Source organism: Taudactylus pleione, unplaced genomic scaffold, assembly GCF_031769625.1.
Source record: "Taudactylus pleione unplaced genomic scaffold, aTauple2 ptg000518l, whole genome shotgun sequence".
Classification (NCBI taxonomy): Eukaryota; Metazoa; Chordata; class Amphibia; order Anura; family Myobatrachidae; genus Taudactylus; species Taudactylus pleione.
In genome coordinates, this window is record NW_028284920.1 from 7,891,337 (window position 1) to 8,179,694 (window position 288,358).

At 45.7% G+C, this 288,358-nt stretch overlaps 5 protein-coding genes across 9 annotated transcripts; 3 read left to right on the top strand and 2 right to left on the bottom strand.

Moving 5' to 3' along the window:
• The first annotated feature begins 31,123 nt into the window (after nt 1-31,123).
• Nucleotides 31,124-84,616, top strand: STYK1 (STY kinase 1). 2 transcript variants are annotated; one of them, XM_088450493.1, is made up of 10 exons: nt 31,124-31,552; nt 63,145-63,243; nt 66,056-66,184; nt 67,752-67,997; nt 71,388-71,569; nt 74,407-74,490; nt 75,812-76,020; nt 77,822-77,862; nt 81,348-81,444; nt 83,404-84,616. In XM_088450493.1, exons 2-10 carry the CDS (start codon nt 63,174-63,176, stop codon nt 83,606-83,608), a joined length of 1,263 nt encoding a protein of 420 aa, XP_088306619.1. In that variant the 5' UTR covers nt 31,124-31,552; nt 63,145-63,173; the 3' UTR covers nt 83,609-84,616. The 2 variants fall into 2 exon arrangements, with proteins under 2 accessions (XP_088306619.1, XP_088306618.1); XM_088450492.1 differs by lacking the exon at nt 31,124-31,552 and adding an exon at nt 44,809-45,122.
• Nucleotides 84,617-88,814: 4,198 nt separating this feature from the next.
• Nucleotides 88,815-121,766, top strand: LOC148501465 (claudin-10-like). Its single transcript, XM_088450494.1, has 5 exons — nt 88,815-89,206; nt 93,419-93,580; nt 117,006-117,087; nt 117,750-117,857; nt 121,290-121,766. The coding sequence occupies exons 1-5, from the start codon at nt 88,987-88,989 to the stop codon at nt 121,414-121,416; spliced, it is 699 nt and encodes a 232-aa protein (XP_088306620.1). The 5' UTR covers nt 88,815-88,986; the 3' UTR covers nt 121,417-121,766.
• A 3,639-nt stretch (nt 121,767-125,405) lies between these two features.
• On the bottom strand, nt 125,406-144,886 carry GABARAPL1 (GABA type A receptor associated protein like 1). Of its 4 annotated transcripts, none has more exons than XM_088450496.1 (4): nt 144,666-144,877; nt 142,589-142,667; nt 141,092-141,210; nt 125,406-128,269 (listed from the first exon to the last, which is right to left on the bottom strand). In XM_088450496.1, exons 1-4 carry the CDS (start codon nt 144,768-144,770, stop codon nt 128,204-128,206), a joined length of 369 nt encoding a protein of 122 aa, XP_088306622.1. In that variant the 5' UTR covers nt 144,771-144,877; the 3' UTR covers nt 125,406-128,203. The 4 variants fall into 4 exon arrangements, with proteins under 4 accessions (XP_088306622.1, XP_088306624.1, XP_088306621.1 ...); XM_088450498.1 differs by having other exon boundaries at nt 144,681-144,873; XM_088450495.1 differs by lacking the exon at nt 125,406-128,269 and adding an exon at nt 128,276-131,052 and having other exon boundaries at nt 144,666-144,886.
• A 77,522-nt stretch (nt 144,887-222,408) lies between these two features.
• Nucleotides 222,409-244,992, bottom strand: TMEM52B (transmembrane protein 52B). The gene is made up of 6 exons (XM_088450408.1): nt 244,932-244,992; nt 241,879-241,943; nt 234,907-234,950; nt 234,513-234,551; nt 228,754-228,923; nt 222,409-222,928 (listed from the first exon to the last, which is right to left on the bottom strand). Exons 2-6 carry the CDS (start codon nt 241,921-241,923, stop codon nt 222,714-222,716), a joined length of 513 nt encoding a protein of 170 aa, XP_088306534.1. The 5' UTR covers nt 241,924-241,943; nt 244,932-244,992; the 3' UTR covers nt 222,409-222,713.
• Nucleotides 244,993-254,343: 9,351 nt separating this feature from the next.
• Nucleotides 254,344-269,481, top strand: LOC148501468 (taste receptor type 2 member 1-like). Its single transcript, XM_088450416.1, has 3 exons — nt 254,344-254,383; nt 266,164-266,224; nt 268,569-269,481. The coding sequence occupies exons 1-3, from the start codon at nt 254,344-254,346 to the stop codon at nt 269,479-269,481; spliced, it is 1,014 nt and encodes a 337-aa protein (XP_088306542.1).
• The last annotated feature ends 18,877 nt before the right edge of the window (nt 269,482-288,358 follow it).

Below are 288,358 nucleotides of genomic sequence, written 5' to 3' on the forward strand. Positions count from 1 at the left end.
CCATCACTGCCCTCAGGATCCTGGAAAAGGAGGATTGTGAGAGGCCCGCCACTATTCCCACCGTTGTTTGAAACGATCCTGAGGCACAGAAGTGTAACACCGCCATAAATTGCGTCAGTGGTGGTATTGCTGTTGGACTGTCAATTTGCCGCTCAAGATCACTCTCTATTAATGAGAGAGTGTCTATGATGATTTTGGGAGGAAGACGGTAGCGTCTTAAAACCTCATCATCGGGCATTCCAAAAAGGGTGACACGTGTTCGAAATATCTGGGGCCTTGCATGCCTACGATGCCTACGCCTGGGACGAGATTGAGGTTGGTCGGCTTCCGGGAGCATGGCCAGAACAATCCGCCCAAGATCAACCTGAAATGGCAAGATTGGAATGTAAGGCTTTGGACCCACCCCAAAAGAAAATTAAGAACAACTTAGCTTGATGATACCATCCATTGCTGCTTACATGCCGGGGTATTGTCATGATACGTCCAAACTGAAATTAATCCCAAAAATAATTTGTTAAATTTTAGTCTGTGCATTTATGTTTCAAAATTTTGTGGTAGACAAAACTTAAAATATGCGAAACACACATTTGGCCAAAGAGCAAAACGACATTGCACACAGTACATCAAAATGGGTTGAAATGTAAGCCAAAAAAGCGAAAGGGCAACCACAAAAATTTTTACAGGATTAATAAGCATTTAAAAATGCGCTAATTAGTTCGCAAATACAAGTCACTATACAAACAGAGAAAAATGTGCTAATTAGTTCGCAAATACAAGTTAATAAACAAACTGAGAAAAATGCGCTAATTAGTTCGCAAACACAAGATAAAAAATGGACTTACCAAGAGCAAATATATAAGATTCCAAATCAAAAGGTCTTTGGGTCCGAAATTAAAAAAAAGCTAAAAGATATGAAATCATGGATCAAAAACTTAAAAACAAGAAGAAACACAATGAGACACCAATTGAACCAAAGTTAGACTTCACAAAACTTACCAAATCAAGAAACGAGGCCAAAAAAAAATATACAAAAAAAGCGAACGGAAAATAAAAACGCAAATCTAGCAAACAAAATAAACTCCAAACGCCAACTCCTTATCCGCAAACAAGAAACTCCAACCAAGGTAACCTCCAACAATCCAAAAACGCCACCTCGACTCGAGACACACCAAGCCATAAATAGTGTTTCGTTTCCCGCACAAATTAAGGAGGGATCATAGGAACGCACAATCAATGATGCGGCCGCAAAATAAGGACGCATGTATAAATTCGTCACGAAAACACATTTAAATTCTGGTGTATTTCTTGTTTGGACCTCAGACATGGCTACAGACCAGGGAAACAATGGCCAAGAGTCAGGCGGTAAGTCTTTCATGCATTTTGTATCAATGATTAATTTGAAACATAAGATTGGGCAAGTTGTGAATTAGAGAAATCTGAATATGTACACAAATAGGTGAGGAGGATGACATGGAAGAGGCTGCTGGGCCCAGTATTCCGGCCAAAGCTGCAAAAAAAAAAAGGCAGCCACATTTCACAAGAAAGGAGATGGAGGTTTTGATTCAGAAGTGTGTGGACATCCTGCCACAGGCAGACAGGAATATGAGTATAAGCCAGAAGTGGAGAATGTGGGAAGAGGTAGCCGTTGCTGTCAATAGGGTGGGTGATTATGTCCGTCTAGCCCGGGATGTCAAACGGCGGTAAGTAAACACTTGCCCCCCCTAAAAACAAACACCATTTTAAACAAAAGGATAATGGCTTCCATTTTATCCCACAGATGGGGCGACTTCAAATATCGCCTAAAGCAAAAACTCGCGGACAGGGCTAGGCATGCAAGGGGGACAGGTGGGGGTCCCACCCCTGTGTCATTGGAGTTGACGGATTTAGAAGAGCTGGCACAGGGGTGTGTGCAGCCTGTGGAGGTGTTTGGCGTGTCCAACATGGATACGGACATTCCAGACTTTGCGGCTCCTCATGTTGTCCCAGGTAAATCTTGTGATGTCACCAACTCTGAAATGTTAGTGGGCCAATATGTAGATTCTAATGTGAGTCTTTTCTCATTTTTCCTAACAGAGACACAGGCGGATGAGTCTGCTCCAGAGGGGAGCCTTGGCCGCCGAATTTCTGCTGGCTCTGCAGGGGAGGAACCAGTACATCCGGCTGAGGACCCTGCAGAAGCCAGTCCAGGGCAATCCCCCTCGCAGGCAGTGGCCCTCCTCACAGAACTCAATTTCAAATCGGATTTCCATACGGAGATTCTGCAGAGGATGGACGCCAGTCTGCTACGGGTGGCTGAGGCCCTGGAGCAAAATGCTGCGGCCAACGTGACCATTGGTCAGGCCCTGGTGGAAAATACCAGGGCCAACATCCGCATCGCCAATGCCCTGGAGCAGCTCGTTCGCCAGCACATGGTGGAGCCGACCTCCCTTCCTGCCGGAACATCAGGATCCTCCACCTCTGGCACAACATCAGCCAATCCTCCAAATGTGCCACAACATCTGCCTCTGGACAGGCAAGCCCGATGACATCCCGGACCCGGTCTGGCGCCCTCCCTCCCCCAGCCAAACGGGTGAAAAAACGGTGAAAGCAATGGCGACTTTTCCCACACTCCTTCTGTGCTTGGCTCATATTCCTTTCTGGTCAAAACTTCCCTCTCCTTTCTTGTGAATTGTTTTTCATTTTGTGTTCTACATTTCATAAATTTTTTATTTTGGCCCAATTATTGTAACTTTGGAAATGAACCCTGCAAAAAAACTTTGGCCAAAAATTTTAGAATTGTGATTTTTTCTTTGAGCAATAAAAAAAACAAAAAAAAACTGACATTGTATTCTCACATTATTGTCACAATGGATTACATTTAATCCTGGGCCAAAAGGCACAAACTGGCAAGAACCACATTTTACATGCCCCCCCAAAAAAGGGCTCTTTAAGAAACGTTTCAAATTTAACATAACGAGGCAAATTCAACAGGCCAAAAGAAAAAGGGAAAAACCAAAAAAACATGATGACATTATTGTTACAATAGGCCCTAACCAACAAATTGAGCCACAAAGAAACTACCACAAATGTACGTAAATTGATTGTGTAATCATCACATTAGCAGCTATGATTTCCACCTGCGTACGCTTTTGTGCTAACACAAAAAACTACTTTCAATACACATACCAAGCCGGTTTTCAATCCACCACTAATTGCTGTTCAGACCACCTGCGATTAATCGCAGCAACATCGAGGAGTGCCGGGATGGAGGTGAAGGCCATCGCCAATGTGGTCGAGTAATCCAGACCCTAAACTGTGCGAGCATTTTGAAGGGAAAGAGGATCATCCAGTGACGTATGAGTCGGTCCGTACACATTTTACGCTCGCATCTGCTAATGTATGTACGCCCCAAAAACGCCTCGCCACGCCTGCGTTTTTCCATCTCCACCCCCGTCAACACCCAAAAACGCCCTGTTCTGTCAATCACATTTGACAGGTCACTTCCTGTACGCTATTTGACGAACGAGACCAAAAAACTCGCAATCTGCCGTACGCACATGCGCAGTGTTACACCGACGCATGCGCGGTTAGTCAACATCGGAACGCAACGAGCGTACTGCTGTTTGTGAGTGGCTCTGAATGAGGCCCAATGTTTCCATATGTGATCCCATGACACTTGTGCAAAGGAATACATTTTTAGCTACAGAGAATGTCCATCAGGGTAGTGTAATTGTTTCTGGAATATCTGTGATCATTTACAAAGTGCAAATCATCTGCTGTGCAGTGCAAAAGTATCTATGGATCCTCTGTACACTTCGATTTATGCAACTGTACCTATATGTTCACCAAGGCGCAATGGTTAAGTAATAAGATGACTGCATTTGCAGAGGAGACAGTGGCGTATCTATAATGGGTGCAATGTGTGCAGGGCACACGGGCCCCCGGGTCCAGGGAGCCCCGCACCGCACACACTCCACCCATATTTTTTTTAAACTTACCTGTCCGAGGTCCCGCGTCGGACGTCACTAATGCTCAGAACACCGGAAAAATGGCCGCCTGCGGCCATTTTTCCGGTGTTCTACGCATGCGCTGTAGACTCCGGGCACTAGAGTGTGCCCGGAGTCTACTGCCCATGCGCAGAACGCCGTTAAATGGCCGCTGCGGCCATTTTCCGGTGTTATGCGCATGCGCAGTAGAGCCTGGAGTCTACTAATGCTTCAGTGGCTGGCCAGCCGCGTCAGTCTGCTGCCAGCCACCAGGGAGAGAGGAGGGGGCCCCGCACGAGGAGTGCACACGGGCCCCGTCCTCCCTTAAAACGCCCCTGAGAGGAGCATAAGTTTGCACTGGTCAAGGGTGGAGTTAAATGAAGTGAAGGCATTCCTAGATACATTTGAAGGATGGAACAGTGCTGAAACTAGATATCAACCTGCACAGTGAGATTATTCAAACAAGATAGGTGAAGAGAGAGCGTTTCTAGCAGCATGTGATAGCTGGTCGCCATTTCTTCATCAAAATGACTTGAATTATCTGTCAACTCAGAGCTGACAATCTTTGGGTCTCATCCATTGCTAAATCTATAGCAGAGGTCTCTAGGTCAAGGGGGGCTCCACACCACAAACCCTGCACCTAGAATTGTATAGGTACACTGCAGGGCCGGCTCGAGGATGAGCCGCGCCCTGTGCAGAGATGGTCCATGGTGCCCCTTACCCTGCGTGTGGCTTCGATGCACGCTTCCAAAAAGGGTGTGTGGCCTATTTACCATAGTCCACACCCCCTAAATTACGCTAATTGGAGGCATGCCCTTATGGCACGCCTTCCATTTAATGTCAGGCTGGGGGCAAGCCCAGCACTACGTCGGTAGCTGGGCTGCTCCCAGCCCTCTCCCTGCACTGAATGGATGCCGCGTGCATGCGAGCAGCAGCCATTCCTCTACTCTGGGGCCGGCACTGCCGCACAGTTGCGGCAGAGGGGGTGCCCAACCTCCCGACCACCGACGGGACACTTCATTCCGCAGGTGGAACAGCGGGGCAGTGCCCGAAAAACGTGACTGTCCCGCTGAAAATCGGGATGGTTGGAAGGGGTGGCACGCCTGTCGACCACACTGGTCGAACATGCCTCGAGCCGGCCCTGCTACACTGGGTCCCCCCCACCTTTTGCTGGCAGGACCATCTTTCACGTGATATATTTGGACAGATGGTGTCAGGCAAGTTATGGTAGAGACTTGCACTGTGCCATAGCCTTGCCTATCTTCTGCGCATGTACCATCTTCCGAATATATCACATGGAAGTGGGTGCCATCAGCAGAAGGTGCGGTGGTACTGCATGGAAGGGGTAGGCATTACATATGGGCCTTCCCAGGCAATAATATGCCTCTGGTCTCACCCTAAACTTTTAGACCTGTTTCATGCCTCATTGTTGCACTTTAGCGAAGTTACTCATTTTCAGGTGCCCTCCAAGAAATGTAATAAAAATTTCCCACAGAAACCCAACTGCTACACATATAAACGGCAGACTTCGGTTGGAGTTAGACTTGGGACTTTGCAGTAATGTTACAGGTCTGCAGTGTGCTTCTCTGGATCATTTTGCACCTCTCCGTATATCTACGCTTCTTAAATGACCCCCTGTATCACTAAAGTTTCATTAAGTGACATACAGTTGGTGTTAATTAGGTGCAAATTTGCACTGCATTCCATTTTTCCAGCAAATTCACGTTATTTTTGCGCACCCCGCTGAGCAGGTGAGTAAATAGGGAAATCTTTATATTAAGGTAAAAATGTCAGAACCTCTGGTACACACTTCCCAATGAATTATCATGCATTGGAAGGGATTTAAACAGCATAATGCAGCAAAAAAAATATGTCAGTTTTCAAGTGAATTTCTCTAAAAAGCTCAATAATGGGTTAAATAATATGGGACAGGGGAGTGAAGGTGCAAATTATGTGGGACAGGTATATGGAGGTGTAAATTATCTGGGGCAGGTGCGTGGAGGTGTACATTATGTTTGACAGGTATATGGAGGTGTAAATGATGTGGGGCAGGTATGTGGAGGCGGCAATGATGTGGTACAGGTATGTGGAGGTGTAAATAATGTGGGACAGGTATGTGGAGGTGCAAATGATGTGGGACAGGTATGTGGAGGTGTAAATGTTGTGTGACAGGTATGTGGAGGTGTAAGTGATGTGATAAAGGTATGTGGAGGTGTAAATTATATGGGACAGGTATGTGGAGGTGTAAATGATGTGGAATAGGTATGTGGAGGTGTAAATTATGTGGGACAGGCATGTGGAGGTCTATTGATGGGTGAGGGTTTTTTTGAAATTGCAGATGAGAGGTAAAAGTGTTTCTTCCAACTTTTTACAAACTTGTATAAAAAAAACCCACTGGAAAATGTAAACACATTTTTCTGTACCCCAAAATACTGAAAATACATTAATTTGCTGAAACACACTTGCTTGCTATCATTTTTCACCCATTAGTAAAAAGTGCAAAAATCAGCCATTTGACGTCTTTTAAAAATCTTCAGTAATTTCCTTATGGCCACTAACAACCTTCTTTATGGTCCTGCTATCTCAGTTGCCAGTTTTTTGGGGTTCAGGATGGTGTACCCACTTTTTCATGCACATCTCCCAAGTCGCATGTTGTAAAAAAAGTTGCACACTCAAGCCGCGAGTCCTGCAAATGGCAACTCTAATTGAATCTCGCATTTCTCGGGTGCATGCATTTGTGCGAAATATGAGAATTTCATGAAACAGAGGCCCTGATTCAGAGCCTGACACTCTGACAGAGTGCTCTCTCTGAATCAGGACCCTCCCTCCTACCTTTTGGAGTGGCCTCCTGGCCGCTCGCATAGCTGTGGGTGACCGCCCACAGCTTTAGCGAGCTGCCAAAATGATGGTCACGATGTTCAAGACCATCGCGACCATCGGGCTTGCGACGAGACCCTGCAGTAGGGTCTCGCTGACGCAAGCCCTAGAGTGCTTTTGGCTCTATCAGAGCCAAAAGCACTCCCACTGACATAACTAGTGATGTCAGTGGGGCCGGCCCCAGATGGTAGGCGTTCCCATGGGAACGCCTCCGTCTGGGCAGGCGCGCCCACCAAAGAGGGCGTGCTGTCAATCACCATCGACAGCACGCCCCCTTTGGTGCGAGACCAACGACGGCTTGGCCATCATTATTCGGGTCTCGCGCATTCGCACGACGGAGCTGCCTCCGTCGTGCGCATGCGCACTTGGGCAACATCGACCCGCTTGCGAGCGCTCAGCGCTCGCGAGTGGGTCTGAATCAGGCCCAGACTCCCATTTGCAAACTCGCACCTAATTGAATTGACCCCAAAAAGTTCAAGCTGAGCAAGAAACTCAACCAGTAGCACATGATAAAGGAACAAAGTGCTACTGTGATTTTAATACCTATATGACCTACAGTATTCAAGAAAAAGTAGGAACATATTCTATATCTTCAGTCACAACGAAACTAACATGGAATAACTTAACTTAACCACTCCAAAATGTATGTTTTTTTTCTGATTGAATTTTTAATATTTCGTCACCGATATATCGGACCATTGATGTTTGGAACATTGCAACCATTGCAACTTTGCTTTCCCTAGCAGCTGCTTCTCTGAGCAGCTGCCAGATATACACTGGAGGTAGGGGTGTTCATTTACATATTCCCGTTGGCTGCTGCTCTCTGAAGCCACTGGGTGGGAGGTCCTGCCTTGGTGACCAATCAGCAGTAATCAGCAGCACAGCAGTCACTGGGGAAGGGTGCAGGGATGCAGAGGGGCCTGGAGGTCACTCTGCTAGGAGTGGCTGCTGGAAGATTATGTTTATCAGGGAACCGTCAAAACACATCATGTTTAAAACTCTGACTTACCAATTATGATACACACCAAACACAGCCTGTCAATCCACTCCCCTAATCAGCCGGCCACTCAAAGTCAATGCTTACTTACTTGCTTACAATGCTTTTCGGTAGAGAGCTCCTATTTCAATACCCTACTACACTCCATCCAGTCTAGTCACAGCTTCTACATGGAAAAGTAAAGTACAAGTATTGCTAGTTATTTCATGTCAAGAGGATGCACTGCAGCCCTTCTTCTTTAGAGGCTTGCTACAGTATTGTCCTAATTAACTGTCAACTACGCAGTGTGGCTGTCTGACACACATCGATAAAGTGAAGCAATTGACACTACAGACAAAAGGATAATTAACTTGTACTGTATTGAACTTATGGCCCGCAACAGTTAGATTCAGGAAAGAGCTACAATCAAGGTGTGGCTACATAGATTGTTGCATAGACTCATTTATTGCACCACAGGCTCAATTGCTCTAATTTATTCATTCTGCATTCTCCTCAGCTTTAAATCCTATATTGTGCAGCATATGATAAACATTTGAGAAAAGAGACATATTTGCTGCTGTTTTCGGAAATAACCATAACTATTTTCATCAATTGGAGCAAAACATTTCCATCTTGTCAGTGCAGGGAGGAAAGAAAGAGTAAGCAGGGCTTAATCAATTACCATAACATGGAGAAAAAGAGATTACAAAACCACAGAAGTGCACCACCTTTAAAGAAATACCAGGCCAGCAGGGCCGATGCAAGGTGTCACGGCACCCTAGGCAAACTTTTTAACCTACCGCCCCTCACCCCGAGTTTTGAAAAAAAATTCTTACCTGCTTCTGGCTGGCATGGCTGCGGTCCAGATACAGATTTTTTTGATCCCCACTTCTTGATCACGTGAGTTGGGGTACACTTATTTGGGTATATTGGATTAAAGAGACCACCAGATTAAGAAATCTAAACATACCTCTATATGTGGATCCCCACTTCTTGATCACGTGAGTTGGGGTACATTTATTTGGAAAGATACCTTTATATATATTTCCACACATAAAGTCATGTGAGTTTATGGTACGCCCAGCCTCTTCAATAGTGGTGGTGAGGTTCTATCCTTTGGATCAACTTCAGTTGTTACACTTCTCCATTTCTACATGGGAATGATTATCTAGCAATTTGCATAAAGATTTGTTGCTGTACTTCACATTTGCCTTTTTCTGTTTTTGTATATTTTCATATCCTGCCTATTTGGAGTTGACCTTTATGAGGGAGGAGTCGCCCAACAACATTGGGGTTTGACCACATTATTATTACGTTGAATTTTATGTCTGTATCGTCTTTGATCTGATCCCCGATTTCCTATATTACCAGATACACGGATGTCTGATGCCAAATGCTGTCCATATTCCACTGCTGCAGTAAGATTTCCAGGTGGAGGTGGGGGGAGACTTCATGTTAGGACAAAGTGGAAGGCAGCAGTTAGAAGACACTTACCACATCACTTGGTCACTCAGCCGAATTGCACTGGAAGCCCCATGTGGAACTTCCAGGTGCAGATTCAATGCAAATTAAAATAACTTTTTTAAAAAAGGAAAACATGCTTCATTTTACTAATAATGCATTGTTTTCCTACCTCACTGATCCGCTTAATGTTACCTAATAGGTATCCATCTATCTATATGTTGTGTATATATATATATATATATATATAGATCTCTATATATATAAATATATATATATATATCTATATATATATGTATATATATATATAACTTTCTGTGCATATATATATATATATATATATATATATATATATAGATATATATATATATACAGTATAATTACATATTTACATATATGCAAGTGCAGTGCTCAGGGATTGACAAATTAAATGTAGAATAAAGTAGATATATATCAGGGAACACCTATAGGTTATGGGCACTGAAACATTGTATATATATATATATATATATATATATATATATATATATATTGCTATATTCCCTTCATTATCTTTTACAAAACATACCCCAATTCAAAATTAGTACTCAACCCCATAATGGTAATACACCCCCCACCCCTCACAATATTATTATACAACCCATCCCCTTAAGTTAACATTAATAGACCCCCAAATAATATTAATATATAACCATCCCCCATATACTAAAACACTACATCGTAGTGCCATTCGTAGCGCACTGACATCTGGCCACAGTGATCAGCCAGTGGCACGTCACTGCCTTACTGCTAAACACAGCATTGCTAGCATACGGTCTATTATTATAGACCATGTTCCTTCTTCTATGCGGGGTGGCAATCGTAATAAGACACTTTTACGTAAAGAATGTAAATGGATTCATCTATTGAATACACTGGCCCCTAAAGGGCTCAACGAATCGTTGGGATTGCAATGTTTTCTTTAATGTTTGTCCTGCCAGTTATGTATATCCAACTAGAATTATTCATTTTTTGTTATATAGATATAAGGTAAATTCTGTTATACTAGTTCATAGTGTTGTACCTCTATCTATGAACAGTCTAAGGCTTTTGGCCAGTCATGTTTAGGAAAAAGTTTTTTGAACTTACCTGACTAAGTATTATTCATTTGTGTGTACCATAGGTATTCCTTAATGTTTATTAGTTTTGCTCATGCCCGTTTGTTTGTTTATTTGTCTTTTCCAGCATTGGTGTTGCCATGACAACGCATCCACAGTTTTTACCTTACTTCCTGGGTTGGCGCCGCCCGGTGACGTCACCGCGACAGTACAGAGCTTGTTTGGCGTGTGCGGCGTTGGCGGGATCGGACGGTGCCTTCCAGGTGAGTACAATGATTGTTTATCATGGTTAAGTGTTTCATGGTATATATATGGTCTTGTCTGTGTATGTAGTTTATACTGTCTGTCCCTGAAGACGGGGGCATAGCCCCGTAACGCCGTAGGAATAAAGGACTTTTATTTCATCACATAACTTAGTCTGCTGAGTGCCGCTCATTCCTGTACTTTTATGCATTGGATGTGATCATCCTGAGAGGGCACCGCAGCACTACTGGAGCTACCACAGAGTGCCGGGCATCATCAGCTTTTCATATATATATATATATATATTAATATATATATATATATATATATATATTGCTATATTCCCTTCATTATCTTTTACAAAACATACCCCAATTCAAAATTAGTACTCAACCCCATAATGGTAATACACCCCCCACCCCTCACAATATTATTAAACAACTCATCCCCTTAAGTTAACATTAATAGACCCCCAAATAATATTAATATATAACCATCCCCCATATACTAAAACACTAAAAAGCTCCCATCCCCCAGATATTTACCTGTCATTGCAGGACGTTCTGGTCTCTTCATTAATAGACGTTGATGGCTGCGCAGTAATCCAACAAAGATTAATGAATGGGCGGAGCCTCACGAGGACTGGGAGAAGTGACTGCCTGAAAGCAGCACATTGGTGGCTGGTTCCGGGGAGGGAACAGCCACCATGCATTGCAGACAGGGAAGGGGGCGGGGCTGAGCAGGCACTACTGCTGCTGCTAGCTCAGGCTGCACTGCAGTCACAGCCAGACAGCTGCCGGTAAGTGTGGGGATGGCAGCCGTGGCTTACAGGATCTGTGGCCACCGCCAGTGTTAAGTAAAAGGATGTCTCCTTATTACTTTGTTGCCTAAAGCTGTGGTAGCGCCGGATCTGCTGGCGAACAACTGTTGTAATGTAATGACTTGAACAGTGATATTTAGTCATTTAAGTATACAGGTTATATAGTGTATTGTATCGTAAAGTTTGCACGAAATACTGTTTTCTTGTCTAGTATTGTAACCCTCATCAGTTTCGCAGACATACAGACAGAGAGACAAGAAGGTTCCTGTATAATAAAGTTTACTCAGGACGTGTGTGTTTTCTGTGTGAATTGTAATGTATTTTTTAATGTATCTGTATGAAACAAAGTGTTGATTCAACTGGTTGCTCTATTTTATATTGTTCCTGTTATTACTGATAAAATATCACATTGATATATTTGAGTACCAATTGGTCAGATATTGCTAGAATCACGGGATAATTGACATATCCCAGTCGCGGGTAATTTTCCGAAGAACTCCCTTAAACAGAACACATTGTTACGGTGTCACATATGGGGCCTATTCATCATCGAAGGCCAGATGGCCTCCGATGATTTAGTATTGATCTCGCTGCAAGGGATACTTAAGTATCCAACTCGCAGCGGGCGATAGATTACACCAGAGCAATTCATCATTGCTCCGGTGTGGGGAGAGCTGCTCCAAAAAGCAGCTGTCCCCTCAGTTAGTATCACAGATACAGAAGTAGCAGCATTACGTACCTCCTCCCCGTCGTCCCGGCTACACATGCATGACCCAAGGTCACGCATGCGCACAGCCACCGGGGAGTCTGTGAGAAGGTGGCGAAGGGATCCGCTCGGATCCCTCTTTGCATCCCCGGAACTCCTTCCCGTAGGAAGGAGCAGGGCTACGAGAGCAAGCGCCGTCTGAAGATTGTTCTCGGCAGCAAACTCCAAAAACTTTCATGTTTCAAAGTTTGCTGAATATCAGGGGGTCCTACAGACCCCTGATGATGAATGGCCCGGTAAGTAAAATACTAGTGTTTCCGCGTGGTTGCCGGGCCATTTATCATATGATGAATAGGCCCCTGAGAGAGAGATTTATCAAACCTTCCAATAAGGGCATGTGGAGAAGTTGCACATACAGTAGCAACCAATCAAGGTCTACCTATCATTTATCTAGTACATTTTATAAAATGGAAACTAACATCTGCTTAGTTGCTATGGACAATATATACCAGAGCCCCATGCAGTTATATAGAGATTCTGACTGACCCCCATGGGGCTTTGCTGTGTACCAAACCAACAATTGGTGATAAACGGGCAGGCAAGGTGGGATTACTGCTGCCTGGAAGAGGATGAGTTCCTGTAAGCTTTAATACCCCTGTGGATGTATATAATGATGCCACGGGAGGTAGTTGGCATCCCAGGCGGTCGGGATGCTGGCGGTCATAATCCCAGCGCCGGAATCCCGGCAGCAGTTGGAGTCCCAGCTCCAAAATCCTGACTCCAACTCGATGCCACTCATGCCCCCTCCTTCCCTTCCTGACACTCTCTGGGATTATCACCCGGGAGTTATACAATATTAACAGTGGAACCTGGGACATTGCTCCCCACTATGCTTATGTCCTACTAGTAGACGTCACATGTATTTAATTTATTATTTAGTTCTTAGTTTAGTTGTTATGTATGGTCAGCTGCACATTATCATTTCTGTTTTGTCTGTTTAAGTATCTATTAGTTTCTCTTTTCTTTACTTGTAACTTTATTCTGTGGTACAGAGGAACTTCACCTAAGAAACATCATAGGGGACTGTGCAGTACAGATTCCCAGAATAGGAGTATTGATTCTGTGACTCACACACTGTTGACGTACAACAGTACTGTACAATAGGCAATGGAGAAAATTATGTTTTTTAGATGTTTGCTGATTAGGCACATGTGCAAATAAGTAGTTGGAGATCTATTAATGAGATTTTGTCATGAATTTAAAATTACTTAAAATTACCATAAATAAATGACAAATTAACGAACAAATCTACTTACTTTAAAATCAGACAACTTTAGATGATTTTCGCTTTTTCCATTCATTGAATAGGCAATGACTGAATGGAAAAGCTCAGGCAATCAAAAGCAGTGTTTAAAGATTGGACGATTGTGATTAGATAATGGCTAGTAGTTCTATAAATTTTCTATATATATAAATTGCAGTTTGCCTTTACTACAAATAGGAAATATGATCAAAATCGCCTATTGCGAGATCTCTCCCACATTTACAAGCATATATATCAATATTATTAGTATTATTACTACTTTACTATTATTTTTACAATTTTCACACCCTTTTCACATTATTGTAGTATTACTTAAATGTATTAAAGGGCTTTTGAGCAGTTTTCATAAAAACCTACTTCAAGCCCTTACATTTGCATTATTTTAGTTCGCAAATCGTGTTTCCCATACATGTAATAGGAAATGTGATCTGTTTCAGAGTTACTAAAAGAAATTGTGAATGTGAAAAAATAAGGGAGGGAGGGCCTGATTCAGAGCCGGACGCTCTGACCAGAGCGCTCGCTCTGAATCAGGGCCCTCCTACCTCAACTTGGAGCGGCCTCTTATGTGAGCTTATGTGAGCGTCCATGATGATAGTCGCGATGGTCAAGACCATCGCGACCATCGGGCTTGCGATGAGACCCTGCAGTAGGGTCTCGCTGCCGCAAGCCCTGGAGTGATTTTGGCTCTATCAGAGCCAAAATTACTCCCACTGACATCACTACTGATGTCAGTGGGGCCGGACCCAGACGGTAGGCGTTCCCATGGGAACGCCTCCGTCTGGAAGCCATGCCCCCGGCACGCCCACCAAAGGTCACCATCGTCAGCACGCCGCCTTTGGTGCGAGACCCCGAGCGACGGCTACCCCGTCGCTCGCCGGGTCTCGCGCATGCGCACGACGGAGCTCCCTCCGTCGTGCGCATGCGCATTGCGGCACCATCGACCCGCTTGCGAGTGTCCTGTGCTCGCGAGCGGGTCTGAATTAGGCCCGGAGTCCTGAGATAATAGCTCTATCAAGAGATGGGGTTATGCAGGGTTCTCCCCCGTTTCACCAACTCCAGTACAGCCTTCGCTGCCCGCTGACAGGAAAAGCAGAGCCCAGAGTAGGCTTCTGTGATCAGACATGTGTGTCTGATAGACCACAGGCTGATTACAAAGAATAAAGAAAAAAAAGATAATAAAAAATAATAATAATAATAATAATAATAATAATAATAATAACACTTAACTTGAACCAGGGTGTAGTTGCCCTGATTCAGCTTCAGACAGAATAGCTAAGCTGCTCGCAAGCAGCTTAGCTATTCTGCCTATGCAGATATGGTAATGCAGCAGGAGGCATCACGCCGCCTGCTGCATTACTGCGTTGTCCAACGTAGCATCAGATACTCTGCGGACCATCGGCTGGCTAAGGTGACCCATGGGGTCATGCAGCCAGCCGTCGCAGCTGTGAGGAAGAGGCCAGGAAATCCTGGCCTCTCCCCCCCCCCCCCCCGGCGACACCTTCATTTCAGGAAATGGAGGTCATCGCTGCCCCTCCCCGCCCCCAAACGGCAGCAGACTGTCAATTACTGACAGTGACAGTCTGCTGCCAGTTTACGTACGGGCTCACAGACTTGTTCTGCAAATGCGCAGAACGGGTCTGGTGCCTGCGCAAATTCCCGATCATCAGGAATCTGCATTCTGCAGTGCATTAACTGAATTAGGCCCAGTGATCGGTGAGCCCCTTTGTGACTCCAGTCAGCTGATCGCTGGGCTCCTGTTCCGTGACCCTGGTCACCGTGCAGGTGTTAGCAACGAAGGTGAATTCTTGGTTGTCAGTGCATCTGAGGATGAAAAGTGGAGTTTTTCTGTTACCTCTAATGCTCAGTCCCTATGTGTACTATGTCATAATTAACATGTTAAGAAGAGCATATTTAACTTTACTCTAAGCATAGCTGTGTAGCTTGGAGATGTAAAATCTGCTATCTGGCCAAGCCCCTGGTTACACAATGCTTCACAGTGTGCACACGTTTATGATTTTATAGTAGGCCATATGGTGCATAGGGAAATATTAGCCAGGGCCCACAGAGGAAGCTGAGCAAAGCAATCTGTAAAGCAAACATGAAGAAACGGCTACTGGGCTTTCAGTAGTGTCAATGTCACAGAAAAATGAACTATTGGACCACAAACTCCTGATTGCCTCTACAGCACACAATGGGTATGGTTGGTGGAGAGAAAGGCAATGTATGGAATCAGAACGGTGGGCAAAGGGGCTGTTCCCTACTTGGCAGACTAGGTCCTTTTTACCAAGCCCTGTTTTCCCCAGGTATCTACACAGAGCAGAGTCCCAGGTGATAGACTCAAAACATGCATTGATAGGTACTGACAGTGGTTAAGTACATAAGTTAATGGGAAGTTGGAATATTTTTCTGCCCCTCTCTGACAACCACCAGAAGTGACTTTTCAAACAGTGCTGTGTTTTTTTAATACAGAGAGAATATTTATTGCAGCAGTGGAAGGAATGAGGTCTCCAAAATAGTTATTTTAGGGTCTGATTCAGAGACGTACACGAATACAATTGGAGCTGCAATCCCGCACTGTGCTGCTCTGCGAAAATATGCAAATGTTGCAGTCGCCAGGATATGTATTGAGACACCCCACAGGGCCATCGTAAATTCAAGCAGCTGCGTACACATACGCAGCCGCCATCGCAGATCATTCGATAATCGTGATCTAAGTAGTTTTATGGTTGCACAGAATGGCCATCTGACTGAGACGTTGGAACCACTTTATCTGCTTTGGGATCACAGACGCACTCCTATGTTTTTGCCGCTGCTCTCTGTAACCACCCATCACTGGTGGAACCTGAGGAGTATTAGACCCTGTGTGATTGACATGCTGCAGCCGTTTGGGAGCGGGAAGGGGCGGCGAGGGGCAGCGTTAGAGAAAGCGGTTGCACGTCAGCCCTGTTTTCTGGGTGTGCTGAGGCCAGTGGCTGAGTCCTCGGATGCAGCTTCACTGGCCCTGGAAGCGTAAATTACACAACCATCCTGGGTAACCTAAGGGTTATTGAGATGATCGATGTTCATGCACATGACCCAATACTACATCTTTGGACACTAACTATACAATAGCATTTAGAAGCAATTGTGATGTTCTTTTGTTCTATATGAGATACGACTTTTACATCCCACGGGTGTCCTGCTGAGTCGAATCCGATTTGGGAAATCATGTGTGAGCAAGTTTGCGTGTGCAGACCACAATGAGCTAGAGGTGGGTAAGGGAAGTCCCAGGGTTGTCCCAGGTGATCTCACTACACAGTGGGGGTTCATGGAGATGGATATAACTTGTTCAGTGCAGACACAGAGTAACGGCTCTAGTTGGACTGGATGCAAAGTAGCAAAGATAGGTCTCAATAAACACATAGAGTGGCAAGGAAAGGCACACAGGTAGCTTTGCAATTCCATCCTTGCTAATATGCAAAGCAGCAAGAGATGACTGACAAAGCAGCACTGCGACTGAATCCACAGGCTGGGATCCTCAGCTTACTAAGGCTGGCCGGCATGCGAGGTAAGGAAACTGCATCCCTGGAAAACAAGGGCGACACGCTCTGTTTCTGGGGAATGCCAGCCGTCCCCATACCCAAACTGCCCCTTAAATGCCTCTGCCTGTTAATCAGGCAGAGGCATAGCAGGGGCTGCGTGCGATCACGCAGGACCCCATTTTGCACATTCGCAGAACTAGTCTTGCGCACACGCAGATTCCTGATAATCGGGAATCTGTGTTCAGCATTGCACATACCTGCAATGCTGAATTAGCCCCTTTAGCCCTTACCATGTAGGGTCAGCAGCAGGGCTTGCGCAACAGAGTGACTGTGACAAAAAGACCAGCGAGGTATAAGATTTTGGTGAACCTCCTGTATACTTACATTTACTGTATGCTATTGTTGTACTGTGGGCTTGATTCAGAGCCGGACGCTATTTCAGAGCGCTCGCTCTGAATCAGGGCGGCATTTTTTTTTTCCAGAAACGGCCTCCTGGCCGATCGTTAAGCTGTGGGTGACCACGGCACAGGCTCATACATAAGGGAGCTCGGCCAAGCACCTATGGCCCGAACATTTTTGTAAATGTTTGATGGACTTTTCCTGTAGATATTGCAACTTTGATCCTTTGTGGGGACCTGTAATTTGTCTTTGTTTTTAACTGCATTCACCTTAGCCCAGCCACATGCCCAACTACCCTTGTATAACTCCATAAACCTGAAAGGACAAATTTATCATAAACTTTCCTGCTCAAGTTATTAATTTGACAAGCAAAGCTGTAGGAGTTCATTATCTACTTTATAGGGTTGTATGATCAGCTATTTACAGCTGACTACACATGCTGCCTGTCTGCACACACATTAGATTACATGCACACTTCATGCCCTTGGCTATTACACTGCTTTGCAGCCATGCAACATGTGGGTTCCATAGCTGCCATTTCTAAATGCTTAAACTGCTACACTACTTACTTAATATTAGAATTTACTATATTTTTAACTATATTTTAACTACACTCCCTCGAAATTAGTGCTCCAAACCTCTGAGGCAGAAGTAGATATTTTTGGAGACCTACATCTGGCATCTGAGTAGAGCCATATACAGTGGTGGGCTGGGCAAGGGGGCAGGTTGCCATGTGCCCCCCAGGCCGCAGCGTCATGCGGGCCGCGGTGCAGACTGTGGGCCTGATTCAGAGCCAGACGCTATTTGCGAACGGTCGTTCAGAAAAAGGGGCCGGCTATTTAAATTGAGTGCTCGCTCTTTGCGGTCTGTTGACGCCTCTATGTCTGAGCGAGTGAACAAAATATGCCCTCGCTATTTTGTAAAGACGCCCCCTGGCCGCTCGCATCCTACGTCATCTCCGCTATTTATATGATTAATCGAGTACATCGAAAGGCATCTGAACTGCTCGCAGTGCTTGTGGTTGGATTTTCCTACCGCAATCATGCGAACAGTTCAGGCTAAGAAACAACCAAGTGACGTGGTCGATGACGCTGCTTTGTTAATTATGCACACCCTTAAAACGCCCGTTTTGACCTTTTGGCACGCCTGCGTTCGGATCTCCACTCCCCGTTTTCAAGCACCTTCCCCTGTTACCACCCACAAACGCCTCATTCTGTCACTCAAATTAGCAGGCATTCGCTATTTTGCGAGCACACAATTTCCGACTGCAATGACTGGTTCGCGCATGCGTATTACAACCCGTATGCATGCGCAGTTGTGCGAACATCGCTCGGAGCGAACGAGCGGCCGCTTACGAGCGGCTCTGAATCAGGCCCTGTGTCTCTGTGACACAGACTGCACCGCGTGTGTAGCGCTGACCAGACAGAGTTCGGTCAGCGCTACACAAGTGACAAACACACAGCCGCCGGCTCCGGCAGCTGTGTGTTTGTTGTAAGCAGCAGCCAATGAGAGTCTGTCAGACTCTCATTAGCTGCTGCTGCGCCCACTGCAGGAGCCGCTCCATCTTCTGGCTCCGGCAGTGGGCAATGGGAGAGGCGTCATGACATCATATGACGTCTCTCCCATAATGCCCGGGAAGGACAGTCGGAGGAGCGGATGGCGACGGCGGGAGCGGGGATTCAGGTAAGTGTTTTTTTTTTTACTATGTGTGTCTACTGGGGGAGGCTGGTACTACAAGGGGTAGACCACTACTGGGGGCACCACAAGGGGGGAACCACTACTGGAGGCACTGCAAGGGGGGGACTACTACTAATGGGGGCAATACAAGGGGGGGACTACTACTACTGGGGGCACTACAAGGGGGGGGGACTACTGGTGGCACTACAAAGGGGGAACCACTACTGGACTGGGGGCACTACAAGAGGGAGGGACTACTACTGGGGGCACTACAAGGGGGAGATCACTGCTGGGGGTACTACAAGGGGGATTATTACTGGGGGCACTTCAAGGGGGGGACTACAACTGGGGGGACTATTACTACAGGGGGGGCTACTATTACAAGGGATGACTACTACTACTACTACTAGGGGCACTACAAGGGAAGAGGACTACTACTAGGGGCACTGCATAGGGGGGAGGGGACTACCACTGGGGGCACTACATCGAGGGACCACTGCTGGGGGCTCTATAAAAAGGGCAATACTGGGGGTACTGCATAGGGGGGAGACTACAACTGGGGCCACTATTTAAGGGGCTTTGCATAAGGGTTACCACTATTGGGGGCACTGCATGGGGTGTGGACTGCTACTGGGGACACTATATAAGGAGCACTGCATAGGGTGTACCATTAATGGGGGCACTATATAAGGGGCTTACTACTGGGGGCACAAGGGGCACTGCACAGGGGGGACCACTACTGGGGGCACTGTATAAGGGGCACTGCATAGGGGGATCACTACTGGAGGCCTGCATAAGGGGGTCCTCTCCTGGGGCACAGTGGGGCACTGCATATGGGCACCACGACGGGGCTGTTCCTAATCTTTATTTTTACTTTACATTAATCCCATATGGACCCGCCTCCTCCCTGGTACACTTGGGGGGGGGGGGCCGTAGCACGCACATTCTTTGGGCATCCTGGCTACACGCTACCCCTCTGCCAGGGCCGCCTGCATGCATTTGCCCCCCAGGCTAAAAGTTCCCAGCCAGCCCCTGGTGACCACCCACAGCTTTTGCAATCGGCCAGGTGATGGTCGCGATGGTCACGACTATCACGACCATCAGGCTTGCGACGAGACCCTTGTGGTAGAGTCTCGTCCATCGCAAGCTCCAGTGAGCTTCCGGCTCTAATAGAGCCGGAAGCTCACTACTGAGGCCGCCCCAAACAGCAGGCGTTCCTTCGCCAGCAACCCCATCTTGCCCGCCTCCAAAATGAGATGAGCTGTCAATCACAATCGACAGCCACCCTTTTTGGTACGAGACCCATAGTGATGGAGCGCCCGTCGCTGTCTGGGTCTCGCGCATGCACACGCCGGAGCCGGGTCCGTCGTGAGCATGCTCAGTGGGGGACCATCGACCCGCTTGCGAGCGCTGTGCGCTCGCGAGCAGGTCTGAATCAGGCCCTGTGTGCTTTTATAACAGGCTGTATCTTTATCCCACTATTTTCCTTGTTGATTATTTTTAACTCACATTAAAGCAGCAGAGACGCATAAGGCTGAACCATGGGCATACCTGTCAGCTGGCAAAGCATTAAGGGGGAGATTTAATTAAGCTTGGAGGGAGATAAAATTGGAGATAAATAGCACCAACCAATCAGCGCCTAACTGTCATTTTTCAAAGACAGTCTGTAAAGTGACAGTTAGGAGCTGGTTGGTTGGTGCTATTTATCTCCAATTGTATCTCCCTCCAAGCTTTATTAAATCTCCTCCTAAAAATATAAATAAGATCCTTGTGTGTTAAATGCTAAAGTGACCTGTATATTCCCTGCAATAGGGTTTGTTTAGGTGCAATTTGTTCCCATTAGCTGGATTTGCTCCTAATGTAACTCTGAATGATGCCACAAAGGAGAAAAAAAACACTGTGCTGCTAATCCAAATAATTATTTTAAAATATTTAATAATTATTATAAAAATTCAATTCTAATTAGTAAATGACCCCCAAATCTTTGTATCATAGTACAATAATTTAAAATTAGTTTACAAACAGCTAAAAGAAGAATAATTTTGTTGTGGAGATGAAAGTTAGAAAATGGGCAGGGAAATGGCTGCAGTATGTTCCAAAAACACTGGTAGCTGTGAGAATAATTCTATAAATAGAGCCGTCAGCTGGGTGACACATAGTAGTACAGCTGAAGTCAGTCATCAGTTACACATACTCTGTACATTGGCTGTGTGGGTGCGGCTTTCTTTCTCATTCCAATGGACAGGTTTAACTGGAATGACTTTTGTGGTTAATTAACAATAGATAAGCACACATTAATAATAATCTATAGAATTTAGCTGCACGTACGTAAAGCCTGGCAGATCACGTGCTGATCTCCTGTGAGCTGGATAGATACAGGGGCATAGTGTGAAATGTGCCCTTACATGCTGAAACTTGCACTTTAAAAACAAACTTTTTATTCCAATATAAAATCAGCATAGGCTCGTATTCAATTAGATTCGCGTACGCGATAAAGTTTCGCATGCCGGACTTTTCGCCTACATGGCGTCTTTTACTGGCGGAAACTTATCACGCGCGTACCGGCGATTCGCCCTATTCAATTCAAAAAGACATGAAAACGGAGACACGCGAAGTCAGAACAGGCAAAAAGTGGTGTCAGATTTGGGGAAATCAGCCGGAACCCCCAAAAAAGATGCAGAAATATTGGGGATCAATGTAGTAGTGCACGATTAGTCCTAATGAAACAGTTTGGTGTACTTAATTTGGTACAATTGCCTCTAATTAGCGTCTTTAAACAAATGGTGAAGAATGGCATAAAGCAGAAGTTTTTGAAGAAAATAATACCTCTTTTTCACCAAAACCCAGGTCCGACCTGGGTTTTTGGACATGGTTCCAACCCTGGTCAGACCCAGGTCAGACCCATTTACACTGCACCTTTGATCTGGGTTACTCCCAGGTCAGCCCTGTTCACACTGAACTTTGGTCTGCCCTGCTATACCTGTGAGGTCATAAAAAGTGGGAGGTGAATGCTCCACAACCACCGCTCATTTTAGGCATGATCCAGGTCAGATAACCCGGGTTGCACCGTTTACACTGCACCATTTCCTGGGTCCATCCTGGGTCCAACCCTGGTAGCTACCTGGGTTGGATTGCAGGGTCACTTGACCCAGGTTATTTTTCAGGGACCCTTTTACACTGAGCTGCGACCCAGGTAGACCCAGCAAAAACCCAGGTTTTTGCTCTGGTGTAAAAGGGGTATAAGTAGTCCTGGCAAATTTAGGGTACATGACAATGGGTGCTAGCATATTTAATGTCTCCAAAGTACAGTTTTAAAAAAAGCGAATTTCCACCATCAGAAAAGCACCTGCAATCCCAAAAACACTTGGCCCCTTCTTACAGCACCCCCAGAACCTTATTTCGCTAGTTTGCGAAGTTGTCCCCCCACTTTGTGCTTTTTCGCCCCCAAATTCAAAGTACTTTTTTGAGGTGTTCCCTACTTTTATTAGTTTTTTTTTTACGCAGTTATCCTTTGGGGGGCTGTCCCAAGGGTGCTGAGTGGTTTCCCCACCTTTGCACCCCTAAATAAAAATATGCACTTCTTTTCTCCTGCTATTCAAAGGTGAAACTTTTTCGCCTATTACATTGGATTGACTTCCGCGTACGTGAAAAGCAGATGGAATTGAATACGGAGATAAGTTTCCGCCTGGCGAAAAGTCGCAATCGGCCATACTTTTTCGCGGATCTCGGCTTTTCGCTTCTAATTGAATACACCCCTTAGTGTCTTCAGTAAATGTATTTATCTAGAAAGATGTGACAAAGACAGAAAGAAAACTATATAATTGTTTTAAATTATTTCCCTTCACTGGAAGTTATCAAGTCACACTTTTATTAATAATGGTAAAACCCACTCATACCCATTTAGATACACTAAGGGGGGAATTCAATTAGCCACAGTAAACTAGACCTTACCATAGCTTTATTTAAAGTGCTTATTGCGTGATAAAATCTGTGTGCTCGCTCCCGATTAACGCGCAATTCCAATTAACTTTGAAATCACCATTAGTTCCCAAGACAAATGAAGCTTAAGCGCTAGGGGCCTGATTCAGACCCGGGCACTAAGCCACGAACGCACGCTATGGCGATAGTCACCTGTCTGCGCAGGGTGCATGCGCGAGCCAGTCACTGCGATCGGGAATTGTGAGCTCGTAGTGCACAGACTGAGCGCTAATTTGAGTGACAGATAGTGCCGTTTGAGGGTGGTGTCAGGGGATGGTCTCTGAAAACGGGGGTGTGGTTGTGTGAACGCAGGCGTGCCTGTGTGTTCCAACGGCGTTTCATGGGCGTGCATAATTAACATGGAGGTGTCATTGTACACGTCACCTGGTTGTATTTCAGCCTGCAATGATCGCAGTGCTTGCGGCAGGGCACTGTCTACCTCAAAGGCTACGAGCAGCTCCGATGGCTCTCGATGTTAGTGATATTACATTCCTGGAGATGACGTGTGCTGCAAAGGGAAAGGGGGCGTCTTAAGACCGGCATGCGTTCCCTCTGCTGTCGCTCTCTAAGACATAGAGGGCGTCCTTAAGCCTTGCCGCGCAATCGCGAAACTTGCATACCCTGCCCCTGATGGCTGCGAAAGTGCGCTGCTTTGCGTCCGGGTCTGAATCGTCCCCTAGGTGTGGTGGGTGTTAAAGAAAGTTTCCCCACTGATACCACTGGCTATTCCCGCCTTGGACAGTAGCCATTTGCAGAGAACTTGTCAGCACAATCTGCTGCAGTGGACCTGTATCAGAGCTGGACAGAAAGGACACACCCACAGACATAACAAACACCCCACACACTACCATCTTATACCAACTTACGCCTTTCATTTCTCCCAATGTGTTCTTCGAGTTCATACTCCCTTCTATCCTCTTTTATCCTCTTTCATTCTATCCCCAACTACAGTATCTTGCATGTCTCTTTCATTTCTCCAAAAAACATTATTCTTCTGTTCATTTATCTGTTATTGATTATTTTTCTAAGTATATACAGAATGGCAATAAAATATATAAAAGCACGCGAATGCTAGAATAAGCATGAGAGGACATAAGCACCCTGTTTTTTATTGTGCTAATACTGGTTAAAACTGGTTTGGGGGGTTGCAGTCTCGTTATAGGTTAGGTTAGTGGGTCAATCAGTAGTGACAGCCTATCAGAGACCTGTTTGGGCGGGCTCTGTTTATGAAAATTAGGGCGCTGGGAGGAGTCAGCTTTCTCTTTTCCAGTTGTGATCTAATCTGGATAAGTACCCAGTGTCATAAAGCTTATTAATTCCTCTTGCCATGGTCTGTTATCACATTGTTCTACATCATATTTTCCTCATAACTATACTGTCTCTCCTCTATTGATTCCTGCCTACCTGTGTACCTTCCCTCCGTCAAGCTCCTCACTCCCCTCCGTTTGTTCCTCCGTTTATTTGTATAAACCTCCCCCTGCTGTGCCCCATCTGACATGCCGCGCCCGCGCCGCAATGTCCCCCCCCAGCGGCTGGCCGATGCAGCCAGGCCGCTTGCAGTGGCCGCCGCTTCCCCTTACACGCGCGGTGCGCGCACTGCACCCGCGCTTGTGTCTTCGCGGGCGCCGGCGGTGCCCACTTCCAGCGCGGGCACCGGCGTCCTTGCGCCCTCACCGTCGGGCCTGCAGGCCTGGCTGGCCCGCAGTGGGGGGCCTTCCCCGGGCCCATCCCAGTCACCAGGGGTTGGTGGCGGGAGCGTTGCTGCGGCAGCCACGGCTCCCGTCGCTGGCCCCGCTCAGTTGGCCGTGGCGGCCATTTTGGGTGCGCAGGGCTTGCAGAGCCCTGCGTTAATGGCCGCCGGCCGCCAGGACCCGGCTGCCAGCGCCGCGATAAGAGGCTTTGAGCCCTCACCGCCGGGCCCACAGGCCTGGCTGGGCTGCCGGGGGGGCCCTTCCCCCCATACTTTTAACACAGAAGGGGCTGGCGGCGGGAGCATCGTCGCGGTAGCCACGGCTCCCGTCGTTGGCCCCGCCCATATTACAGCGGTGGCCATTTTAGATGTGCAGGGCCAGCAGAGCCCTGAGTTAATGGCCGCCGGCTGTCGGGACTTGGGGAGGGCGGGATCGCTGACCCCAGTACCCGGCCCCGCATGCTTTGATTCCCAGGCGCCTGCAGAGCCACAGTATTTGCGCAGCCCCTTTTTCTGCTACCTCCACTGCTTTAGGGGCAGGGAGGACGGGGCGCAACACCCCTAGCAGAGCGCAAACCCCCTCGGGTATTGTGCTTTTCTCCAGCCCGGCTGGGCTGCAGGCTTCTCCTATTAGGCGTAGTGCTGCTACGGATGGACGCGGTAGTATCTCCGCTCGCAGCACCCCCATTAATCAGCAGTATGTGCTACCTCTCGCGGTGCCATTGCCGCAGGCTCCCAGCGTCGCTTTTTATGGCCCTGCGCGGCATAATTGGCCTTTGCACACCCCAACATTGGGGGCGCAGTGGTCCCCTTATTTTGCTCAGGGCTTAGCGCAGCAGGTGCTCCCAACCGTCCCGCCAGCGTTTCCGCAGCAGGGCTTCGACCCGCGGCTGTCTCAGGCCGCGGGTCAGTTCATGCATCAGGTGATGCCGCCCTATGCGGGACAGCAATTTTATTCTGCCCCTTCATGGTTCCGCTTGCAACATCCGGTTTCACACCAGGCGCCAGACTATTTTGTAAGGCAGGAGCCAATCCAGCAGCCCCTCTGCTGGCGGCCCCTCCTCTGGTTATGCCACCTACCCCCCCATGCTCAATGCTCAAACCACGCGCAGGCGAGGGCTTCCCCGTCAGCAGTGGTCCCAACCCAAGCCCCTGCAGCGACCTCTGTTCAAGATCGTGTCTAACACTGTCGTTCCAAGTCCACAGGGTTCATCTACTTCGCCCGTCATTGCTGGTGATGCTGTGTCTACAGAGGATGCCCAGCCGTCGTCAGCCCCGAACGTGATGGGCATGCCACGCGACGCAAGTCAGGAGGCGGTTTCCACCGTGGTGTCAGCTACCCAGTCGACTTCTGGAGCAGGTGAGATACCATTGCACCACAGCCACATTGATTTGTCACACTGGGAGGATTCCTCTGACTCTTCCAGTCAGGAGGCGGTTTCCGCCGTGGTGTCAGCTACCCAGTCGACTTCTGGAGCAGGTGAGATACCATTGCACCACAGCCACATTGATTTGTCACACTGGGAGGATTCCTCTGACTCTTCCAGTTCAGCAGATAAACCGCATAAGCTAATGCGCTATTTCGTTCAGCAATTGAAAGGGAAGCGTAAAAGCCCGAATAGAGCGCGTAGTTCTGCAGGCAACTCGGTTCCGGATGCGACGGGTGATGCCGTACACTGCTCTAACACTGCCATTTTAAGAGGCGTTAGGTCGAAAGTGAGGGAGCGTATTAGAAAGGGCAAATACGTAGACATGTTTGCCATTACGCATGACGCCAAAAAAGCTTAGAATACAGCTAAATCTGGGGGTGCAGCAGCGGAGGAGGCGCGGCGCAGCTACGCCAATTGGCTTTGCGGGATGTATATTTTTGCGGCTTGCTATACTGAGACTAGGCCTGCCGAGTTTCTGAACATCCTGAAGTACTTACACCTCGTTCACAGCATTCAGTTGTCCGCTAGGCACAATGTGTGGCGGCAGTATGACGAGGCTTTTCGTAAGAAGCAGGATGGCCAGAAAATTCTTAGCTTCGGCTTTAAGGACGTGGAGGTCTGGCTTGAGGTCACTCAGCAGAACAAACCCACCACAGAGGCACCAGTGGGCCGTAAGCAGCCCTTTGTTGCCCGTCCAGGTTTTAACACGGCAGGAAAGGGAAAGTGCTTTGCCTTTAATAACGGGCAATGTAACAGAGGAGCCAGCTGCCGTTTTAAACACATCTGTCTGTCGTGTGGAGGCAATCACGCAGTTAAAAAGTGCAAGCGCACAGCGGGCAGGCAGCGGGACAGGGCGAGCAGCGAAATGCTAAATAGAGCCGTTTCACCAATACAGTTAGATGTGTTGGAACGGTGGTTGGGCCGCTATCCGTTCAGGGCGGAGGCAGCCTTTTTGTTGCAAGGTTTTCGGGAGGGTTTTCGTTTGCCAATAGTTAGGTCAGTTGCGGCGTTAGCAAAAAGGAACCTTAAATCGGCTAGGGATTATCCTGATATTGTGAGGGCCAAAGTAATGGTGGAGGTGGAATTGGGCCGCATGGTTGGCCCTTTCTCATCTCCTCCTTTAGTGGATTTGTGCATTGCTCCCTTGGGAGTTGTTCCCAAGAAGGAGGTAGGTAAATTTCGGTTGATCCAGCACCTGTCCTACCCGGAGGGAGGATCATTTAACGACGCTTTGGACCCGAAGGACTGCAGCGTCACTTACCAATCTTTTGAGGACGCCCTACGGATAGTGCAGGGGTTTGGTAGGGGAGCACTATTGGCAAAAATAGACATAGAGTCGGCTTTCGGGTTACTTCCATTGCACCCCGACTCTTTTAGGTTCATGGGTTTTAAGTTCGAGGGTTCATATTTCGTGGACAAATGTTTGCCAATGGGTTGTTCCATTTCCTGTGCCTTTTTCGAGTGCTTTAGCTCATTCTTACAATGGTGCATTCGAGCGGGTTTGGGAAAAACTGGGATAGCCCATTACTTAGATGATTTTTTATTAGTTGGTCCAGCTGATAGCGTTGTCTGCAGCGAGCTGCTTTTATCAGTGCAGGCTCTTTTTCGCGTTATGGGCGTGCCCATTGCGGCGAAAAAGACAGAGGGACCTACCACAGTTTTGTCCTATTTAGGTATCGAGATTGATACCGGGATGGGTTTATGTCGGTTGCCCCAGGATAAAGTCACTAAGATGCGCGAGTACTTGGGGCTCTGCCTCTCTGCGAAGAAAATTTCATTGAGGCAGTTGCAGTCGTTACTCGGCCTACTTAATTTCTCTTGCTGAGTGATCCCTATGGGTAGGATCTTCTGCCGTCGGTTGGAGAGGGCCACGGCGGGTGTTAAAAAGGCGCACCACTTAATTCGTTTGACTAGGGAGCTTAAGGAGGACGTACGTTTGTGGTGTGCTTTTTTACGGGATTTCAATGGTGTGAGGATTTGGTTACCCAAATTGGTGGCCAACTCTGAACTCCAGCTTTATACTGATGCGTCCGGAGCTTGCGCTTTGGGGCCTTTTTCGAGGGGCAGTGGTGCGCGGAGCCATGGCCAAAACGCTGGCAGGACGCCGGTTGGACATCTAATATGCTCCTTTTGGAGCTTTTCCCAATTGTGGTGGCAGTAGAGATTTGGGCTGCGCAGCTTAGCAATCATAGCATAAGTTTCTGGTGCGATAACTTGGGGGTAGTCCAGGCCATTAACAATCAGAGGTCAGTCTGCCCTCAGGCTCTCAGTTTACTGAGGCATCTGATACTTTTGTGCAGGGGAACATTGATTTCAGGGCTCGGCACGTCCCTGGCGTTGATAACGAGATAGCGGATGCTTTATCTCGTTTTCAATGGACTAGGTTTAGGTCATTGGCGCCTGCAGCCAGCGTTAATGGCTTATCTTGTCCCGCTCATGTCTGGCAGATCATCGGGCCGGCATCGATGGACTCGCATTGAGAGCTTTGGCACCGAGCACCTTAAAGTCATATACGGCAGCGTGGGATTCGTGGCTGGCTTTCTTAGCTGAAGTAGATTGGGGTAAGAATATTGAGGATGGCATGTTGCAATTTGTTTGGATGTGGCATGAGCGGGGCCGGTCTAAGGCCACAATGTCCGGCGCCTTAGCCGGCATCTCGTATTTTTCGCGCTTGCGTGGCTTTGTGGATCCAACCAAGTCGTTCCTTCTGGCCAAGGCTTTAAAAGGTTGGGCTAGAGAACAGGCAGGGCCAGGTGACTCTCGGAGGCCGGTTGACACCGGCTTGTCGAGAAATCTCCTGGTGGCAGTAGCAGGAGTAGCCTTGGGACAGTACGAGGCCTTTTTGTTTCAATTAGCGTTTGTTTTGGCTTTTTTCGGAGCACTGCGGGTAGGCGAGTTAGCGGCCGCTAGCAAGACAGCAACAAGCTCGGGGATTCTTTTGAGTAACGTGATGGTTAATTCGGATTTGATCTTGCTCAAAATTCAAAGATCAATGACCGACCAATTAGGTAGGGGGCATTGGCTGTCGATCCCTGCGCATCCGGACCCGAGCATATGTCCAGTAAGCATAGCTAGGCGTTACAATTTTCAGTGTCCGCAAGGCGGTTTGCAATGGCTTGTTCACGAGGACCTTTCGCCACTGACACGTTTTCAGTTTTCTGCAATTTTTAAGCGGTGTTTGGTAGCGCTTGATTTGCCGGTTGAACTTTACGGCACACACTTGTTTAGGATTGGCGCGGCTACTTGTACGGCAGCAACGGGCTCTTCCAGCGACGCAATCAAACGGTTGGGTCGTTGGAGGTCTTCCGCTTATAAAGGTTATGTTAGAGGCGACATGCTGCCAAATTAGACAGCGCTTCTGGCGAGTTTGTTTTTTGGGAAACCCAGTGCCTTAAGCTACCCGCCGCTAGGGGGGGTTGGAGTTCTTTTCACCTTTTGCCCTCCATTGAGGTTTTGGTGAGGTTTTGGCCCTCCATCTGGGTCACTCAAATAACTCAGTTTCCCCGACCTTGTTGTTGGTTATTTGAAATTCGAATTAAACACTAATGTTCTTTTAAATAATTTCCCCTTACAGGTTGTGGTAGGGTGCTTGATAGGGTGTGGATTGTAGGCCATTCATATGTGTTTTGGGCTTGCAGGCACCCCCTTGCTCGTGATAGCCCCGGTAATGTACGCTGGATTGGGGTGCGAGGATTTCCTTGGAGTGGTCTGTTGTCTTTTCTTTGGGAATCAGAGAAGAAATGGGGTGCCCCGGATTGCTTGATCATACATCTAGGCAGCAATGATTTGGGCACTTGTAAGGGCATTGAGGTTATCCTGGCAATCAAAAGGGATTTCCAAATAATAGCCGGACGTTGGCCGCAGGTGCGTTTGGTGTGGTCGGAGGTTATTCCTCGTAGGTTTTGGTGAGGGGAGCAAGGTGGCGTGGCTTTGGATAGGGTGAGGAGGAAATTGAATGCCGCAGTGTCTCGTCATGTAAAGGGTCTGGGAGGGCGTGTCATTAAACACCCCCGTATACGTTTCGAGGAGGTTGATTTCTACAGAGAGGATGGAGTGCATTTGGCAGGGGAAGGTTTGGCATTGTTTGTTTCGGCTCTTTTGTTGGGCATTGCTAGAAGTTAGTGGTCCTGTTAGCTGGTGGCGGTTCGTTGTCTAGGGACCTCGTTTGGCGGAAAGCAGTGCCCCTTGGCCGGCTCAATTTAGTGTAGCTGAACTTGGCTAGCATCCCCCCTTTGAGAGAGGTTAGTCGGTTGCTGCCTTAGGGGAGGACCAGGTCTCCATCTTATGGAGGGATCAGCACTGTGCTAGATTAAGGGGGGATGGTACTACTCAAGGCAGCTCCCATTGGGTGGTGGGTTCTCCGCCTCCTTCTTAGTGATACTCTTAAATGGGCTGTAGCCGAGTTAGCACTGCTTTTTCGCCACCATGCTCGATCATTGCAATTTTAATTCATAATCTGATTTCAATAAATTTGGCTGCGACCTCTTTTTTGCAAATCTATATCGTTGTCAGTGTCTTTATTTTAGTTGGATAAGTTTAAGTTATGTATGGTAAAATAATAAAACTATGGGTGACTTAATGAACCACATAATATTCTGCAATCTTACATGAATTATCAAAGTGTTGCACTACAAGTGCAAACATTCAAAAATTTGTCAGACAAGAAGGATTGTCTATTTTGGCAAAGCTTATAAGAATCCTTGCCACGGACTGTGCAAACACAGGACAAGACCAGAGATTTCCTGCTTGTGATGTCAGCATGGCTGCTGTTGCGCAGTTGTGACCCAAGATAGTATATTTACAAGCCAAGTGGAATCTTTGCAAATATTTTAGTAATTCGGCTGTACAATGGACATGTAGGAGGAACCATCACTTTGTGCCTAAAATGGTCACTGGAAGCATAGTTTGAGATATTTCCTTCTCTTGTGAGGGTTTCAGACTGTGGCGGCATTGGGGTCAGCGACACCCAGTGCTGCAAGGAAATCCCCTGGCCGAAAAGGGGGCATGGTCTCATTACTCATGCTTCTACATATTGAAGCTCACAAAGAAAGACACTCAGCTGGCTTTAAGACACATTTGGAAGCTGTGATTTCTGTCAAAGGAAGTTTTGTGCTGATTGAGAGGGCACCCAAACTTACGGACATGCAATGCTAAGTTAATTCTGTTAATAACAGCGACAAATAGTTCTACTTGCTGACTTTTAATTTCTCCCTTTCAAGACAGTTCCCAGAGGTGGATGCATCTGACAATTGAGTTGGACGAAGCCGGGCACTTCTCTTTATTACGGTCAGAAGAGGGGGCAATCGGGAGGGTCTTTTACACTTCCGGGAGTACAGTATGTGGGACTCTTGGAAAATCCGTGAGTCTCCCGGACGTCCGGGAAAGTAGGTAAGCATGCAAATTTTAGTCAGATATTAGACTGCAGTAATAAGCACTGTACTGTATGTGTATCTTACAGAAGTTGTGTTAACTTATCTCTAAGGCAATTAGTAATTTGACCAAAGCTGCTCAAATGTTTGCATACAACTATAATGGGCATCATAGAACTATAGACATGTATTGCTTATAGTTTACTCATTAGCGTGTGCAGTACATTTCATTAGTATGTTCACCAAGTGAAATGTAGAGATGGATATTCTGCACCGAGGGCCTGATTCAGACCCGGTCGCTCTGACAGAGCGCTCGCTCTGAATCAGGGCCTGGCTTTTTTTTTGCTGGAGCGGCCTCTTGGCCGCTCGCATAGCTGTGGGTAACCACCCACAGCTAATGCGAGCGGCCAGGATGATGGTCGCAATGGTCTTGACCATCGGGCTTGTGACGAGACCCTTGTGGTAGGGTCTCGTGGCCGCAAGCCCCAGAGAGCTTTCGGCTCTAACAGAGCCGGAAGCTCTCCCACTGACATCACTTGTGATGTCAGTGGGGCCGCCCCCAAACGGCAGGCATTCTCATGGGAACGTCTCCGTTTGGGCAGCCACCCCCCCGGCCCGCCCACCAAAGGGGGCGAGCTGTCACTCAACATCGACAGCTCACCCCCTTTGGTGCGAGACCCGGAGCGGCGGATTGCCCGTTGCTAGCCAGGTCTCGCGCATGCGCACGACGAAACCAGCTCCATAGTGCGCATGCGCTGCGGACCACCATCGACCCGGTTGCGAGTGCTCAGCGCTTGCGACCGGGTCTGAATCAGGCCCACAGGGTGATCAATCCCCCTTCTCATCTCCATGATCCCCAATTTTCTCCCATATCATTTCCCACCCATTCTCCCACATATTATAATATTCTCCATCAAACCTCCCTCAATGCTGTCACCTCACATACCTATGACCATATTATGCTACGCAATAGTGCCCCCAATTCATATTATGCCAAATAGCTCTTGACAGTGTGTTTATATAGCCATTGGCGTTTCTAGAGAGGAGGGGACCCATGTGCAGTCTCTGTCTGGGGCCCCCTACTCTCTCTCCAGTGACCGGCAGCGCTCAGAGTGTGCCCAGAGTCTACAGCGCATGCGCAGGTCACCGGGAAAATTGCGCAGCGGCCATTTTCCCAGTGTTTTCCCTACTGCGCATGCGCAAAATGCTGGCAGTCATTTTCCAGGCGATCTTGACAGTGCTGATACCAGCGCCAACATGGGACTCCGGAGGCGGAGTGGGTAGTATTAAAAATATGGATGCAGAGTGTGCGGTGTGGCCCATGTGCCCCACACACCCTGCACCCATTATAGATATGCCCCTGTATATAGCACTTGTACAACTTACTGCACTGTTCCGTCCTCAGCTCCTCCAGGGATGGAGATAATTAGGGTGTGAAGTGAAGGGAAGGGCATCCCTGTGCTGCTATGTCTTGCATGACTCACTCACTGGCACTGTCATCATGTTGATGGCAACAATAATTTGCAGACAAGCACGGAGATGATGTCTGACATTAGGCTGTGTCTGGGCACACATGGACCCTGTATGTGCATGCCTATGAGTTTACTATGCACCCAGAACACATATGTCCCAAGAAGTATAACAGGGGGCGTCCCCATTTTACTGAGCAGCCGTAAATGGAGCATACCTCTCAGCTGCATGGGTGATCGACACTGCAGGACCGAGCTTTCAAAATGAATCTGTTTGTATCAGTGAAGTGCAATGAGGTCAATGGCTGGGGAGGTACACATGGAGATGAGTCTGAATGCTGGGAGCCTGTCTCACCACTAGTCACTGTAACTTTCCCCTCAATACACTTTCACTCATTCTCCTTTTTGCATCACTGTGTTTTCTCTTGCTGCTGCTGACTCAGCTCCAATCTCTAAACACTGCAGGGCACCTCCTTGTCACATGACACATCCAAGGTGTCCATCAGTGTTCAAGGCATGCCCCCCATAGTCAGAGATATGCCTCTATTAGCTCTCTTTCTGTGCAGCTTACTGCCTGTGGTGTGGCCCCATCCCCAGCTCTGCAAGCAGTGTCTGACTATACAGAAGTGAGAGTGAGCTGTTGCTGCCTCATCTCTCATCTTCCTGCAGTCCCAGGGAGCTCCACAAAGCTGGTGAGTGTTAACTATAAAAAATATTACAATAAACAAATAAAATGTTTATAAGTTATAAATATCTACTTTGTATTATTGTAATAATTTTTATATCAAATCTCAGAAGTATGACAGGGGAGGCACTGCCTCAGGGGAGGCACTGCCTACCCTGACTGCATGTCCCTAGTTTGCCCCTGGAAAAGCATTGTGGGACTGATTCAGAGTTGGGAGCAAACCAAGAAAAGGGAGTAACTGTGCAAGCCATTTTGCATGCAGGGTAAATACTGGCTGGTTTTGCATGTACTGTAGCTTACAAATGCTGGGCAGCTTTATTTTTACACTGCAATTTAGATTTCAGCTAGGACTCGCCCCTTCCAACTCTCTCTAAATCTCTCCGCACATTTTACATCTGCCCCACTTGCAGCGCTGCATTGGTTTGCAATTTTCAAATTTGCTCCTCTTTTTTGCATTGCTCCCAACTCTGAATCAGCCCATCTGCCTACTTTTGGGGGACTGCATATCTGGGGTCTGCCCAGATCTGGCCATGGTAGAACAAGCAAAACGGGAATATTAATTAATGTCTAGCCTACTATCACTGTAAGACCACTCCCTTTATGATGGATGCAGTCTGCCTTTCCATTATATCACGCCTGAGGGTTGGAGTTGGTGGGAACAGGCATGGGAGGCTGAAGTGGAGACTTGGGAGGCGTGGATGAAGCTGGGATGCTTGAGCCAAGACTTCCTCATGTATGAGGTGAGGAGTTAGTGGAGCTGTAGAGGATGATGCTTTGAAGTTCTAAATCGGTTTGCGACTGATGTTTGGAGTTGACAGCTGGAAATGCTGATTGTAGATATTCGATGAGACCAATGATTGGAGGTACTGAATGACACAGATGATTGAAGGTATCGGATGGGACCGATGATTGTAGGTATTGAATAAGACCGATGGTTGAAGGTATTGAATGAGACCGATGATTGGAGGTATCGGCTGGGACCTAAAGAGGCTGTAAGAACAAGTCTCAGTGTTAAAACCAGACTGGAGTGCAAGATGGTATTGGAGACTTGTTTAAAAGATCTAGGAACTGGATATAATGGACTGGGGGTCTGATTCAGAGCCGCTCGTAAGCGGCCACTCGTTCGCTCCGAGCGATGTTCGCACAACTGCGCATGCGTATGGGTTGTAATTAGGGGTGAGCGGGTTCGGATTTCTGAAATCCGAACCCCCCCAAGCCCCCCCGATCCGAGGCAGATCCGAGTCAGGCTCGACTTTTCCCGCCTGACTCGGATCTGAAATCGAGGCAAAACGTCATCATCCCGCCTTCCGAGTCTCGCGGGTTTTGGAACCTATATAAGGTACCTGCGTCGGCGCCATTTTCTCACTCGGCTGTGGACAGTGAAGAGGGAGGGTGGGAGTTAGGGCTGGCTGGGCTGTGTAGTGTAGTGTAGTGTAGTGCAGAGTAGTGTTGTGCTGTGCTGTGCTGCGCTGTGCTGCTGTTGTCCACTACTTCAAAGTCCATAGGGGCTGGCTGTGTTGTGCTGTGCTGCTGTTGTTAATAGGGGCTGTGTCCACTACTTCAAAGTCCATAGGGGCTGGCTGGACTGTGTTGTGCAGTCAGTTCTCCATAGGGGCTGTGTCCACTCCAAAGTCCTGTGCAGTGTCCCAGTCCTAAAGGGGTGCTGTAGTGTTGTCCAGGGGGTGCTCTGTCCATCAGGGGTGCTCCCCCCAAGTGCTAAAAAAATAATATTTTTTGTGTGTTTGTGAATTGTGTGCGCAGTAGCCGCACGTGCATCAACAAAGTAGTGCCAAGCGTGCGCCTGTGTCATAAGTAAAGGGCCGGCTGGCTTGACCGTTAAAGGGTGCTGTAACCCCCAAAGTACACTCCAGTCCAAACCAAAAAAAAAATTATTTTCTGTGTTTGTGAATTGTGTGCGCAGTAGCCGCACGTGCATCAACAAAGTAGTGCCAAGCGTGCGCCTGTGTCATAAGTAAAGGGCCGGCTGGCTTGACCGTTAATGGGTGCTGTAACCCCCAAAGTACACTCCAGTCCAAACCAAAAAAATATATATTTTCTGTGTTTGTGAATTGTGTGCGCCGTAGCCGCACGTGCATCAACAAAGTAGTGCCAAGCGTGCGCCTGTGTCATAAGTAAAGGGCTGGCTGGCTTGACCATTAAAGGGTGCTGTAACCCCCAAAGTACACTCCAGTCCAAACCAAAAAAAAAATTATTTTCTGTGTTTGTGAATTGTGTGCGCAGTAGCCGCACGTGCATCAACAAAGTAGTGCCAAGCGTGCGCCTGTGTCATAAGTAAAGGGCCGGCTGGCTTGACCGTTAAAGGGTGCTGTAACCCCCAAAGTACACTCCAGTCCAAACCAAAAAAAAAAATATTTTCTGTGTTTGTGAATTGTGTGCGCAGTAGCCGCACGTGCATCAACAAAGTAGTGCCAAGCGTGCGCCTGTGTCATAAGTAAAGGGCCGGCTGGCTTGACCATTAAAGGGTGCTGTAACCCCCAAAGTACACTCCAGTCCAAACCAAAAAAATATATATTTTCAGTGTTTGTGAACTGTGTGCGCAGTAGCCACACGTGCATCAACAAAGTAGTGCCAAGCGTGCGCCCGTGTCATAAGTAAAGGGCCGGCTGGCTTGACCATTAAAGGGTGCTGTAACCCCCAAAGTACACACCAGTCCAAACCAAAAAAAAAATTATTTTCTGTGTTTGTGAATTGTGTGCGCAGTAGCCGCACGTGCATCAACAAAGTAGTGCCAAGCGTGCGCCTGTGTCATAAGTAAAGGGCCGGCTGGCTTGACCGTTAAAGGGTGCTGTAACCCCCAAAGTACACTCCAGTCCAAACCAAAAAAATATATATTTTCTGTGTTTGTGAATTGTGTGCGCAGTAGCCGCACGTGCATCAACAAAGTAGTGCCAAGCGTGCGCCTGTGTCATAAGTAAAGGGCCGGCTGGCTTGACCATTAAAGGGTGCTGTAACCCCCAAAGTACACTCCAGTCCAAACCAAAAAAAAAATTATTTTCTGTGTTTGTGAATTGTGTGCGCAGTAGCCGCACGTGCATCAACAAAGTAGTGCCAAGCGTGCGCCTGTGTCATAAGTAAAGGGCCGGCTGGCTTGACCGTTAAAGGGTGCTGTAACCCCCAAAGTACACTCCAGTCCAAACCAAAAAAAAATTATTTTCTGTGTTTGTGAATTGTGTGCGCAGTAGCCGCACGTGCATCAACAAAGTAGTGCCAAGCGTGCGCCTGTGTCATAAGTAAAGGGCCGGCTGGCTTGACCGTTAAAGGGTGCTGTAACCCCCAAAGTACACTCCAGTCCAAACCAAAAAAATATATATTTTCTGTGTTTGTGAATTGTGTGCGCAGTAGCCGCACGTGCATCAACAAAGTAGTGCCAAGCGTGCGCCTGTGTCATAAGTAAAGGACCGGCTGGCTTGACCGTTAAAGGGTGCTGTAACCCCCAAAGTACACTCCAGTCCAAACCAAAAAAAAAATTATTTTCTGTGTTTGTGAATTGTGTGCGCAGTAGCCGCACGTGCATCAACAAAGTAGTGCCAAGCGTGCGCCTGTGTCATAACTAAAGGGCCGGCTGGCTTGACCGTTAAAGGGTGCTGTAACCCCCAAAGTACACTCCAGTCCAAACCAAAAAAAAATTATTTTCTGTGTTTGTGAATTGTGTGCGCAGTAGCCGCACGTGCATCAACAAAGTAGTGCCAAGCGTGCGCCTGTGTCATAAGTAAAGGGCCGGCTGGCTTGACCATTAAAGGGTGCTGTAACCCCCGAAGTACACTCCAGTCCAAACCAAAAAAAAAATTATTTTCTGTGTTTGTGAATTGTGTGCGCAGTAGCCGCACGTGCATCAACAAAGTAGTGCCAAGCGTGCGCCTGTGTCATAAGTAAAGGGCCGGCTGGCTTGACCGTTAAAGGGTGCTGTAACCCCCAAAGTACACACCAGTCCAAACCAAAAAAAATTTTTTTTCTGTGTTTGTGAATTGTGTGCGCAGTAGCCGCACGTGCATCAACAAAGTAGTGCCAAGCGTGCGCCTATGTCATAAGTAAAGGGCCGGCTGGCTTGACCGTTAAAGGGTGCTGTAACCCCCAAAGTACACTCCAAACCAAAAAAAATATATATTTTCTGTGTTTGTGACTTGTGTGCACTGTGGCTGCACGTGCATCAACAAAGGAGCAGCGCCAAGCGTGCGCCTGTGTCCCATAAGTAAAGAGCCGACTGGCTCATTTCTTAAAGGGTGGTGTAACCCACAAAGTGCACTACTCTCCAGCAAAAATAAAAAAATATTTTCTGTGTTTGTGTGCGCTTTAGCCGCACGTATATATCAATATAACATAAATGGAGGACCAAACTTTCTCCGATAAAAATAAAATAGGGAAAGATCAAGAACCACTTCCTCCTAGTGCTATATATTGCTGCTGCTGGGAGTTGTTCATCATCCCAGAGAGGAAGTAGGAACATCACTACTTTTACTAAACAATTGACCCTCCAACAGTCCCTAGCGATGAGGATGAAGTACGACAGCAGTCATCCTGAAGCAAAACGTATAACTGAGGCCTTGACTGCTATGTTGGTGTTAGACGTGCGTCCGGTATCCGCCATTAGTGCAGTGGGATTTAGACAATTGATGGAGGTAGTGTGTCCCCGGTTCCAAATCCCGTCTAGATTCCACCTGCATCCTCAAAGCAGCAGCGACAAGCGTGTGTCTGTCTGTTAAAGGGTGGTGTAACCCTCAAAGTGCTCCAAAAAAAACAAACTATTTTTTTAATGTGTTTGTGACTTGTGTGCGATGTAGCCGCACGTGCATCAACATAGTAGCAGCGCCAAGCGTGCGCCTGTGTCATAAGTCAAGGGCTGGTTTGGACATCTGGTCCGGACTGAAGGACGTGCCAACAATTTCTGACAAGTCTACTGTCACTGCATATGATACAGTCCTCAAAGCAGCAGCGACAAGCGTGCGTCTGTCTGTTAAAGGGTGGTGACACCCTCAAAGTGTGCTACACAAACAATAAAAATATTGTTCTTTTTTTTTCTGTCTTTGTGAATTGTGTGGGCTGTAGCCGAAACTTGCATCCTCAAAGCAGCAGCGACAAGCGTGCGTCTGTCTGTTAAAGGGTGGTGACACCCTCAAAGTGTGCTACACAAACAATAAAAATATTCTTCTTCTTTTTTCTGTCTTTGTGAATTGTGTGGGCTGTAGCCGCACTTGCATCCTCAAAGCAGCAGCGACAAGCGTGCGTCTGTCTGTTAAAGGGTGGTGTAACCCTCAAAGTGCACTCCACAAACAATAAAAATATTCTTTTTTTTTTTTCTGTCTTTGTGAATTGTGTGGGCTGTAGCCGCACTTGCATCCTCAAAGCAGCAGCGACAAGCGTGCATCTGTCTGTTGAAGGATTACATCGGTGACAGCATCCAAGTAGGCATGTCAGACAGTCCGTACCTGTACTGGCAGGAAAAAGAAGCAATTTGGAGGTCCCTGTACAAACTGGCTCTATTTTACCTGAGTTGCCCCCCCTCCAGTGTGTACTCCGAAAGAGTGTTTAGTGCAGCCGGGAACCTTGTAAGCGAAAGGCGTAGGAGGTTGCTTCCACAAAATGTGGAGAAGATGATGATCATAAAATGAATTATCAACTCTTCCAGGGAGACCAGCCTCCAGAACGTACAGAGGGACCTGTGGTTCCAGCGGGGACGAATTAATACTCTGTGAGGATGAGGATGTACACACTGAAGAGTGTGAGGAATCGGTGGATGAGGAGGATGAGGATGACATCTTGCCTCCGTAGAGCCAGTTTGTGCAGGGACAGATTAATTGCCAGCTTGTTTTGTGGGGGCCCAAACAAACCAATCATTTCAGCCACAGTTGTGTGGCAGACCCTGGCGCTGAAATGATTGGTTTGTTAAAGTGTGCATGTCCTGTTTATACAACATAACGGTGGGTGGGAGGGCCCAAGGACAATTCCATCTTGCACCTCTTTTTTTTCTTTGCATTATGTACAGTTTGGGGCCTAGTTTTTCAAACTGCCATCCTGTCTGCCACTGCAGTTTCACGCCTAGATGGGTCACGTGTTTGTGCCGCCCACTCGTGTCGCTTAGCATAGTCATCCAGCTACCTCGGTGCAACCTTTTGGACATAAAAACACTATTGTGAGGTGTGAGGTGTTCAGAATAGACTGGAAATGAGTGGAAATTAAGGTTATTGAGGTTAATAATAGCATAGGAGCAGAAAAACCTACAAATTCTGTGATTTTAGCTGTTTTTATGCTTTTTTTCAAAAAAATACAGATCCAAAACACAAAACCCAGAACCCAAAACACGGAAGGGTGGTTTTGGCAAAACCAATCCAGATCCAAAACACGAAGAAAGATCCAGATCCAAAACCAAAACACAAAACACGAAAAGTGGCCGGTGCACACCCCTAGTTGTAATACGCATTCGCGAACCAGTCACTGCGGTCAGAAATTGTGTGCTCGCAAAATAGCAAATGCCTGCTAATTTGAGTGACAGAATGAGACGTTTGTGGGTGGTAACAGGGGAAGGTGCTTGAAAACGGGGAGTGGAGATCCGAACGCAGGCGTGCCAAACGCTCAAAATGGGCGTTTTAAGGGTGTGCATAATTAACAAAGCAGCGTCATTGACCACGTCACTTGGTTGTCTTTTAGCCTGAACTGCTCGCATGATTGCGGTAGGAAAATGCTACCACAAGCACTGCGAGCAGTTCAGATGCCTTTCGATGTACTCGATTAATCTAATAAATAGCGGAGATGACGTATGATGCGAGCGGCCAGGGGGTGGTTTTTAAAAAATAGCGAGCGCATGTTTCGTTCGCTCGTTCAGACATAGAGGCGTCAACAGACCGCAAAGAGCGAGCGCTCTATTTAAATATCCGGCCCCTTTTTCTGAACGAGCGAGCGCAAATAGCGTCCGGCTCTGAATCAGGCCCTGGGACCGTTCAGATACAGAGTACCTGGAAGCTCAGCACAGAGCTGTAACTTCAGCAATAAGCGACATTGTACTGGCAATGTGGGCCAATCAGGGAATGGAATATATAGGGGTGGATCCCCAGGGATTGGATGCTGTGATCAGCTGGTCTGGGAGCAGTGCTCTGAGTGGAGGAACAGCGTCCAATACGGCTGTGCCCATACTGTGGTCTTGGAGGGAACTCTGGCTTGCAGCTTGTGCACCACAATGCTGGAGAGACACGAGGTGAGAAAGGGACTGCGTAGGGCCATCTTCATGCTTAGTGACAGGACACTGTGCAGGAGACGGAGCAGGAGCAGCGCAGGCAGACCTCAGTACCGGCCGGGGGCGGACCTCAGCACTAGCCTGGACAGGCACCGGAGAGGTAAAAAAGTAGTTTTAAGTGTCCGGAGAATGATACTTAACAGCACATCGCGGCCATTAACATCACAAGTTGTGCCACGCACCCCATAGGTGTGCAGAGGTGTGCAGAAAAACTTACGATGTACAGTACAGCATACTGTAAATGGCTGGTATGTGCACAGCTAGGCATTGTAGCAGTGCTCTGTTTCACATCGCATCGAATGGTGGCTGTGACAGGCGAGATAGCTGTAAAAGCAAAAGCATGCTGCTTCAGCTATCTGGCCATTCAGAAGGAGAGGAATCACAATACACTTATAGGGCTCTGACTCTGAGTCAGACACAGCGGCAATGCCAGAGGCAGAGGATCGATTTTCTTCTTCGGTACATGCATCTAAGTTGCACTGCACACGTGTCCAGATAGCGTGCTCACTGAGCGGCAGCTGCGATTGAGGCGCACGGGAGACACATGGTTTCAGAAATGTTTTGAAAATGTATTGGGTGTTCCGGGGCAGTGACAGGGGGGTGGCTAAGAGGACGCATGGAGATCGTCCATCTTATGGGCATGCTATGGGAGTGTTGTGAGCATGTCACTGATAGCGACTAAGTACAGAGACGCAGAATCGCTCCCAATGCCGGCCATAATCTGACGGATAATCTGCACCTACCATGGGGCTGGTGCAAGTTTCGATGGTGTGAACAATGGCGCATCTAAAGACGCACCAGGTGGTATTACAGCGCATACAGTGCTGAAAGTGGGCATCTTGCTTGTATACCAGGGGAAGGGCTGATACTAGCATTAGCATATAGTCGCAGGCATGGCTACAGTAAAATACACTAAAGTGGTCGTCAGAGTCGTAACAAGACTTTTTGGTGCCCTGTGCCAGAGAGAGCATTGTCCCCCCCCCATTTTTTAAATAGAGACATAAGATAGTGCACCTGAAAAAGGGCTATGGCCTCATGGGGAGGGCCAGGGAAGAGATAGGGGCAGCCAGGAGATGCTGGGGATAAAAGAAGAGGAGACTACAAGTGAGAATGATAATTAACAGGAAAATTGACATGCCCAAACAGCGCCCCCTGCGGTGCCCTGTGCCATGGCACAGGTTGCACCACCCTAGTTACGGCCCTGGCAGTCGCAACGGCGTGCGACTCAGAATCAGCCTCGTGATGAGGGCAGTCACTGTGTAATGAGGGAAATATTATTTTATTAATATATCATTGTTTTCATTTTATTAAGAGATCAATATTATTTATTAATTGTATTCAAGGGGCAATATTAATTGTTTATTGGTGTTTACATATGTTTTTTGATGACAGGGGAAGTATTTATTATTTTATGATGTGGGCACAACTTATGTAGTCATAAAATAATAAAGGTTGCCCTATCATAAAAACATATTTAAACATAGATCATCATAATAATAATAGTAATACTTATAATGCTCTTTTAATAAAATAAAACAAAAATTTTCTCCCCAATAAATTAGTAAAATACCATTTTACTGATAAAAGAATTATCCGTGTCACAGTATGTCCCTATTTATGCAAGCCATAATGATTGGCCTCATAAGTGTATTGTGATTCTTCTCCTGTTTGGTTGGGGGGGCAGTTTTACTCACAAACATATGGACGTCGACGGTGGTTTGCATAACTCCATAACACCGCTGAATAGTGAGGTCAGTGGTTTGGTGCTTCAATCTGCCGGCATTGGGCAGTGGTTTCCAAACCCCAGCAAAACAGCCACTTAGTGAATTTACCTCTGGATCTTTTAGAGAGGATTTATTTGCAAAGCAACCGACAGTCAGACATCATTTGGGGGAGGTAATGAGTAGTGACGGCAAAAAATGCAGGCCAGTCCCGCCAGTTCCGAGCATGTTGTAGCCTGTGGCTCCGATCCCATATGCAGATAAAGCTGTTCTGATGTATCAGCTAAGGCCATTCTGCATGACCATAGTACTACTCACTGTGTAGTACTCAGATGGCTGATTGCGCATTTGTACGTACTTGCTTGGATCTGCGAAGCTGTTGGTGGGTGTCTCAATGGGATGTAGTTATCCCGACAGGGGAAGCCCAATAAGGGAGTTAAGATAGGCGTAGAAATATCGACACCTATCTTAATCTCGACGCCGGAACACAGAGTGGACAGCAGGCCGAACGAGGTAAGTCCAAGGCGTACTTAGTGTTAGCCGTGGGGGGGGCTAGGTTTATGTAGCGTAGCGGGTTTAGGATTAGTTTTTTGGGGGGAGGAGTTTAGGGTCAGGCACCCTTAGGGGGAGGGTTAGGGTAGGCACCACTGGGGGGGTTCAGATTAGGCACAAAAGGGGGAGGGTTAGGTTTAGGCACAAAGGGGGGAGACTTAGGTTTAGGCACTAACGGGGAGGGTTAGTGGGGTGGGGTGAGGTGGGGTGGGGGAGGGTTAGGGTTAGGCTACAAGAAGGGAGGGTTAGGGTTAGAAGGGGTGAGGGTAAGTATACTTAACCGACCCCTGTTGGGATACCAACCATCGGGATTCCCCTGTCGGTATTCTGACAGGAGGCATCCCGACAGCCAGCATTACATACCCATACCGTCTCAATACATTTCCTGCCAGCTACAACATTGGCATATTTTCGAATAGCGGTTGCGTGCGGGATCACAGCTGCGAATGCATTAGCGTACATCTCTGAACCAGGCCCAGAGTCGGACGGTGCTCCTTCATGTCCATATAACCAACAGGCTACTGAGATGTCAGGTAGCCTAGGCCAGGGTTGCCGACATTTGGCTCCCTCCTTCCGGGAGGGAGCTGTCGGGCAACCACAGGGGGGACGTGCCGCAGCGAAAAAGGGGCATGACCTGGAGCATAACGCTGAGATTAATGGCATTGTGAGGCAGGGGGCGGGGCTACGATGACGCGATTCAGCGCAAATCGCGTCACCGGTCCCACCGCTGACGGAGTTTATACAGCTGGCTTGCCTGCCTCTCCTGGGGGCCGGGAGCGGCACCCGATTTTCAGGAGGCTCCCGGTCGAATCGGGAGGGTAGGCAAGTATGGACTAGGCAGCAGAGGCGTGTGGCTACCTCTGCACTGTGATGCCCTTGCAAAGGTCTGGGCCCAGGTAATTATTACACTACACCACACACACACACCCCTACACATGCACACACACAGACACACCCCTACACATACACACACACAGACACACATCTACACATACACACACACAGACACACCCCTACACATACACACACACAGACACACACCTACGCACACTCTCTGCTTCTCTGGTCACCATGGCTGCATGTGCAGCTCCTACTGTTATAGAGCTGCATGTGCAGCCTGGGGTGGGTCAGTGTGGCCATGCCCTTGGCCTCTACGCACTGCACCATCTTCTGAAGACTCTGTGGGCACAGCCTGGGGCGAAACCCAGAAAAAAGCAGCTGTATTGGGGTCTGGAATATTCTAGTGGTCCTGGCTATACCTGGAGCACAGATACTCTTAGTTTGAATTTAAAAGGGAATGCAAAATACGCAGATGTTGCAGGCCCAAAGTGTTGTGGATTAAGAAGCTACTATTACTGACTAATCTGCACATATGTGTCTGTGGGGTTATTATGTCCTTGGTATCACTAGCCCATGGCAATAAAACCCCATCTCTAAGCAACTATATCAAAAGTCCACTTGGTTTCCCAGCCGGCGTTGGTAGTAATTTTTTTTTTTACAGAAGTACATATGTGATAGTTCCTTGTTCCAGTGCTCTGTGTGTTGCTGTCAGCGTGTTACAAAGACTCTGATGTGTGATGTATGTCACTGGAGTTGTATAAAGCACATTGGTGCCCTGCAGCTGCACCTTGCACACTGAGAAGGAGGTTTCTCACCCTGTACACAGAGAGGGTGGGGAGGCGGTCAGTACATCAGAGCCAGAAAGACCCGTCAGACAGGTGTGAAGTCAGTGGAAATGTGATCACAGACGTGTATCCTGGGACCTTCCTGTCTGTCTGAAGAGCTCTACAGTGGAGAGTGTCACAGAGAAAGAAGCACATACAGTGCCGAGCATACAGTGCCGAGGGACAGTCCATAGCATAATAAAGGAATATTGAAGACCATGATCACCAGTAAAGGGCACAGATTACATACAGGTAAGCGTTTGGGACAAGAAAGTAAAAGGAAACACAGCTCGAAGACAGTGGTTTATGCTGTACACATGTATCATGTGGATGAGGATATATATTATAGTTCAGTCTCGAGATTTGTACATAAACACAACAGGAAACAAGAAATACGTATGATACATATATACGCATATATTCAAGGCAAAGATACATAGAGTTCATTAACTTTATTGTCATGTTTTGTTTTGTTTTTGGTTTGTTTAAAAGTTTTATTACCAATAGATAAACATTGGTCTCCATGAGGATACATACACAGACACCGATACAAACTATGAGTTGGATGTATTAATACTGATGTATGTACGTAAGTATGTATGTATGTATACAGTACACATGGAAATTATGTCTGTGTAGCATATAGTTTATTTTGGACCAGTACCCTGTAAATCTTTCATTACAAAGTATCTCCTATCTCATTTACGTTTGATGTATATAGAGTAGTTGTATTGTATATGACTCCCTAAAGTGTGTGAGTGCCTCCTTAAATATTTAATAATATTCCCATACTATCTCTATGGTTTGTGTATGTTTTCTCCAGGTTTTGTGGCAATCATCAGGCTGCACTTGTTTCCCAGAGTGTAAAAGCATGCGGGTAGGTTAAGTGGCTTCTGAGATAATTGTGTGCTGGAGTATTCACTGTACACTACACGGTGGCAGAAACTGACTGCAATTATTAAACAGTCCCTGTAAAATGTTGTGCAACACATATATATATATATATATATATATATATATATATATATATATATATATTGCACTATATTATATTAGTTTTAAATATGTGCAAAGTCACAGGTGAAGCACAACCGAACTTGGTATGAGAAAAGGCCGCATCGGAGCCCTTCTAACACAGATTCAGACTCAGTCACACACAGATATACAAATGTCATACAGTAAATGCAAGCTAGCAATGTAGTTTTGCCACTTCCAGTTGATTTATTGGGATATACTGTAGTCAGGATACCGGCGGCCGCTATCCCAGCCGCCAAAATCCCTACACTAAAAACCCGTCATGGGACTAAAGATAGGCGTCGAAATCCCAACACCCGGCATACCGAACGAAGGTAAGCCGGATGTCTTAGGTTCTAGACAACGGGGGGAGGGGGGGGGGGGCGTTGCTTTAGGAACCCACAGGGGGGGGACTAAGGGATAGCCTAACCCTAACCCAGGAGGGTTAGGGTTAGGCTAGGGGAAGGGGGGGTTAGGGTTAGGCACCCCCCAGGGGAGGTTAGGATAAGGCACCCCCCCCGGGAGGGTTAGGTTTAGGGTGCAGGAAGGGGAGGTTAGGCTTAGGCACCAACAGGGGGAGGTTAGGGTTAGTCACTAAGGGGGAGGTTAGGATTAGGCACCACTAAGGGAGGATTAGGGTTAGGATAGTGAGAGGGGAGGTTTAGGGTACTTACCACCCCGTGTCGGGATTTCGAACCATCGGTCTTCCACTCTCGGTATTTCATCCGGCGGCTATTTAGCTGCCGGCATTACATACCGATTCCGTTTTATTTATGTGAATAAAATGCACATTTTCAGCGAGAAAGACACTCGGCCGAGTCTCCTAGGACCTGGCGCACTGAGAGGGGCTATTTGTTGCGACTTGAACAACCATGTATGAGGACACATCTGATATATATATTATAGATGCGTGTGTGGTTGTGTGTGAGTGATATAGTGTAGGAATGTGAGAGGAGGCATCATCTAGGTGTCATAGGCAAATGCAGGGGGGGTTTCCGTCTGCCTGGAAACCCCCCTCCCCAGCCCACACCATGATCACAATAGAAATAGTAATGTAATAGAATTTTACTAGTGCTGCATTTTCTTCACAGTATCACAAATGAAATAATTAGCACCACCTGTGGATCTTTCAACATGTATCAGTCAGTAATAACCTGTGCACCAACTAGGAGATCTGGAAAACATTCACTGTTAGGGATGTGCTGCTATAGAGCCCAATATGTACATATATGTCCAGGGCAGTGCTAGGTTCTTCTGCTGCTCCCCCGGACTTGCTCTAATATTCTGGAATGGTGCCCACATCTAAAATAAAAAAGTTCAGCTCAGGCAGGATGACCCTACTGCCACATTAAATGGCTAATTACTGTGATTGCTGGTCCTCTATACGCTAGATAGAATTATGACACACAATTCCCTTTGTATGACGCATATTAAAGCTGGATAAGTGCTAATTCTACCCTCTGCATGGACTGGCCACACTCGCTCTAAAATCAAGCATATGGAAACTCCCCTCTAGAAATCCTGTGTTTGCCACTGGATGTAGTAATTTAAAGTTTCAAAGTTAAAACATTTGTAAAATGTAGAGTTGGATGAATAAAGTATAGGCCTATCTGTGTAAATCTCTACATGCCTACATATCCCTCTGAAGAAGTATATAGAAGAATTAAATATGTTGGTAATTTATCCTAAAAACTGGGTCCCCCCATGTTTTTGTCAGATACTGTAAGCTGTTTTTGTGATGTATGTATATTGGCATATATGTTTTTGTTGTGTAATACTGTAACTCTATTTTTTTCAAACGTATTACACAATGATCAGAGTTTCTCATGTTTTTCTGTATTGCTAATATGAAATAATTGATGAAATAAAAAGGACATCACTGTATCCAAACATATAGCACAAATAAGACTATACATAATTCACATCTGGTACAAATCTACCTTTATGTTTGTTTGAGTGTGTTCATTGTGAATCTTTATATTACTACACTTAGAGGGCACCTCTTCTCACATTCATTTACTAGGTACAGCTGGTCCCATCCTAAAGACTCGCTGAAACCCATACAAAATGGGGACAGTGTTTGTTTTCCCAAAAAAAGATGAAAATCTGACTTACTGTAGGACATCATTTGGGCATTCTTGCAACATTATTTTAACTTTTCTCACTATCGTCATATTTACATATTTATATTTATTTTATTTAGATTTATTGTTGTGTTTGCATAGAAAGTTAAGCACGTTTCAACCTTTGTAATTATGTATATAACATTATTTAAGCCCTACGCTCGCCTCACAAGCTTCCTTTTCTCTAGCAATCTATGGGAACCTCTTTAATAAGCCTTTCATTCCCAACACTCCACAGAGACTGCACTGGTAAAGGGGGACAATGACACTGATAAATCTAACGGTCATTATTCATTTTGTTTTAATACTCCTGCATCTCTCTTCTCCATTTGAAGCTGCTGTTCACTCTCTCTTCATGCAAACACCACATTCCCTAACTTCATGGGACAGTGGGCCTGAGTCAGACCCGCTCGCGAGCGCTCGCAAGCGGGTCGATGGTGGGGTACTGTGCATGCACGGCGTGCGCACGCATGTGCAAGCCCAGGAGCGAGAGAGAAATTCTCTCGCTTCGGGACTCACTACAAAAGGGGCGGCTGTGGATGTTGATCTACAGCTCGCCTTGTTTTGTAGGCGGGGAGGGGGGGGGTGGCTACACAAACAGAGGCGTTCCCGAAGGAACGCCTGCTGTTTGTGGGAGGCACTACTGGCATCACCAGTGATGTCAGTGGAGAGCTTCCTGCTTTGTTAGAGCAGGAAGCTCTCTGGGGCTTGCGACAGACGAGACCCTACCACAAGGGTCTCGTCGCAAGCCCCGATGGTCGTGACCATCGCGACCATCACCTGGCCGCTCGCAAAAGCTTAGCGAGCGGCCAGGAGGCTGCTACAAAAGAAAAAAAAAAACGCCCTGATTCAGAGCGAGCGCTCTTAAAGAGCGTCCGGCTCTGAATCAGGCCCAGTGTCTTAAACTTTTCTTCATCCTACATACCCAACTGCTCCTTCAGTGTTTGTTTCTTTGTATCCACTAACATCTCGCCTTTCCTGGGCACAAGTATACAGAGATGCTCAAAATACCATTAAAAGTGAGGTATTACAGGTCGTTATTTATTTTAAAAAAAAACGTTCCAGGTAATATCTGAAATTTACCCCTGTTGTGTCTGCAAATTGTAAATGGGATAGGTATAGACAGAACAGAACAAAATAGCAGAAAAGACTTGCCAAATGATAGAGTTGGCAGGGAGATTAGTGTAAAGAAAGCCTATGGCAATTGGTATTACAGCTTGTGTTCTCACAATTGATCCAATAATAACCCTATGGTGAGAAATAATGGGAAGTGCTAGGACACAAGCTTAGTTTTCCCTAGGAAGATCGGAGTGACTCAGGTAAACGTATCCTGGGGAGGGCCTGACAGAGCTGACAGGTAGGAGAAAAGGTCAGGATGAGACAGCTAGATTCTCACACAGCTCTTCTCCCACTCACCACTTGTGTGCAGGACAAGTAGGACAAGATCACGCTGATAGGGGCTTTATGGAAGTCACTTGGTTAGTATGTATGTTTGTTTTGTGTACTCTTTGCTGTTATGCTCAGGAATGTGATCTGTCAGTGTGTATATGTAATCAGTATGCACTGGCATGTGAATGTAACAATTATTTGTGTTTATAGCTCAATGACAAACAAAGTTTGTATACAGTATGTTCCCACTCCATGGGCCTGTTAAGCTAGGTACACCCTGGGCGATATATTGGCCATTCAATCGAACGTCTGATATATTGGGAGGTGTGTACCCCCACTGTATCTGTGAATGACGTCGTTCACAGACATATCGCATCGGCTGTACAGCCCATCGACCTAGTGTGTACCCAGCATTAGCCTATTGTCTCTCACATACTATACTATAGCTTTGGTCACTGAGGGGGAGAAGTATCAAACCTTGGAGAGAGGTTACGTGGAGAGAGATAAAGTACCAGCCAATCAGCTCCTAACTGTCATATTACAGGCTGTGTTGGAAAAATGACAGTTAGGAGCTGATTGCTACTACAGCATGTTACCAGTCATTGGTGTTTGGCACAGTAGCTGTGTATATGTATATCACCATCTGATAACAAAGTAAGCATGTTATTTCAATTATAAGGGTATAAGTTCCTTGCTCAGTTTAAGAGGTCTAGAGCTCCAGCATTTTCACTCGGTGACCTCAAATATTATCATGTTAATATGGTTGTTTATACACATTACATACGGAAACTTGTAGCTACATTCCCTACATTGGTTAACACAAAGTTGTTTTAGGTGATAACTTCAGCTAGATACTGTATCTTTCTTTGATTAGTGTGATCAGTAATAATAATAATTGATTGATTGCAAGTCAAGCAACTGCTAATTCTTGTAAATCTGCTGTGGAGAGTAAAGGACAACAATTTGCTTCACCCAGTTGTATCCCCATCATAGCTGTTTATGTCAATTCTGTTGGCCGTAGTCTTATATTATATTTTTTGTTTGATTTTCTTTTAAGTATTCAGAAATGTTTTGAAAAACTTAAAATTATATTTTGAATTCAGCAATCCCACATATTTGTTTGTTCTTTAATTTGCGAAGCATACATCTGATTGCCGTATGTTATACAGTAGCTGGCTTTCCTGTCAGACACACATACGCATGCACGCACGCTCACAGTGAAAACAGTGAAAAACAAAGCTCAGAAGGTAGTTCCATAGGCTCTCTGCTCATTACATCATGTGCCATGTGGCTGTGGTTGCCATGGTAGTCACATGACACTGGAAAATCTGCAGAGTTATCAATCCTTAATAGCAGTCTCAAGAAACAAACCATGTAAAAAAGTAATTATCAAGCTGTTTCTTACAACCAGCCACAGTGATTTATGTAACAACAATTTTTTATGGGATTGCTCCATTAACAAGATCTTAACAGAATCCCCAAATTTGACAAATGATTAACATTTTTAATGCATCCCTCTTATTGAAGAGTTAAAATTAAATGGTCAATAACAAGAACACACCAAATATATATGAATTTAATTGAATTAAATTGCAATTATTATCAATCAAAACAATGTACAGTAATAAGGATTGAATGATTGAGTCAGGGACTAGGAATGTAGGACAGACTTTAAAACAAATATGGCAGTGGGTGTTGAGTAACTTCTGAGAACTATTTCTATGAAAGCAAAGCTGTAGTAATATTTATAGATATGTATGTTAATCCTCCTTACAAAATATGTAAATTTTTCTAGCGGTATATTTCATCCTTAATGGATTTCTGTATATACTGTAGGTAGAACTAATAATGATGTAAGTAGGGCTAGGAATACTCGTTGACACGTGCATTAGGTGCTTACAGAAGAATCTGGCCAGGCTTGTCTTGAAAATAAGTGTTCAGGCATGTGCTACTTTTAGCAGGTTACGTGTTGTTTTTTATATACATGTTTTGCATTTGCATATATTATATGTAAACAGAATTTGAAACATATTTGACTTTTATTACTTCAGAAGGTATGTTTTATATGCCTGGTGGTAAATCACCTACTTATTTCAGTTTATTTGAGGCACACTCCATTGTTATTTGAAGTAGCCATAGTGCAACATTAAGTGCAACATTTATGAAGCCCATAAAGTTCATAGGGCCTGATTCTGGGTTGAGCGCTATTCCGTTGCTCGCGCAGTTGAGCGTCACAGCCACATTGCGCACACTGGGCCTGATTCAGAACTGAACGCTCTGAGCAGAGCGCTCGCTCTGAATCAGGGCCCTCCTCCATGAAAATGGAGCGGCCTCCTGGCCGCTCGTATAGCTGTGGGTGACCACCCACAGCATATGCGAGCGGCCAAAAAGATGGTCGCGATGGTCTTGACCATCGCGACCATTGGACTTGCGACGGAGACCCTGCGGTAGGGTCTCCCTGCCACAAGCCCTGGAGTGATTTTGGCTCTATCAGAGCCAAAATCACTCCCACTGACATCACTACTGATGTCAGTGGGGCCTGACCCAGACGGTAGGCATTCCCATGGGAACGCCTCCGTCTGGCAGGCAAACCCCCGGCACGCCCGCCAAAGGGGGCGTGCTGTCAATCAACATCGACAGCACGCCCCCTTTGGTGCGAGACCCGGAGCGATGGAAAGCCCGTCGCTCCCCGGGTCTCGCGCATGCGCACGACGGAGCTCCCTCCGTCGTGCGCATGCGAAGTGGGGAACATCGACCCACTTGCGAGCGTACTGACACTCACGAGCGGGTCTGAAATACCCCCTCTGTGCGAATGAATTGCGATGCTGTGAGGATTCTCTCGCAATTGATTGACAGAAAGAGACTGTTTTGTGGGTGGTGACGGGGAGTTCCAGCAAAACACGGGCGTGTTGAGCTGTTTCCTGGGCGTGTACTAGCCAACATCTGTGATCGTGCACGCAAAGAACAAAGTTCCAGTGTCTCAATTACCACATCCATTCTGAGTGACCATAGATTCACTCAAGGGGGTAAATTTACTAAAGTGAGAATTTTTTGAAGTGAGTTTTAGAAGAGATGTTGCCCATAGTAAGTAGAGATGAGCGGGTTCGAATTTCAGAGATCCGAACCCACCCGAACTTAGGAGATACGAGGCAGATCCGAGTCGGCTCAGGTTTCCCGCCTCACTCGGATCTCAAAACGAGGCAAAACGTCATCATCCCACTGTCGGATTCTCGCGGGTTTTGGATTGTATAAAAGGTCCCGTGATCGCCGCCATTTTTTTTCATTCCGGCTGTGGAGAGTGAAGAGAGAGAGGGCTGTGAATGTGCTGTTGCTAATGCTGTGCATAGGGGCTGGCTACTGTTGTCATTGTCACTCAGGGGCTGGCTGCTTATGTCCATAGGGGGCGGGGCTGGCTGTTGTCCATATATAGGGGCTGACTGTTGACCTGTCCAATCCATAGGGGCTGGCTGTTGTCCATAGGGGCTGGCTGTTGTCCATATAGGGATTGGCTGGCGGTTGTCCTGTCCATAGGGGCTGGCTGTTGTCCATAGGGGCTGGTTGGCTGTGCTGTCCAGGGGGTGCTCTGTCCATCACGGGTGCTCTTCACCCCCAGTGTGAAATTTTTGTAATTTTTTTTTCTGTGTGCGTGTGTGCGTGTTAGCCACACTTATCAGCAACGTAGGTGCGCAGGGGTGCTGTACTGCCTGTGTCTCATTTATCAAGGGGCTGCGGCCTCGCTCATTGGTGCTTCCATAATCACCCCCCCAGTGTAAAAAAATGGAAAAAAAAATTTGTGTGTGCGTGTTAGTTTATCGGCAGTGTAGGTGCGCAGGGATGCTGTGCTGCCTGTGTCATTTATTAAGAGGCTGGTGCCTCGTTCGGGGGCTCTCCCCCTCAAGTGCCCCAAAAAAAATATTTAATCAATCAATGTGTTTTTTTGTGTGTGTGTCAGGGGTGCTGCCTGTGTCGTTTATCAAGGTGCCTCGTTCGGGAGCTCTCCCTCCCAAGTGCCTCCGCAAAAATAATAAATTAATCAATCAATCAATGTGTTTTTTTGTGTGTCAGGGGTGCTGCCTGTGTCGTTATCAAGAGGCTGGTGCCTCGTTCAGGGGCTCTCCCCTCCCCTTCTCCCTCATAAATTTGCTTTGGAATAAAATTTTTTATTAAATTTACTACCAAACCCTTCCTGTCCCTGCCTTCAACTACATACATACTCCAACTCCCTCAGGCCTCTCTTGAATAATAAAATCATTTGTTTCCTGATGTGCCATGTTGGAAGTTGAACTGCCACATTTTTGTGCCGCCCACTGCTGCCGCATAGCTAAGTCAGCCAGCTAACTTGCTGACTAAGAAGTAAGCATCAAGAAGTAAGATCTACTTCTTCATGAAAACACACTGATACTTTTCAGAAATTGTATATAGACAAAGAGATTAATGGCCTTAAAACCAATGCAGGGAAACATTACTAATGATCCCATTTGAATGTATATATCTCTGTTTTTTTTTTTTTTTATTATTATTATTATTATTATTATAACAGCATCATATCTACAAGACAGAGGAGCATGTGATGGGCTCCACCAATCGGAGCTCAGCACATGCTCCTCTGACCCCTCTGCAGAATCTCATGGGTTTTACCCAGTAGTGCTTGCAGTGTGCCCCAACCCTCTGCATGTAGCTGCCAGGCCTCATTAACACTTGAGGCTCTTCCAGCCTGCTTATTGCATGCTGTGGTGGTTGGCAGGCAATGCTTTTTATTATTTTACTAAACCCAAAACTTTGGGATTGTTGCCTCTATTCCCGGGATTATATTGCTGTCTTTAGTACTATATATGTTGGTTACTAATGCTGGCTGTAGTGCTGTATAGGGGGTCACTAATGCTGTCTGTAATTTATTTGGGTCACTAATGGTGTCTGTAGATTATGACGGTCACTAATGCTGTCTGCATTATATGGGGGTCACTAATGCTGTCTGTAGTGTATGGTGGTCACTAATGCTGTCTGTAGTATATGGGGGTCACTAATGCTGTCTGTAGTTTGTGACGTCACTAATGCTGTCTGTAGTTTGTGACGTCACTAATGCTGTCTGTAGTTTGTGACGTCACTAATGCTGTCTATATTATATGGGGTCACTAATGCTGTGTGTAGTATATGATGTCACTAATGCTGTCTGTATTATATGGGGGTCACTAATGCTGTCGTATATGGCGGTCACTACTGCTGTGTGTAGTTTATGGTGGTCACTAATGTTGACTGTATTATTTGGGGGTCACTAATGCTGTCTGTAGTACATGGTGGTCTGTCTGTAGTATATGATGGTCACAAATGCTGTCTGTAGTATATGGCAGTCACTAATGCTGTGTGTAGTATATGTTGGTCACTGATGCTGTCTGTAATATATGGCAGTCACTAATGCTGTCTGTAGTATAAGGCAATCACTAATGCTATGTGTAGAATATATGACAATTGCTAATGCTGTATGTATGGTGGTCACTAATGCTGTCTGTAGCATACGGTGGTCACTAATGCTGTCTATAGTATATGAGAGTCACTAATGCTGTCTGTAGTGTAAGGTGGTCACTAAAGCTGTCTGTAGTTTATGGCAGTCATTAATGCTCTCTGTAGTATATGGCAATCACTAGTACTGTCTGTAGTATATGACAGGATGCTGTATGTAGTATGCGGTGGTCACTGATGCTGTCTGTCATATATAGTGTTCACTAATGCTGTCTATAGTATATAGCAGTCACTAATGCTGTCTGTAGTATATGGTGGCAACTAATGCTGTCTGTTGTATACAGTATGGTGGTCACTAATGCTGTGTGTAGTATATGGTAGTCACTAATGCTATCTGTAGCATACAGTGGTCACTAATACTGTTTGTGATATATGGCGGTTACTTATCCTGTCTGTAGTATATGGCAGTCACTAATGCTGTGTGTAGTATATGGTGATCACTAAAGCTATCTGTAGTATTTGGCCATTCACTAATGCTGCCTGTAGTATATGGCAGTCACTAATGCAGTCTGTAGTATATGGTGGTCACTACTGCTGTCTGTAGTATATGGCAGTCACTAATGCTGTCTGTAGTGTAAGGTGGTCACTAATGCTGTCTGTAGTTTATGGCATTCACTAATGCTGTCTGTAGTATATGGCAGTCACTAATGCTGTGTGTAGTATGTGGTGGTCACTGTTCCTGTCTGGCATATATGGTGTTCACTAATGCTGTCTATAGTATATGGCAGTCACTAATGCTGTCTGTAGTATATGGCGGTAACTAATGCTGTCTGTTGTATACAGTATGGGGGTCACTAATGCTGTGTATAGTATATGGTGGTCACTAATGCTGTCTGTAGTATAAGGTGGTCACTTATGTGGTCTGTAGTATATGGCTCACTAATGCTGTCTGTAGTATATGGCAGTCACTACACTGATACTGTATGTATTATATGGTGGTCCTATAGATACAGAATTAACATTGCTACGTATAGGAGCATTTCTGTACACACAGCAAATCGAACCTTGAAGTGTATGGGCTACAGTAGCAGAAGACCACACCAGGGGGTAAATTTACTAAACAAGCAGGCGCTTCTCGCCGTGTCTAAGCATGACATTTAAAACAGCAATACTATTCAAGGTATAACATGCCATGTTTTGCTTTGAATGGTATTGCTGCTTTAGATTTCCTTTAAATACGCCAAGAAGAACCAGCTTTTGCAAGCTGCCACTTAGTAATTTTACCCCTAGGTTTCACTCCTGACAGAGAAGTACAGGAAACCGGGGATACAGCGAGCATAAGCTCATTAAACCTGGACAGATACAGATCAGAAATATGTTGCCTGGTCTTGTGAATGATATGAACCCAATAGAGCACATTCAGGATTTGGTGAAACAGAAGATTTGTAGCATAAATACAGCCGACAGATCTCCAGCATCTGCGTAATCAATGTTCCCCACGTGTTGGGATCTGGCTCCCAACAGCGGCATCCGAACTGTCAAATTCCTGATGGATTTTGGTAAGTATTTTTGTAACCAAAATCTTAACCGTTACAGTAACCCTAACCCACCCATCCGCGGCCTAACCTAACCACCCCGTCATGCAGCCTAACCATAACCTTCCCCTCTAGCAGCCTAACCCTCCCCATAGTGCCTACCCCTAAACCTAACCCTAATTTGTACCATCAGAATTCTGACCGTCTGAATCCTGACTGTTGGGATCCTGACTACATCCCGTATCCAGCACCTTGTTGAATCCATGCAAAGAGTAATTCTGCCATTCTGGGGGTAGAGGATGGGGGTGGTATCTAGTAGTAGAACGGTGTACCTAATAGAGTGGCCACTGAGTGCATGTAATTGTGATTGCATGAGATTTTATTATGGCATTATTCTCTGTATTTATTACATGCATGCTCTTGATTCTGTGTCAGATGTCCGTAAGATTGTTCTAATATACAGCTCTTGCTGCCCAACCATTTCCTAACATGCAGACAATAAGCAGCTGAGTGTTATTCCCCTATCCTTAATCCCTACACTCAACCCTAACCTCCCACTAGTGCCTAACACTAATCCCCCCCATGGCCTAACCCTAACCTCCCCCTAGTGCCTAACTCTAAGCTCTCATCCTACAGCCTAACCCATACTTGCCCACTCTCCCGGGATGGTCGGGAACCTCCTGAAAATCAGAAGGCATCCGCTTCCCCCTTGCAAGAGGGCGGTCCGGGGGAGTCCAGGACGCGATTTGAGCTGAATCTCGTTGTCTTGGTCTGGCTGCACAATGCTGGTAATCTCGCAGTCACGCCCCCGATCCGCTCCCTCCAGCTATGCCGATCTAGGCTGCCTCCTCCCCGAGGCAGCAGTAACATTGTGGGCAAGTATGGCCTAACCCTAATCCCTACACCTAACCTTAGCCTCCCCCTAGTGCCAAACCCTATCCCCCCATTCCTCAGCATAACCCTAATGTCGATTGTCGACATTCCGAGAATGTTAACATGTTGCCTGGCAACATTATAAGAATGTCCATTTTAAGAATGTTGGCATAACATTCCAAATGTCATGTCAACATTATGAATGTCTACATTGTGATTGTCGACTTTATGACTGCATGCCGCTGGAACCATTGTTCATTTACTGGATACTCTTATAAGAGAACTGTGATACAGACAAAACTGTTTTAGGAATTCTTGTATAATGTGAAATTATAGATGCAGATAAAAGATCTGATATTTGGTTCAGTGACGTCTTCTGTTCCTTTAGCTTCTTACTTTGTATTTACTCTCTGTTACAACTGTCAGCTATGTAATAAACACTGTTCTATATATATGCATTTGGATATATTAAATATACATAATGTCCTTCTCAAGGGCATGTAATACTTGTACAACTCCTTTGTGTCAGTTTCACTGATTATATAGGGAAAGCTTCTCTCTAACCTGATAGCTGGTAGGCAGGTCTCCTGGACACTATTGCTACGTAGTGAATAAAACATAAAGAGCCACCTGAAGGAGAATTGTTGGAAGTGTCAGTGACTCCGAGACATCCTGAGACACATGAGCTGTTTACACTGTAACAGGAAACTTCTGCGTATTGCCAGTGACGTCTGCTGCCGTCTCACACCCTATATTATGTTATGTGTTTATGGCTTTATGTTCCAAATCTTGGTATACTAGCTGTGGGTGAGGTGTGCTAGTGGCAGGTATAATGATATCCTTTCTGCATATGGACAGGGTAATACTTAAATATAGTACTGTATATCACATAAAGGTGCACATCTCTGGAAATAAAGGTCCCATTAATCAAGGAATGTGTTGTAAATTTAAAAATAAACACTCCTTATTGCTGCATATTTGTAATGGGTTTTCAGGGCTATTACTTTACTTCCAGGCTTAACGCATCTGCACAACTGCACATGCGTATCCATAGGCAACAGCGTAATGACGCCATTGGCATTAGCTAACGCAGGCAAGCTTTAATACTGTCCTAAAGTGATAGCAAGATCTACTTTATACTGTTGTTTTTACCATACCACCCAAAAATTGGACTTTCTAAATCGGGATCATGTTAGCCTCGGGGTAGGGGGCACAGCCTAATGGCACACCCCATTTTCATCGCTCTATGAGCATGCCCAGCGCTTCCCCTATGCCCAAATCCCTTTCTTCAGTTGCCTTATACCGGCAATTGTCATGGGGAGGCATATGGGGTGTAGTTTGTCCATGCACACATGATAATGGTGGCATGTTGGTGGCAGACAGAAATGTCTGCACTTCAGATTAGCTCTGTATCTTACCATTTACATAATCATCTTTTCATAACCAATATAAAATTGTTCAATGTTTGAGAAGTCATTGGGAAAAGACTTTGTAGTGCTGAAGAGTCATCATCATCATCACACCAAGGACCGGGTTCTTCTGAAGAGTCAGTGGCATACTAGTACAGTCCAGCTCCTGGACCCATTGACTTCAACTGTCATTGCTGTTACCATCTCTGTTCTTCCTTTGTTGATCTCTGCCGCGTTGATCTCTTTGGTGGCAGCAGCTGTCACCACAACTGCAAACATGGTGAAAGGTGTCCTGACTGCCATGGCCAACAGTAAGCATTAAGTCAAAGAAATATACCAGTCACAGTTGCTCCGAGCTGTTGTATACCTACAAGAAAGAAAGGGTAGATGTACTAAGCCTAGGAGAGAGATAAAGTACCAACCAATCAGCTCCTTGTTGTCACTTTTGAAACACAGCCTGTAACATGACAGTTAGAAGCTGATTGGTTGGTACTCTATCTCTCTCCAAGGCTTAGTACATTTACCCCCAAAAAGAGTAAAGGTGCCTACACATTAAACGACTCGCAAACGATGCAATGTCATTAATAACTTCCCTTGATCTCCCTGGCAGCTCCCTGGCAGTCCTGAACAAACGATATCGTGTTCATTTTGACAAACGATCTACTAACGCCCTATCATGTGTCCTTAACGATTTCCAGTGCATCGTTAAAGAGATTGCCAGATCTTACCTGCAGTAGGTAAGATCTGAAGATACAATTAACCACCCGCGAGACCGCACATCGGATCGTTATCGCACAGTGGAAACTGCACGATTTGCACAAATTTTAACGATTTATCGTTACGATGCATCGAAATTGTGCAGATAATCGTCTAGTGTGTGGGAGATTTCTTAAGCTATATGACGTCATGGTTGACATTAGCTGGCTTAAGATTTCTAGAATGACTGGTTCATCTTTCATGTCTCCTCCTACCACTGCCTCTAACCATACCTAGCCGCTGGTAGCTGCGGGGAAATATAGGCCTCTAGTATACAGTATGCTTTAATGATGGTGGCTTATAATGGTGCTCCCTCACAATGGCCACTTGCACTTTCCCCACCAGCAGCTAGAATTACTCAGCTTCCTTATGTATCATTTGTTCCTCACACCTCTTAGATTGTGAGCCCACTTGAGTAGGGCCATCTGTATCTTCTCTTTAATTTCATAGTACATGATTTGTTTGCATTATGAGCTCAATATACAGTGCTGCGTAATACAGTATGTCGGTGAATCAAACAGGATAATAATAATATAATGATATTATTCATTGTCCATATTCCCCTCCTTCATGTGCCAAAATCCTCAGGGGTGAAGGAGGTCAGCTCCTCTGAGCACTACAACTTTAACTGGCTCATGTGTTTGGTTCATATTAAAGATAATGGGGCACATGCTCAATTTATTAACAAGATTGGATGTCAGAAAACTGAATTTCCGGTACAAAGGTTGAATTTGATAAGATAGATGAAGGTTATAGTGTATTGCACATGTGCCATATTGGGAAATGTTACAGACAAAATCAAACAAGTTCATGTCACAGCATGCCAGGGTTGCCTACCCTCCCGATTTGGGCGGGAGCCTCCCGATAATCGGGTGCAGCTCCCGCCCCCCCGGAAAGGCAGGCAAGCCTCCCGGCAGCCGGCGATCCCCCCGACTTCCCCCGCAACTTACTCTTAACCCCCGCTTTGAGGGCAGCCAGTGACGCGATTCACGTCATTTTGACCCCGCCCCCTGCCTCACAATGCCTGTATTATCGGCATTGTGTGGCGGGGCCAAAATGACGCGATCGCGTTACCCCGCCCCCGTGACGCCTACAAACGGCAGGCACCCATCCGGACACGCCCCCTTTTCGGCCACGCCCCCCGCTGCCCTGCCGATCTGGCTGCTCCCTCCCGGAAGGAGCAGCCAGAAAGTCGGCAACTATGCAGCATGCTGTACGTGCAAACAATACAAGTAGTAATAATAATATAATAATAATAATAATAAAAAAAGGTTTGCTCAAAAAGGACTTGATTCTGAATCCTAAGGGGTGAGTTTACTAAAGTGAGAGTTTTTAGAAGTGGAGATGTTGCCCATAGCAACCAATCACATTCTAGCTATTATCTTCTAGAAGGTGCTAGTTAAATGTTAAGTAGAATCTGATTGGTTGCAAAGGGCAACATCTCCACTTCTAAAAACTCTAACTTTAGTAAATGTACCCCTAAGTGTCCATCTTTTACTGGTGTACAGTGTGCGACTTTATGCTAATACCGGTACAAGTCCTTCCCTGGTGTACATCTGAGTGTCTGCATGTGCAAAGACTAAAACGCCCACTTTGAGCATCTTTAGACGCTGAAATACAGCTTGGCACGTTTTTAGGCACAACCATCGATCGCACCATGGAAACTTGCACCAGCCATACTGTATGCTAGGTGCAGAATCTCCATCAGAGCAGGGCCTCCAATGTGAGTGATTAAGTGTCTGAAGGCCTGTTTCAGAGATGTACGCAATGCGGATATTTCCATAGTTAAGTGATAATCGGACAACAGCGAATGCTCCGTGGTCGCACTGTGGACGTGCCAAGGTACCTTAGCGATGCCGCTCGCAGTGAGGATTTCTTTGCAAAGTGATTGACAGTCAGGGTCAGTTTGGAGGCAGTTACAGGGAGTGGCAGCTAAAACGCAGTCATGTTGGGACCACTTTTTGGCATGTCTCAGCACCCCACACTTAAATCCCGTACACAGAAAACATGGAGCCAGTGTCTTACTTTTCACGGCCATTCTGCGCAACCTTAGGATTACACAGATGGTCGCTTATCAAAGGATCTGAGACTACCACTGCGTGGTTGTACGCACTTGTTTGGATCTATGAAGCCACCAATGGGCGACTCAATACATTTCCAGGTGCCTGCATGCATTAGCATATTTTTGCACACTGGCTCCATACGGAATAGCAGCTGCGATTGCATTAGCGTACATCTCTGAATCAGACCATGGAGTCCGCAGCCCTTTCAGCGAGATGCCAGCGACACTCCAATAACATGCTCATAAGGCGTTATATCTGCGTCCGCATAGCCACCTCCCAGTCCCTGCCCAGGAACCCCCAATACATTTCCAATATACTTCTGAGACCGTGCACCTCGATCAGTCTTGCGATCTTGTATGCATACAGCACGGGACGCATGCACTCAGTGACTTGTATGTACACAGGACGGGACGCATGCACTAAGTGACTTGTATGCACACAGCACGGGACGCATGCACTCAGTGACTTGTATGCACACAGCACAGGACGCATGCACACAGTGACTTGTATGCACACAGCACGGGACGCATGCACTCAGTGACTTGTATGTACACAGCACAGGACGCATGCACTCAGTGACTTGTATGCACACAGCACGGGACGCATGCACTCAGTGACTTGTATGCACACAGCACGGGACGCATGCACTCAGTGACTTGTATGCACACAGCACGGGACGCATGAACTCAGTGACTTGTATGCACACAGCACGGGACGCATGCACTCAGTGACTTGTATGCACACAGCACGGGACGCATGCACTCAGTGACTTGTATGCACACAGCACGGGACGCATGCACTCAGTGACTTGTATGTACACAGCACAGGACGCATGCACTCAGTGACTTGCATGTACACAGCACGGGACGCATGCACTCAGTGACTTGCATGTACACAGCACGGGACGCATGCACTCAGTGACTTGGATGCACACAGCACGGGACGCATACACTCAGTGACTTGTATGCACACAGCACGGGACGCATGCACTAAGTGACTTGTATGTACACAGCACGGGACGCATGCACTCAGTGACTTGGATGCACACAGCACGGGACGCATACACTCAGTGACTTGTATGCACACAGCACGGGACGCATGCACTCAGTGACTTGTATGCACACAGCACGGGACGCATGCACTCAGTGACTTGTATGCACACAGCACGGGACGCATGCACTCAGTGACTTGTATGCACACAGCACAGGACGCATGCACTCAGTGACTTGTATGCACACAGCACGGGACGCATGCACTCAGTGACTTGTATGTACACAGCACGGGACGCATGCTCTCAGTGACTTGTATGCACACAGCACGGGACGCATGCACTCAGTGACTTGTATGTACACAGCACGGGACGCATGCACTCAGTGACTTGTATGCACACAGCACGGGACGCATGCACTCAGTGACTTGTATGTACACAGCACGGGACGCATGCACTCAGTGACTTGGATGCACACAGCACGGGACGCATACACTCAGTGACTTGTATGCACACAGCACGGGACGCATGCACTCAGTGACTTGTATGTACACAGCACTGGACGCATGCACTCAGTGACTTTCCAGCCGAAGTAAAATTCTATAAAAGTGTAAGTTATTTCTGCTTCTATTTGTGTTAAACATGTCTTTTATTTGATCCTATATAGATTGTAGCAAGTAACCCAAGTATTTAAAAATGGATGACGAGCATTACCGACCTCCTGGACGTACCCTGCTGAACTGTTCCGACACAGATCAACTCTGCCGTAAGTTACAGTATATCCAATCCTTTACCAGCAATAATCATATTCTATATAGCATTCATGGCATTACTCAGTAAGTGGCCACAGTGGCCACAAGCAAGGGTGTAACTACAAGAGTTGCAGTGGGTGCAGCTGCTATGGGGCCCAAGCTGAGAGGGACCTATCTTCCTTGTTTGTCCCATGATTCTATGGGAGATTTTTTGCCATTGGGCTGGACATGGGGCCCATAAAAATGTTGTTAGTACCCGCAAATGACTAGTTATGTCCCTGGCCACAGGCATTTTATGCTGCTATAGGGACTGCGACACACATTTTCAGAGTAAAATGTATAGCTATTGTAGCATGAAAGATAAGACATACATTACATTGCTGTTGATAACCTTCATCCTGTTACTTGTTATAGGCTTGTGTGCCAGTAATGAGACTTGCTTATATAAAAAACTAGGATAGCTTTTCCCAAGGGAATCATGATAATCTTAAAATCAGAGACCTGCAATAATACAATTATATAGCTATAATAATGCAAAAAGGGGTTGTGTTGTCATTCAATTTATTGTATATTATGTTTAGGCCTCCACCGAAGTACACTAGGCCTGATTCCGAGATTTACGCTAATGCAATCGCAACTGCGACCTCTTACGGATCGCATTAGCGAAAATTTGCTAATGTCTTCAAAAGCCTCTCCGAGCATACGAGCGCCCACTGCTGCCTTCTCATATCTGTCCGACGAATCACATCAGTGTACACATCGGGAATATTGACGCAGATCGGGAAGCCACGCAGCTTCTGAGTGAAGTTTGACCTGTCTCAAACACTGCGGCTCTCCTGACGGATTCGATATGTAATGCCGGCTGTCGGGATGCCTCCTGTCAAAATACCGACAGTGGTATCCCAATGGTTGGTATCCCGACAGGGGTTGGGTAAGTATACTTACCCTCCCCCCTTTTCCCCCTAACTCTCCCTTTTTGTAGCCTAACCCTAACCCTCCCCACCCCACCCTGCATCCTAACCCTCCCCGTTAGTGCCTATACCTAAGTTTCCCCACCTTCGTGCCTAAACCTAACCCCCCACCAGTGGTGACTAACCCTCCCCCCCAAAAAACCTAACACTAACCCCGCTATGCTAGCAAAACCTAACACTTCCCCCCGCAACTAACTCTAAGGGCGCCCCGGACTTACCTTGTCCGGGCAGGCCTCCTTCTGGATTCCGGTGTCGGGATTAAGACAGGCATCTGTATTTCGATGCCTATTTTAAATCCCTTGTCGGGCTTCCCCTGTCGGGATTTAACTACATCCCCTCCTGACAAGTAGAGAGCTCTCATGCTGCGAAGGAGATCGTAATGGCTAATTTATGCACGCCCATCAAATAGCATTTAAATGGTCCCAACACGCCTGAATTTTCTTTGCCAACTCCCATTACCTCCCCTAAATGATGACTACCTGCCACTCACTTTGAGAGTGAATCCTTGTATGAGTGTAATCACAAAGCAATCACTGCATGTGCACAGTATGGCTTTCATGGCCAGTGCCAGATTAAGGCTTGTGGGGGCCCTAGGGCAACTAAGCAACTAAGTAACACACTAACACACACTGTATATACAATAACACATACATACATACATACACATATGCACACACATACACAATGGGCCTGATTCAGAGCCGCTCGTAAGCGGACGCTCGTTCGTTCCGAGCGATGTTTGCCCAGCTGCGCATGCGTACGGATCGTAATACGCATGCGCGAACCATTCAGTGCGGCCGAAAATCGTTTGTTCGCTAAATAGCGAATGCCTGCAATTTTGAGTGACAGGAGGAGGCGTATGTGGGTGGTAACAGAGGAAGGTGCTTGAAAACGGGGAGTGGAGATCCGAACGCAGGCGTGCTTAAAGGTCAAAATGGGCGTTTTATGGGTGTGCATAATTAATACAGCAGCGTCATTGACCACGTCACTGGGTTATTTTATAGTCAGAACTGCTCGCAAGATTGTGGTAGGAAAAACCAACCACAAGAATAGCGAGCAGTTCATACGCTGGTCGATGTACTCGATTAATCTAATAAATAGCGGACATGACGTAGGATGCGAACGGCCAGGGGGCGTAGTTATCCAAAACCGACCGCAAGATTTGTTCGCTCGTTCAGACATGGAGGCGTGAACAGACCGCAAAGAGCGAACGGTTCATTTGAATAGCCACCCCATTTTCCTGAACGACCGTCCGGAAATAGCGTCCGGCTCTGAATCAGGCCCAGTATACATATACTAACACGTATACATGAACATATATAAATAATAAAACAGTACATATACTGTACACACTTACATTCCATGAAGCTGCTGATCAGACATTAGGCCACGTCCCTTCTGTCCCGTAATGCCGTGATTCGCGGGTCATATGGGGGCGGGGCTTGTGATGGCTCTGCCCCCATTTCGGCAACGGAAGGGGGAATTGGTCCATCGGGGAAGGGAGAGGGGGGGTTGTTGGATGTGGTCTAAGTACTCACAAACCCCCCCTGCATGCTCTAGTTGTGGGGGCCCCTCTGTTTGTGGGGGCAACAACCGCCCCTGTCGCCCTCCCCTTAATCCGGCCCTGGCAATGGCTAAAATCGCTTAATCTGCGTAAATATTGGCATTGCATAAATCTCAGAATCATGACCATTATACAGTGATATAATCACAGACCGTGTTGAGTGGAGGAATGGTCAGAGCAGCACAATTAAATGAAAATAATCTACTACCTCTGACTGGCAGGAGGCACACACCATAGGTAATACCACTTGCAGAATATTAAGCTCATATGACTTGTTTTTTTCCTCTCTAGGTGTCCAGAACTATCAGTATGAGGTGATTGTGGTCCCTGTCTTCCTAGTTGGGATTACTGTCATTCTGCTCTTCATTATTCTATATTTCCGGTATTGTGGGAGGAAAGCTAAAATGAAGCATCCACAAGGTAATTTCATTTCTTAATGAGGTTTTTCCAGCTCATTGAAATATAAAAATATCTATTTAAAGAAACAAGATGCTGTATGAAGACATGACTATGAAATATGTACACGAGAGTCATACAAGATTAATTACTTATAAACCCTTTTTATCCTGTACAACAAAGTACAGATGAACATTCGTCACAGAGTTGTTGCAGGGATTAGTCTCATCCTTCTGTATTTGTGCATGGAATGTCGGATTGTTCACCAGGGTTATTGTGCCACTATCCACATGGCCTGTTCCATTATTAATAGTGCTACAGTAACTCCAATAATAGAAATAATTGTATAAGAGTGAGCCAAAATCCGGGGCAACTAAGTTGTGGAGGCCCTCTCCAAACCACACGGAGACCTTCCCCCCCAAGCCACATGAAGGCTAAACCCTACACCCCACCCCTGGTTACTCATCTGACCTCCTGTTATTCCGGAAGAACGGCTCCCGTGTCACGTGACGCTAATGAACCTGAGGGGACTTTGCACTGTATGCAGTAGAACACAAATCCGTGGCAGCTGAGCCCTCATCCAGGAACAGGTGCTGCTGGACACCTTTTCTCTGCAGGGTCACACCGACCCTGTGTGGGGGCCCTGGGGCGACTGCCCCTGTCACCCCCCTTAATCCGGACCTGCCAAAGTCTACATAAATTCAAATAATGTTAACTATTTTTTTTAAACTAAAGTCAGTACATTTATAGTATAGTACCACCAATTTACCTGTATAATAAACCTGGAAATAATTTACAGTGGATTACACTAATTAACAGCCATATTATATAAAAATCATATAAAAAGCATTATGTCTATAAATTTAGCAAAGCAGTGTATAATACTGCAATGTTGCCAACATGAGAATCCTCACTCATTAGGAACACAAATGCCCCATATAACCTATGAGATATATTGAACAAATAAAACTATTGTTAAAAACAGATCTCCCCACTCAGCTGTATATATGTCCAATCAAGAGTAACTGTATCAACTTCATAGATGTTAAATCACAGTCCACTTTATCAGAAAGTAATTTCTACAAACGCCAGATAAATTATAATTTTCTGACGCGTTTATCAGCTAAAAGCAGTTTCTTCAGAGACATTCCTACTTCATAATCTCCAGAAACACCCCATTAGTGATATGTGCTTAGTTTTACAAATTGGGGAATACTGCACAAAGGCCTCAACCTGAGTCGAAAGCAAATCCAAATGCGGTTCATCTAGTAATTGATAGCTAAGTGCACATGCGCTGCACCATACATATGCGAGCACACACATCTTGATGTAGGCTCTGTGCATGGCCGGTTCTCACTATCAGTGAAACAGGCCCTTTCTGGGCATCACCTAAAAATTTAAAGTTGGGTTATTGCTTATAGCAACAACTACATTCTAGCTATCATTTTATAGAACGTACTAGATAAATGATAGCTGGAATCTGATTGGTTATTATGGGTAACACCTCCACTTTTGCTTGATAAATCTCCCCAGTGGTCTCAGCACATTATATTATACCTACCTTCTTACTTGTGATTCTGTTGCTTCCTAGATGCAGATCAACTGTTCCAGGACAACTGCAGAGGTACCAACTTAGGGATCTCTCTGGAAGAGCTGTCAATGGAGAGTGTGCTGAGGTCACGAGATGCCAGTCTGTTGGCACTAGAGACCCCATGGGAGAATATCAGGCATCCCCTCCAGCTGATAGGTGAAGGAAGGTTTGGTCCTCTTTACAGGACAGTACTGAGAGGGAGAGATGGAAGACAAGACAGAGATATTGTTATCAAACAACTGAAAGGTAAGACCACAAAACACCTTACATGATTAATACTTATATGTGTCATTCTCGCATCTGCATACATCAATATAAATATATATGCTTGACATATCATCCATTTAGTCTGGGATACATGTGAATTACACAGTTCTGTGGCTGATTAAAACCAGGTGAAATAGAGACTAGGGGTTAAATTTATGAAGAATAGCGTTGGTACGAGATGGCAATCACGGGTGTGTTTGGCCATTTTTTAAAACTCGCAAATTTACTAAAGGCAAAATCGGGTGAGAAATCATGAAACTCTCTGCAAAACATGGGTGAAAACACAAATAGACATAAATACACTATTGGCCAAACTCGCAGGCACTTGCCATAGACAGGAATACAACATGGGAATTTACCAAGAATCATGATTATAATCACGGTGTACAGTAATTTAAGCAAACTCGGTCCAAAATAGAAGTTTTAAATAGACTACCTCCTGAGCAGTGCGTTTAGCAGAAATATACACAGATCAGTGTGATCTGTGTATGTTTCTGCCTCTAATTAAGCAAAAAAGAGTTAAATTAAGAAAAAAATGGTGTGGGGGACCCCCTCCCCAAATGCATAACTAGCTCCGGGTTCTGTGAGACAGTCTTGGTTCAAATAATACAGGGGGCAAAATGTGTAAGGGTCCCCCATATTTAATGAACCAGCACTGGGCTCCAATTTTAAAAATACTGGTCCTGGTTTTAAAAATAAGGGGAAAAATGGCGTGGAATTCCTCGTATTTTTAAAACCAGCACTGGGCTCCACTAGCTGAGGTGTAATGCCGTAGCCAGGGACCCTTTCACCGGGTCCCCCAGCCAAAGCATTAAAACCCCAAAGTAGTCAGCCCTGGCTGTGGATCCCAGGAGAGGTGTGTATTCCCCCAATAAAGGGATCCCCCTCTCCTGAGCACCCCAGGCTTGGACTGGAGCCCGGGACTCTTCCCTGCATCCCTGGCCAGTGGGTGCAGGGGTAATAGTGATAATATCATATTGTAATATTGATTTTTACAGTAGGACTACATGTCCCAGCATGCCTGCCCTTTGGCACTTGCAGGAAACTTTGTGGGTCCCATCCCTTGCCGGAGAAAAGCTGTATGTGGAAACTCAAACAGAAATCTGTGTAAAATGCCCTAATTGTGGGTGCCGCAAATGTGTTAACCCATAGCCTCGGGAACTTATTCTGGATCCTACGGGTTAAAAAAGGTAATATACTGTGCAAAGAAAAGGGGCTGTAATTTAATAGCCCTGGGCATTAATACCCGAGGCTACCACCCTTTTCCCAGCAATGTAAATAACCGCATTTGATTGAATCCGGACCATAGTATGTTTGTCACACAAAATAACGTGTGCTGATAACAGTTTTGCAGGAGTGCGACATGTGGTGTGACTGAGCTCATGCTCTGCATTTTTTTAAAATAATGTATATAATGTTGCTCTGCCCCAAAAATGGATCACTAAGGGCCTATGGCCCTGATTCAGAGCCGCTAGCAAAAAGCGAGCGCTCGCTCTGAATCACGGTGGCCGCTTTTTTTTTTTAAACTGGCCTAAGCTAAGCTGTTTGTGACCACCCACAGCTTTTGCGAGCGACCAGGTGATGGTCGCGACCATAGCAACCCTTGAGGTAGGGTCTCGTCTGCCGCAAGCCCCAGTGAGCTTCCAGCTCTAATAGAGCCGGAAGCTCACTACTGACATCACTCAGGAACGTCTCCGTTTGACCAGCCACCCCCCCTCCCCGCCTACAAAACGGGGCGAGCTGTCGATCAACATTGACAGCCGTCCCGTTTGTAGCGAGCCCCGGAGCGAGTGAATTTCTCACTAGCTCTGGGACATGCCGTGTGTGTGCAATGCCCCAACATCGACCCGCTTGAGAGAGCATAGTGCTTGCGAGCGGGTCTGAGTCAGGCCCTATGTACGTAAGTCATAGCCTGTATCATATTTAGTATTTTGTTCTTATGATCCCCTATTATTTACTTTTTGGATAGTCTGTGTTTAGGCTGTGCAACATGAGCAATCCAGAATCACTTGTATGTTACAACAATGGGTCAAACTGCTGTGCAACCTCTTTCTATAAATAGAAGCCTGATAAAAACATAACACGGGTTGCTCCCTATGTGACCAGTTACACTTAGCACACTTCCAGCAAGTTTTGTGAGAAAGTATTTTATGAAGGGTGTAGGAGAAAGACAAACACATGTTGCCTATCCAATTATTCAGCACTTACACTTTTATGAGACTGATCTATATTTGTTTTTGTGACTGATAATGATGGACCAACATTTGCAGAATTGGCCATGTACTGTATAAGATCCATTTGTCAGAATAAAGCAGGTTATTACTGCTGTAAGTAAAGACATATTGGCCGGATTACAGAAGCAGCATAGGCAAACGCAGGGGGAGTTCCAGTTAAGACCCCCTTACACACACACACACATACACACACACACACACTCATGACCACAATAGTAGTACAGAATACATTGTTACTAGAGCAGTATAAGAAATGTAATGTAGCTGCGACCTGTGCCCAGTGGCAGCAGCTTCTCCCACCAAGTCCACTCTGTGTCTGGATCTGAGCCAGGGGCGTATCCATAATGGGTGCAGGGTGTGCGGTGCACACAGCCCCCCGGGTTCAGGGGGAGCGCGCACAACACAACCTGCACACATATTATCTAAAATTTACCTCTCCGTGGTCCCGCATCGGGTCTATCAGCGCCGCTCAAAATGCCGAAAAATTGCATTTTTCTGGCGTTTTGCGCATGCGCCGTGAGAAAATCGTCAGGAATATGGTGGCCACGCCATTTCCCCCGCAATCTGCGCATGCGTAGTATACTCTGGGCACACTCTAGTGCCCAGAGTCTGCTGATTCTGCGGTGGCCGGCCAGACGCGTCAGTTGGCTGCCAGCCGCCGGGGTGAGAGGAGAGGGCCCATGACAGGGGATGCACATGGGCCCCCTCCTCTCTAAAGACGCCTCTGATCTGAGAGCTCAATCAGCAAACCAAAACAAAGAAACCAGAGAGCAGCTTCCAGCAAGAAGAGAAAAACATGTTACCATGAGGTGGGAGAATGTATACTTAGAAAGCTTAGTGTCTCCTACTGGTTATAAAGTATTATGATGACACTTATTCTTCATGTAGAGCCAGCACTTAGAAATCAACAAATTAAAAATGCCATGGGCAGTTTGTTCGAAAGATTTGCCAACAACAGAAGTAAAATCAAAAGCAGCAAATTCTTTGTAGCTGATAGTGTGTGCACCTCTGTACGTATATCTGTATCAATCACTTTGTCATTGCTTTTGTTTGGCATTTGTTTACAATGCTTTTGCTATTCCTTTATACCTTATTTGTAAATTCCATTTTGTAAGTCATAATTTGATTCCCCTAGGCACCGCTCAGCCAAATGATGTTCGTGATTTCCTGCAAAGGGCAGCATTTCAATTATGGTTGGGCCCTCATCCTCACCTGGTGGAGATTATAGGGTGCCACTCTGAAGCTAAGCCTTTTTGCATGGTGTTAGAGAGCGTGGAACCAGGGTCTCTCTTGCAGTTTCTCTGGAACTGCCGTAAGGTGAGTAGAAGGCATCGAACATATTCCTTGAGGGAAACTATGCTTTAGAACATATCCGCTCTCATATTAGTTTTCCTTACAAAATAGAACTGTCTCCCTACCTGCTTCATTAATAACTAGTTGTTGCTAGCATTCATGAGCTTCTTCATTTTGTAAAATACAGTGCCAACGCCAATTGTGCCTTTAGAATTGTGAATAACAAATATTTTCGGGAAACACCCGCCCCGAGCCTGTGTCGATGGCTATTTGAACTATTTGTAAGCATAATAAAATATGTTTTATGTTGTTTATACAGGTGCTGTTTTGTGTTGGCTTTCTGGGTTTGCGCTATACACAGTAAAGATGTTCCACTTTTATAAGCCCTTAACTTTCCATCTACAGTATTTAGAGAAAAATCTTTTAACCTTTTTTATGTGTTTAATACTGTGCAAGAGTATGTTCCATCTATGTCACACGCTTCTGCGTCCGGTTTTCCCTACGACTGCGCCAATGCACCCACTTTCCTATGATCATGTGGCAATCGGATTAACTAAATCTCAATTATCTGTGTCTGAAAGTGCAAGCCTATCCCGCCCACTGTTCTAGCGTCCGTAGATTTAGCTGTCGTCATTAGTATAAGCACTATCACTAGCCCCATGCTAGGTGCTAGAGATCCAGCAGAAATAGGTGACCTTTCCCTGTACACATGACTCAAAATCACAAGGAGATGTACATACATCCCACGCCATTCTCATGACACTCCCATCAGAAATGGCCGCTCCTTGCAACTTGATATTTGCTGTCCAGGACTGCCTACTTTTCACTTGTCTCTGGGCACGATTCAGATGCGCTCGCTAGGATGCGTTCGCACGCAGCCAGTGGATGTTTACATTCTGCGCATGCGTACGCAGGGCATGGCCACTAGAAATGGGGGAGTGGAGGTGCGAACGCAGGCGAGAGGGAAGGGGGTGGCATCGGTCTCTGCTACTGCTGCTGGCTACATTGTACTAGACATGTCTGTAGCAGTCTCAGCCAGGCAGCAGCTGATAAGTGCGGGGGCGGCGACCACGGGTTATAAGATCTGTGGCTGCCGCCATTGGTAAGTAACATAAGGATGCCTTCTTCAGGTGCCGTCGCCCGAGGCAGCTATCTAAAGCTGCCTAATGGTAGCGCCAGCCTTGCCTGCACGTCCTGCGTATACCTGCACCAATACCTTCATCATCACCGGCCGGTGCTCTGTATGTTCCGCTCATGCTCAGCTCCATCCAGATTAACAAATATGCACAAATGTGGTCACATTTTGCTCCCCTGAGGTGCAAGCCTAATTGATATGTTAACTAGGGTGCAAATGTACAGAAATAAGAACATGAGGTGATAAAATGGAAGAACTTTAGCAATGCATTGCAATTTTCTTCCTTAGTAAATTACCTAGTTTGTTATGCATTCCACACAGCTCTTTTTGCATAATGACATTTCTTATTGCAAATTGTAACTTGTAACTTGTTTTATTATACACTGGCCACTGGGGGCACTGCTACTGTGCTACATCTGATTATAATATAATTTACAAACTGTATAATTATTATTGGCCACATCCTTTTTGAATAAATGCCTTTAATTGCCCTCGTCATGCATAACAGGGAGCACACTCACATTTGGCTGTGCAACCTAAGGCCATGATTCTAGTCACACACATTGCAGATAGTCACACAAATGGTAGATGTTTTTCGGCTGCGCGTGGTCTAAGGGCCTGATCACCAATTGCGATCGCAGCTGTGAAAATATGCTAATGCCTGCCAAAGCTCAGCCAGCATAAAGACGCCAACTACTGCTTTCTCACATCCGTCCACTGTCGCTCTTCTGAGTAAACATCGGTACCATCGATGCACATCGACCACTCACGCAGCATTTACACCAGGTCTGACCTGCCGCAGACACTGCAAGTCTCCTCGCATGCAGTGGACTCTCAAGCTGCGTAAGCAATCGCAGTGGCTAATTTATGCACGCCCAAGCAGCAGTATTCAAACAGACAGGCACGCCTGCGTTTTTCTGGCCACTCCCCCATCACCCCCCCCAAATTCTCACAGCCTATCACTCACTCTGCAATGGATTCCTCTGTGCATGCATAATCACACGCGCAGTGTGGCTTATACACATGCGCAGTGGCAAATAATCGCTCGATCTGTGTACGTCGTTGCATTTGCCATCGCTGCTGAATCAGGTCCTAAATTACTAAAAAGTCGCACATTGCATGAGTTCCAATGTATTTTCGCACAGAGGTACAGTGGCGACTGAGACGGTCTGTATTGGAAATGTATTGGAAACATGCTGGGCGTTCCTGGGTGGTGTCTGGGTCTATCGCTGAAGTGATTGCAAACTTAGGGCCTCATTCAGAGATGGATACGGTTCACACTGAAAATGTGATAATATGCTATGCTAATGCAGCAGGAGGTGCCAGTCATTTAACATCGGAGATGTACGCAAACCATCGGGATTGCGTAAATTTCTGAATGAGGCCCTCAGATGCTTAATCTTTCACACTGGAGGCCATAGGTCCTGTAGGACTTTGTCTATAAGCCTCAATGCAAGCACATTGCTGGTTCTGGAGGGAGCTCCTTAAAACAAATTGTTCAGACTTCATTCCTCAAACCTGTTCTCCAGTCTAAGTGGAACATGACAAAAATGTTCACATATATTATAAAAATACAGATGTAGTGAATGATAATTTGCTGTACAAGGAAATTGCCAGCGGTGGGAAAGTCCCTGGTCTGCACAGATCACAATGTAACCAATGTAGAATGTGGCCCTATACAGGTGATTGATGAAGTATAAAGTGAATAATATTTTTTTTATTTCAGGATGTCATATCCATGGATGGGCTACTATATGACATCACCGAGTGCCAAGTTTACATCATAGCACTACAGATCCTTTCAGCACTGGTATGTGTAACACATGTCTCTGCAAGTCTTGTATTGTTCACTTTTACATTTGTCTACAGTGTGTCTTCCAACCTTCTATCAGGTTTATACAAAGAGAGTATTGTGGTATGGGAGTAGGGCAGGCTGTAGGTTTTGAGAGAGCTCTTGAAAAATTAAAGTTAAGGGAGCATCTGGTGAGGTGGGAGTAGTGCAAACCTATTAGGGAACATGTATAAAGGAAAAGGACAGGTCAACCAGCGGCAGCTCATGGAAATATGAGTATACTACACAATGGGCCTGATTCAGACCCAGTCGCAAGCGCTGAGCAATCGCAACCGGGTCGATGGTGGCTCAGAGCGCATGCGCACGACGGAGCCGGCTCCGTCGTTTGTGCGCATGCGCGAGACCCGGATAGCGACAGGCAATCCGTCGCTCTGGGTCTCGCACCAAAGGGGGCATGCTGTCGATGTTGAGTGACAGCACGCCCCCTTTGGTGGGCGGGCCGGGGGGGTGGCTGCCCAGACGGAGGCGGTCCCATGAGAACGCTTACCGTTTGGGGGCGGCCCCACTGATATCACAAATGATGTCAGTGGGAGAGTATTCGGCTCTGTTTGAGCCGAAAGCTCTCTGGGGCTTGCGGTCACGAGACCCTACCACAAGGGTCTCGTCGCAAGCCCGATGGTCGCGATGGTCTTGACCATCGCGACCATCATCCTGGCCGCTCGCATTAGCTGTGGGTGGTAAAAGAGGGGAGCTTGAATTGAATTCTGGAGGTAATGGTGAGGGAGTATTGGGATTTGCATGGTGCAGTGGATAAGGAACAGCTAGAGAAGAAGATCAGTCTTGCAACTGCATTTAGGATGGTTCGTAGAAGGGAAAGAAAGGTGAGGGGAAGTCCAGATAACAGAAGGTTGTAATAGTAAAGGCGGGAGGTGATGAGAGAATGTATAAGGGTTTGGTAACATCTTCAGTAAGAAATGGCCATATTCTGGCAATGTTTTGAAGGAGGAAGGGACAAGACAGCATAATAGACTGGATTTGTAGAGTGCTGTGAAGGCGGATATGTAGAGTATATAAATAGTATAGTATAGTACATAAATAAAAATACAGGATGTTGACTGCAGATCAAGGTCCCCTGAACCTTCCCAATATGTTCTTGAATGCACCCTTTTCTGCTCTAGAATTCAATGTGTACCTGTTACCAACAAACTGTGCAGGTCATTTAGTGAATTGCTGTGCAGATCATTCGCTTCTGTCTTCCATGCTGTACATGTTTCACTTAGTGGGTATGGGCTCCAAACATCCGCTAACGACTCTTTCACCCATTGTGTTTCTCTCACAGGAGTTCCTGCATGAGCATGGACTGGTGCATGGGGATGTAGCAGCTCGGAATGTCATCATCCAGCGTAATTTTACCACAAAACTCACTGGCCTGGGTGGGGCCTGTGAAATGCGTTTAAGAGGATCCTTTCCCACCAGACGCCCTGCCCCACTGAAATGGATGTCTCCTGAACGCCTCCTTCACTTACCTGTTACAGACAAATCTGATGTGTGAGTTCTCATCAATTTCACACTAATGTATTAAAACCTGGGCAGCAGGATACATAAGATGACCTAAATGATCTTTGGTTTATTTGGTATATAAAAATTACCTGCAGTTATCTGCATTATGTAATTAAAGTTACACATATTTGCTGCCCCATAAGTTTAATCCCTTTAGTAGAAAACATATTAAATATACATACGCCCATACCCATTTCAAGAATTAGCGTAACTAGGGGCCTTTTGTATTATCTTCTTGGTGTGATTTACAAATCCTAACAAATAGGGACTACAGCACATAATCTGCCTACATTTGTCTACTTGTCCACAATGCCCCCATTCTGCATATTAAAGTAAATCTGTGCAGACATTTAAAAATTGTTTTGACTATTGCTGTTGGACCAGCCCCTTATTTAATCATAGCTTTAACTTTTTTCCCTGAAACAGTACTTTGGGAATCTTGTGTATGCCATAAATAAGTCATGACAACAAGGATATATCGTTATTAGTTTAGGGTAAATTTATTTTTTCTGCAATTTTTGCTGTTTTTCGGCAATTTACCGTTGATTTTGCACTCTGCAGATTTACTGAAAGCAAATCCAATGGAAAATCGAAAAAAAAATCTCATTCTAGACTGCAATAACTGCACAAACATCGATTTTTTTAACATCAATAGAAACTGCAAATTTACTAACCATCGAGTTTCTTAACACGATAGAACCCGCACAAACATTGCAGAAGAATAGTAAAAAACAAAAATAGACCTCTCTATGGCAGGCATGCTTGTCTAAAGCAGTGACCTGTGTAGGCTTTGTCAGAGGGGGGGACTGCATTTTTTGGGGGGAGGGGATCCTGACTTATGGGGCTGGTTCAGTTTTTGGAAAATAGGGGGAACCCCATTTTCCAATATCAGCCCAGAAGTCCGGACCTGGCTCTGGATTTAAAAATTTTTTTTTTTTTTTTTAGGGGGTCTGAGTTTTCACGTATTTTTTTTTTTAAATGAACCTTTTGTTTACTTTTAAACATAACAAAGCCTACATGTGCAGTGCTTTAAATCCACCGCAGATTGACGGCATATTCTGCCTTCTATTTGACAGCGAATTCTATCATAAAGGGGAATCTGACATGGTTTTAGACAGAAAAAATATGCTGGACATTGCAGTCAGAGCTCTATTGTTCAAATCCAGTGGTTAGTAAATACTGTCTTTATAGACAGCAATACAACGGCAGATTGCAAGTCAAACACAAATCTTAATGAATTTACCCCCTAATGTCAGATTTGTATAGTTTCATATCTTAATTGCATCGGACTTATGTGTAAATACGCTTTCCGTATAGTGTGCTCCATAATCAGTAGTGCTCAAGGCAGACATTTTTAAACATTTGGTGCCGATCGAGCTTTACTATAGGTAACCAAGACTGCCCTGGTCTACCCACATCCTCCAATCAGAAGGAGCTTAATTTGACTCTTTGACATTTAAGGAAACATATTTGTCAATTATACCACATCGTGGATACATGCTCTCTCCTATGATAACATTGAATGCATTGCAATGAGGGAAGCATGTATAACATTTACCACGTCCCCGTTTTCTTAATACTTTTACTAACCCAAATCGTGGGAATGTTTTACTATTAGTATGCTGAACAGTCTGTGGTGGTGAAACACAAGTAAAAATGAAATAACTTTTTACAAGTAAACATGGAGAAGACTATAACAGTTTGTGATGCAATACTGTAGTTTTTTTTAGTGATTGTGAATTTTTATCCTGTTTTCAGCATATCTTGTATTTATCTTACTTTTCTTCAGGTGGTCCTTTGGAATTCTCCTTTATGAGATTATAACATTGGGTAAGCAGTGCTCATCTGTTCATTGTAACATAGATGAGGAAAGAGTTATTATTGTATTAGAATAGCTCATTCATCAGTGTGGTATTACTATTTTGAACTTAACACCAACAACTATTCTATTAATTTAAAATTCAGTTTCTGATTTGATGTAACGGGGGAGATGCACTCAGCCTTGGAGAGTGATAAAGTGATACATGATAAAGTACCAGTCAGCTCCTAACTGTCAACTTTCAAACACAGCCTGTAAACTGACAGGAGCTGATTGGTTGGTACTTTATCACTTTCCAAGGCTTAGTGCATCTCCCCCAAACTAAGTTCTAGCCACCTGCTGGCAAGCTCTGGAATTACAATTTTATTTCAAGGTATTTTTCAACTGGAACTTATGTACCAGCATAGGTTGTGTTCTGAACATTTTCATCTATGGGGACACATAGGAGGATTCTGTGTCAAATAGACTAATTGTGCATGGTTAAGGAAATCCTCAAAATATCACTTACTGGGGAGTAGTTGAAAGCCAAAACTGTGAAACAATGACCTAGGCCAGGAGTAGGCAACGTTTTCTCTTTGAGCACAAGACCTTCAAAGTTCCAAGCCCAAACATTTTTCCAAAAGCCAACACCATTACAACATATAAAACATTGGTGGCATGCAATTCCCCGGTCACAAGCACAATGGTATGAATCAGGATATATCTCCTAACTGCCCTTAGGCAGTCTGACCAACATCCTGACTAAGCAGGGCAGTCACCCAAATTTGGGACTGCCATGCCAGAATCAGGACAGTTGTCAGAATGTTCATTAGCACATACCTTTAATAATTATTATCTCTATCTGTAATGAACAATGGGGTTCACATTTGAAAATAAGATATATCTCCCATAACCCTCTCTTACCCCAAACAGCCCTCGTATTAAATAATTTTGCCCCTAGACAGCTATTTGTTCTATTCAGGTAAATGTCAGTATGTTCTTATCACAGCGTCTGCTGCTGTTGCTAGTGTGTGTGAGCTGTGGCTGATGGCGAGAACATTTTTTATTAGTAATCTTTAGTTAAACACGCAAACAGGACAATACAATAAAAAGTTTTAAAATCTGTTTCTTACCAACAGATGATCATTAAAGTAAGTCTGTAATTTCTTCTCATAGGTGGTAAACCAACGGTATTTAAGCGAAATATAGGTACAAAAGCAGTTGCATAGGCAGCACATTTATTATGTACAGTGCATCCGGAAAGTATTCACAATGCTTCACTTTTTCCACATTTTGTTATGTTACAGCATCATTCCAAAATGGAATAAATTCATTTTTGTCCTTAAAATTATACAAACAATACCCCATAATAACAACATGTAAAAAGTTTTTTTTAGATTTTTGTAAATTTAATTTAAAAAAAACCACTAAGAAATCACATGTGCATAAGTAGTCACAGCGTTTGCCATGAAGCTCAAAATTGAGCTCAGGTGCATCCTGTTTCCACTGATCATCCTTGAGATGTTCCTACAGCTTAATTGGAGTCCACCTGTGGTAAATTCAGTTGATTGGACATGATTTTGAAAGGCACATACCTGTCTATATAAGGTCCCACACTTGACAGAGCACAAACCAAGCATGAAGTCCAAGGAATTGTCTGTAAACCTCCGAGACAGGATTGTCTCGAGGCACAAATCTGGGAAAGGGTACAGAAAAATATCTGCTGCTTTGAAGGTCACAATGAATGAGCACAGTGGCCTACATCATCCGTAAATGGAAGAAGTTCAGAACCACCAGGACTCTTCCTAGAGTTGGCCAGATGTCTAAACTGAGTGATCGGGGAAGAAGGGCCCTAGTCAGGGAGGTGACCAAGAACCGAATAGTCACTCTCAGAGCTACAGCATTCCTCTGTGGAGAGAGGGGAACCTTCCAGAAGGACAACCATCTCTGCAGCAATCCACCAATCAGGCCTGTGTGGTAGCGTGGCCAGACGGAAGCCACTCCTTAGTAAAAAGCACATGGCAGCCCGCCTGGAGTTTGCCAAAATGCACCTGAAGGACTCTCAGACCATGATGAGACAAAGATTGAACTCTTTGGCATGAATGCCAGGCGTTATGTTTGAAGGAAACCAGGCACTGCTCATCACCAGGCCAATACCATCCCTACAGTGAAGCATGGTGGTGGCAGCGTGAAGATGTTTTTCAGTGGTAGGAACTGGGAGCCTATTCAGGATAGAGGGAAAGATGAATGCAACAATGTACAGAGACATCCTGGATGAAAACTTGCTCCAGAGCGCTCTTGACCTCAGACTGGGGCGACGGTTCATCTTTCAGCAGGACAACGACCCTAAGCACACAGCCAAGATATCAAAGGAGTGGTCTCAGGACAACTCTGTGAATGTCCTTGAGTGGCCCAACCAGAGCCCAGACTTGAATCCGATTGAACATCTCTGGAGAGATCTGAAAATGGCTGTGCACCGACGCTTCCCATCTAACCTGATGGAGCTTGAGAGGTGCTGCAAAGAGGAAGGGCGAAACTGCCCAAAGATAGGTGTGCTAAGCTTGTGGCATCATATTCAAAAAGACTTGAGGCTGTAATTGCTGCCAAAGGTGCATCAACAAAGTATTGAGTAAAGTTTGTGAATACTTATGTACATGTGATTTCTTAGTTTTTTTTCCATTAAATTTGTAAAAATCGCAAAAAAACTTTCTACACGTTGTCATTATGGGGTATTGTGTGTAGAATTTTGAGGACAAAAATTAATTTATCCCATTTTGGAATAAGGCTGTAACATAACAAAATGTGGAAAAAGAGAAGCGTTGTGATTACTTTCCGGATGAACTGTATATTGTGCAGAGTGCAGCATAGTTGCAGCATAGTTGCATAGTGCAGCATAGTTGCTAATTTCAATACTTGCAAAATTTCCCAAAATGTATTGCTTGCTACTAATGCTATATAGAAATGTCTCACAACAAGCATTTAAGCACATATACTCCCATATATGGAACTAGACACGCCCTTTGGGTGTAGCATGACACGCCCCCTAAATGGCGCATGGCACATTTTACTACCAACTAGACTCTCCCTGAAACTTGTTTTTATAAGTAGGCAAGAATGGGGTGTGTATGATGTTATTGCATTAGCCACATGCTTAATATTTATAGACAGTCCCTTACATAGTGAAAACCTGACTCTTCAGTGACGGTCCCTGGGACCATGGGGAATGCTGGGAATTGAGTATAGTCCAGTGTACAGAAGGTGTATAGTTTGTAATGGCTAAATAAATAAACACTACAGTAATTAGTCATGCTTCAGTGTTCTTATACATAGAAAGTAAAGCAAAACAGTGTGCAGTCCAAACCCCCCCACTCCCAGTCCAAGCTCCCCCCTCTTCTTTCCTCTCTAGATAATAGATTAATCCAAGTATTTACTAAGATCACTGTAATTTATTTTAACTTGATGTATATATCCTACAGTCCCATAGAACCCTGAATCTGTTTACTCTGTTGTATTGTAGGTGCTCCCCCATACCCTGAGGTTCCTCCTTCCCACATCTTGCAGCACTTACAGCGTGGAAACATTATGAAGAGACCGTCCAGCTGCAAACAAACTTTGTGAGGAACAGGCTCTTATCATTGGTTTTATGTCTCCTGCATCCATTACGCATCACTTTAACATGTTCTAGGGCGTTTCCCTTCTAATATTTTATCATCTACGTTTATCTTCACTATTTATAGTAGAGCAACATTTTTTCGTTTTTATGACGCCTATGTAATCATATTATCCCATTAGGTGCGTGTTTGCAAAAGCGGGTTTGTTTTATGAAACTCGCAAACATTGCAGGAATGCGCACTTCAGAGAAATGCGAGATCTAATTATAAATGGCTACTCACGCTACTTGCGGCAAATTTTCTGTAGCATGCATGTTAGGTGACGGGCATGAAAAAGTAGGGAAACCATTCTGGGCTACCAAAAGGTGAATTGAAGACAATGCTGTTTGTGGGTGTAAGGAAAGTACTGGAGGTTTTTAAACAGTGTCAAATGGCTGATTTGTGGGGTTTTTAAAATTGAAAAAAAAAATTATAAAAAGCAAACTTTTTTCATTTAGGGGCAGATTTGCTAAGCTCTGGAAAGTGATAAATTGGAGACTGATAAACTACAACCCAATCAGCTCCTAACTGTAATTTTTCAAACATAGGGGGTCATTCAGACCCACTCGCAAGCGGCAGTACGCTCGCAAGTGGGTCGATGTTCCCCACTGCGCATGCGCACGACGGAGGGAGCTCCGTCGTGCGCATGCGCGAGACCCGGACTGCGACAGCCAAGCTGTCGCTCTGGGTCTCGCACCAAAGGGGGCGTGCTGTTGATGGTGACTGACAGCACGCCCCCTTTGGTGGGCGTGCCGGGGGCGTGCCTGCCAGACGGAAGCGTTCCCATGGGAACGCCTACCATCTGAAGCCGGCCCCACTGACATCACTAGTGATGTCAGTGGGAGTGATTTTGGCTCTGATAGAGCCAAAATCACTCCAGGGCTTGTGGCAGGGAGACCCTACCGCAGGGTCTCCGTCGCAAGTCCGATGGTCGCGATGGTCAAGACCATCGCGACCATCTTTTTGGACGCTCGTATATGCTGTGGGTGGTCACCCACAGCTATACGAGCGTCCAGGAGGACGCTCCATTTTAATGGAGGAGGGCCCTGATTCAGAGCGAGCGCTCTGGTCAGAGCGTCCGGCTCTGAATCAGGCCCATAGCCTTTAACATGACAGTTAGGAGCTGAGTGGCTGGTACTTTATCACTCTCCAATTTATCACTTTCCAGAGATTAGTACATCTCCCCCATATATCACAAACGAATTAAATAAAAAATGCAACAACAAAAAGTAGAAAAAAAATTCTTTTGTGCACTTTGATTTTTTTCAAAACAAATGTAAAACAATGATAAAAAGCAATTCATTTTAAAAAATACTTTAAATACATTTTGGGTGCCTAAACTAACAAAAAGTTGATGTTGAGGTCATTTTGTTTGTTTTTTTTAACACCCAAACATGACATATAATTATTGGGGTAATTAGGCTAATTGAAAACTTCCAAATGTCTAATTAGTCATTAGGTATTCTGCACTGTGTCCTGACAGTTTTACCTTCTAATAAATATTTTTCCTACCCTTTCACACCCTCAGGGGGGTGCGGACAAAAAACGCGATTTGCCTTTTTTTTTTTTAAATGTGAGCTTGGAATTGGATTGCAACTGCGATTCGTATTGCGAGTTCCCCGTGAGAACTGCCGCCTAATTGGATTGCGCCCTATGTGTACTTGCAAATGGGGATATTCTTAAAAAGAGGAAAATATAAATTATGCCATAACTTTTCCTTAGTAGCCTTCGTATACTCCTGCATTTTCTATAAAGATTTATAATTAGTTATCCCTCAACTTTCACCTCTAAAAATGCTGCGTTCTAAATAAAGGCATTTTTATGATGTCATATGATTAGTCGTTCTATCTGACATCTTTTGGTGCATTTTCAGATACCTCATAGTAATCGGAATGCCTGCCTTACCATTCATCTCTTTTCCAGATACAACATTATGAAGTCTTGCTGGTCCTGGAAGGCTGCTGACAGGATTTCCCTTTCAGACCTGCACAAACGACTGGAGAGTGGGAAGAAGACCTCCAACGATAGGACAGTGCTACAGGTCCCTGAACTGGTTCTGCAGGAGCTTTATGAGGGTGTTGCCGGGACAGAAGCTGTCAAAATGGAGACTGATTACACAGTCCTTTAACAGCAAAGTCTTGGGAGATTGCGTTAGCTGGACTCCTTAAGACTTGAAAATAATTTATTTATGTGGATGAAGAAAGACAATTTTTTTAATTAAGGGCTATTATTTATCTCACTAAAAGCTACTCAATGTTAGAGACAAGTATGGAAACATAGTCATCTAATCATGGGAATGTTACATTAACCTATACCAATGGATGAAGAAGTCAAAGAACATTGTCCTGTGTTTACAAATTTTATTACAGATGCATCAGCCGCAGAAACTGGAAAATGTGCTCTGCTGTCACTATTCTCAGTGAATTTTCCTTTTCGTATCAGTTTACAATTTTTTTTTTATTTTATTTGTTGCTTGAGACCTAGAGACATGAAGAAAAAGCATTGGATCAAAATCTATAAATAGGCATACAGTACTTCATTAACAATTGCACCTATCTGTTTTGTCCTATTTTTCTTTTTGCTCATAATGTGGCCTCAAGATTTCAATGCATGAACGACCCCTGGACTAAGATGCATTTATTTAATAATTCAGTGTAAAGATCATTTTAAATCCAGTTTTCTTTTGAACGTTTTAAAATCTGTTTCTTTTTTTACGTTTTTTGGGGAAATTATAGAATGAAGTCATATATTTTCAACATCATTCCATTTTGCTGTAAATCTATTCTGACATGGAGGATGACTTGTCAGGTAATCAAAACACATCTTTCAATTGCACACAGTGGAAGCAGCCATTTTGTTTCACGAAGAACCACTTTAATGCCACTGTGGAACTACTTACAGATGTCTCTGTTTCCTCATGAATGGACAGGATGCGTCTTCATGTATAAATGGCAGATTTTACTGTGTGTAGGTAACGGCTGTACTTGTACAAGTTACTGTAGCATGAAGAATATAGGAAGCGGCAGTAGCACGACATAGGAAGTGACACACTTGCAAGATGACTCTGAGAGGAAACTGCACCTTGTTATGTATATATACATATTGTATATTTAATAAACATATTTTTGTTTGCTAATGATTAGAGTTCTTTATGGAGCTGTGCCTCTTACCCTTACTTGTATTTTGGTAAAGAATTTCACACAAATCTGACATTTGGGTATAGTTCAGTAAGTTATACTATAACACTGAGGGGTCTATTTACTAAGCAGTGTTAGGAAACAGAGTGAAAAGTGATAAGGTGCCAGCCAATCAGCTCCCAACTGCCATATCACAGGCTGTGTTTGAAAAATTACAGTTGGGAGCAGATTGGCTGGTACCTTATCACTTTCTTATCACTTTTCACTTGGTCTCCTAACTGCTTAGTAAATAGACCCCTGAATACTGCATGCCTGGACTCGGCCATACCCACTGATACCTGCAATGTTTCACAATGTGTTCCTTGCTCCAACAGGCAGCGATGTTAACAATGTCCCTCCTCTATGAACTTCCCATCGCTGCTAATGAAAGTTAATAGGGGTACGGCATCAAAACAGAAAGAGACTCCTTGTCACAATAGCATTCAGTCTGATGTGAAGACATGACACACATGGGGCCTGGTTCAGACTTGTATGCTCCTCTGATGTCAGACGCAGTGGAGGGATTTTTTGCGCCTGTGCGAACACCTCAGAAAACCTCAACGAATGTACGCACAGGAGGTGCTGTTGTGGTTAGATCAGACGGTATCAGAAATGGAGCAGCAGAGTGATGGGTGTTCCTGGTGGGTGACTGGGAGGTGGCCTGAAAATGAACGCAAAAAGGGTCTGTCTCGAGGGCGTGTCAGTGAAAGTGGCTGCGTTCTCAGATGCAGGTGCAGAGCTGCTTCCATAGAGGCCATGTTCAGATGGAGAAACTGCACCTGCTATAGAACTGTTGCAAGTGTCGATGTTGCGTCTGATGGTGGCGTGTCAAGAAACACTGCCGGCATTACAGCGTGCAGAGATGCTGAAAGTGGGCGTCTCAGTGCTTGCTAATTCGGGCGCACGCTGGTACACCAGGGAAGGCTGTAACTAGCATTTGCTGAGTGTGAGGAAAGATGGCTGACAGGATAGGAAAGCATTAAAGCGGCGATGCACAACACAAAGCTATTTTTTGTGGAATAATATATATATTATACACACACACACACACACACACACACACACACACACACGTGCATGCACTTTGGAATGTATACATGAAGCTTATAAGTAGAAATGTAGATCAACGTTGAGGATACATGTAAATGTTGATCTATGTCTCTGCTTGTACTGTAAGCGTACACGTATTGGTTTAATTCTGTGGTAGTACTGGACACACAGTGTACTTTTCATGTGGTGCACTTATGTATGTGGCAGCAGGGCCGTAACTAGGTTGGTGCGACATGTGCCACGGCACAGGGCACCGCAGGGTAGGGGGCATTGTTCAGGCCTGTCAATTTTCTGTTTATAATCATTCTCTCTTGTAGCTTCCTTTTCTTTTATCCCCGGCATTCCCTGGCCGCCCCTATCTCCTACCTGACCGACTCCCCCTCAATGTGGTCACCTCCCCAAGCACCGTCAGTCACATCCTCCTTTATTTTATACGCACATACTGTCACCTGTCACCTGTCAGTCAGACACCTTACACATGGACTTATCTGCTCCGCAATTTCTGTTGGCAGCCCTGAACACAGTCACCAATTCCCGATCCAGGTGTTACCAGCACACCTAACGTACCTTTGCCGGTGAGTTCAGCTGCAAGTGCAGGCTACATACACAGATCTCCCCGCCGCTGATATGTGCTGCTTATACACTACAAGCAGCACTCATTCCATACCTTCAGTCAGTGATCTACATTGCAGGCTCCAGGATTGTGCACGGCTGTTCTGATGGACAAATCTGGCTGCAGCCAGGTGCAGCCTCACCAGCGCTCTCCTACATCTAGAGCTGGCGAGTTATACACCATAATTATTGTCTATCATCATTGCAGCCATTGGATTCACACTGCATTTAGCAGAGGTACAACGGGATCGATACCTCTTCATCATCATAAGGGGCAAATCTGATATGTCACATCCCCTCCCCATGAGGCCACACACCTTTTTGCGTATGCGTCTTATGGGAGGAGGGGGGCAATACTCTTTCTGGCCCAGGGCACCAAGAAGTCTAGTTACGGCTCTATGTGGCAGGCATGTGCAATGGCTACTCTGTATGAAGTGAAATAACAGCAGCGGCCTACTGGAGTGTATATCCCATATTGTGATGAACAGAGCATAACTTCATTAGCAGACAATATTTCAAACCTTCGTATCCCTGCTTGACAGATGTGAAACACTACATAAAACTATTCTCCGTATTAATGATTACCTGTATTTCCTTCTCTCCTTTATAGTGTACTTTCCATGTCATATTCCCTTCATAGAGAAAGCTTAAGAAAATGCCTCATTTGTTATTCTGACAGATTTGAGTTACAAGTCCCACAAGTCATTAATTAACTCATTATTGCGCCTATTCTGGGTTCATTAGCCAACAGGAATCCATTAAACAAAATTTATTTGACTACTGAGGTGGAGGTGTTTAACCCCAGCACACATCAGACTGTTAAGTAGCTGTGACTATGGCCCTCATTCAGAGCCACTCGCTAGCGGCAGTACGCTCGTTCCGAGCGATGTTCGCACATCTGCGCATGCGTACGGATCGTTATACGCATGCGCGAACCAGTCAGTGCGGCCGAAATTCATGTGCTCGCAATATAGCGAATGCCTGCTATTTTGAGTGACAGAATGAGGCGTATGTGGGTGGTAACAGGGGAAGGTGCTTGAAAATGGGGAGTGGAGATCCGAACGCAGGCGTGCTTAAAGTTCAAAACGGGCGTTTTATGGGTGTGCATAATTAATACAGCAGCGTCATTGACCACGTCACTGGGTTATTTTATAGCCAGAACTGCTCGCAAGATTGTGGTAGCAAAAACCAACCACAAGAATAGCGAGCAGTTCATACGCTGGACGATGTACTCGATTAATCTAATAAATAGCGGACATGACGTATGGTGCGAGCGGCCAGGGGGCGTTTTTAACAAATAAACGAGCGTATGTTTTGCTCACTCGTTCAGACTTAGAGGTGTGAACAGACTGCAATTTGCGAACGGATCATTTGAATAGCCACCCCTTGTTTTTGAACGAACGACCGCAAATAGCGAACGGCTCTGAATCAGGCCCTATATCCATACAATCTCTATCTATAATGAATATAAAATATATATTTTCTTGTATGGCAAGAATTCCTATTGTCTGTACCCTTGATGTAGACAAGTATGGCTTATTACTCTACTTGATAAAGTTAGCATCTACAAAAGGTTATTTTTTATTAATCACTGTATGTAATATTAGTGCACATAGCAGGCTTTCGTGTAGTGTTGAAAGGCTTTGTAGCATACACTATTATAGATGAACGATTAGGTGACTAGTCCTTACCTTGATCATAAAGCTCAATAAGATTGAATAAAGCTGCATACACACACGTAACGATTTTGTTACCAACGATTTTATGAAAGATTTTCTGTCAGATTATCTGTCAGATTATCTGTCACATTTTTTAAAGTGTAATGAACGATTTTTTTGGAACTACAAACGATTTTTACATATTCCCTTAATGAAAATCGATGAGTTGACAAGTCTGACTGAACTACAAACTACAAACGTAAAAACACGCATGAACGATTATCGTTCATCATTTGATTCAGAAAGTGAACGATTTTTTCAAACGATTATCGTTAAACTATATCGTTTAACAATAATCGTTCAAAAAATCGTGTGTGTATGCTGCTTTAGAATTACTTAATGTAGCCAACAGAATATTGAAGTCTTCAATATGGACAATCAAGGAGTGTTGGTGGTTACTTTAGTAATGTCTATAATCTTTTTTTGGATTAAGTGATTATTGTCTGACAAACAAAATAATATCCATTAAATTCACAGCATTTAGTTAGGGCTTTTCGGCAACTAATTGTCACTGCAGGTGTCAGACTAGGCAGGATCCCTTATTTCAGAGGATTTGCTAAAGCAAGAAATATGTGAGAGACATGAAACATTAGTTAGATGCTGCAAGAACACAATCAATGCTTTACTAACTGCCTAGAATGGAAATGAATTCAGTAGGGACTGGGAGGGACATTTGGGGAAAAGGGTGGGATATTCCTGGTCATAGAGCTTGTGGGGCAGTATTTCCAGCAGTTTCTGTCACATTCTGATGCATTTTCTCTTTCTCTGCAAGGCGTTAGTTGCGGCAAGTTTTCTTTCTTACTAGTTCAGACACATTTGTAGGATCATACATCCCATCTGCATATTTTGTAATAATTTGTAACAATTCCTTTTTTCTTTAACTTCTACTATTCTGAACTTTTTTTTTTTTTGACAATATTTTTTGATTAAGAGAATTACCTGGTCCAGCAATGTCACACATGGCATCTGAGATTATTGCCTTTATGCTGGCGGTCTCAGGCTGGGTTCTGGTTTGCTCCACATTACCCACTGATTACTGGAAGGTCTCCAGTATTGATGGCACTGTAATCACCACAGCAACCTTCTGGTCAAACCTTTGGAAGACGTGTGTTACTGACTCAACCGGGGTATCCAACTGCAAAGACTTCCCCTCCATGTTAGCCTTGGAAGGTAGGAAACCTTGGTATTCAAATATTTTGAGGTGCATAAACTATTCTACAATAGTATAAGAATATGGAGATATGGTGGAAATGTAATAAACAATGATTTTTACAAATTGCTGCTTTTCTGCAATTTTTTTTTTAATGGGAAATCGTGCTTGGCTTTGTTTTAAAAAAAGTCACTGCTTTAAATCCAGTGATGTTGAGAAATCACTGTCAATAACATTTACCTCAATGTAACTACAATAAGCATTTACACAAATAAAATAACTGTATCTTGCATAGAGTTGGAAGTAAGAAGCAGATTACATAAAAAAATATAGCACACAGTAATAACTATTCATTGCAATAGAGTTGATCTAATGGTCCATTCATTAATGAAGCATTCATTGTTTAACGATCTTGAAGTAATTACAGTTCAGAATCCTGTTTTGTAGATAAGAACCAATTACAGATTTATTCTCAGTCATTACGGACATCCCTATTTGATATGTGGATGTGAATCCTGAATTGAATCTAAAGGGGCACATCCACTAGCAGACTGGGAAACGATTGCACGATTACAACACCCTCCCTCATCCCCAAACATGGCCAATATGTCGTTATCGGCAGATTGACCGACATGTTTGGGCGATGATAGATGTCAAAAACTACCAGCGGGAGCACGCATCACTGGTCGTTTTTAACATTATGCTGCCCGATTTGTGCCCCGATTAACAAGCGATTGAACGATAACGATGTCGTTATCGTTCAATCGTTCTGTTTAATCGGATAGTGGATGTACGCCTTTAGAGGTATATTTACGAAGCAGTGACTTTTGCAAGCTGCTCATTCTTGGTTGATTCGGTCTCAAAATTGAAAACAGCTGTAATAAGTGCAAAGCCCGGCATGTTTTGTATTTCATATTAGTGCCGCTTTGTAAATATTAATATACCTCTTGATCTTTGATCTTTCTATGATCTTTCTGTGAATGAACCTTGCTATTTTATGTTTCTTAATTACCTCCCTTATCAATGGAAAAATTGTGTCTTTGGTTTTGTTTTTTGTGTGTGTGTTTTTCTTCTTTCCACTTCTTATTTTGATTTTTACCTTATTTTTTCCCCCTTCAGATCAATTGAAATACAAATAGCTGCTAAAAAAATAAAGTAACGCATAGTTATTGTGGGAGATGTACTAAGCTTTGGAAACTGATACATAGGAAAGTGATAAACTACCAGCCACTCAGCTCCTAACTGTCATCTTACAGGATGTGTTTGAAAAAATGACAGTTAGGAGTTGTTACTTTATCACTCTCCAATTTATCACTTTGCAGAGCTTAGTACATCAGTCCCTAACTTAAAGGCAGAAAAAAATGGCAGGTGTGTGCAGCACAGGCTTCCATGAAATGTTGACACGTCACATTCTTTTTGGCATTTCCCGTATTTTCTAATATGTTTATCTGACATACCGTATTGTAAAGCCTATTGAGCAGGTCCCTCTTTATTCTCTTTAGTTCACATCTGCGCCTTTTTGATCACCCTAAAAAGTACTTGTTATGTTTTTATGTATGATTTGTTTTACGTGCTTTTTTTATACCCATCAGTACCCAACATCGGTTACAAGTAAATGATGATAATGATATTTTGTCATATAGGAAAATGTATTCAACTTTCCATTAGAATTTAAATTAGAATCTTAATCTTAGTGTTTATCACACTTTCTTCTCTGCCATTAAATGTGATGCTGCTACAGACGGGCTTGAGAAATGAGCTCTTCTCTGCCATTAAATGTGATGCTGCTGTCCAATTTAGCCACAAACATAGAAGTGCATGCATTAACATACATGCACAATAATAATTCTATTAATTGCCAAAGTTTTGTTATCATGCAGTGCATTTTCGCCTTAGTAGAGTCACTATGAATACTTCCATGAATACCTATTACCAGGAATCTGGACTCTCCTAGCATTTTCTACAAGATATAGGCAGATTTCGGCTAATATCCCTATAGGCAACTTGTCCTATGAGGTAGCCAGGGGCAATAACAGCTATGAGTGGGAACACTGATCACCTGAGAAACCTAATGAGCTGACCGAGAGCATATTTCTAGGCAGTGGTTCTCAACTCCAGTCCTCAAGCACGCGCAGCTGGTCATGTTTTCTGGATTTCTTTAATCATGCACAGGTGATTTCATCTATTTTGTTGGGTCAGCATTTATCCCACCTGTCTCCACAGATAGAAATCCTGAAAATATGACCTACTGGGGCAGTGCTGGATCAGGATGGCACTAAGCCCTGTGCCAGCTTCGCCCGTGTACACGTTATGTCATGATGTCACATCAAGGTGGGTGGAGATACAAGCAACAGGAAGTACAGCACTGCCAAGAGCATCCTCAGGACGCCCCCGGTTTCTGTACAGGCTGCAGGGTGCTTGCCCGGAGCATCCAAAGGACACTATGGGCAGCTCTGCAGCAGCGATACTGGATGCAGGCCCAAATGCAGCTGTCATGGGGCAGCGACGATGCAGCCCCTAAAACCCTGTGTAACGTCACCGTTCTCGCACACAGATAGTGTGGGGGTACTTGAGGACTGGAGTTGAGAACTACTGCTCTAGAGAGACACCTGTGTAGTAACACTGTACTATACTTTGCCGAAAGAGTTGTGACCTCTTCCCCAAAACCAACTGTCACACAGACACCTGTTACCTGACCTTGTAAAGTACAATGCTCATAATTTATTACAGGCCTCATAAAGTTTCTCATTGCAACAACTGCAAATATGAACTTAACATTTTAATATAAATTCTCAACATGAATGAGTTGAAATAACAGAGACACTAAAGGTTCAATGCTTTGAAACCCTTTAGAATTTTTCCTTGTAGGCATCACTTGAAGTTATGCGAGATGCAACGTACCCTATAACAGTATAACTGTGTGTGTTCTAGGGTTAGAGAAATTAATGAGCCGTTTTATGGGTTTGTTAATGACTAACTCCTAAAAACATTATTGTTTGTTCTATCTTCCTACTGTTTGAACCTCCTCCTGACACAAGGAATCTATGAACAGGAAAAAAGACTTAAAGGAAAAATCCATCTGCCAGTATTTGTAGCATACATGGGTTTTATTTCACTCGATGTTCCATAGAAAAACACATATGGCCATGAACCGTTCTGCACATAGTATTGGGGAAACCTATGGTGCTGCTAGATGTCAGCGGTGTGCTATAGAGGTCAGTCTACATGGCTGATAACAGCCAGGCTTGTTGGTTTATTAACTGGCGAATAACAGGATAGAGGGTAACACAGGGTTAAAGCAGACATGCACATATAACAGCAAGACCGATCCAGCCAGGAACTTCAGGGTTAATGCAGGTGGATAGAGCAGCACACACCTGTATATACATACATTAGTGGTAGTGGCCCTTTAACAGTAATCGGTGGTGACACAGTGGGGTTGCACTCATTAGTTCTGTATAAGTGGGTACTGCCATATTGCATGTTTGACTATATAGAAAAAAATAGCCAACACATAGTACAATAAGCCAGTGACCCTAATGCCCAAGTGACAGTGAAAATAGTGGAATGCCCATCTGGGTATACCAAGCTACATATTTTAGATTATTAAGCCAAAGTAAAAGAGAAGAGAGAGTGCGATATTTATTAGAGCTTGGAGAGAGATAAAGCACCAACCAATCAGCTTCTATCTGGAATTTTTCTGGCATGTCCTGTAAAATGAGAAACGCTGATTAGTCGGTATTTTATCTCTCTCTATGATTTTGATCCTGAAATAATAGCAATCTCCTTGTCTCCCTGAAGAGTTTAGCAATCTCCCTGATTGCACCTTACCCCCATTATGTAGCTATTATATATATAAAAAACAGAGCTATATACATTCCAGTGGGATCAATAGGATAATTTCCTTCCATTGGTTATAAGGCACAATGATACCTATGGCTACATGTATTTTCTGAAAAGTATCAGTGTGTTATCATCAACAAGTAGGTCTTACTAACGGCTTTGGGGCTCATTTACATTTGGATTTAAATCAATTTTATGACACACCTCTCAGATGTAGCAGTACACGCCCACTGTACCGCCGCATAGGTGCTGCTATCACAATCTCCCTGAAATGCTTTTTCAAAAGTAGGCAAGTATGCCCCTTAGTATTTGAAGAAGTGAGCTCATAAGTACAGATAAAATGATTTGCGCACATGTAGCAGTTTAGTAAGATGTCATCTGTATTTCAGGATATATCCAAGCCTGCCGTGGTTTGCTAATAGCTGCTGTCAGCCTGGGATTTTTTGGTTCCAGTTTTGCTCTTGTTGGGATGAAGTGCACCAAAATTGGAGGCTCAGACCAGACTAAAGTGAAAATCACTTGTACCTCTGGCTTGCTGTACATTCTGAGTGGTGAGTGTATTATGGATAAATATAACCTGCATGCTGAATCATTTCCATTATCCCCAGTTAGGAAACCCTTCCTAGCAATGGATGTTTCTATATTTGTGTCACCGCCCTAGAATCCTTCTTAAAAAGAGCTGGATTTTCTCTTATACGGGTCTATTCTATTCATGATGTTAATTAACATCCTAACTCGCCGCGGACGCTGGAGCAATTCATCATTGCTCCGGCACGGAGAGTGGCGTAACTAGGGTATTTGGAGCCCAGGACAAATTTGAAAAGGGAGCCCCCCCTTCCCGATATCTGCACGCGCCGAAGGCCCTCTGTAGTGGTCCTTCCTATTATTGCCCCCAGTAGTGGTCCCTCCAGTGCAGTGCCCCTAGTAGTAGGCCCCTTTTATAATGCCCCCAGTAGTAGTCCCCCCCCCAAGTAGTAGTCCCCAGAAGAGGTTCCCCCTCCTGATTAAGTGCCCCCAATAGTAGCACCCCCCCCTCCCCAGTACAGGTCCTCCCAGTAATGGTGCCCCCAGTAGTAGCCATCCCCAGTAGAGGTCCCCCCAGTAATAGACACCCCCCTCCCCAGTTGTGCCCCCAGTAGTGCAGACAGGTTTAAAAAATATATATATACAAATAGACTTACCTGAATCCACGCTGCTGCTCCGGACCGCGACACCGCTCCCGCCACCGCTGCCCGACAGTCATTCCGGGCTGGCGCGCTCAGCATTATGGGAGAGACGTCATGATGTCATGACGTCTGTCCCATTACCCACTGCAGGAGCCGGACGGAAGCCCGGCTCTTGCAGTGGGTGCTGCAGCAGTCAATGACAGTCTATCTGACTCTCATTGGCTGCTGTTTAACACACGCATCGCCGCAAGCGCTGGCGGCGATGCGTGTGTTATGCACAGCCTGAGCCCGCCTCCTGGCGCTATTGGGCGAGCGCTCAGGGGGAGGGAACGGGCTCAGCTGTGCAGCACAGGACCGGCACTGGAAGCCTAGCGCCAGTCCTGTGTAAATGTGTAGCGCTGACCGCACTCACTGCGATCGGCGCTACACTGGCTAACTAGGGCGGGCTGGTACAGTGGCCGGCGGCGCCCCCCCACGCCACTGGTCCCACGGCGCCCAGGGCAGGCACCCTGCCCTAGTTATGCCACTGGCACGGAGACAGCTGATCAGAAAATCTTCTGTCCCCACAGGCGGCTTCACTGCTCCTACCAATCTTTTCGGAGCCTTTCTGCGCAGTGACACTAGTTACGCATGCGCATGCACTGACCTACAGGTCACGCATGCGCACAAGAGCCCCGACGTCCGGCAGAAGGATCCGGACAGGGACGGAGGAATACAAAAGGATCCATCTTCGCAACCCAGGACTCCTTTACATAGGGAAGGAGCGGGTAGCGGGAGCGTTCGCCATCTGAAGATGGAGAATGCTCCCGCAATCAAGCTCCGAAAATATTGTATTTTCGGAGCTCGATGAATTCTGTCCCCATACTAATGTATGGGGACAGCAGGCCATTCCGCGAGAGAAAGCTAAGTAGAAGATATGTGTGATATATCCTGCTTTACCTTCTTAATGAATGACCCGAATACATCATTTCTACAATTGCAGGTGAAAATGTTCATAATCACCTGCTTTTGTAGAAATTAAGTGATGATGATTAGACCCCTTAAAGGTTTATTTGAACTACATGATGACAAAGTGCCTTAGCAAAATATAGAAAAAGGTTATAGCATTAATATTTTAAAAAGTTAATACGTAGATAAACATATATATTTAACTGAATTTATTTCTATTGCCAGCCTTGGTCATAACTCTAGCTTTAACATTAGCCAAAGTTGTACTCCAAAATCAAAAAGAAGACACAAAAACACCCTAAACACAATTCCAAGTACAAATCCAAACAGTTAAGCTGGGTACACACTTGTAGACATATTGTTCATTCTAACGGCAAACGATATATCTGTGGTCATCGGTGGGTGTGTACTTATGATATGTCTGTACATTACGTCGTTCACAGACCTGTCAGATTGGCCTTGCAGTACAGCCGTTGCCGATATGTCATGCAGATATCAGTACAGGCGACCCACCGATAAGTTCAAACATCAAAGGTTGCATCAAGTTAGATAATAGCGCTGGTGCGCTCATAATAAGGAGGCCATACTGCCTTGTACTCTGAAATTTTTTGTGGACAGTATATGTGTTATATGTTCTAAATCAGGGGTTGCCGAGCATGATTCTTAAGAACCATTAAAAGTCAATGTTTTCCAGATCTCCTAGCTGGTGCACAGGTAAGTCTAATGGTGCGTACACATGGTATGATAAAAATGTACGATATGAACGATAACGATATCGACCAAATCGTTATCATTCAGATTGTTCATTTTTTGGTGTCTACCAACCCACAAACGACCATCGCCCGTGCATGCCAGCCAACCTGGTCGATATCGACCAGGTTACATAGGGACCCACGATCTTGATCTCGGGTCACTAGCCATCGTTGGTGGTGTGCTTGATCAATGATACGATCATCCAACACACCAGGAAGGTGCAGGACGATCAGTCAGCGATATCGTGGGTCCAATTCTGAGATTTACGCTAATGCAATCGCAGCTACAACCTCTTACGGATCGCAAAAAGTTTTACCCACAGGGCGTAGCAAGGGTGAAGCCGGTGGAGCTCACGTTGCAGAAACCAGAGTCTTTTTGGGGCGCTTAAGGGTGAAGGGTGGTGCAGATGGAAGTGGAGAGCACTGTCGGGCACCAATAGTAGTGGAGGGAGGATACTGTCCAGTGCCAATAGTAATGGAGGGAGGTCACTGTCTGGTGCCAATAGTAGTGGAAGGAGGGCACTGTCCAGCAGCAATAGTAGTGGAGGGCATTGTCCGGCGCCAATAATAGTGGAGGGCACTGTCCGGCACCGATAGCACCAGAGGGTACTTACATGTGTGCCAGTGACAGCTTGATTACCAACTACAGAGTGGACAGTTATTCATGGTGAGCTTACTGTTTGTCACGATCCGATGCAAATGTTCCTCTGTGGAGGATGGTAAGCCGGGGGGTTTGGGTGACCTGGGAAGTGACTGGACTAGCTCTCCTAGTTGCGGCTGAACACAGGTTTGGCTAGACCTGCCCAGAGGCGCGGAGTCTAACTCACTTGGTGGCTTTCTCCAGTGACCCCTCCAATTGGGATTTGGCTTTCTGCTGCACCAAGTGAGCAGGTCGCGGCCCCCTGGACAGGTACCTGGGAATGGCAGAAGACCGGAAACTATATTTAACTAAGCAAATGCTATAGCACAGGAGGTAAACTGGAAGTTTAGATATTGAACGCTGTTAGGGATCCTAATCACAGGCTAGCATAGGTATACTGGAAAGTGTACTGAGAATCACTAAGAAATCCAAGTGCTGATTGCACAGAAAAACAGAGGCATATATTGGGAATTGCTAGATATGTTTGGAGCTGATTTGCAGAGACAAGACACAGAGCAAAGAACACAAACATGCACTGGAAAGTTATAAATGTAGGTGTTGACTGCACAGACAAAACACAGAGAGAAGTGGACACAGGCACATGTAGTAATCCCAGTCGCAGGCTAGCTTGGAAACACAGAAGAATGTACAGGAACTGCAACAGATTCTGGAGCTGATAAACACAGTAAAACACAGAGGGAAGACAGGAATGAACTGGGGAAGCTAGTAATGCTGGTACTGGACAAAGGCAATTACTAGGAGAGTGCTGGGAGGTCCAGCTGTGAGCTAATTAGTACTAGCAGGTAATCTGACACCTCAGTGACACAGGGTAATAGCCACAGGAAAGCTGCAATAGAATTAGCAGCACATATACAAAGACACACAGGGAAGAGACATGAAACACTGAAGTACTGTGAGAAAGCTAAAGTCTCAGAGTAAGGGTTAGCATGGAAGCTAATACAGGAAACTGAAAACTGTGAGCAGGCTGAAGCAACACGCTGAAGGAGTTAGCACAGAGCAACAGTGGGAGTATCACAGGTACTGGAATAACGAAGTTGAACAGCATCTTCCTGAAGTTCTGGGGGCGGATTTATACCCAGGGGTAGCAGATTATTGGAGCACAGCGTCAGCTGACTGAGATCATGCTACCATTGGTTAGGAGGACTGTCACATGAGAGGAACTGTCATGGCGGCACCCATGATGAGAACTCCGAACCCTAAAACACACAGCCGACCATGGAAGTCCGCAAAAGCACCTAAGGTAGAATACTCAGCATCTCACCCCTCACTGCACCAGGCGTCTGACCACAAGGAAGACAGGGGAAGCCGGCACGGAGGTAAGAGCCGATCCTAGGCTGAACCCTGACAGTACCCCCTCCTTTTAGGGTGGGCACCGAACACCCATAAAAGCTAAGCTGGAACTCCTCAGAAAGACACAAAAAATACTTGAAAATACAGGAAAGTCAAAAAATCTTTGCTTGAAGACATAAGATGTTTTTGAAGATTAGAAGAACAAGGTACACAACTACCAGATGGTCTCTCAAACTTCAATTGGGACTAAATAATTGGAAAAAATTGTCAACTTGTCCATAGAAAGGTTTGGTCACCAGGAAGTCATTGATTCTTCTTCTTTTTCCGAGACTTTTTCGAACCACTAGAAGTAGAAGACTTAAGTTGCAAAGTGTCTTTCACGGGAACTACCGAAATAATTTTTCCATCGTACTCAGGATCATAGTCAGAATCTGTATTATAATTCATCATCCTTATGCCTCCTTGAGTCTTATCCTTCAGGACAGGTTGTTCTTGTACCAGATCTATTTGAGAAGGACTCAAAGAAATGTATCTGAGCTTAATAGTAGAGGGTGGTACCCCAGAACTTGAGGCTTTGATGAGATGAGTATTCCCGAGAGAACTGTCAGGATAAGTTGGGCAAATTCTTTAATGACTGCCGCAGAAAGGCTACTAAATCTGACAGCATCGGATCCTTTGAATCATAAATAGGCTCAACCCAGTCCCAAGCTTTACCTTGGAAAGATGAAATGATAAATTTTACTACATTAGTAGGCTTGATTTCAGACCATGGCGAGGATTTCATAATAGCGATGAAATGATCCACCAAGGCATAATACTGCGTTATATCTCCATCAAAAAGAATGGGCATAGAAACATCAGATGGATCCTGAGGGATACCTATAGATATAATGGTAGTGTCATTTTGTGAACATCTTAACTGATGGGGCACTAAAACGTTTGACACAACACCAGAAGACTCTTCCTTGAGTAAAGAACCGGAGATCCTTTCTTGGTGCAAGCAACTTGAGATCTTTCCCTGGGATACGGATTTTGAAACTCCTTCTTGGGATGTAAGACTTGGGACTCCCTCCTGAGGAGTAACACCAGTAGCCTCCTGCTGAGGTTTGACACTAGAACCCCCATCTTGGGGAGTAACACTTGGAAACCCTTGTTCTTGGGGTACAAGACTTGAGACCCCCTCCTGGGGTAAGACACTTGCACTCTCCTTTGGAAATGTAATACTCGAAATCCCCCCTTGGTGAATGGCACTAGGAATCCCATCTTGGAGTATAATACTTGAAACCCCCTTTTGGGGTAAAACACTGGGAAGTCCCTTTTGGGGAATAACACTGGAAACCCCATCCTGGGGTGAGACACTTGAAGTCCCGTCCTGGGGAAGGACACTAGGAACCCCCTCTCGGGGTAAGAGGCTTGAAACCCCCTCCTGGGGTGAAGAACTTGAAACGAGGATTTTCTCTTGGGGCGTAGCACTTGAAACCCCCTCCTGGGGTATAACACTGGGAACCCCATCCTGGGGTAAGACACTTGAAATCTCCCCCTGGGGTAGGATACTTGAAATCCCTTTCTGGGGAATAGTATTTGTCACCCCTTTTGGGGCATAACACTAGAAACCGCCTCCTGGGGTATAGCATCAGGAAACCCCTGTTGGGGTGCTTGCCTTGTGACCCCTTCCTGGGGTAAGATACTTGAAATCCCTTTCTGGGGAATAATACTTGAAATGAAGACCCTCTCTTGGGGCATAAGACTTGAAATGAAGGCCTCCCCTTGAGGCGTGAAACTCGAAATAAAAGCCCCCTCCTGGGGTGTGAAACTCGAAGTGAAGGCCCCCTCCTGGGGCGTGAAACTTGAAACAAAAGTCTTCTCCAGGGGTACAACACTTGTAACCCCTTCCTGGGGTAAAAGACTTGAAATTAACGCTCCCTCCTGGGGCACAAAACTTGTAACACCCTCCTGGGGTGAGAGACTTAAGGCCCCCTCCTGGAGTACAGAACTTGACACTCCCTGTTGGAGTATGGGACCTAAAACCCCCTTCTGGGGAAGCAGACATGGCTTTTCCTTTCGGGGTATGGAACATGAAACCCCCTTTTTGGATGCGAGAACAGAGACTTCCTCCTGGGATGAGTGACTCAAAACCTCCTCTTGAGGTTTGAAACTTGAGACCCTTTCTTGGGGTGTAACACTTGAAACGATGGCCCTCTCCTGGGGCACAAAACTTGGAATCCCCTCTTGGGGTACGAGACTTGGGACCCCCTCCTGGGGTGCGAGACTTGAAACACTCACTTGGGGTAAGGAAGTTGGGACACCTTCTGGGGCTACTGACTGGAGTCCTGTATTGGGAAAAACAGAGTCCGGGCTGGGACCGGAACAGGCAGAGTCCGGGCTGGGACCGGAATGGGCAGAATCCAGACTGGGAGCGGAACGGGCAGAATCCGGGCTGGGACCAGTAGAAATGCAATGAGTAGTGTCCCTGACTTTAGAAGGTTGAAATATTTACCCAATATTTCTTAGACGAGGGTTGAAGCATCTTGTAACAGGGCCCCAATCGAAAACTTGAACTTTCTTTTGCTTAGTGGGCATCACCTCCTTATCTGTAGCTGAAGAAATGGGAATCACTGATGGATGATGGGAAGAACTGAAAGCGCAGACATTGGGAGTCACACACTTGCCACCACTTTTCAGTGGGCACAGAGTACAGTCCTTAAGAAAGTGATCATCATAACCGCAATAAAAACACAGATGTAGTTCCCGGCGTCGCTGACGTTCACCCTCAGTAAGTTTAGGGTGCAGGAAACTTTGATGCTTTACTGTAGTTTGCTTGGGAGAGCTGTTAGTCAAGTCAGGAGTTGCACTAGAAAGCTTGGGAATAACTTGAAAAATTTTGGGACGGAGATTTTGTAGTTGTTCTAGAAGCCAGTAGAAACTCTTGAAAGGTTCATGGTCATGAACATCAAATAATTGGGGGACCAGAAGACACTTGAGAGGTTCACTAGTATACACAGAAACATTTTCATCAGTAGAGGTAATTGGAACTTCAGAACGAAGCTGTGCAGAATTCATTAGCGGAACTTGTGGTGTGTCTGGGGACAAAGCAGCTAGAACCGAATGAAAAACCATGATTTGATTAGAGAGTTCTTGCAACTGCTGTCTGACGGATTGCAGAGCTGTATCCTGTGCAGTCACACGAAAAAGTAAATCCTGAAAACCTGCTTCACCCTGGAACCCGGCGGCTTGAATATTTTTGCGGCTGTTCAAACTGTCACGATCCGATGCAAATGTTCCTCTGTGGAGGATGGTAAGCCGGGGGGTTCGGGTGACCTGGGAAGTGACTGGACTAGGTCTCCTAGTTGCGGCCGAACACAGGTTTGGCTAGACCTGCCCAGAGGCGCGGAGTCTAACTCACTTGGTGGCTTTCTCGAGTGACCCCTCCAATTGGGATTTGGTTTTCCGCTGCACCAAGTGAGCAGGTCGCGGCCCCCTGGACAGGTACCTGGGAATGGCAGAAGACCGGAAACTATATTTAACTAAGCAAATGCTAGAGCACAGGAGGTAAACTGGAAGTTTAGATATTGAACACTGTTAGGGATCCTAATCACAGGCTAGCATAGGTATACTGGAAAGTGTACTGAGAATCACTAAGAAATCCAAGTGCTGATTGCACAGAAAAACAGAGGCATATATTGGGAATTGCTAGATATGTTTGGAGCTGATTTGCAGAGACAAGACACAGAGCAAAGAACACAAACATGCACTGGAAAGTTATAAATGTAAGTGTTGACTGCACAGACAAAACACAGAGAGAAGTGGACACAGGCACATGTAGTAATCCCAGTCGCAGGCTAGCTTGGAAACACAGAAGAATGTACAGGAACTGCAACAAATTCTGGAGCTGATAAACACAATAAAACACAGAGGGAAGACAGGAATGAACTGGGAAAGCTAGTAATGCTGGTACTGGACAAAGGCAATTACTAGGAGAGTGCTGGGAGGTCCAGCTGTGAGCTAATTAGTACTAGCAGGTAATCTGACACCTCAGTGACACAGGGTAATAGCCACAGGAAAGCTGCAATAGAATTAGCAGCACATATACAAAGACAGGGAAGAGACATGAAACACTGAAGTACTGTGAGAAAGCTAAAGTCTCAGAGTAAGGGTTAGCATGGAAGCTAATACAGGAAACTGAAAACTGTGAGCAGGCTGAAGCAACACACTGAAGGATTTAGCACAGAGCAACAGTGGGAGTATCACAGGTACTGGAATAACGAAGTTGAACAGCATCTTCCTGAAGTTCTGGGGGCGGATTTATACCCAGGGGTAGCAGATTATTGGAGCACAGCGTCAGCTGACTGAGATCATGCTACCATTGGTTAGGAGGGCTGTTACATGAGAGGAACTGTCATGGCGGTGCCCATGATGGGAACTCCGATCCCCAAAACACACAACCGACCATGGAAGTCCGCAAAAGCACCTAAGGTAGAATACAGCATCTCACCCCTCACTGCACCAGGCGTCTGACCACAAGGAAGTCAGGGGAAGCCGGCACGGCGGTAAGAGCCGATCCTAGGCTGAACCCTGACACTGTTCTTACTGTTCTAGGCATGTAAATTTCAAATAAAGGTTTTTTTTTTTTTTTAAATTGATGGGAGGTTGGGGGGATACAGTACAATACAAAATGAGGGGGGGGGGGCAGAGAGAACATAATACAACGGGGAGGGTCGGGGGCAGATAATACTAATTACCCGGGCCCGGGCTGCTAGATGAGCCTGGCGCCGCCCCCCCCCTTAAATCACAGCTGCCCAGCACATGCTGCTGTGTGCTGGGCTGCAGTGGGAGACTGCTCGCGGCTACTGAGCAGCAGCCGCAAGAAGTCTCCTATACCTGTGGGCAGGGCCGCCAGCAGGGGGGGACTGCTGGGACTAGAGTTCCGGGCCCGACCCTGGCTGAAAGGGGGGGGCCTGCCGCTGCCAAACTACCCCCTTGAAGAGAAGAAAGGGGGCCTGGCCGCGGCTGCTACCACCCGCATTAGGAAATGGATGGAGCTGGAGGAGGCAGCCAAGGCCCACTCGGGCCGCTCCTCCACCAACTTACATGACAGACTCCAAAACAATAAAACTTGCGGAGTCATGACGCCACGGTGCACCGCTGGAGGGAAAAGTCGACGTCGGAGGAGTCATAGATCAAGAGGAGCAGCGTCTGCAGTGCTGGTGGAAGAAGCCGGTAAGTGGGAAAAAAGGTTTGGCAGGAGGGCGCAGAGACTGGATTTAATAACCGGGGGGAAAGTGAGGTGGAGAAAAAAAAAAAGGCAGGGACTGGATTTAATAACTGGGGAAAGGGATGTAAGGTGGTAATAGAAAAAAAGGCTGGCCAGAGACTGGATCTAATAACCCCTGTGCATACTGTTAGTGTGATTGCAAATTAGTTGCAGCTGGCAGGATCTTATTGTGGCATATGGAGGGGTGTCATGGTACAAAAGGGGCATGTGTCGAGGTCTCAGGGCATAAAAGAGGCATCTAGAGTAGTGAGGTGACATAAAAGTACATGTGGAGGGGTCTGATGGCATAATATAGTCATGTTGATGAGTCTGATGGCATTAAAAGGGGTATGTGGAGGAGTGTGATGGCAAATAGGGCTGCGTACAAAGAGCCTGATTCAGAGACAGACGCTCTGAACGAGCGCTCGCTCTGAATCAGGACGTTTTTTTTGTTGTTGTTCGGCCTCCTGGCTCGCATAGCTGTGGGTGAGCACCCACAGCTATTGCGAGCGGCCAGGTTGATGGTCGCGATGGTCAAGACCATCGCGACCATCGGGCTTGCAATGAGACTCTTGTGGTAGGGTCTCATGGCCGCAAGCCCCAGACAGCTTCTGGCTCTAATAGAGCCGGAAGCTCTCCCACTGACATTGATGTCAGTGGGGCTGCCCCCAAACGGCAGGCGTTCCTTCAGGAATGCCACAGTTTGGCCAGCCACCCCCTCTGTCCACCTACCAAATGGGGCGAGCTGTCAATCACCATCGACAGCTCACCCCCTTTGGTGCGGAACCCGGAGCGACGAAGCACCCGTCGCTAGCCGGGTCTCGCAGATGCGCACGATGGAGCCGGCTCCGTCGTGCGCATGCCAAGTGGGCAAACATCGACCCGTTTGCGAGCGCTCAGTGCTCGCGACCGGGTCTGAATCAGGCCCTGTATGCAATTGCAACGCAGATCGGCCAATTGTTCAGCACTATGCATGTGTATGCACCGCACTGCGCATGCATTGGAATTGCACTGCAATTACGCATGCAGATCGGAATCCATCGCAGAGTGAGTGACAGGTCATGAGTGTTTGGGGGAAGTGACATGGGGAGTGGTTGGAGAAACGCAGGTGTATCTGTCTGTTTGAACGCCGTTGCATGGGCGTGCATAAATTAGTCACTGTGATTACATACACAGCTTAAGTACTCACTGCGTGCAACGAGACTTGCAGTTTCTAGGACTGTTCAGACCTGATGTAATTGTGCGTGACGAGCCATTGTGTTTCGATGTTACCGATGTATACGCAGGACTGCGAGGCATTACGGATGTGAGAAAGCACCAGTGAATGTCTCTATGCTGGCTGAGCTGTGGCAGGCATTAGCATGTTCTCGCAGATTCAATTGCGTGCGATTACGCAGCTACAATCCATACTGAATCAGGCCCAAAAATCCATAAATCTGGACTGAGGACCTCATTCAGACCCGCTCGCAAGCGCTGAGCGCTCGCACCCGGGTTGATGGTTAGGCCCTGCGCATGCGCAGAGGCCGCACTGTGCGTGCGCAAGCCCCGGAGCGAGAGAGAAATTCTCTCGCTCCGGAGCTCACTACAAAAGGGCCGGCTGTCGATATTGATCGACAGCGCGGCCAGTTTTGTAGGCGGGGTGGGGGGGTGGCTACACAAATGGAGGCGTTCCTGACAGAACGCTTGCCGTTTTGTGAGCGGCCACACTGACATCAGAAGTGATGTCAATGGGGAGTTTCCTGCTCGATCAGAGCAGGAAGCTCACTGGGGCTTGTGGTTGCCGAGATCCAACCTTAGGGTCTCGTCGCAAGCCCCGATAGTCATGATGGTCTTGACCATCGCGACCAACACCCTGGTCGATCGCTAAGCTGTGGTTGGTAACCCACAGCTTAGCTAGAGACCAGGAGGCCGCACTAAAAAAAAGAAGAGGCCACCCTCATTCAGAGAGAGCGATCACTTCTTGTGATCTACTCCGAATGAGAGCCTGAGATAGGACTGAGAAGGGGCCAGTTCTGATGACTGCCAATATTTACATGTCGTTTCAAGTCAACTCACCCCCCTTGCCATCAGGGCACATTAATTGGATTGAGCCCATAATAAGCTTTCACTGTATACTATTGACCACTTTGTGACACTATCAAAACCGCTTGTGTCCTTACCTTCTCTTTTGCAAAACACCATGTACAGGTTGAGCCTCCCAAATCCAAAATGCTTGGGACAAGGGGTATTTTGGATATCGGATTTTCCATATTTTGGAATATTTGTATACCATAATGAGATATCTTGGGAATAGGACCCAAATCTACACCCAGAATGTATTTATGTTTCATATACACCTTATACACACAGCCTGCAGGTAATTTTATACAATATTTTTAATAACAAAGTTTGTGTACATTGAACCATCAGAAAGCAAAGGATTCACTATCTCAGTCATGCTAAAAAAAAAAATCTGTATTTTTAAATATTTGGATATGGGAGACTCAACCTGTATATGAAGACTTAGTTGATATCAAAATAAATAAATAGACAAAATGGAAAATGTGTCTTTGAATCTAAAAACACACAATCTTCAACTTTTCAAATTTTATTACAAATTCCAGTGTCAGTGCTGTACACCAGACCAACACTCATGGATAACTTAAGAAAAAACATATCAGCAGGCAATATATATCATGGATTGTCAGGATCACTGCAATAAATATTAATATTCTACAAAGGAATTTATAATATTTTTCAGACACTCCCTGTGTCCCATTCAGATTATGAAGTCAGTCCTGTAAAACATTTGTAGATTCATCTGGTTGGGTAAGTGACTCAGAGAACATACTTATGTATTCAAAGACACTCTAAGGGGTCAGTCCTATTAGCCGTGATAATCTTGCGGGCGCGAGTCATCACGGCAGAGGGCGCAATTTACGGCACCCCGGATTCGCTTAAAACTGCTTGCAGCCCCATAGGACTCAGAGCAAAATTCAGCGAATTTGGGCTAGGAGCGGGCTACAAAGGGTGTGAGGTGCCCTTCATCTGGAATAGGATTGACCCTTAAATATGGCAAACTGGACCGCCTCAACATAAAAGATTACGCAGCTCACCCCACCCAGTCAGTGGCTGACTAAGCTAAGCGACAGCAGTGGGTGGCACAAGCATGTGGCAGTTCAGATGGCAGTTTAATAAACTATACGACCCCATAGAGAAACCAAGAATGTTTTCATTAATCAAGAACTAGATCAGAGGCCCAAAAGAGATGGAGTATGTTTATGGATTAGTTGAAGGCAGGGAAAGGAAGGAAAGATTAAATAGTTTGCAAATGTATTTATTTATTTTTGCAATTAAAGTTTTATTGAGATCACCAAAATCGTTAACACAAGGTATGAATTCAAATTATTTTTTCAATAACCTCAAAATATATATATAAAAAAAAATAAAATAAATTTGTCAATTTATTTGATGTTTTTGATCCTGAAGGAAATTTATGAGGGAGGATCAATGTAGGATCAAGTTCTTCAGTTCCTGAAAGACATATTGATCTGGAGAAGATTCGCTATTTGAGCGTAAAGAGTTTGTCTTAAGATATTATGCAGTTTCTGCACTATTGCACAGAGATGCTAGGGGCGTATACGGGACATCTGCAGAGCATCTGTCGCTAACATACACTGAGGGCAGCCATTTTGTGCCACATCCAGATTGAATATTGATTCATCCCATATACGCCTTGCTTTTGGAGGTGCTGCTAGATAGTACACATGGTAAACAGACATTTACTTTGTGCTCAGAGAGTGTTATGTTCTGGGTTGTTTGTGGACCCGGGGTGGTAGCAGGAACGATCACAGAAGCAGATTTGTAAATAAAACTAGGATTTTTAATAAGTGCTTGAGTAGACATATAATGTGGCAGTAAATAAAAGTCCAGGAAAATATAAATGTGCTCAAGAGTTCTGTGGTGGGAGCAAAAGGGTTAATGTCCAGGTAGAAACAATTAGAGCTGTCCAGGTGTGCAGGTAGTGAAACTGAAAATAATCAAGCCAGGTTTGTAGGTAGTGAACTGAAGCGCAGGATGTCAGCAGGCTCAGGCACTCGGGTATGGGCAAGGGTGGTAGAGGTAGCGGGGTAGTCCAGTGGGAACTAGGAGCTGACAGGCAGACTGGCAGACAGCGAATTCACAGGAACAGGAAAGCACAGAGAACTCCCTCTCAGCTAGGCTGAGATACACGTTGCCCTGGCAAAGAAGGAAGGCACTGACCCTTCCTAAATACCCCATGCCGTGCTGTTACTGGCCGGAGGGAACATGTGACTCACCAGGATTGGCCAGCCGCATCACATGGCCAGAAGGCAAGATGGCAGCGCCCATGCCAAATGGAACGGAGATGCCGCCAGGCCTCACCAGCGCAGAGTGACAACAGGGCCGCACAACAATGCGCGTAGCCAAAGCCCCCCACCAGACACCAGCTCCGCCACCAGACAGCCCGCGCCACAACGACCTCACAGGTAATACCCGCTTAGTGCCATGCTGAAATACCCTGGCCGTGACAGTAGCCCCCCCTTTTGGGGTGGCCTCAGGACACTCACCAGGCTTCTCCGGATGGGCAGAATGGAATCTCCTGATGAGCGTGGGAGCGTGGACATCACGAGCATCGGTCCAGCAACGTTCCTCTGGACCATAACCTTTCCAGTCCAACAAATACTGAAGATGACCTCTGCGCAGACGAGAGTCCAAGATCTGGGCGACTTCAAACTCAACTCCTCTCTCCGTCTGGTCTCGAGGAGAAGCAGGTAGAGCATTATGGAACTTATTCAGGACTAGGGGCTTTAATAAGGAAACATGGAAGGAATTGGGAATTTTTAGGTATGGGGGTAACTTTAAACGGTAGGCTACTGGATTAATGACTTCTGTTATGGTGAAGGGACAGATGAAGCGGGGTGCGAATTTCATAGACGGAACTCTTAGACGAAGGTTCCGAGTAGACAACCAGACCTGGTTTCCTACTTGCATGCGTGGAACTATTCTACGCTTCTTATCGGCCTGGGTCTTATAGCGAGAGGATGCCTTCAACAAATCAGACCGTACTTGAGTCCAGATGGCAGCAAAATTCATCGAAAACAGGCAGGCTTCGGAATTCGGGAACACGAGGATAAAGGCCATATACAACCTGAAATGGCGTTTGGTTAGTTGACGAGTGGTAGGAAGCATTATGTGCAAACTCAGCCCACGGCAGCCCAATTGTCCTGGGAAGATGACATAAAAATTCTTAAGAAAGTCTCTAGATCTTGATTAACTCTCTCGGTGGAGCCGTTGCTTTGCGGATGGTAGGCCGTGGAAAAGTTTAACTTCACTTGAAGAACAGAACACAAAGCCCTCCAGAATTTTGCAGTAAACTGCACACCACGGTCAGAGACAATTTCAGCAGGAAGGCCATGTAGACGAAATATGTGTTGGACAAACAACTGTGCCAGGTCAGGGGCAGAAGGTAACTTCTTCAACGGTATATAGTGGACCATCTTAGAAAATCGGTCTATTACAACCCAGATAGTGTTGAAACCTTGAGAGACTGGCAGGTCTGTGACGAAATCCATGGAGAGATGCGTCCATGGACGTGATGGAGTAGGTAATGGAAGCAATTCCCCAGCTGGAGCTTGTCGTGAAGATTTATGCTGGGCACAGGAGGAGCAGGAAGAGATAAACTCCATTATATCTGCCTTCATAGAAGGCCACCAATAATGTCTTTTCAGGAACTCCAAGGTCTTCCGAGTGCCTGAGTGCCCTGCGAAGCGAGAGGAATGTGCCCAAGTGAGAAGCTGCTTCCTTAATTCCGGGGCCACAAATGATTTTCCCGTAGGAGGCTGAAGTTGTAATGCGGCGAAAACTCTTGATTCCAAGACAGGGGTATTGCTTTGATTTTCAGATTGATCATCACAGAGGAGAGATCTCGATAGGGCATCAGCCTTCTGATTAAGTGCTCCAGACCGGAAGGTCAGGGTGAACTGAAACCTGGCAAAGAATATTGCCCAGCGGGCCAAACGAGGACTCACACATTGGAGGTTTTTGAGAAATAGGAGATTTCTATGGTTCGTAAATACAGTAAATGGAAACTTGGCGCCTTCTAGCAAATATCTCCATTCCTTCAACGCCAACTTTACAGCTAGTAGTTCTTGCTCACCTATGGCGTAGTTCCTTTCGGCAGGAGAGAATTTTTTAGAAAAGAACCCACACGGATGGACTCGGTTGTCCTCATAACGTTGAGACAAGACTACTCCCACAGCTTCAGAAGATGCGTCTACTTCCAACAAAAAAGGCCTGTCCAGATCGGGTTGTCGAAGAACTGGTGCTGAGATAAAGGCCTGTTTTAGAAGATGAAAGGCAGACTCTGCCTCAGGTGACCATTGGGCAGGATTAGCACCTTTGCGGGTCAAGGCTGTAATGGGAGCCAGCAGTGTAGAAAATCCCTTAATGAAGCGTCTATAATAATTTGCGAAGCCCAACAATCTCTGGATGGCCTTCAGTGTCTGAGGTCGGGTCCAATCCAGAATTGCCTGTACCTTCTTGGGGTTCATTTCTAAACTGGAGCCAGATATTACATAGCCAAGAAAAGATACACTGGGCACTCCAAAGACGCACTTCTCCAGTTTGCAGTAAAGGTGGTTTTCTCTCAAACGGGTCAAAACTTCTTTAACATGTTCTTGATGTTTAGCCACAGAGGGTGAAAAAATCAGTATGTCATCCAGATAGACAACAACCGAAACATATAACAGATCCCGGAAAATCTCATTAACGAAACTTTGAAAGACAGCAGGGGCGTTACACACTCCAAAAGGCATTACTAAATACTTGAAATGTCCATCTCTGGTATTAAAAGCGGTCTTTCATTCATCGCCAGCTCGGATACGAATGAGGTTGTAAGCCCCTCTTAGATCTAATTTCGAAAAAATGACAGAGCCCTTGACCCTATCAAACAACTCAGTAATCAGGGGAAGAGGGTATCGATTCTTTACAGTAATGTCATTAAGGCCTCGATAATCGATACATGGTCTTAGACCACCGTCCTTCTTGCCAACGAAGAAAAACCCAGCTCCGGCAGGTGAAGTAGAGAGGCGAATGAACCCCTTTGCCAGGTTATCCCGGATGTATTCGGTCATGGCTTGAGTCTCAGGCAAGGACAGCGGATAGGTACGACCATGAGGTGGTATCTTATCAGGCATCAATTCAATTTTACAGTCCCATTCCCTATGAGGGGGTAAGATATTTGCTTGTTGTTCAGAGAAAACATCGGCGAACATCTGATATTCCTTGGGAATGGCAGAAGAAACTAATGGAACTGTCTTTCTCACAGGTCGAATTTTTGGAAGACAGGATTTCTGACAGTCCATACCCCATGACAGAATCTGCATAGAACTCCAATCAATCCTGGGATTATGTTGACGTAACCAGGGTAGACCAAGAACAATTTCTTGAGAGGCCTCTGATATCACCAGGAATTTTAAGGACTCAGAATGAAGTGCCCCAATTCGGACCAATACTGGTTTAGTCTCTTTGGCGACTATCCCGTTAGTTAGAGGGCATCCGTCTATAGAGGTCAGAGAGATGGCATAGTTGAGAGACAAACAAGGAATCTGAAATTTATCTATGAAACTAGACGTTATGAAATTTCCGGCTGCTCCCGAGTCGAGTAGAGCAGTAGCAAAGACAGGTTTGGGTTTAAGATCCAAGGCTAGGGTAATCGTGAAATCTTTAATTTTTGGAGACGGGTTCATAACTCCTAACTTGATGTCTCCAGGGTCAGTTAGGATTTGGCATTTCCCGGTTTACGGGGGCAGGAGATCAGCAGGTGACCGGACTCTCCGCAGTACAGACAGAAGTTCTTTTGCATTCTTCTCTGACGTTCTTCTTTAGAGAGGTGTGTATGATTCACCTGCATAGGCTCCTCTTCAGTAGGGGAAGGAATGGGACGGGTAGAAATGGAGGGGGTAAATGACCTTTGCCGGTCAGTTCTGTTTTTTTCAGCCTGACGTTCCCTGAAGCGTAGGTCAACTTTGATACACAACGAAATCATGTCGTTCAGATTAGTAGGAAGCTCTCGAGTGACTAGATCGTCCTTTAGTCGGTCTGACAACCCATGCCAGAAGGTCGAGGTGAGGGCTTCCTCATTCCATTTGAGCTCTGATGCTAAAATTTGAAATTGCACGGCATATTGACCGACAGGCCGGACCCCTTGTCTCAGTGTCATGATGTTTGATGATGCTGATACAGTACACCCAGGTTCATCGAAAATCCTCCTGAAGGATGACACAAAGCCTGCGTAATTATTCAGCAGCGGATCTGAGCGCTCCCAGAGTGGGGAAACCCATTCCAAGGCCTGGCCGGATAACAGAGAGACTATATAAGCCACTTTAGTTCTTGCAGTTAGAAAGTTGTCAGGCTGCAGGGTAAAATGTATGTCACACTGATTTAGGAATCCTCGGCAGAGTTTAGGAGTGCCGTCAAATTTACTTGGTAAAGGAAGATGTAAGCGGGGAGATGATCTGCCTCCTGTATTCCCAGACGCTGATGCGGATGTAGATGCTGGTACTTCAGGGGTAGAAAAGGAAGTTTGCAAACTATCCTGTCGCTTGGACATCTCTTGCAGAAATGTAGCCATCTGATGCTGCACGTTTTCCAGATTTTCTAAACGACTAGAAATGCACCTGAACAAATCCACTCCTGACTCCTGATCCGTGGCCGGCTCCATGGGGCCAGTGCAAATTGTTATGTTCTGGGTTGTTTGTGGACCCGGGGTGGTAGCAGGAGTGATCACAGAAGCAGATTTTTAAATAAAACTAGGATTTTTAATAAGTGCTTGAGTAGACATATAATGTGGCAGTAAATAAAAGTCCAGGAAAATATAAATGTGCACAAGAGTTCTGTGGTGGGAGCAAAAGGGTTAATGTCCAGGTAGAAACAATTAGAGCTGTCCAGGTGTGCAGGTAGTGAAACTGAAAATAATCAAGCCAGGTTTGTAGGTAGTGAACTGAAGCGCAGGATGTCAGCAGGCTCAGGCACTCAGGTATGGGCAAGGGTGGTAGAGGTAGCGGGGTAGTCCAGTGGGAACTAGGAGCTGACAGGCAGACTGGCAGACTGGCAGACAGCGAATTCACAGGAACAGGAAAGCACAGAGAACTCCCTCTCAGCTAGGCTGAGATACACGTTGCACTGGCAGAGAAGGAAGGCACTGACCCTTCCTAAATACCCCATGCCGTGCTGTTACTGGCCGGAGGGAACATGTGACTCACCAGGATTGGCCAGCCGCATCACATGGCCAGAAGGCAAGATGGCGGCGCCCATGCCAAATGGAACGGAGACGCCGCCAGGCCTCACCAGCGCAGAGTGACAACAGTGCCGCACAACAATGCACGCAGCCAAAGCCCCCCGCCAGACACCAGCTCCGCCACCAGACAGCCCGCGCCACAACGACCTCACAGGTAACACCCGCTTAGTGCCATGCTGAAATACCCTGGCCGTGACAGAGAGGTTGTTAGGGATAACGGGACCAAGATTTGCAGTGATGTCAGTGGGAGTGCTTTTTTTGGCTCTGATAGAGCCAAAAGCACTCCAGGGCTTGCGGCAACGAGACCCTACCACAAGGGTCTCGTTGCAAGCCCGATGGTCGCGATGGTCTTGACCATAGCGACCATCATTTTGGCTGCTCGCTATAGCTGTGGGTGGTCACTCACAGCTATGTGAGCGGCCAGGAGGCTCTGTCAGAGCGTCCAGCTCTGAATCAGGGCCAGAGTCACCAACATACAAAGGAGGCAGGCAATTATTGAGCTGCACCATTATTTCTACCAACCTATCATTTCCCCAGGGTCCTGGGGCAACCAGTTGGGGTAGGGGGGGAAGGGGAGGAGCAATAAAAAAAAAAACTGGGTCAATTTGAAAATCTACCATGTTTTGCCCACCCAATCAATTTAGTGGTTCAGAATTATTTTTAAAATGAAAGGAGCATACAGGAGATGCTGTCTGTGGCCATAACAATTTCTGGAAAATTTTGGGATTCATCAACTGCATGTAGAAGATCCAGCATGCCACATCTAGGAAACAAGAGTGGCACTGCAGTGGCAGACAGGATGGTAGTTTAATAAACTTTAAAAATGTTTGTCGTTTACACAAAAAGACAGTCAGCAATGCCCCAAACAGTACGGCCTGCAGCGCACAGTATTTTTGTGTTATGGATACACACTGGGGTATGGCCTGCAGCATTACAGTACTTGCATGGACACACTGGGGTATGGCCTGCAGCGTCACAGAACTCATATGGATACACTGGGGTATGGCCTGCAGCTTCACAGTACTTGTGTGTTATGGATACACACTGGGGTAAGGTCTGCAGCATCACAGTACTTGTATGGACACACTGGGGTACGGCCTGTAGTGTCACAGTACTTGTATGGACACACTGGGGTACGGCCTGTAGTGTCACAGTACTTGTATGGACACACTGGTGTATGGCCTGCAGCGTCACAGTACTTGTATGGACACACTGGGGTACGGCCTGTAGTGTCACAGTACTTGTATGGACACACTGGGGTACGGCCTGCAGCGTCACAGTACTTGTATGGATGCACTGGGGTACGGCCTGCAGCGTCACATTACTTGTATGGATGCATTGGGGTACAGCACAAAAAATATATATTTTTTTATTACTTATTTTTTGCTTTTCTTGACTTTTTTTTATTGATTTTTTTTTAATACTGGAGCAGATGGTCATCTGAAAGGTGCGTCGGCAGCACTTCAGCAGATGGACACCAGACAGGTGCGTCAGCAGCACTGGAGCGGATGGACACCGGACATACTGGCCAGCTGCACCGTCGCCTGCGTTCTTCTGTTTTGATCCCGGCATCTCCTGGCCTCTTCCAGGGCCGCTGGAGCACTTCCCGCGATTTCTACATCTTTCGCCCGCCGCCGCTGAACTGACTTTTCTGCCCAGTGGTGCCTGACGTCAGATGGCGTGGGCGGATCCAGCCATGACGCATCTCACCACGGCCGCTTTCTATTGGCTGCTGGTCAACAAGCCGTAATTGGCTTGCAGCTGGCACCAAGTTCGATTGACAGTCGGTCCCCGAGCTTTACCCAGCGCCGCAGGGAACAGTCCGGTGAGATGTGACTGCAGGACTTCCAGCACTGAGATCAACACTTGATGGACAGTGTGCTCTCTCCTCTCAGTATGGTGCAATCTCAGGACAGCTCCACCAAGTGTGGTTGGGGGAGCCCACCTCTGCATTACATCTCCAACAGAAAGGAGAGATGCTGTAGCTGGAGACATTTTATGGAGAATTTCAGGGCGCCTGTACTAATATTGGGTTTCAACAATGGAGGTATTGTAAGAACAAGCATGGGTGAATTGGTACACCTTGTTTATGGTATAAGATGAAGAGTGTCACAGAGATCCCACTCCTAGGCTACTACAAATCTTGGTTTTGTGGTAAATCTGTCTTCGCAGATGAGCTGATAAATGGTTGAGGAGGAGTGTTTTGGAGGAATAGGGTGTACACAGAGCATCTGAAAAAGGAATAGAGGTCTAATTATTACAGCAAAGAATATTGTGTGCAGAGAAAAGAGCACAATTGCCGGTATCTCTGGAATTCTGTGGGGGTTAGTAGGTTATCTACTTGCAAAGATGTGAAGGAATGAATGGCACCACACATATCCATGGCATTCAATCTCAGGATGCCTGAAGAAGTCCTGTTAAATAATGAAGCGGGGTGGAGTCCTAGGGTAAAAAATTGTGATTGTGAATAAAATGAGCCAGGGGTGACACTAGCGTCAAGATATTCTTGGTGGCCCTCAGCCCCTGTCAACGTAAAGAGTAGGCCCAATTGTTGGGTGGGGGACCTGATTTAGTTAAGGGAGCCATGGCAGAAGATGTATTTTGATAGGTATCTCTTCCCCTTGTAAATATAAACCCATTGTTTAGTGTCTGCTTGTCTTGTACACTCCATAACCCTATTATGCATGGCCGTCTGATAAAAGCCCCAGAAGGTGGATGCCCCCCTGATGCCTGCACCTGTAGAGAACCTTGTGCTTTTGGAGAGGGAAGGGAGCTCATGCACTGTTTTCTCCTCACAGTGTAGTGATCCCGGTGTGATGGTGTCACTGAGGTGATACAGCACATGCCACTGTGTAGATGGGATGTAAATGGGAACAATCTGAATATTATAGAGAACTTTAGGAAGGATATTTACGCTGCTGAACCAGGAGAAATACAAGGGAGACCACGAGTTGAGTTTCCAACAGGTCTTAGCAAGTATGGGAAGGCAGTTTAAGTTAAATGTGTCTAGAAGTGGCACTGTGCCTGGGAGATCCCCAAGTAGCACCTGGGAGGGATGTCATAGAAATGGAAAGGCAGTTTTAAAACGTTGGTCTTTTGTTTTTCTTCAGCCACAGCAATTAACAAACCAGTATTTAACGTGTTTCAGTGCCAAGACAGTTGCTTGAGAAGAATTCCAATGTGTCTTAATTGTTCACTGCTCATTAGGGGTGATTCAAGGTCCAACGTTATCACTGTCATAGCTGCTACCATGGTAGCAGCTGCAATAGCACTATTATGGTAATGTAGGAGGAGGCATCACACCTCCTGCATGCATTCCTTTTCTGAGCTGCGTGCATGGACATCTGCATGATCTTCTGCTGGCTGACTGACCCATGGGTTCACTGAAGCCAGTGAGATCTCAAGTCAGCCGATGGAGATCCTTGTCTCTTACCCCACCCCCCCAACCAAGGGCGGCGACGCGCCTCCGTTTGCCCCCTTCCCTCCCAGTAATGGCAGCAGACTGTCAATCACTGACAATCTGCTGCTGCTCTGCAGGCGATCGAGCAGGACCCATACTGCACATGCGCAATACAGGTCTTGCGTTGGCACAAAACGGTACAATTTTATATATATACATTTTATATATATATATATATAAAAATATATAAATTGGATTCCTCTAAGGTGAATTGAGCCCGTGGTACAGTTGTTTGTTGCTTAGCCTGGATTTGGTTAGTAAACTACAAGATACTTTTCATACTTTGGGGTCTATTTACTAAGCAGTGTTAGGAGAAGTGAAAAGTGAAGAGTGATAAGGTGTCAGCCAATCAGCTCATAACTGCCATCTCACAGGCTGTGTTTGAAAAATGACAGTTGGGAGCTGATTGGCTGGCATCTTATCACTTTTCACGCTTCACTTTCACTTCACCTAACACTGCTTAGTAAATAGACCCCTGTATCTGATATAATGTAGAGCCTAATGCTGGCCATACACGCTGCAATTATCGGGACGATCCGCCCGATATCGGCGGATCGCCGCGATAATTGTAGCGTGGGGGGGGGGGGCGACCGAGGGTAAAATATTGCTCGGTCGGGCATGCTGAATTGTCCAGCATGCCCGTCCGATGCGATATTTACCCGGTAACTGTCGGCCGCATTGGGCAGTGTATGCCCAGCGCGGCCGACAGACAGACATTTCCTGTGTTCCTTCCTATGGAAGGAACAGGGAAATGTCTCCTCCCCCGGGGGCGGAGCGCGGATGTCGGGCTATACACTGTGAGATTTCTCTCACAGTGTATGCCGCGGACATCTGCGGCTGGCAGCCGGCCAGATAAACTGTCTGTCGGTCTGACAGACATTTTATCTTGCAGTGTATGCCCAGCATTACTTGGATTCCATTTTATTTATTTTTTTTAAAGTCAAACAATTATGTATACATAAAAATAGAAGCTAAAATAACAGTCCTCATTCTAATTCAGATAAGTATAATTCAGATAAGTAGTATCCGGTGCCCACAAAAATGGAAAAATGTTTCTAACTTCACAGTAAAGAGCATCCACTAACAAGAAAGAGAGACAGGACATACAGTAGAAGGTTGTGTTGTCACTATGTGTTCGGATTTGTTCCAGGTCTGTGTGCCATGGCTGGAGTGTCTCTTTATGCTCACCGGATAACCTCAGAATTCTTTGATCCATCATTCCTGGAGCAGAAGTAAGTTGCTGAACAATGAGATAGAAAATCCTCCAAATAATGACTATGGGCCTGATTCAGAGCCGGACGCAATTAGCGCTTGCTCGTCCAGAAAATAGAGTTGGCTATTCAAACGAACCGTTCGCTCTTTGCGGTCTGTTCACGCCTCTAGGTCTGAACGAGCGAACAAAACTTGCGGTCGTTTTTTGGGAAACTACGCCCCCTGGCCGCTATTTATTAGATTAATCGAGTACATCGACCAGGGTATGAACTGCTCGCTATTCTTGTGGTTGGTTTTTGCTACCACAATTTTGCGAGCAGTTCTGGCTATTAAATAACCCAGTGACGTGGTCAATGACGCTGCTGTTTTAATTATGCACACCCATAAAACGCCCGTTTTGACCTTTAAGCACGCCTGCGTTCGGATCTCCACTCCCCGTTTTCAAGCACCTTCCCCTGTTACCACCCACATACGCCTCTTTCTGTCACTCAAATTATCAGGCATTCGCTATTTTGCGAGCACATGAATTTCGACCGCACTGACTGGTTCGCGCATGCGTATAACGATCCGTTAGCATGCGCAGTTGGGCAAACATCGCTTGGAGCGAACGAGAGGCCGCTTATGAGCGGCTCTGAATCAAGCCCTAAATGTCTTTCAAGAGTATTATTTGTTTTCCAAACAGGTATGAACTAGGAGCTGCTCTGTTTATTGGATGGGGAGGATCATCTATTACCATCATCGGAGGTTCCATCCTCTGCTTCTCTTTAAATGATGGTCTCAAAGAAGCAAGGTATACATAATGATAATCTATCTCACTATATGAAATACGCCATGATCTCAGTAAATGAAGACCTCAATATATGGAGTACAGCAGCAAGGCTAGATTTAAACAAACTGGGATGCTGGACAGGAATAATGCCGGGCCACCTAAACTGTGAAAAATGTGCCTCGATGACAGCCATTTTTCACAGCACAAATGACTACCACATTACATAGACTGACTATGTGATCACTATCTCTTTCCATGAACCGCCCTTTGCTCAGTTGTCTACTTATTTGCTAAGTTTTCTACTTATTTCTTAACTACATATCCTCCTCCACTGCTGATGGGAGGCTGATGTATTCCTGAATTAAAAAAAAAAATAACAACCAGCATTGATTATTGCACGTTTCCCTCAGTGACTTAGGGGGTCTATGTACTAAGCCTTGGAAAGAGATAAAGTACTACCCAATTAGCTCCTGTCATTTTCCGAACACAGCCTGTAACATGACAGTTAGGAGCTGATTGGTTGGTACTTTATCTCCATCCACGTTCTCTCTCTTCAAAGCTTAGTACAGAGACCCCTTACACAGCTATGGGCCCATTTATTAATGATCGCATTTGCACTGCGATCTGGCCATGATATTACCGCCGGGATACGTTCAATATCCTGGTCAGAATACCTGCGTCGGAATCCCAACACCTGTCAGAATCCTGGCGCCAGCATTCCGAAGTTAAGTATTGGGGTTAGGGTAAGGCACCAGGGGGAGGGTTAGTTTTAGGCACCAGGGAGGGAGGGTTAGGTATCCTAACCCTGTTGTGATTTTAAATGCTGGGATTCTGAACACCAGCACCCCATACCCATCCCATTATCCCCCATGACCGCATTGCAAGATGCGATCATATCGCTGGAATGTATTATCCGGCACCCACAGAGACAGAGCCTGTCTGCACATGCGCCATTGCCGGGGATGGTTTCGCGAGAATGGAAGGATCGCAGCATGTATCGGAGATATCTGCTGCGGTCCCTCATTCTTACATGGGGTGATACTGAATATTTGCCATTACCCCCCCCGAACACGAGTGTTTTTGGGGAGTAAGCCGCAAAATTTTAAAATGATAAATGGGCCTTTATGTCTTCAGCTAGTTAGACTTAACCGTATATGTTTACCTTGCCCATTCCTGGTGCAGCTAAAGTTCAGTAAAGAGCCAACACTGTAGGCTCTGGTGCAAATAACATGAGCAGGTATCCACCAATATCTGCACAAAATCTACAATCCAGCTCCAAAAGATAAGAGCTGCCAATTCTGATACCAAATATAAAATTCTGAACCATACCTGGTGCTAAGTATACAGAGTGAAAACATATTTGCCTAGTGTAGTCAGCTAAGCCATGCTTCATGCTCAGTATACAACACTGAGCCATAGCTGCTGTTAAATATAAAAGGCTGGGACCTGATACCAAGTTTAATAAGAAGAGCCATGTATGGTGCCAAATATAATATGCAATGTTATACAGTGTATGATGTAAAGTATAATATGCTAAGCCCTACCAAGTACTAATCCAGTGGTTCTCAACTACAGTCCTCAGGTACCCCCAATGGACCTGAAAAGATGACCGGTTATAGGTACTTGAGGATTTGCATTTACAACCCGTTCTAATATGTTAAGTGTTTCTCAAATTATATCCTCATAGAAATCTCACAGTGTATCACTGTATCCCCAGGAATAATTACAGTAGTACCACCTGTAGATCTATTGTGTTAGTCAATTAATACACCTGTACTCCAGATAGATAATCTGGAAAACATGCATTGTTAGGACCGAGTCTGAGAAACACTGTTCTAAGCCATATATAGGAGGTATCAGGGATAATGTGCAGAGCCATTTCTGGTGACCAGTATAATGTGCACAGCCATATTGTTTGCCAATAATAATAATAATCTGTAAAGCCAAATATTTTGACATGTCCAAATTATAGAGTTCTAACTAGTGCCAAGTCTACGTTATAGAGCCCTACCTGGAGCGAAGACTAACATATAGAGCAATATATTATGTGATGTCTAATTTACAGACCTATGCTAATGTCCAAGCTAATTTACAGTGGAATATCAGGTACCATATCTAATATGCAGGGCCATATCTCATGGCAATTATATGTACTTACCAAACTTCAGCTCTTTCTCTACCTCCATTCAGTAACCTCATTCACTAACCTGACTAGTAACAAATCTGAAAATAAAATCAATGGAAATGAAACCGCCAACACTAAGAAGCTCTAAGTATATTCCCAACTGTAGCATTTTATGGTACCAAAGCACCCTGCAATACTGGAAGCAATATCCTAGTCTGCAGTGTGTGGCCGCTACACTATGGGGTCTATTTACTAAGCAGTGTTAGGAGACAGAGTGAAAAGTGATAAGAAAGTGATAAGGTGCCAGCCAATCAGCTCCCAACTGTCATCTCACAGGCTGTGTTTGAAAAATGACAGTTGGGAGCTGATTGGCTGATACCTTATCACAGACTCATCACTTTTCACTCTGTCTCCTAACACTGCTTAGTAAATAGACCCCTAAGTCTGATAATAACGGGGTAATCAAATCGGATTATGTCATTTGGAAGATGACTGATAATGACCTGAGTGTGTGATCATGCTGCAAACACATATGTGAAGAACAATGGGTTTTGTAAGTGATCTGGTCATTCAGCCAAAGATCTCTATATCCATATCTGTACCCAGGCAACAACATAGGACTTTCACATCCTCAGTTTAGCCAATAGGCAGGACAATACACTGAGCATGTGTCTTTGGGGTAGGGAGGTGCAAGCTCGGATAGGTTCGAGTTTGCACGCCGAGTCCGGATTTTTCCCTCCAAAAAACGGGACTCAGAAAGAGGCAAAACGTCATCTTGCATGTACAAACATCATCATTCCTGTCCAGGAATGATGATGTTTGTCCATGCAAGATGACGTTTTGCCTCTTTCTGAGTCCCGCTTTTTGGAGAAAAATCCGAACTCGGCGTGCAAACTCGAACCTATCCAAGCCTGCACATCCCTACTTTGGGGTAATGTGCAGGTTTACAAAAGGTGGCGGGGTTACCCATAGCAACCAAATTTTAGCTACCATTTTCTAGAATGTACAAGAAAAAATGAGAGCCAGGATCTGACTGGTTGCTATGGGTCTGCTTCACTTCTGTAAAATCGCACTTTAGTAAATGTACCCCTTTGTCTGTTAAAAAGAGACCTAACCAGGGGACATGCCACCTGAAGATTCCTGTATGAAACTTAAAAAAATTCCACCACTGATAGATTTAAAGTTCTCATCACTATCCACTCTGGTACCAGGTCAGAAGAAACTGGAGTCTGATTCTGGTTGGTACAATCAGGGTACCAGTCTTTGATTTGCATTTAGGCTATTTTTCCTTTTTTTTTTTACTTTTTTTTTATTCTTTTCCTTTATAGGATACATTATTCTTATAATGGAGTGACATCGGTGAAATCAGCGCGTACAAGTCATCAAGATCATAACAACAGTCGAAACGCACAGAGAGGATTGCCCAGACACTTTGACAAGAATGCCTATGTGTGACAGATATTGGCACTGGTGGTAAAATAGTCAAGCTGGAAATTCCGCCAACCTCTGAAGCCAACTCATTGGCCAGGGAGCATAAAATCACCCAATTAGGTTGCTTGCCCCCTATGTGCCAGATGTGTGCTATGCACTATGCCAGCTTCTCCCCAGTAACAAGGACAGTTATTAAAGATAATTTGATGATAATCCCTTTTTACCGAGGCCAGACATCTGACAACCACACTACATGAAGCAGCTTCTATATGAATAGGAAAACCAATATTCTTTACTCAGTACCGTATATAAGAAGAGACTCCTACAATATCACTGATATTATACATGCTCCCTCAGATTATGGGGTCTATTTACTAAGCAGTGTTAGGAGACAGAGTGAAAAGTGATAAGGTGCCAGCCAATCAGCTCCCAACGGTCATTTTTCAAACACAGCCTGTGAGATGACAGTTGGGAAATGATTGGCTGGCACCTTATCACTTTTCACTCTGTCTCCTAACACTGCTTAGTAAATAGACCCCTAAGTAATTATATGATGAATTCAGTAACTAATTAAGCAAAAAAAACAGATAAGTCGAAAAAGATCACAATAAGACTTTTCTATAAACTCCTATACTGTATGAACACACAATGGGCGGGATGCATGAAGCATTGCATTAGGCCACCCTTCGCATGCATGCCGGCATTAATTACTCCGGTATGCATGAAGAAAATCACAGCTCTCTCGGTAAGAGCTGTTCTTTGCAAATGAGTGAATTTCGGGTTTTGTAATCGTACCGTCGTTCCATTATCTGCTAGTGGATACGCGGCTTTAGACCTGTATTTAGAATTCACCTAGTCCAAGTTCTAAAGACAGGTATGTGGACTATGGGAGTTTATAGAGAAATCAAATTTGTATATTTTATCTGCCTGTGATATTAAATAATTTAAATAATTAATAGTTATACTGTTTTGTTATAATAAACATACTGTATTGTTGTATATTGTATGATATATTCTGATCCTTCTCCTACATTTCTGTTAAATCTAGTCCTGATTTGTGAGCTCAGAGTACAAGTGTCAAGGAACAATCAATCAAAGTATTGATGCAGTGAACCTAGCGCTAATGGAAAAATAAATACTATGTCTGCATACCAGTGGTAAACTGAATTTATTAAATGAATATCACCATAAAAAGATAAACACAGTATAATAAAACAACAGGGATCAAAGGGCATAAACTTAGCTCCAATTCCAGAGTAAGAAAAATAAAAATTTAATTACCATGCAATAAAACAGTATCATGGTTACATATAAAGTTGAGTATATAAATAAATACAATAATCTCCAGTGTGATAGAGCAGCCAGGATAGGCTGCCTTGACAAAGAGCCATCCCGTTCGAAACGCATTGGCGTTGCTGTGCAGTTACCTACTGCCTGTATACAAGCCTGTGAGTGTCAGGAACAGGGTGGTGTCCGGAACCAGTTTATCACCCGGAGTAACACTATTTTATGCTATGAATTATTGTTTCTTTCAAATTGTGCTCTCAATGGAGCTATTCTGACCGCTCTATCACACTAGAGCTTATTGTATTTATTTATGTACTCAACTTTATACGTATCCATGATTTTTTTGCATCATAATTCAATTTGAAGTTATTTCTTGCTCTGGAATCGAAGCTAATTTTATGCCCTCTAATCCCTGTTATTTTATTATACTGCGTTATGTTTTTATGGTGATATTCATTTAATGAATTCGGTTTGCTACTGATATTCAGTCATAGTTTTTATTTTTCCATTAGCGCTAGGATTACTGCATCAAAACTTTGCTTGCTTATACTTTCTTGGGTAAGGGATACCCTAAATCAGTGACCACCAGCTGCTTTTGGGGTGTGCACAGGGATTTACCACTTACTTTTATGTTGAAGAACAATGTTCACACTCCAGAGTGATTTATACACATCAAACGGCTTATTTTGCATTGGGAGCAAAGCAGAAAAAATAGTGCAAGTAACTTTGCACCTTGGTAAAACCATGCCGCACTGCAGGATGAGCAGAGAGCTTTAGATGTGAGAGGGGTGTTTCCAAAGTCAAATAAATTGCAGTGCAAAAATAAAGCTGTTCAGCACTTGTAGTCTACATGCAACAGCAGCCAGTATTTACCCTGCATGCAAAAATAATACAAGTATTTGCACCCCTTGCATAGCAACATAGAACGTCCAGGTGCAAAATTACTGGCTTGTTATGCTTTGCTCTTACCTCAGAATCAGCCCCCAAGCATACAAATGTAACATAGCAGCTGTGTACAAATTCACAGCTGTGATGGCATTCGTGTACAATACTGAATCAGGCTCCTTATGGGCTCCAGTAACTTTAATGGGAATTAATAAAAGGGAGTTTATAAACAGAGGCTCTGATTCAGAGCGCTCGCTCTGAGTCAGGACAGCTTTTTTATTTTTTTTTTGGGAGCCGGCCTCACTACTAACATCACTTGTGATGTCAGCAGGGCCGCCCCCAAACAGCAGGCGTTCCTTCGGGAACACCTCTGTTTGGCTAGCCACCCCCCCCGACCCGCCTACCAAATGGGGCGAGCTGCCAATCAACATCGACAGCCACAACAATCAAAGTATTGATGCAGTGAACCTAATGGAAAAATAAATACTATGTAGTGATTTCTCGCTCACGCGTGCGAACTGCCCGGCCATCGACCCGCTTGCGAGCGCTATGCGCTCGCGAGCGGGTCTGAATCAGGCCCAGAGTGTGCAAACTTTTTGTTTTCTTTAAATCAGAGACAAACATCATAAACCGAACGCGTGCATGTCTTCTATAAAAAGGAAAACTGAATTTTTGCCCTACTTGTATTTAGGATAATTGTTCTTTGTTTCCTATATTCCATGTCAGTTTTGTCCAAGTAGTTCACGAAGAACTGCCCCACGTCACCATCAAGACTAGCAAGTGCTTAGCACTGATAGGCCAGTGTAACCCCACCAATGGCAAGTGCATTCAGTAGCTTTATATTAATTCCAGGGTCAGTCAGGACCAATGATAATATGTAGATATAGAAGTTTGCAGCCTTGAAAAAGGATTTGTTTGAAATGCTGGTGTTTAAAGACAAAAATGCACTCTTTAATAACAGGCAGTTCACTAAGACTAACCCTCTGTCACTGCTCTGTGCTAAATGTCCCTTCTATTTTTTGCTATCAATTGTTGCCATTTATTGTGGCCAGACCTGTATAGACTATAGCACACTTATTATAGTATGCACCTATATACATTTTTTTTTTTAGCAGTATTTATCTGTATTATAATATGGGGCATATTTTTGTACAATATGCTATTTGCAATAGGATATGCGGTTCGTATTATGTGGCCAGCAATAATGATCTTACCTGGGCAATGCACAGAATGTTCGTGTGGCGCTATGGAACCCTTATTGCACCTTATAAATAAAAGATAAGAACAACAATGACCAGAGATTTTGGGATGTGTTGGTTGTCTAAGAAGCCATATCCTTAATTAAACTGATTATAGCCGGACTTTACTGATTTGGGGGCTTTAGGTACTCTTTACAGTTCCAACAGATCATGGTTTACAGTGGTATAGAGAGCTACTGTACAATCATTAATTTTTCTAAGAAATTATTGCAAAATTTAATTTTTAATAGAACAAAGTGTATAGTTGATCAGAGGACATTTTAAAGAATATGATCAGATTCCTCTACTTTTATATAATAATCCCCTTTATAATTTCCCACATTTAACAAATTATTTTTAGTCCAATACTTATGCGACAAGCCTGACAATTATGTTGTTAAAAGCTATAGAACACAATTCTACCCTAGATATAATAGGTTACGGAGAAAACAAAAAGATACATAATACAATACAAACAATATGTGCATTATAAAATAGAAAGTACAATGATCTATAAAAGAGCACATTTCCTACACATTTGTTTAATGTTATTTTCAAGTGCAAAATAAAAATTCAGCCTGGATTCAACACCATCTACTCAACTTTGGATGTTTTTACAATTTTATTCAAATATAGGGATGCAATCAGTACTGTGCAATGAGATTGATTTAATCAAACAGACTAAACAGAACTTGTAAACATAAAACATACAGTTTCCTGTAAACAGAAAAAAATGAAATATTGAAATGACAAGAAAATTATTTAGTTTGGTCATAATGAAATCTTCACACATAGCGGTAAATGCTACGCAGAATATCCCCTGGATTATCATACATTTAATATATCTTTCATTGAGAAAATATACATATTTAGATATATTTTAGGTCATATATCCAATTAATAAAGAGCCATTAACTTACTCTATAACATTAATGACAACCAATGCTTTTTAATACTATTCATGCAGCTATTAATGGTATTTTGGAAGAGTCATGCCCTCAAAATTGTCTTTTATTTTTTGTGTGTATATATATAATTTTTTTTTTTTTCGGGGTGGGGGGGGATTTTGAGTTTCATTCAGAAATGCCCACTGGACGGCTGATAAGAGTATTTTCAAAAAAAGTAAAAGTCGCGTTGGATACGTTTTCAATAGATGTTCTTGACCTAATTCAGTCTTAAAAAGAAAATAATAAAAAAAAAAAATTAACACAATAACAGCATTTTTTGGAAAAAGTATATGGACAGATGTACTAAGCCTTGGAGAGTGATAAAATAAAGAGTGTTAAACTACTAACCAATCAGCTCCTAACTGTCATTTTGCAAACACGTGGGCCTCATTTATCAACAAGTGAAAAAAAATAGTTGCGTATGACAAATGGTGCTCCAACCAAATCAGCTCCCAACTGTCATTTTTCAAACAGTTGATAGCTGATTGGCTGGAGCACCATTATCATACGCAACACGTTTTATAGATCATTGTGAATTATAAAACTCATGGATAAATGAGCCCCTCAGCCTGTAACATGACAGTTAGGCTGGAACTTTCTCTCTCTCCACTTTATCACTCACTAATGCTTAGTACATCTCCCCCCTTACCCAGTTGATAAGCCTTGTGTTATGTTCATGTACATAGGAAAGTTAAGGCATGAGCGTTAGGGATTAGCAATTGTAGCCAAAATCCATTGGTATGGGGAGCTCCGTCTGTGCTAGAGGTTACTTGGTGAGACGCAGGCCAGGCAAGCCTGAAAACTATTTTGTGTGCATGCTGTTTGGAGTGTGGCTTTAGAACTTTTGTGGGTCATATGAAGAGAGCATGTTGTGTGTAGTATAATGACATCAGGTCACTGGTGGGATCGGGTGCAGATCATGTAACGCCATGTTAGGAGACATATAGTTCAGATATTGGAAAGATTGTCCATGTGGCAAATCAATAGGATTGTGGTTTTGTGCAACTGTTGCCATTGTTGTGTGGCTCTGAATCAGGTCTATTTTGTGCATAGAACTCGTGCCTCAAAAGTGAATTTGCTTTTAATACTAAGTACCACTTACTGTAGGTAGGAGCTATGTCTTGCATACAGAGTTGGGAATCCTATTAACCAGGTTTGAGTACTTAAATGGTTGTCCAGTAAATATGAGATAAAAAGCATGATTTTCATTAACAATAATTTCTGGATTTCCTAATTGGATATACTATGCTCAACGGGTCCTGAAATAGGACTTATCACTCAACAACAGGGACCTGTATAACGCACTTCTACCTCCAATAGGTATCACCAACATAAGGAGTATCATAGTATCATCCCTCATATAGATCACAACCTAACAAATATAAATAAAAAAAACCTTAAACACAGGTAAAACAAATACAATTAATTAAAATGAGCTGAGTCACTCTTAAAAAAAAAAAAAAAAAGTCCATTTGTATATTCCACACTGCCACCTAAAGGACACTTGCAGTACATCGTTCATAGAGTGCGCTGCAAAAAAAGATCCAGTTAAGATTCAATGAAACATAAAACAGCAATAATTATTTTCATACTAATAGCACATCGCTAATTTGTCTATGGAGGCTATCTGCTAAATAGTGTTTTGGTTTTTTTTTACTTAAAATAACTGAGTTTTAGTATAGCATTGTGGTAATTTAACAAAAAGAACAATATGGACACTTTCTAACAAAGTTAAAGAAGATGGAAAGCTTGGCCAAATAAATGTAATTGGTTCACAATGTTGTGCCAAGCGAGAGAACAAATTGCAGGAGCTGCAGTGGAGAATGGTGTACACTACTCTACATACATAAGCCTGGATTTTATGCTCTGTCTCTCACTCTATTTTCCCCTGTACATCTCTTTGGAAAAATGCTGGGAAACAATTGATTATTCAGTGACAGCCTTGTTAAAGGCCTTCAAACTCCCTGTATTACACTATATTAAAAGGACGAAGTGATGTCTACTGCACAGGCAGGAAAGGGTTACATGTTTCGTATGACTTCAAGTTCTGGATTGATGGGAAATGTTTGTGAGAGACCAGTAAAGATGTTGTATGCATACACCATGTGGGACTGCAACCAGGCTATTCAGTTCTTAGTATGGTAAGTACATTACCATTGAAATACTTAACCCCTCTATTCCCATCCATGCGCCCCAGCCTTAATTATTCAATACATCATCTAGGTCTTGAGGCTTTGGGGTATTTAACATTTTAAGAAAGTCCTGCCCTGCCCCTAAAAGTTGTGCATACTTAGCAGTGAGCCCCCTTCCCCTTGTGCCCTACCAAACTGCCCAAGACAACCAGCCCGGCAAACAGGTTGAGTGAACTGTGCAGTCCTAGAGGTTGAACGTTCGGTGATATGATAGGTGAGGGTGGTGATGGTGTTCGGATGGAAGGTTCCACACTTTGCGAGATCACTTGCCATACACGCTCTCATCACTGTAAGCCACGTACAGGAAACAATCCTCCTCATGGTTATCCTGAAGGCCAGAAAGATTTGTTAGGGTCCATAATGACAAACGGTTTAATAATTTGCTGCAAGCCTTTGCCGTTATGGTCTATGTGTTCTTACCTCGTAGAACTGCCGAACAGTCAAATGGGGCATTTGAATTAGCAGGGATAGCCACAAAAGTACAGGCATTCCCAGTGTTTCTCCAGCACATCGCCCCCACCAGCACCTTCACAACTTTTCCCTCGCACCCCATAGTGGTGCGCAGGAAAATCTGCGATGTTGCTGTACCATCGCGAGTACTCATTCCTGGTCATTAGAGTCTTGACTTTATAACATACAGCTGCCCTATATAATTACCCTAATATAGCTACACTGTCTCCCGGAAATACCCCATGTCTAAGCCTAATATTTATTTTTACATAGAAATAATCTTTTTAAGTCACAGGGTAGTTCTATCTCACATAACTGAGCACTCAGGCCAGATGACCAATGACCGTCACCAGTTATTTCCAAACCAAACATTTAAGCATGTTCGAATATTACCAAGAAATTTGTGGGGATAGCAATCATTTTATGACCGAATGTGAACTGGGCCAATCTGTTGATACTGTGTATATGGTCAGCAGAACCCAAATGTTGTTATAGCACAGCTGACCCAGAGACCACCTAATAGCGTTATCATACATATGCACTAAGACATACCCTAATTCATTGGTTCCCAAACTGGGTTCTGCAGCACACTAGCAGGGGTGCCAGTGGCAGGTGGTCCACACCAAATTAAAATTATTTGGACTGGTATATTGTAGACTGGCACGCTCATGCCAGTTTCCTTAGTGAGGCAGGACATTTACACAGTCTGGACTACTTTATACATATTGGGCATCCTATACCCTCCGGCATTTGCCCTCCATTCCCATCATCCTCATTATCTACATGGCATCTTAAAACACAGTCCCGGTAGACATCAATGAAAGCAGGGTCCCCTTGCCCACCCCTGGATGAATTCTACCTCCATCCAGCCTCCCCCATGTTAGTTCCATGCTGTCTATGTCTCTGCTACCCTCAATGTGCGTCATCAGATTTGTGCTAGACTGTCTCCAACCTCTATGTGCACATGTCTCCTCATGTGTGCCTCTATGAACCCCCTCCTTTGTGTGTATGTGTCCCAATTTCCGCCCCCCACCACATCTATTACTAATCCATTGTATCCATCTACTCCCACAACCACTGTCCACGTCCATCACACCTTCTCTCCTCTACATGGTCTTCCATCTTGCTCTTTTGGTCAATGATAGCTGCTAATCACAAGTTACATGGACAAACAGAGGAGTAGACGTGTCCAAAACCTCACAGCTTAACCAAACGATCACAGGGAAACACAACTTTCTTATTTTAATATTTTTTGCTAAGTATTTCAATAGGGGCGGGATATACTAAACCTCGCATCCACGATGCGGTTACAGCCCGCCACTTATCGGGTACATACTGACATTAATTACGTTAAGAAAGCTGCTAAGAAACCCATAGGACTCTATTGTAAAGATGGCATTGCCCACTGGGTCCAAGCTCTGGGATGTATCGTATTCCGGACCTTTGTAAATATGGAAATGCAGCCAGACCTCTGAAAACGACATTTCTGAATTTTTACCACATTTTCATGCTTAGTACATTCCGCCCAATGGAACATTTGGCCTAAGGGTGTGGTGAAAAAAATATGCTGTGATTCTCCAATAAAAAGTGACCTAACGTTAATGCTTTTGCCTACATTAGATGCCAGTGATCTTACAGTATAGACAAGCTTAGCCGTGACCTAACTCTTACATAACTGCCTAACACTTATAATATCTCACCTAGCTGTCCCATGGTTAATCCCTAGTTCTGTCACCTCAAGCAACTACTTATTGCTCAACCCTTATGTTGTTACAGCATAATCCAGAGTAATTATTATTATTAATCATTAACAGATATTTATACACATTATTCAGCACTTTACAGAGAATGTTTCAGCCATTCCCATCAGTCCTTGCTTATTAATTATGCCCCTATATTCCCTATCACATGGCAACACATGCACACTGGGGTTCATTTTTTTTTTTGTTAGAAGCCAATTAATTTAGCCATATGTTTTAGGAGTGAGGAAGAAAACTGGAAGAAACCCACGCAAGCATGGAAGAACATACAAACTCCACTTAAGTTAGAAATTGCCCAATAATTGAACTCATTACCTTAGCTCTGCGAGGCAGTAATGCTAACCACTATGCAAACCATGCCTCATGAGCGAACACTAAAGTTGTTATAAAAAAGGTACCTGTGGTTTTACTTCCTGACAAGAGCTTACTTTAATCTTATCACATTTCCTGCATCATTCACAAGTGTTGTACAGTACTGCGCAAAAGTTTTGTGCAGGTGTGGAAAAAATGTAAGAAAAAAAAAAGTGTTAATAGTTTATTTTTAATCATTTTACAAAGTGCAAAGTGAATGAACATAAGAGAAATCTAAATCAAATCAATATCTGGTGTGACCACCCTTTGCCATCAAAACAGCATTAATTCCTCTAACACTTGCACACAGTTTTTGAAGGAACTCAACAGGGAGGTTGTTCCAAACATCCTGGAGAACTAACCACAGATCTTCTCTGGATGTAGGCTGGCTCAAATCCTTCTGTCTCTTCGTGGCAACCCAGACAGACTTGATGATGTTGAGATCAGCGCTCTTTGGGGGCCATATCATCACTTCCAGGATTCATTGTTCTTCTGTACGTTGAAGGTAGTTCTTAAAGACATTGGCTGTATGTTTGGGGTTGTTGTCCTGCTGCAGAATAAATTTGGAGCCAATCAGACATCTCCCTGATGGTATTGCATGACGGATAAGTACCTGCCTGTATTTTTTAGCATTGAGGACACCATTAATCCTGACCAATCCTCAGCTCCATTTGCTGAAATGCAGCCCCAACCTTGGAAGGAACATCCACCATGCTTCACTGTTGCCTGCACACACTCATTATTGTACTGCTCTCCAGCCCTTCAGCGAACAAACTGCCTTCTGTTACAGCCAAATATTTCAAATTATGACTCATCAGCCCACAGAACCTGCTGCCATTTTTCTGCACCCCAGTACCTATGTTTTCATGCATAGTTGAGTCCCACTGGTTTCTGCCAGTTCTGAACTGATGGCACTGCTGGACATCTTCCGATTTAGAAGGGAAGTAAGCATGATGTGTCTTTCATCTGTTGCACTAAGTTTCCTTGGCTGACCACTGAGTCTACGGTCCTCAATGTTGGACGTTTCTTTGTGCTTCCTCAAAACAGCTTGAACAGCACATCTTGAAACCCAAGTCTGCTTTGAATTCTTTGCCTGGGAGAGACCTTGTTGATGCAGTATAACTACCTTGTGTCTTGTTGCTGTGCTCAGTCTTGCCATGGTGTATGACCTGTGACATGAAACAGTCTTCCACAACCTCACCTTTGTAGCAGAGTTTGGCTGTTCCTCACCCAGTTTTAAGCCTCCTACACAGCAGTTTCTGTTTAAGTTAATGACTGTGGGCCTGATTCAGTAAGGATCACAAGTTCTAAGACGCATGTAGTCGGACGATTTTTGCGATCTGCACATGCATCGCAGTGCGCAAGCTAGCTACTGTGATCGGGAATGAGATCGCAGTGTGTACGCAGACCCATCGCAGAGTGATTGACAGGAAGTACCGTTTGTAGGTGGTGGGGGAGTCGAGTGAACACAGGCATGTCAGTGCGTTTGAACGCCGTTATAGGGGCGTGCATAATTAAGCCCCTGCAACGGCATACGCAGCCTGAGCTCTAGATACCGACAAGAGGTTTAGCAATTTCTGAGTGACGTCTGACCTGCCTTAATTGTGCGTGAGGCTCCGATGGTACGGATGTTTTCGCAGACTTGCAAGTTGCGAGTAAAGGGAAGTGGGCACCTTTATGTTGTGCTGCGGCAGCATTGTGAGCGCAGTCATTCGCATAATTTTGCTGCAGATCTGCGTACACACTTGCTGCCGCAATCGCATCAGCAATCCTTGCTGAATCAGGCCCTGCGTCTCAACCTAGATATGAAAAATATGAGATATGGTAAGAACTTACCCTTGTTATCTCTATTTCTACGAAGTCCATAGGGTTCCACAGGATACCTTGGGGTATAGGTGTGACGTCAGTCATCGGGCACCAAAGAGTTAAGCTTTCAGCCTCCCAGGATGCACTAGGTCCCCCTCCTATACCCCGCCCCCGAGCCAAGGCATCTCAGTTAGTTACCAAGCCATAGGCCGGAGGAGGAAAAGGAAGAGAGAGAACAAAGATCTGGACACATACAAGAATCACATTCTCACTAGAGGGAGACGGAAAACCGGTGACCAGAGCAAAGCCCATCTGCAGCACAGGTGCGACAGGGCGGGAGTCCTGTGGAACCCTATGGACTTTGTAGAAATAGAGATAACAAGGGTAAGTTCTTACCATATCTCATATTTTCTACTTCAGGGTCCATAGGGTATCCACAGGATACCTTGGGGATGTCCCAAAGCAGTATCCTTTAAGGGTGGGGACGCTCCTGTGCAGAAAGGAGAATCCGCCGCCCCGAAGGAAGCATCCTGAGAGGCGAAGGTGTCAAACCTGTAATACCTCACGAAGGTATGGACAGAGGACCACGTAGCAGCCTTGCAGATCTGGACTGCAGAGGCACCACGTCGAGCTGCCCACGAAGGACCCACAGACCTAGTGGAATGAGCCTTCACAGAAGGAGGAACCGGCAGGCCTTCATGAAGATAAGCTTCAGAAATAGCCATACGGATCCAGGCTGCCAAAGTTTGCTTTGAAGCAGGCCAACCCTTTTTACGGAAGCCATAGAGGACAAACAAAGCGTCCGACTTCCTAAACGAAGAAGTGCGGTCAACATAAGTCCTTAAGGCCCGCACAACATCCAAAGAGGCCTCACCCACGGAAAGACCCGGTGAGTTAAAGGCCGGAACAACGATTTCCTCGTTAACATGAAACTGGGAAACAACTTTGGGAAGAAACTCGGGCCGAGTGCGGAGCACTGCCCTGTTCCCATGAAAAACCAAGAAAGGGGGTCTACAAGAAAGAGCCCCTAACTCAGAAACACGTCTGGCCGAAGCAATAGCCAGAGGGAAAACAGTCTTAGCTGTTAGCCATTTAAGATCCACTGAGCCCAGTGGTTCAAACGGCGGTCCTTGGAGAGCCCTCAGGACCACAGCCAAATCCCAAGGCGCCATAGGTGGAACAAAGGGCGGCTGAATGCGGACAACACCTTGCATAAAGGTGCGCACATCCGGGATTGTAGCAATCCTACGGTGAAACCAAACAGACAGGGCCGAAACCTGTACCTTCAAAGAAGCAAGGCAAAGCCCATGATCTAGTCCCGCTTGTAGGAAGGCGAGAATGCGAGACAGACGAAACTCCCTCGGTGCATAACCTCTCGGTCGACACCACTGGAAGAACGTATGCCACACGCGATGGTATATCCTCGCGGAAGACGGTTTCCGAGCTCGCAACATGGTACGCACCACAGAGCTGGAAAACCCCCGGGACCTCAGCATGGCCGTCTCAACAGCCACGCCGTCAAAGACAGCCGCGTCAGGTCCGGGTGAAGACAAGGACCCTGAGACAGAAGGTCCGGTCGTAGCGGCAACCGCAGAGGACTGTCCACGGACAGACCCTGAAGGTCTGAGAACCAGTGCCGTCTGGGCCACGCGGGAGCTATCAACAGGAGCGTCCCTCCTTCCGGTTTGAATTTCCGGATTACCCGTGGAAGAAGGGAGACCGGAGGGAACAGGTATGCGAACCGGAATGTCCACCGGACGGACAGAGCATCCACCAGAGACGCCCCTTCGTCTCTTGTGCGAGACCCGTACACCGGCAACTTGTTGTTGTGCCGGGACGCCATGAGGTCGATCTCTGGAAGACCCCACCTGTCCACCAGCAGTTGAAAAACGTCCGGGTGCAGGGACCATTCCCCCGGATGAACGTCCTGGCGACTTAGAAAGTCCGCCTCCCAATTTAGCACTCCCGGGATGAAGACCGCTGATATGGCCGGAAGATTGCGCTCCGCCCAAACCAGGATCCGAGAGACCTCTACGAGAGCCGCCCGACTGCGGGTTCCTCCTTGCCTGTTTATGTAGGCCACGGTGGTAGCGTTGTCCGACTGGACCTGTACCGGGTGACCCTGGAGAAACCGATGTGCCTGCTGGAGAGCATTGAAGACCGCACGGATTTCCAAGATATTTATGGGAAGCTCCGCTTCTGTCGGCGTCCACCTGCCCTGGAACAAGTGTGGACCCAAAACCGCTCCCCAGCCCTGAAGACTGGCGTCCGTTGTCAACAGGACCCAATTTGGAACCCAGAACGGACGTCCCTTGTTGAGGTGGGTCGTCTGTAACCACCAAGCAAGGGACAGGCGAACCTCCGGGGTGAGCACAATCGTCTGGGACTTCAGAGACTGAGGCAGCCCGTTCCATTTGGACAGGATCAGGTGCTGCAGAGGTCTGGAGTGAAACTGGGCGTATTCCACCATGTCGAACACCGACACCATGGAGCCCAGTAACCTCATTGCAGAGTGTAGGGACACCCGGCGGCTGTGCAGACAACTGCGCACCCTTGACTGTAAAGCAGAGATCTTGTCCTCCGTCACAAAGATCCTTTGCTGTCCCGAGTCCAATAAGGCTCCAAGATGCAGAATCCTCCGAGACGGGATTAGAGTGGACTTCTGCCAGTTGATTAGCCAGCCGTGCCGTTGCAGCAGTGCAATGGTCAGGTCCAAGTGGCGTAACAGGAGCTCTGGAGATCCTGCCACCAATAACAGGTCGTCCAAGTACGGCAACATGCGGACTCCCTGCAGCCGCAGAGAAGCCGCCATGACCGCCATCACCTTGGTGAAAACCCGTGGTGCTGTCGCCAGGCCAAAAGGTAACGCCCGAAACTGGAAGTGGTCGCTGCGGATTGCAAACCTGAGGAACTGTTGATGGCGCAAAAGAATAGGGACATGCAGGTATGTCCAATGTCCAATGACACCATGTAGTCCCCAGGTTCCAGCGCCAGAATGATGGACCGTAGGGTCTCCATCCGAAACTTCGGTACCCGCAAAGACCTGTTGAGTGCTTTGAGGTTGAGAATCGGACGATACGACCCATTGGGTTTCTGTACCAAAAAAAGATTTGAATAGAAACCCTGGCCCCTCTGGGAGAATGGAACAGGCACTATAACTCCAGCCTGGAGCATAGTGTGCAATACCTTCCACAGCTCCGTAGCCTTGTTCCGGTCTGATGGTAGACCCGTGGTGAAGAATCGAGCCGGGGGTCTGTGCCGGAAGGAGAGGGCGCACCCGTGGGAGACCACCTCCAGAACCAAAGTGTCTGTCGTAGTGGTCGACCAACACTGGGCGAACTGCAGCAGGCGGCTTCCCACCCTGGGATCCCCCAAAGGGAGGCCCGGACCGTCAGGCCGCAGGCTTGTCATCTGGCTTGGGGGCCGGACGTCTGGTACTCCATGCCTGCTTCCGGGGCTTGACCGATTTCTTAGGGCCAGCCTGTCGAGGAAACAACTGTGGTTTGGGCCTGCCCTGGGCCCTAGATGACCGAAAGGACGATGGTCCAGAACCAGAAGGAGCAGCGGCCGACGGGAGACAAGCCGATTTGGCTGCCGCCAGCGTGGCCACAATCTTATCCAGATCCGGACCGAAGAGAACTTCTCCGGTAAACGGCAACGCCTCCAGACCCTTTTTGGAATCTGCGTCCGCCTTCCAGGATCGCAGCCACAAGGTGCGATGAGCAGCTACCGCTGCTGAAGAAATCCTAGACACCAGAGTACTAATGTCTAGGGCCGCCTCGTTGATGTAGGTGGCCGAATCACGGAGATTGCCAATCAACTCCGCCTGTTCGGCCGGACAGTCGGAATCAAAAGAAGCCTCTAATGAATCCGCCCAGCGCTCCATCGCCCTGGCAACCCAGCAAATGGCCATAGCCGGCCGTGCTGCCCCCCCCGCAAGGGAATAAGCGGATTTCAGGCAGATCTCCACCTTGCGGTCCGTAGCGTCCTTAAGGGAGGACATGGATGGCATCGGCAATGTGGCACTACGGACAAGACGGGTCACGTGAGAATCCACCTGTGGAGGGGATTCCCACTTTGCAAAATAATTATCCGCGAACGGATAAGCCTCCGCCAGGCGTCTCTGCGGCTGGTATCTTTTGCCAGGCTGTTTCCACACCTCCTCTAAATGGTCCACCAACTGACCCGAAAGAGGAAAGACTGTGGCATCGCCCTTCACATCTTTGAAAAAGGCATACTTAGATTTAGCCGCTGGGGGAACTTCGTCCTCAATCACCAAGGCTGTGCGGACCGCCCGAATAAGTCCAGGAATATATACTTTGGACTTAGCATCAGCGTCCTTAGCATGGAGAGGTTCCTGATCGTAAGGATCCAGAATCTCCCCATCATCAGACGTCCCCTCGTCATCCTCATAAGGAGCCGACAGACGCCACCTGCCGTTTATGCGGCCGCATCTCAGACTCCCCTTGCAACACATCCGACAAGTGCTGTACAGAACTCGTCAGGGAGTTAACCCACGCTGGCTCCTGAGAAACCGGGAGCGGGGAAATAGGGAGACTGTGGGGTACCACCAATTGTCGTGGGAAACCCTGCATGGGTGACGACACCACTGACTGCTGGGACAAACCCATCGGTGTAAACGCGGGCTGCGGAGCTAACTGGCCCACTAAGGCTGTAAGCGCTTGAGCGAAACAAGCCCAGGGCGGCTCCTGTACCGGTGCAGTAACCGTAAGAGGCCGCACCATAGACAAACACTGCTGGCAGAGGCCCTCCGCGCTACCCTCCCCCTCCGCTAACGGTACTTTACACGTAGTACACTATAGCCGGAGGGGAAAATCACTTTCAGACATGATGGCACCACGTATGTGACCCCTCTCACCAATTATATATTTAAGAGGCGAGAGACCACCCTGCAGCACTGCACCGCAAGGGCTTAGCAGAAAAAACAGGGACAGTATAAAGCTGACAGTTTAGAAAAAAAGTTACAGGCAGCAGCGCTAGCACAGTCACATACAATGCAGAGAAATAACAATTCCTGCACTAACAGCGCTGATCACTCAACTACACAGACACAGGGCCTGGTAGGACACAGCGCTGCATACACAGACCTGACCACAGCGGAGGAGAGGTATGCGGGGGGACCCAGACCACGATGCTTCCAATGCAGGCTTCCAGCAGCGTTCACCATGCTTCAGAAAAGATGGCCACCGAGGAGCAGAGAGAAGGCTGGCCTGGGGGAGGAGCGCTGACACAGGGCCAGTCAGCACAGTGCAGAGAGGGCTGTGTGCAGCGGGGGAGGCGCCGGCTGTGAGACAGGGAAGGCGCGCTCCCCTGGCATGCATTTAACCCCTGGGACGCCGCAGCGCTACCGCTCTGCTGCGGTCCGCTGTCCCAGGGGGTAGTGGAAGCGCAGGTTGGTCGCCTGGCTCCACGCTGCAGCCAGTCCCCAGGGAGCCCCCTGCCTGGGGACTTAGGACCATGTGATCAGCGGGGACCCCCCGCGGGACCCCGCTGCTTACCTCTGTCCCCCTTGAATCCGGCCATGGTCCGGAACATCTGGGGTCACCGCTAGCTGTGACCCCAGATGTCCACCAGCATCCCCGGATCAGTACCGGCGTTCTGGTACCGGCGGGGTGTAGGGAAGACAGCATGGACGTCAGGACTGACTGTCCATGCTGTTCATCCAGATGTGCAGCCACAGCTGCATGAAGAAAAAGCTTCAGGGGCTCTTCTAAGCCCCCCTCTAGCAGGTGCCTCCGACTCCGGCCGGGCACCAAACGAAAATGAGATGCCTTGGCTCGGGGGCGGGGTATAGGAGGGGGACCTAGTGCATCCTGGGAGGCTGAAAGCTTAACTCTTTGGTGCCCGATGACTGACGTCACACCTATACCCCAAGGTATCCTGTGGATACCCTATGGACCCTGAAGTAGAAAGTTGATCATTATCACCTGTTTGGTATGATTGGTTAATCATACACCCAGGGGAGTAGCGAGGGTGGTTCCAGTGGAGCATGTGCTCCGGGCGCCAAAATGGACAGAGGGCGCCATCCAGGGTTCCAGAATTCATGGGGTGCTGCACAGTGTGACGCCCACCTGTTAGTTTTATCTTGATTTGTTTGCTCTATATTCGAAATACAGTAAATTATGAATCTGAGATCCGTTTTTACATTTCATGCTCCCTCAAGCTGCCCAGATTACTTCCCCTTCAGTCCTCCCTCCTCTGTGATCATCTTCTGTCACCTCCCCTTTCCTGTCAGATTAATTAAATTCACTTCTCAACTCTTTAATTGCCTTCCCTCTCTACCCTGTGATTGGCTCTTTGCCCCTGTCCACTCCTTTCTTATTGTCTTCTGTCACCACCCCTCTCCTCTACTTTTTTTATTGGCTTCTGTCACTGGCCCTCTCTGATTGGCTTTGCTCCTCCCCTCTCCTTTCATTTTGGCCTCTATCACCTCCACTCTCTGATCAGCACTTTCCTCTCCCCTCTTCTGTTTGATCCCTTCCCTGCTTCTCTCTTCATTCATTCATTATGCTTCAATGGACTTAGGGCCTGATTCAGAGCCGCTCGTAAGCGGCCGCTCGTTCGCTCTGAGCGATGTTTGCCCAACTGCGCATGCGTACGGATCGTTATACGTATGCGCGAACCAGTCAGTGCGGTCGAAATTCATGTGCTTGCAAAATAGCGAATGCCTGATAATTTGAGTGACAGGAGGAGGCGTATGTGGGTGGTAACGGAGGAAGGTGCTTGAAAACGGGGAGTGGAGATCCGAACGCAGGCATGCTTAAAGGTCAAAACGGGCGTTTTAAGGGTGTGCATAATTAAAACAGCAGCGTCATTGACCACGTCACTGGGTTTTTTTATAGCCAGAACTGCTCGCAAAATTGTGGTAGCAAAAACCAACCACAAGAATAGCGAGCAGTTCATACCCTGTTCGATGTACTCAATTAATCTAATAAATAGCGGACATGACGTAGGATGCGAGCGGCCAGGGGGCGTATTTTTTCAAAAAACGACCGCAAGTTTTGTTCGCTCGTTCAGACCTAGAGGCGTGAACAGACTGCAAAGAGCGAACGGTTCATTTGAATAGTCACCCCTATTTTCTGGACGAGCGAGCGCTAATTGCGTCCGGCTCTGAATCAGGCCCTTAATACTTACACATCTGAGGTAAAATCCTAAACTTCAATTATAAAGGTATGAGTTTAAAAAAAGTCACTGCTTTGCTATTTAAAGTAATGGTGATATTCCCAGGCATGACCACACAGTGTTATTTGAAAGGAGACCTGAAATAATAATAATGGTGGTAGACAGAACATGATTAGTAGTAGTCACATTAATATAGGTAGAATGTAAATTTGCAAAGTGGGAGCATAGCTGAGAATGGAGCTTCCCATAGGTGTTCCCACTCCAGTGATAGCTGCTCGGGGCCGTAATTGCAGTAATAAGCTGTGCACCCTGTGGAATCTCACTCTAGCACATGTACTCTGTCAATTTAAGTTAAATGATCAGAATATATAATACAATTTCCTCTATTGACTGATAACAATGATTCAAAGGAGATAAAAGTCAGATCCTGGGAGCTATACATAAATAAAGCAGTGCTAAAGGAGCTACCCGTTAATGTCAGATCAACAAAGCATTTTATTCCCCCAATGGGACCTCAATGCCCAGCGTGATACAGCCACTGTTTGCTGTTTTTCTCTTCACTTCAGTATTCCCCCACAGGCCGGCCATACCCCACTGGCACAGTTCAGTACAGGGAGGGGGGGCGCTATGACATGCACTTTCTCCAGGTGCCATGGTTCCACGCTACTCCTCTGCATACACCCGACTATAATCCTACAAAGTCCCTGACTTGTGCAGTGTACCTAGAAGAACTGATGCGGTTTTGAAGGAAAAGGGTGGTCACACCATATATTGATTTGATTTAGATTTCTCTTCTGTTTATTCACTTTGTAGTTTGTTAATTGATAAAACTAAACTACTAACAGTTCTATTTTTGAAAGCATTCTTAGTTTGCAGCATTTATTCCACCCTTGCCTAAAACTTTTGCACAGTACTGTAGCTCAGTTTAACAAAATGAAGTTCTAAGGCAATGACTGCCGCATTGCCCCCTATTTATTACCTTGTTGTATTCATGCCTCCAGAAGTTTGTATGTGCAGCTCCTGACCTGTTAAACATACTCCCAGGTTTTATTAGATTAGCCACTAGTCTGCAAGGCTGCCACTGTACCCTCAAAACTTCACTCAAGCCTATCAGTCCTGACAACTCCTCTGTCTTTGCTACCATCTCTAATCCCCACTTAGTGCCAACCTATGTGTCTGCCAATTCCCTCTAGGATATAAGCTCTCATTAAATGGACTGGATCTTACATTCTATGATCTGCTTATATTCAGTTAACAACTTAAAGTTGTGAACTGTAAGCTCCAAAAGGGGAAGGGGCAGAAACTAATTGCATATATTCTCTGTACAGCACTGAGTAAGTTAGTGCCATCATGTAAATAAAGTAGAATAATAATGGTAATTGCTGTTGAACTCTCGAACTTGAGGTAGTTCTCCCTGACTCTCGGTAGAGCAGGGAACACTCCCACTTCCTTTGTTGCGAGCGATATCATCCAGCCCTCACCCATGATGCAGTGTTTTGTGTCATAACACAGAAGGGGCAGGGCGATGATCCAATGAATGGTATCACCACACCTCCTGCACTTGCTACTTGGAACTCCCCCTCTGCCAAAAGTTGTCAAGTGCGTGATACTTCATAAAGCTTCCTTAGATAAAATGTTACCTCATACAGTTGCCCCATGGTAGCACTGGTGGGGGGAATGGTGTTGTTGACAAAAAAGAAGAGTGCGTCTTCAGGGCGAAGGTGAATCCGCTTCCTGATTAGGAAGTAAAACTGTCCAACTGGAGGTGATCAAAAGAAAAATAAAGTCACATAATATACTAAGACAAAAACATACTAATACAAAAACAAAGTACATACAATGCAAGCAATACACCCACTTTTGTCAGTGATCGCGGTGAGTGGAAAAAATTGTGGGTCCCAGGGACCCCTCACTTTAAAAAATTGGGGTCCTACACCACTTTTTCTGGGTCCCATTACAAATTATTGGAGTTGAGGGCAGGCACCAGTTGGGACTGTGCTGGGGGGGTATATAGCAGCGAGAAGTTGGGGTAGAGCTGCAGCTATAGGTGAGTAAGGGCAGGCAGGGCTGGGGGTAGGGAGGCGTAAGTGCAGACAGTTGATGCGACAGTGCTGGGGGGCATGAAGGGTACTAGGGGCAGGTTGTGTGAGGGGCAATGGTTAATAGCAGCTGGCGCAGTACTTGGGGGGTATGGTGGGGGTTAGTGGCAAGCAGTACTTGGGGTAAGTAGGGGGCGAGGGTAGATAACAGCTGGGGCAGTACTGCGGGCAAGGAGGAGGTTACAGACAGGAAGTGCTGGGTGTAGGGAGTGACCAGGGTAGATAGCAGCTAGGGCAGTACTGGGGGAGGGGCAAGGAGGGGGTTAGGGGCAGAGTTGGGTCAGGATAGCAGCTAGGGCAGTACTGGGGGGGGCAAGGAGGGGGTTAGGGGCAGAGTTGGGTCAGGATAGCAGCTGGGGCAGCACTGGGGGTAGAGAGGGGGCAAGTGTAGATAGCACCAGGGGCAGTATGGGTGGCATATAGGGGAAAAGAGTTGTTAGCAGCTAGAGCAGTACTGGGGGCAAGGAAGAGGTTGGGGGCAAGCAATACTGGGTGTATGGAGTGGTAAGGGTAGATAACTAGGGCAATACTGGGGGGCAAGGAGGGTGTTAGGGGCAGGCAATAGTTAGGATAGCAGCTGGGGCAGACGCTGCGCATACGGCCTGTGGGAGACGCCGCATGCCCATTGGCTGTGGGAGACGCCGCGCATACAGCCTGGGGGAGACGCCGCGTGCCCATTGGCTGGGGGAGACGCCGTGTGCCCATTGGCTGGGGGAGACGCTGCAGCTCAGCCATTGGCTACAGCAGCACAAACAGACTCAGCGGGTCCTACAGGACCCGATCAGTTTTAAAATCTGGGTCCCCAGGTTGCTGTAGCGCGTAAAAACGCGCTATAGCGCGTATTTTGCGAACCCTGCTTTGTGGTATTTTAAAGTGGATATTTATTCCAAATCACTTATTGTATAAACACACAAGATTGCAACACTATCTATGCCACCTTATTCCTAGATTACTAAACAATTGTTGACAGAGACTCTGAACTCAGCATGTAAACAGTGAGAGATGTGGCAACATGCGGGAGGGAGTATAGTTCCATACCAGTGAGGTCTGATGGTACTAGGTATTTCCTCTTGTCCAAGTCAGGAACTCGAGCTTTTGGAGCCTTTTCTACAATGACCTAAAACAAGAAAAATAATAATTCCCCATATACACAGAATATGAATGTGAAAATTATGATGGGACAAGCTGACACCTGACCTATCTAAATCATGTCATTAAAATGTGTTAAATAACGTTTGTATCCAAAGCTGCACATTCATTTCATTCATAAATAATACTTACATACATTACCTCTGCATTGATAAATGCATGGATATTCCACCTTCTAAAATAGGTAACCAAAAATAACAGGCCTGCGGGTTCCTTTAGCAGAATCTTCTATGGTCTCAAAACTCTGATACTGTATGTAACAGAACCAGATTTCTTTATATACGATATATATATATATATATATATATATATATATATATATAGATATATATATATATAGTTTAATTTAAGAATTTTTATAAACTACCGCCAGGCTGTCAACACAGTACGACCCGCTGAAAAACAGCCCTGCTCAAGTGACAGATTTGTTTTGCCACAATGTGGTGAGCCCATTTTAATGGGGCTTTGACTGTCTCATCTAGGATTTAAATACGGCCCTGCATTTAAGACACATTGTGCCAGATGCCAACAGGGCTTATTCGGGAACATAACAGCCGGAAGCACACAAGGCACGATGGTATCATAACTCCAACGCCCTCATACACACAGGTGTCCCTTGACTGTTTGAAAAGAACATGAATTTTTCTGTTTATGTCAAGGTGACCGTCTACATGACAAATAGGATTTGATCAAGCAGAGGTTTCCTGTTCATATAAACAATATTTAAAGACCTCATGTTTTCCTTCTAATACCCCTTTAACACATACATCAAAATCCCGAGTTATTGCAAGTGTACAAGCACCGACCGGGGATATTGGTAGGTATGAAAAGAAACAATCCGGGACAAACACCCTGCTCTTTACCAACGGTCGTGCTAAGACCCGGGAATTTGCCAGCTTGATAGAACCAGCAAAATCCAGGATCTTAAGCATGAAAGGGGTCTAAGTCAGGTGCTATTGCTGTAAAGGATATTTAAATTATTTAGACCACTACATAATATCTGCCAAATATCTTCTCAAAAGATTTTTATACCAGATATAAACACGTATACTGGCAATGTACAATATATATGCACATGGTAAGATTCTCTTATACACGATGAGGAGCCAGGTTTCTAGCAGCAGCTGTACACCTTATGTAATATATAAGGGGTTAAATATAACACAAGGACAGGATGATCCCTCCCCTCTCATTGCAGTGCTGTTTCTGGGAGAGGAGGAGCAATGTGTGTGCACCATCCCTCCCCAGGGTACAGATACAGCTGGGGGTGCACGCCATGGTCTCACCTCCTCCATATCTGATCTCCATAATACAGTCTTTATATTCCCCAATAGCTGGTGGTAGCAGATATACATTATACACAATGCCACACCAGCATAGTACACATGGCAAGCGCCATGTCAGTAAGCCAGACACATATGGCATTCCCATTTACATCCTCTATAACCCCTAGGTATGGTATATGATGTACTAAAAGAACACTCCGAGACATGCCATGGTCACTCCTATATATAGTATGTGACAGCGGATAAACATGAGCAAAATCACAACTCTAAGCGATTCACTGGCCAGTTAAATTGGCCATTCTACCATTGCATGCTACTAATATCCTTTTACTCACCTACAGTACCTGTGTACATGAGATGATGATTGTGCTAAAACATGATCTTTGATAATAATAAATGATAATAATAATAATAATAACATAAAGCTGCTGTAGGGAGCAGTATAACACACCTAATGAGAAAGGCCTAGTATTGTCACTTATTGCCGTGGACCCATTGTGCATCACATTCAACACAATGGCTATCTCCATATTGAGAAAAACAGTATATGTGTGTGTGTGTGTGTGTATATATATATATATATATATATATATATATATATATATACACACACATACTGACTGAGAGGTTTATAGTGCAGGGAAGATCCATAAAGAATGTAGGCTGCAGAAGGCACGTACCCGGCCCATACTCACCGGTACCCTGTCTGGGTATTTCTTTCTGATTTTCTCGCCCTCCTTCTTCCTGTACTCGTAAGGATGATCCTCCTTATACTGAAATTTCATGGCTGCTAATGCCCCGGGTTAATGTGCCCAGCTGATCAGTCCCTTTACACCTCCGTCTATACCAGTCTCTGCTGCTACAGTACAGAGGCAGGAGCAGTGTGACGTCATCAGAAACACGCCTTTGGGCGGGGCCAGTCTAGCCAAACAAAGGGCAGCTCATGTTAACCCCTCCTCTGCTGCAGTGCAGTCAGTCACTTCTCAGCTGCTCCATCTGTTGTGGAACTACAGTTCCCAGCATGCCCGCCAGTCACAGGTTTATAAGGCATGTTCTGCTTATTGCTAATTCTGTTAGCTCAGGATACTTCCACCTGGTGACAGATAGGCGTATTATATTTATATGCAATATGTTGCCTATAGTGTGCAGTATCCTGCCATTTACAGACAGTAATGTCACAGTGACCGCAGCCTTTCCGCCTGGTTTGGGATGTGTGGTAGATAGGATAAGCCAAGGTGGATGCAACTCTGCTGTGTGAAGATGAATGCAGCACACACAGTCAACGTAAATGTACTGCCTGCAGGCAGGGAAGCAGTTAACAAGATGCTGGTTAGGGGAGGAGGTCAGTGAGGCTGTGTGTTGTGATGCTGTACCATAATAACCAGTCTTGTGACTGTGTATCACATGAACTAAGAGAAGGTAAACAGGTGACTCAGCCAGTACAGAGGAACAGGTGTACCCTGTATGATCCCTGCTCTGCCAGATATGATACTATCTATTCTGCAGTTACAGCATAACCTGCACACCAGAACAAAATTACCTCTTTCCAGTTGTGTAACAGTGGTAATTGCGTAGAACAGAGGTTCCCAAATGCGGTCCTCAAGGCACCCCAACAGTTCAGGTTTTAGAAATATCCATGATTGAGCACGGGTGGTTACATCAAATTGAGGTGCTAATTACTACGTACTGAGGTACTACTTAAATCTCCTGTTGTCAAGCATGGATATCCTTAAAACCTGGACTGTTAGGGTGCCTTGAAGACCGAGTTTGGGAACCTCTGGCGTAGACTGATAAATATAGTGAAGGAGGCTATTTATGATTGGTCGGATGATTGTCCTGTTAAGTATCACGTTATCTCCCTTATTCGCAGCAATAAGAGATTAAGGGGTCTATTTACTAAGCAGTGTTAGGAGACTGAGTGAAAAGCAATAAGGTGCCAGCCAATCAACTCCCAACTGTCATTTTTCAAACACAGCCTGTGAGATGGTAGTTAGGAGCTGATTGGATGGCACCTTATCACTTTTCACTCTTACCCCTTTTACACCGGAGCTAATACCCGGGTTATTGCAGGGTTAATCCGGGCAGCTCCCTGGTGTAAAAGGGGAGAGGGTTGGATCGCTGGGTTGAGTGACCCGACATTCCAACCCAGCAGTGCCAGATTAAGGCCCACATGGGCCTGGAGCTGAAATTTATAAAGGGCCTATTGTGTGCCCCGCGTTGGTGTGTCCAGTGCTTGGGGGGTTGACTAGTGATGTGGGGGTGTTGTCTGCACAGAATTGGATTGAAATGTCAGCGGCATCAGCCCGACGGAGGAGATCCCAACATCGCCAGGTAAGTAAACCCTTCCCCCCCCTAAACCTCCCTTAGGGGTGCCTAACTTCCCCCCCGTTAGTGCCTAAAGCTAACCCTCCGCCCCCTAATCCTTACCCACCCGGAGGGGTGCCTAACCCTAACCCCCTTCCCCTACCCTAACCCTCCTGGGGAGGTACCTAACATTAAGTCCCCCCGGGAGCCCTAAACCTAACCCTCCCCCCACCCACGGCTATCCGATGCCGACGCCCGGCTTACCTACGATCGGTAAGCCGGGTGTTGGGATTCTGTAGTGGGGCTAAAGATAGGCTAAAGATATCTTTAGTCCCATTTCGGGATGTCGGTGTCGGGATATCGGTGGGCGGGATAGCGCCAGCAGGTATCCTGACTACATCCCGTCTGCACAGCAGTTGTGGCCTGTGTTGTGTGGTGTGACTAGTCCCAACCTTTAAAAGCCTAAGGGGTCTATTTACTAAGCAGTGTTATGAGACAGAGTGAAAAGTGATAAGTATGTGATAAGGTGCCAGCCAATCAGCTCCCAACTGTCATTTTTCAAACACAGCCTGTGAGATGATAGTTGGTAGCTGATTGGCTGGCACCTTATCACTTTTCACTCTGTCTCCTACCACTGCTTAGTAAATAGACCCCAGAATCGCTCTTCCCTTTTTGCTTATATCAGTAGTGTAATGCGTGAGTCTACAAAGAAGAACACTCCTTGTTAAAATGGCACATAGTGATTACATACTGTAACTCTGAAAATGTCTCTATTAAAGAGCACACGGGTCACTTAGTGATGTAATGAATGTGGGCCTGATTCAGAGCCGAACGCTATTTGCGGACGGACGTTCTGAAAAAGGGGCCGGATATTTAAATTAAGTGCTCGCTCTTTGCGGTCTGTTGACGCCTCTATGTCTGAATGAGCGAACAAAACATGCGGTTGCTATTTTGAAAAAAACGCCCCCTGGCCGCTCGCATCATACGTCATCTCCGCTATTTATTAGATTAATTGAGTACATCGAAAGGCGTATGAACTGCTCGCTATTCTTGTGGCAGCATTTTCCTACCGCAATCATGCGAGCAGTTCAGGCTAAAAGACAACCAAGTGACGTGGTCGATGACGCTGCTTTGTTAATTATGCACACCCTTAAAACGCCTGTTTTGACCGTTTGGCATGCCTGCGTTCGGATCTCCACTCCCCATTTTCAAGCACCTTCCCCTGTTACCACCCACAAACGCCTCATCCTGTCACTCAAATTAGCAGCCATTCGCTATTTTGCGAGCACACGATTTCTGACCGCACTGACTGGTTCGCGCATGCGTACTAAAACCCATACGCATGCGCAGATGTGCGAACATCGCTCCGAAGGAACGAGCGGCCACTTACGAGCGGCTCTGAATCAGACCCTGTGACATCTTTCTCTATAAAAATACCTTATCCCATTAATAGATATACTGAGAAGTTGTTAGATCTAGACACCATAGTGAGATCCAAAACAAAGTCACATAGGGTCTGATACCGCATGCAGTTGGCCAATGTTTTTAATTCTGTGCATAAGTCCCAGGCGCACAGTGCATGCGTTCCCATTGTTAGCGCTTAGAGATGCAGAACAGCATCGGATGCATCCATTGGTGCACAGATGGTCTAAAGACGCACAGAGATCGCACTGCAACGCCGCAAGACGCTGCAAGTGGGCGTCTCACTATTAATTAAATGGGTCGCAGCATTAGCATAAGGATGCTGCTGCGTCAAAAGACTCTAAAATACACAGATATATATCAAAACCAACATGATGCGCCCCAATGGTGTAGTATTTTCTGATTCCACCTCTGTGTGCTCAAACTTAATAATATGATGTACAATAAGGCGTCATACCAGAGATAAAATAAATGGGCTTAAGCCTTACATCATATTATTAATTTTGAGCACACAGGTGGAATCAGAAAATACTTGTTGTTTTTTTTAACACTCTGGACAAATAAAGCCTCAGTCCTGTGTGACGCTATCTTTGTATTTTGAGTTATTTATTTCACTGGCATTGTTATATTTAAGTGCCTGCGCCTTCGTTCTTTGAAGCTCATTCAGAACCGATCGATAAGCTGTGCTCGCTCGTTCTTGCCGATAATCGCACATCTGCGCATGCGTATGGTTTGCAATGCGCGTGTGCAAGCCAGTCTTAGCGATCGGGAAATGAGCGCTCATTCTACACAGCCTGGCCACTACTTTGAGTGACAGATTGCGCCGTTTGTGGGTGGTAACAGGGGAAGGCGATTGTGAACGGGGGTGTGGCTGTGCAAATGCAGGCGTGTCTGGGTGCCAAAACGGAGTTTAATGGGTGTGCATAATTAGCAAAGTAGCGTCATTGTACACGTCACTTGGTTGTTTTTTATCCTGAACTGCTCGCAGTGCTTGCGGGAGGGTATGGTCTACCTCAAGCGCTGCGAGCAGCTCCGATGGCCCTCGATGTTCCCAATTAAACACACACTTCCTGGAAATGACATGTGCAGCGAGTGACAGGTGGGAGGTTTTATAGTCCTGCGTACGCTCACTGCCATCGCTCACTAAGATATAGAGGCATCCTTACACCGCAAAGAGCAATCACTTGATTTGCATACCAGGCCCCTTTTGCGAGCGTCCGCAGCTTAGCGATTGGTTCTGAATCAGGCCTTTTGTTTGAGATATATATATATATATATATATATATATATATAACATTAAAATCTTGTCAGTGCCTGCATACCAGTGCAGTGATCATTGTTAGTAGCAGCCAGCAGATAACAACTGTGGGCCTGTTCAATCAGCAGAAGCCAAGCAGCCAGCAAGAGAGTATCAGTCACCCAGCCGGGCCACCTTGACAGATCAGTGGCTGTGCTCACTGGTCGGGCACAGCTGCTTCAGAGAGTGGTGGTACCTATGTGACGTCACATACAGAGGCATATCAACAGTTAATGGCGCACAAGGCAAAGAAAAATTATGGTGCGCCTCCAATTAGGAACAATATTCTATTATCTTTAATATCTAAAATCAGTGAAATAAAATACATATTGGTGCACAAACAAAACGAGAATAAAAAATATTTTTACTTTCCTGCACTGTACATAATTGTGATGGAAAAGCTTGTGTGTTTGGGGTTACCTGTCTCAATGATTTCAATTGTATTTTTATGGCATTGCAGGTTTTATTTCTCACAGCTCTCTTTGCAGGACATTTTACTGTATGGGGGAGTTTAAGGAGGGAGCTGTCAGCAGGGGTCATGCTTGTGTTGTGGCAACACTCACACACACATATACAGATGCCAGCATTACACCCACCTCTGGTTAGTGCCCGGCTGCAGTACTGATGGTGGGGTGAGTGGGTGGAACTTTAGAAGATCCGTGTGCTCAGTTTCAGTCATCCCAGAAATAGAGCTTTGGGGGCGGAGCCTAGCGCGAATTAGGGGCGGGGCTTAGCGCTAATCAGGGCTGTCTGAAGGCAGAGTCTTGGACAGTCTGGGGGAGGAGTTTTGAGCAGAGTTGACTCAGTAGGCGGGGCTTCGGGCGGCAGGAGACAGGGTATAATGAGTAGGGGTGTGCACCGGACACTTTTCGTGTTTTGTGTTTTGGTTTTGGATCTGGATCTTTCTTCGTGTTTTGGATCTGGATTGGTTTTGCCAAAACCACCCTTCCGTGTTTTGGGTTCTGGGTTTTGTGTTTTGGATCTGGATTTTTTCTTAAAAAATAAAAAAAACCCGCTAAAATCACATAAATGGGCCTTTTTTTGTTCCTACGCTATTAATAACCCCAATAACATTAATTTCCACTCATTTCCACTCTATTCTGAACACCTCACACCTCACAATATTGTTTTTAGGCCAAAAGGTTGTACCGAGGAAGCTGGATGACTATGCTAAGCGACACAAGGGGGCGGCACAAACACGTGGCCCATCTAGGAGTGGCACTGCAGTGGCAGACAGGAAGCCAATCAGCGTTATGGTGCCCATTTGCATGTAGCACGAACCCGGGAGATCCGTGCTACATGCATCTGTGTGATTGGCACAGAGCAATGACAGGTCCGTGAGACCCGTCTGTGCTGCTGTGGTAAAAAAAAAAAAAAAAAACCTGTGTAAAAAAAGAAAAAAATGGCGTGCACCCCCCCAAAAAAGAGCAACCAGCCCCGGGCATTAGTAACCCAGTGCTGGGTGTGCTTAAATACAGGGGACAAACGACGTAGGGGTCCCCTGTACTTAAGCACAACCAGCACCGGGCTAGTCAGAACCAGCGCTGGTTGCCAAAATACGGGGGACAAACGACGTAGGGGTCCCCTGTATTCTGCGCAACCAGCTCTGGGCTCTGATCCGGTCCTGGTTCTGGAAATATAGGGGACAAAAAATGAGTAGGGTTCCCCTGTATGTTCCAGAACCAGCACTGGACTTTTTCTAGCGGGGGGCTGATGCCACAGCCAGGGGAGCCCTTTCACCGGGCCCCCCAGCCGCAGCATCAACCCTGACCGCTAGTCAGCCCAGGCCGGGGATCCCTGGAGAGCTGGGGACCCCCCCAATAAAGGGGTCACCCTCTCCAGGGCACCCCAGGCCCAGGCTGATAGCCCGGGGCTATCCCCGCCACCCCTGGTGGCGGTGGGTGGCGGGTTGATTGTGTGGTGTGGTGTAAATAAAGAATATCAAACATTGTCTTTACAAGTAGAACTGCAAGTCCCAGCTAGCCTGCCCCGCATGCTGGTACTTGGAGAACCACAAGTACCAGCATGCAGGGCATTAAGGGCCCACTAGTACCTGTAGTTCACCTGTAAAAAAAATGTTTAAAAAAACACAGGACACACACACCGTGACAGTATAAGTTTATTAAACATACATACACACACACACATGTACACATACTCACCTATGTAACCTGTAGCATCGGTCCACTTGTCCGGTAAAGTATCCCTAGGGGACCTGTGAAAAAAAACATACTCACCATCTCCTATGCGAGGTTCTGTCCTCTTCGTTCCAAAGTAGGCATCCCCGGACTTGGCAAAAAAAAAAAACGAAAACGCGATCCACGAACTTAGTACCGTTCTATAGAACGGTACTTCCCGAATGAGAGCTTAGCGGCGGGGTATCACCATGGAAACCCCGCTGCTAAGCGTTCATTGGCTGAGAGAGGTCATCTCCCGTCTCTCAGCCAATGAACGGCTCCCTCCATTGTAGTCAATGGTGGGAACCGCAGGGTAAACTTTAATAACCTTGCGGCTCCCAGCATTGACTACAATGGAGGGAGCCGTTCATTGGCTGAGAGACGGGAGATGGCCTCTCTCAGCCAATGAACGCTTAGCAGCGGGGTTTCCATGGTGATACCCCGCCGCTAAGCTCTCATTCGGGAAGTACCGTTCTATAGAACGGTACTAAGTTCGTGGATCGCGTTTTCGTTTTTTTTTTTTTGCCAAGTCCGGGGATGCCTACTTTGGAACGAAGAGGACAGAACCTCGCATAGGAGATGGTGAGTATGTTTTTTTTCACAGGTCCCCTATGGATACTTTACCGGACAAGTGGACCGATGCTACAGGGTTACATAGGTGAGTATGTGTACATGTGTGTGTGTGTGTGTGTGTATGTATGTTTAATAAACTTATACTGTCACGGTGTGTGTGTCCTGTGTTTTTTTTAAACATTTTTTTACAGGTGAACTACAGGTACTAGTGGGCCCTTAATGCCCTGCATGCTGGTACTTGTGGTTCTCCAAGTACCAGCATGCGGGGCAGGCTTGCTGGGACTTGCAGTTCTACTTGTAAAGACAATGTTTGATATTCTTTATTTACACCACACCACACAATCAACCCGCCACCCACCGCCACCAGGGGTGGCGGGGATAGCCCCGGGCTATCAGCCTGGGCCTGGGGTGCCCTGGAGAGGGTGACCCCTTTATTGGGGGGGTCCCCAGCTCTCCAGGGATCCCCGGCCTGGGCTGACTAGCGGTCAGGGCTGATGCTGCGGCTGGGGGGCCCGGTGAAAGGGCTCCCCTGGCTGTGGCATCAGCCCCCCGCTAGAAAAAGTCCAGTGCTGGTTCTGGAACATACAGGGGAACCCTACTCATTTTTTTCCCCTGTATTTCCAGAACCAGGACCGGATCAGAGCCCAGAGCTGGTTGCGCAGAATACGGGGGACCCCTACGTCGTTTGTCCCCCGTATTTTGGCAACCAGCTCTGGTTCTGACTAGCCCGGTGCTGGTTGTGTTTAAGTACAGGGGACCCCTATGTCGTTTGTCCCCTGTATTTAAGCACACCCAGCACTGGGTCACTAATGCCCGGGGCTGGTTGCTCTTTTTTTGGGGGGGGGGCACGCCATTTTTTTCTCTTTTTACACAGGTTTTTTTTTTTTTATTTACCACAGCAGCACAGACGGGTCTCACGGACCCGTTAGTGCTCTGTGTCAATGACACAGATGCAAGTAGCACGGATCTCCTGGTCCGTGCGTGCATCTGTGTCATTGAAATACACAGCAGCACAGACGGGTCTCACTGACCCATCTGTGCTCTGTGTCACTGTCAATCACACAGATGCATGTAGCACGGATCTCACGAGTCCGTGCTACATGCAAATGAGCACCATAATGCTGATTGGCTGAGAGCCGTGACAGACGGCTCTGTCAGCCAATCAGCACTTTGCCCATTAAAGGCAAAGGCATTTTTTTTTAAATGGCCGCTCGAGGCAAAACCTCGAGATCCGACAGCAGATCTCGAGGTTTTGCCTCGGGAGAGGGATCCGGGGCAGACAGGGAGATCCGAGCTTGGGCTCGGATCGCCCCGGATCCCCGAAGTTCGGGTGGGTTCGGTTCTCAGGGAACCGAACCCGCTCATCCCTAATAATGAGCAATGATTCCGGTGGCCGTTAGGTTAGATAGGAAGGACAGGGCTTCGGAATGCTGGGGTGGTGACAGGAAATAGTTTTTTTTCCTGTCACCACTACCTGCACTGCAGTTGGTCCTGTGGGCCTATTTTCATGGGGTGGCCTGGAGCTGTAGCTCCACCCGCCCCATTGTTAATCCGGCCCTGCAACCCAGGTAAATAGCAGGGTTTAACACGGGCGTGGTAAGGTTACATTGCTAATCTACTAGAGGGTCAGTAACTTGGTGGAACAGGACCATGGATGAACTTGAGTACTTGGTTTGTTTCAATGGAAACTACACCAAAATTAGCCATCCTGCTAATAAAGTGGGAAGTCCTTGCTACCCTTGTCCCCTGCTTTATAAAGACGCTCTGTTCTTTGCAGGCTATGTCCTCTCTAATGGTTGACCAAGTCTCTCTGTAGTCCCTCTGGTGACTGATAACACTCCTTAAACTTGGGCCCCTACCACTGCAGCACCGATGGGCCCTTCAAGCCCTAGTCCAACACTGGGAGATGTATCAAGCCTTCAAGAGAGATAAAGTGGAGAATGTACCCATAGCAAGCAATCAGCTTCTAAAGCTGGATACATATTAGACGATTATTGGCACGATCCAAAGGATCAGGCTAAAATATTGTCAAAATCGTCTAATATATACCCACTATGTTGGCCGTTCAACGCTGATGACCCCATGCAGCGGAATGCCACAAGGGCCGACATGTCGGTTGGTCGGGGACCAGATTGTCTAATGTGTAACGTTCTGTCGGCGGGGGGGGGGCTATAGCATCGCTGGGTACACATATTGTTTGATGTATAATTGTCAACTCTCCCTGATTGTCAGAGAGACTCCCTGAAATTGCAGCAATCTCCCTGACTCCCCGAAGAGTCTAGCAATCTCCCTGACTCCCTGAAGAGTCTAGCAATCTCCCTGATTGCAGCTTATCCCCATTATGTAGCTGTTATATACTTGGGGGGAAAAGAAAAAATCAGAGATATATACATTAAATGGTATAATCAGTGCCATTTCCCTGCATTGGTTATAAGGCACAGTGATCCCTATGGCTACATGTATTTTCATATATGGTATCTCTTGGCCCCTTACCGTATATGGAACCCCTTGTAATACACAATGCATGAACAACCCCTGAAAAGGGTCAGTGGGCCTGATTCAGAGCCGGACGCAAGTGGCTGCTCGTTCGCTCCGAGCGATGTTTACCCAACTGCGCATGCGTACGGATCATAATACGCATGCGCGAACCAGTCAGTGCGGCCGAAAATCGTTTGTTCGCTAAATTGCGAATGCCTGCTATTTTGATTGACAGAATGAGGCGTTTGTGGGTGGTAACAGGGGAAGGTGCTTGAAAATGGGGAGTGGAGATCCGAACGCAGGCGTGCTTAAAGGTCAAAACGGGTTTTTTATGGGTGTGCATAATTAATACAGCAGCGTCATTGACCACGTCACTGGGTTATTTTATAGCCAGAACTGCTCGCAAAATTGTGGTAGCAAAAACCAACCCCAAGAATAGCGAGCAGTTCATACCCTGGTCGATGTACTCGATTAATCTAATAAATAGCGGACATAACGTATGGTGCGAGCGGCCAGGGGGCGTATTTTTCAAATTTACGTTCGCATGTTTTGCTCGCTCGTTCAGACTTAGAGGCGTGAACAGTCCGCAAAGTGCGAATGGTTCATTTGAATAGCCACCCCTTTTTAGAAAACGAACGACCGCAAATAGCGAACGGCTCTGAATGAGGGCCTGTGTGTCTTCATCAGCAAGTACATCTTACTAACTGCTTTGAGGCTCGTTTAGGGGGGTCCCTGGAATATTTCCCGAAAATCCAGTTTTTTGGCGGTACTTACCTTTCCGCCAGCTCCCGTTTTCATTGATTTGTAATTGAATACGGGGATAAAGCGGGCAGGCGCCCGATACTTTATCCCCGGAAAACCTGCGATGTGGAGCGAAAAGTCCTGCACTTTTCGCTCCCATATTGAATACCCCCCTAAATGCTTCAGGGATGTAGTCACCATCCCGGCGCAGATAGTGCAGTCAGATTCCTGGCTCCAGAATCCCGATGGTGAGTATTACGGTTAGGGTTAGGTTTGAAGTACTAGGGGGAGGATTAGAGTTAGGCTGTGGGAGGGGACGGTTAGGGTTGGGCCTGCGGGGGTGTGGCAGTAAGAGTTAGGCTGTGGGAGGGGAGGGGCAGGGTTAGGGGAAGGGTTAGAATTAGAGATGAGCGGGTTCGGATCTCAGAGATCCGAACCCACCCGAATTTCAGGGAACCGGGGCGATGCCTGCCCCGGATCCCTCACCCGAGACAAAACCTTGTGACCCCGCTGTCGAGTCGAGGTTTGTTTTGAGCGGGCTTAACGCTGATTGGCTGAGAGAGTCGTCTGTCACGGCTCTCAGCCAATCAGCGTTAAGCCCACTGAAAACAGCACAAAGGAGAAAAAGAAGATGGCGCCCGCCATCTGACACCGCCGGCACCCCCCGCTGCCACCACCGCCGCCACCCCCATTGGCAGCATCCCCCGCTGCCAACACCACTGCTGCCGACACTCCTGCACTGCTGCCCAACATACTGAAGACACCGTCAGCGACCCCGACACTCCCACACTGAGGACACCACCAGCACCCCTGCACTGCCGACACTGTCAGCAAACCTGCACTGAGGACACCGTTGGCACCCCCGTCTGCCAGCACCCTGCATTAAGAACACACCTGCACTGCCGACACAGTCAGCAAACCCCGCAATGAGGACACCGCTGGCACCCCCGCTCTGCCGACACCACCGGTACCCTTCACTAAGAACACTGCCAGCTCCGCAGCACTGCCATTCCATGCACTGAGGACACCGCTAGCATCCCTCGCACTGCCGATACAGCCAGCAAACCTGCACTAAAGACACCGCTGGCACTCCCGTACTGCCGACACAGCCAGCAAACCACTAAAGACACCGCTGGCACCCCCGCACTAGCGACACAGGTAGCAAACCTGCACTAAGACACTGCTGGCACCCCCGCACTGCCGACATCACTGGTACCCTTCACTGAGGACACTGCCAGCACCGCAGAACTGCCATTCCATGTACTGAGGACACCGTCAGCAACCCCGCTCTGCCGACACTGCTGTCACAGTAAGTGCACTATTGGTGTATCCAACACACACTGTATAGCACACTGTATCCGTGTTGGAAATTAGAAACTGAACTGCCACATGTTAGTGCCGCCCACTGTGTCACTTAGCTTAGTCAGCCAGCTCGCTGGATGCAACCTTTTGGCCTTAACTAGATGAAGCAAATAATACTGTGAGGTGTTCAAAATTGATGGAAATTACTGGAAATAAATGTTATTGAGGTTAATTATACTGTAGGAAAAAAACAGGCCCATTTTATGTGATTTTAGCTGTTTTTATTATTTTTTAAGAAAAAATCCAGATCCAAAACCAAAACACGAAAACAAAACACGGAGGTGAGGTTTTGGCAAAACCAATCCAGATCCAAAACCAAAACACGAGGGTCGGCGCACATCTCTAGTTAGAGTACGTACCTGCATGCTTCGTGATTTCCATCATCGGGATTACACTGCCGGGATTCTGTCCACCGCCATTATCAACCCCGAGATCACGTACCCAGCCCATGCTTCATTATTGCGGGTTTATTTTGGAGCAGCACTATTGGATAATATTGAATAATTTATAAATAATAATAATATTGCACATAGATGTGCATATCAGTGTTACCCACAAATAAAATAGACAGCTCAGCAATAGTGTGACACACATTTTATGTCCCTGCGTAGCAGTGGTGATGATGATGTGCATACAGTATGTATGAATGTGTGAGGAAACAGTCTGGTATATTAATGATATTAGTCAGTAGCTGCAGGCCATTAGCACATGGATGGGCCCGTGTTATTCCTGTGCTGAGGGTGACTAACAGGTCACATGGTTCTTTGTCACAGGAAACAGCTTTGTCTTTGTCATGACAGCAGAGGTGAATGCACTTACTGCTAGCATGTGTTTATTATGCTAATTTCTATACCAATGTTATTTTTGTTGTGATAGATATTATCGAGTCTGCTATTTCACTTACACAACACTGTTTTCTCTATGAAGGGTATCAAACCATGGAGAGAGATAAAGAAGATGGCCATAGCAACCAATTGGCTTCTAACTCTCATTCACTGTATCTAGCACAGTCTATGAATTGTCAGTTAGGAGCTGATTGGTTGCTATGGGCAAATCCTCCACTTTTTCGATCTCCAAGGTCTGATACATATCACGTGATTCATTTATTGTTATCTATTTGTATCTGGTACTAAGTTGCTAACTCAAACATGCCCCCAAAATAGTCCATCAGGATCTTTACTTTTTATGGAAACTGCATTTAGCACTGAAAGAATATAAAAGGTAAGTATGTATGTATACTAAACTCCTTACTAACTAGTTTTGGAATAGATACACTGCAAGGGCAGGGGTGCCAATAGGGGGGGCAGCTACTGTACCGGGCCGGTTAGTGAGGCCCAGCGAGGACTCAGGTCAGCAACCGTCCCCATTGCTCTGCCCACTACCGCTGCGGCCACATCTGTATAGCAGCATAGCAGCACATTGGGCAGTGAGAGAGAGGAGACTGCGTCTGCGCTGCTATACAGACGCGGCTGCGCTGCTATACAGACCGACAGATGTGCCACTGTGGCTGCGCTGCTATACAGATGCGGCAGTAGCGTTAGTGGGTAGAGCGGGGAAGAGTCCCCACTGGATCCAACCCGTTCTCCCCAGAAATCAACCCCTGCACCACGCACAGACATTTCTTTCTGTTTTTTTGGGGGTAGGGGGTGTGGCCATGTCTCCGGAGAATTGGTCTCCCCCTTTACCCGGCCCTGTGCGAGGGTAGTGATCGCAGTGTGACTGGGGCAAGGTCATATCATGATAGTTACATCTCAACACACCTTTACTGTAATCTACACAGGGGCGTTTTAAGAGAGGAGGGGGCCCGTGTGCAGCCTCCGTTTGGGCCCCCTCCTCTCTGTCAGCGGCTCAGCGCACTTTTAGCGCTGTACATTCATGCCAGAATCTACTGTGCATGCATGGGTCTCCGGGAAAATGGCGCCTGCACCTACTTTCCCAGAGACATCTTTTCTGTGAATGTGCAGATCACTGGGAAAATGGGCGCCGCCATTTTCCCAGTGAGTGTTTGCTGCTCTGCAGCGCCGGTCCAGCTCTGTGGAGCAGCACTTCGGGATCTGTGGAGGGGTAAGTATAATTTTAACTATGGGTGCAGGGTGTGCGGTGTGGGCCCCCCTGGACCCAGGGGCCTGTGTGCCCCGCACATCTTGCACTCATTATAAAGACGCCAATGAATCTACAACCGATCATACCTCCATCCCAGCTGTTCCGATTCAGATAAGACAGCCTGCACCACTGACGAGTGGCGCATCAGTGCATTGGAGGGGCATTTTTAGTGGTAGGGAGCAGTGGGTGGCTTAACACTTCAGATGTGCTATTCACGTCCCTGGCAGGACATGGGAAACTCCAACAAAATGTGGCTATGCCCCATATAGCGTGACCACACCTTCTTCTTGTTCACATGCCACGGTTCCATCTATTTACAGTTATTTCACTAACAGGTGTTATCACCATACACCTAGTCCTGCGTCAGCCAGGGTTACCAAGCCTTGGATGTATTATTCACTAACAGTATGGAGCTGATCCTGAGTCGGTCTCATATGCGGCTGTGTCTTTTGCCGCAGTCACGTCTGCGTCTTTGTGCTCATTGCCGTAACTAGACTTTTTGGTGCCCTGTGCCAGAGAAAGCATTGGCGCTTCCCCCCCAATTTTTTAAATAGGGACATAAGATAGTGTACCTGAAAATGGCCATGGCCTCATGGGGAAGGGCCATGGAAGAGATAGGGGAGACCAGGACATGCTGGGGATAAAAGAAGAGGAAGCTACAAGTGAGAATTATAATAAACAGGAAAATTGACCATCTCAAACAGCGCCCCCTCTCCTGCGGGGCTCAGATCAATACCAAGTGTATGTAACTGTGAGTACAGCTGTACAGACACTTTGTTGCACAATAAACCAAAGTACTGGTTATGTCTTGGACTGCCTAGTGTGTCTGGTGATTGATTACGTTGGCGTATACAATTTCCTCTCCTTACAACCACCAAATTGTACACAAACAACATGTCACTCTTGCTGTGGCTTTTGGGGCACTATGACCGACAGCAGCACCAGATCTGCACATGTACAGTGCAGCTCCTGAGCACGCACAGATCAAAAAATATATACATAAATTTTGAATTTGCGTTAATCTCTGAATGAGACCCTCTGTACATACAAACAATCATATTCAGGGCTGGTGCAATGTTTGATGGTGCGACTGATGGTGCATAATTGTATGCAAAGCGGCAGATTAACGCCGCAGTCGGTGGGTGCTTCTGTACGAATCAGCTACGGAATTAGGATAAAAATTTGCAGTCACGCCTATATTAGCATCCACCTCTGAATGAGGCCCAAAATTGGGACGCATACACAGTGCGACTCAGATGCATGTGCAAATGAAGAACATCACTCCACTGCATCCGATATCGCTGTTGCGTCCAACTCAGAATCAGTGTACCGACACATTATTTATGTCATTCTAAAAAAAGGAGTCTCCATTCTAGCCGCTATACCACTTCAGAGCAAATAGCCATGCACCCATATAGCATTTCACTAATTAGAAGAAACAATGCTATTTTCATCAGGAACAAGCAGGAACTCAGGGCCTGATTCAGACCTGCTCGCTAGATGCATTCGCACTCAGCTTTGCTGATGTTTGCAATCTGTGCATGCGTGCAAGACGCAGTGCGCGTGCGCATACTAGTCCATGTACCCTGTACAGACGCTCCACAAGAATGAGTGATAGGACGTGCCGTTTTTGGGTGGTGACAGGGGGTGGTTGATGGTAATGGGGGTGTGGTGGTGCGAACGCAGGTGTGTCTGTGCGTTGGAACGCCATTTCAGGGGCGTGCATAATTAAGACGCATCGCCAGCATACACGTCACATGGCTGAATTAAACACAACAACACTCGCAGTGCTTGCAGTAGGGTATGGTCACCCACTAGTGGGTGTATGGGTTCGATGTCAGCTGATGGTACCGATTGTTTAATACACTTCCTGGAGATGACGTGTCTTACTAAGGGAAAGTGGGCGTCTTGTGTCAGGCTGGTGGGTGTATAAATACATACCATGATCGCATGGCAAAACATAGTGGGCATGCTAATGTCTTGCTAGCGACCGCAGAATATGCATCCTTTGGATGCAGACAGCTCCGTGCGAACGTAGCCTTGTGAACGGGTCTGAATCTGGCCCTCAGTTCCTGAACCTTTCATTAACTATGACGGAATGTCCTGGGCCAAAATGCATTTTCCATAAGATAAGATTTATTTTATTTATATAAATAAAATTGTTTTTCTATAACTCCAACAAGTTACGGACAACAAGTGAGGACATATTTGTAGCACCGTTTAGCCATCGTTTTCTAGATCCTGACCCAAAGCCAGCACTGCTGCCTTTTTCAGCTAGAACATTAAACAGCAAGTAGTGTTAAACCACCAAGCAATGCCCACCCAATAATTTGTATCATTCAGTTGTACGGTTCATTCCCCTTTCTCTTTCTTTGTGCATTATTTATTCTCCCATAACCAATTATTCACATCTGGCCAGAGCAGCCATGAGAAATGTTGAAGGGTGCGTGCCCATGCCATGTGAGGGTGTCGCTACGCCAAGTTGTGAATTCTGGGCTCCTTAGGTAGATGCTGGAAAGGGATGGCCATACCCCGGTTTGGGCATTAGGTGACACAGTTATTCTTAATTGGGATTGGCTGGTTTCCCTTGAAAAATAATGGTGCTGCACAATGGTGAAGGCAATTCAAAAATTTGGACCTGCACAGTGCAGCTGATATTCCAACATAAACCCAAGTAATGTGCTGTGCCCTATCCCACAAATCAAGCTGTCTGCCTAGGGAGGCTCAATTTCTTCAGAGGTCCCTTATTTCAGAGAAACCAGCATATAGGTAAGGAAAGAATCAAGCAAAGGCAATACATAGGGGTTGCAAAAAAACATTGGGCATCCAAGTGACATAGACTAGTTTGTGGGGATCCCATAAGAAAAGTCAGAGGCACGGCAGAAAAATAACACTGATTATATAGTGCCTAGGTGGCCCCCAGCCATTCACTTTACTGTTAACTATACACAACAGTATGTGTGTGTGTGTGTAAAGAACAGTTTTCAGACTTGTTTTGGCCTGTCAGAAGAGCGTGGCGGGGGTTGGAGGGGTGGGGAGTAGGCGGCGGGAGAGATGAGTTCCACCAACTCTCCAGGACCACTTTAAGCCCTGATTATTCGTAGTATTTTGGACCTGTCATTCGCTATATCACTAGCTATTATCTCTCGCTCTCTCATTTCTGTCACTCTTCCCTCACCTGTCTCTTATCTCTGCCCCGCTGTCTTTCCCTCATCTTTGCCTCATGTCTGTCTCTTTCTCTCTCATCTCTGCCACTTATTTCTCTCACTGTCATCTCTGTCCTCCTTACCCCATACTTGTCTACTTTTGAAAAAGCATTTCAGGGAGATTGTGAAAGCAGCACCTATGAGCGCGGCGGTAAAGTGGACTGTACTGCTACATCTGAGAGGCGTGTCATAAATCTGACTTACATCCAAATGTAAACGAGCCTCAAAGCAGTTACTAAGATTTACTTGTTGATGAAAACACACTGATACTTTACAGAAAATGTATTTAGCCATAGGGATCATTGTGCCTTATAACCAATGCAGGGAAATGATACTAATGGTCCCATTTGAATGTATATATCTCTGTGTTTTTTAACATATATAACAGCTTCATAATGTAGGTAAGGTGTAATCAGGGAGATTGCTGGACTCTTCAGGGAGACAGGGAGATTGCTGCTATTTCAGGGAGTCTCCCTGACAATCAGGGAGAGTTGGCATGTATGCCTTACCCATCACTCTCCCATCTCTGTTCCCCCTCCCCTCTCTCTCTCTCTCTCTCGGTTGATGGTACCGGGCGTTGACAGGAGGGTGTAGACCTGTACTGTCACACATCGGGGATCTAGATCCCTGTTAATGGGTTTGTCTGTGTCATCTTACTGTCGTCTGTGTCCCTGGTTACTGCCTGCAGAACCCCAGCGACCTGTGATCACTCTTCTGTATATGTGCAGTTCCTGCTGTTCTGCATCATAGGTGCCGCCATCTTGGAAAGTATCACATGATCCATCCTCACAAACCAGTCACCAACAACTCTATTCACATGATTTAGCATACCTATCCATTCTAAGGATAAAACCAGCAACTGCTGACTGCTCATGTCCAGTACAACTTCTCTCCCTTGGCTCCTGGATCTGTTCTGCCTCAGTGTGTTCCAGTACACCTGCTTCAATAATTTGTCTAGGTGTCTTCCAGCACACCTGCTTCAGTGGTTGCTTCACAGCATTTAGCCTCAGTGCAATCAAGAAAACCTGCTCTAGTTTTGCTGCACAGCATTCTGCTCCAGTGCAATCCAGAGAACCTACTCCGGTGTGCTTCAGTTGTGCTTCCGACACCGAGTTCCAGTGTATTCTTGCAGCCTGCTTCAATCATGCTCCAGTACCACTTCAAATGTGTCCTGCAGCCTGCTTCAATTGTGTTTCCGGCACCCTGCTCAAGTATATTGCAGTCTGCTCCAAGATATCATACAATTTGCTACAGACATGGGCTACGCTGCACCTGTTCTCAATATCTATTTTCTTTACCATGCTACAGCTTCAGTCTCCTACTGCTGCAAGTAAGTGTCAATGCAATGCTGCAATTAAGTGTTAATGCAAGTTCAAACACAGTTTAGGAGGCATTCATCCAGGGCCAGATTAATAGCAGGGCGACAGGGGCGGTCATCCCGGGGCCCCCACGCATAGGGGGCCCCCACACACTGTCCCCAGCCCCCAGGCACATCCAGATGAACCTTTTTTTTTTAACAGAGCCGCCTTCCTTGGCCGCGATTAAGCCCCGTCCCTTTTAAAAAGACACATGAAACGCGCTGGTCCGACTACTGCTTCTGAAACCAATCCAGGAGAGGTAAGCAGGTGTCTGTGTGTGCGTGCCAGTGTCTGTGTGTGCGTGTGTGCATCTGTGTGTGTAGAATGTGGATTACAGTAGCAGCATTTACTACAGGTAACACAGTCCCGCAAGTGTCACTGCCTCCAGGGTCAGCCCCAGGGAGTGAGAGAGCTGCAGCCTGATGCTAGGTGCCAACAGTAGCAGCAATGTTTTATGGATAGGGGTCCCCACACGTTTGTTGCCCAGGGGCCCTCGCTGGTGTACGAACCCCCCTCCCCACCTCGGGTGTCCGCCCCCACTCCCCCACGCGGGTGTCCGACCCTCATGAAAGATGATGTCTGTCCATGAAAGATTACATTTTGCCTCTTTCTGAGACCCATTTTTTGGTGGGAAAAATCAGAACTTGGTGGGAAAATCCAAACCAAACCGAGCCTGCACATCTCTAATTATAACTGCCATTTCCCCCCGAGGAAGTCTAGGACAGGCATCGGTTCTTCCCTGGGGCACAGAAGACTTTTTAATTGAATCTTTCTGGATACATATTCTCGCGAGAGAATCCGAAGTCAGGGCTCCTCTTGTGTAGGGCAGAACGCTGTGATAGCGGTCTGCCTTTCACAGACAAACACACAGCCGCCAGCGGCAGCTGTGTGTTTGTAATGGCAGCCAATGAGAGTCAGGCAGACTCTCATTGGCTGCTGTACGGAGGGAGCCGGCTGGAGCTCACTCATGAGCTCCGTCTTCCGGCTCCCTCCGCGCGTTATACAGCAAGGCAGAGCGGGCGGCGGCGGGAGCGGGGATTCAAGTAATGTTTTTCTTTTTTTATGTGTGTGTGTGTGTGTAAGGGGGCATTTCTGGGGGGCATACTACTACTGGGGGAATATTTGTACTGGGGGCCTGCTAATGGGGGGCATACTACTACTGGGGGCCTGCTAAGTGGGGGTCTGCTACGGGGGGCACTACTACTACTGGGGGCCTGCTAGTGGGGGGCACTACTACTACTGGGGGCCTGCTAAGGGGGGGCACTACTACTATTGGGGGCCTATTAAGGGGGGTCATACTACTATTAGGGTCCTGCTAAGGGGGGCACTACTACTACTGGAGGCCTGCTAAGGGGCATACTACTACTGGGGGCCTGCTAAGGGGGGGCATACTACTACCGGGGACCTGCTAATGGGGGCATACTACTACTGGGGGCCTGCTAAGTGGGGGTCTGCTACGGGGGGCACTACTACTACTGGGGGCCTGCTAGTGGGGGGCACTACTACTACTGGGGGCCTGCTAAGGGGGGGCACTACTACTACTGGGGGCCTATTAAGGGGGGCATACTACTATTAGGGTCCTGCTAAGGGGGGGCACTACTACTACTGGAGGCCTGCTAAGGGGGGCATACTACTACTGGGGGGCTGCTAAGGGGGGGCATACTACTACTGGGGACCTGCTAAGGGGGGCATACTACTGCTGGGGGCATGTTAATGGGGCACTACTACTGGGGCATTACTACTGGGGGGCATGCTAATGGGGGCACTACTACTGGGGGCCTGCTAATGGGGTCACTGCTACTGGGGGCACTGCTACTGGGGGGCATACTACTGGGGGGCATGCTAATGGGGGGCATACTACTGGGGGGTGTACTACTACTGGGGGCACTGCATAGGGGGCCCTACTACTAAGGGGACTGCATAAAGGGCACCACTACTGGGGGCATGCTAATGGGAGGCATACTACTACTGGGGGCACTGCATAGGGGGCCCTACTACTAAGGGGACTGCATAAAAGGCACCACTACTGGGGCCATTGTGTAAGGGACACCACTGCTGGGGGCATTGTATAAGTGGCACTACTACTGTGGGCATTGTATAAGGGGCATTACTACTGTGGGCTTTGTGTATAAGGGTGACTACTGTGGGCATTGTGTATAACGGGCACTAATGTGTGTCGTAACATAAATAAGAGACACTACTTTATGGTGTAATGGGAATCAGGGGCACTATGTGCGGTGTAATGGGAATAAGATTGTGCACTGTGACTCCTAGGTCCGTAGCCCACTATGTAAACAAGTACTGTGATTCTGCTGGCCGTACCCCACTGGGTGGGTGCACTACTTTTAATTTCTGCCACTGCTGTGTGGCAATGTTTCATAGATGTGCTTTAAATTGTGGTGTCTGTGCCGCTGCGCCGCTGCTTTGTCGCTTAGTAACCAGTCAGCTCACTGCTTGAAAACAATATTATAAGCTGTGAGGTGGTCTAAATTGACTGTAAATGACTGGAAATTAATGTTATTGAGGTTAATGATACTCTAAGAAGAAAAAAAGGACCAATTTATGTGATTTTAGCTTTATATTGTCAATTTTTGTAAAAAAATCCAAATCCAAAGCCAGCCACCGCAAAATCCAAAGCCGGACGACGAATTAGAACCAAATCCGGCAAAAACGGTCCGGCGCACATCCCTAATTTAAACTAGTATTTACTGACTATACTACACTATGTTGAATATTTTATGTTGTGGTACATTGGCTATTTCTCAGGATTCCTAAAGATGTTCCCTGTGGGAGTAGTGGTTGGAACATTTGGAGCCAAAGAGTTTATATTGATGAGTCTGTTTGAAATGTATGCAAGGTACCATTACTAAAGTGGTGTTTGAACATATTACGGTCAGTGCTGGTGTGATACTACTTACTTCAGAGGTGTGAAGTCTTAACAAAGTGCTAGTTTTCACCAGGGACCCATGCAAGCAATTTGGGCTTAGTTGCTGACACCATGCAGATCCAGTGAGCACCAGGCATAACCATCAGATAAAGTTTTAACATTGAAAAGACAAGTATGCTGGAGTGCTGGAAGTAGATAAGAGCAGCAATGCCGAGGCACCAGGATACCAGAGGATAGTACAGCTGACAGTACTGGAGGCACAAGACACCAGGATAATTTAGGATAGTATGGCTGACAGTGCTGAAATAAAGAAGACTGGATACCAGAATTAAGCACAAGGTATAAATTAAGCCAAAGGGTCTAACGTGGAAGGCATTTTGGATGAGAGGTGCACTTTACAGGTTTATTTACCATGAAGTAAGAAAATGAGGAGGGTTGTCTAGAATAAGGTCATATGATGAAAACTTGGGGCTTTGCACACGCTACCCAGATACGAAGACGGCAACACCTTGGGGTGACCCCCGAAGACAGCACACCAGACCCTGGTAGGTAACCAGGGTATCCGGTTGATACTGTAGATCTACCATAAAAAGGTCGACAATGTCTAGGTAGACACCAGATGTTAGACAGACAATAGGTAGATAGAGACAAAAGGTCGACACACTAAAGGACGACATGTAAGAAGGACGACAGTTACAAATGGTCGCCATGAACAAAAGGTCAACACAAAAATGGTCAACACATTTTTTTTTTAATTTAAGGTTAGGTTTAGGGTTAGAGTTAGAAGGGACGGTTAGAGTTAGGCACCTGGAGGGTTAGGGCTTAGGCACCAAGGGGAGGGTTAGGGTGAAGATTAGGGCCATAGATTGTAAACTCCACTGGGGCAGGGACTGATGTGTATGGTCAAATATTCTCTGTAAAGCGCTGTGGAATATGTGTACGCTATATAAGTAACTGGAAAAAAAAGATATAAATTGCTCAATGTTGTATGCAACTCTAGTTTTACCAACAAATAGTTGATGTAGCTAGTAAGTAACCTGTTACCTGAAGAAAGCAATTATCATTTGCGCACACTGGGCATTGCGATCACGAACAGAGGACCCACTCATAAAGTGAGTGAGAGAAAAACGCAGGCGTGTCTGACCGTTTAAATGCCGTTTCATGGGCGTGCATAAATTAGCCATGGCAATCTCCTGTGTAGCATGAGAGCTCTCTGCATGTCAGGAGAACTGCAGTGTTTGCAGCTAGTCAGACTTGCCTTACATGCTGCCCGATGTGCGTTGATGTTACCAATGTTTACGCTGTTGTACGTCATCATAGGGATATGAGAAGGCAGCAGTGGGAGTCCCCATGCTCGGGTATACTTTGGAAGGCATTAGCATATTTTAGCAACTGTGAGAGTATGCTACTGCTTTTGCATTACCAGTCAGGCCCACTAATCAGAGATAATGCTTTATGCTGAAGTTTACATAAAATACCCTAATTACATAGCATCCAAATACGTCACATTCTATCCTTGTTATAACAAAGATTGGGTCCAACTGATTTCTTAATAGCACTAACAACAATATTAGTGCATACAGTACATAATTTAATGAAAACCAACAATGCTATTAAGCAGTGGCAGGCTGGGCCGGGCCGGGGGCAGGGTGCTATGTGCCCCCCGGGCTGCAGCGTCATGCGGGCCGCGGGCAGTCTGTGTCACTGTGACACAGACTGCACCGCGTGTGTAGCGCTGACCAGACGGAGTTCGGTCAGCGCTTCACAAGTTACAAACACACAGCCGCCGGCTCCGGCAGCTGTGTGTTTGTTGTGATCAGCAGCCAATGAGAGTCTGACAGACTCTCATCGGCTGCTGCTCCCACTGCCAGAGCCGGACATCTTCCGGCTCCCGCAGTGGGTAATAGGAGTGACGCGTCACTCCCATAATGCAAAGCGGCGGACGGAGGAGCTGATCTTGGCGGCGGGGCCAGGAGCAGGAGCGGGTGTCAGGTAAGTGGTTTTTTTTTTTTTTATATTATGTGTGTCTACTGCGGGAGGTCTGGCACTATAAGGAGGAGACCACTACTGGGGGCACTACAAAGGGGGGGACTACTACTACTGGGGGTGCTACAAGGGGGGGACTACTACTCCTGGGGGCACTACAAGGAAGGGGGAATACTACTACTGGGGGCACTACAAGGGGGGACTACTACTACTGGGGGCACTACAAGGGGGGGACTACCACTAGGGGCATTGCATAGGGGGGAGGGGACTACTACTAGGGGCACTACATAGGGGGGAGGGGATTACCACTGGGGGCACTGCATCGAGGGACCACTGCTGGGGGCTCTATATAAAGGGCAATAGTGGGGGTACTGCATAGGGGGAAGACTACAACTGGGGCCACTATTTAACCGGCACTGCATAAGGGTTACCACTACTGGGGGCACTATATAAGGGGCTTACTACTGGGGGCACAAGGGGCACTACATAGGGGGGATCACTACTGGGGGCACGACTCGAGGCCAGCATAAGGGTGTCCTCTCCTGAGGGGGGGGGGGCGCCGTAGCACGCACGTTCTTTCGGGAACCCTGGCTACACGCTACTCCTCTGCCAGGGCCGCCTGCATGCATTTGCCCCCCAGGCTAAAAGTTGCCAGCCAGCCCCTGCTATTCAGTTATCCGGAATCAGAGCAATAAGGGAAAGTTTGTATGGTGTAAATGATGTATATTTCCTGCACTGTTCAATAAACTGATCTTAAGCACAATTTATAATATTCCACCTTCAGACCTTTATATTTGTGACTGTATAGGCGCTTTTGCTTGTTTTGCAGTTGATTTGGTCTTAGGGCCTGATTCAGACCCGCTCGCTATCTGGGTCTCGCGCATGCACACGACGAAGCCGGCTCCATCGTGCGCATGCGATGTGGGCCACCATCGACCCGGTTGCGAGCACTCAGCGCTTGCGATCGGGTCTGAATCAGGCCCTCAGCTCACTGCCATAGCTCTCAGCACACTGTGAAGCTGTCACACGCAGTAGAGCATGGCGAGGAAGAACATGTACTGGGTGTGTGCCAAGTGTCTGGGCGTGTCATGGGTGGTACATAAGCATGTGCATGGAACAAAGTTAAACTTCAAGCAGCGTGCATACTGTTACATCCCAGCGTCCGAGGCGATTCATTGCACCTAAGTGAGGGCTGGTGTAAAGCATGATACTAATGATGACCGATCGTATATCCCTTCTATAATTTGACCTCAATCAACTCCATCTGTGGGCCTGTTTCACTACGGTACGCAATATTGTGTATGCATGCAGTTCAACTTCGATAGTATGCTAATCCATTGAGATCGCAATGCAAGCTCAGCACTGCATAAGGACGCCCACTTTACATTGCACACATCCGTAATACTTTGCAGAATAGCAAAACCATTGGTACAATAGAGTACTATCGCAGCCTCACGCACACTTGCACAAGCTCTGACCTTACTCAAAAGTTCCTAACAACCATGCACGCTATGAGACCTCAGACTGCGTATGGCATTGCAATGGATAATTTATGCCTGCCCCTGCGATTCGCAGACCACCCCCCGTCACTTCCCACAAACGGCACTTCTGTCAATCAGTCTGCGAGGGGTCTGCATAGCCTCTGCGATCACAGTCCTAATCGCAATAGCTAGTTTACGCACATACACTGCGATGCATATGCATGCGCAGTACGGAACAATCGCCCGATTGCGTGCGTAATCGCGGTTGCGTACAGTAGTGAATCAGGTCCTGTGTCTCTAACACACATCAATTACATTCAGCTCAAATATAGCAGCATGTCACAATATCATACTTGCCTACCCTCCCAATTTGGGCAGGAGCCTCCCGAAAATCGGTTGCCACTCCCAAACTCACGGGATGGCAGGCAAGTCTCCCGGCGGCTAACCCCTCCTGCCCCCCTCCGCAATTACAGGAAAATCCTCGGCAGCGGGGGGGGGGTGTGGGTGGAGCCTGCCTGCATTACCAGAAATAGGGGCATTTTCCCCGTTTTCTGGGAGTGCCAGGGCCAGGTTTTGTGTCTTCTGATGTAGACTTACTGACCCCGCTTGAGCAGTTCTATTGCCCATTCTGAGTAAACTTACACAGATGGGCGATTTCTGTGGCCATCATGACCGATGGTCATGCTGGTGATCTTATGCTGCATCTACGGACATAGCCCTCGGATCTCAGAGGCTGGCAGGAGGTGTCTTTTTCCTACAGGAGCCTCCTGCTGCATTAGCATATGTTAGCATTTCTGCTGCATCCAAATGCGCAGCAGCAATGATAATTTCGTCCATCTCTGTTACAGCACTTTTACCTTTTTACAGAAAACCATACCAATATGAAGTAAGGATTCACATATTCATAATTCATTTACACTTTGGATGGATTACACTGGGAGTATACAGGGCCCTGGGTGTACAGTATGTTACATCAGATTAGCAGCAGACATGCTAGTGACAATTAGTCTATACGTGGTACAGCTTAACCAGGTTTCAGGTTTAGTTAACCAGGTAGAACAACAAGGTGGCATAGAGACACAGGGATGAACAGGTATACTAACAATATTAAAGCAGCCTGGAGCGTAAGGCTATTGCTGGCCATTGTAGTACACCATGCAGCAGGATGGTGCATGCCTCAGTGATTAGTGGCGCTATGCCCCCTTGTAATATTTGTGGTGGTATAGGGTACTTGCATGTCACAAACTCACGGATGGGTAGTGGATGCAAGCCTGTACTTTAGAATTGAAAAGACCCAGTACAGAGGTGCAGAGTCAAATGTGCCGGCGGTATTCACCAGGGACCCCCGCGAAGAGGTTTGGACTCGACTCGCAGGTTGTGGCCTTCTGACTTGGTTCCCTCGTACAGATGCCGCTGTACACTGGAATGTAGTACACCGAAGGACGTTGAATGGCGTCCAAGCATAGTCGACAAGCTGGGTCAGAAACAGACGCACAATGCGGTTCCAGTGATCAGAGGAAAACATGTCCAGAGCGTAACCAAGGTCAGAAATGAGAAGTATCTGTCACAATAATGGAATGCTGGAGCAGGGTTGAGGAGTCTATACTCTGGCAGTGTAGTAATGTACTCCCAGAAGCTTGCTTTTATAGGAGGAGTCTCCAGGGCACCTAATTGATGTTTAATTTTGGCGCACAAGTTCTGCACAGAGCGGTACGCACGGCCCTATGGAAGCCGCCTGTGCAATCTGACCAGGAAGCAGCATGCTGCAGCTAGGAGGAGGGAGAGAGCACCGGAGAGCCCGTAGCAACTGATGGTCAGCAGGTCTCACTGCAGCAGGTGCTGGCACCTCCCACCCCCTGCCCTGCCATGGTTCCCAGAGCCCAGTGCCGACGGTAAGTCTAGGTGCTGGCACCTCCCAGCCCCTGCCCTGCCATTATTCCCAGAGCCCAGTGCCAACGGTAAGTCTAGGATAATAATTTTCAGGGTTTTTTTTGGCAGATCTGCAGACACATAGCATTCCATAGGAATTGTACAGTACATACACAATATAACCAGTAGGGGACAGAACTGAGCTTGCTAAGCTCACATTCTCCCATCTCATTGTAGTAAAATTATATAACATACCACTGCTATTGCAGTCATGATTCGAGCTGCTGGTCGAATGTCATTGTGACAATAATCTGCAATATATTTACTAACATCTCCAGGCATGCAGAGCTTTGGCCATTCGCCTCTTTACTAGGAAAGATTTGAAAATGTGCTTGTGGAATTGTTGTTCCTGTTTTGTAGTTCAGATGAATAGCAGCACATTCTTATGTCATACTGTTATAGCCCCCTGACTCCATTTGTGGCATGTGCAGGTGCACAGGTTGGTCATCCACCTCCTCCTTTACGCTCTTATTTGCCCTGGCTAAAGGGGGGTATCCACTAGACGATTAAGTTGAACGATGACGATCATTCAATCGTTTGCAAAAGTGTCTAAAACGACCAGCGATGCGCGTGCCCGCTGGTCGTTTAGACATCTATCATCTTTCCAACATGCTGGTCAACCTGACGATATCGTCAGGTTCATCATGTTGCCAGATGCTTGATGACCCTGCACTGAACGTCTGCTCGTTCAGTGCAGGCTCATCACACGACTGACAAACAACTGCACGATTACAATGTCGTAATCGTTCAGTCGTTTACAGATCTTGTAGTGGATGCCCGCCTTTAGTGTTTGGTGTGGGCATAAGTGGCCAGAGTGATCTTGCTCATAAAGCAACATTTCAGTACCAACAAGTGTCACAGTTAAATGAGTGCCAGACAATGCCTGACTTACATCCGAGACATTACTTACACTCTTCTGCTTCCACTCCAGCACTGTACATGAGGTGCAATATTTACATAACAATGTACATCTCCTATCTCCACCTGCACATTATCGTAGAGGGTAGAAGGGTTCACCATGAAACAGGAGTAACTCATTCAACCTCACTTATGCATCACACACACTATTTGATGGGTTAAATAGTTCCACAACATCTTCGTAGCCAAAATCTCTTTTAAGCTCCCTGTATCAGGCTGTTCCCATGAAGCTCCCTGAGTGTCTCACAGCCTATAAGTCACCCATTATTTTAATAATACGTTTTGCTCCTAACTTAACAACTAACTAGAAATAAACACTCGGAGGCATATGTGGAATTTAAAGAGGACACAGCCGAAAATGTATTTATCGAATTGGAATTTGAAATTGAAAGATCGGTGGCAGAAAAAGCAGCACTCCTGGGCCACAGTCCAATAAAGTATTTGACTAAATAAAGAGGACGGATCCCCGCCCTAGCGTAAACTGGCCTGAAATGGTACCACTCTCCTCTAATTGGCATAGCCTTGACCCCTCCCTAAGATGATGGCCTAGTCCCCCCCTTAGTAGAATGACTAACTTGCTGCTATCAAGAGGAAAATGCCACTCAGGCACTCATAGGACCTCATTCAGAGTCGGTCGTAAGCGGCCACTCGGTCATACGCATCCGATGTTTCCAAACCACACATGCGCACGATTAGTTGTGCGCATATGCGTATGAGGCTTTGCGATCCAAAATGCTGTCGATCGTACGGCTTACGAGCAGGAAGTGTCTTCCGAGAATTGATTAACATGAAAGGCCGTTTGTGGGTGTTAACGGGGGTGGTGGTCTGAAAACGCAGGCGTGCCTCAGTGTTTTGAGGGCGTTTTAGGGGCGTACATAAATTACCTGCTACGACCGACATAGAAGGCCAGAAGTAGTAAAACGTCACTCTGCGAGCAGGTTAGAGGGCTGGCTGATCGTACAGCTTAAGGTAGGGTAGGAGCTCCCGCAAGCCACACAGTACAATCGATACTATCAAATGTAACTGATGTTAGGAGTGATGTATCTATTTGGAACCACACAATGCAAGCAGCTAATAATCGTTAGTTGTTACTAATAACACTGCTAATTGGCTGGTAACTGATTCAGGTGCGTTTGCATTAGCAAATAATAAGAATAAATAAATTTCATGGGGGTGGCTTTTTTTATGCGTTTTTTTATTTTATTTTGTGGGCATCAACACAACACAAGCGGCCGCAACCATCAGAAGAAAATTAACATACAGCAACTGACAACGATTGACTCGATCGCTAGCTGCTATCACTCGCTACCTAGAGGAGGTGTATTGTTCACGTATGGGCGTCACTTTGGTTGCGACCGACTGGCCGTGCGATTGCTTCCTTTTTCAGTTTCTCTGTCGTTAGGCGTACAACCGAGCGGCCGCTTATGACCGACTCTGAATGAGGGTCCTTAGTGCCATAATAAGCCGCCCAGGAGCACTGCTTCCTGCCAAAGCTCGGCCAAATTAACCGAGCCCTGCCACTCGTCTAGAAATTCTCAAACTTCGAGGAAGTTGTATGGGTCCATAATGAACCATTCTAAACCCAAGCCCGTGAGATGCACTCCATCCTGCCTATAAAAACTCTCCTCCTCGTATCTTAAGCGTGGATGCTTGATCACGCGCCCTCCCGCTTTGATAACAAACCTGGAAACTGCTGCATTGACCTTCCTACGCACTCTATCCAATGCTGCACCCCCTTGAGACCCTCTACAAAAACGCCTGGGAACTATATCTGACCACACTAAATTTACCCCTGGTGATCTATCCATTATTGTCTGCCAATCATTTCTAATTGCATGTATGAGCTCTTTGCCCTTACAGGTGCCCAGGTCGTTACCTCCCAAATGAACCACTAACCAGTCAGGGTCCACAAACTTAGCCTCGGCCAACCATAATACATTTAAAAGGCCGGACCAGCGCATGCCCCTAAAGCCAAACCACTGTACCTTGCTAGCCCCTAACAAATTATGGGATTGAAAAGCTAACGGATTTTTGCTAGCCCAGTAGATGTATGAGTGACCTATAAACCACACCCGACAATTAGCAATCCTGGGTGTACCTGGAAAAAGGGGTAATCCTGTCAATAATAAACTACCTAGCCAAGGGAAGGAAAACAATAGTTGGGTGACCCAGATGAAGGTGAAAAACATAAAACCTCTTTGAGGATGAAACTAAAAAGCCCCCCAAACTCCAAAGTGGCAGTAGGAAGAAGGCCCCTGGGTTTCCCAACAAACTCGCTAGGAGCACGGTAAATCATGCAGCTTATCCCCCCGCAAATAACATTTATACGCAAGAAGATTTCCATTGTCCCAATTGTCAACGGAAGCACCTGCAACTGCTATCTAAAGGTAAGTCAAGCGCAATGAAGCAATTTTGAAAAACCCTAGTAAACTGAAACTTAGACAGTGGAGTCCGGTCAGCGTGGACAAGCCACTGAGCGCCACCCGAGGGACGCATTCTGTTAAATTGCTCAGCCCAACTGACAGGATTGAGGACTTCATCCGCGTGAGCTGGAATAGAAATCCATTTCCCTTTAACTTTATTTTTTCTTCAATATCTCCGCTGCATACAGCACTTTTGTATCCATCTTGAGGACTTATTGTTTTATTCATTATTCAATATTTGTTTTTTTATCTGTTATGATATTCTTTTTCCATAAGGACAACATGTGTATTTATTTTTTATTTCTATCCGTTATTCATGTACAGAATTCTTTTTGATTTATATTTGTGCATTTGTATTATTAAATGTGTATTTATCTATTTACAACATTCCATTAGATTCATTCTATGATATATTGTTAGCGCTCCCACACCTGTGTTTTGTTTTTTTCTTTAACTAACTGATCTGTTTTAGATTTGTGAATGCGGCATAAAATTAGATCCTTTTTGACCACGTTACTAAAAAGCAAACCTGACGATATAGAGGTCTTATTAACCACCACCAATTCCCCAATTCTAAATGCACCAAAATAAGCTAAGGAGAACGACAAACTAAAAAGCATCGCTTCGTACTCGCCCGCCGCGACCACAGAAACCACAACTATGAGTTCCCTTAGGACAGTGGGATCTATGAGACGCCTCGTATCCCCTACCGCAACACGTTTCTTCGCCCAACCCCGCATCGCCTTAGTTACTAGTGTAACTTAGAAAAATAAATGCCGGACAAAGCAGCTGACATGGCAGCTTTTAGAACGGCCTTGCTCGTGCCTATATCAAACGAACTGTAACATGCAGTCATGGATCGGCTTACCTCCCTCTCGCATGGAGGCCCAGAAACCTTGCCAATGTTTCCAAGCCGCCGAATAAGTCCTCAGCGTACTCGGGGCCAATGACATCAATGCGAGTCCTACGATGCCGGCTCGACAATTTGACAGACATGCAGAGGACAAGTTAAGCCACGTGGAACTAGCGAACGGAGCAAGAGCCCTAAATCTATCCCACTGAAAACACGACAAGGAATCTGCAATAGTATTCTCCACCCCTGGAATGTGACAGGCCCGGAACTCAATATTCTGGTGCAAACATAAAAGGGTTAAATGCCTTAATAAGCGCAAGGCTGGAGGTGATTTGCCCTCTGATTATTAATAGCGTGCACGACCCCCAAATTATCGCACTACAAAACTATACTCCTATTGGAGACCACGTTTGGAAAAAGTTCCAAAAGCAGCATATTCGCTGTTAGACCTTGGCTCTTCCAAGAATCGGGCCAATGTTCTGCACACCATTTGCCCTCCAAGAACCCGACGCATCCGTGAATAGCTGAAGCTCGCAATTGTCCACCGATGCCGGAAGCCAAATTCGCACTCCGTTAAACTCCCTCAAAAACATAAGCCATACCCGTAGGTCCTACCGCATGTCGTGTGCAGCGTATCCAGGGAGGATGACGTATTGGGGTGGCGCATGGTGCAAAAGGGTGGGGGAAGCACTATAAGGGTGCACCATGGATGGGTGCAGATTCTGCTGGTGTGCAGTGGGCCGCAAAATAAGGGGACCAGCCGGTATTCAGCAAAGGAGGAGGGTTTTGTAGTGCCTGCGCTTGCCCACTGCCAGGATTAGCAGTAGCAAAGTTTGCAACTGCCGGTGAGGGGGGGGGGGGCGAATTGTGGGAGGCCATAGGGGTACTGGGGGCCCTTGATGGGGCAGGACTAGCATGCGACACCAAAGATCCCCTGGGGCTAAACAGCAGGGGAGAATTCCCTCTAACATGTGCCCTCCTGTTCCTGAAGCAGAGGGGGCAGGAGAGGGGACGCTGGGAAGTAGGAGCCTGCTGGTGGAGGGCTGGCTGAATGATAAAATGGCCGCCGTGTTTTGGGTGGCGTGGCCTAACGGCGGGTTTTGGTGGGTGTGCCCTAACGCCAGGGGGGGGCGCGAGTCAGTGGGTGCTTGGGGCTGCGATGCGGCCCGGAGGGGCACTAGCGCCACCTGCGGAGCCCCCGGCAGGCCAGACAGTTGGTGCAGACGGGGCAGGAGAAGGTGCACCGGTGCCGGAGCTCCTGGCACACACACCCGCAGGGGATACAGGAGCGGCATTGTGGCTACTCGCGGGCCGCGAGCTTGGCCTGGATGAGGCTGGGGGCGCTGGCCGACTCTATCAAGCGGAGGGGTGGTTGTTTCTGTGTGGATGGGGCATCACTGAGAGGGGGGAGGCAAACTAAGCTGCACTGCAAGGGAAAGGCTTGGTAAGGCGGCTGTGGGCAAGGTGAGGCACAGGAGTGGAGCAAAAGGGTAAATATGGCTATGAAGGGTGATGATACAGATAAATGGATGGGAGAAATTAATATGTAAAGCTGATCGAAGATCAAAGATAAAGGCTATAAATACAGTAAGCAAGGAGGGTGATACTCAGCCAGCTTGAAACTGCAAAGAGGAAAATGGCTCCTCAAGCCTTGCTATTTATGTGACTAGCAGAGGCCTTGCCTCCTGCTACATTGCTAACAGGTTCAATTATATGATTGACAGGTCCTAGCTACGCCCTCTCTATCCTTTAACCCCCTAACTGACCAAACTAGCAAAACTCCTAATGGGGGGTATCCACTTAGCGATTTAAACAAGCGATTGCACGATAACAATGTCGTTATCGTGTAATCTCTTGCAAATCGCGCATGCATCATGCATGCATCGGGCATGTTTTGGACGGAAGCGACCCGTGATGCGCGTGCCCGTTGGGGGTTCGGGGATGAGGGATGTGCCGGGACTGAACGAGTGAACGTTCAGTCTAGGCACATCACTAGCTGTACAAAAGACAGCACGATTGCAATGTCGCAATCGTGCTCTCGTTTGTATATCGCTAAGTGGATACCCCCCATTACAAACAGGGTGCTTACCTGTCCTCAAACTTATACAAGTGTTCGGAATCTTATATCACCACTCTCTCTTTAGGAGCAGATGTGCGGCCTCTTATGCTCCTCTCTCTTTGTATCAGTTACCCGACTTTCTATGGCAGGGCCAAGTCTCCTTGTGGCCACACAGCTGCCCTGCACTCTCCTGCTCATCGCCTCCACTGTCACTATCTGTCACTCTTCATCTTCACTCTTCTCATCCACCCTCCTCATTGCGTCTTCTCACACTCAGCTCAAAGTGTTTATTTTGTATAAATAGAAACTTGTGGGATGTAATTCTTTCAAATTAGGGGTGTGCACCGGCCACTTTTCGTGTTTTGTGTTTTGGTTTTAGATCTGGATCTTTCTTCGTGTTTTGGATCTGGATTGGTTTTGCCAAAACCACCCTTCCGTGTTTTGGGTTCTGGGTTTTGTGTTTTGGATCTGTATTTTTTTTTTAAAAAGCATAAAAACAGCTAAAATCACAGAATTTGTGGGTTTTTATGCTCCTATTCAATTATTAACCTCAATAACCTTCATTTCCACTCATTTCCAGTCTATTCTGAACACCTCACACCTCACAATATTGTTTTTATGGCCAAAAGGTTGCACCGAGGTAGCTGCATGACTATGCTAAGCGACACGAGTGGACGGCACAAACACGTGGTCCATCTAGGAGTGGCACTGCAGTGGCAGACAGGATGGCAGTTTGAAAAACTAGGCCCCAAACTATACATAATGCAAAGAAAAAAAGAGGTGCAAGATGGAATTGTCCTTGGGCCCTCCCACCCACCCTTATGTTGTATAAACAGGACATGCACACTTTAACAAACAAATCATTTCAGCGCCAGGGTCTGCCACACAACTGTGGCTGAAATGATTGGTTCGTTTGGGCCCCCACAAAACAAGCTGGCAATTAATGTGTCCCTGCACAAACTGGCTCTACGGAGGCAAGATGTCGTCCTCATCCTCCTCATCCACCGATTCCTTGGATAAAACAGGAAAAAGGGATTTAGGTGTCCCTGGACTGCTTACAGTCAGCCAAAGTTTCTGAACTTGACAGTAACTTTTTATGAATGCGCTGCAGGTGCCGTATAAGGGAGGATGTTCCTAGGTGGTTAACGTCCCGACCCCTACTTATTTCACCTTTACATATGGTACATATGGCAAGACAGTTGTTGTCCGGATTTGGATAGAAATATTGCCAGACCAAAGAGGTGGAATGTTTGGTCTTCTGCCCAGGCATTACCGTGATGGGCTTTTTCATCCCACGGACAACAACTGTCTCCCCCGGGGCCTGAGTTAAACAAACCACATCACCATCAGAATCCTCCTCGCCAACTTCCTCCTCAGCGCCAGCTACACCAGTATCATCATCCTGTTGTACTTCAACAGTGACATCTTCAATTTGCATATCAGCAAGTGGACTGTGGGTGCTCCTTTCAGCACTTGCAGGGGGCGTGCAAATGGTGGAAAGAGCCACCTCTTCCCGTCCAGTGCTGGGAAGGTCAGGCATCGCAACCGCCACCACACTTGGACTCTCCTTGGGGATTTGTGATATCTTCTTAGAACGCACAGTTCTTCGCTGTGCTTTTGCCAGCTTAACTCGTTTGCTTTTTTTAGCGGGATGTGAAGCTGAACCACTAGTCATGAACATAGAGAAAGACCTTAGCCGTTCCTTGCCACTCCGTGTCATAAATGGCATATTGGCAAGTTTATGTTTCTCTTCAGATGATTTAAAAGGTCATTTTCCTGAACTTTGTCATTTGGGATTGTATGTGCCCTCTACTATGACATTGGGCATCGGCCTTGGCAGACGACGTTGATGGCATGTTATCGTCTATGTCATGACTAGTGGCAGCAGCTTCAGCACTAGGAGAAGGTGGTTCTTGATCTTTCACTATTTTATTTTTATCAGAGAAAGTTTGGTCCTCCATTTATGTTATATTGATATATACGTGCGGCTAAGGCACACACAAACAAAGAAAATATTTTTTTATTTTTGTTGGAGACTAGTGCACTTTGTGGGTTACACCACCCTTTAAGAAATGAGCCAGCTGGCCCTTTACTTATGGGACACAGGCGCACGCTTGGCGCTGCTCCTTTGTTGATGCACGTGCAGCCACAGTGCACACAATTCACAAACACAGAATTTTTTTATTTATTTTGTTTGGAGTGCCCTTTGGGGTGACAGCACCCTTTAGCGGTCAATCCAGCCGGCCCTTTATTTATGGGACACAGGCGCAAGCTTGGCACTACTTTGTTGATGCACGTGCGGCTACTGCGCACACAATTCACAAACACAGAAAATATTTTTTTTTTGGTTTGGACTGGAGTGTACTTTGGGGGTTACAGCACCCTTTAACGGTCAAGCCAGCCGGCCCTTTACTTATGACACAGGCGCACGCTTGGCACTACTTTGTTGATGCACGTGCGGCTACTGCGCACACAATTCACAAACACAGAAAAAATATTTTGTTATTTGGTTTGGAGTGTACTTTGGGGGTTACAGCACCCTTTGACGGTCAAGCCAGCCGGCCCTTTACTTATGACACAGGCGCACGCTTGGCACTACTTTGTTGATGCACGTGCGGCTACTGCGCACACAATTCACAAACACAGAAAATAATTTTTTTTTTGGTTTGGACTGGAGTGTACTTTGGGGGTTACAGCACCCTTTAACGGTCAAGCCAGCCGGCCCTTTACTTATGACACAGGCGCACGCTTGGCACTACTTTGTTGATGCACGTGCGGCTACTGCGCACACAATTCACAAACACAGAAAATTTTTTTTTTTTTGGTTTGGACTGGAGTGTACTTTGGGGGTTACAGCACCCTTTAACGGTCAAGCCAGCCGGCCCTTTACTTATGACACAGGCGCACGCTTGGCACTACTTTGTTGATGCACGTGCGGCTACTGCGCACACAATTCACAAACACAGAAAAAATATTTTGTTATTTGGTTTGGAGTGTACTTTGGGGGTTACAGCACCCTTTAACGGTCAAGCCAGCCGGCCCTTTACTTATGACACAGGCGCACGCTTGGCACTACTTTGTTGATTCACGTGCGGCTACTGCGCACACAATTCACAAACACAGAAAATATTTTTTTTTTTGGTTTGGACTGGAGTGTACTTTGGGGGTTACAGCACCCTTTAACGGTCAAGCCAGCCGGCCCTTTACTTATGACTAGGGGTGTGCACCGGCCACTTCGTGTTTTGTGTTTTGGTTTTGGATCTGGATCTTTCTTCGTGTTTTGGATCTGGATTGGTTTTGCCAAAACCACCCTTCCGTGTTTTGGGTTCTGGGTTTTGTGTTTTGGATCTGTATTTTTTTGAAAAAAAGCTTAAAAACAGCTAAAATCACAGAATTTGTGGGTTTTTCTGCTCCTATGCTATTATTAACCTCAATAACCTTAATTTCCACACATTTCCAGTCTATTCTGAACACCTCACACCTCACAATAGTGTTTTTATGTCCAAAAGGTTGCACCGAGGTAGCTGGATGACTATGCTAAGAGATACGAGTGGGCGGCACAAACACGTGGTCCATCTAGGAGTGGCACTGCAGTGGCAGACAGGATGGCAGTTTGAAAAACTAGGCCCCAAACTATACATAATGCAAAGAAAAAAAGAGGTGCAAGATGGAATTGTCCTTGGGCCCTCCCACCCACCCTTATGTTGTATAAACAGGACATGCACACTTTAACAAACCAAACATTTCAGCGCCAGGGTCTGCCACACGACTGTGGCTGAAATGATTGGTTCGTTTGGGCCCCCACAAAGCAAGCTGGCAATTAATCTGTCCCTGCACAAACTGGCTCTATGGAGGCAAGATGTCATCCTCATCCTCCTCATCCACCGATTCCTCACCCTCTTCAGTGTTGTGTACATCCTCATCCTCACAGAGTATTAATTCGTCCCCGCTGGAATCCACAACCACAGGTCCCTCTGTACGTTCTGGAGGCTGGTCTCCCTGGAAGAGTTGATAATTCATTTTATGAACATCATCTTCTCCACATTTTGTGGAAGCAACCTCCTACGCCTTTCGCTGACAAGTTTCCCGGCTGCACTAAACACTCTTTCGGAGTACACACTGGAGGGGGGGCAACTCAGGTAAAATAGAGCCAGTTTGTACAGGGACCTCCAAATTGCTTCTTTTTCCTGCCAGTACAGGTACGGACTGTCTGACATGCCTACTTGGATGCTGTCACCGATGTAATCCTTTAACAGACAGACGCACGCTTGTCGCTGCTGCTTTGAGGATGCAAGTGCGGCTACAGCCCACACAATTCACAAAGACAGAAAAAAGAAGAATATTTTTATTGTTTGTGTAGCACACTTTGAGGGTGTCACCACCCTTTAACAGACAGACGCACGCTTGTCGCTGCTGCTTTGAGGATGCAAGTGCAGCTACAGCCCACACAATTCACAAGACAGAAAAAAAAAGAAGAATATTTTTATTGTTTGTGGAGCACACTTTGAGGGTGTCACCACCCTTTAACAGACAGACGCACGCTTGTCGCTGCTGCTTTGAGGATGCAAGTGCGGCTACAGCCCACACAATTCACAAAGACAGAAAAAAGAAGAAGAATATTTTTATTGTTTGTGTAGCACACTTTGAGGGTGTCACCACCCTTTAACAGACAGACGCACGCTTGTCACTGCTGCTTTGAGGATGCAAGTGCGGCTACATCGCACACAAGTCACAAACACATTAAAAAAATACTTTTTATTTTTTGGAGCACTTTGAGAGTTACACCACCCTTTAACAGACAGATGCACGCTTGTCGCTGCTGCTTTGAGGATGCAAGTGCGGCTACATCGCACACAAGTCACAAACACATTAAAAAAATAGTTTTTTATTTTTTGGAGCACTTTGAGAGTTACACCACCCTTTAACAGACAGACGCACGCTTGTCGCTGCTGCTTTGAGGATGCAAGTGCGGCTACAGCCCACACAAGTCACAAAGACAGAAAAAAAAAGAACAATATTTTTATTGTTTGTGTAGCACACTTTGAGGGTGTCACCACCCTTTAACAGACAGACGCACGCTTGTCGCTGCTGCTTTAAGGATGCAGGTGCGGCTACAGCCCACACATTTCACAAAGACAGAAAAAAAAGAACAATATTTTTATTGTTTGTGTAGCACACTTTGAGGGTGTCACCACCCTTTAACAGACAGACGCACGCTTGTCGCTGCTGCTTTAAGGATGCAGGTGCGGTTACAGGCCACACATTTCACAAAGACAGAAAAAAAAAGAACAATATTTTTATTGTTTGTGTAGCACACTTTGAGGGTGTCACCACCCTTTAACAGACAGACGCACGCTTGTCGCTGCTGCATTAAGGATGCAGGTGCGGCTACAGCCCACACATTTCACAAAGACAGAAAAAAAAAGAATATTTTTATTGTTTGTGGAGCGCACTTTGAGGGTTACACCACCCTTTAACAGACAGACGCACGCTTGTCGCTGCTGCTTTTGAGGATGCAAGTGCGGCTACAGCCCACACAATTCACAAAGACAGAAAAAAGAAGAATATTTTTATTGTTTGTGGAGCGCACTTTGAGGGTTACACCATCCTTTAACAGACAGACGCACGCTTGTCGCTGCTGCTTTGAGGATGCAGGTGGAATCTAGATGGGATTTGGAACCGGGGACACACTACCTCCATCAATTGTCTAAATCCCACTGCACCAATGGCGGATACCGGACGCACGTCTAACACCAACATAGCAGTCAAGGCCTCAGTTATACGTTTTGCTTCAGGATGACTGCTGTCGTACTTCATCCTCATCGCTAGGGACTGTTGGAGGGTCAATTGTTTAGTAAAAGTAGTGATGTTGCTACTTCCTCTCTGGGATGATGAACAACTCCCAGCAGCAGCAACAGCACTAGGAGGAAGTGGTTCTTGATCTTTCCCTATTTTATTTTTATCGGAGAAAGTTTGGTCCTCCATTTATGTTATATTGATATATACGTGCAGCTAAAGCGCACACAAACACAGAAAATATTTTTTTATTTTTGCTGGAGAGTAGTGCACTTTGTGGGTTACACCACCCTTTAAGAAATGAGCCAGCCGGCTCTTTACTTATGGGACACAGGCGCACGCTTGGCGTTGCTCATTTGTTGATGCACGTGCAGCCACAGTGCACACAAGTCACAAACACAGAAAATATTATTTTTTTTGGTTTGGACTGGAGTGTACTTTGGGGGTTACAGCACCCTTTAACGGTCAAGCCAGCCGGCCCTTTACTTATGACACAGGCGCACGCTTGGCACTACTTTGTTGATGCATGTGCGGCTACTGCGCACACAATTCACAAACACAGAAAAAATATTTTGTTATTTGGTTTGGACTGGAGTGTACTTTGGGGGTTACAGCACCCTTTAACGGTCAAGCCAGCCGGCCCTTTACTTATGACACAGGCGCACGCTTGGCACTACTTTGTTGATGCACGTGCGGCTACTGCGCACACAATTCACAAACACAGAAAATATTTTTTTTTTGGTTTGGAGTGTACTTTGGGGGTTACAGCACCCTTTAACGGTCAAGCCAGCCGGCCCTTTACTTATGACACAGGCGCACACTTGGCACTACTTTGTTGATGCACGTGCGGCTACTGCGCACACAATTCACAAACACAGAAAAAATATTTTGTTATTTGGTTTGGAGTGTACTTTGGGGGTTACAGCACCCTTTAACGGTCAAGCCAGCCGGCCCTTTACTTATGACACAGGCGCACGCTTGGCACTACTTTGTTGATGCACATGCGGCTACTGCGCACACAATTCACAAACACAGAAAAAATATTATTTTTTTAGCACTTGGAGGGAGCACCTATGATGGACAGAGCACCCCCTGGAAAACACTACATCACCCCTTTAGGACTGGGACACTGCACAGGACTTTGGAGTGGACACAGCCCCTATGGAGAACTGACTGCACAACACAGTCCAGCCAGCCCCTATGGACTTTGAAGTAGTGGACACAGCCCCTATTAACAACAGCAGCACAGCACAACACAGCCAGCCCCTATGGACTTTGAAGTAGTGGACAACAGCAGCACAGCGCAGCACAGCACAACACTACTCTGCACTACACTACACTACACTACACAGCCCAGCTAGCCCTAACTCCCACCCTCCCTCTTCACTGTCCACAGCCGAGTGAGAAAATGGCGCCGACGCGGGTACCTTATATAGGATCCAAAACCCGCGAGACTCGGAAGGCGGGATGATGACGTTTTGTCTCGATTTCAGATCCGAGTCAGGCGGGAAAAGTCGAGCCTGACTCGGATCGGCCTCGGATCAGGGGGGCTCGGGGGGGTTCGGATTTCAGAAATCCGAACCCGCTCACCCCTACTTATGACACAGGCGCACGCTTGGCACTACTTTGTTGATGCACGTGCGGCTACTGCGCACACAATTCACAAACACAGAAAATATTTTTTTTTTGGTTTGGACTGGAGTGTACTTTGGGGGTTACAGCACCCTTTAACGGTCAAGCCAGCCGGCCCTTTACTTATGACACAGGCGCACGCTTGGCACTACTTTGTTGATGCACGTGCGGCTACTGCGCACACAATTCACAAACACAGAAAAAATATTTTGTTATTTGGTTTGGAGTGTACTTTGGGGGTTACAGCACCCTTTGACGGTCAAGCCAGCCGGCCCTTTACTTATGACACAGGCGCACGCTTGGCACTACTTTGTTGATGCACGTGCGGCTACTGCGCACACAATTCACAAACACAGAAAATATTTTTTTTTTTTGGTTTGGACTGGAGTGTACTTTGGGGGTTACAGCACCCTTTAACTGTCAAGCCAGCCGGCCCTTTACTTATGACACAGGCGCACGCTTGGCACTACTTTGTTGATGCACGTGCGGCTACTGCGCACACAATTCACAAACACAGAAAAAATATTATTTTTTTAGCACTTGGGGGGAGCACCCATGATGGAAAGAGCACCCCCTGGACAACACTACAGCACCCCTTTAGGACTGGGACACTGCACAGGACTTTGGAGTGGACACAGCCCCTATGGAGAACTGACTGCACAACACAGTCCAGCCAGCCCCTATGGACTTTGAAGTAGTGGACACAGCCCCTATTAACAACAGCAGCACAGCACAACACAGCCAGCCCCTATGGACTTTGAAGTAGTGGACAACAGCAGCACAGCGCAGCACAGCACAACACTACTCTGCACTACACTACACTACACTACACAGCCCAGCCAGCCCTAACTCCCACCCTCCCTCTTCACTGTCCACAGCCGAGTGAGAAAATGGCGCCGACGCGGGTACCTTATATAGGATCCAAAACCCGCGAGACCCGGAAGGCGGAATGATGACGTTTTGCCTCGATTTCAGATCCGAGTCAGGCGGGAAAAGTCGAGCCTGACTCGGATCTGACTCGGATCGGGGGGGCTCGGGGGGGTTCGGATTTCAGAAATCCGAACCCGCTCACCCCTATTTCAAATAGAGTACATTTATCTGCTAATCCCCTTATTTTAATAAACTTATTTTACTGGTGAGTTTTTTTTGTTCCAGAACCTTTCCTAGGTGTAGCCAGATGTAAACTCTAGGTACAAGCCCAGGATCTGTCACAGATAAATCACAATAATGATCAGCAGCATCACTATCCAGCGGCTACTGATTGGTTGCTTGTCTATTCACCTCTCAAGCTGATACTCCTTAATATGTTAACATTGTGGCCAGGGTCATTAAGAGATCTTTCGGGCCCCCTGATACTAGGCTGTGTGACCAAGTGTGTGGGAACCCCTCATTGCTGCTATATTTTTTCAAGTTAATTATTTGTAATTTCCATTTGAGGCACTACATGAAACAGGCTCCCATTTTATATTTGTATGGGTAAAGAATGGATGTGGCGGTGGGGCCGCAACTAGGGTGGTGCGACATGTGCCATGGCACAGGACACAGGAGGACAGGAGGAGCTGTTTATCTTCTTCTTTGATCCCCGATATCTCCTGGCAGTCGGTATCTGGCTGACTCCCCTTCCAGGTTGCCACCTCCCCAAGCACCTTTAGTCATATCATCCTATATTTAATGCACACATTTTAAAATACTGTCATACCCGGTACTTGAACCTGTTGCTGATACTTGCTGCATATACACTATAAGTAACGCTCTTTCTATACCTTCAGCAGGTGATCTACACTTCCAGCTCTCCTACATCTAGAGCTGGTGAGTTATACACCATAATTATTGTCTATCATCACTGCAGCCATTGGATTCACACTGTATGTGGCACCGACACCTGGATAACAGTGGTACAAAGGGACCCCTTCATCATCGTACGGCAGGGGGCGTATCTACCCATTGGCCAGGATTGCACTCGCCAGGGGCGCTGACCAAAGGGGGGGCAGCAGCCGGCACTGCCACCTGCAGCCAAGGGGTGGACTGCCCCCACTAATCCCCCGGCCCCACAAGTGTAGGGCAGACCACAGTGAGAGCGGTCTGCCCTACACAGTTTACAAACACACAGTCGCCAGCAGCGTGTGTTTGTTATTGCAGCCAGCCAATGAAAGTCAGACAGACTCTTATTGGCTGCTGCGTCGTCCACGGAGGGAGCCGGCTGGAACACACTCATGAGGGGGGGGGGGTGGCTGCTACTGGGGGCACTGTATAGGGGGGACTACTACTGGGGGCACTGTATAGGGGGCTACTACTGGGGGCACTGTATAGGGGGACTACTACTGGGTGCACTGTAAAGGGGGAACTACTACTGGGGGCACTGTATAGAGGTATTACTACTGGGGACTACTACTGGGGGCACTGTATAGGGGGGACTACTACTGGGGGCAATGCAGCATAGGGGGGATTACTACTGGGGGCACTGTATAGGGGGGACTACTACTGTAGGCACTGTATAGGGGGGACTACTACTGGGGGCAATGCAGCATAAGGAGGACTATTACTGGGGGCACTGTATAGAGGGGACTACTACTGGGGGCACTGTATAGGGTGGACTACTACTGGGGGCAATGCAGCATAGGGGGGATTACTACTGGGGGCACTGTACAGGAGGACTACTACTGGGGGCAATGCAGCATAGGGGGGATTACTACTGGGGGCACTGCATAGGGGAGGAGGGGGTGCCAGTCCATTACATTGTCAGGGGCGCTTGGATCCCTAGATACACACCTGTCGTACGGGCCAAATCAGATTTGTCACGCCCCTTCCCCATGAGGCCAAGCCCCTTTTTCCTGCACATGGCATATGTCTCTTTAAAAAATGGGGAAGGGGGTAGCAATGCTCATTCTGGCCCAGGGCACCTAAAAGTCTAGTTACAGCTTTGTGTGGAGGTGTTTGTAATAAATGGAAAATGTGTGTTTTGCATTTATTAATGTCTGTCAAGACTATTTTCACTTTTGAATATGGAATTTCATGACATTTTTATATTGTGTACAAATAGGATGACAAGAGTAGATTGACACATGGGGCATAAGGCTGGAGTTGTACAGGCAGCATGAGGCTGTAAGTGACACGAGGCATGAGGCTGGAGTGACATCCTTGCATGAAGCTGAGGGTGACACAAGGGGCTGGAGGCTGGAGTGGACAGGAGGCATGAGTGACATGGGACAAGTGACAAAGGGGATATGAGGCGGGGGGCACAGGCGGCATAAGGCTGGAATGACATCTGTGCATGAGGTTGTAGGTGACAAAGGGCATGGGGCTTGAGGTGACATGGAGGCATGAGGCTCGAGGTGACATGAGGGCTAGGGTTCCCACCCATCCGGGATTGTTCTGGACAGTCCAGAAACTAGGACATCTGTGTCCTAACATTACTCCGGAACATTAACAATCCCAGTTGGGCAGTGTCTGGAAATCACAATGTCGTCTGCTGACCAGCTCATCCATCCCACCTCCGCTTCTCTGACCTGCCTCCTCTACTCTGTCACACTGGCTTCTGACTGCAGAGCTTTAATAGGATTAGAAGCACTGATAATGGTCCCTGAGGGAGCAGCCTGCTGTTGATGGGGGAAAGAGACATAGTGACGTCATAATGCCGCAATGTTATGGTCTCATTCAGTCTCATCCCCCGGCGTGAAATAAATTACAGCAGGCTGACCCAGGTCAAGATGACACATGCGCAGCCCCTCCCTGTGTCCTTTCCCTGGACTACATTTTCCAGGATCACCCGCTGCTGTCAACCTGTTAAGTGGTGGTTATGGAGAAGAAGGAGAGAGTATCCATACCAGATACTGGCTGTGTTACAGAGTAGCCTGGCTGAGATGTGTCTGCACTAGTCCCTCGGGAGGCGTCTGCACTCAGAGTAGGAGGTGACCAGGCAGCCTGGTCCATGCATCTGGAACAAAGTCTGGAGCAGAGCCGGTTTACCGGCATGGTGGCATAGGTGGGCACCTAGGGCCCAGTGTCCTTGGGGGCCCGGCGCCCACTTGCCGCTGCTAGGGCCAGTTTGAGGCCCATTCCAGCGGAGGACTACACCATAGTGGTTGCAATGTGGCTGCTGCAACCCATACCCACAATGCAGCATCCCTGTAGCCTGGCCCCAGGCAGCACTGGGCTCTTCCAGGTGGCTTAGATGTGGCCCAGGCTGGGTGTTGGGTGTAACCCTACAGATGGTGACATGGCGGCATAACCTGATGTTAACCTGATGTCATAGGTCACATAGGCGCACGCCATGCCTGCTCACACAGTGGTGCAGTGACTCAGTGAGTGAGTCACTGACAATGATGCAGGGAAGGCTACAGTGCTAGACAGGGCCGGCTCCAGGGGTTCTAGCACCCTGTGCCAGCCCTTGGTAATGCGAAATTTGGGGGCATGGCCTAATTACCATAGGTCATACCCCCCTATGTGACATTATTTGGAGGCGTGCCCGCATGGCAAGCCTCCAAATAACGTCAGGCTGAGGGTAAAGCCCAGCACTCAGTCACTGGCTCCGCTTCCCCCAGCTCTCTCCCGTCAGTGAATTCACACTCTGGGGGTCTGGCACCGCCGCACAGCTGCGGCGGTGGGGATCCCCAACCTCCGGATTTGACCACCCGCGGGCCACTTCAGCCCACAGATGGAACAGCGGGACAGTACTGTCCCGCTGAAATCGGAATGCTGGGGAGGGGTGTGCCCTCTATGGGTGGCGCCCCTGTGCGACCGCACTGGTCGAACACCCCTAGAGCCGGCCCTGGTGCTAGACTCCAGTGCAGTTCTGTACACGGGCTGTGGTGATGCACTCAGGCTGCAGTGCTGTGCAGGTACTGAGGGGCTACAGTGCACTGCTGAGGGGCTGAACAGGTACTGAGGGGCTGCAGTGCACTGCTGAGGGGCTGAACAGGTACTGAGGGTCCAGGTGAGGGAGGGAGTGAGACAAAGTTCCATCCCACTGGTCTGGTCTGGACTCTTTAGAGGGAGGCACTCACTGGTGATGAAAATTAATCAATGTGTATTTTTTTTCCTGTGGGGCATCATTGCATCAGCGTGTTTAATGTCATTTACAGTCATTCCTCACTTAACGACCTACCTATTTAGCGACCATTCGGACTTACGACCGGCGCTCCGACCAGCTAACTGTGTCTTGCACTGATTAAAAAAAAAGGACAACTGTGTCCTAAAGGGAGCCGTGGCTGTGGGGCAGGACAAACAGGAGACATTGCCTCCCATAAGGGAAATGACGGACAGGGATGCGGCGCACTCTCGTCGCAGGGGGGGCACACACAGGTATGTGCCACCCTCAGCCTGGGTCCTGCTGCTTCCCGGTTACTATATGTCCTCGCTTAATGACTGATTCTTTAACAACCAAGTCATAGGAACGGAACTCGGTCGTTAAGTGAGGAATATCTGTATTTTCTTAGCTGTGTGTATATTATTTTATTTTTCCTGAGCCAGTAGTATCACATAATTCAATGACAATTTATACATGATCTTATTTGTGCTTCTTTAATGGAAGTCAAATTACATTGTTTACATTTAATGTAAGTTTCTGCTTTATCTATAAAGTGCTGAGATTGTAACTGACTTCTGAGGCCAGTATACTGTCAGTACGGTGCCATCTACTGGCAGCTTTCTCTATTCCTATAATTGGCTTTTGTAGTCTGTATACTATCAGTACTGCTCCATCTACTGGCAGCTTGCTCTATTCCTATAATTGGCTTTTGTAGTCTGTATACTATCACCTCTGCTCCATCTACTGGCAGCATTGAATAGTGAATTTTCCATCTGCTTTGGAAATTCCTTCCTAATTCAAAATGCATGTCAAATCCATATCTGTAATTGACTATGGGGCCTATTCATCAACACTAAAATAACGTTTTTAAGGACATTTTCCTTAATTAACGTTATTTTAGTATTCATGAACACACTTAGCACAGGAGATATCACTGATATCTCCTTGCTAAGTCCCCCTGCGTTAATTTCCACACTCCCCGTACATTAGTACATTAGTATGGGGATATGGAAATTATCGTATTCATCAAATTCCGAAAATTATGTATTTTCGGAATTTGATGGTGTTACTGTCCACCATGAGGTGGCGTATAGTAGGTAACACTTACCTGCTTCCAGCTGGACAGGTCCACCGGCATCTCCCTCCGGCGCCCTGGTCTCTCCTCTGGCTCCGTCTGCTATGCTGTCATGTGTTCTCCCAGCAGAACATAACGTGGGAGAACATGTGACAGCATAGCAGACCGAGCCGGAGGCTATTGCGCGGGCAGGTAAGTACTGAACGGGGAGGAGGAGAGCGGGGAGGGAGGTGAGCGGAGGGGGACACACAAACTTACCGCATCTGTAGGCAGTGCTGCGCATGCGCTGGTTTTACAGATGTGACAGCGCATGCGCAGCATGGATTCCAGCTGTGGTAAGTTAGAGTAGTGAGGGATAACTATCTATTTCCCAAAAAGCTGTCATCGCAAAAATGACAGTTTTTTGGAATATATAGTTATGGGGAGGAGGGATGATGAATTCCTCCGATAATTAGATAGAACTCCATGCGAGTTCTAAACCTAATTACCTCCAGAGAAACTTTAGGTATGATTAATTGGTCCCTATATCTTCTTCTCAGAGAGGTCTAAAGCTGGGTACACACTGAAAGATACATTGGCCGATCAGTTGATCGGCCAATATAACTGCTGCCCGTTGGCCAGTGTGTACCCGCGATATGTCAGACCGCCTGTACAAACACAGCAGCAGCCACGACCCACCCACCGGCCGCTGGGTCCCACCCACTGGTTGCCGGTGTGATACCCCTGAAAGTGTATTGGCTAGTTCATAGGAGTACATGGTAATGGACATATAGAATGCATTGTTGTATAATGTCAATTCATATATGTACACAAGTTTAATGTAAAAGCATGCCAGACATATGTATGTGCTGTTTGATAGGTATATATATACAGTGCCTATAGACAAAACATGTCCGGTTGATGTGTATATGGACTGCCCCCCCATGGAGAAACTGTGGAACTCGCTGCCCACTCTGGACACAGGGATCCAGTGGGCAGGCGGCCAGGAGGGGGAAATTGCTGCCGCAGCAGAGGGGAACCCTTCTCCCTCTGAACTTATCAGGGGGCCAGTGGAGAGAGCGGCGCGTGCGGTTGGTGGGAAGAGGTCCCCGCATGCGACCGCTTATATATAAGGGTCCCGCGGAGGCTGCTGGGAGGAGGGTGCCTGAGGTAAGCCAGCCGTGAAGAAAGTGCTGCGCTTACCAGACAGAGGGACTTACCGGTGCCCGCTGTGTGGACCCATTGCAGCCGGAAGGTGTCAGCCGGGATACAGACAGCCAGAGAGCTGTGAGGACGCTACCAACAGGAAGCTGTACAGGAGGGAGCCGCCCAGAGACCTCCCCTGGAGCTGATGACTGACAGCCGGGGGCCAGCCTGCTGGAGTGACCGCTGTCCAGATCCTCTAGGGTGCTGAATCTGCCAAGCTGATCCACAGGAGAGGTCTGTAAGTAAAACCAGCACCACCCAGCATTACTACTTCAGTCATAAGCTGTCAGTTATATAGAACCAATAGCTTTCCATCAATGGCCAATCCTCACTGCAATATAACTGTTAAGGCTGGGGTCCTGTATCTTCTGTTGAGGAGACTGAAATCTAAGAGCAGCTACTATAAGAGCCCAGGATAGCTTTTACCCCATCACAGACTACTTCAGGGAATATAGTCAAACAACTTTTTGCTGCAGGAAGGTACTATTACTACAGATAACCTGAGAAACAGAGTGCAGGTCCTGTCCATTTACTAAACAGGAAAGCTATATTAAAGCTGCATTATAGCAATAAAAAATACTACAGAACTCAGTACATTATATTGATGTCCGAAGTTTCATCAGACACCAGTTTGAGACAAAGATAATTAGCATCAGCTGTAGACTACTAAAGAAATCCTCAAACCCAGGTTTGCAACATACAAGTCCACAACAACATTGGCAGATAGCATCCTTTAGTGAATTAATATTATTGAGAACATTGTTTCTTCAGTAATAGGATAATGTGAGCAACCTACTTAGCTTCTAATGTGCACCAACGTAACGGGTTACTGGCCAGAGGTTAAGTTACTTAAGGGACATTCTGGGACTTATATATTAATTCAACCTGGTATGAGAGTAGAGTCATTATAATTGTTGCATATAGAAGCATTAAGATATTTCGTTAACCCATTTATCAGCTCAAGAAAGAAGCGTTCCTGATCAGTAAAGCTTCAGCGAATGTATGTGTGAACTATTGTTATCACTATTGTTGTATTTGTAACAGAGTCATAATCCAAAAAGTTAATTGCTTACATTTATTGCTTTTCTATGCAATTTATTGCAACTAAATAAACTAATCTTAGCGAATCTAGTATTTCCCCGTGTCAGTACGTGCGCAAGTGTCCATCCTTCACTTCTCTGCCTGAAGAGATCAGAGTGGACATCTCCGGAATAACTTTCAACACGGTTACACCGGGATCCGAGGGCACAAGCAGATGATGGCCGTTCAGTGTGTATGAAGTTCTATGAACGACCATCATCTGCAGATATATCTGTCAGGTGTGTACCCACCTTTAGTAAATAGACTATAGAATTTGTTTCTCAGGAAGAAAATGTAAATTATTTAATGAGCAACTGTTCTTATTTGTTGTGTGTCTAGGTATTCACAGGGGTGGGGGATGTATCAAGCCCTGGAGAGAAATAAAGTGGAGAAGTTGCTCAAAGCAAGTTTTCAAAACATCTTACAGAGAAGGGAAGAGGGGTCAAGTAATAATAATTGTCATTATGTATTCTGACTAGAGCCTGAATTTACCTTTGAGTTATACATACTTGGCTAGTTGGAAAATAAATATTACAATAACTGTGGTAAAAAGTCACTGTCTCACATATACAGTAGGGGATTATGTAATAGGGTGCGAGCTGCAGGAACTCCTGTAAGTATTCACATATTATTAAAGTGGGAATCATTTAAAGCAAAGCCAATCAGGTTTTGCCTTTAAAATGAGAACCGCTTTAAAATTACGAAATGTATCAGTAAAGTGGCGTGGCGTGACGAGGGGTTCTATTACTTATCCAGGAGTCTGTCTACAGTATATCCAGTGCTAGGAATCATTGGGTCTCATTCCCTTGCCTGGAGGTTGTTACATCTATAACACCTATAATCACCTCTATTGTGTTGTTTATGGTCTGTGGTTGGAGGAGCACCACCCTTTAGATCAGGGATGGGGAATCCCGGAGTCATTTGGTCTGGCCTGCAGAGCTTTTTTCTATTAGCCTCATCTTAATAGCAGGGAGCCTATAATGGCACGTTGCGACAAGAATCTATGCAGCAATGCCACCTGGAGCATCCTTAGGACGCTTCAGACGGTCACACCGCTGCCCTTACAGCTCCCCGGAGGATCCTCAGGATGCTCCGGGCATTTCTGTAATCACTGGCGTATGTGGCCCCGTCACCGTGTGACATCACAGGGAGGGGGCGTGGCTTGCACCATCCCCACAAATAATGTTATATATATCAAAATGGCCCCCGGCAGAAAAAAGGTTCCCCACCCCTGCTTTAGAGTTTGGGGACTTTTTAAACACCTATTTTTCTCTCTATACATAAGAAGGTAGAAGATGAAATATTGTTTATGTCATTGATAGAGACAAATTGAGGAATACATCTCAGGAATAGAACACGGCGCCTTAAACTCATAGGGGCATAATTACTAAAGTGAAGGTTTCTAGATGTGGAGATGTAGCCCATAGCAACTAGATTCTACTTAACATTTATCTAGCACAAGGGTCTTCAACTCTTAAGGTGGGCCACATTAAAAATTTCAACGAAGCCTGAGAAGCACGAAGATTCCAAGACCTTTACCAGACTCATAAGGCCATAATGAAGACTTCAAAAGATAATTTTATTATATTAATGAACGAAACATGGTCTGTTTACCTTTGTTTACAATATTATTTTTATGTCAGTGCGAAACTTAACTTTGCTTTTGCTTGGCCAGCTTGTCGATGTTGGCATCAATGTTGGAAGTCGCTATGCGCAGAGCAGTGGTGTAACTAGGGTTTTCGGAGCCCAGGGCAAGATGAAGAACGGCACCCCCCCTCCCCATACATACAATAAAATGTATCTGCGTGCTGAAGGTGCAAGACAAAAATTGGCATGGTCACATATCATAAGGGGTGTGGCCACTGAAAATGGGGCATTCCAACAAGGCACGCCACCTATTTCTCATCACTCTGGGAACATTTCTTTCCATATGCACCTTGCCTACATGGGGGTTCCTCACAATGTTGAACCTCTGAAGAAATACATCCTCCATGGGACAACGGCATCTTAAGTCGGCATTCACTATTCATGTAGGTCACATAATCCGGATGATGCCTGTTTGTGTAGGAATATTAACAAGGTCATACAACAGAGGTTCAACCAGACTCGTGCCTCTATATAACTTCCTGCCCTCAGCATCTCTCAGCCACACCATCTCCCCCTGCATCATCTCTCAGCCACACCATCATCTCCCCCTGCATCGTCTCTCAGCCACACCATCATCTCCCCACCACGTCGTCTCTCAGCACAGTATCACCTCCCCACCATGTTGTCTCACAGGACACTATCACCCCCCCACCACATCGTATCTCAGCACACTATCACCTCCCCACCACGTCGTCTCTCAGCACACTATCACCTCCCCACCATGTCGTCTCTCAGCACACTGTCAGGACATGTGAATGAGGAACTGAAAGGCTCCACATGGGATATTCCCTATAAAGATATATATATATATATATATATATATATATATAGGAGTGACAGGGCTGACATGGGCAGAGAAAAGTATATACAAGTGTGTAGTAAATTTATCTCTTTAACCTTTTTTTCAGCAAATTTTTACCTTTTTTTGGACTTGGCAAATTTCCACATGTGTGTATCGTGTAGTGTACGTGTGTGGTGGATAGATCCCCTTCAGTAATTGTACCCTAACATCATCAGTTACTGTCCAACGTCATTCCCTACTGTCCATGTGGGCATAGAGGGGGAATAAAAACTTGTGGCCCTTACAGACCACAAAAACCTGTGGCCCATACATTCCACAAAAAACTCTTCTTTTTGTGGACTGTATGGGCATGGAACCACACTTAAGAATAAAGTGATAATATTAAAATAAACAGCTACTGCAGAGTTTGCAATGGCCAACTGAAATATGAGGTGTCTGGATGGAGATCGGTGGGTTGAGGCACCCCTCACCCCCACCGCAGAGCGTCACTGTGGTATCTCAATTAACAAGTCCGTAGCCTGACCGCCATGTACAGTCTCTGGGGAGACAAAGGGGTGTAACTAGGGTATTTGGAGCCCAGGGCAAATGTAAAAATGGAGCCCCCCCTATGTGCGGTGAAGAATAGGCATGGTCACTTAAAAATGGGGCATGTCAACATGACACACACCCCTTTATCATCACTCTGAACATTCCTTTCCATATACACCTTAACCCCAATAGTGCCCCTTGTACAGTACCCCCAGTATGCAATGTCCCCAGTTGTGGTCCCCCTTATGCTGCCCCTCATTAGTTCCACTTATTCAGTTCCCCCAGTAGTGGTCTCCCTTATGCAGTGCCCCATGTAGTGGCCCCCCCTATGAAGTGCCCCAGTAGTGGTCCCCCTTATGTAGTGCCCTTTATATAGTGCCTCCAGTAGTGGTACCTCCTATGCAGTGCCCTTTATATAGTGCCCACAGCAGTAGTCCCCTCCACATGCAGTGCCCCCAGTAGTGGTCCCCCTTATGCAGGCCCCAAGCAGTGATCCCCCCTATCCAGTGCCCCTTATATAGTTCCCCCTGTAGTGGTCCTCCCTATTTAGTGCCCCCAGTAGTGGTCCCACCAGTGCAGTGCCCCTAGTAGTAAGCAGAATAAAAAGGTGGTAGCGCTGAGATGGATGCTATAACACAGTATTCAATAAATACAATTTTAATATTAAACTGTAGCATGTGCAAAAATCAATAAAACAATGGTAACAATGTGTGCCAGCATAGATCTCACCCACATGACTGTCTGTATGGTATTGCCTGTTCCTATATATACTGTCCGGATCCCAAATGGGTAAGTGGAAAATGAAAGTCACTCTCAATGTGAGAGAAGAAGAGGACTGTCCAGTATAATTACCAGGTCTTTCACCGATAGAGGAATGTCCCTATTCGCATAAACCCATATGCAGTTGTTTGGAGTCCTCAAATTGATATGGTGTGTCAGTCCAAAGGAAATCAGTTCAGATCAAATGGAATAGGCCAAATAGGCATGTGCTTCTGTGGTTGATCCGGTAAGTTGGTCCAGGCTTTGGCAGGTGGGATGGTGACAATAGGATAATCGCCAGGCCACTCGCGCTAGCTGTGGGTGGTCACCCACAGCCTTGCGAGCGGCCTGGAGGCTGAAACAAACAAACAAAAAAATGCCCTGATTCAGAGCAAGCGCACGCACAATGCGAGCGTCTCTGAATCAGGCCGTCAGTCCCCTCCCTCATCTGCATGTTTATTATTGTGATCCCCAATCTGTATGCCCAATAAAGTACTCAAGGAATTTGCTCTACTCCTCCCTCACCTTTATGCCCATTATTATGGTCCTCCTTCTGTATAACTAGTAATGTACTCCCCACCACATCAGTATAGCCTATATTATGCCTCCCACTCCCCATAGTATAGCCCTAATTGTGCATCCCCTCTCCATAGTATATAGCCTGTATTGTGCTTTCCCCCCTACCTACATATTCTATATTGTGCCTCCCACATATACAGTAGGGGCTTATTACTGAGCCTGTGATGTGACTACCCTCCATAGTAGAGCCTGTGATGTGCCCCCTGTAGAAGTCAAATAATTGGTTATGATCATTTGTAATTATTATCTGATGATCTAGTCATCTGTGGACTGATAAAGAGTATATCAGACACTACTCTGCATCGGCGAAATCCGATTCGCACAAATGCGTATATGTAATGTATATTTATATCTATGCAAGGTTTAGTCAGTGATGAGAAACAGGCTCTGGGTACATGTCTGCGACTAGTAATTAAAATACACAAAGATACAGGGCCTGATTCAGACCCAGTCGCAAGCGCTGAGCACTCGCAACCGGGTCGATGGTGGCCCAGTGCGCATGCGCATGACTGAGCCGGCTCCATCGTTTGCATGCGCGAGACCTGGATAGCGACAGAGAAAGCCGTCGCTCCAGGTCTCGTACCAAAGGGGGTGTGCTGTTGATGTTGAGTGACAGCACGCCCCCTTTGGTGGGCTGGCCGGCGTGGTGGCTGCCCAGATGGAGGTGTTCCCATGAGAACGCCTACCATCTGGGGGCGGCCCCACTGACATCACAAGTGATGTCAGTTGGAGAGCTTTCGGCTCTGTTTGAGCCGAAAGCTCTCTGGGGCTTGCGGCAACGACACCCTATCACAAGGGTCTCGTCACAAGCCCGATGGTCACGATGGTCTTGACCATCGCCACCATCTTCCTGGCCGCTCGCTATAGCTGTGGGTGGTCAATCACAGCTATGTGAGCGGCCAGGAGGCTCTGAATCGGCTCTGAATCAGGGCCACTGTGAGGTGTTTAGGAATATTTAAATTGCAAAGTTAGAAACAATTGTCAGAAGTTTGACTATCATTAGCAATTGTACATAGTTGCTATTTCACTATACAGACGCATACTGATGAATTCCTGTAAATATCTCACATTCACTTATGCAAGCAATTATATAAAAGGTTCCCTAGCATTCAGCATAATGTTAGAGGTTTTGTTAGCTAATCATTATGGTGTAAAATGTACATATATGATATTTAAGGTATAGAACTTAATAGACATGTCGTGTTTGGTATCATACTGACACCCTGTTTAATTCCTGATATCCGAATCTATCGGCGAAGGAGTCACATCTTGATCTTGCGTTTGTGATTATGGATTATGGGGAATTATTGGTTAGAATGTGTACTCTGTATGTAGTGTCTTAACCAGTTTTAACTCATTTGGAGGGATGGACCATGGGCCTTATTCAGAGCCGCTCGTAAGCGGCCACTCGTTCGCTCCGAGCGATGTTTGCCCAACTGCGCATGCGTACGGATCGTTATACGCATGCACGAACCAGTCAGTGCGGCCGAAATTCATGTGCTCGCAAAATAGCGAATGCCTGATAATTTGAGTGACAGGAGTAGGCGTATGTGGGTGGTAACGGGGGAAGGTACTTGAAAACGGGGAGTGGAGATCCGAACGCTGGTGTGCTTAAAGGTCAAAATGGGCGTTTTATATGTGTGCATAATTAAAACAGCAGCGTCATTGACCACGTCACTGGGTTATTTTATAGCCAGAACTGCTCGCAAAATTGTGGTAGCAAAAACCAACCCCAAGAATAGCGAGCAGTTCATACCCTGGTCGATGTACGCGATTAATCTAATAAATAGCGGACATGACGTAGGATGCGAGCGGCCAGGGGGCGTATTTTTTAAAAAAACGACCGCAAGTTTTGTTCGCTCGTTCAGACCTAGAGAAGTGAACAGACCGCAAAGAGCGAACGGTTGATTTGAATAGCCACCCCTATTTTCTGGACAAGCGAGCGCTAATTGCGTCCGGCTCTGAATCAGGCCCCATATCCCTGTTGTCACCGTATGAACTGTCCTATGACCTGCATCGTACCAGAATGACAAGAATCAAGAACCAATAAAATCACGTATGCTTGTCTCTATTGTTGGTGTAACACTCTGGAGGGTATATAGGCTTGTGCTTTTGGGGCTAGATCTCAGTCATACCCATTTGATGACCGCAGACGTAAGGATTGATGACTGGGACCTGGATCTGGGGCGCATGCGTATGTATTGGCTGTACCTTTTGTATTTAATTGTCTTTGCGCTAATTGTGATAGATCAAAGTGTGTAACTTACTTTTTGTTGCAATAAGAACTTTTTGTGCTTTGGAACCACAATCAAAGTCTGGAAAGCAATTATTTCATGTTTAGTGATTTTGGGGTATTCATACCCCGCCCATAGTAGAATGTGTGATGTGCCCCCGCCCATAGTAGAGAATGTGATGTGCCTTCTATCTATAGTAAAGCCTCTTTTGGGCCCCACCATAGTGTAGCTTGTTATGTGCTTCCCCCACAGTATAGCCTGTGATGTGCCTCACATCCATAGTAGAGCCTGTGATGTGTCTCCCCACCCCCATAGTAGAGCCTGTGATGTGTCTCCCCACCCCCAAATTATAGCCAATGATGTGCCTCCCCATAGTAGAGCCTGTAATGAGCCTCCCCCATAGTAGAACCTGTGATGTGCCTCCCCCATAGTAGAACCTGTGATGTGCCACTCATAGTAGAGCCTTTGTTGCAGCCTGTGATGTGCCTCCCCATAGTAGAGCCTGCAGCGTGCCCCCAGTAGTAGAGCCTGCGACGTGTCTCCCCATGGTAAACCATGCAACGTAACTTCCCATAGTAAAGCCTGTGATGAGCCTTTCCCCGTAGTAGAGCCTGTGATGTGCCCCCACATATAGTAGAGCATGTGATGTGCCTTCCACCTATAGTAAAGCCTCTTTTGGGCCCCACCATAGTAGAGCTTGTTATGTGCCTCCCCCACAGTATAGCCTGTGATGTGTCTCCCCACCCCCCATAGTAGAGCCTATGATATGCCTCCCCATACTAGAGCATGTGATTTGCCTCCCCCATAGTAGAGCCTGTGATGTGCCTCCCCCATAGTAGAGCCTGTTATGCAACCTGCGATGTGCCTCCCCATAGTAGAAATGTGCCCCCAGTAGTAGAGCCCGCGACGTGCCTCCCCCATGATACAGCATGCAACGTGCATCCCCATAGTAGTCTGTGACGTGCCTCCCCATAGTAGAGCCTGTGATGTGCCTTTCCCCATAGTAGAGCCTGTGATGTGCCTCCCTATAGTAGAGCCTGTGATGTGCCTCCCCCCCAGTAGAGCCTGTGATGTGCCTCCTCATAGTAGAGCCTGTGATGTGCCTTTTCCCATAAAACAGCCTGTGATGTGCCTCCACATAATAGAGCCTGTGATGTGCCTCCCAATAGTAGAGCCTGTGATGTGCCTCCCCATAGTAGAGCCTGTGATGTGCCTCCCCATAGTAGAGTCTGTGATGTGCCTTTCCCCATAATAGAACCTGTGATATGCTTCCTCATAGTAGAGCCTGTGATGTGCTTCCTTATAGTAGAGCCTGTGATGTGCTTCCTCATAGTAGAGCCTGTGATGTGCCTCCTCATAGTAGAGCCTGTGATGTGCCTTTCCAAATAGTAGAGCCTGTGATGTGCCTTTCCCCATAGTAGAGCCTGTGATGTGCCTTTCCCCATAGTAGAGACTGTGATGTGCTTCCCCATTGTAGAGCCTGTGATGTGCCTTTTCCCATAATAGAGCCTGTGATGTGCTTCCTCAAAGTAGAGCCTGTAATGTGCCTCCTCATAGTAGAGCCTGTGTTGTGCCTTTCCCATTAGTAGAGCCTGTGGTGTGCCTTTCCCCATAATAGAGCCTGTGTTGTGCCTCCCCATAGTAGAGCCTGTAATGTGCCTCCTCATAGTAGAGCCTGTGATGTGCCTTTCCCCATAATAGAGCCTGTGATGTGCCTCCTCATAGTAGAGCCTCTGTTGTGCCTCCCCGTAATAGAGCCTTTGATGTGCCTCCCCATAGTAGAGCTTGTGATGTGCCTCCTCATAGTAGAGCCTGTGATGTGCCTTTCACTATAATAGAGCCTGTAGTGTGCATCCTCATAGTAGAGCCTGTGTTGTGCCTTTCCCATTAGTAGAGCATGTGATGTTCCTTTCCCCATAGTAGAGCCTGTGATGTGCCTTTCCCATAGTAAAGCCTGTGATGTGCTTTCCCATAGTAGAGCCTGTGATGTGCCTTTCCCATTAGTAGAGCCTGTGATGTGCCTTTCCCCATAGTAGAGCCTGTGATGTGCCTCCTCATAGTAGAGCCTGTGATGTGTTTCCCCATAGTAGAGCCTGTGATGTGCCTTTCTCATTAGTAGAGCCTGTGATGTTCCTTTCCCCATAGTAGAGCCTGTGATGTGCCTCCTCATAATAGAGCCTGTGATGTGCCTCCTCATAGTAGAGCCTCTGTTGTGCCTCCCCATAATAGAGCCTGTGATGTGCCTCCCCATAATAGAGCCTGTGATGTGCCTCCCTATAGAAGAGCCTGTGATGTGCCTCCTCATAGTAGAGCCTGTGATGTGCCTCCTCATAGTAGAGTCTCTGTTGTGCCTTCCCATAATAGAGCCTGTGATGTGCCTCCTCATAGTAGAGCCTGTGATGTGCCTCCTCATAGTACAGCCTCTGTTGTGCCTCCCCATAATAGAGCCTGTGATGTGCCTTTTCCCATAATAGAGCCTGTGATGTGCTTCCTCATAGTAGAGCCTGTGATGTGCCTCCCCATAATAGAGCCTGTGATGTGCTTCCTCATAGTAGAGCTTGTGATGTGCCTCCTCATAGTAGAGCCTGTGTTGTGCCTTTCCCATTAGTACAGCCTGTGATGTTTCTTTCCCCATAGTAGAGCCTGTGCTGTGCCTCTCCATAGCAGAGCCTGTGATGTGCCTTTCCCCATAATAGAGCCTGTGATGTGCCTCCTCATAGTAGAGCCTGTGATGTGCCTCCTGATAGTAGAGCCTGTGTTGTGCCTTTCCCATTAGTAGAGCCTGTGATGTGCCTCCTGATAGTAGAGCCTGTGTTGTGCCTTTCCCATTAGTAGAGCCTGTGATGTGCCTCCTGATAGTAGAGCCTGTGCTGTGCCTTTCCCCATAGTAGAGCCTGTATTGTGCCTCCCCATAATAGAGTCTGTGATGTGCCTCCCTCCCCCACCCCATAGTAGGGCCTTTGATGTGTCTCCCTGCAGTAAGTAACTTACCTGGCTCCTGCACTGTGGCAATGACGGGCCTTGGTGGCGGCACCCACACGGGGCCTTGTACCTCTGAGTAGACAATGATGCAAAGGTGCAGTATTTAACAATTTTTCAGCAGGGGGAGCACCACCCCCTCTGCTATGCTACTGGGCTCCCCCTTTTCTTGTACTTGTTTATTTTAATAAGTCTATTTTAGTGACACAAATAATGCCTTAGATAGCACACTTCCTTAGAAAACATTACAGTAGCTTCAACTCTGTTTATAGTGTTGATCATGTGCAATATTTATAAATAACCAGTCACCTTTCTCTAATCTCCACAGTGACTCTATAAATGTATTTCCTTTTTTATTATGTGCTTAACATTGTGTCATAACACTTCTCACTTCCAGATTCTTTCCAATTCCACTAAAATGAATTACCACAGCATGCATCCAGATGCCGATTTCAATCATTCAATATAACCCTGTTGTTTGTGGCATTATAATTGCTAAGCTGGCATTCTATTGTAAACAAATGTGCTGTTTTATTTCTTATTCCCACAGTATTAAATAAACAACCTTTAATCCACATATCCTTTATTCAGTCATATTATATAACCATATGCAGAAATAAAACACTAATTTAGGGAATCGGTATGTAATGCCGCCGGATGTGTTCCCGGAAAACATAATACCAATGCCGGAAGCCCGAACAGTGGAGATCCCGACTGGGGCTGGTAAGTACCCTAACCCTCACGTTCCCCCCACCCCCCCTAACTCTCCCTTAGTGGTGCCTAACCCTAACCTCGCCCTGGTGGTGCCTAACCCTAACCACCTTTTCCCGCGCCCTAAACCTAAACCTCCCAGGGGGGGTGCCTAACTCTGACCTCCCCCCAGTGGTGCCTAACCCATCCTTCCCTTAATCTAACCCTCCCTGGGGGGTGTCTAACCCTAAGTCTCCCCGGGGGTGCCTAAAACTATCCCTCCATCCCGCGGCTAACAGTACCCGCTTACCTTAGTGCGGGATGCTGGGCGTCAGGATTTCGACGTCTGGCTAAAGATAGGCGTCAGGATTTAGACGCCTATCTTTAGTACCTGGTAGGACTTCCAGCGTTTGTTATTTATTAGCTTACTTTTGAAGTGAGTTTCAGCTTCATTTCAGAAGTGCTGGAAATGCAGCTGGCTTCTGAGGCCAGTATACTGTCAGTACTGCACCATCTACTGGCAGCTTTGAGAAACACAAAGGTAAATCCTCAGTCAAGGTTTAACAAATGGCCTTCGGTGTCCTGATGCATATCTGTCTTGCACACTGAATGGAACAGGAAGCATGACAGTGCAGAAACCAGTACAGTAAGTATAAACTGCACAGTTCAAAGCTCACTGTAAATCTGAAACCTAAAATCAGAACAGTCACATGATTTTATCTTACTAACATACCATACCTTTATCTTTTGGCAAATGTGTAATAAATTATAGTTACCTACCTGTTTGTAATGTCCAGGAGACTCCGGAATTAAGGGGAGAATTTAAGGACTCCCAAGGGTGCAGTCAATTCCACTGGGAGCGCTTACCAGTTGCATGGTAGGAGGGGATATGGAGGGCCATAATTAGGGCTGTGCCCATGTGCATAGGGAATTAATGTCTAAGAAATAAGAACAGAGTTACAGATAAATCCCCTTCCGCAAATGTACCCTGACGTCATCAGTTACTGTCCAACATCATAGTTCCCTACCATCCACGTGGGCACAGAGGGGGAATACAATCTTGTGGCGAGCGAAGCGAGCCCGCTAGGGGACAACTATCTTCTTTTGGTGGACAGTATTGTCAGAAACTGCACTTCCCCCCTCACTTTCGTCACTTCCAGGTACAAAATCTGAAGGGGAAATATACCTTACCATAAGAACAGTTAGGGGGGATGGGCTCTTAAGCTGCATACACGCGTAAAGATTTTCTGGCCAACCATTCTGTGAGGTTCTGATTTTGTTGTGGGCCCGGGGTGGTAATAAGAGTAGACACTGAAGCAGATTTAAAAATAAATGTGGAGTTTTTAATTAGTGGCTTAACAGACATGAATGTGGCAAAACAGAAAGTCCGGGTTTAGCACTAAAGTGCACTTGGGAACTGTAGTGATGCAATGGGAAAAAGTCCAGGTAGTGATAACAGAAGGCAGTCCAGTATTCCAGGGTTTGTGAGGCTGAAAAGAACTGCAGGCTGAAATGAGTTGCATATGTAGGGAATGGGGTATGGGGAGACCCTAAGCACTGGTACCAAAGCACTGTATTGATAGAGAGATGAGGCAGATAAAACTCCACTACAATTAAAGAAATCAGTAAGGGGAATATGTCCCAGAGTAGTAATGGCAAAAAGGAGGTGCACCCACGAGAGTGAAATATAATATGGGAAAAAGAAAGAGAAGTACTCTCTTTTGCTGGGTCACAGTATCTGACTCTGTAGTATAAAACTTAACTTTTAATAAGTATATAAATGTAAAAAAGGACTAACAAGACTAGACAACAAATAACAGAAATTGAGCTAAATATCTCATCAATATATATGAGAAGGTATCAAAGACCATCGTATCTCAGAAAATTGTACACAAGGCGTAGCAGCCTATGGATAACAGTAATCAGGCTATGCCTAGTGGTTAATGGTATATGCTATAAAAGCAAAGAAATATCCAATCTATATACAGGAGATGGTGTAAATGATCTTCATATCTCTGCTACAATAGCAGAGGAGTATATAATTAATACAATAGGTGAACATATAAGAGACAATATATAATAAATAAACAGATAAGCTCTGAAGTAAAAACTGGAACTTGAATCCGCCGTTTCAATTCATAATAGTCAAAATGAAAAGGTGCCAGGTAAGTACAATGATTTTCAAGGCACTGTGTAAATATCCGCAAAGATTCACTAGGTATAAATGTGCATATGTAGGTCACCATATGTTTAGTATCAACACATATCAACATAGAGAATTGTAACAGGTATCAAGGTAATGGAATACAATCAAACTTGTAACAGTCTGGTATTTCTCACTAAGGATGAAAGAGAAGGTACATAGCCAGGTCTCATGTGTATAAACACTACATAAGCATTCACCTATGAGCAGTGCCTATGCCTTAGTGATATTGTTAAAGGTAATAATCCATAGCAATATGAGTGGTTCAACCAGTGTTAGTGACAGAATAATATATGAGTTGTAATAATACAGTCAAGATACCACTCACTTAAGGTAAGGGGATAGGTGGCTTCTGTATCCCATGTACACAAGTATTGAATGGGATATGAGCGGACCCACCACATATACCATGAGGGTATGAAAATAGAAAGATGGTATGCATATACTGTCACCCGTGTGTGTCCACCTAAAGCCAGATATGTAAATGTTGCTTCACTGGTGGACCACTGGGGAAGTGAGAGAATATCCAGAAATGAGCAATAAGTAAAGATAAAATAACATAACCATCCCTGTCAAATAGAAAGTGTAATCAGCTCACTGATGAAGCTGTAGGTGAAACGCGCGTCTGCTGCCTGTTTGCTGGGAGCCCCCGGAGTGCACGTGGGAACTCCTGCTATCTGGACTCTCCGCCGCCACACACACACAGGTATCTCCCCTGTCCCATTCAACGGACATCCGGACTGCACCACCTCATTTACTGTTCCCACTGCACTGTCTTTTGATATCAGTGGGGTGAGATGCGCTCATTGCAGAGACTGGCGCTGTTCCGTTCTTTTACTTTACTTTACTTTCATGGTGCTATTTTGTACCACTTGCTATTTCTATCAGCTGATTACACTTTCTATTTAACAGGGATGGTTACTGACATTATAACACAGTGTAGTGTTATAATGTCAGTGTTATGTAGTATAGGTGGAGTGTTCTAATATTAGTAGAGGGGTGTCTTTTTTTCAGTGTAGTGTAATAATGTCAGTGTTATGTAGTATAGGTGGAGTGTTCTAATATTAGTAGAGGGGTGTCTTTTTTTCAGTGTAGTTTTATAGTGTCAGTGTTATGTAGTACAGGTGGAGTGTTCTAATATTAGTAGAGGGGTGTCTTTTTTTCAGTGTAGTGTAATAATGTCAGTGTTATGTAGTATAGGTGGAGTGTTCTAATATTAGTAGAGGGGTGTCTTTTTTTCAGCGTAGTGTTATAGTGTCAGTGTTATGTAGTATAAGTGGAGTGTTCTAATATTAGTTGAGGGGTGTCTTTTTCAGTGTAGTGTTTAAGGGGCCTATTCATCATCACTTTTTTTGACAAAAGCAGGCGAAAAAGCACATTTTCACCTGCAATTGTTGAAATTAAGTATTCGGGCCATTCATTAAGAAGGTGAAGCAGGAGATATAACAGATATCTCCTATTTACCTTCTGTTTTCGGAATGGCCCGCTGTCCCCATACACTAGTATGGGGACAGAATTCAACAAGCTCCGAAAATATTATATTTTCGGAGCTTGACTGCGGGGGCATTCGCCATTTTCAGCTTTCGAATACCCCCGCTTGTTCTTCGCCACCCACTCTTCCCTATAGGAAGAAGGTCACGCTTGCGAGAAGGGATCCTTTCGGATCCCTCCGCCCCTGACCGGCTCCCTCCGCCAGACGTCGGGGCTCTTGTCCACATGCGTGACCCTGTAGGTCACACATGCGCACCGCCGTCACTGCTCCGAAAGGAGCAGTGAAAAGAGTCACTGCTCCGAAAAGGGGCAGTGAAGCCACTCACGGGGCAGCTGATTTCACATCATCTGCTACTGCGCCGGAGCAATAATGAATTGCTGCGGTGGCCGCGGTGAATTAGGGTGTAAATTATGAATAGGCCCCATAATGTCAGTGGTGAGGTGTTATATAGTATAGGTGGAGTGTTCTAATATTAGTAGAGGGGTGTCTTTTTTTCAGTGTAGTGTTATAGTGTCAGTGTTATGTAGTATAAGTGGAGTGTTCTAATATTAGTAGAGGGGTGTCTTTTTTTCAGTGTAGTGTTATAGTGTCAGTGTTATGTAGTATAAGTGGAGTGTTCTAATATTAGTTGAGGGGTGTCTTTTTCAGTGTAGTGTTTAAGGGGCCTATTCATCATCACTTTTTTTGACAAAAGCAGGCGAAAAAGCACATTTTCACCTGCAATTGTTGAAATTAAGTATTCGGGCCATTCATTAAGAAGGTGAAGCAGGAGATATAACTGATATCTCCTACTTACTTTCTGTTTTCGGAATGGCCCACTGTCCCCATACACTAGTATGGGGACAGAATTCAACAAGCTCCGAAAATATTATATTTTCGGAGCTTGACTGCGGGGGCATTCGCCATCTTCAGCTGGCGAATACCTCCGCTTGTTCTTCGCCGCCCGCTTTTCCCTATAGGAAGAAGGTCCGGCTTGCGAGAAGGGATCCTTTCGGATCCCTCCGCCCCTGACCGACTCCCTCCGCCAGACGTCGGGGCTCTTGTCCGCATGCGTGACCCTGTAGGTCACGCATGCGCACCGCCGTCACTGCTCCGAAAGGAGCAGTGAAAAGAGTCACTGCTCCGAAAAGGGGCAGTGAAGCCACTCACGGGGCAGCTGATTTCACATCATCTGCTACTGCGCCGGAGCAATAATGAATTGCTCCGGTGGCCGCGGTGAATTAGGGTGTAAATTATGAATAGGCCCCATAATGTCAGTGGTGAGGGGTTATATAGTATAGGTGGAGTGTTCTAATATTAGTAGAGGGGTGTCTTTTTTTCAGTGTAGTGTTATAGTGTCAGTGTTATGTAGTATAAGTGTAGTGTTCTAATATTAGTTGAGGGGTGTCTTTTTCAGTGTAGTGTTTAAGGGGCCTATTCATCATCACTTTTTTTGACAAAAGCAGGCGAAAAAGCACATTTTCACCTGCAATTGTTGAAATTAAGTATTCGGGCCATTCATTAAGAAGGTGAAGCAGGAGATATAACTGATATCTCCTACTTACTTTCTGTTTTCGGAATGGCCCACTGTCCCCATACACTAGTATGGGGACAGAATTCAACAAGCTCCGAAAATATTATATTTTCGGAGCTTGACTGCGGGGGCATTCGCCATCTTCAGCTGGCGAATACCTCCGCTTGTTCTTCGCCGCCCGCTCTTCCCTATAGGAAGAAGGTCCGGCTTGCGAGAAGGGATCCTTTCGGATCCCTCCGCCCCTGACCGGCTCCCTCCGCCAGACGTCGGGGCTCTTGTCCGCATGCGTGACCCTGTAGGTCACGCATGCGCACCGCCGTCACTGCTCCGAAAGGAGCAGTGAAAAGAGTCACTGCTCCGAAAAGGGGCAGTGAAGCCACTCACGGGGCAGCTGATTTCACATCATCTGCTACTGCGCCGGAGCAATAATGAATTGCTCCGGTGGCCGCGGTGAATTAGGGTGTAAATTATGAATAGGCCCCATAATGTCAGTGGTGAGGGGTTATATAGTATAGGTGGAGTGTTCTAATATTAGTAGAGGGGTGTCTTTTTTTCAGTGTAGTGTTATAGTGTCAGTGTTATGTAGTATAAGTGTAGTGTTCTAATATTAGTTGAGGGGTGTCTTTTTCAGTGTAGTGTTTAAGGGGCCTATTCATCATCACTTTTTTTTGACAAAAGCAGGCGAAAAAGCAAATTTTCACCTGCAATTGTTAAAATTAAGTATTCGGGCCATTCATTAAGAAGGTGAAGCAGGAGATATCACAGATATCTCCTACTTACTTTCTGTTTTCGGAATGGCCCGCTGTCCCCATACACTAGTATGGGGACAGAATTCATCAAGCTCCGAAAATATTATATTTTCGGAGCTTGACTGCGGGGGCATTCGCCATCTTCAGCTGGCGAATACCCCCGCTTGTTCTTCGCCGCCCGCTCTTCCCTATGGGAAGAAGGCCCGGCTTGCGAGAAGGGATCCTTTCGGATCCCTGACCGGCTCGTTCCGCCAGACGTCGGGGCTCTTGTCCGCATGCGTGACCCTGTAGGTCACGCATGCGCACCGCCGTCACTGCTCCGAAAAGAGCAGTGAAAAGAGTCACTGCTCTGAAAAGGAGCAGTGAAGCCACTCGCGGGGCAGCTGATTTCACATCATCTGCCACTGCGCCGGAGCAATGATGAATTGCTCCGGTGGCTGCGGCGAATTAGGGTGTAAATTATGAAGAGGCCCCATAATGTCAGTGATGAGGTGTTATGTAGTATAGGTGGAGTGTTCTAATATTAGTAGAGGGGTGTCTTTTTTTCAGTGTAGTGTAATAATGTCAGTGGTGAGGTGTTATGTAGTATAGGTGGAGTGTTCTAATATTAGTAGAGGGGTGTCTTTTTTTCAGTGTAGTGTTATAATGTCAGTGGTGAGGTGTAATGTAGTATAGGTGGAGTGTTCTAATATTAGTAGAGGGGTGTCTTTTTTTCAGTGTAGTGTAATAATGTCAGTGTTATGTAGTATAGGTGGAGTGTTCTAATATTAGTAGAGGGGTGTCTTTTTTTCAGTGTAGTGTTATAATGTCAGTGGTGAGGTGTTATGTAGTATAGGTGGAGTGTTCTAATATTAGTAGAGGGGTGTCTTTTTTTCAGTGTAGTGTAATAATGTCAGTGTTATGTAGTATAGGTGGAGTGTTCTAATATTAGTAGAGGGGTGTCTTTTTTTCAGTGTAGTGTTATAATGTCAGTGGTGAGGTGTTATGTAGTATAGGTGGAGTCAGGGCCAGATTAACAATGGGGCGGGTGGAGCTACAGCTCCAGGCCCCCCATGGAAATAGGCCCACACTAGCAAAGAGGATCTGCTGAAGACAGACAGGGAAAAAAAATCCTGTCATTACCAGCGTCCGTCTGAGCCGAAGCCCCGCCTCCGGCCGCTTGGGAGAACATGTCCTCCGAATCCTGGCCGGACAAAAATACAAAGAGCCCTCTGCTCAGCCCCTCCTCTCGACCGGGTGCCTCGGCGCAGGGCCTCACTGGGAGCCGACTTTAACCCAGTGGCTGGCTGAGGAAGAGAGGTGCTGGTGCCACTAATAGCCGTGAGGAGGGCTGTGGGGGCGCAATGCTCGCTCGCTATATTTGTCGTTCAGTGACAGAGAGCATCAACAGAGGCAGGAGGATCCAGCTCCCTGCAGACTAGTCACTAACTGACTGACGTCACATAGTGCAGTCAGCTTAGAGGAGCAGAGGTAGAGAGGAGCCTGCAGCTGCCAGCTAGACACAGGAGGAAGAGGAAGCAAGCGAATAGATCAGAAGTTCAGTTGAGAGGAGCCTTCAGGTAAGTAAAAGACTCAGTATGTCCTTGTGGTGTCTAGAAGATGATAAAAGAATGTAAATAGTTGATATGTGTTTCCACTGAATTTGTAATGAATGCCATTATGCTTTCCGGATATTGGGATCAGCCCTATGCAGAACTGTCACTTCTATTAATTAAGCAGTTAATAGAATGGGGTAATTTAAATTAGAGGAGAGTTCAACGGCGTACAAATGCCGGCAACGCAAGCGGAACTCGCCCCTCTCGAAGGCCTGCTCTCGCTATGGACTCGTGGATTATTGTACACAGCCCCGTGGGGCTGCGACCAGAAATCCCAAAGTTCGGCGGTACCATAAGTGCTCATTTACTCACGGGCGCGACATAAATGCTCGTAATTGAATTGATGCCACTATGTGATTAATTCACTTCAAGGTATGTTTCTAAAAGTTATTTATATATGTGTCCTTTGCACCATATTTATCAGCTGTCTGGTGACAATTTCTATTCTGACTTGCTAAAGAACTACTGTAGCATTAAAATTATCATATCATGCTCTTTCCCAAGTACATAGTTGTAACATGTATACTGCATACACAAATGCTGCCTTAAAATAAAAAAAATGTTCTGGCCATGACAGTGAGAAGTTGCTATTAAGTTTTGTTTTAAATTCCTGAGTTATATGGCCCCATTTATTAATTATCTTGTTTTAATAAGAAACTCAGTACGGCCCAGATATATTAAGAATCACATCCAAGGACCGGGGTTCAGACAGGAGCACCATCCTTGTGATATGTAAATTAAAGTGCTCACCCATACAATCACTTTACTTTGTACTGGCGTCCTACTTCGTATGTGCGGTCGTCAACCCACTTATGTGCGAGTGGCCATTACCAGGGAGGGATCTGGAAGATCCCACTCCCAGTACTCTCTGCGATTTGCAGCCTATAGTGTACAATGGCTAGCATTAGCTACCAATTTCACAAAAGTAGTCCCTATACTGTGCTATTGTGATTGGAAATGGGAGACTACAGCAGATATCTACTTTGGTGGAGATAGCAAAACACAAAACATACGAAGGGGGACACCATATTGGCACAGAGGAAGATGGGGAGAGAACACAATAATGGACACAGATGAGGAGGGGAGAGAACACAATAATGGACACAGAGGAAGGGAGAGAACACAATAATGGACACAGAGGAGGGGGGCGCGAACATAAAAATGGACACAGAGGAGGGGGAGGGAATATGATAATGGACAAAGAGGAGAAGGAGAGTACTTAGTGATGGACATAGAAGAGGGGGAGAGAACATATTAATAGACAGAAGAGGGGGAGAAAATATAATAATAGCCGAAGAGATGAAGGGAAGGATGGGGGCAAGATAATAAACACAGATGTAAAAAAGGGGGCACAACTCAGGACTTACAGAAGGGGCACGGGCACAATAATGGACATACAGGAGAGAGATTGGGAAGAGCACAATACAGAACATACAGATGAGGGTGTAGCACAATAAAGAACTGCAGCATCTTAGTGCAACTTAGGGCCTGATTCAGACCCGCTCGCAAGCGGGTTGATGGCTGGGCAGTGCGCACACGCGTGAGCCCCGGAGCGAGCGCGAAATCGCTCGCTCCGGCGCTCGCATCCAAAAGGGGTGGCTGTCGATGTTGATCGACAGCTCACCCTGTTTGGTAGGCGGGTCGGGGGGAGTGGCTGGCCAAACAGAGGAGTTCCCAAAGGAACACCTGCCGTTTGGGGCGGCCCCACTGACATCATCTATTACAGCCGGAAGCTCACTGGGGCTTGCGGCAGACGAGACCCTACCACAAGGGTCTCGTTGCAAGCCCCGATGGTCGCGAGCATCACCTGGCTGCTCGCTAAAGCTGTGGGTGGTCACCCACAGCTTAGCAAGCGACCTGGGGGCCGGGCACCAAAAAAAAAGCCCTTCAGACCTGTGAGCTGCCTCCGGCAGCGAGCGGGTCTGAATCAGGGCCTTAGTGCAACATGTAGGGTGGTGGGTGGAGGTGAGAACAATACAAAACATATAAATGTAGACATGCACAATCAGAAGTGATGTTTTAAGGTTAAAATAGAAAGTTAACTTTTATACTAACATTATTAGTACACTCATAATACTGTATATACATTCTGTTTACTTGTGTATGTACTTATATACTGTGTATGTGCCATTTTTGGGGGGAGGGGTACATTTTGTGAAAACCCATCTAAAACAACCTATCCTCCTAAGCCCAGGCCACTGTAGGAATACAGCAACAGCCTGAAACTGAAAAGCTTCTGCATAATACAGCTAGCAGGAGGAGTGAATAACCATTGTTCCACTGAGAGGGAATCTAGTTGGCATCCCAACAGTCAGGATGCCAATGGTCACAATACCGACAGCGCATCCGAACTGTCAGAATACCAACAGATTGCAGTGGGAAATGTTGTAAAACTACAAAAATCTGTCTGGATTCTGACTGTCGGGAAGTAGCTGTCAGTATTCTGACCATCGGCATCCTGACCAACTGAATGCCATACCCAACCCAATGAGTTGTAGGACAATTTATTTTAAGAAATTAAAATGTAAAACATTTTTAATTTGTTTTGTTTTTGCCAAATATTGGAAAGGGTATTTGTTCGTCAGTTATGTGGTCAGGGCATGATGTGAGTTAGGGTATTTCTGTGTTTGTTATGTGTAAAGGGCATGCTGGTGAGTGGGGGTATTTCAATGCATCAAATGCAGGATCAGGGAGTGGTAGTGGGGATCTAAGGTTATATAGGTGTTTAAATATACAGTTAGTGAGTGAAGGATATTTCAGGGGCTGTAGTTTGGAGTCGGGAGTGATGCTGAATTAGGGGTATTTCAGTATTTGAGGGATGGCATCTGTAAGTAGTAGTGTGTAAGAGGTTCTTTATACAGCATTGATTGATGGGTGAGAAGTATTTCAGTGGGTGGTGGGTAAGGTAGTGTAGTACAGGCAGCAACACTTAAACCTGTGTCTGCACAAAGGTAATGCAATATTTGCCCTTTAACCATAGGTGTCTACTATCAACCTAGCAAAATGTGTGTGTGCGTGCGTGTGTGTAGGGGTTAGGGTTGATAGAGGTGCTTGAAGGTAGCGCTAGATATGCCTGTCATGGTGTTATGCCACACACCCTGTACAGACCGCATCCACAGCACTGGTTATGGCACCCACATCACTAGTCACAACCCTACAGCACTGGTCACACCCACTGCGGTAGCACACCACAATAGGCCCTTAATAAATTTCAGCTCCAGGCCCATGAGCACCTTAATCTGGCACTGGGTGGAGTGTTCTAATATTAGTAGAGGGGTGTCTTTTTTCAGTGTAGTGTTATAATGTCAGTGGTGGGATGTTATTACAGGTGTTTGTATATCAGGGAAGGATTGATCTTTATTACAGTAGCTGCATTGTTTGGTTTCTGTTACTGTGACCAGAGAACCCTGGGAATGGCTCTTGTCCTACTAGTAATAAAACCCAGTCTCTCTCATTTACTTCATACTTCTTTGGTTTGGACTGATTTTTTTCCTGCAAAATGGACCCGCAAAATGCACCTGCAACAAATGTTGCCTTTTTTCAACCCAATCAGAGTTGGTTGCATGTGCAAGTCTGCAGCTGACATACCTGGGGGGTCTATTTACTTAGCATTGGTTGGAGATAAAGGGCCTCAGTCTGGATCGCACGACTGTGTTCGCTCGCAGCCGGTCAATGTTTGTACTCTGCACATGTGCGTGTGCGTGAACCAGCCACTGCGATTGCAGTGAGCGAATGTTATTGCAGACTTGCGGATGCATGTCATGGGAAGTGGGCAGGCTTTTACACAGTGATGAGCATCTTGGTATAGTGCTGCGGTTGCTGTGCGATTGCGTTCATTAGCATATTTTCGCAGCTAGCGGGTGCCTGCGAACGCAGCCGTGCAATCCGTGCTGAATCAGGCCCAAAGTCCTAACCGATCAGCTCCTAACTGTCATTTTTTAAACACAGCCTGTGACATGGCCAGTTAGGAGCTGATTGGTTGATACTTTATCTCCATGCAAGGCTTAGTAAACAGACCCCTGGGTCTGATGTAGCTGGAGTACTAGTGGGAACGTGGTTTCACTGAGAATTCTGTCATTGCTAAACATTGTTGTACACAGTAGGAGCACATCACAATTGGCCGGATAGTGCAGATAATAATTGCCCAATTGACTTGGAGCATGTAAAATCTGAAACGATGCAGACGCAAATAGGAACTTTTATTGTTTTCAATGACAACACTTAAAAATATATGTACAGGCTTCCTGTATCCCTTGTATAAAACAAATGTGTGTACGGCAGTGTAAAATCACTTTTAAAATGGAGTTGCAGCAATTTTAGGGTCTTCGCATAAATGGGTGTGTTTTCACCATGTGCGGCCAATAGCATGCAGTCATCATGATCAGCGTTACACTTACACCAATGTAACCGCAACTCAGGCCTTGGCTAAGTTTGTGATTTTTTTTGCCAGCTATTTTAATAACCCACCATGCCCTCACTGTACTTTGGCTGCATCTGCATGCCAGCTGCCTGCAACTGCATGCCCACTGTCTCCTCCTGCACACCCATTTCTACCCTGATCTCCGCCCCCATAAGCATGCACAGTCGATTCCCCAATCCACCCACTGTACCCCTCATTCCCGTCTCTGTTAGCGCTGTCATCTTATTTGCATAGTTTCTATTTTTGGTTACATAACCAGTCTCCAGTTTCCATGAGAACCTACAGTATCATTGTACTGTGGAGAGTAAAACATCAATGTAAGAGGTAATTGGTAATATTCCATTCCCATTTGCTGCCCTAAGCCTCCCCCTGCATCTCTGCCAATATGCCTGGTTACCCTCTTCATAGAGTGTCTGGTATGGACAGCACTGTGATGCAGTGGCATAAGTATATCCCAGACGCCCGGAGGCACGTTATAATTTGGTGCCCCCCCGTCATAGCCGCTGACACTGTAGTGTAGCAATTTGCATGCAGACAGGCTATAGATAGACGAAGGCAGCAGCTGATGGTCTGACATGGAGCTCTCCACTAGTGTATGGTCGCTTCTCAGGTGCTGGGAAGGGGTGCCATGTATTGGGCGGCAATGACGGTACACTCCGGGTACATAATTACAGCCCTAAGTGGGGTGAATATGTTGTGGACTATGGAGGAGGTGCCCCTTCAGAGCTGGAGCCCGGCAGCAGGCGCCTCCATTGTCTCCCATAGTTCTGCCCCTGCTGTGATGCACAGACTAGGGGTGTGCACCGGCCACTTTTCGTGTTTTGTGTTTTGGTTTTGGATCTGGATCTTTCTTCGTGTTTTGGATCTGGATTGGTTTTGCCAAAACCACCCTTCCGTGTTTTGGGTTCTGGGTTTTGTGTTTTGGATCTGTATTTTTTTGAAAAAAAGCATAAAAACAGCTAAAATCACAGAATTTGTAGGTTTTTCTGCTCCTATGCTATTATTAACCTCAATAACCTTAATTTCCACTCATTTCCAGTCTATTCTGAACACCTCACACCTCACAATAGTGTTTTTATGTCCAAAAGGTTGCACCGAGGTAGCTGGATGACTATGCTAAGCGACACGAGTGGGCGGCACAAACACGTGACCCATCTAGGCGTGATACTGCAGTGGCAGACAGGATGGCAGTTTGAAAAACTAGGCCCCAAACTGTACATAATGCAAAGAAAAAAAAGAGGTGCAAGATGGAATTGTCCTTGGGCCCTCCCACCCACCCTTATGTTGTATAAACAGGACATGCACACTTTAACAAACCAATCATTTCAGCGCCAGGGTCTGCCACACAACTGTGGCTGAAATGATTGGTTCGTTTGGGCCCCCACAAAACAAGCTGGCAATTAATCTGTCCCTGCACAAACTGGCTCTACGGAGGCAAGATGTCATCCTCATCCTCCTCATCCACCGATTCCTCACCCTCTTCAGTGTGTACATCCTCATCCTCACAAAGTATTAACTCGTCCCCACTTGAATCCACCACCACAGGTCCCTCTGTACGTTCTGGAGGCTGGTCTCCCTGGAAGAGCTGATAATTCATTTTGATGAACATCATCTTCTCCACATTCTGTGGAAGCAACCTCCTACGCCTTTCGCTGACAAGGTTCCCAGCTGCACTAAACACTCTTTCGGAGTACACACTGGAGGGGGGGCAACTCAGGTAAAATAGAGCCAGTTTGTACAGGGGCCTCCAAATTGCCTCTTTTTCCTGCCAGTACAGGTATGGACTGTCTGACATGCCTACTTGGATGCTGTCACCGATGTAATCCTCCACCATTCTGTCAATGGTGACAGTATCATATGCAGTGACAGTAGACATGTCAGAAATTGTTGCCAGGTCCTTCAGTCCGGACCAGATGTCCAAACTTGGTCCTGCCTGCCCTGCATCACCGCCAGCGGGTTGCTTAGGATACCTAAGTTTTTTCCTGGCAGCCCCAGTTGCGGGAGAAAATGAAGAAGGAGCTGTTGACGTGTCACGTTCCGCTTCAGCTGACAGTGTGTTCACCAGCAGGTCTTTGCACCTCTGCAGGCTTGTGTCAGCCGGAAAGAGAGACACCACATAAGCTTTAAACCTGGCATCGAGCACGGTGGCCAAAATGTAGTGGTCTGATTTCAACAGATTGACCACCCTGGAATCCTGGCAAAGCGAATGAAGGGCTTCATCCACTAGTCCCACATGCCGAGCGGAATCGCTCCGTCTTAGCTCCTCCTTCACTTTCTCCAGCTGCTTCTGCAAAAGCCTGATGAGGGGAATGACCTGACTCAAGCTGGCAGTGTCTGAACTGACTTCACGTGTGGCAAGTTCGAAGGGCTGGAGAACCTTGCACAACACAGAAATCATTCTCCACTGCGCTTGAGTCAGGTGCATACCCCCTCCTTTGCCTATGTCATAGGTGGATGTATAGGCTTGTATGGCCTTTTGCTGCTCCTCCATCCTCTGAAGCATATAGAGGGTTGAGTTCCACCGCGTCACAACCTCTTGCTTCAGGTGATGGCGGGGCAGGTTCAAGAGTGTTTGCTGGCGCTCCAGTCTTCGGCACGCAGTCGCTGAATGGCGAAATTGGCCAGAAATTTTTCGGGCCACCCAAAGCGTCTCCTGCACGCCCCTGTCGCTTTTCAGAAAATTCTGCACCACCAAGTTTATTGTGTGAGCAAAACATGGGACATGCTGGAATTTGCCCAGATGTAATGCCCGCACAATATTGGTGGCGTTGTCAGATATCACAAATCCCCAGGAGAGTCTAAGTGGGTTAAGCCACTGGGCGATGATTTCCCTCAGTTTCTCTAAGAGGTTGTCGGCGGTGTGCCTCTTACTGAAACCGGTGATACACAGCGTAGCCTGCCTTGGAACGAGCTGGCGTTTCTGAGATGCTGCTACTGGTGACGCTGCTGCTGTTGCTGCGTAAGGTGATACATCTACCCAGTGGGCTGTCACAGTCATATAGTCCTTAGTCTGCCCTGTTCCACTTGTCCACATGTCCGTGGTTAAGTGAACATTGTGTACAACGGCATTTTTCAGGACACTGAGGACACTTTTTCTGACGTTTCTGTACAGTCTCGGTATCGCCTGCCTAGTGAAGTGGAATCTAGACGGGATTTGGAACCGGGGACACACTACCTCCATCAATTGTCTAAATCCCACTGCACTAATGGCGGATACCGGACGCACATCTAACACCAACATAGCAGTCAAGGCCTCAGTTATATGCTTTGCTTCAGGATGACTGCTGTCGTACTTCATCCTCCTCGCTAAGGACTGTTGGAGGGTCAATTGTTTAGTAAAAGTAGTGGTGTTCCTACTTCCTCTCTGGGATGATGAACGACTCCCAGCAGCAGCAACAGCAGCAGCGGCAGCAGTAGGCGTAGCAGTGCAGGATCCTCTGGAGGAATCCCGGATAGGAGAGTCAGTCATGCCAGTGACATGGCCTGCAGGACTACTTCCGATCCTGACTAAGGAGGAAATTGACGAGGAGGGAGTTTACGGTGTGGTTTGCAGGCGCTTGGATACAACAGGACAACGGGATTTAGGTGTCCCTGGACTGCATACGGTCTTAGCCAAAGTTTCTGAACTTGACAGTAACTTTTTATGAACGCGCTGCAGGTGCCGTATAAGGGAGGATGTTCCTAGGTGGTTGACGTCCCTACCCCTACTTATTTCACCTTTACATATGGTACATATGGCAAGACAGTTGTTGTCCGGATTTGGATAGAAATATTGCCAGACCAAAGAGGTGGAATGTTTGGTCTTCTGCCCAGGCATGACTGTGATGGGCTTTTTCATCCCACGGACAACAACTGTCTCCCCCGGAGCCTGATTTAAACAAACCACATCACCATCAGAATCCTCCTCGCCAACTTCCTCCTCAGCGCCAGCTACACCAGTATCCTCATCCTGTTGTACTTCAACAGTGACATCTTCAATTTGCATATCAGCAAGTGGACTGTGGGTGCTCCTTTCAGCACTTGCAGGGGGCGTGCAAATGGTGGAAAGAGCCACCTCTTCCCGTCCAGTGCTGGGAAGGTCAGGCATCGCAACCACCACCACACTTGGACTCTCCTTGGGGATTTGTGATATCTTCTTAGAAAGCACAGTTCTTCGCTGTGCTTTTGCCAGCTTAACTCTTTTGATTTTTTTAGTGGGTCCAGGGCTTCCATCGTCATGTGAAGCTGAACCCCTAGTCATGAACATACTAGGGATTGACCTTAGCCGTTCCTTGCCACTCCATGTCGTAAATGGCATATTGGCAAGTTTACGTTTCACTTCAGCTGATTTAAATGTTTTTTTCAAGGTCATTTTCCTGAACTTTGTCATTTGGGATTGTATGTGCCCTCTATTATGACATTGGGCATCGGCCTTGGCAGACGACGTTGATGGCATGTTATCGTCTATGTCATGACTAGTGGCAGCAGCTTCAGCACTAGGAGGAAGTGGTTCTTGATCTTTCTCTATTTTATTTTTATCGGAGAAAGTTTGGTCCTCCATTTATGTTATATCGATTTGATATATACGTGCGGCTAAACACAGAAAATATTTTTTTATTTTTGCTGGAGAGTAGTGCACTTTGTGGGTTACACCAGCCTTTAAGAAATGAGCCAGCCGGCTCTTTACTTATGGGACACAGGAGCACGCTTGGCGCTGCTCCTTTGTTGATGCACGTGCGGCTACTGCGCACACAATTCACAAACACAGAAATTAATTTTTTTTTTGGTTTGGACTGGAGTGTACTTTGGGGGTTACAGCACCCTTTAACGGTCAAGCCAGCCGGCCCTTTACTTATGACACAGGCGCACGCTTGGCACTACTTTGTTGATGCACGTGCAGCTACTGCGCACACAATTCACAAACACAGAAAATATTTTTTTTTTTGGTTTGGACTGGAGTGTACTTTGGGGGTTACAGCACCCTTTAATGGTCAAGCCAGCCGGCCCTTTACTTATGACACAGGCGCACGCTTGGCACTACTTTGTTGATGCACGTGTGGCTACTGCGTACACAATTCACAAACATAGAAAATAATTTTCATTTTGGTTTGGACTGGAGTGTACTTTGGGGGTTACAGCACCCTTTAACGGTCAAGCCAGCCGGCCCTTTACTTATGACACAGGCGCACGCTTGGCACTACTTTGTTGATGCACGTGTGGCTACTGCGCACACAATTCACAAACACAGAAAATATATATTTTTTTGGTTTGGACTGGAGTGTACTTTGGGGGTTACAGCACCCTTTAACGGTCAAGCCAGCCGGCCCTTTACTTATGACACAGGCGCACGCTTGGCACTACTTTGTTGATGCACGTGCGGCTACTGCGCACACAATTCACAAACACAGAAAATAATTTTTTTTTGGTTTGGACTGGAGTGTACTTTCGGGGGTTACAGCACCCTTTAACGGTCAAGCCATCCGGCCCTTTACTTATGACACAGGCGCACGCTTGGCTCTACTTTGTTGATGCACGTGCGGCTACTGCGCACACAATTCACAAACACAGAAAATAATTTTTTTTTAGGTTTGGACTGGAGTGTACTTTCGGGGGTTACAGCACCCTTAACGGTCAAGCCAGCCGGCCCTTTACTTATGACACAGGCGCACGCTTGGCACTACTTTGTTGATGCACGTGCGGCTACTGCGCACACAATTCACAAACACAGAAAATAATTTTTTTTTGGTTTGGACTGGAGTGTACTTTCGGGGGTTACAGCACCCTTTAACGGTCAAGCCAGCCGGCCCTTTACTTATGACACAGGCGCACGCTTGGCACTACTTTGTTGATGCACGTGCGGCTACTGCGCACACAATTCACAAACACAGAAAATAATTTTTTTTTAGGTTTGGACTGGAGTGTACTTTCGGGGGTTACAGCACCCTTAACGGTCAAGCCAGCCGGCCCTTTACTTATGACACAGGCGCACGCTTGGCACTACTTTGTTGATGCACGTGCGGCTACTGCGCACACAATTCACAAACACAGAAAATAATTTTTTTTTTGGTTTGGACTGGAGTGTACTTTCGGGGGTTACAGCACCCTTAACGGTCAAGCCAGCCGGCCCTTTACTTATGACACAGGCGCACGCTTGGCACTACTTTGTTGATGCACGTGCGGCTACTGCGCACACAATTCACAAACACAGAAAATATATTATTTTTTTAGCACTTGGGGGGAGCACCCCTGATGGACAGAGCACCCCCTGGACAACACTACAGCACCCCTTTAGGACTGGGACACTGCACAGGACTTTGGAACTGACTGCACAACACAGTCCAGCCAGCCCCTATGGACTTTGAAGTAGTGGACACAGCCCCTATTAACAACAGCAGCACAGCACAACACAGCCAGCCCCTATGGACTTTGAAGTAGTGGACAACAGCAGCACTACACTACACTACACTACACAGCACTAACTCCCACCCTCCCTCTTCACTGTCCACAGCCGAGTGAGAAAATGGCGCCGACGCGGGTACCTTATATAGGATCCAAAACCCGCGAGACTCGGAAGGCGGGATGATGACGTTTTGCCTCGATGTCAGATCCGAGTCAGGCGGGAAAAGTCGAGCCTGACTCGGATCGGACTCGGATCGGGGGGGCTCGGGGGGGTTCGGAATCATTGTACACTCCCCTGTACAATCACCATATGTGGGCCATAGTAACAGACAGCAGTAGTAGAGGAAGTACTGGGGAGAGACAATACTTCCTCTGTCTACACAGTACATGTATTCCCAGTGTCAGGCATTGACACTGACTGCATGAGGAAAGCATGGTCATATCCAGTGACGGATTAAGGGGGGGGCACCAAGGCACGTGCCCCCCCTGTCATTTTGTTCTGGATCCGCCCCTGGTCATATCTGTATATTCCATATTCCTTCTCATACAGACACTCTATCAGGAACACCATGATAAGGATTGGGGGTCATGAGGAGGCTTGGGTTGGTATCTGGCGGACAGGTGAGAACCCCATGACTGCTGCCCTAGAACTCTGCTACCTAAGATTTCTTTCCCCATGATAGGAACAGCCAAGAAAAATAAATGATACATCACAATACTTTCCATTTTGCTTTGCGTGACTCATGGTAAGTAGCAGAGGTCAGTATAAGAGATGCAGCTGAATTACATACACTGATGAGGGTGGCCCATTATGGTATAGGGATTTCATTTCTTTCCTCCGGGACTGGATCGAGATGACACAGCTTATGAGTGCTGCGAGCAACAGTGAAGCGACTCATATGCAGGGCTTCTTCATAACAGGGAGGGGTCTCTGGTCCTGAAGAGGTGAGCTGGGGTAGTGGGCCATGGGAGTGGGACACAGCAAATATCCTGCGAGCAGCTGGGCCAAACACGGACTGAAGAGCTGTTGAGAGAAGATGGGCACCAAGTTTAAGAAAGGACACTACAGTATGATGCATTTATTACTTTACCATTGATGGTCCTTTATTGTGTTTATAGCTGGACTTTGGTAATGGAAACTCCTGACAGGAACTTGCTAAGTGTATAGATTTTTATACGAGTTTTGGGAAAAGTGAAGCCAGGCATTTATGAGAAATACAGTATAAGCATATAATACAATTATATAGATATCATTTTCCTAGTGCAGCTCGAACTAGCAATGTGACTATAGTGCAGAACAGTGTGGCATTTGCACCATCTAGCAACAAATTTATGAAAGTGAAATTAGACCATGATACCTACAGTGTACAATAATGCAAGTATACAGAAGTGATTTTTTATTTATTCTATTGCCACATTTAAGACCCTTTTGATTTTTAAGTTTTGTGAGAAAAAATGTCAATCTCTCGCCACAATTGGTAACCTGAGGATATAACATTGGGGGCGATGCTATTTAACGCAATAAAATTAGTGCCGGGAACGAGTTCCCGGCGTTATTCAATTGTCCCCATCATGCCATGCACTTAGGCAGGCTTTTTCCGGTTACCTCGCCTGTTTAGCCGTGCTAACCAGCATTCTCCGACTAAATTGCCAGCTACGATGCTTTTAGTGTCACGTTAAGTCAGAAAATAGCATCACAGGTGGAACAGAAATCCTGAAGTCAGACATAACAGCGAGGTCAATTGAATAGCTTCGGGAACTCCCCCCATTGCTTGATAGAAAACCTTGGGGTGATACTGGCCTTTCTATGTATTTAGTATAGATATGGCTTTCGTTAAAAACTGTCTTCCTACTAGCAGCAAAAGAGTGACGGAAGGTATTTAATGTGCCTAGTGGGTGCTTTAACCCATCAGGCTGGGTCACCTTGCAATGTTTAAGTGGTAGAACTGTATAGATTTAAGTGCTAGTATTATTGGTTAGTGTATTTAGGGGTGGAGTTTGGGCATGCCCTTCGGAAGCTTCTACTGTAGGTACGAATTGAGTCACCTATGCTCAGCCATGGATATCTCTAAAACCTGTACTGTTGGAGAACCTTGAGGGCCGCGTTTGGGAACCTCTGCTGTAGAGAATAGAGGTAAAAGGCATTTATATAGGGACTCTATTTAGGCAGTAAATCCATGGCAGTGGTGATGAAAACCCTTGCGAGGGAATTTATTTCCTTCAATCATTTGGTGTCTGTTATGTTACTAAATCATTCCTTGTGTCCAAGGGGTTAAAAAGATGGGTAAGAACGGCCCCTGTGGTCTCTATGATTCTCATCAGTCTATAGACATAAATTTGTTTTCCCAATTGTTGTCAATGGTCGCATCAGATTGTAGTTCTGTTTGTGAAAGGTTTCTTTTCCTTTTATCATCTGCAATGGCTTTTCAGGGGGCTTTTCGCATGGGTGAGTTGGTGGCCCTGACGTAGAAGGCTTCTCCTTCTTTGACTTTTTCAAATGTTATTCTTAGTGATTGTTCGCTATTATGCTGGATTCGACGGGTTGACGTTCGCAAGTTGCAGTGTTGTTAGCATCTGTCCAGTGGCACTTGCTTCCATTTATCCTGACCGTTGAACTATGGCCAATGGAGGTTGGTTAATAGTAATACATGATGACAGCTCCCTGGTCACTAAACGGGTCTTAAAGCATTGCGTCCTGCTGTTAGGGCTGTCTCCTGTGAGATGTTGTCACTCTTTCCATCAGAATAAGTGCAGCTAAGTCGGTGGCTTCGGCGGGTTTGTTGGTAGATGAAAGTAAGGCAGTCGGCCATTAGAAATCTAATGTTTATAAACGATGCATTAGATTTCATTAGCTCTTGAGGATAGCCCCTCGTCATCTTTGTTGGGGGTCCATGAGGAATTTTTTATTTTTTTCCCCTGCCGTTGTTAATTAATTTACCACTTCATGCTCTGCTAGCAGTTATTTTGTGTTTTCGCTCAGGTCAAGTTATGGCACCCCCCCTCCCCTTTTCTCATTAACTGATTTTAACATTTTGGACGATTGTATTTGTTTAGTTTGCTAGTGGTTGTTGTTTAGTTTGTAATAATTGTATTAATGTATAAGGTATATAAGCCTAATGCTACATAAGTGGCTAGAATTGATAGGTGGGTTAGTTGTTGCTGTTAGGAGTCAAATGGTTTAGAGTGACAGGTGTAGTTGGTGTAAATTAGACTATTGTAGTGTAGCAGGGGAGGGTCTTTTGAATTTCTATAAGGGAGAGTCAGGTTTCAGTCCTCTTTTCTTCAGGATTCCCCACCCACCCTTCCTTATTGTGTTTTGTTGTATGGCATGTTGTGGTTATTATTTTGTTCATCTGAATTAATTTAATTTCGAACTTGGCAACAGCTCAGCTTGGTGGGAAAGCATTGCTTCTCAGCGATCAATAGGGGGTGCAAGTGATAGCTGCAGGGCACTTTTTCCATCCAGATGTCTCTGCCCAAAGGGGGTACTTGGGTTTCTTCATTAAGGTAATGCCCCAATAGTGCTAATAGAGAGGGGCATGTATGCCTTTGCAGCTCAGTTTGTGTCAGGGCATACAGCCGCCCCCATTATTAGTGAAATATACCTTGGCTAGAGCTGATCTTTGCAATGTTTTCTTAGGCCACCTTATTAACTCTATATCATATTAACAAAAGGTGTGACCTCATTTAAATCCCAATACTTGTGTCTTGTTTCTTTGTTTCTAGTTTTTTGGTGAGAGATCGAGTGGAGAGAGAGTGCCAACCAATCAGCTCCTAACTACTGTGGGGTCTATTTACTAAGCCTTGGATGGAGATAAAGTGAATGGAGATAAGTACCAGCCAATCAGCTCCTAACTGCCATGTCATAGGCTGTTTGAAAAATGACAGTTAGGAGCTGGTTGGTTGGTACTTTATCTCCATCCACTTTATCTCCATCCAAGGCTTAGTAAATAGACCTCTGTGTTTAAAAAATGAGTTAGGAGCTGATTGATTGGTACTTTATCTCTCTCCAAAACTTGATACAGCTACCCCCTTATCTATCTCCACTTCATCTATCTCCAAGGTTTGATACATCTCCCCCTTAGTGATAAATCCTGAGGTTCTCAGACATTAGACCGCTTGTATTTAGGCAGCTACTGCTCCATTCCAACCATTTGCTGTTGGAGCGGTGGAATGACAAGTGACATATTACTTCTGTTGGATTTGAAAATGATCCCAGCCAGATGGCGCTTATGGTCATTTCAGGTATCCACAACATTTATTGGAAAAAATGATATCGTAACCTTACTTAAATTAGTTATAAAATATTAATTGCCTTACATGCAAAGATTACATTACTGTACACCGGATGTAGTCGGCATCCTGGCGTGCGGGATGCCGACGGTCTAAATACCGGCGCCGAAATCCCAACAGGTCGGGATTCCGGCGCCAGTATCCTGACAGTCGTCATCGCGAAGGTAAGTATCGGGGTGTTAGGGGAAGGTTAGGGTCAGGGTGAGGGGTTAGGGTTAAGCACCGGAGAGGGAGTGTTAGGATTAGGGTGCAGGGAGGGGGAGGTTAGGTTTATTCACTAGGGGGGGAGTTTAGGGTTAGGCACCGGGGAAGGAGGGTTAGGGTAGGGCTTAGGAAAACACTTACCGTTCATTCCTATGGGTGTCAGGATTCTGGTTGTCGGGATGCCGCTGTCGGTATTATAACCAACGGCATCTCGACAGCCAGGATTTCATACCCAACCTCTGTACACATGTTAAAAATGGAATCGGTATGTAATGCCGGCTGTTGGGATGCATCCTGTCAGAATACCGACAGCAGCATCCCAAAGGTTGGTATCCCGTCAGAGGTCGGGTAAGTGTACTTACCCTTCCCTCCCTTTTTTGTAGCTTAACCCTAACCCTCCTCACCCTGTACCCTAACCCTCCCCTGCCTAAACATAAGTTTCCCCCCTTCGTGCCTAAACCTAACCCCCCCTCCCAGGGGCTGGCTGGCACCTTTTAGCCTTTGGGGCAAATGCATGCAGGCGGCCCTGGCAGAGGAGTACCGTGTAGCCAGGGTGCCCGAAAGAACGTGCGTGCTACGGCGCCCCCCCCAGGAGAGGACACCTTTATGCAGGCCTCGAGTAGTGCCCCCAGTAGTGATCCCCCCTATGCAGTGCCCCTTGTGCCCCCAGTAGTAAGCCCCTTATATAGTGCCCCCAGTAGTGGTAACCCTTATGCAGTGCCCCTTAAATAGTGGCCCCAGTTGTAGTCTTCCCCCTATGCAGTACTCCCACTATTGCCCTTTATATAGAGCCCCCAGCAGTGGTCCCTCGATGCAGTGCCCCCAGTGGTAGTCCCCTCCCCCTATGTAGTGCCCCTAGTAGTAGTCCCCTCCCCCCTATGCAATGCCCCTAGTAGTAGTCCCCTTGTAGTGCCCCTAGTAGTAGTCCCCCCAGTAGTAGTACCCCCCTTGTAGTGCCCCCAGTAGTAGTCCCCCCCTTGTAGTGCCCCCAATAGTTGTAGTCCCCCCCTTGTAGTGCCCCCAGTAGTAGTAGTCCCCCCCCTTGTAGTGCCCCTAGTAGTAGTAGTCCCCCCCTTGTAGTGCGCCCAGTAGTAGTAGTCCCCCCCCCTTGTAGCACCCCCAGTAGTAGTAGTCCCCCCCTTTGTAGTGCCCCCAGTAGTGGTCTCCTCCTTATAGTGCCAGACCCCCCGCAGTAGACACACATAATATAAAAAAAAAACCACTTACCTGACACCCGCTCCTGCTCCTGGTCCCGCCGCCGAGATCAGCTCCTCCATCCGTCGCTTTGCATTATGGGAGTGACGCGTCATGGGAGTGACGCGTCACTCCCATTACCCACTGCGGGAGCCGGAAGATTTCCGGCTCTGGCAGTGGGAGCAGCAGCCGATGAGAGTCTGTCTGACTCTCTTCAGCTGCTAAAGCAAACACACAGCTGCCAGCTCCGGCGGCTGTGTGTTTGTGCTGTGTAGCGCTGACCAAACTCCGTCCGGTCAGCGCTACACACGCGGTGCAGTCTGTGTCACAGTGACACAGACTGCCCGCGGCCCGCTTGACGCTGCGGCCCGGGGGTCACATGGCACCCTGCCCCCCGGCCCAGCCCGCCACTGCCCCCTCCTTTAGTGTCTAACACTAACCTCCCCCCCAAAACCTAACTCTAACCCGCTACGCTCCCTAAACCTAACCCTCTTCCCCCCCACAGCTAATGCTGAGGGTGCCCTGGACTTACCTTGTTCGGGCTGGCTTTCTTCAGCATTCCGGCGTCAGGATTAAGGTAGGCATCGGGATTTCAACGCCTATCTTAAGTCTCTTGTCGGGATTCTCCTGTCGGTATTGAGACCGGCGGAATCACGGCCGCCGGTTTCATAACTACATCCCGTTACAAATAGTATACCATTCCATCAGGCTTTAGTTTATAAGAGAAAATTAAATTGCCATCAGTGTAAACATGGTTAATGTCTCAGGGCACAGATGAATGTATCAGATATCAGGAAGACTATCATTACTGATGTGCCCATGCAAGGTGATATATAAATGCAGTTTTATACTAAGGCGAAAGGTTACCTGTATTTCTGAAAATCACTCTCGAGCCTAATAAGGTGCAAAGTAATTGTAGAGTCAGCTAGTGTGATTAACAGAAACATTTTGTTGCTGTTTAATTACATCCGCCACTTATAATATGGCCATATAAATTCATAGTCATACACTATTATTAACGAGTACATTGCTCACACATGCATCGCACATTTCATCACTGCAGCAGTCACTGAATACATAATAGCTCTTCCGTATTATGGGAGCAGATTTACACTGATGAACTTATAACACATTATCTTGTGCCTCCAGGTGACTCACAGGTAATAGTGCTCTGGATGGTGCTGTCATGGTCAATGGCTATAACTGTGACTTCACAAGGCTGCTCCCCTCCCCTCTCTGGGCAGCCATGTTGTCTTAGGTACCAGCATCGTAGACAGGCACAGGTGATCCCAAATATAAGTAGTAGAACTCCTGCAGTGACCACTAGCCTAAAACAGGGGAGAGAAACAAGGGAGGCAAAGGTATAATAAGGAAGGTAGACAGCTTGGGAGACGGTTACCAAAAAGTAATATAACACGCTGTATACAATCAATGGAACTGCAAGCTGTAACAATAGTAATGCAGTCAATGGAAATATTTACTGGAAGTCATATTTGCCTACTTTTGAAAAAGCATATCAGGGAGCTTGTGAAAGGTACACCCATGAGCACAGCTTTAAAATGGACGTGTACTGTTCTGTCTGAGAGGCGTGTCATGAAGTTGACGTAAGCTGCATACACGCCTAAAGATTCTCTGTCCAACCATCCACCTAGTTGATTGGTTGGAATGAAAATCTGGTAAGGGATGAAAGCAAATGACAATCAGCAATTTGCTCCCAAACGCCGGAAAATGGACAAAAACTGTTGTTTGAACAAATTGTTTAGATCAAACATTTAACAAACTTGTCTGACGCCATTTTCATCTGTTTTCTGGCATTTAGGAGCAAATTGCGGATCATCAGTTACTCCCATACATTACCAGATTTTCATTCCAACCAATCAACTAGTTGGATGGTTGGACAGAAAAACTTTACGTGTGTACCCAGCTATACATCCAAATGCAAATGAGCCCCAAAGCAGCAGTTGTTGCTCAGTAAGATCTACATGTTGATGAAAAGACACTGATACATCATTGTACCGTATCAGGGAGTCAGGGAGATTGCTACTATTTCAGGGATAGTTGGCAAGTATGATATAAGTTTTTAGGAACAGCTACTGTATCTGAGAGGTGCAGCTTCTCAATTCCCAAAAGGCATCCTCTGAGAGTAATGTATTGTTATTAATGGTTCCTAAGCTGTATTAGTATCAGAGTTCTATCTCATGCTGTGCATTGCTTTAAGGCCTCTATACACGGTGTGATATGCACCTTGCGATGAGACGGCCGATCCGATGGCCGACATGTCGGGCGGTCCCCACACATGGAGCGATCGGGAGGCCGACCGCCCAATATGCCAGCATCCCCCGTCCCCACCCGCATAGCGCTGCATGGGATCGTACATCGCTCCCCCATATCAACTGAAGATCTGGAGGAGCGATGTACGATCCCACAGGAGCGCGCACTGGCCGATATCATACCCACACATGGAACGAAGTGGAGATCCGAACGCAGGCGTGCCTAACGGTGAAAAGGGCGTTTAATGGGAGTGCATAATTAGTAAAGGAGCGTCATCGACCACGTCACTTGGTTGTCTTTTAACCTGAACTGCTCACAGTGATAGAGATAGGAAAAAGCTACCACAAGCACTGCGAGCAGTTCAGATGCCTTTCGATGTTCCCAATTAATCTAATAAATACCAGAGATGATGTGTGATGCGAACGGCAGAGGGGCGTCTTTACAAAATAGCGAGCGCATTTTTCGTTCACTCGCTCAGACATAGAGGCGTCAACAAACCTTAAAGAGCGAGCGCTCAATTTAAATAGTCAGCCCCTTTTTTGGAACGACCGTCCGCAAATAGCGTCCGGGTCTGAATCAGGCCCAGAATTTGAAGAGAATGCAGATGCAAGTAAAGTGCTATTGCAATGCTTCAGCCTACCGAGTAACTGATCTTTGCACTTTAAAGCTTGTACTGTCAACACAGCATTAATGGAAAACTACTACATTCACCATTTGCCTGCTGAAGTGCTTCTCCTGTAACAGGGAACCCCTTATTTTCCATAACTTCTGCATGTCACAAAACCGGCTTCAAAACTCTGGATGGCTGGGATGTGTAATGCTCTAATATGTAACACTTATACACTAGAGCAGTGCTGCTGTCTAAGTGGCCTTTGGTAGAGTGATCGTTGCAGTTTATTTAGACAGTAATATGCAGTTTTGACTTGTAAGCTGCTTTTGTGTTTTGTGCTTGAAGTTAAATGGTTTTGTTATGAAACTATTCTGGTTTCACTTCCTTAAATCATGGTGTTTTCATTGGCTCCAACCACTGTAATATTATTGGTAGGAAAAACACAATTTAATTGGATCCATATATATGTACTGGGAGTGACTATTTAGCATCAGAGAAAAGAAGTCAGGAATTAAAAAAATCTAAAAGTAAGAGACACAGGGCGGGATGTATGAAGCATCACATTATGAAAGTGATACATCCCGCTGCTTACTGCTTGCATAGTGGTGATTATTAACGCCGTATGCTTGTGGTTTTGCAATTACATCTGCAAAGGACAGCTCTTCCAATAAGAAGATGTGAGGACTTCCGGGTTTATGACCCAGGAGTCCTACTGCGCATACGGGGCCGTCAGCCAGTGCATGCATGAGCTGCAGGGAACACTGGGAGCGATCTTGCTGAATGCCTCTAGGGGAATTATGCTAAAAGTAGCCCACAGGCTTCTATTAGGCAAAACCATCTCTAGATAGCATTGCCTATCGGGTACCAGCATCGGAAAGTTTTGCTTTCCAGAGCTTGATAAATATGTGGAATGCAGTCAAACCCCCCAAAACGGCAGTATTCAGAGTTTTGACCACATTTTGCCATTAGTATATCTCGCCCAGAGAAAGGACAAGAACAGGGGCGCAACATGAGTAACACAGTTATAAAGGCAAAAATATATTCACTGACACAAAGAGAAACAAACATACAAAAAATGGAGTAAATAGCGCAAAAATTGGTGGCACAACCTAATGGACAATATTTTGTTTGATGTAGTCAAATGGGCACTGATTGATGTTGGCAATTCTAATACAGATGTGTCTTCATTTACCTTTTGTTTCTGTGCCATATAGCATGTGATGCATGGTGCGTCAAGAGTACGCGATAAGGCGTAATAAGTCACTACACAGTATAATACTAGATGTCAAATGGCAGATGGTGTTTCCAAAACTATACTGCACCTGTATTAAACTGTAATCATTAAACAAATCACTTCTAGGCCCACTGACAAAAAAAAAACTTTCTGCTACAGGTCTGCGAACAATTCACAATACTTGCGCGAATAGTGTACAACAATAAACAGTGGATGTTCAACAAATATACAAATTCCCTCTACCGCCACATTCTACAGCTCGGTGCTTGAACACTAACGTACAGGACACATGTTAGATAAACCTTATTTACTCGTCCTGGCCACTTACATGAGACTCAGTCTAATGCTGGGTGCGCACCTGACGATATGTGTACCCAGCGGTGGCAGATTTGACGTCACGATATTTCGGGCGGTCCATACACACTGCACGACCGTCCAATATAGCGTCCCCCCCCACAGCATCCAGAGGCATGGTGTCGGCTGGCAGATCTTTTGATCTGCCGTGGATGGAACCAAATCACCCTTATACACTGAGCGATGTGGCTGATATATAACACTGCAATCTACGTCCGATGTATCGCTTAGTTCATTATGCAGCTTTACAGTTCTGTAAGCATTGCAACTTGTCAGTGAAATACCACGCTGATCAGGAAAATACCTAACTGGCACAATCTCAATCTTGTGCAAAATGATCTACAATGTTACTGAACAAACACTGGGCCTGATTCAGACCCGGTCGCGAGCGCTGAGCGCTCGCAACTGGGTCGATGCTTGCCCACTGGGCATGTGCACGACGGAGCCGGCTCCATCACGCGCATGCGCGAGACCCGGCTAGCGATGGGTGCTACGTCGCTCCGGGTCTCGCACCAAAGGGGGCGAGCTGTCAATGGTGATTGACAGCTTGCCCCGTTTGGTAGGCGGGCAGGGGGGGTGGCTGGCCAAACGGAGCTGAAGGAACGTCTGCTGTTTGGGGGCGGCCCCACTGACATCACCAGTGATGTCAGTGGGAGAGCTTCCAGGTCTATTAGATCCAGAAGCTCTCTGGGGCTTGCGGCCACGAGACCCTACCACAAGGGTCTCGTCGCAAGCCCGATGGTCGCAATGGTCTTGACCATCGCGACCATCATTCTGGCCGCCCCACAGCTATGCGAGCGGCCAGGAGGCCGCACAAAAAAAAATTAAAAAACGTCCAGATTCAGAGCGTCTGTCTCTGAATCAGGGCCACTGTTTTTATGAATGTGCCAGTGGGAGTGCACAGGAGTTTTAAATATGTTGCAAGTGCCGAACTAATTCACCCAGACTGGAGCGGTTCCCACTGATTGACCTTGTTAACCCTGAGTCGTTGTGGACTACAAAACTCTAAGATAACGGGACATGTAAGTATGAAGTAAAAGAAGGCTGAAACTAAACTTTTGGTGTGTATTTATTTATTATTATTATTATTATTATTATTAGTATACTTAACTACAGAAGCCAGCACTTCCTATGTGTAGGAAGAATATGGTAGGCCTACCCATCTGTGGAAAATGTTGTTTTTTGTGTACTGTTTCAGTTATTGCCTTTGATCACCAGACAATGACTACTAAGGGGACCCATTTTTGGGGCGAGACATTCCCCCATCCCTCGACTCTGTAGCGGCACCGACGAGTGGGACTTCTCATACACAGTTTTATGGATACATATGACGAGCACATGTCCTCTGCAGCAAAGGGGTTAAATAACTGGTATACAGTATAATTATATGGGCACCGTCTGGTTTCTATATAATCATGAAGGCAACTCTACTGAATGGCATGTATTTTTAAGGAGTACTCTGCTGGTTGGCATATAGTAACGTGGGCCTCTCAGCCGGCTATTATGTAATCATCTGGGCACCTCTAACTAGTATTTAATTATTATTATTTATTAACATTTACTTGCGCCAGTACATTCATTTGCGCTTTACAATTAGTAACAAAGCAGTAATGAAATGAGACTGGGTAATAACAGACAGACAAAAAGGTAATAAGGCCCTGCTTACAGTCTTTAGGATAATAATGTGGGCATCTCTGACTGGTATATAATCAATCGTGTGGCCCATGTAGCTGACAATTAATCATGCAGACACCTATGGTTGTGTTATTATCATGTAGGCACCTATAGCTAGTTTGTTGTCTTACCTCTGGTTAGTGTATAATTATATGGAGGGGGGTTTTGTTGATTCTGCATAGGAAACATGTTTTTAATACATTTGTAGAATATTGAACCAACATTATTTATCCTCTAATCTAAGGGTTTGAAAATGAATCTATATTTCTCAATGGTTGGTGGTGAACCACTGGAAAGTACAGGATACTTCATACAGTGGGTGTTGAAACATTCAAGAAAAAATGGTTCAACTACCGTACAAAAAATAATTCCTTTTTGGTGCACTCTTTTCTGACAATACTGTCTAAAACTTAGCTTTTTTGTAGTTGAACAATTTTTTCTTGAAAGTTTCAACACCCCCTGTATGTAATGTATAATCATGTAGGAAGTGGAACATGTGTCTGATTTATTAGCAAGTTAGTGTCATGGAGACATCACTATTTGGTTTATTATCATGATATCATTATCATATTGTAATAGTTACAAAGTCATGTTCATACCTCTGGCTGATGAAGCAGTGAGCTGGATATTGGAAGAGAAGAGCACAAGTGCCAACATGTCCCTGGTCCTATTTGGACCTAATCTAATTGCTAATACAACCCATAAGTGCTTGTGCCATTTATATCTCATTTTTGGTGCTTGTTTAAAGAGGAAGAAATTAGGGTTTTCTCATACCATATGTACCACTGGTTAATCCATTCTGTTTTGGAGCAGCTACAGAAGTAGAGACAAATACATTAAGACCTTGTTAATCAAACATGAAAATTCTCAGAAACATATGGGACGTATTGATTTAAAGGAGATCTTGCAGTTTTAACAATTAGACATACAAAATAAAGTTGCCTATTATAATGTTTGCAAAAAATAACACCTAATAATGATTCAGTGCATGTTTTCTAAAACTATTAAATATAATCTGGGGCTGTGAAATGGCACAAAGGGACGTGTAGGAGAGAGGACCAATCAGAATCCATAGATTACATGATATCACACGCCTGGTAGGTGATGGGTTCTACTTGGCACCTAAAATAGTACAGGTTGGAGGACATTACTGGGAGGATTTACTCACTGTTTGGCGTTTTCGCAGTCTGAATCACAAGTTCCCTGGCAAACCTGTAATACAATAGATTGCAGAAAACAAGTGTGGTTTGACTAAAGGACCTAAGAATGTAATTACTTGAATTCATTTTTTGCATATAAAATGGAATACAGAAAAAAACAAAAATATCAAACTTCTATTTTAACTCAAAATAATTTGTGATTCTTTATCAGACACTACATTTTACATGTATTTATTTATTTTACAATACAAATGACAACCTTCAGATATACAATCAGCTCAATATAAAACAACTTGAGTAAAATATTACAAATAAGTACAAAGGATATACTGTATATCACATTAATAATTGGAACTTTTAACTTAAAATGCCTTTTAAATAACAGTTTTACTAGCGTTATAGCAATTTTAAGTTATCAGTTATCTTCTGCACGCCTCATTGCCCCATTGTTGGAGTGGGTGAAGAAAGAACAATCTGTAGCCAATCAGATAATCACAATGAGGCTGATTCTGAGTCACACGCTCAGTGGCTGTAGTAGCGAGCAGTTGTGGAAGTCAGAGATTTACTATCTTATGCCAATATTTTAGCGGGGTGGATTGGCTGGGATGGTTTGGGGGTGCCCCGCAGCCTAGACATGAACCCCCACAGTGTTAGGGACTTACCCAGTGAGGTTACCTTGACCGTGGTGCGTAAGCTCATAACTTTGGCCAAATTTATGCCCAAAACCTTGTATATGATGTATAATTATTAATGGTTGTATGGTGCATCTGGTCTCTTTTTTTTTTTTTTGTTGCGCCTTATGCCAATGCAATAATCCATACAGCTAATGCTAGGCTTCGTGGGTGTGCAAGTAGGAAGCCGCGCACATTGATTTTACACCAGCTGCACAAAAAGAGCTAATAGAGGCATGCCTCTGAGTATGGGGGAGTACCTTGAGCAATGATGGACACCTTGGATGTGTCATGTGACCAGGACGTACACTGCAGCATTTAGAGATTGGACCTCAGTCAGCAGCAGCAAGAGAAGACACAGTGATGCAGGCAGGAGAATCAATGGACACTGAAGCTTAGCGTAGTGAGGGGAGAGTTACAGTGAGTAGGGGGTGAGACAGGCTCCCAGCACTCAGACCCATCTCCATGCATGCCTCCCCTGCCATTGACCTCACCGCACGACACTGATACATACAACACAGAGCTTTAGATACACATCCCATGACACTCCCAAAAGTCACTGACAGATTCACGTACTCGCATTGTCACTGCACAGTACCCATCCCGAAACAGGCTATGCATACGGAAAGATACGCAGCGTCATAATACACGTCACATGGCTGAGTTACACACTGAAGTACTCGCAGTGCTTGCGGTAGGGTATGGTCAGCCACAAGTGCTGCGTATGAATCTGATGTTACCGATTGTTGCATACACTTCCTGGAGATGACGAGTATCACTAAGGGAAAGTGGGCATCTTAAGACAGGCTGGTGGGCATCTAAATACCCACCGCGATCGCACACTAAGACATAGTGGGCGTGCTAATGTCTTGCCACGTGATCGCGGTATTTGCATACTTTGGCTGCATGCGAACGCATCTATCGAGCGGGTCTGAATCAGGCCCTCATTGCGACACTATTTGTTGTGCCCGATCTCGGGAACGTACAGTTTTTCACGAGTGTACAGTATATTCGCACTGCTATCACTACTGTACTATACTTAACACTTTCAATTGTACAAAATTTTCTCAAACATTTGCGCAAAAGTAGCATAATATTAGGGGAAAAGTAGCATCATGTTAGTGAAATAGTAGCAAAGAGCGGAAAGACTCATCAACATTGCTGTCTATAGCGAAGACTGACAATATGGATAATCATGTAGTCATACTGTACATTGTTGTTTGTCTTGTATCACTGTATTATATGTACAATTAGCCACATTGTAAGTCTTATGGCTAGACAGCAATGTTGATTAGTCCTAACGCTCTTTGCTACTTTCCCACTAATATTATGCTATTTGGATAATATTATGCTACTTTTTTGCTAATTTTGTGCGAAGTTTGCACAATTGAAAATGTTAGTTACTTGCATATTTCATATAGACACTGGCATGTTTTCAGAGAACTCGCACATTACAAAAAGCCTATAACATGGTGACACCACTGTATCCAATACTTTGTCGTGAGACAGATGGGTCTTTTGCGCAAATTTAGCAAAGCTTATTAAGGACACATCTGAAGTTCCATCCAATTGTGGCTGACTTGCATTGAACTCTGCTTCAGCCACTTTCTCAGTGTTGGCACAACAGCAGCTATATTACTCAGTATTAGATGGTGAAAGACATATTATTATAATATAAGTGTACTGACCTTGTGGGAGACAGTGACCTCTCGACTTGTGTAACTGTGTGAGGGTAGGGCGGCATGTGATGAGGTGGGCCAAGGAATGGAGGCAAGTAGAAAACCTCAGACAATACTTGGCAACATTTTTAGCTCCCCTCTGGACATCATGGATGGAAATTCCAAGGGGCAAATGTGGGAAGCATGATTGCGTGCAGAGCTGTAACCAGACATTTTAGATCCGTGTTTCAGAAAGGTCATAGGCACCCCCCCAGTTTCTAAATAGGGACATTAGGTGGGAGGCCTTCGAAAAAGGGACATTGTCTATTGGGGAAGGGGCGTGGCCAAGTTGTGAGTTGCGGGGATGGGAAGTTGTGTTCACAAGCGGGAGTAGGGTTGGACGATTCATAAGATGTAACTGCAAGTGGGGATTGCCGCCGGTGACAGTAGACACACAGATATGCAAGGGAGGACCCTGCAGCTCAGCTGCTGGGAGGAGGAATGAAACACATCACCCCATCCTCTGTGCTGTGCAGGAGCCGTGCACCCTATAGTTACACACTGCACAGCCCTTGCCTCTCCCTGGTAGTTGCAGGTTCTTCCTCCTCACACGTTGTGGTGGTACCTGCTTCATTTCATATGGCTGTGTAACTTGTTGCAGCAGTACAGTGAGGGACCCAATTATTAACCAAGCTTAATGCCAGTGACATATTTAGTTTAGTATCGCAGTAATACAAATGAAAATGCCACTGGTATTCATCATTACTTACCCTGTCCAGCGATGACCTTCTCATTAGCGAGGTCCTCCGCTCAGCTGCTGGCAGCCTAAAGCTGCCAGCGATGAACTTCTGTGTAATGCACATGCACGACGGTTCTTCTGCACATGTGTAAGGCACTTTAATGCGGTGGGAACCCAGCAATCCCTGGGATTATGCTGTGTTGATAAATGGGGCCCTGAGTGTCCAGAGGCTTACAGTGGTAGTCAGACCAGCACCAAGTAAGTGGAGAAGGGCTCTAGGATGGTTGGGGTGGGAATGAATTGATGTGAAGAGTAAACATTTATATAGGGATCAATTAAGTTGTATGGGGCTGTTATGTACATCCTGATGGAGTTAATCCAGTTTGATGCAGGGCTTTTAGGGATGAGGGGATGCTATTGTTTGGCAGTCTCAAAACTGCTCTGTGTTGTATGTCGGTCACATGTATGTCGGTCACAAAAATGGTCTCAGTTTTGTCTGGCAGTCATAAAAATGGCATGTTTTGTTTGGTATCAAAAATTATCTCAGTATTGTCTGGTGGACACAAAAATAGTCTTAGTATTGCCTGGCGGTCACAGAAATTGTATGTTGGGTTTTGCTTTCCCCAAAATGCTCTTAGTATTGTATGACAGTCACAAAAATGCTCTCAGTATTCTATGGCAGTTATAAAAATGGTCTCATGAGCTGAAGAGGTGGTTTAGCATAGACATGGGGATAATCTGTTTCAGGTGCTGTGAAGCAGGTTTTATAGCTTGGCCAAAACCTAAACTGCTCTTAGTCTGTGACTGGAATATCAGCCTTGGTTGGCACCATATAACCTCACACTACGCATGTGCGTATAAAGCGCCAACAAGAGGAGAGCACTGCAAAAAAGTTCTGACATCATAATGATGCCTGTGTACTGCTTATGTTGCCCAGCCCATAAAGTGAGCAGCCCTAGATAGTAGGAGTAAGAGAGAGGGTGACTGTATGTGAGGGTAGCCAACACTGGACACAACTTGAAGTGTGGTGGGCATGCTTATGGAATTGCGGACTGCTCAGAGGTAAGCTCTTACAGAGGTCTGGATGCTTTCAGTTGCATCTCCTGAACCAAAGATAACACTGATGATATAAAATGTTAACTATCACAGCTTTTTGTTAAATAGACCCCTATGTGTTTTGTTTCTTTATGGATTGGTTTTCATTGTAATCATTTATTTTTGTTTCTGTAGAGAGAGAGAGGGAGGCTCTTTTAAAGCTGTACATTCTGCTCCAGTTTGTCTAGGAAAGGTACTGTAATCTTTGAATGAACGGATCGGGATGGCGTCCCCAAACCAGTATCTTGCCTAGGACCCCATGAGGTCTTAGTACAGCTGTGGCCCCTGACTAATACAAGTTTGAATACTCTTTATGTGTGTATATGTAAAACAATACACCCCCTTCTCTATCCTATCCTCCACAACATTAACACATACCCAGAATCTTCTATATACCCCAATACAACATAAATATACAACCCCATAAAGTTTATACAGTTCAGTCCCCACTCCCATAAAACATGAATACCTTACCACTCCACCCCCCTGATAACATACAAACCAAACCCCAGTCACCCCTCCCCAGGTACTTACCTCTACTAGCAGTAAGAGGCTGTATGTGGTCTCCTCACCCCAGGGAGCTACAGAAGATGAGGAGTTGTGGACAGACAGAGAGAAGCCTCAGCAGCACAGCAGACTGAGTGAGGGAAGGAGTGAAAACTCAGGAAAGAGAGTGGAAGCGGTCAAGAGAGTGAATGACAAGGAAGTCCAGGACTGAGGGCCTGATTCAGACCAGTTCGCTAGCTGTGATCGCTCGCTCCGAGCATATGGAAGTGACGTCAAGGCAGGGAAAGTCATAAGCACTCCCACTTTGTTTTGGCGAGCGATCACTTTTTGTTTGTAGACACCCACCAGCCTGTCTAATGACGCCCACTTGCGTACGTCATCTCCACGAAGTGCATGAAACCATTGGTACATCGAGCGCCATCGGATGCGATCACAGCGCTTGAGGTTGACTATACCCTGCCGCAAACACTTGCAGCCTCTGAAACGGCATTAACACTCAGGCACGCCTGCGTCTGCAACTCCACTTCCCCGTTACTACTGCCCTGCCCCTGTAACCACACACAAATGGCCTCTCCTGTCACTCATTCCACTGGGCTGTCTTTGCAGGGCGAACGAGCAAAAAACTACACTCGTACTAGTTTGCGCACACGCATTGCGAACTACACGCATGCACACATCAGCGAACATCATCTGCAATGAGCAACCGCTTGCTAGCGAGTGGGTCTGTATGAGCTCCTGAGTTTGTAGTGGTGGCTAGTGCAGAGCAGGAGGAGACAGTCACCAGCACAGCGGAACCGGCCCACTTTATGCAGGGGCTGACATATGCATGCCCAAATCACTAAATAGCAGTCCAGCCAGGGGGGAACATGTCCCCCAGCCCAGCCTGCCCCTGCCACCTCCCCATCTGCTTCCTGAGTGGCATAACACTGTTGGAGTCTCTCTCCACACAGTGCACAGTTCGGACGGTAGCCAGGTGGGTGGGTATGTGGAGTGTGGAGAGAAGGAGTCAGGCGCACCGCTAGCATAACATACATCTCAGTGGGTGCTTGACAAATAGAGATTGCAGTGGTGGCCGGTCCCATCCACAGAGCATCCTGCTCTCTGTGTGACAGCACCAGCCCTGAATGTGTGACTTAGTGGGGGCCAGGCATATGTGACAGCACCAGCCCTGAATGTGTGACTTAGTGGGGGCCAGGCCATGATTACTCTACTTCTCATGTAGGAGGGTAGCCTGCTCTTCTGCGAGCCAGGCAGAATGCTCCAAATTTCAGGAATCTCCCGGATAATCCAGGAGAATATTCAAGTTTGCCTTAGACTGAAAGATAGTGGAAAAAGTACAGTACCCAATAGTACTAGGGTGAGGCTGCTGTCATATTAATGCAGGAATATTGTGGCTTCAAATGAACCCCTGAATGAAACAAAGTTTATACAACAATTTAGGGCTGTATTCAATTGGATGCGAAAAGCCGAGATCCGTGAAAAAGTATCGCAATTGCGACTTTTCACCTGTCAGAAACCTATCTCCGTATTCAATTCCAATTACTTTTCGCGTACGCAGAAAGTCAATGCAATTTAATAGGCGAAAAAGATTCGCCTCTGAATAGCAGGAGAAAAGAAGTTAATTTTTTTTATTATAGGGTGCACTCAGAACCCTTGGAACAGCCCCCCCAAAAGGATAACTGTGTCAGCAAATCCCTTACAAAAAGTGAGGAACACCCCACTTTACAGACTTTAAAATATGCTAGCACACATTTTTAAGTCCCCCAAATTTGGCAGGACTACTTATTTTCACCCAAAAATACTGCTTAATGCCATTCTTCACCACTTGTGCAAAGACGCTAATAAGAAGCTATTGCAACAGCTTAAGTTCCCCAAAAACCTTTATTAGGCCTATTCGAGCACATCTACATTGATCCCCAATGTGAGTGCATCTTTTGGGGGGTTCAGGCTGAGTTCCCCATTTCTGACAGCACTTTCCTCCTGTTCCAACTTCGCGGCTTTCTGTTTTTGCATATTTTGGAATTGAATAGGGTGAATAGCGGGGGTGTGCATGATAAGTTTCTGCGTCCAAAACAAGCGATGTAGGTGGAAAGTCGCACAGGAGAAATTTATCGCGGACGCGAAACTAATTGAATACGGGCCTTCATGTCATATCATGTGCCTTTATGGTTGCATTTTACATAGTCACTGTTTCTAGTTCAGGGCTGCAGTCAGGTAAAATGGTAATATGTCCTGTAGATCTATGTCCTGTCATATAATGCTTCACTGTCATTTCTCTTTGTGTAAATGTCTTTCTGCCTTACACATTACCAGATAGAATCCCGTGACCACAGACAGAGCAAGCTGAGCTCTCATGTTACTACGCCACAGAGAACCTGGAAAATAGAAAAAAACAAACGATGAGATACTCTGGTTCTACTAAATATTTAAGTTATGTTTTATATCGCTAATGGCAAAATAAAAATCCCAAATGCTTTTTCTATGATCAAATGGACTCATTTTTCGCTTCTTAGTTGCACTTTTGCATAAAATCACTGTTCTAAGTGCATGACAAGCAGTGTACTAAAAAGATACAAAAAGGACATGTAATAAAGACAATTGTGACGTCACTTCACTCTCATGAATGGTAATAAAATGAGCATTATATTAGGAGCGCTAAAATGTTAGTGGGTTGGATCTTGAAGTGATGTTTTTATTCTTCCACTACAGTATGTGGAATTTCAGATACATCCACAATCCACAAATTAATTTTATAGGGGAACAGGAAACATATGTGCATCGTAAACTGCAGTAGCTGCAAATGTCTGTTAACACCTGAAAAAGGGGACTCTATGCAAAGCATCATGGTCCTTATTTTTTCAGTCCTACAGTAGTTCAGTCGCAGACTTGGATACTCAGGGCCCATCAGGGTCTAGTACAGGTTGAGTCTCCCATATCCAAAATGCTTCGGACCAGGTGTATTTTGGATATGGGAATATTCCGTATTTTAGAATATTTGCATATCATAATGAGATATCTTGGGAATGGGACCCAAATCTAAACACATAATGCATTTATGTTCTATATACACCTTATACACACAGCCTGCAGGTAATTTTATACAATATTTTTAATAATTTTGTGCATCAAAAAGTTTGTGTACATACATGAAATTTATTTATGTTTCACAAACACCTTATACACACAGCCTGAAGGTTATTTTATACTGTACTTTAATAATTTTGTGCTTTAAACAAAGTTTGTGTACATTGCACCATCAGAAGCAAAGGTTTCACTTTCTCAGTCATGCTAAAAATATTCCGTATTTCGGAATATTCCGTATTTCGGAATATTTGGATATGGGAGACTCAACCTGTATAACTGAAGCTGATGAAACACAACTACATCTACCGTTAATGTTATAAAGTTATAATGTTATAAAGTGGAAAGAGATAAAGTACCAACCAATCAGCTTCTAACTGTCACTTTACAAGCTGTGTTTGAAAAATTACAGTTAGGAGCTGATTGGTTGGTACTTCATAATTTTCCACTTTATCTCTCTCCAAGACTTAGTACATCTTAGTACCGCAAGTTGCTAAAAAAATCTGTCAGTAGCTATAGTTTAAATTGTCCCCTAAACCTACATTACATCTCTCATGGATGTAAAACATGTTTACATACACATACATATATGCTGTCATTTAAATACAATTTCCATAGACAATTTGAGACTGGGCAGGTGATTCTAAATTACAGCTCATACATGTCATGTGTTTTTTCAGGACATTCCTGGATTTGACTTTGGAAATCTGTAAATTATAATAACAAATAACATATTATATATGAGTTATTCACTTAAAGTAAAAAAGTGATTAGTACTTGTTGCTGTTAGTACTTACTGTCATTAGCCAGACTTTGGGCAAAATTTACTAAGCGGCGGTTTGACGGCGATTTCTAGTCTATTGTAAACCCCGGCGGTTTGGTGGCGGATTCTATTCTGTTCTAAACCCCAGGGGTTTGGTGGTGGTTTTGCAGCGGTTTCAAAATAACAGCCCTGTTCTATTCTATTCTAAAATGTGTTTTGATGGCAGTTTTGGAAGTGAAAGTCAAAGCACATTTTAGAATAGAATAGAACAGGGCTGTCATTTAGAAACTGCTGCAAAACCACCACCAAACCGCTGGGGTTTAGAATAGAATAGAAACCACTGTCAAACCGCCGATTAGTAAATTTTGCCCTTTGTGTTCATATAACTAGGCAGCCAATGCAATGCTTGCTGTCTGAGCGGGTCTGTATTTTTACACCGCCCTTACTGGCCGAAAGAGACCTTTTTTTTTTGTACTCATTATCATTAGAAAATGTCCTTATGTCCAGTCATTATGTTGTTTTGTACTCATCACTATAATAGTCATTATGTCATTAAAAGCCTTATTGTATTGATTTATACCTATGATCATCCAAGCAGCCCAAATTATCATATGACTAAAATCTCACGACACAAATGATAAAAATGTAACAATGGTTCGTAGTTTAATCTATATTACCAGAAATATAAAACAAACAAACAAATGAACCGTTTCTTTATTGTACTGATCTTTTGTGAAAAGTTACTATCTGTATTTTTATACAAATTGTACATTGTACATTCAGTTGCAAGTTGTCGCTATTTCCAATATGATCTTTGAATACTGGGCAACTGATGTCTAGAAGACACTCTGGGACCAGCATCGCTGACTGTAGCTCTAATGCCACATAGTGGCTGGCTCTGAGTCTGATGGTGCCCACACACATACCGACTTGCTCCCAATCAGCCGATGTACACGATTTCACCTGAACTCTCCCCAGGCAGTCATGGTCACGATTTGGAGTTAAAAATGTCCAATCTGACTAAAGATCTATCTTGCAGCCAGTGCATTGTATCCCAGATTGGCTAATCTGCCCTACAGCACGGCAGATCTGAAGATGCGAGGTACGACGAGCGGGGAAGCGCATCGGCATCGTGATCAAGAGTAGAAACTCACGATTTGGCCATTTTTTACATGATCTGTCGTCACGATTCGTCAAAATCGGCCAAATTGGATGAAAAGTCGGTATGTGTGTGGGCACCTTGATGCACTGCCCATGTAAGGCGCCCACTTGTACATTAGGGAAGGTCTTGTAGTAGCATTTGCGCAGAAGACTTCCGACCAGCAACAGGCACAGACACGGACAGAGCTGCATCAGATTCAGAATCAGACCCATCATATTTCTTTTCAATTAATAATAGGGTGTTTTAAAGCAGGATGTGGACCCCATCTGTGGAACTCAGAGAGAATCCTGAACCACATTGCTCAAACAGATATGGAAACAGCTTACAAACAAAATGATGCATTTAGATCCCTCTTACCTTAGACTGCTCTTTTTAGGTACCTCTCAAAGTCCTTGTATTCATTTGTTTAGAAGGAGACGGTCGGTAGTAGAATAAAATTACCTCCCTCCTTTGTTCCTTACAAGGGCTAAGTTATGCCCAATGAATCAATCACTTTTATTAATAAGCATGTGGGAGGGCTCTGGTTGTAGAATTCTAATAGAAAACCAGTGTAGCAATTGACTTCGCAAATTAGAGCTCTAGTTATCAGTGCTGTCATCGTGTGCAGTGGTTCCATGTAATAAAGCAGAACATGCAAACAAATAGTATTCTGTGAATTTCTAGCAGGCTAAAAGGTAAAACACTATCATTGTGTAGATCTCTGGTGGAGAGGCATCCATGCAGCACATATTGTAATTGTTTTTCCTTGCTTTGACATTTTAATGGTTGTTTTACATGTTCCTTTATGTATTCAACAATCCCGTGGGGTTTGCAGTGGGTGATGTCTAATGAAAATGTAGAATAAGTTGTAATTATAAATGTTAATATTAACAGGGCACACATTAAGTGTAGTTATGCGGAACCCCTGGATATTAGAAATAAAAGCAATGAGATGAGGTCAAAGCATACCAGAGATAAAGTAAAAGTGTTAGTCTAATCTTATTAGTGACAAGAACTCAAAAGCTATATCCGAGATCTGAATTTAATATGAATGTTAATGTCATGGTTTTATCAATATGACTTTTATGAAAGAGTAGCCAGGAGACAGCCCCTTCTTTCCCCAAAATATATCACAATACTACTTATGTTGCATAGTTACATCTGAATGAAACACAATAGTCTGGAACAATGGCCTCCTAGAGAGAGAGAGAGAAAACCAAAGTGGAGCTGTTTGTTGATAATATACCAAACACACCACGATTGGTGAAAATCAAGCACAGCTTGTTGTCACAAGGGCCACATACCACCTGTCAAGGGTAGTGGTGGAAGGGTAAGGAGTTTGGATTGTTCTGCAGTAATGGGGCCTGGATGTCTCACAGTCATTGAGACCACAAGTAATTCCTCTTTATGGGTGAGATATAGTAAACTCAAGAAAGTGATAAATTAGGAAGTGATAAACTGCCAACCACTCAGATCCTAACTGTCATCTTACAGGCTGTGTTTGATAAATGACTAGAGCTGATTGGTTGGTACTTTATCTCTCTCTAATTTATCACTTTCCAGAGCTTAGTATATCTGCTCCAATAGCTGAGTATTCTAGAGGCAAATTGAGCCCATCTGTCTGATAACTGAAGCTTGGTTGTAACTGGATCATGCAAACAGACAATGGCTGGACAAGAAATAATGACGTCATGGAGTAATCTATTATATAACCATACCCACACACCCACTGCTGCCAGGGCTGGTAGTTCTTTGGGAGTGGAGACCCCATTTTATTTTGGGGTCTGACTTTTAAAGGAATTCTAGCACTGGTTTGGGGCAGGTTAATGTTATGGCAGGAGGTCCCCATGCTGTTTGTCTCCCTTGTATAGTGTTATCCCCCCCCCCCCGGGTTAGTTCAGCCTGGTGCTGGTTTTTGGAAATTCAGGGAAACCCCATGCCACACATGTTTTTTCCCCATCTTTTCCTATACCAGCCCAGGCTGAGAGGCCGGGGCTGGTTATTGATTTTGGAGTGACACCATCTTTTTTTCAATTTTAACTAGTTCTATGCTTTGAACCCTAAAGAAGCCTTATCTGTGCAGTGCTTCCTCCACACTTGTCTGCCTAAGGCAGGTCTATTATTTGAAAGGGTTTTAATTTTTAACCTCTGTTTGCCAACGCTTTTGAACTGAATGGTCAAAACAGACGGCAAATACACCAGGGAAATTGACTAACATCAACGTCGAGTTTCAACTTAAATATTGATTTTTTTTTTAGACCGCAACATTCCGTCTGTCCATCAGTTCTAAACCAAAACTAACGATTAGTAAATAAAATTACCACCACGACTCAACTTCACTGAGATGACGTAGTGAGAAGGTCTATGTTCTATGTTAACAATTGCCCTCTATCATCAATGAACCAATGCAGTATTGTAAAAGAGAGGTATGGTATGATATGTCGACATTCATGTTGACATTGATCATGTTGGCATCCTTCACATTGACACTGATGAAAGGTCAACATGATAGAATGTCGAAATATCGTCCCTTTTAGTCCTGCAGCTCCCAATGGCAGCAGCAGCTCCAGCAGTGTCAAGTCCTGGTGGCCATGTGATTGTCAGTTTACGGAGAGTACTCTGGCCCTATCCCTACCCCAATCCCTATCCTGAGTGCCTAAGACCTACTCGTAACACTCCCCCTAGCACCTAACCTTAACCCCCCGCAGACTAACCATTCCCTTAGTGCCTAACCCCCCTGTAGCCTAACCCTTCCCCTTGTGCCTAAACCTCCTGTCCCGCAACCTATTCCTAATGTCGACATTCTGAATGTTCGGATTTCACATTTCGACATTTCACAGGGTGACATTGTGAGCATGTCGACATTCTGATGGTGTCAACATGTTTCTTGTTGACATTTCAACAATTGACATTATGATTGTCAATATTGTGAATCTTGAACTTATAACTGCATCCCATAAGGGGTAATGGGCCAAAGTTCCTCAAATACGATAAAAGAGAAAACAGCTCACCTGCTTCTCCTCCCTTGCTTTCTCTTAGGGAGGAAATGTTAGAAGTCGGTAAGTATGGGTTAGGGTTAGGCACTAGGGTAGGGGTGGGCAATAGGCAGCCCCCCAGATGTTGCAGAACTACACATCCCAGCATGCCCTGCCACAGTTTTGCTATTTGGCCATGCTAAAACTGTTGTAAGGCATGCTTGGATTTGTAGTTCAACAACAGCTGGAGGGCCGCTTATTGCCCACCCCTGCACTAGGGGAAGGGTTAGGCTGCCGGAGGAGAGGATTAGGGTTAGGTTATAGGAGGGGAAGGTTAGGGTTATTCTGCAGGAAAAGTGGGTTAGGGGTAGGGCTAGGGGAAGTGTTAGATTACTTACGTCCATACGCCTGGATTTCCACTGTCGGGGTTCTAACCGCCGGCATTGTGTGTGCCAGGCTTGCTTACCCAATCCCCTTCATCCACTCCTCAATTATGGGCCTGATTCAGACCCACTCACGAGCGGCTGTCCGCTCGCAAGTGGGTCGATGTTCTGGACTGAGCATGCGCACGACGGAGGGAGCTCCGTCGTGCGCATGCGCCAGACGCGATGAGCGAAGGAGTCCTTCGCTCGTTGTGTCTGATCAAAGGGGGCGTGCTGTCGATGTTGATTGACAGCACGCCCCCTTTGGTAGGTGTGCCGGGGGCGTGCCTCCCTGACGGGGGCGTTCCCACGGGAACGCCTCCCGTCAGAAGCCGGCCCACTGACATCACTGATAGAGCCAAAATCACTCCAGAGCTTGCGGTTGAAAACCTCAACCGCAGGCTCCTGCTCGCAGTTTTGATGGTCGCGATGGTCACGACCATCGCGGCCATCAAACTGCACGCTCGTATAGCCTGTGGGTGGTGACCCACAGCTATACGAGCGTCCAGGAGGACGCTCCATTCTCATGGAGGCCAGCCCTCATTCAGAGCGTGCGCTCTGCTCAGAGCGTACGGCTCTGAATGAGGGCCTATGTCCTGTAAAACATAGCTTAGTTTATACTCTGGAATCAATTTTATTAGGGTAAATAATTTAGGGGGTACTTTATATCCTTGTTTGACCGAGCAACTTTAACTGCATAATTTGCTCTGTTTACAGAAATTTTCCTCATTTTTATTTGGAGAGTTGTTTGTTTGTATTGTTTCTAAAAAAAAAGTTTAATAAAAATTACTGAACAAATCCCTCCATTGGTGCTGCTCCTAGAAATCTTTCGCATCTCTTGTTCTAATTACACTCAACCTCTATGGACCCCACTTGGAGCACACCTTTACGACTGGTTAGAGCTATATCACCACTCCCCCTTTTATAACCCATCATTTGTATCCCCAGATGACCCCCGCCCTTTTACCTTACTCACCCTTCTTTTCCTTTTCTTCTCTACCTTTATCTGTTTTATTCTTTGCTCTTTACATGTTTACTAATGTCCTTGTCATCAGGGGGGTATGTCTTTTGCATATTTTTGTATTTGCATCTATTTCTCTATGGGGTATACTCATATTTTGTTTCTCCCCCTCTGTAACATTGACTCTGTCCTGCTGAAAGCTGACAATAAAAATGTAGCTTAAAAAAATAAAAAATAAATTACTGAATAAAAAAAGATTATAGATTTTGTTCTTAGTTGTTTTTTTTTTAAAGACAAATTTTATTGAGAACATGAGACACAGTACATAGAAGACCTACATCAAGGTCCAAAAAAGATGAAATAATATAGTAAGGATACATGGAAAATCAAAAGTGTTAGATACATTTATTGACAAACCATAAAATGAGAATCCCTGAATCTGAAGTCCCAACCAATTTTTAAGTAAAATCTAAAAATAGAAAAGAAGAACAGCAAAAAATAAAAATAAAAAACCCAAAAGAATAATATTTACAATAGAAAAAAAGAGAATGAAGAGTAGAAAAGAAGGGAAAAGGAGGGGGAGATGAGAACTACCAACACAGGGGTGGCCAAACATATGAGTCAAAGATGTTCTACCCAATTTAGAAAAATCAGGAAAAGGCAGGAGGGACCTAGAAGTGCTCCAGGGCTCCCATATTTTAGAAAAAGTCTCAGATGAACCCAGAAGAATACTGGTCATTTGAACCCAACGAATACTGGTAATTTGTTCCATGGAATGAATGTGCCAGATTTTAGCTAAGACCTCTCCAATGACTGGGATTTCAGTTTTTCTTTCATGCCAATGCTCTGTGACACACGGCTGCCAGCACCTTGTGGCAAAACACCTTATGCTGATGATGAGTTGCCTCAGGGACACGCACTGGGAGAAGAAAATATTTGGGACTAAAAGGGACTGATATGCCTAGGAGGGAGCTGGCTAGGGCACAAATTTCTTTCCAGAAGGCAACCAGCTTCGGACAACTCCACCATATATGCAAAAACGTCCCTGTATTGATCCTGCAACGCCAACACAGACTAGATATCCCGGGGTGAATCTTGTGTAGCCTAGAAGGGACATAGGGCCTGATTCAGCAAGGAACGCACAGGAGAGAATGCACGCACTTGGCCAATGTTTTTGCTCTGCGCATGCGTATGCTTCGCACTGCGCGTGCGCGAACAGGTTGCTGAGTACGGTAAGGGCTCTCTAAGTATGCAAGGAGCCCACAGAGACATTCAATGTTGATTGACAGGAAGTGCCGTTGGTGGAGGTGACGGGGTGGTCGGCCGAACGCAGGCGTGCCTGTGCGTTCACACGCCGTTACGGGGGCGTGTATAAATTAATCTCAGTGGCGCAGCACGCAGCGGCAGGGTCAGGTCTACCCACGCAGCTTTGATGGCATTTGATGTTCCCGATGTTTATGCTGTCAATCACAGCATAGGTGGGCGGCTTTATGTTTTGCTGGGTGTCTGTTTCTTGTGCTGCGGTCTCCATGCGTGTGCATTGATTAGCATATTTGGATGCGTGCGTCTGCTAGCGTGCGTTCCTTGCTGAATCAGGCCCACAGTACCACCTGTAAAATAATTTATAGGCTTTTTCTATAATCCGCACACAAATGGAACTAGAGGCCACATTGGAATAAATGTCCTCCCAGTCTGCATTGTCTAAGGTTTCCCTTAAGTCAACCTCCCAAGCCCTCTCATGAGGTCTCTCTCCTCGGTGCATGGAGGCATTAGTTCTGTGTACAGCGCGGAGATAAGCCCCTTGGTGGATTTCCCACAAGCTAAGGACTCAACTCTAGTGAGAGGTCTATTTTGTACTTAATTTTTTACATGACTGCATCAGCACAAGAAATAACTTACATTGATAATACTGTATATTTTACCCTGGGCTTGAACATGGAGACTGAATAATGAGAAAAATGTCATATTTGCAATGATGTGACTACCACCTAAATTTGTATTATTTTTCATGACTTTAAAATGGCTACAGAGGCGGATTGTGAGTATGGAAACCAATGAAAGCCATCATACCTTCTGATTGTTCTTCTTGCTTATACCCAAGTCAAAAAAAAACAAAAGTCACAATGACCACCCCAGTTTTTTTTCTTTTAGTTTATAGAACATGCTGAGGCTGATTCGGAGGTACACGTTATTCCAGCCGTGACGGCATCTTTTGCCGCAGTGCGACTGTGTGTTTACTCTAATGCTGCAGCCGATGGTATTTGTACAGAGATGCCCACCAGCTGCAGCGCTAATCCACCACTGTGCGTATTAAGACGTGCCATCAGACGCATTAGTTGCGCCATCGCATACACCTTCATCCCGGTGGCAAGTGCAATTTCTCCATCTGAACAAGGCTGCTGGAGTCAGTAAAACTGCATTTTACGACCCAGTTACTAACCACGACGCGCCCACGCATGGCTTGCCACCCCCTGTTACCACCCAGAGACGCCCACTGAAACTGCATCACTCTGCATCCATATTAGTTCTGCGGCTCCCGGGGGTTACCACCATGCTGCATACACAGTGCGGCTTGGACACATATGCAAACTAAAAACATCAGCCGCTTGCATGCAGCATCCACACTGTGTGCACCTCTGCATAAGGCCTTTAGATGGTAAAACGTACAGTAGTCACTTTAGCTGCACAGATGAAGGAATTTACCAATATAAGCTATGTATCAGGCCCTATATAAAGTCCTGATGCATACAATCCCTATGCCCTAGGTCCCTCTCAAGGCTTTCTCCCTACATTACCCAGTACCCACGCAACTCTGATTTTTAACCTTCAGTGAGGGGTGGCATCTTCTTGGGAGTGTGGCATCAGTGGCGTCACAAGGGGGGTGCAAGGGGTGCGGGCCGCACTTGGGAGTCACTAGCCGAGGGGTGACACCAAAGTGTCAACTCCCCCTTCGTGACAGGAACCAGGTGCTGCCATGTAGCATTACATCAGTGGCGTAACTAGGGCAGGGCGAGCGGGGTTCGTGCCCTGGGCGCCGTTGGACCGGCGGCGCGGGGGGGGCGCCGCCGGCCACGGTACCGGCCCGCCCGCCCTAGTTAGCCAGTGTAGCGCCGACCGCAATGAGTGCAGTCAGCGCTACACATTTGCACAGGACCGGCGCAAGGCTTCCTGTGCTGCACGCCTGAGCCCGTTCCCTCCCCCTGAGCGCTTGCCCAATAGCGCCAGGAGGCGGGCTCAGGCTGTGCATAACACACGCATCGCCGCCAGCGCTGGCAGCGATGCGTGTGTTAAACAGCAGCCAATGAGAGTCAGATAGACTCTCATTGACTGCTGCAGCACCCACTGCAAGAGCCGGTCCGGCTCCTGCAGTGGGTAATGGGACTGACGTCATGACGTCATGACGTCAGTCCCATAATGCTGAGCGCGCCAGCCCGGGCGGACTGGAGGGCGGGAGCGGCATCGGCATCGCGGACAGGAGCAGCGTGGAATCAGGTAAGTATATTTTTATATATATTTATTTATTTTTAAACCTATATGCACAACGGGGGAGGGGTTGGCTACTACTGGGGGGGACATCTACTGGGGGGGACATCTACTGGGGGTGCCATTGGGTGGACCTCTACTGGGGGGGCTACTCTACTGGGGACTACTCTACTGGGGACTACTACTTGGGGGGGGGACTACCACTGGGGGCATTCTAAAAGGGGCCTAGTATTACTAGAGGCACGGCACTCGGGGGACCACTAATGGGGGCAATAATAGGAAGGGCCACTACAGGGACCACTGGATAGGGGGGGGGGTCACTACTGGGAGCCTGCATCAGGGGGACCACTACTGGGGGCACTGCATGGGAGGGGGGGACACTACTGCTGGGGGCACTATATAAGGGGCTTACTGCTAGGGGCACTGCGGGGACCACTACAGGGGGCACTAGATAGGGGGGATCACTACAGGGTGCCTGCATAAGGGGACCACTACTGGGAAAACTGCATGGGGGGGACTACTGTTGGGGGCACTATATAAAAGGGCACTGCATAAGGGGATACCGCTACTGGGCGCACTGCATTGTGGGGACTGCTACTGGGGGCACTGCATAAGGGGGAACACTACATGGGGCACTGCATTTGGGGGGCCACTACTGGGGGTACTGAGTAAGGGGAACTAATTGGGGGCTGTATAAGAGCGACCACTACTGGGGATACTGTATAAGGGGCACTACTATGGGCCTGCATGAGAGGGACCACAACTGCATACTGGGGGTACTACTGGGGTTAAGGTGCATATGGATAGGAATGTTCAGTTTGAAAATAAAGGGGTGTGTCATGTTGACACGCCCCATTTTTAAGTGACCACGCCCATTTTTTTTACCACACGTGCCTCCCTTTTCAAATTTGCCCTCGGCTCCAAATACCCTAGCTACGCCACTGCATTACATGCAGCAGTCGGCTCCTGACACAGGGAACCGGCACTTCACACCAAGTGGTCCCGTGGGCAGTCAGCATCTCCATGATCTCCGGAATGGCTAAAATAAGGAGTCAGGCAGCAAGGTCACGCAGCTGACCGCAAGACCACGCCCCTTCTTACCAGCTCGTGGCTTTGCCGCGCACACTACAAATCTTCCCGCACCAGGTGTCATCAGGGGGAGGGACGCCAAAGTGTGTCATTGGGCTATGACATCGTAACCTAGTGCCACACCCCATACCATTACACTCAGGGGGAGATGTATGAAGCGCTGAAGCAGCATCAGCGCACATTATGTGAGCTGATAACGCTTCTGCCCCATGTATGTTTGGGGGGCTGGGCGGTAAATGACAAGGGCGCTATCTTATCGTAGATAGCAGCGCCGATAGCCTGGGCTATATATGATCGATTAGTTTCCCTGACCGTTCCGCCTGCTGAAGCTGTCGCTATCGACAGCTTGGCGATGCCCTATCCCCACAGCAGGGACGGCGCTGTCTCTGCTGCGGGGACTGCTGGCTCCAGGGCTGCACGTGGGATCTCACGATACTTGTGCCGGACGGGACTGAGACACAGCGCATCAGCACTAGGCTGATGTGCTGTGTACTCAGGCAGGGATCGCTGGGGGGGAAATTATCACTCCCCCACTCTGGCCGATGAGATATTAATACATCTCATCATTAGTGCTTCCTGCTTCGCCTCGGTAAAGAGGTGAAGCAGGAAGCATTATAGCAGCACGTTAAGTGCCGCTATAATACATCTCCCCCTCAAGGAGAAGGAGGAGCAGTAACTGGTAGCTACATAAAAAGTTGACCTCTATTGGTCCTTCGTGTTAAACTTTATGTTAATGCCACAGCTGATGGGCTTCTCTCTAATCCTCCGCTGTGTGTTAAAATAGCACCATCTAACGCACATTGGTCGCACCATCGGACATTAGAGCAGCCTTATGGTTGCTCGTGATGTCTGTCGAAAACATGGTTGCAAGCACTATTGCAACTATATCTTTGAATGCAGGTACTGGCTGAAATATGCCCGCGTCTGACTAGCCACCCCCCTGTCACCTCCCAGGAATGCCCACTGAAATTGGCACTCTCTGTATCCAAATTCATCCTGTGACCATCGGCGGTAACTCATCGGGACACATGCACAGTGCCACTTGATCGCATGCACAGTACAAAAAACACTGGACAACTGCACAAACATCGGCAAAGTGCCCACCTCTAAATATGGCCCTCAGTCAGTGTTTTAGGTGCCCTGGCACTCTAGGCAATCTTCTACATTCCTCTAGTGGTCACTAAGGTACTGATTATATAGCGGGAAAAAAAGAGTAGAGGTTATATTTACTAAAGTGCAGGTTTTTAGAAGTGGAGTTGTTCCCCATAGCAACCAATCAGATTCTAGCTACTATCTTCTAGAAGGTGCTAGATAAATAAGTAGAGTCTGATTGGTTGCTATGGGCAACAACTCCACTTCTAAAAACCCACACTTTAGTAAATATACCTCTAACTTTGGCGAGAAGCTCACCGAGCAAGACATGGAAAGACATTGGCAAGTGAAGTTTGAAATTAGTCAATTATGGCAACAATTTTACAAATGTGTTGGTGAGCGATCATTGCTTAGAAGGCCTCGCTATTCATATGTAATTTCTCATTTCTACAAAGTTTCACGTATCTCCTGTAAATACAATTTTATTTTTCCTATTACTGCATTTGTCACAGATCTCCCAAAAATCCTTACACCTCCTTTTTGAGGTTTGACCTCTGTTTTCAACGTACTAACAATATGCTGTATGGGTCGTTGTAGATATGATGGAAACTACTATTTATTTTCTGTGCAAAGTTTCCAATACAGAAACCAGGCATGCAAATGCAACATATTCTGTTACCTGCTTGGATTTTACTACCAAATACGTTACAACCACTTGTACAAACAATGTTTAAGTAACAGATCTGGCCAATCTCTGACACTAACTGTAGCATCAATAGTCCAGATAACACATAAAGGTTTAATTATCTACAGAAGGCAATGAGATTTGGGTAGAGTTGGACGCATTCTGCATGAAAACACAGACAAAAATGTTCCTCCCAAAAATGGCACAATTACTGTAGGTCTGTCTGCTGAGCTACACAAATTTTAAGACGAATGACTCATTATGTTAAATAAAATGTGTGTCCAAGTGCTCCAGAGTATTGGGAATCGTATTAATAAAAGTTAGTATTCATGTGCCTGTTTCTTCGAACGTACAGTTGTTTCAATAGTGCTTAAGCCCAGTGAATGTAACATAACCTAACAGAAAATTCAGGGGGTCATTGAGACCCGCTCGCGAGCGGCAGGACGCTCGTAAGTGGGTCGATGTTCCCACTGCGCATGCGCACGATGGAGGGAGCTCCGTCGTGCGCATGCGCGAGACCCGGCGAGCGACGGGCTCACCATCGCTCCGGGTCTCGCACCAAAGGGGGCGTGCTGTCGATGTTGATTGACAGCACGCCCCCTTTGGTGGGCGTGCCTGCCAGACGGAGGCGTTCCCATGGGAACGCCTACCATCTCAAGCCGGCCCCACTGACACTAGTGATGTCTGTGGGAGTGATTTTGGCTCTGATAGAGTCAAAATCACTCCAGGGCTTGCGGCAGCGAGACCCTACCGCAGGGTCTCCGTCGCAAGCCCGATGGTCATGGACGCTCGCTATAGCTGTGGGTGGTAACCCACAGCTATGTGAGCGTCCATGAGGACGCTCCAAAAAAAGGTAGGAGGGCCCTGATTCAGAGCGAGCGCTCTGGTCAGGGCGTTCAGCTCTGAATCAGGCCCTCAGTCCCAAAAGAATCTGTAGGAAGGGTGTTCTTAGATATATACACTATCTTTGGATGCAATATCTGTAGACTGGGTGTTCATCCTAATATGGATTGTCTCTATAATATGTCCAAATAATGTACAAAGTCTCTTGTTTCCTGCAGTTGGATGATGCTGTACACATCTGCTCCTCCTCTCCGCCTCACAATTACAGATAGCACAGCAACAGGGAACTTAGGGCCTGATTCAGACCCGCTCGCAAGCGGGTCAATGGTGGCCCAGTGCGCACGCGCGGCGTACGCGAGCCCCGGTGTGAGTGAAAAAAGCACTCGCTCCATGGCTCACTACAAACTGCTGATCGACAGCTCGCCCCGTATTGTAGGCGTGACCGGGGGGTGGCTTCACAAACAGAGGCGTTCCCAAGCGAACGCTTGCCGTTTGTGAGAGAGCTTCCGGCTCTATTAGAGCCAGAAGCTCTCTGGGGCTTGCGGCCACGAGACCCTACCACAAGGGTCTCGTCGCAAGCCCGATGGTCGCGATGGTCTTGACCAATGCGACCATCATCCTGGCCGCTCGCAATAGCTGTGGGTGGTCACCCACAGCTATGCGAGTGGCCAGGAGGCCGCAACTAAAAAAAACAGCGCCTGCCCTTATTCAGAGCTAGCGCTAGCTTTTTGCAAGCGCCTCTGAATCAGGCCCTTAGGACACTATGATGCAACATGCAATGTAAGTTCTGTGTACTCATCGAATCTTCTGCTGTATTGCTGGTCCACCGGTGTCCCATGCGTGCGTCCAATCTGATGAGTACATGCGTGTGAGGGGAGTATAGGTTAGTAAGCAGGATAGGAGTTGGTATGAGTGTACAAACACAGGCAATATGAATCAGCCACAAAGGGAAACAAGACTTCAGTCCGCATTCGCTGCACGGAGCATGCGCCGAACCACTTGCATAGACGGGAACAGACGGGACCTCTAGCGGCGGCTGGAGAGCGCATGCGCGAATCGCGGATATGGAAATGCCCGAACAAGGGATACAAAGGGCGCCAACAGAAGTTATTTAAGCCCTTTAACATACAGATGGCTCACACACCATTGAAAAAGTCCCTAAACGGGATGAATGCCATTATGCTTTCCGGATATTGGGATCAGCCCTATGCAGAACTGTCACTTCTATTAATTAAGCAGTTAATAGAATGGGGTAATTTAAATTAGAGGAGAGTTCAACGGCGTACAAATGCCGGCAACGCAAGTGGAACTCGCCCCTCTCGAAGGCCTGCTCTCGCTATGGACTCGTGGATTATTGTACACAGCCCCGTGGGGCTGCGACCAGAAATCCCAAAGTTCGGCGGTACCATAAGTGCTCATTTACTCACGGGCGCGACATAAATGCTCGTAATTGAATTGATGCCACTATGTGATTAATTCACTTCAAGGTATGTTTATAAAAGTTATTTATATATGTGTCCTTTGCACCATATTTATCAGCTGTCTGGTGACAATTTCTATTCTGACTTGCTAAAGAACTACTGTAGCATTAAAATTATCATATCATGCTCTTTCCCAAGTACATAGTTGTAACATGTATACTGCATACACAAATGCTGCCTTAAAATAAAAAAAATGTTCTGCCATGACAGTGAGAAGTTGCTATTAAGTTTTGTTTTAAATTCCTGAGTTATATGGCCCCATTTATTAATTATCTTGTTTTAATAAGAAACTCAGTACGGCCCAGATATATTAAGAATCACATCCAAGGACCGGGGTTCAGACAGGAGCACCATCCTTGTGATATGTAAATTAAAGTGCTCACCCATACAATCACTTTACTTTGTACTGGCGTCCTACTTCGTATGTGCGGTCGTCAACCCACTTATGTGCGAGTGGCCATTACCAGGGAGGGATCTGGAAGATCCCACTCCCAGTACTCTCTGCGATTTGCAGCCTATAGTGTACAATGGCTAGCATTAGCTACCAATTTCACAAAAGTAGTCCCTATACTGTGCTATTGTGATTGGAAATGGGAGACTACAGCAGATATCTACTTTGGTGGAGATAGCAAAACACAAAACATACGAAGGGGGACACCATATTGGCACAGAGGAAGATGGGGAGAGAACACAATAATGGACACAGATGAGGAGGGGAGAGAACACAATAATGGACACAGAGGAAGGGAGAGAACACAATAATGGACACAGAGGAGGGGGGCGCGAACATAAAAATGGACACAGAGGAGGGGGAGGGAATATGATAATGGACAAAGAGGAGAAGGAGAGTACTTAGTGATGGACATAGAAGAGGGGGAGAGAACATATTAATAGACAGAAGAGGGGGAGAAAATATAATAATAGCCGAAGAGATGAAGGGAAGGATGGGGGCAAGATAATAAACACAGATGTAAAAAAGGGGGCACAACTCAGGACTTACAGAAGGGGCACGGGTACAATAATGGACATACAGGAGAGAGATTGGGAAGAGCACAATACAGAACATACAGATGAGGGTGTAGCACAATAAAGAACTGCAGCATCTTAGTGCAACTTAGGGCCTGATTCAGACCCGCTCGCAAGCGGGTTGATGGCTGGGCAGTGCGCACACGCGCGAGCCCCGGAGCGAGCGCGAAATCGCTCGCTCCAGCGCTCGCATCCAAAAGGGGCGGCTGTCGATGTTGATCGACAGCTCACCCTGTTTGGTAGGCGGGTCGGGGGGAGTGGCTGGCCAAACAGAGGAGTTCCCGAAGGAACACCTGCCGTTTGGGGCGGCCCCACTGACATCATCTATTACAGCCGAAAGCTCACTGGGGCTTGCGGCAGACGAGACCCTACCACAAGGGTCTCGTTGCAAGCCCCGATGGTCGCGAGCATCACCTGGCTACTCGCTAAAGCTGTGGGTGGTCACCCACAGCTTAGCAAGCGACCTGGGGGCCGGGCACCAAAAAAAAAGCCCTTCAGACCTGTGAGCTGCCTCCGGCAGCGAGCGGGTCTGAATCAGGGCCTTAGTGCAACATGTAGGGTGGTGGGTGGAGGTGAGAACAATACAAAACATATAAATGTAGACATGCACAATCAGAAGTGATGTTTTAAGGTTAAAATAGAAAGTTAACTTTTATACTAACATTATTAGTACACTCATAATACTGTATATACATTCTGTTTACTTGTGTATGTACTTATATACTGTGTATGTGCCATTTTTGGGGGGAGGGGTACATTTTGTGAAAACCCATCTAAAACAACCTATCCTCCTAAGCCCAGGCCACTGTTGGAATACAGCAACAGCCTGAAACTGAAAAGCTTCTGCATAATACAGCTAGCAGGAGGAGTGAATAACCATTGTTCCACTGAGAGGGAATCTAGTTGGCATCCCAACAGTCAGGATGCCAATGGTCACAATACCGACAGCGCATCCGAACTGTCAGAATACCAACAGATTGCAGTGGGAAATGTTGTAAGACTACAAAAATCTGTCTGGATTCTGACTGTCAGGAAGCAGCTGTCAGTATTCTGACCATCGGCATCCTGGCCAACTGAATGCCATACCCAACCCAATGAGTTGTAGGACAATTTATTTTAAGAAATTAAAATGTAAAACATTTTTAATTTGTTTTGTTTTTGCCAAATATTGGAAAGGGTATTTGTTCGTCAGTTATGTGGTCAGGGCATGATGTGAGTTAGGGTATTTCTGTGTTTGTTATGTGTAAAGGGCATGCTGGTGAGTGGGGGTATTTCAATGCATCAAATGCAGGATCAGGGAGTGGTAGTGGGGATCTAAGGTTATATAGGTGTTTAAATATACAGTTAGTGAGTGAAGGATATTTCAGGGGCTGTAGTTTGGAGTCGGGAGTGATGCTGAATTAGGGGTATTTCAGTATTTGAGGGATGGCATCTGTAAGTAGTAGTGTGTAAGAGGTTCTTTATACAGCATTGATTGATGGGTGAGAAGTATTTCAGTGGGTGGTGGGTAAGGTAGTGTAGTACAGGCAGCAACACTTAAACCTGTGTCTGCACAAAGGTAATGCAATATTTGCCCTTTAACCATAGGTGTCTACTATCAACCTAGCAAAATGTGTGTGTGCGTGCGTGTGTGTAGGGGTTAGGGTTGATAGAGGTGCTTGAAGGTAGGCGCTAGATATGCCTGTCATGGTGTTATGCCACACACCCTGTACAGACCGCATCCACAGCACTGGTTATGGCACCCACATCACTAGTCACAACCCTACAGCACTGGTCACACCCACTGCGGTAGCACACCACAATAGGCCCTTAATAAATTTCAGCTCCAGGCCCATGAGCACCTTAATCTGGCACTGCTTTGGCAGCACTACCCACACAGGACAGATGACAGGGTAGTGTTTTCTTCCCCTGGGACTGCCAGTCCAGGGCACGATTAGTAGAAAGCATGCTTCCAGTGGGAAGTCACTCTCCTGCCTTTCCTTCAGCCTTACCCGGCTCCAACGGGCTGCAGCTGATTCAGTCCCTAGAAGCCAGACTTGTGCAAATGCGCGTGTCTGCCGGTGCTGTGCACTGCTCTCAGTGACTGCCAGATATACAGTGCACATGTGCAATGGACCTGGCAGGTGGCGAAACATGGGCACTGCAGTCCAGAAAGCAGCGCGGTGAGCAGCCCCTCTCCTCAAGGAAGGTAGAAGTCGCCACAGAACTCGAAGCACATCATAATGCAATGGAGACTCCAGTCCTTATCATAAAGTGTCACAGCTGCCAATGGTGCTATTTTCTTAGTAATTCATGGTCATAGGAGGCTTTCTAACTCTGTGAAATGTCAGTCCAGTGCACAGTTCCACCTGTCCCACCATTCTGCACAGCAAAGTAGAGGGGAACAGGTGTTATGTGCATCGGCCACTAATGCATACAGCAATGAGCAAAGAATTTTAGGGGAAGGCATACATTGTTGGCCTACCAATGGAAACATTAGACAGCCCCCAGGTCTGTGGCCATGGCCCTTTTGTGCACACAATATGCTCAGATTATATGACTTTTAATGTTGGGAGGTATAAAGTGTAAGGAGGTGGTAGAGCTTTCACACACTTCTTGAAGAGCATCACCATCCTACTCTCTGCCCTGCTAGAACCAGACAAAATGGAGTGCAGTGTCATAAAGGTCAATGAAGTGAAAGATTTACAGAGAGGGATAGATAGTGTATCATGCTCACCATGAGGTCAAAGAAGATATGTATAAAGAGAATTGACCTTTAGATGTGACAGAGGAGGTTTTTTGTGACCTTGATGAGTGCCTGATTAACCCATGGCCAGGCCACTAGGCTTTCAGGCATTTAGGGCCCCCTCTTGCACTTCAGTCTTTCAACCTTTACAGCTGACAGCCTGACCCTGGTACAATAGGTACTAGACTGCAGTACATTGCCCTATATGCATTTTGAGGGTCTCCTGAAGAATTCTATTCATAATTTTTTTTTTATATTTTTATTGCTCGAATAGAACTTTTCAGGAAAGCACATTATGGGGGTATAGTTGTTTCATACTGTAATATTTTGAAATGAATAACATTTTTATTATTTAAAAAAAATATATAATCTATGGATAATTGTTTTAGGGGTCTATTCATTATGTTAATTATCGGGTTCGGACCCCGATAATTTACATTCTAACTTGCCACTGAATCCAGAGCAATTCAGTATTGCTCCAGTGCGGTGACAGCTGATCCGCGAGTGGAAGGAGTCGGACAAGGGCGGAGGGATCCGAAAGGACTGCTCTATGCAACCCGGAACTCCTTCCCATAGGCAGATCTACTGTGTAACTAATAAAGCTTAAACTCTCTGGGCGGGTTTCTACATCTATCTATCTATCTATCTATCTATCTATCTATCTATCTATCTACAGTGTCTCACTCTCTTGGGGGTTTCTACATCTATCTATCTATCTATCTATCTATCTATCTATCTATCTATCTATCTATCTATCTATCTATCTATCTATCTATCTATTGTGATAGGAGCACTAGAGAAGTTAAGGATGGCGTGTATATCACATGTCCATTGTTTGGGACCTGCAGTTGTTCCGCCCACAGGTCAAAACAAAGGGGAGGATATGTGATAGGAGCACTAGAGAAGTTAGGGATGGAGTGTATATGTGTCCCAGATTCCTGTAATATGTATTTTAACCCACAGGAAAAGTCTGTTTTACAAACAGATCTGAGTGTCGGCTTTTGGTAAGAGCCAGAGATTGGGTCCTGGGGGTGTGGATATGAGAGAGAAGGGAGGGCTCCATCCACAGGGCCGTTTCAGGTGTTAGGTCTTTCAGCCTGAGAGCAAGCTAATTAGGGATTACACCTGGAAGTGGCTCAATATAGCTGTGTAAGAGTTTAGATGCAGTGTCTCACACACACTGGGGAAACAGACACAGAGGTTTGTTCAGAGACACTGTGACCTTTTGAAAGTGCAGTGTTTGTGGTGAGGTAGTAGGTCTTGCCACTTGTAGAGAGGAAGATACCTGTCTAGTCAGTGCCCAGCCGGGCTAGGAGTTATTTTATGTTGGTTTATTTGACTATTGGTGTTGCACAATAAAAACTGGTGCCGACCAGCTTGCACAAAAACACACGACTGGAGTGCTGTTTCCTAGCTGCTGTGTGTAAGGAGGTGTCCACCTACCCCAGGAGAGGGACCCCTACCCCGATCATAACACAATTGGTGGAGAATGCGGGCACTGCACACTGGAAATTGCAGCAAGAGGAAAAGTTCTACATTTAAAATTTAAAGTGACAAACACCAATTTGTTGTTTGGATGTCAACCTGTCTTTTGTGGAATCCACGAAGGAGGCGTTGGTAGATGCTTAGAGAAGCAAGATTCCACTTCCAACCTACACCTAAAGACAACATGGAGAACATTGTTAAGCCTTGCTCCAAGCTAACAAAATTTAGCAGGAAACTAACAAAGCCGTGCAGGGAACTAACACAATTCAGCAAGTTGCCATGGAGGAAACCTGCCAGGCCTTAAAAGATGTTGTACAACAGCTAGAAGTCTGGTCTGGAGATGCTTCCACTGGACTTCCAAACAACATTCGCTCCATACGGGCCAGTCACTTTCTGCAAAAGATGACCGAGAGTGATGATGTGTAAGCGTATCTTACGGCCTTTGAGAGAAACGCAGAAAGGGAGAGTTGGCCCAAGGAACAGTGGGCAAGTCTTGTGGCACCCTTCCTGTCTGGAGAACCACAAAAGGCCTACTATGATTTGTACCTGGCTGATGCCAAGGACTATGCAAAGCTAAAACAGGAGATCCTAACTCGCTTGGGAGTCACCTCATTTGTTCGGGCCCAACGAGTTCACCGCTGGGAGTTCCAAATGGAAAAGCCTCCACTCTCACAGATGCATGACCTCGTCCATCTAACCACAAAATGGCTTCAGTGCGAGACGCTGAAGGACCGCTGATCATGGAAAGAGTCATGATGGACCGGTATCTGCGATCGCTACCTGCATCTCTGCGGAAGTGGGTGAGCCATGCAGACCCTAAGTCCGCAGACCAGTTAGTCGAACTGGTGGAGAGGTATGCGGCGGCTGAGGAACTGTTGAGTGTATCCCACTGGGCCCTCATTCCGCAACAGTGATCTTCCGTGACTACTGGTAAGACTGTTCCAGGGGAGAAGGGTGCTGGGCGGTGGAATGAACTTAAGACTGTGTGTTTGGAACCTGGGGATAGGCCAGCCAGGCCAGGAAGGTTCTTACACCATAAGAGACTTGATAATAATATGGTACAATGTTTTCAATGTAGTGAATTGGGCCATATTGCTGCTAATTGTCCACTCACCTCTGAACCTATGCAATGTGATAATGCTTAAGTCCGTCGCAGAATGTCTTTCTTTGCACAGCCTGCCTGTACTGCTGACCGACAGGCTGAGACAGATAAGCAAATGTGTAAGGTTACTGTAGAAGGCAATCAAGTAGTGGCTCTGTTAGATTCTGGCAGCCTGGTTACACTTATGAGAGCTGAACTGGTGAACCCCTTAAAGCGCAAGGGAAAAGCTGTTGGTGTGACCTGCATACATGGGGATACTCGGTATTATGTTACTGCGGAAGTGAACATAGAAACACAGTATGGTTCTGCTATAGTCTCTGTGGGTTTGGTGTATTGCTTGAGGTATGATATAATGTTGGAGAGAGACTTTGCTCACTTCTGGAAGTTGTGGGAAAGCTGATTTGTTACCGAAGTAAATAATCCCGACCCATTTGAGAAGGTTGCTGATGCAGTAGCAGGGGAAGTTTCTTCCGAGTCTGAGAAGTTCCCTTTTTCTAGCGTGGTTGGTGAACCAGAGAATACTGAGATTGGAAGTATTGTTAAGCCAGTTGGTCGTCTGTCTGATCTTGAGGTCAGAAAAGAGATCTTGGCAGTGGAGCAGTTAAATGACCCTACTCAGGTAAAAGCCAGGGGAAATGTAAAAGTGATTGATGGTAAATCCATAGACCCTGATAGTCCGTTGTCATATCTCACATGGCAGTTCGCCAGGATTTTTTGTATGGGAGACATCCAAGGGTATTACCTGACATTGCCAAAAAGACATGGGAGGGGCAGTCCAGTCCCTATAAAACTGTCATTGAGCCTAGGAAAAGAAAGCCAGAACAGTTATACCATGTAAATCTTATCAAACCTTGGAAGGATAGAGCACCTCTGTCAGCTGTCCCGGCCCCTCCAGTAAACTTAGGGCCTTTGGTTCCTGAAGTGACAATAGCTAAACCTCTGTCGGCTGTTCAACAGCGGGAAGTTAAGGAATTTCTTATCAGAAATAAGGTTTTGTTCTCAGGTGTACCTGGGCAAAACCACAGTCATTAAACATGACATAATCACTGACCCAGGGATTAACCTAAAGCCCTATAGGTTACCAGAAGCCCAAAGAGAATCAGTGTCTAAAGAAATAAAAAAAAAATTGGAACTGGGTGTAATTGAAAAATCGCATAGTGAGTGGTCAAGTACGATTTCCGAAAATTGAACAGTGTGTCAAAGTTCGATGCCTACCCAATGCCAAGGGTGGATGAACTAATTGAAAGGCTAGGAACAGCCAGGTATTTAACCACTCTAGACTTAACCAAAGAGTATTGTGAAGTGCCGTTAACTGAGAATGCCAAAGAAAAGACAGCTTTTCCGACACCAGAAGGGTTGTTCCAATACAAGATGTTGCCCTTTGCGTTACGTGGGGCACCGGCTACCTTCCAAAGGATGATGGACAGAATTCTAAGACCCCATAGTCTGTATGCTGCTGCTTGTCTAGGTGAAGTAGTCATTCATAGTCCTGATTGGCAGTCTCATTTGCCCAGAGTACAAGCAGTATTGAACTCCATCTATAGGGCAGGATTGACAGCCAACCCAAAGAAATGTTGCCTAGGGATGGAAGAAGTAAAGTATCTTGGTTACACCATTGGCAGATGTTTAATAAAACCACAGCTTAATAACAAGGTGGTTCTTGGCATTACAAAATTTAAAGTTCACAGTAGAACACAGGCCAGGAAGCCAGCTGGCCAATACAGATGCTTTGTCACATGTCCATTGTTTGGTCGAAACAAAGGGGAGGATATGTGATAGGAGCACTAGAGAAGTTAGGGATGGAGTGTATATGTGTCCCAGATTCCTGTAATATGTATTTTAACCCCCAGGAAAAGTCTGTTTTACAAACAGATCTGAGTGTCGGCTTTTGGCAAAAGCCAGAGAGTGGGCCCTGGGAGTGTGAGAGAAGGGAGAGCTCCATCCACAGGGCCGTTTCAGGTGTTAGGTCTTTCAGCCTGAGAGCAGGCTAATTAGGGATTACACCTGGAAGTGGCTCAATATAGCTGTGTAAGAGTTTATATGCAGTGTCTCACACATCCTGGGGTGAACAGACACAGAGGGTTGTTCAGAGACACTGTGACCTATCTATCTATCTATCTATCTATCTATCTACAGTGACTCACTCTCTGGGGGATTTCTACTTCTATATATCTACAGTATGTCACTCTCTGGGGGGTTTCTACTTCTATCTACAGTATCTTTCTCTCTATCTATCTACAGTCTCTCACTCTCTGAGGGTTTCTACATCTATCTGCAAGGGCAGCAAGGCACTTTGGACCTTGTTGGATGTTGCCCTATTGTTGCTGGTAGCAAATGGGGCCCCATAATAGTTCAAGCTTCAGGGCCCCAAAAATGTAGATCCGCCACTGCCCATAGGGAAGGAGTGGCGATGGCAAAGAAGTGAAAATGGCGAATGCTCCCGTACTCAAGCTCCAAAAATATTGTATTTTCTGAGCTTGATGAATTCTATCTCCAAACTAGTGTACGGGGACAGCGGGCCCTTCCGCCAGAGGAAGGTAAATAGGAGATATCACCGTTCTGTGATATCTCCTGCTTTAACTTCTTGATGAATGGCCCGAAAACTTAATTTTTACAATTGCACCTGCTTTTCACTTACAATTCACCTGCTTTATAAAAATTAAATGATGAAGAATAGGCCCCTATATATGAGACAATATGTTTCACTGCAATAAGGAAACTGTTAATTATCTTATTAATAGAGGTTATATAAGAGAATCATTTAATTGTAATTTATGTGGGGATGTTAATACGAAAAAAATCAAGGAAAGAAAATAGGAGTTGAAACAAAATTCCTTTATATTTGTTCTATTAGGACATGTAGAAGTTCTACATCAATTATACAAAATTACATTTATAAATCAATGAATATTGAAGTACGAGACTTAATATTGCTCTTGTATGTATATTTATTTCCCTTGTGTGTGTGTCATGGCGGCGTCCCGCATTATACACTTACCAGTAGGCTGCAGCATCCATCCTGGTTTGCATCTTTAATCCAGTTGGCTCCACCCCTATGCTGGGGTATTCTTTCTCTGCACTCGGTGGTGGTTCTCTAGTAGGTGGAATCTCCTGTCCCTGTGTGCGCTGTGGTCAGGAGGAGAGAGACGTTCCATCAGGTAGTGGCGGTAACAGCAGCTGTGATGGTGGTGGTCGCGTGTCCTCTCATGTAGGTGTAACTACCCTGACGCTAGTGCGCTATTCATCCACTGTCTCCCCCCCATTGTCTCTAAACAAACCTCAGCTAACTACTAGTGTACCTTGCAATTTCTCCCTGCGGGGCCCCTAGGCTACGGCCTAGTCAGCTTTATGAATAATACAGCCCTGATGAGAGCAGCTTGAGTGAAATGTGTAGAGAGCAAAAGCTGGATTGGGGTGGGTCTAGAATAACAGAGGAGAGGAAGAAGGTGAACTGTTTATAGACAACCTGCCCAAGTTGCTTGGAGGCATAGGAAAGAAGAGAGATGGATCAGTAGTTAGAGATGAGATGCATGGTCAAGGGAGAGTGTCTTAAGAATGAATAAGACCATGTTTAAAGGATAAAGCCAATGTACCAGAGGAGAGGGGTCAGTTTAGTAGGTGGGCGATATACTTTACAGCATGAGCACGCATCAGGTAAGGAGGAATGCCAATTATGGAGGCAGATCAGCAACTTTTAGCCAGGAGGAAGAGGGGGAGAGGTGTCAAACATAAGCAAGTGGCCTCATCCTTTCTACCAGAAAGCTGCAAGGAAAAACTGATTATGATAACCATGAACCTCGGGTTGTCTAATGTGCAACTGGTGCCAAGGGTGCAAGGCTGAGAGGGTGGTATGCCACTGCCCCAATAGCACTCTGTCGAACAAGCCCGCAACCCTATTCCATCTTACAGGGTGCCTGGAGAGTCACTACATAGAAAGATGCAGGGCATGTCCTCAGGAAGCACTCAACACCAATCTTCCTGCTCCCTGGGTTCCCTCTGTGTTGTTATATGACTTTATCACCTGCCCCAGGGGCAGGGTGTGCCTGGCCAAGGGCACATAAGCATCCTGATATGGCACTGGGGTGGACCATCAGAATGCACTGGTGCAAAACCAAGGAGCGCACTTTGTAAATTAAGTACAAAATGTTCATTCTTGTTGTGACCTTCATAATAAATGTAACCATGTTCTACTTTCAATCTCAAATGATAAGATTTTGTTAAGGATAAAAAATGCAGAAATTAAGAGACACTGGCTTTAAATCAAACAGCAAACAATGTACTGTATGCAAAGTATGCAAAATAATACATCTTCTTCATGGGTGAATGTTTTTGACATTTGCATGCACTATGACGACTTGCTCATATAAATTAGAATTATGTTCTCTGGACTTCTTTGGACACACAAGTCTGGCATGCTAAAGAGACTCAAGAACCTGAAGAGCTATCAGAAGCTGTGGACAAACCACATCACTGTCCAAAAGGAGCTAGAGTGAGAAGTCATATTTTCTGTTAAATAAAGCTGGAGGAGAGATTATGGATAACATGAAAACTACATTCGAGGCAAACAATCAAGCACAACAAGAAAATGCAAATGACACAGTAAACTATTATTCAGCATTAAGTGTATATAACATCCTGTCATTGAGTATCTTGGTGTTGGAGACTGTAATTGGAATCCTGGTAAACGGTTTCATGATGATAGTAAATTTAATTGACTTGGTGAAGTACAGAAAGCTGGGCTCCTGCGATTCAATCCTCACTTGCCTTGGTCTAGCTCGGTTTTCTTTTATGTTGTTGGTTTTGGTTATATTTTTCTTGCCTTACCTGCTTCCCAATATTGCTAACTCGCAGAGCACAATAAACAACTTGCAGTATACATGGCTGTTTTTCAATGACATTTGCATGTGGCTTACCGCTTGGCTCTGCATTTTCTACTGCGTACGAATAGTCAATATCCAACTACATACTTTTGTCATATTTAAGACTCATTTTGATCGTTGGGTCCCATACTTCCTTTTGGCAAGTGTTGCGATCTCAGCAGGCTGCAGCAACTCTTCTACATATACTTTTCTAAACAGCTTTGTCAACATGAGCAAGTTTGATCACGTCAATATATCAACACAGTTCCTTTTAGGAGGGTCAGACTTCTCAACCTTCTCTACCCTTTCTGTGGCAGGGTCCCTTCCCCCGTTTCTTCTGTTCTGCGCTGCAGCTGGACTGGTGGTTGGCTCCCTTTTAAGACACACAGCAAAGATGAAGGCGCAGGAGCAGACGGGGTTCAGGGAGCCGTCATTAAATGCCCATTTTAGAGCTGTTAAAATGATGTTTGTCTTCTTCATTTGCTTCTTCTTTTACATGCTGGCATTCAACCTATATGCCTCAGGAAAGATAAATGAAGGCATATTCTTTTGTGTTTGCACTGCCATCATTGGTGCTTACCCTTCTGTACATTCTGTTTTACTTGTCAATGGAAACCACAAGCTCAAACAAGTTTTCATCGGGATTCTACTGAAGACAAAATGCTACAAACAAGAGCTAACTCAGACAATCTCTGATTAATACATTGTTGAGTTCAACTGTGCACAAATCATCAGCAAGCACAGCAGAGAGGGACGGGTCCATGCTAGCCTAGGAATAGTTTTGGTGCCGAGTGTTGGACTTTTCTGTCTTAATATTCAACTGCTCCATGATAATAATTTCCTATAAGTGACTTTATCAATATATCTTTGAAATCCTTACTATACAAGCCATATTTTTTCTTCTTTAATACTTGTTGTATTTTCCAATCATGATGCCTCTCAGAGCACTTGTATGCACTCAGTATTGTGCATGATGTTCCTTTAATCAAATGACAGGTTCACACAGTTTTCAATACCAGTTAATCAATATTCGTAATCAGGCCTAAAGACTTCTCTTGATGCTGATTCGTGATGTTGTACATTATGGGCTGATTTAGAAGGGCTGTAGTCAGCATCCCGGCGTGCGATGGTATACATACCGGCGGCAGAATCCCGACAGCCGGCATCCCAAAGGTATCGGGAGTTAGGGGAGGTTTAGGTTTTAGGGTTAGGCACTAAGGGGGAAGAGTTAGGTTTAGGATGCGGGGACGGGGAGGTTAGGTTTAGACACTATGGGGGAAGGGTTAGGTTTAGGATGTGGGGAGGGGGAGGTTTGGTTTAGGCACTATGGGGAGGTTAGGTTCAGGCACCGGGGAGGGAGGGGCAGAGGTTAGGGTTAGCAGTACTTACCTACGGGTGTCGGGATTTTGACTGCCGGGATGCCGCTGTCGGTATTCTGACCAGCAGGATTCCATACCCAACCCATTTAGAGTTAGCAGTAAATCCAGCCACAGGGTTCAAAATGTGCACCAGTAAAAATGATTCCCAAGGGCATGCAATGCACAATCTGAGTTGTACAAGGGTTGATGGCCTAGTTCAATTCTATAATGAAGTATAAGAAATTGTCTATTATGTGTGTGCAGCATGCAAGAATACACAATATTTGCCTTGCATGCAGACAAATTTGTAATTGAACCCCTTATAGTGCAACACTGTTTGCTTAACTGCAAATTCTATACATGGGCAATATTTCTCCCTACCTATTTATCAGTCCCTCTGGGAGAGATTTATCAAAGCTTGGCGAGAGATACAGTGGAGAGAGATAAAGTACCAACCAATCAGCTGATTTTTCAAAAAGCAGCCTGTAAAATGACAGTTAGAAGCTGATTGGTAGGCACTTTATCTCTCCAAGGTTTAGTACATCACCCCCAGGGTCAGCACTGCCACAGGTTATGTTTGTACTAACATGAAGATACTGTAAGTATAATAGATACAAAAAATAAATTATTGTAATTATGTGAATACATTAGTGGTAGCTATATTTTGTATGTAATACATTTGTATACAGAAATTCAGCTTCTACACATATATTGTTATATTTGTATAAGACTTGTATATCCATTTATTCATTCAGCTAGTAGGCATTGCCAGACCTATATATGTAGTATTCTTGCAGCTGTTTATGTGCTTTGTACATATACAGGTCACTGCCGACAAAGAGGATACATGTGATTGGGATTCCATGCCTTCAGCCCTTATATGTGTACAAACCATACTTGCCTACACTCCCGGAAGGAGCAGGAGATTCATGATATTTTAGTCCCCTGCAATCCAGATGTCCTAATGAAGTAGACAGAGTGGAGAGATAATTACTGGAATCAAGAGTCCGTAGAGATGGGGCAAGGCTAAAATGATGTGACCGGGGCCTAAGGATGTAAAGAGCCCAGCCTCGCCCATAAATGGTGTGCATCTCCTCTTCAGGCTTCTCACGGAGAGAAAAATTAAAATATTAGCAAGTATGTACAGCAAGAGGACTGAGCTAAACCTGCCAGTGTTCCTCTGGCCCACCTACATTTATTAAAGCATCTTTAGAGTTTATCACTTCACATTTCATCCCTATAGTGTGATTAAACAGTTAGGTCACAATTGGGGACACTTACAGCTTCTATTGGCAGTATCAGGATACTACCCTAAAATAATCTGCAGCCTTTAAATCATTAGTCCATATCAAGAGTCTCATTGATACCTTCTGGATGGTACTGTGGACCTCACTCAGAGCCGGTTGCACAGAGCGTGCGGTCGGTCTGAATGAGGGGAGGACGTCTTGAATTTTCAAGACGTCCTCCTTTGCGGTGGTAAGGCTGTGGGTTAACACCCACAGCCTTACGACCGCCTAAGGTGATGGTCGTGATGGTCAGAGACCATCGTGACCATCGGGGCTTACGATGAGACCCTAGGGTAGGGTCTCCCTTGTCGTAAGCCCCGGAGAGCTTTCGGCTCTGTCTGAGCCGGAAGCTCTCCACTGACATCACTAGTGATGTCAGTGGGGCCGCCCCCAAACGGTAGGCGTTCCCATGAGAACGCCCCCGTTTGGGCTGCCACCCCCCCGGCCCGTCTTCCAAACAGGGCGAGCTGTCAATCAACGTCGACAGCTCGCCCCCTTTGGATCGAGACCCGCTATGACTGGCACTGTCGGTCGTAGCGGGTCTCACGCATGCGCACGACGGCACCGGCGCCGTCGTGCACATGCTCTGTGGGGGGCCATCGACCCGGTCCGAGCGCATCGGCGCTAACGACCGGGTCTGAATGACCCCCTGTATGCACTCAGGTTGTGGTTAGGGTTAGATGAAAACTACATGGGAAATTGCGTTGTTGACATGCCAACTATCGACATTAACAATGTCAGCATTCTGGCAATGTCAATATTCAGAGCATGTCGATATTCTGGTGATGACATTCTGAATGTTAACTTAATTTACCCCTTCTGGATATAGAGTCCTGAGAATGTGCATCCAGAAGGTCTCTGTTTGGCACAGCTGTCAGAATCTCCTCCCATAGTTGTTAAACCAATATGTACTATCCCTGTAACTCTCAGGTCCTTGATATTACATTTATGTTTCTGAAGGAAAATATTTTGGAACACTATGTGTGGGGAGGGTATTAATTAGGTTGTTCCAAAAAGTGAGTTTTTAATGGCTGTATGTTTCTGCCCTCAAACTATAGATTACAGCTTTAGCTACATGCTAGAAGATAAACCACATGATTTGTTTGCCAATGTATCATGGACTTGACCTTCTTATATGTTTAAGCTTATGTTCTGAACTGGAAATAAATAAGTGTGAACTGTTTTTTTTTTTTATATACATTTTGCCGTTGATGAGCTTTTTATTTACTTGCTCACATAAGCTTTTGCGTCTAATAATTCATATTGTAAGAGTGCTGAGTTAAGTATATTTTATCAATAGTTTTTCTCTTTAAATGCCTCCAAGAGAACTGTGGCTTGTTGGATTAATGTATCCTTCTTGGATCAATTTTCTTTTAGCCTTTGTAATTGGTCTCTGGGTATATTTTTACCGATGCCCTCTAATGACTACTGCCATGGTGGTTATTAGTGTTTACTTCTTTACAGTATGTTTAGTGCTTATCTTGCCACCAAGGATTTGAATGGTGATATCCAAAAATTTGGTGGTATGTGCTCATGAAAAATATATTGTTATTATTATTATTATTATTATTATTGCTATTATTATTATTTTGTTAACAAATGTGTGATCAAATGTATATCCTCATCCCAAATCGCAAATGAGGTTTACCACATATGTACTTGTCTTCAAACATGCCTGTATAGAGGATGGCATGGCTCAGAGCATATCTGGTGCCCATAGCTGTCCTGATAATTTGACTGTTGTATACTGAAAAAAATAATAATTGTGTAATAAAATTAAAGAAATCAAACTCAAAATAAATTCACAGCATCTCTAAGATACCTTGATGGGGGATATTGGTATACAGTCCTGCACATGTAATGTGAGGGTCCTTTCATTAAATGTTTCATGTTAAATTTAGGAAATGTTAAATATTTTGTATGTGAGATCGTAGAGAGACCAGGTGAAGTTGTAAATAAAAATCTACAAAGTGTGATAAATTATAATTGAGGAACCGAATTAATAAAATAATAGGCCAACCCGGGGAAATGCTTAGTGCATTGTGAACTTTGTGAAAAGCCCATTACTTTTTGCTTGTTATGCTGGTCTCAGGCTTTATTTAAGAGGTTTTATTATACAAAACTTTTCAGTAAGTTGGCATTTTACCTAGTTTAGGTAGTCTACACAGAGGCAATTGCAAGATTTGTAGGGGATGTTTCCATGTATATTATATATATATATATATATATCCCTCATAAAATTATGTTATATTGGCTCCACCCATCCCCTATAGACCACAAATCTTGGCATTAGAACATGAGGGAGGAGGGTTCCGCGATCAGGGACTACAGACCAGCGGCTTAGCAAAGAAAGATTTGGTCATTCAGGGAGGCTTCTGAGTGCATAGAACCCCCACTTTCCCTGTGGTTGCCAATGTTCTAGTTATCAGTGTCGTGAATGATTACTCCCCTGCCTCTACTGGCAGGTTTAATTATAATTGAGGCATCAGATTATAATTAAGAATTTTCTTGTTGTGATTTGTCTAATTTTTGTTTTATTTTAAATGTACTGTTTTTTTCATGAATGAACTGTTAAATTCTTCCATTGAGATATTATAGTAGAGATCTGTAGGATAATGTTTATATCTCATTGGGATGAACTGAGATTTCTTTTTAAAAAATCTATACATTTTTCAATTGTCTGTTCATTTTATTGTGTTTATCATTTTCCTCTGCAAGATCACACAATACACGTAAACACTTTTGATCCACTTGATCTGAAAGATGAGTTGATTTTCTATCTTTTTTCATTTTAGATCTTTAAGAGCAAAACAATCTTTTCTATGTAATGCCTTGATATATTTATTTATTTATGGGCTGATTCAGCAAGGATCGCAATTGCAATTATGCATGCAATAGGCCAATTGTTGCGTTCTGTGCATGCATATACATCGCATTGCGCGTGCGCAAACACTCCACTGCGATCAGGACAATGAATTGATGTGTCTGTGGTCACACACCTATGGATTATCTTTCAAACCATCCAACTAGTTGGTTGGTTGGAACAAAATCTCGTAATGTATGGGAGCAAATGACAATCCGCAATACATTATTGTTATTATTATTACCAGTTATTTATAAAGCGCACACATATTCTGCAGCGAATTACAGAGAATATTTGTCCATTCACATCAGTCCCTGCCCCAGTGGAGCTTACACTCTATGTTCTCTATCACAATTTGCTCCCAAACACTGGAAAACATACAAAAACAATCATTCAGACAAATTTTCCAGTGTTTGGGAGCAAATGATTGATGTCATATGCTCCCATACATTACATACATATCAACTAGTTGGATGGTTGGAGAGATAATCATTAGGTGTAGGACCAGCTTAAAGATACATACATGTATTACTTAAAATGGCCACATATCTAAAGATTATCTTTCTAACCAGCCAACTAGTTAGCTGGCTGGAATGAAAATTTGGTAATTATCTTTAAATTGGCCCTAGTTAGAAGTTATCAAGTACATCCTGTGAAATCACAGGTAGAAGGTCTGGGTGGTTGCCAATGGGTATATTTTCCACTTGTCCACTTCTACATTCCTTAGAAGGTCATCAACCCCTATATAACATGAGTATTGACAATTCAGGCAACATTCACGTTCAACTGTGCGTCAGCCTCTCTGTGTCCGAATATTTTTGTAGAGGTGTCCTATCCTGTGCCTGGTTCTGTATTGAGCATATCCTGAAGTTTATTTAAATACTTAAATAAGTCAGAATTATTGCGTGCATGCTCACAGTGTCCATTTAGTGCCGGGAGAGGCTGCGGGCCGGAGAGCTGGGCTTGCTCCCAGCGTGATGAGAAACAAGGGCGTGACATGCGGTTATGCCCCTAAAATGTCACGCACCAGGGGCATGGCCTGGCAGGCCATATTTAAAGCAGTATATGAATGCCACATGTCACAACATCAACGCAACCCATATCCTAAGTATGGCCACCAGCAAACGGTGAGTGCACTATGGCGAACATACATAGATTTGCGTATCGCTGAGTGATTCTGAGGCAGGCAAATCTCAGTTGATTCAACAGGGGTTCCTGCCTTTCTGGGTGTCAACTGGGCGTAAAGGGAATGTATGCATGGAGGAGATCCATCTTGTGGGGCATCGTGGGCGGGTAGTTGGCATGTTGGCAGATTTATAACATAGTCTGAGTCATACCTATGCTGAGGGGATGCCATTGCAGATGGCTCTCCTGCACCCAGCATGGGGTAGGAGTATATGCCCATAATAGTAGTGACGGATGCTCTAGCAGACGGAGGGCCGGGATTGGGGGTTTCAGTGGCAGAGATTTGTGTGACTAAGAATACAGGCAGATACATTAGACTTCTGACTGCGAACTGCATGCCGCAGTTTAGCAGAGTTGTGCATCAGAGAATCCTCTCTTTCAAATAATGTGGAGTGTAATGGTGGGTACACACCAGAAAGATATATCTGCAGATCGACTGATCTGCAGATGATGATTGTTTATACACTCTGAACAACCATCACTGTGGTTTATTCTAGCCAGGGCCCGCGACGTGACTCCCTTCCCTGCAGCCTCTGCAGCAAGTGTACGGGCAGTCGGCTGCCCGTCCGTACACACAGCGCAACGAGCAGATATATCTACAGATATATCTGCCATTGGCTTTGATGCACAGCCAACACATTATGACTGTGAACAACGTAATTCACAGACAAATTGTCTGTACACACTGGCCGACGTGCACACCATATATAGGCCGTTCAATTGAACTACTGATACAGTATGTCAGCCAGTGTGTACCCAGCATAAGTGGTTGATATTGTCTGTGATCACCAGACTATTTCAACTTACACTGCAAAAATACTAGCAGAACTTTTGGATGGGGAAGGGCACTTACACATTCATGAACATCCTTGTTTAAAAGAGTGAACTCTCGTCTTTCAAGAAATGTGCCCCCTTAGTAGTACTAGTAAATGTTTGATGATTACCAGACAATAACACTATATACTACAGAAAGCATTAGGAAGTCAGAAATTAGGGGCTTCTAATGCCCAGATCTCTCCCACCTGATATCAATAAACACAGGAGTCCCCTCATCTGACGCAGTAGGTTGTACACAGAGGCGTCTTAAGGCTGACGCGGTTTGCCAGCCACCGGAGCATTAGTAGACTCTGGGCACTAGAGTGTGCCCGGAGTCTACTGCGCATGCGCAGAACACCGGAAAAATGGCAGCGGTGGCTATTTTCCGGTGTTCTGAGCAGCGTTGACACCTGATGCATGACCACGGACAGATGAGTTTAAAATAATATAGGTGCAGGGTGTGCGGTGCGGGACCCGGGACACTGCACCCATTATAGATATGCCACTGGTTGTACATTTTTCAAATGGTATTTTGGGCTACCATATTACTCCTACACATTTTATGTGTTTTATTGAAACATGTAATAACAAAGAAAAAATGCATTATCATGTTCAATGCAGATTTTATCTAAGTGTACAATCCAGATGCTGTAGTTTTTGATTTAGAAGGTGGATTAATGGCGAAGTACGAACTTCAAAGTACTGTGTTCCTTGGTATTAGTTATCATGAAAAAATCCATATATTTGCTTTACTTTTTTTTACAATTTCACTAAAAGCCATTTTTGAATTTTGCCGTGTAAGAAGAAAAATGCAAATGAATGCTACAGTATTTCTCAGGAAATTCAAAGTAGAGATGAGCGGTTCGGTTATGACTCAGTTCTTTTCTTCAAATTAACGCAGGTTTGGATTTATCTTATTGGCTATCCAAAACACATGAGAGCCGGATAGCCAATAAGATGCTGTTTTTGAGATCCAAACATAACTGAATAAAACCGAACTACTTATCTCTAATTCAAAGTCTTCTGAAAAAAAAGCAAGGTATAATAATAGAGTGTGGATACTGCATAAATACAGTAATTAGCAATGTCATTATTGGAATGCAACAAGCCAAAAAAGTATTTATTATGCAATTACTGTATCACTTGTAGTTTAAAAATAAGAACACATGCATCCTTGTTCTTTTTCAATATTTTTTTTGTTCATTTTATATTATGCATGTATTTATTGACTTATATCTACAGAATTATTATGTAAAAGGCCACATATTTCTGTGTACACTAACACCTAAATGCATTGTTTCCAGCAGATATATCATATCTGCCAACCTGAGTACTTTTTAGTGTTTCAATAGTTTTCTTCTGCTATCCCCTCTTATTTATAATCTAAAATAGCCTTGTAATCAGAAAGTAAGTGGTGAAAATCAGACTCTAGATATAACAGTGAAGAACTCTGATCAGTCATAAACCACCGCTCATATATTTTCTGTAATTTGGTACTTTAGAAGCAATATTCTGACAGTTTCCCTATAAACTAACTTTGTGAACAAAGATGATAAAAAAATGCAAAAATGTTCTCACTCCTAAAAAATAAATCCCCACGATAACTGCTTAGAGGGACACTTCTGCAGAGGCAGGTGGCTCCGATGAGACCTTAAAGGAAATAAATTCTCTCAGGCAAATGATACTCTATGTTTAGTTTCTACATTGTACTAAACTTATCAGTCATGTACATGGCTCATCTCTCTGTCTCTCTCTCTGTCTCTCTCTGTCTCTATAATAAAGATCCTGGTTTAGGGGTCTGTCTGTTCATTCGGGCTAATCTTTTGAACCACTGGATGCATTTTGATGGGTTTTTCACTATTCTATACAGCATTGATCGAGGAAGGTTCAGGTGTATGAACCATTCATCTGTGAGAAAAGGGAGGCGAGCAGTGACTATTTTAGTGAAGAGTGACAGAAAAATATCTTGCACCAAGTTGCTGTATAGGAGCTGGCCAGGGTGCTGAAACAGCAAGAGAGCATCTGAAACTGTGGCTTGGAATGAAACAAGTCACAGAAAAAACTGTTGTGCTGTGTGAGTGACATACTAGGGGATTGAGGTCCTGGTCAGACCTCCTGTTGGTGTATGCTGGGAAATAAAAGAGAGAAATAGGCTGCTTATAACATAAGAGAGGAAGTTTATATATTTGAAATGATTAAACTAAGTCTGACCTTAAGTCATGTGGAAACGGCTGTTTCCACATGTTTTAAGCAGAATTGTTTCACTCAGATTTAGTAAAGATGTAAAGCAAGAGATATTGGCAATATCTAATGCTTTTCAAGCAACAGCAGTCACATCAGCTATCTCCATACAGTAGTTTTGCCTATTTAACAAGTGTGTCTGCAGTGACTAACATCAATTTTGGATGGTACTAATCCATTGTTCCCTAAGGAAGTGTAATGGCCATTGCAAAATTTTCGCACAACGCATGTGTATTATGATGGCTGTGCATACATATTTATGCGGTTGGGTCTAAAACTGTAAGTAAAGTGATAATGTAAGTGGGATGCAGTTATTATACCTACAGCTGGCATCCCATCAGATGAATATCCCGGAGATGCTAATGCCGGAATCCCGACAGCCGGGATGCCGATCATAAGTATAGCGGAGCTGGTTAGGTCTTAGCCAGGGAGGGGAGGGGAGGGTTAGGTTTAGGCGTCAAGGGGGAGGATAGGGTTAGGGACCCCTGGGGGTGGGTTAGGGTTAGGCACCACTGGGGGAGTTAGGCACTAAGGGGGGGAGGGTTAGGTTTAGGCACCATGGGGGCAGGGTTAGATTTAGGCACTAACGTGGAGGGATAGGGTGGTGGGGGGGAGGGTTATTGTTAGGTTGCAGGAACAGAGGGTTAGGGGGAGAAGGGGGAGGGTTACTATACTTACCAGACCCTTGTCGGGATCCTGAGCATTGGGATGCCTCTGTCGGTATATTGACAGCAGGCATCCCGACTGCCGGGATTTCATACCGATTCCACGTAATTTACATCATACTAATCACCGGGACAGGCTCTTAACGGACTCCGTATCCTGGCAACTTCACAATCGTGAGAAGAGTGCAATCTATTTGGGCCCACACAGGATAAAATCAGGTATAGTATGAGGTCCCTATTATAGATGGGACGGTAGAGTACAAATTATGGAAACCAAATTACAGATATAATTATACACAAATTATGAGAAAAAATAGTTATGAGTTGCTGGTGCTCCCCTGAGTCAGTAGATTAAGATACTAGGGCAGGAGAAAAGATGACTCTTTGTTGGGGGCACTCAATTGGTAAATACGGTAATTGTGTGAAAAAGTAGGTTTAATTAAAAATTAACCTTTAATCTTAGTCACATTAAAATAATGAACATTACACACTACAACACATAAGACTTACAAGACAAGACAGTTCCTAGTCGGCAATAAATTGTTAATTAAATGTTCCAATAGGTAGAAGAAAATTGTGCACAATACACTCAGTCACATAATTGTGCAAGCCGCATCAAAACAGATGAGTGTGTTAACCATTTGTGATGGCGAATAATATTGAGTAAGCGCTGGCCTCAATACTGTAAGCTACCCAGATAGCATGAAAAAATTACAGAATAATGAGTAAGTAAATGTGTCTCCAATTCTTGCCTTTACATGGTAAAAGGACTTCATCAGATGCAAAGTATGCAATATATAGTAAGTATGTATGTTTTAGGAGGCCAAAAGATATATCAGATTACAGAATTCTGAGTTTAAAATAGCAACAGCTGATAATAATGTAGAGATCATAAGATACACTTGAAAACTGCCTAGAAGTCAGGGCTCAAAATGCAATATATGAGCATTGGGTATTCCAACTACATGAAAGGTGGATAGTAACACATGGAAAATTGCACATCTGCTGAAGAGTATTCGTAGATAGTATATATGTGTATATATATATTTACACCACAGTGCAGTGGCATAACTAGGGCAGGGCGAGTGGGGTTCGTGCCCTGGGCACCGTTGGACCGGCGGCACGGGGGGCGCCGCCAGCCAAGGTACCGGCCCGCCCGCCCTAGATAGCCAGTGTAGCGCCAACCGCAATGAGTGCGGTCAGCGCTACACATTTGCACCGGTCATGTGCTGCACGCTTGAGCCCGTTCCCTCCCCCTGAGCGCTTGCCCAATAGTGCCAGGAGGCGGGCTCAGACTGTGCATAACACACGCATCGCCGCCAGCGCTGGCGGCGATGCGTGTGTTAAACAGCAGCCAATGAGAGTCAGATAGACTCTCATTGACTGCTGCAGCACCCACTGCAAGAGCCGGACTTCCGTCCGGCTCCTGCAGTGGGTAATGGGACTGTCGTCATGATGTCATGACGTCAGTCCCATAATGCTGAGCGCGCCAGCCCGGGATGACTGGAGGGCGGGAGCGGCATCGCGGACAGGAGCAGGAGCAGCGTGGAATCAGGTAAGTATATTTTTATATATATTTATTTATTTTTAAACCTATCTGCACAATGGGGGAGGGGTTGGCTACTACTGGGGGGGGACATCTACTGGGGGTGCCATTGGGAGGACCTCTACTGGAGGGGGGGCTACTCTACTGGGGACTACTACTTGGGGGGGACTACCACTGGGGGCATTCTAAAAGGGGCCTAGTATTACTAGAGGCACTGCACTCGGGGGACCACTACTGGGGGCAATAATAGGAAGGGCCACTACAGGGACCACTGGATAGGGGGGGGGTCACTACTGGGAGCCTGCATCAGGGGGACCACTACTGGGGGCACTGCATGGGAGTGGGGGACACTACTGCTGGGGGCACTATATAAGGGGCTTACTGCTAGGGGCACTGCGGGGACCACTACAGGGGGCACTAGATAGGGGGGATCACTACAGGGTGCCTGCATAAGGGAACCACTACTGGGAAAACTGCATGGGGGGGACTACTCCTGGGGGCACTATATAAAAGGGCACTGCATAAGGGGATACCGCTACTGGGCGCACTGCATTGTGGGGACTGCTACTGGGGGCACTGCATAAGGGGGAACACTACGTGGGGCACTGCATTTGGGGGGGCCACTACTGGGGGTACTGAGTAAGGGGAACTAATTGGGGGCTGTATAAGATGGACCACTACTGGGGATACTGTATAAGGGGCACTACTATGGGCCTGCATGAGAGGGACCACAACTGCATACTGGGGGTACTGTATAAGGGGTACTACTGGGGTTAAGGTGCATATGGATAGGAATGTTCAGTTTGAAAATAAAGGGGTGTGTCATGTTGACACGCCCCACTTTTAAGTGACCATGCCCATTTTTTGGCACGCGCGCCGGAGGTGCGCGCATATGGGGGGGGGGCTCCCTTTTCAAATTTGCCCTGGGCTCCAAATACCCTAGTTACGCCACTGCCACAGTGTCACCTACAGAGAAGAAAAGGTAAGTAAATAACATCAGATATGAGTCCAAACAACCCGATGAGCAAAATTAAATAATATTCACGTAGATACATGCAATAAAGAAAACCACAGAATAGTGAAAGGTTGGCCCAGATATTGTCTCCCCCGTTTCTGCTGTCTCTGCGTCTTGTATTCAACAGAGGACACAGGATGAGAGAACGGGGTAGATGGCTCGTTGGAAGAAAGGTAAAGAGCACCTCTGCTGTCGGTGCGCTCAAACCGCGTCTATCCTGGTGTCAGAGACATTGCAGTTGTTGAATTGTAATGTTGAATCTTTTAATAAACCTTTTAATACATTCCTGCCTATAAACCTCTAAGATTCACCTGCCTAGAACCTCTAAGATAAAACCTGCCTATACCTTCTAAAACCACAAGATGTCGCTAATTAGCGCTGTGTTTGATTATACCATTAATGAAATACTGAGACAGTTGAGTAGCAGTCCAAAGCGCTAAAGATTATTATTCAGGTAAAAGTACAGATGTTACAACGCTATGATCTAATAATGAGCGCAAATAAATTGTACAAACATTAGGTCATAAGGTACAGTTAATATACATGAAATGGTTATTAAAGATCAAAATACAATGAGCAATATGAGACAGGGAGACAGAGGACTGAGAGACAGAGAACAGAGAGAGAGAGAAAGAGAGACACATTAAAATACAATGAGAGAGATATCAATGTCTGCTGAGAGCACATGTTCAAGATGGCTGGTGATTGTGTGTGTGTGTGTGTGTGTGTGTGAGGGGGGTTGGGAATGCTTCCTGCCCTATTGTCCAAACCGCATGGTCTACAGACAAACTCCATTATGAAGCTACCTGCCCTATTGTCCAAACCGCATGGTCTACAAACAAACTCCATTATGAAGAAAACCCACATTAAGTTGTAACTCTGTAAATCATACATCCATCAATGATCACAATTATAATAAAGACAGTGTACCTATCTGACCCATACAACACCATAACTGGGTAGAATTATAATTTCCTTTGTTCACCCCACATGGAAGTAGCCATCTCTAATAAACTGCAGACAATATACCTATCTGACCCATACGGCAATTACTTATGACCATTCAAAGCTGTTATTAATTCAACTTCCAAAATATAACACTGATACCACCCTATGATTACATTCATGAGTATACAACACATACCAAGCCTATCTCTCCCAAGCAGAGATATTGTTCAAGCACATGGGAAGGCCCTAACACAGCTCACCAGAGGATCTCAATCAACCAGCATCAATCATTTACAAATATTACAAAAACTCCATAATCAATCCCTTTCCTGCATGCTGATAACAGACTATTGTACCCTACAGTATAGATGAAAAGTACAGATTAGATAACATTATATCATCCACTGTATGCTAACACAGACTCATGAATATCCTTAGCAAACTACAAACCATGCTAAGCTAATAACAGATTAACACCAAAAATAGCTACAGACACCCAAATAGGCTAAATATTGCACAATTTATACTTAGCTATAACCCAGGGGAACTGAGACCCATTTTCCGTTGTCTTGTGAGGGAGGGAACCTCTCTCTTCCAAATCTGCAAGTGTGTCTGCTGGCCTGTGTGTTCTCAGAATGTGCATGCTATGTTCCCGCCCCCTTTCACCTGTGAGGTCATCAGAAAGGGAGTATCCTTCTGGTTATCTGAAACTACTGCTAATTAGGTTCTAGTCCCAGTTAGCTATCTCTATTGATTAGACTGGAATAACCAGTCCTTTGGACAAAAATGTAAACAAGCCTACACAATGTCATTGTCTTTTGGTAAGGGTTAGAAATCTGTTACAGGGCATTCATTGGACAATTTCAAATGGATACAAAAGGTCTCCAACCTCCCTTTGCATCCCCCACATGCAAATCTAAGCTGCTATGGCTTACAACATTTCAAATAGTTATTCTCTCTAACATTTATATTTCATAGCCGCATGTTCTGATCTTCATATTGATGTCACCGGAACGCTGTGGAAACAGAGTAGATCAGTACTTTTCCAAACACAGTCCAATTGTCATTTACTAAGCCATAGTTACAGAAAACATTCATTTCTTTATATACTGACATTGCGTTTAAACCAAGTAATAATTATCCTTTTTGCGTTACAGGACCATTGCTTTTAAATGTATGTATGCGGGGAAAACACCACTGCCTTGCTGTTGCTCAAATATAAGTCTGTGGTGATTTTAATGTGTTGGAAAGTTATTTTATGTATTCTGAACACTGTCGGTATGTGTTTGGGGAAGATTGTTAAAAAGCTGTTCGTGCTACTTTTAGCAACTTTGCACTGTGGTTTGTGTACTATGTATTTTTGACAAAATGGCGCTTGTGTAAGCTTTCTTTTCTAAAATGGAGTCTTGTTGCCATTCACAAGATGGCATCGTGCAGGTTTTCCTGATTGCAAACAGATTCTGTCTTACCCAATTATCCGGTTTCGACACAGTCTAGGTGCGTTAGGTACACCGATGAGAGGGTGCAGAAAAATTGTCTGCATGAGAGTATTGGCAACATAAATCATTAAGCCATCAGAGGTGCATAGTACTTTAATATTATTATTGGTCTCTCAACACATTTTCCTCACATAACAATATATAAAATCCAAAAAATACATAATTAATAAATTAATATAAAAATGAGAAAACAAATAAATAATTTTTCTTGTAATAATATTAAAGTACTATGCACCTCTGATATTCCTAATAGGCGCATGTATTTAAAGTTTGGTGAGCATTTCTTTTTGTTCTAAGATATACTTCTAGTAATTAATATCCACCTTTTACCTATTATCTGCCTAATTACAATTGTTAGGGCAGGTACTTAATCAAACCCCCACAAGACTCCTCACTGATGTGAACAAGCCTCGTTCTGGGCGAAACGTACGTCATCGTTATCGCACCACGTGATCTGACCGGCCGGGCACCATCCCGCTGACTCGTGGAAGGGATTTCCCCGACTGTTTGCAGCCGCTCACATACTCGTACCATCTGTCAGCACGTGATGTGATTGTCAGGGCACCATCCCGTCAACAACCTGGAGAGAGTCCTTCTGCCAGCATGTAACTGCTGGCTTACGTAACTACCCTGTTAAATAGCTCTGTCTCCTTCCCTTTTTCTCACTGCCACCGGAGGTGGCCCAGTATAGCCTCTCATCTAGGCACTAACAGATACCTTGCCTTTGTTGAGACTTAGAATGCACTTAGTAGCATTACCCTATGATCAGCCTAGCTGATTGATACTTAGTGTATTTGGCAATCTGATCTTCTTGCAACATATTATCTACATTATATGCCAGCACACACAAATGTGGTTTGACATATGAATTAGTCCATTTACTATGTATTGACATCTGTGGTTGGTATAGATACTGTTGGAATTTTCAACTGCTGGAATTGTCTTGCTTAAATTCTTAACCAATGTGTCTATATCTTCTGTCATAAATTTACATTGTGACAGACTTGTTATATATGTATATGTTTTCTGATATGTTGGCTTAATGATTTATGTTGCCAATACTCTCATGCAGACAATTAATTTTTCTGCACCCTCTCATCTGTGTACCTAACGCACCTAGACTGCAATGTCTCTGACACCAGGATAGACGCGGTTTGAGCGCACCGACAGCAGAGGTGCTCTTTACCTTTCTTCCAACGAGCCATCTACCCCGTTCTCTCATCCTGTGTCCTCTGTTGAATACAAGACGCAGAGACAGCAGAAACGGGGGAGACAATATCTGGGCCAACCTTTAACTATTCTGTGGTTTTCTTTATTGCATGTATCTACGTGAATATTATTTAATTTTGCTCATCGGGTTGTTTGGACTCATATCTGATGTTATTTACTTACCTTTTCTTCTCTGTAGGTGACACTGTGGTGTATATATATATATATATATATATATATATATACACATATATACTATCTACGAATACTCTTCAGCAGATGTGCAATTTTCCATGTGTTACTATCCACCTTTCATGTAGTTGGAATACCCAATGCTCATATATTGCATTTTGAGCCCTGACTTCTAGGCAGTTTTCAAGTGTATCTTATGATCTCTACATTATTATCAGCTGTTGCTTTTTAAACTCAGAATTCTGTAATCTGATATATCTTTTGGCCTCCTAAAACATACATACTTACTATATATTGCATACTTTGCATCTGATGAAGTCCTTTTACCATGTAAAGGCAAGAATTGGAGACACATTTACTTACTCATTATTCTGTAATTTTTTCATGCTATCTGGGTAGCTTACAGTATTGAGGCCAGCGCTTACTCAATATTATTCGCCATCACAAATGGTTAACACACTCATCTGTTTTGATGCGGCTTGCACAATTATGTGACTGAGTGTATTGTGCACAATTTTCTTCTACTTATTGGCACATTTAATTAACAATTTATTGCCGACTAGGAACTGTCTTGTCTTGTAAGTCTTATGTGTTGTAGTGTGTAATGTTCATTATTTTAATGTGACTAAGATTAAAGGTTAATTTTTAATTAAATCTACTTTTTCACACAATTACCGTATTTACCAATTGAGTGCCCCCAACAAAGAGTCTTCTTTTCTCCTGCCATATTAACTTCACAATCGTAACTGGCCCTGAAAATATATTCCTTATTGCCGCAATATGTAGTGTTTAGGAATGTTAATTTTCAGGGGCATATTGGCATTCATAATAAATAATCCCCATAATGTTAACTGCTATGGTTACTACAGAAACAATTTTGCCAAACATCTGAGAATGTGCTGAGTGGTTCTAACAATAAGTGATCATTAATGTCAAAATGACATTTAATAGTGCAGAATATGAACATGTTGTATTTCATTAAAGCCTGAAGGTGGATAAATATCATTACTACAAATCACAAGTCTGTATCATTCTTGACATACATAGATCAGAGTGACAAGATGTCCAGCAGGTGGCACTCTTACCCTGCACACTAAACGATCTCCTTGTACTGTAGGTGCTGTTTGCTGAAAGGAAGAATTACAAATTCCGTCATTCTGATCATTTAAGGTTGACAATCCTAAAACAACAGCATCATTGCCAGCTGTCCCTAATTTCCCTAATTACCAGGGACAGTCCCATGTAATAAAATACTGAAGTCCCGATTATGTAAAAGCAAGGTTACAGGAAGACTAGGGTGATTTTTAAATAACATTCTTTTTATTTCACAGTATGGTACATTGGGCCAGATTCAGCATGGATCACAATTGCAACATCTCAGCCAGCATAGAGACGCCCACTACTGCTTTCTCACATCCGTAATACCTCCCAGGCCTGCGTATAGTCTCCTTGCACGCAGTGAGTACACAAGCTGCGTATGCCGTCACAGTGGCTAATTTATGCACACCCATGCAATGGCATTCAAACGGACAGACGTGCCTGCGTTTCTCCGACCACTCCCCCGTCGCCACCCCCAAACACTGATGTCTCGTCACTCACTCTGCAGTGCCTTTCCAACTGCGTGCCTGATCGTAGTGCGATTGCAATGCTAACACATGCGCAGAATGCACAACCGTCCGGACCTACGTAAGCGGTTGCAATTGCGGTCCATGCTGAATCAGGCCCATAGACCGTGAGCTTCACTGTGGCAGGGACTGATGTGGATGGATGTTTTTCTGCCTACAGCCGCAAACATCATCATTAGTATCGGGTCGGCCCTTGCACCAGCCACATGCTGGGTGCAAGAGCTATGTCAGAGACAGGCTTCCCTTCCTGGCACGCATGAGCTCAGATACACGCCCATGGCACTCCCATAACAAGACAGAGCGCTCCTGTGTGCTCACACAGCTGTCGCCCCGAAACGCCCATTTTTACGGAAAGACAGATCCAGCCGAGTTCCTTAAGATTCTCTGTGCCATGCTATGCTGCTCACTTATTAAATAGAAATATGGCAGCATTCACTTCTGATTTATATTCTTAGTCAACTGAGCTACATTTGAAAGGCAAAATAATATAGTTCATTCTGCTCCATAATGTATCATATCTTTTATTCATTTAATTAGCTCCATTTTAAATCAGAATCACTTTAGTATTTCACCTACTGTACATGTCTGGTGCATATACAGAATAGCATTACAGACATCGCTGGGTATCACTTGATGTACAGATATATGCTGTCATGTTATGCATCGTGGCAATGTAGTCGTGGTAAAACGTGCCCACGAATGAGCACATGTACATATTCGCACCCGCGACCATAGATTTGGCAGAATATAGGCAGCCCGGCATGGCTAATCACTAGCGCGATGCATGTGCATGTGCGTATGCATCGCGAGTAGAATGACAGTGGACAGATCTGTACAACACAACTAGAAAATGCATGTGTATATTTTACTGAAATGTGGTTGATTGAGTGACTGTAGTCTGTTTTCTACATAACATTAGCGGAACCATGATTCACGCTATTTCAGATTCCAGGACTAATATAATTGGGTGTGAGCTTGCGCCACTGTGGGAATACATGTGAGTGTTCACATATTTTTAAGGCAGGAGTCAAAATCAGCTTGGTGCTGCAGGCATACATCGAATTATTTATTGTTAGGATAAAAAGTGCCACAGGCTAAAATGATTATTCTGCTTATTTTAAACTATTTT

Coding starts and splice junctions, on each gene's coding strand:
- LOC148501468 (XM_088450416.1), top strand. CDS start 254,344: ATGGTTGCAAGCACTATTGCAACTATATCTTTGAATGCAG. Junction 254,384..266,163: donor AACTATATCTTTGAATGCAG/GTACTGGCTGAA, acceptor ATCTATCTACAG/TCTCTCACTCTCTGAGGGTT. Junction 266,225..268,568: donor AGCAAGGCACTTTGGACCTT/GTTGGATGTTGC, acceptor CCTGTCATTGAG/TATCTTGGTGTTGGAGACTG.
- GABARAPL1 (XM_088450495.1), bottom strand. CDS start 144,770: ATGAAATTTCAGTATAAGGAGGATCATCCTTACGAGTACAGGAAGAAG. Junction 142,668..144,665: donor TACCGGTGAGTATGGGCCGG/GTACGTGCCTTC, acceptor TTCTTGTTTTAG/GTCATTGTAGAAAAGGCTCC. Junction 141,211..142,588: donor AGTACCATCAGACCTCACTG/GTATGGAACTAT, acceptor GATCACCTCCAG/TTGGACAGTTTTACTTCCTA.
- STYK1 (XM_088450493.1), top strand. CDS start 63,174: ATGGATGACGAGCATTACCGACCTCCTGGACGTACCCTGCTGAACTGT. Junction 66,185..67,751: donor TAAAATGAAGCATCCACAAG/GTAATTTCATTT, acceptor GTTGCTTCCTAG/ATGCAGATCAACTGTTCCAG. Junction 67,998..71,387: donor TGTTATCAAACAACTGAAAG/GTAAGACCACAA, acceptor TGATTCCCCTAG/GCACCGCTCAGCCAAATGAT.
- TMEM52B (XM_088450408.1), bottom strand. CDS start 241,923: ATGAGAGCTCAGCTTGCTCTGTCTGTGGTCACGGGATTCTATCTG. Junction 234,951..241,878: donor TGGTCACGGGATTCTATCTG/GTAATGTGTAAG, acceptor ATTGTATTACAG/GTTTGCCAGGGAACTTGTGA. Junction 222,929..228,753: donor CATCCAGAGCACTATTACCT/GTGAGTCACCTG, acceptor TTCTCTCAACAG/CTCTTCAGTCCGTGTTTGGC.
- LOC148501465 (XM_088450494.1), top strand. CDS start 88,987: ATGTCACACATGGCATCTGAGATTATTGCCTTTATGCTGGCGGTCTCA. Junction 89,207..93,418: donor CTCCATGTTAGCCTTGGAAG/GTAGGAAACCTT, acceptor TCTGTATTTCAG/GATATATCCAAGCCTGCCGT. Junction 117,858..121,289: donor GATGGTCTCAAAGAAGCAAG/GTATACATAATG, acceptor TTTCCTTTATAG/GATACATTATTCTTATAATG.